Below are 288,358 nucleotides of genomic sequence, written 5' to 3'. Positions count from 1 at the left end.
ACTAAAATATGGACTTCCATTAATAATAATGAACCAATACTGATTCATTAAGTATAACAAATGTAGCATACTAATGTAAGATGTTAATAATAGGGGAAACAGTGTGGGTTGTATGGGAATTCTCTGTACTATCTTCACAATTTTTCTATAAATCTAAATCTCTTCTAAAATAAAAGTTTATTTAAAAATATGTAACTGTGGCTACCTCTGAGTAGTAGTAGTATTTTAGATGAAGTTCATGTTCTTCTGTTTTACAGTCCATAGTTTCACATATATGTACCAGATCTATTTATTGTGTATAGACAATGTTTGTTTTTTATATAACCCTTAAGGGATCCACAGCCCCTAGTTTGGAAACTTTGACCTTAACCTTAGGTGAATCTGGAATCCTGTTCATAGTCCAGTCTTTCCTGAATACTGAAAGGAGGCTGAACTTTCCAGGCTGTCTGAAAACATTTTGGAATTCCCACTTTTATTCTCTGCTACCTTTTCCCAAGTCAGATGCATTCTCAATTGATGTCATTAATCAATGATGGTTAGAGAGGAAAGTAGGGTAAGAGGTGGGAAGAAATATTTATAATCAACCTATAAATTATGAATAGTGGAACACAATTCACACCCAAACGACTCCTTCCTAATCTTAATATGAAATGCTCATCTTTTCTGACACGCAAATATGTGCCAAAAAAGATTTACTTTCTCACGATAAATTCTCTTTATTTGCACATATTTAATTTTAGTTACAAATTCACATAAAACAGAGGAAGAAAATAAAGGGCTTTATTTCCTATAAGGTACCTAACACGTTGTAGTTGATGAGTTTGGACAAGTTTCCTTCCTTCCCTTCTTCTTTGCTATTAGGTCCATAGCTCTTATGTTTTTTACACCACTTACTTTGGATGTCATCTTAAGTGTCCAAAAACTCATCCTCCATAAATCATGGTTTACAGAGCAATATGTGGCTGGAGGGGCAAGCATAAAAAGGGATAACCCTCATTTTAATCCATTAAAAGTTTTATTGAATACCTCCTAGGTGTGGGGGATACAGGGCCTGGCACACAGTACTGTTCAATAAATATTTGTTGAGTTAATGAACAAGATTCCTGCCATCATGAAATTTACACACTCATAGAGGAGACAAACAGAGAATTAAAATACAGTGGGTAAGTACAGTGTTCTATGGGAGCACAGAGGAGGGGAAGGGGTACCTTATCTTTTCTAAAGCACCCAAGAATGGCATCCTAAAAGTTAAGACATCAAAGCTAAAATCTAGGGGAGAAGTGGGAGTTAAACGGGAGAGGTGGTGAGTACGGGGTGGGAGGAGTTGGAAAAGGGAAAGGTACAGAGGCAAAAATTCTCATGGTATGTGTAAGGAATAATTTAGATATACAGCAGTTCCTGTTGAGGATTCATAAATGAAAAAAAATTTTAAAGTCAGTTTAGAACCAAATGAAGGAGATCCTTGATTGCCCAAGTGAAGAATGTGTGCTTCATCTTGGAGGTGGTAAGGCATTATCACTTATTTTTCAGTAAGGCACTGACTGACACGTACAATATTCTAGGAATCTTGGGTCAACCTGGAAAGGACAATGTAAGAGGTGGAGTGGGGTATTAGGAGGCTCTTGTAGTGTGAGGTGATGAGGAACTGAACTAAATAGTGAGGCTCAGAATGGGTAAAGGTGGTGGTAAATGAATGCAGGAAATATTAATAAGAAAGGATCGATAGGATTTGGTGGCCTGACCAAGTATAAGGGGGAAAGGGAGATGATCCATACAAGAGATGCTCATTAAGTACAAGTGCTTCATCAGTTGGTTTGACTTGCCGTGGTTCTCAAACTTGATTTTGCATCAGAATCCCCTGGGGGACTTATTCAAACCTAGATTGTTGGGCCTAACCCCTGAGCTTCTGATTCAGTAGGTTGACAATGGGACCTGAAACTTTGTGCTTCTAACAAGTTCCCAGGTGATACCCATGCTACTGCTCTGGGGACCACGCTTTGAGAACCACTGGACTCTGGAATACGTCCCATCTTCTGCAACAAACAGGCCATTAAAATCTTGTTTTAGTCTTTTTGGCAAATGGTGCTGAAACATCTAGTTAGCTACATGCAAAAGAATGAAATTAGACCGTCACCTCGCACCATACACAACATAAACTCAAAATGGATAAAAGACCTAAATGTAAGAGCTAAAACTATAAAACTCTTAGGAGAAAACATAGGTTAAATTTTCATGACCTTGGATTTGGCCAAGCATTCTTAGACATGACACCAAAAGCACAAGCAAAGATAAAATGGATATATTGAACTTAATCAAAATTTAAAACTTTTGTGCTTCAAAAGACACTATCAAGAAAGTGAAAGGACAGTCTATAGAATGAGAGATCACATTTACAGATCATGTCTGTTAAGAAACTTGTATCTGAAATATATAAAGAACACTTACAACTCAATAATAAAAAGACCAATAACCCAATTCTAAACTGGGAAAGGGATCTAAATAGACATTTTCCCAAAGAAGATATACGAATGATGAAAAAGCATGTGGAAAGATGCTGAGAGAACAGAGTAGTAGTTACCAGAGGGGAAAAGCTTGGGGGGTGGAGGGCAAAACCAGTAAAGGGGGTCAACTGTATGGTGACAGATGGAAATAAATGTTTGGTGGTAAGCATAGCACACTGTAGTGTATAGATGTAGAAGTATAATGTACACATGAAACTTATATAGTGTTTTAAACCAATGTTACCTCAATAAAAAATAAATTAGAATGAAAGAAAGAAAAGGGAGGGAGGGAGGAAGGAAGGAAGGAAGGAAGTCAACATCATTAATCAAGGAAAGGCAAATCAAAATGATAAAAGATACCATGGCATACCTACTAGTATGGCTCGAATCAAAAAGTTAGACAATGACAAATATTGGGGAGGATGAGGAGAAACTGGAACTCTTATACACTGCTGGTGGAAATGTAAAATGGTGCAGCCATTTTGGAAAACAGTCTGTTTCTTAAATAGTTACCTAGAATGACCATATGGCACAGCAATTCTACTCCTATGTATATATCCAAGAGAAATGAAAACATATATGTCCACACAAAAACTTGTATGTTTATAGTAGCATTATTCATAATAGTGAAAAGGTGGAAACAATTCAAATATCCATTAACTGATGAATGGATAAACAAAATGTGGTATATCAATACCATAGAATATTATTCGGCCATGAAAAGAAAAGAAATACTGATCCATGCTAGTACATGGATGAGCCTCTCCATGATGCTAAGGGAGAGAAGCCACTTACAAAAGACCACATATTATATGATTCCATTTATACAGAATGCCCAGAACAGGCAAACCTATAGAGATGTAGATTAGTGGTTGCTTAGGGGTGGAGGGATTAGGGGTACAGGGTGGGCAGTAGCTAAAAAGTTTCTTTTTGAGGGGATGAAAATGTTCTAAAAAACTGTGATGATGGTTGCACAACTCTGTGAATATAGTAAATGCCATTGAATTATACAATTTAAATGGATGAACTATATAGTATGCAAATTATATCTCAATAAAGATATTTTTTAAAAAGAATGCTGATAAGAAATCCATAGGCGAAAAAATGAAGAGAGGGAAAAGACTTCTAGGCAGAAGTAATATCATAAACAGAGGTACATGGGAAAGAAATATCATATATGCATAATAGTATAAGCAGTTTAATCAATTCCTCACTGTTTAACACTATGTTGCAGGCACTGTTCTAGGCGCTGGAATATGCAGTGAACAAAACTGAGTAAAATCCCTGTCCTTGTTGAACTTACATTCTAACAGGGGAAATATACTAAACAAAATGCCTAGTTAGAAGAGAATAAGTGTTATTGAAAACAAAAAAAATGAAGCAGATAAGAGGGATTGAAGGCATTGTATTGGGGGGTGGTTTACAATTTTATATAGAGTAGCCTCATTGCAGAAGCAGCTTTTGAGTAAAAGACCCAAGGAGAGGAAGGGAGCTGTGTGTCTCTGGGGAAAGAATTCCAGACAGATGGCACAGCAGGTACAGAGGCTGGTGTCAGAGTGTGCCTAACATTTTGGAGCAGCCAGATCATGCAGGGCCTTCTAGACAATTCTAAGGATGTTGACTTCACTCTGAGTGAAGTGGGAAACCACTGGAGGGTTTTATGGCTGTAACAGGAACACTCTGGTTCCTGTGTTGAAAAGACACTGAGTGAGGGGTAAGTATGGCAGCAGCAAGAGCAGTTAGGAGACTAGAGCAATAATCCAGGAAAGTGAAAATGGTAGTTTGGACCAGATTCATTGCAGTAGAGGTGGTAAGAAGTATCACCAAGCAGGACCCTGTGGGGTCTTCCCGGGACAGACCCCTTCCCCATATCCTCTGCTTTAGCTCCTCTCTACAGTACCTAGGTAAGAGTATCTGATGCACATTTCCTGAGTTGTTTTGTAGATGCTAAACCCCCACCAAATGGAAGAAATTAACTACATGATGACCCTGACCGCATAGCCCCCAGACCTACTGAAGCCTAAGGATTGATAATGTTAACCCTTGTGACACTGCCCTGTCACCTCACCATCAACCAATCAGAGAATTGTGCACGAGCTGATCACAAACACTGGGACTCCCTTCCCTCACCTGGCCTTTAAAAATGCTTTGCTGGGGCTTCCCTGGTGGCGCAGTGGTTGAGAGTCCGCCTGCCAATGCAGGGAACGCGGGTTCGAGCCCTGGTCTGGGAGCATCCCACATGCCGCGGAGCAGCTAAGCCCGTGCACCACAACTACTGAGCAACTGCTGAGCCTGCACTCTGGAGCTTGTGCTCCACAACAGGAGGAGCCACCGCAGTGAGAAGCCTGCGCGCCGCAACGAAGAGTGGCCCCCGCTCGTCGCAACTAGAGAAAGCCCACGCGCAGCAACGAAGATCCAAGGAAGCCAGAAATAAATGAATAAAATAAATACATTTATTACAAAAAATGCTTTGCTGAAACCTATCAGGGAGTTTGGGTCTTTTAAGCCCTAACTGCCTGGACTCCTTGCTTGGTGCCCTGCAATAAATGCTGTACTTCCCTTCACCACAACCTGGTGTCAGTAGATTGGCTTTACTGCACTCAGATGAGTGGACTCAAGTTTGTTTTGGTAACAGAAGTGGTCAAATTTTGGATATATTATGAAGGTAATTCCTTCAGTATCTCCACATGGATTGGATATGGCAGGAGAGAAACAGAAGACTCAGGGACCATCACAAGGGTTTGGCCTGAACAGCTGCAAGCTGGAATTGCCATTTACTGAGGATTTTTTTTTTTTGAGGAGAGGTGGTTGTCAAGGTTCAGTGTTGGACATGTTAAATCTGAGATGTCTGAATACATACAAGTACAGCTATAGAGTAAGAGTGAATCTAGAGCTGAGGGGAATGGTCTGGGCTGCACATGGAAATTTAGGAGTCTTCAGTTTAAAAGATGGTATTTAAAGCCCTGAGACTGGGTACAAATTTACTAAAACCGTGATGAGTTTAGTTGCACTAGAACATAAAGGATGTGAAGGTGGGGGATGTACTTGGAAGGTAAGCAGGTATGAGCAACTCTATGCCAATTAAACCGACAACCTAGAAGAAATGGACAATTCTTAGAAAGGTACAATCTCCCAAGACTGAGCCAGGAAGAAATAGAAAATATGAACAGACAAATTACTAGTACTGAAGTTGAATCAGTGATTTAAAAACTCCCAACAAACAAAAGTCCAGGACCAGATGGCTTCACAGGTGAATTCTACCAAACATTTAGAGAAGAGTTAATGCCTATCCTTCTGAAACTATTCCAGAAAATTGCAAAGGAAGGAATACTTTCGAACCTGATACCAAAACCAAAGATGCCACACACACAAAAAGAAAATTACAGGCCAATATCACTGATGAGCATAGATGCAAAAATCTTCAACAAAATACTAGCAAACTGAATCCAACAACACATTAAAAGGATCATATACCATGATCCAGTGGGATTTATCCCAGGGATGCAAGGACTTTTCAATATCTGCAAATCAGTCAGTGTGATACACCATATTAACAAATTGAAGAATAAAAACTATATGATCATCTCAGTAGATGCAGAAGGTAAGCAGGGACAAAATTATAGGTGACCTTATATTCTATGCATATGAATTTGCAGTTTATCTTGATAGGGAGTTGCTGAAATCAGCAGAAAGATGTACTCAGACTTGCTTCAAACACACTTGCTTCATGACACTCTGGAAGTGTGAAGGAAGGATTAGAGACATACACTACCTAGGTTACTACAGACTTTAGGAAAGAACTTTCACAGTAATGTTTCTCAAATCTCTCTATACACCAGACCAGACATAGGATGGGACAACTCCCAAGGCTCATCAAAGTGAACCATTATATTAATTTTATTCACCTTGTTCACATGGGAAAAGCATTCAATGAGTTCATTGACACCAGTGCTGTGGTCAGCTTGAAAATTAGATTTCTCTCTGTGAAAGAATTCATTATTTAGAATTTTAGGAACTAGTTCACCCTCACCTCAAAACTTTAATCCTTTCCAGGTGACACAAAATTGAGTACCAGGCCATTCAAAGTTGAAAGTCAAACTAAGACTTACAGTTTCTTGAGCCATGGTGATTCCCTCTGGTGCCTCTCTTCCACTGATGTCACAGCGGCAAGGAAGTGTGTTGTGTCGTCTTTTCTAAAATCCAGGAAATGTATTTTATTTTTATTGTTATGAAAACTTTGAAAAATAAAGAAAAAAAAGTGGGAGTTTCTATTTAATGTTTTGCTGACACCTAGTGCTGGAACTCTGCATATTCAACTAGCTGCTCTTAAAAAAGAAAAAAAATTAACAGGATTTATACAGTGCCATGAGTTCAGCAATAACAACAATCTCTTTTGGCAAATAATATCTATCTAAACATCATTTCTCATACTTATATATCAGCCTTTTAAAGCATTCAGACACCAGTCCTTTTAAATGACTAAGAATTCAATGTGAAGGCAATTTCTTTCTATTCTCAATTTTGGTTACCTGCTGGGGGAATTCCTGAGAGCACATGAAGGCCCAAGGAGGTCAAGATTTCACTTTCTGGAAGTTGTGAACACTTAGGATAAATTCCCTTTAGAAGTTGAATCAGGTGGGACTGAGGATAAATTCCCTTTAGAAGTTGAATCAGGTGGGACTGGAATTCACAATGTTTTCATAACCATACTTTTCAACTATTTAAGAATCCTCAATTTCACATTGAGGGTTTATACTAAACAGCCAAAATTTAGCCCTGTATGTAACTATTATAAACTACCATTTGCCAAAAAGAATGAATTAGTAAATGGGGGAGGGGAAAATGACTTCTTTTTTTCCCCAGCTTTATTGAGACATAATTAACATAGAACACTGTGTAAATTTAAAGTGTGCAATGGGACGATTCCATGTATGTATATGTTGTGAAATGATGACCATGATAAGGCTAGTTAACACATCCTTCACCTCAGTTACGTCATTTGTGTGTGGTGAGAACTTTTAAGACTTACTCTCTTAGCAACTTTCAAATACACAATACAATATTGCTAACTACAGTCACCAGGCTGTGCATTCCATCCCCAGAACTTACTCATCTCGTAACTGGAAGTTTGAACCCTCTGAACACCTTCACCCATTTCCCTCACACCCTTGGCCCTGGCAACCACCAATTTACTCAGTTTCTGTGAGTTTGGGTTTTTTTTAGATTTCACATATAGGTGAGATCATACCATATTTGTCTTTCTCTGTTTGACTTTTTTCACCTAGCATAATGCTGCCACAAATGGCAGGATTTCCTTCATTTTTATGGCTGAGAAGCATTTTACTTTATACATACATATATATAATACATATAATATACATACTATATAATATATATAATATATAATACATAGTATATTTAGTATAATATAGTATAATATTATATATAATATATATTATATATAATAGTATATATATTTTATATTATACAATACATACTTATATATATTTTATAAAATAAAATAAATGTGTGTTTGTGTGTGTGTGTGTATATATATATATATATATATATATATATATACATCACATTTTGTTTATCCATTCATCTGTCAACAACAGACACTTAGATTGTTTCCATGTCTTGGCTATTGTAAATAATGCTGCAGCGAACATGGGGGTATAGATATCTCTTTCAGATACAATTCCATTTCCTTTGAATATATACCCAGAAGTGGGATTGCTGGATCAGATGGTAATTCTGTTTTTAATTTCTTGAGGAACCTCCATATTGTTTCCCATATAGGCGTACCAATTTATATTCACAAAAAAAGTGTACCAGGGGTTCCTTTTCTCCGCACCCTCACTAACACTTGTTACTTCTTGTTTTTTTTGATAATAGCCAAAAAGTGACTTCTTATGGTATGCAATAATTTTGAGGCAACAGGCATTATTTGCATACACATCATTAAAAACAGGGTTTGAACTATTGTCTGGTAACTAAGTCATGTAGGCAGTAGAAGCATTCAAGAGGATTACATTTGTGTTTGGAAGTGTTTTAGCTACAGAGGCTAAAATGAAGAAATGAAAAATGTAAGGTTTGTAAAAATGAAGGCACCAGTTCTCTGCTTGAATCTGCATCTGCTAGTTGTGTGATCTTAGATCTCAACCTCCCTGAGCCTCAGTTGCCTCCTCTTTAAACTAGGGATAGTAGTACTTGCTGTGGGTTGTGGTGAGGATTGAAGTGTTCTACAAAGTTCCTGACGCATAGCAAGTGCCCAATAAACAAGAACTGCTATTTGTAATAACAGTATGAAAAATAATTAAGCTTATTCCCTGCCCCCTCGCATGGAGTTGAATATGGTCCCAGGGGCAAGAGAAGGAGGTTCCCTGTTGCAAAGTCTCCAGGGCATTGTGGAATGTAATTGTGACAACCTCGGCATCAACAGGAAGTGCCACAGACCCAAGTTAAGTGGCCCCTGGCAGGTCATGGCGGCACGTTCTCAGAGGGGATAGGAAATCAGTAGGAACAGTCAGCCTTGCTCACGTTTAGAGAAACAGAAAGATAACTCCGAAATTTTTAACACTGTTTTACCACTCATTCACTACTCTATATGCCAAAGAAACAGAACTGCTTGCTCTGAAACAAGGTGGTTAATACAGTGTAGGCTCTGGGGTCAGACTGACCTGAGTTTGAATTCAAGCTCTGCCACTGACAAACTGTGTGACTTTGTACAAATTACTTAACTTCTCTGAGCTTTATTCCATTCATTGTAAAATTGGGAATAATAATAACAATTAACTCTTACAGCTATTACAAGAATTAAATGTGTGTGAATCACTTTGCACAATGCCTGGAATATAGTCTGTAATCAATAGATCATTATTATTATACCATTAAATCATCCAACTTGCCACTATGACAAATATGGCCTTGATGTTTGAACTAGCCTGGTAGTCTCAAATGAATTGTAGTTATCTGAGAGGCATGTCTTCCATGTCTTTAGCTTTCTAAAGGTTAAACCTGATCATAATCACCATTCATTAAATCATCATTCATTAGCACATGCCAGGCATTTAGGTACTTTTTCTTCCTTAATCTTCACAACACCTAAATAAGGTAAATACTATTTTTCTCTTTCCACATAAGGAAAGGGAGACCCAAAGAAGATTCGGTAACTTGCCCCAGGTCATACTAGTAGCAAAGCCAAGTTTTGAACTTAGGCCTGGTTTCTGAATCCTCTACTTTTGCTCAGTGCAGCACTGCTCGACCTTTCAAAAACCACCTTCCATGACTTCCTACGGCCTCCAGGGCAAAAGTCAAACCCCTCAGCTTACTACATAAGGCTTTTCTTTAGCTGGGTCTGGCCCCTACTAACCCCTCTGGCGTCCATGCCTACAGCCCAATCACTGCATCCAAAAATCCTTCCCTGATGCCCTTCAGGAGCACACTGGCCATATCTCTGTCATGGCACTTGCCACACTATAATATAAATATTGATTACATTGTCTGTGTTCCTCAAGGGGCCATGAACTCTTTAGGGCGCTGTGTCTTATCCATCTTTCTATTCCCACTATTTAGCAAAGTGCTTGGTGTAAAGTAGGAATTCAACCAATGTACATTGAGTGAGTGAATGAATGAATGAATGAGTGGATAGATTAATGAATATTGAGCAGGGAAGGTCCAAGTACAAAGTCCTACCACTTTTTAGAACAGTGGTGCTTAAAGTGTGGTCCCTGGACCAGCAGCAGCAGTGCAAATTATTTTCCCCACCCCAGAATCAGAAACTCTGGGGCTGAGACGGAGCCATCTGTAATTTAACAACACCCCCAGGTGATTCAGATGCACAGAAATGAAGGGTATGGTTATACAACAGATTAAAATTTTCAATAAACATGCAGATATAAACAATTAAAAGATTATGGTTATTTTTTAAACTACTTCCTATATTTATTTGGTACTTAATAAATTAACAAAAGGCTTTCCTAACTACTATCTTTGACATTAAAAATGAAACGGAGGTCTTCCCTGGTGGTGCAATGGTTGGGAGTCCGCCTGCCGATGCAGGGGACACGGGATCGTACCCCGGTCCGGGAGGATCCCACATGCCGCGGAGCGGCTGGGCCCTTGAGCCATGGCCGCTGAGCCTGCGCGTCCGGAGCCTGTGCTCCGCAATGGGAGAGGCCACAACAGTGAGAGGCCCGCATAACGCAAAAAAAAAAAATGAAATGGAGAGGAAAAATTATTAAGGAGTTCAGATCTGTTTTAGGTACATACCTATTCAGTAGGCCCCTGAGTTCCAAGGAACTAACTCTCTCTGCCGTCATATCTGGAAAATAAAGAGTTTTGTGTCTCCACAGGAGTGTTTGCCTGGCTGGGCTCAGGTAGTGGCCTCTGTGGTAAGCAGCCCTTCTGGTGAAATCCCATTGGGTGGATGGAGGATTCCAGGTGGGCAAGGTTAAATGTGATTAAATACTAATTGGGGTCATACGAAAGCCAAAGCTATGGGGGAAAAGATGTACTCAGGCTATGAGGGCTACATGAGTATTTTTAATACTTTACACAAACATGAAGTTTCAGTAAGTAAAAGAAGCAGCTTGCAAAATTATACGACCCCATTCTTAGTTTAAAAAATATTCTTTCATTCTCAGAGAAAGAAATTTGTGAATGGCATTAATATATAATGGTGATTTTTTTCTTTGGGTAGTGGGATGACCCTTAAAAATGTTTTTCAAAATGTTTTTTGAAAGTTTTTTTCAAAAAACATTTTTTATAATGAGAAAAAGATAATAAAGGTATAAAATTGCTTCTGTGGACCTGGAGGGGACTGACATGCAGAACTAACAGCTGGTGTAGCTGGAGGCATGATTTGAAAAAGAAGATTGGAAACTTAGAGGCTGGAAAAAACCCAGGACGATCTGATATCGAGGGGCCTCCCGAAAACATTGAAGAAGAGGCGATGCTCTGCTGGAGATTTCCATAGGCAAAGACCGAGGACACTACAGACTTACTTTTCTGCTAACTCAAAGGCAGCTTTAAGCAAAGAGAAGGCAGGCGCCTGGGACGTGGATAGACATGGCCTGGGTGTTTGTGGGTTTTTTTTTCCAGGACCTGGAAGGTGAGAGGGCTCACTTGGAAGGTGGAATTATCCAGAACAGTTAATGGCTCCAGGGATCATAACGGAAGTAGGTATAAACTAGAAGGGAGGAATAAGAGAAGTGAACAACTAGTGCCTGAAGCAAACTGTTTAGCACTTTAAACTTGTGCCCAGCTAAGTGCATAAAATGAGCTTATGTACCTGTAATTTACAGATACTGCATATAGTTTATACCCTAAGATTTCTTCACATTGTGGTAAAACTCAGCTGTGTTCTTGAAAATGATTGCCCCAGCAATAGTTACTTTGGAGTGGAGGTTGATACAGAATTAAAGAAAAATTCTAAATCTCAAGGGCACACTCTTGGGAGAAGTGACCCCTCCCCCCATCTTTGAGCCTTGGAAGTGGAAAGTTATTATTTGCGCAGTTACATTTATTGAGCAGTTAGTGTTTGGAAGCCTAAGTGCATTGAATGGATTGACTCATTTATTCTTCAAAGGAGCCTTATGAGTTAGACACTGCTATTATGCCCAACTTTACAAGTAAGGGAATCGAGATCTAACTGGCAAAGGGCAATGTTAGGACTGTCTGACTTTGACGCCCAAATTCCTTCCATAACGCTAGCCTGCATTCATTAGTCCTGAAAATACCCTAAAGCAAGTAACAATAGTTATAAAATACTACACTTAGTAATGCCTAGGGTGACGTTATAAAGAAACAGATATGTTTCTGTGGTGGTCATACTATGTTCATAGGAAATGTGAATTACTGTGATCTTTTTGAAGGACAATTTGGTAATATTTACAAGAAGAATTTTAATGTAAGTACCCCTTGTTTCAATTATTGAGCTACTGGAAATTCACCCTAAGGTTTAACTGGCAAAGAACATGTGCAAGATGTTCAGTGCAAAGAACTAGAATCAACCAGTGTCCTTTAGTAGAAAACTGGTTAGCTAATTCATGGTTCAGCCATTTTAAAACATGAAGTAGATCTATATGTTCTGAAGTGGAAAAATCACCAAGATATAGTAAGTGGAAAAGGCAAGGTGCTGAATGGTGTGTATAGTAAGATTACTTTTGTAGTAATTTAAAAAACACATATAGAAGATGGATGGATAGATGTAGTAGCATATAAACATTTTTTCCCCGAAAGGAAACAAAAAAGCCTTTAACAATAAATGCCTTTGGAAAGAGTAACTGAGTTATTATATTTGTACCATTTGGAGATACTTGGGCTTTAAAAGTTTTGTTTTCTTCTCCATGTTCACTGAGTTTTTTTTTTTAGAAAAACACTTTATTAAATCTTTAAAATAAAAACCCAATAGCTAGCATTTATTGAAGGTTCGTAATGAGTAAGGGACTGTGCTAAGCATTTTACATATAATTCATTATAGTCTGACATTAAATGATTAGCTCCATTTTCTAGGTGAGATGTTCGAGGCTCAGGTGAAATCACTTGCTTGAGGTCCCACAGCTAGGAAGTGGGGAAGCTGCCGTTTGAAATGCCTGTCCACCTCAATTCAGGGCCCTTGGCTCTCAACTACCAGGCTGTGCTCTTCTAATTGGTCTTTATATTCTCATTGCCTAATAAGAGTGAACTGGCAAACAACTGGAGTCTAATGAGGTAATGTATGTGAAAATACTTTTCTAAGTATAGAGATGTTTGGGGAGGACAGGCTGAGCAGCAGGAGGGAATTTAAATTGGGAGACCTGTCCACTGACCCCTAGACAGTCAGGATATTGGTGTTTTTCTTTTTCCCTGAAGAGGGGAGGATCAACGAATTTTTTTCTCCTTTAAAATATTATAAAAAAATTATATTTATTCCCTTTTTCCTCAATAATACCTGATCACTGTTTTAAAATTAAAATGATATGGAGAAATGAAAGTCCTTTCATAATACCCCTCACTGATAATTAATGACTGTGTTTCAGATTATAATGGCTATATAACTATATATTGCACACACTCCCACATATTTTACATAAATGGGAGCAACTATATATTTGTTCAGTATATTGCTTTTTTTAATCCTTACAATATATCTTGGCCATCTTTTCATATCAGCACTTAAAAATCTACTTTTTTTAATAGCTGCACGGTATCTTATTTTGTGAATGTGTGTGTATGTACACATTATTTTTTAAATCATCTACTGAAGGACGTTTAAGTTACTTCCAATTGTTTACTCTCCTAGACGCTGCTGTAACGAATACCCTTCCTAAGAAAGTTTAGAAGGATCTTCAGACTGTGTGACATTTGTCTACCCTGTAGTCGATGAGAGTGACCCAATCGGACTCTGTACCGAGGGTAGGAGTATGTTTCCCTGCGGGGAGAAACGAAGAATTCTCTCCAAAATACTTTGGCCAACACAATCATATTAGAGTTGCCAACAGGTGGGACCACCTCAACAAGAAGGGCACCCTGTTTAGCCAGTTTAGTAACAGCAGAGACTTGCTACAATTGCTCAGCACTGATTGCTGGATCAGAAGAGGAATTTCCAGACTCAGTTACAAGCAGGGCTGGTGCAGGGCTGTGGATTCCCCCAGACAGTCTGGAGACAGCTAGCCAGGGAGGTGGGCAGCAGAGCTCCAAATCAGGCAACAGCACGTGTGGAAGCGCAGTGACCTACAAGGAGACTCATAATTCATAGACCAAACCTCTTCCAGCAGAGGGCAGTGCCTCAGATATCAGGTGGGACTCAGGCCAGCTGGAGCCAGAGCTGGGGACTTCGCGGGACAGATGACACCAACCCTAGGCTGAGGAGAAATTGAGCTAAACTCTCCTTTGGATACTGTAAGTGACATTGGGGAGTACTCAGGGAGAGACACAGTGGGACTTCACACTACTGTAATTTGCCTGTTGTCTAATGTCTAACAATTTGGGTTTGGTAATAAATCCCTATTTATACAGTTCAGCCATTAGGGCTTACAAGTAAGGGGATTTGGGGTCAATTTAATTCGACTGGCCACTGACTCAGGTTTCTGGGTGCATGCCTGAATCAAAAAGGGAGTGACATGCCTAAAATATAACCTAGGCTTCTGGGACCCTGGGGCTCTGTGGATCTGACACAAGGTTTACAAATAGAAAGTTAGCAGAGGGAAAGATATGTAAGAAGTACCAATTTTATCTAAAAATAGAAACTTAGTGTGTTTAACCCGAGTCCTTTGCTTCTGAATTCAAAGACTATGAAGGATGGCCGTTAAAACAAACTTTAACTTGGAAGAGCCAGCCATGCAAATTGCTGTGTCTGCAAATAATGAAAAGATTAAAAGAAGTTAGTCTGCTGGCCTAAACAATTTCCAATCAAGGCTTCCCTGCTGCGTAGCGGTTGGAATAAAAAATGGGGCAAAGCTGAGTTACAGTACCGTAAAGTGTACTTCTAATCCTGTTGTTTTTCGACCCTGGTGATAAGAAAGAAAGGAATGACTTTGGCATTTGCTGATGGAGACAAGGCAGATTTGCCAGATGATAAAAGTACCGTGTGTGTGCTTAATTATTTGTCAGGCACGGCTAAATAAAACACACCACAGAGGAAATCAGAACCATTAGCGAAGTCGAAGGCTAGTTTGCACGCGTTTCTTCGAAAAATGTCAAGTGGAAGAAATACCAGCAAAGAGAATCAACTTTCTTGGCTGTTTTATTTTCCCTTCTGCTTCTAGTCCGGAGATGTTTGGCGTTCTCCGGGTCGTTAGATCCGCCAAGAGTGGATCGAGTCCTCAGGCCGGGCTGGGGGCAGCTGAGACGCGGAGAGGCTTCCGCGAGGTCGGGGTGGGACTGTCCGCAGCATCAGCAGCAGGAACAGCAGCTGCGGGCAGCCGGGCGGAAAAAGGGAGGACGCCGGAGGTTCTGGGAGAGGCCCTTTGCCAAGGCCATAGCCCCGACCCGAAACCGTCCCCTGGCCGTCTCGCCCAGCAGGGCGCGGCCCCAGCGCCAGCCGGCTCGCCCCGGAGAGGTGGGACTTTCCCCACCGGAAGTGATCCCGTCCAGTCTCGGGGAACTGGGGCACCTCAACCAGTGTGTCAGGGAAACCCTTCCGGGTGTGTGCGGTGGGGGGGGGGGGGTGGGGGGTGAGAAAAAAAAGAGGTGGGTTCGCCTGGAGTCCCAGCGGCCGCCGCCGCCGGACGGCCCCCGCCCCTTTTCCCTCTGCGAGCCGCAGCGCAGGGGCGGCGGTGAGACCAAGGAGCCGGCCGATGGCCATGGCCTTGGCGTGACAGAGCCTCCCGGGCGGCCGGGCGGGTGAGGACGGCAGGGTAAGCGGCGGCGGTGTTGGCGGCGGTGGCCGGGTCCGGGTGGGAGCCGGGGGCGGGGGGAGGGGAGGCGGCCGGCCGGGCCGCCCGGCTGGGGCGGGCGGGGGTCCGGCGGGTAACGCGCGCCCTCTCCCCGCCCCATCACAGGCCGGACGACGCCCGCGGGAGCCGCGGCCCAGAGACCCGTCCGGGCAGCAGAGACTGGAACAGAGCACATAGGCCCGGGCCGGCTCGGCGGCGCGAGCAGGAAGCGGGGTCCCTGGGCCCCTTTGTGTGAAGGGCGGGGGAGGGGTACGGGGCAGCCCCCGGCCGCAGGCTCCTCCGACGCCCGCCTTCCCGCGGGAGCCCCCGTCGGTCCTGCGGCGCCCACCCCTTCCCTCCGGGGGGCGCGCCTCGCCTCCCCCCCACTCCGGGCTGCTCCGGGCTCGCCCTCTCCCCACGCCCCCTGCCTGGGCTTCAGTTCCTATAGGAAGGGCATTACCATCCCATCCCCACCCACCCCGACACTTCGCTCTTTCCCCTCCCCCTCCTTTAACTTCCTCTTCTTCTCTCGTTGGGCCCTCGGCTGCTCTGCACTCTCCTCCCGGGTTCGCAGATTTCCGCCCACCTTCCGCCTCCCAGAGCCGCGCCGCAGCGAGCGGGGTGTAATTTTTCCCTCCCTCTGGTAGGAGTTGGGGAAGGTGAGACTCATGAGGGAATACAAGGTAGTGGTGTTAGGGAGCGGAGGGGTTGGCAAATCTGCCCTGACTGTGCAGTTTGTCACTGGGACTTTCATTGAGAAATATGACCCCACCATTGAAGATTTCTACCGCAAAGAGATCGAAGTGGACTCTTCCCCCTCCGTGCTGGAAATTCTGGACACCGCAGGAACTGAGCAGTTTGCCTCCATGAGAGATCTCTACATCAAAAACGGCCAAGGTTTCATCCTGGTTTATAGTCTGGTTAATCAACAGTCTTTTCAGGTAACCAAACCAAGTCTTGTAATTTGTTAGAAGGGGGTGTGGTAATCCTACATTTACTTCTGGTTTGCTTGCACCGTGCGTAAATGACTGTGTTTTGCTTTTGAAAGTTAGACATGGCGCATTTTTGAGGTTACTCCTGGCACGGAAAAGTATCGAGTTGTTTCTGTAGAGAGGACTAAAGTCTCAACCGTCAACAAATGTTTTAAAGTTATTTTTAAGTGAAAGAGAAGTGAAAAAGAAATGTCAGCTTGTGTATATTTAGCCTGGACAATATAGCCTTCTGAAGTTGCTTGTTCAAGTCAACAAGTCTTGGTTAATGTAGTCAACAAAACAACATTTAAAAGATAATCTCGGGCAAATAGAGCACTTCAAAAGGAAAATTATTTGGAGCCGATTATCTGTTGCACAGATAACTCCTCTGCGTCTGCTTCCCCCCTCCCCCTCTCTGTTCTCAGCCAAGTCTCTCAGCCAGATTTATAAATCTTAGGGCTGCAAGATGAAGAACTCAAGACCTGCCTTCTAGGCATTTTACTTACTTGGAGCGTGTGAAGGGAAGTTACTAATTGAAAAGACTAGTACCTAGAATTAATAACGAACAAAAATCTAGAATGACTCTCCTTTTTTGCAGTTCATCCAAATCATTTCTGATAATATTGACAATATTTATAGAAAATATGTGGAACTGGGAACACTGAACAAGTGCAGATTTCTAACCCCCGGCCGGTGGCCGAACTGGAGGTGGTCCAATTTCTTCGGAAAATCTGTCGTGTCCTTCACTGGAAGACAGACTGGAGGTTTAACATTATTTTAAGAGATGCAATAAATGTTGCTATTTATTCCTTGAAAATAAATAACCTCATATTGACCCGTTATATTGACCTCCATTGATTTAGGAAATGGATATTTTTTTCTGCATTTAAAGGTGTGCACTAATGTTGCTTACATAAGAGACATTAAGTGCTTTAGCCAAGCCAATGTGCTAATTCCACTTTTCTTAGTATTTTAACTTAAAGTACTATAGTGAGCTTTTCCAGTAACCAGATATAGCAACTTCAGGATTTTTTTTCTTTTAAAGGTAATAATAAATGAAACAACGCTACTGTGACCAAACTAAAGTTCATTTTATGTAGGCTTAAATTCCAAAGCATTACTATTATAAAAGCATTTTTCACCAGAAAGTACCAATGTGCTAAAGGTGCTATTTGACAGGCGTTTTCTTTCTAAAGGATCCTTGGGACATTTGTTATTCTATTAGCTGACTCTCTTGAGGCTGGCAGTCTTTTGAAGGGTTTTTCATAAGATATCCATTATAGCTACTTCTTTTATACACATAAATAAAGAGTGAAAAACTGCCATTATTTCAATGGAGACTGAAACTCTTTTAAGCCCAAATGCCGTAAATTTGGATTCTCAGCTGAACTTGTGTTTCCATACGGACACAGGGAAAAGAAGCTTAACCTAGAAGACTGAATTGATATGTGATCAAACAAAATTGTTACAAATGTCAAATAACCGTATGTTTTTGTAAATTTTCAGTCCCTTGTTCTTCCTTCATCCTGCAAGTGAATACTGTGCACTGTAACTATTCAAATTAAACACGTGTTATATTTAAGTCAAATCTTTTAAGTTACAAAAAAATCCAAAAAACTAATGTTAGTATTAAATCTATAGCATGTCTTAAATCAGTACTACCGGCCCCCCCCAAAGTTCACCCTCCTAGAGAATTGTTAAGGCTCTTACCTTTTGTAATTAATTGTAATTACTTAGAAAAAGTAATACATGCGGGAGAAAATTCAAGTTGTAAACCCGAACATAGGCAAAGGAAAGTTTGACTTCTTCCCGCCCAGACTCCCCCCTGCATTGTCCCTCCCAGGAGCTGCTCACTAGTGTACCGTAATTTCTAACATTGAAGTATATTTTGAGGATAAAGGCATACCGTTACATTTAAAATGAAACATTGACATGTGTGAATCTGTTTTTAACTTTGGTCTTCTAGACACAAAGCAGTGTTTTTGTTCCCACCTAAAACACTTTCTCTCAAGCGCTCTTGCTAAATGGCTAGGAATGCATAGATGCTGCCATCCTGTGCTAGGATAACAGGTGTTATCAGGAGTGATGACAAGCCGGCAGGTTTAAGGACATGGCCAGACACCCTTTTGTACAAATGGATTCATCATATTTGGGAATTTGCTTTTCAAATCAGTATCGACTGAGGGAAAGAAGTGATTAAATGAGTCCTAAAGTTAGTGTGCAACCTATGTTTTATATTCTTGACAGAAATCCAGCAGGTGGAATCTGGAAATTATCTAGTTGCTACTTCAATGGAGAAAATGACATTTTCTCTATTTGGGTGTGTGGTTTTATTTTGGATTCAGCGTTCTCTACTTACTGAAGGATGACTTCTTGCAATATTGCAATATTTCTTTTATGGTTATGCAAATAGCATAATTTTTTTCCTTTCTCTTTGTGACTGTTTACATAGGATATCAAGCCAATGAGAGATCAGATTGTCAGAGTGAAGAGATATGAAAAAGTCCCACTGATCCTAGTAGGAAATAAAGTGGATCTGGAACCAGAAAGAGAGGTTATGTCTTCAGAAGGCAGAGCTCTGGCTCAAGAATGGGGCTGTCCTTTCATGGAGACATCGGCAAAAAGTAAATCAATGGTGGATGAACTTTTTGCCGAGATCGTCAGGCAAATGAACTATTCTTCCCTGCCCGAGAAGCAAGATCAGTGTTGTACAACTTGCGTTGTCCAGTAAAAAAAAGATAACCTCAATCATGGCCATACCGAGCAGGTTAGTTGTTGATGGAACCTTATGTTTTTGGTCAAGTGGAACAAAAAGCTGGGTAATACTAATAATACACATTGTGCTACCTTAAATTTCTTTATTTTTAAAATAGTATTTCCCTTAGCGCAAAATAGTCAACATTCAATGTAGAAAATCGAAAAAAATACAGATTAGTAAAATGAAGGTAAGAAATTGCCTGTATTCCCATCACCAAGATTTGTTTTTTAAAGCAACTTACTGTGCTTCTCTCTCTGGTAACATTCCTTTGGGGTGGGGTAAGTTAAAGGATGATACACCTTTCCCTGTTTTGGTGATGTAGCATCCAAAATGCATGGGAGAGCATCCAGTAATAATTTGAGAAGATGATTAGCTTTGTGTTTTCTATACTTTTCTTTTCTGGGCTGGAGAGCTGCTGTAATTGAAATCATCAATTTACTAATCACCCAAGTGCTAGATTTACAGGATGATTATTTAATCAAGTTAATCTGTACCTTGCACTGGAGGGACTTAAGTGACCTCTGATAATAATAAATTATAGTGCCACAATGTACCTTGACTTCATTATGAATATATGGTCCAGATGAGAATCTGGTGAAATCATCTGTGATGTGTTTAGAACGGACAGTCCCAAGCCTAGGAAAATAATGTATTCAGTTTAATAAATAATGGAGTTAATAAGAACAATAGTAAAATCTTCAAACCTTTCATTGGGCTAATAACTTAATAAAGGTTTTTTTAATGAATGTGTTTTTGGAAAAGTAAGGTTATATAAAATTTACTGAGCATTTAAAATGAGATTATTTTATTCATGTCATGATCTTTTAATCTAGATTGTAATTGGGCAGATAGTCTCACTTAGACAATAATACTTAGATTATAAGATAAGACAACAAATATCCTGGATGACTGAGAAACCACAGAAAATGCCAGACTAGCCTGACAATATCAGGAATGGAATTGATTGTTTTGAGCCAAGACTGACCTCAAGTCTAAGAGGCAGTGTTGCAAATGGCAACAGTCATTTCAGATTGCAGAGATGATTCCTAATCAAAGGTCTGGCTTTATATGTGCTCCCTGGAGAAAAGACTAACAGTCCCTAATTTATCTTTTCAGACAAGATCTTCTGTCAGCTGGTGTCATCTTTGAAAATGAAGGATGACAACAGTGCTTTATTCAAAATGCTTTCACTCATCAGTTTTTGAGCATACCAGAATGAGATGAAAACACATTTATTGTCTTATACCTAGCTCCATCTGTTATCATATAGTGTCACTGTGCAGACTGTAGCCCAGCATATGTTTTGTTGATAGCATCACACTTGCAATATAGTTTTTTGAGGCAGGAACAGGCCTATGTAGGTGATTGAGTCCAGGGTTCTTGATACCACAATGTCTCTTCTTAAATTGTAAGCCAGCTTCAAGTTTGAGCAAGTTCTGTGTGGTGTCGCATCTTTACCGTTATGCTCTACTTCTCTATCTGACACTTTTAACCAGGCAAATGACGTAAGTGTGTGCATTTTAGTTTTATCATCTTTATAAAAAATTAACCAGCTCCTGCAAAATGTTCCCAGTTTTTTTCTGTCATTAATGTAGACAGCTATAGGAAGGAAACTGAATAAAATTGGTCTCACATGTAGAGGGCCACTGTCTTATTCAAATTGGCAAATGAGTAATGTCTAAAGCTATTTTTAAAGATTTCTTATTCTGAGTTATTTCTGAGTTTATTTCATTTTGCAGCTTGTGTGATCTAAATTACTTTTAATCTGTTTGGTTACCTACACGAATGATTAAGTAGACTTTTTAATATCTCAAGGAAACTATGTTTATATTTTTTGTTAACTAAGGTACTGAAATCAGAAAATATTAATAACAATAATTGCTCATTTTTATAATAATGGGTTAAGTTGCCTGTGTAGTTTTTGTTTGGTTTTTATAAGCAGAATACGCAATTGAAGGTGTGAGTCTTGAAATAAAATATCTAATCAGCTGGATTTCTGAAAATGTTATAGGGAGTCCCCTGACCAAGATCTTTTAGAACAAAGCACACTATACGCAGTGGGTTTTTTTGCTATCAAATAAAATTGAACTGATGTGCACAGGTATCTGTAATTGGAGGTCCATAAAGTTTGTGGTTGTGCTTGCTTACTATTTATTTGAAAAAATAGGTGATGGATTCTGAGTCCTGTAGCTTGAGTCATAGAGCTCTGAAGTCTACCAGTCCCAGATTCAGATTGAAGATCAAACTTTGACAAATAAAGGTGATTTGGGAAATGTTTGTCCTTAATATTTATAAGAGTACCTTGTCCAAATTAGAGATAGTAAGACTCAAGTGAGTCAGAAGAACTGTGATTGTTGTAAGTTGGTTTCTCTTAATTGAAAGGGAAAATATATTAATGTTCTAAGCATTACTGCTGATAATTCCTCACATTTATTTCTTACCACCCTTCAATTTGAGTCACCAGTCTGTTGCCCAACACCTGTTTATCTGCATGGCTCCCAGGATTGTTTCCTCACCTTTCACCCTCCCACTGGCAGTAATCTTACTGTAAGTCTGGAAGCAATGCCAGATTCCTTATGCACTGCTTTCGTGGCTGGTTTCCTTACTGACCTGAGGAGCCTGCCACCAACTGCTTTGAAGGACTTCGTTTACTATGCAGCAGAAGTATAATAGAAACCCAGGTCAGTGTTGCAGCCCTGTCTTGGTTTTATTAACTGTATCATCGTTCCCCTGTATTGGTGTAAATAGTTGACATTAGGCTGTTGTGAGATACTGTCGTTGAGAATGATGAGTGTTTTGTTAATAATCTCATAATACTATAAAAGAAGTAAATCACAGTGCTGTGGGGTTTCAGGGAAAGGAGAGACCACGTTCAGTTAGAGCAGGTTCTCAACATTCAGGACTCTTTGCTGTAGCGACCATCCTGTGCATTGCAGAATGTTTAGCAGCATCCCTAGCCTCGACCTACTAGATGCCAAGAGCATTCCCCCCGCCCCTCTGTCGTGGTGAACAGTAATATTTTCAGACATCGCCAGGTGTCTCCTGGGGGGCAAAATTGCCCCTGGTTAAGAACCACTGATTTAGAGGAACCGGGGAGCAGTAGCGTTTGAGTCAGGCCTTGAAGAATGGGTAGGATTTGAGTGGATGGGGGGAGGGGTAGAGGTGATTTCCAAACAGAGGGAATGCCAGAAAGAAAGAAAATAATATCCTAAAAATATTCTGTTAGGGAAGTACAGTAAAGTTATTCCTTAAATGTGATCATTTGGTAAATACTCTTTTGGCAAATAGAATTTTTTTAAAGATTATTTTTTCAAGGATTCCTGTATCTCAGTCCAGTATTGACAGAAATTAATATAATTATTTTTTTAAAAAAACAGGAATAAAAGAAGGTGTTCTTTACTACAGCTTGAAGGTCTCCTGCAGGATTTTATCCTATTTTTCTCCGTGTATTATGGACGGGTTCTCTCGACGAGAGTAAGTGGTGCATAAGAGTACCAAACACCGGGAATCAAACTGAAAGAACAAAGATCATTATTTATGTCAGCCTCAGTTCATTATATATGTCAGCCCGAAGAAAAAGGGAGATTCTTGATTCAAGACTAGTACATCATTTCACGTGGCGGCAGAATGCCCGGGATGTTAACAAAGGCTCCTGAAAGGCTGAACCATCTATGAATGTCATTTTAGTCTAGCTGGCCTTACTATTTCTAAACACAGTGGAATTGATTAGTATTTTCAGGTTTTTTTAAAATAAATAAATATGTGGAATCAGAATTGTTTCTAATCTTTTTTCCAGCTTTTAATTAGATATGATATGCTGGGGATTTAGCAGATGTGAGGGGGAAATCATGAAAATTAAATCACATTTTGTACTTTAAAATGCTGGCATTTTCATATCCAAGTTAAATATTAATCATGTCAGTAAAACACTGGGGTGGAATTCTATTGTTGAAGTTACAGTTTAGATAGATACTTCCTTTTTTCCCCCCTGCCCTATCTTGCTTATCACTTTGGAGAAGATAGCTTACTTTAAATGCTCGTTCGTCATCCAGTTCACATAGTGAGCCAGAATGGAGCCTGTGACACAGCGGCCCTGAGTGGAGGGGAGGAGAAAGCATTCCTTGGGGTAGTGTGCACCATATAGATCTGCAATGGACCTGGGGGAAAAGGGAAGAACAGAGTTGCCTTGTCCTTTCTGCCCACTAATTCTCCCAGACCTTCACTGACCCCCACAAGGTTCATGGTTTGGGACTGTTCAGGGTGGATAGGTGCCTAGTTAGACCTGCTCTGGGTGTGGAGGTGTCTGTGATTAGAATGACTCTTTGTATATCTGTTCCCACTTTAACTGCTTCCTTTTAACCTCAAGATTAGGCTTTTATTGCAGAATAAAATGCATTTGAGCCATTCACTTTTACTCTGTTACCTCTCTAGCTTAGAATGAGCCATCAGTAGAATTAACAAAAATTGCATCATGGAGTTGGAGAATTGCCACTGAGGAAGTATTCTAGCCATACTTCAGGAAAGATTCTCCTCGTGGGAGTACTTCTCAGTGGAATTCTAAAATCCAGAAGATAATATCACCAAGAAAAACTTAAATCCTGTCAGCTGTTGGAAAAACTTATCCTACTAAAAACATACTCCCAAATTCCTTTGATTAGCCACAGTCTTAGGAGTATGGGATTCAGAAAAAGCAATTTAGAGTTGAGGGAAGCAGTGCCCTACCTGGTTTAATTCAAAGCTAGCAGCTCGGATCAGATCATTGGGCTCACACTGCTTATTATCAGTGGGCATGACCATACTGTTTGAGATCTCAGAATTGAATTCATCATATTAATTTAAACTTAGAGATTTTAGGTCTAGGACGTAAGAAAAATAGCTTTTCCTTTTTACCCTGGGTTTACTGTAAACTTTTAGTGTGCATGTTCTCCTTAAAGCACGGTTCACCTTCCATTTGAGGATTCTATGCCATAGGTTCAGCTTCTGCTCTCTAATGGGTGACAGACGAGCACTTTTAATGATCCTATAGCTCTCTCACTCCACCCCCTAATAAGCTTCATGAGTGTTATGCAAATTACAATGGAGAAACAAGATATTTGACAAAAAACATAAACTCTATCAACAGAATTCTAGCCTAGTGCTTTGCTAATATAATTAATATTTAACTTGGATATGAAAATGCCAAGTAAAAACGGGAAAACGAAATTTCTTTTTTTTAAATTTCCTTTGGTTAAGTCCCCAGAATATCATATGTATAAAACTGGAAAAAGTTAAAATTGATTATGGTTGCACATTTATATTTGCTAAAAAGAATGCTAGTAAATACCATTGTATTTAGAAATGCTAAATCCAGCTAAGCTAGAAAGGCATTCATAAACTGCTAAGCCTTTTAGGAGCCTTTGTTCATATCCCAGGCATTCTGCTGCCACGTGAAATGATGTGCTAGTCTTGAATCAAGAGTCTCCCTTTTTCTTCACGCTGACATAAATAATGATCTTTGTTCTTTCAGTTCTGTGTTTGGTACTCTCGTGTACCAATTTACCCCACTTGGGAGACCCTATTTCATAATTTCCTGAGCAAAAGGTTTGGACTGTTGTTTGGGATTTTTTTTTATTCTTTCCTAACAAAATCTAATTAGAAAAAAGTGGAAAAGTGAAACCAGTTAAGCAAGAATTTGAGCAGAAGCTTCCAGCGTTCAGATTTGTTGGGTGTCTTGCTGGAAACTTGAGAGTAAGGACGAGCATCACTTGGGTTCTATCTCACAAGTAGCATGTACTTTTGCAGTGTGTCTGGATGTGATATCCTGGGAGTTAAAAAATATGACTTTGACCAGCTGCCTTTAAAACTTCTGGAATGTTTTTTAAATGAATAAGAGTTGTTAGTACACTGAAAATTTTGCTTTCATAGTGTGGAGCAGTAGCGTTTACATTTTGCATTCAGGGAACTTCTAATCTGAGAGAGGCTGTACTTTTGGCTTCATGCAAGCTTTTGCCTCAGAATTTATTACTGCGGAGAATTAAAATTTATTACTCTCTGGAAAAGTAGTTGGTATTAATACTTTGTTTAATGGTATGCCTCATATTAATACTGTTGAATCTGACCCGGGATTTATCTATGTCTCTTGATTTCACTGGAGTATTGTCATCCTGTGGAATGTGGATAGACCAAGTATTAACCAGGTTTTTAGAGGGTGGGAAATAATGCATTTATCACATTTTATTTAATGTAGATTATGGTTAATAAGCTGGTATGTATTCTTAATGTTTATTTTGGCTAGAAATAATTACTACTTCCTCAATTTGATTTCAGAGAATGCCTGAACTATTAAATCATCCAAGTCTTCCCTATTTAAGAGACATATTCATATTTGGAAATCTTAAACTCTTTATAATTGCTTATTTTGAAAAATGTGGGTTAAAATTTATAGTCAAGGGCTTCCCTGGTGGCGCAGTGATTGAGAGCCCGCCTGCCGATGCAGGGGACACGGGTTCGTGCTCTGGTCCGGGAGGATCCCACGTGCCGCGGAGCGGCTGGGCCTGCGCGTCCAGAGCCTGTGCTCCGCAGCGGGAGAGGCCACAGCGGTGAGAGGCCCACGTACCGGAAAAAAAAAAAATTAGAGTCAACTTACTAATTCATGTTAATTGACGAAAGTCTGATCTGAAAAAGAGTCCTCACAATGAACTGAGTATATAATGAAATACTGTTGTGTTCAAATAGGTATAAAAATTGAAATGAGGCCAAAAATTAAAAATATAAAGGTCTTTAATTTGGATATCAAAGGCATAATCCTGGTCTTTTCGAAATTTATAACGTAGTTGAGAAATGAAAAAGTTACCTGACGTTTGACATGTAAGGTGCTTTCACATAGTACCTTATGTGATGTTTACCACAACCCTGTCAGGAAAGAATTTTTATCCTTATTTTAATGATGAGGAAACTGGACTTGTCCAAGCTTAAATAACCAGTGTCCTAATTAACAACTTGCGTTAATGCAAAGAAAGTCTTAATTTTAATTGGAAGAAAAATTTTTCTTTAATAATTTCTGAAGAGGCAAACTTTTGTTCTGTTTTTCCTAATGTGTTTAGGTGGCAGAATTTCAATAATAATGAGAGACGTTCTTTAAAACTAATCATTTTTATGATATAGCTGCTAATAAAGAGTTCTCTCAGGCTCTTTGAACACTAATAGATGTGTAGCTGTCAAATGAAATTAAAATTTTGCATGTATAAACATTGGTAGAGCCCTAAGATGATCTTAAGTTGGTTTCACTTGGCATTGTTTCATAGTTGCTATTCTACTCTTTGTTTCTGGCTTTATTTAACAATTTTAATCTTTTACACTAAAAAATGTAATTCCATTCCCCTAGAAGCACTTTGGTGATCCAGCATATTTAAAAGACATTGTGTCTGAATGATAGATTTTTTTCCCCCTGGTATTAATTAGGAGGGCAGAAGTCTACCAATTCTAAGAGCAGAGACTGAGAAATCTCAATCATAGGAGAAGCTTTTATGGTTGGGAGGATGTACTGAAGAGGGCAGACCAGAGTGGGAAATTTGAACTACTGCTGTCACCTAGCATCTAACCCAAGTCGGGGTACCTAGTAGATGCTTGATAGCTAGACTTTGATTGAATTACATTCTCTTATTTTAAAATCTCAAAAAAAAACCCCTAACTTTTGAAGTTTTGCATATTGTCAAGTTAGTTCATAATCAGTATACATTTAATTCTAATACTATTTCCCAATAAAAACATGAAGAGATCAAAGTAGAAGTGACATTTGCCACTTTTACACTGTAAGATCTTTTAAACATGTAATAACATTTTTAATATTGTATACTTTATAAAATATAATATTTTTAAAAATAGAAGTTACAGTATATTACATCCAGTGCATCATTATAGTGTTGCTAAAATTTAATGATTCTTTTGGACCACAGAAAATTATTTTTGCTTAAATTTATGGGGAACACAGTGAAATTCCACTTTACGATTCTGGTACCATTTGCATGTGTATAGAGATCTGTTGTCAGTGTTTTCATTTTAAACTGTAATCTATATTTCTACATTTTAATGACATTTTAATCTTAATTGCAGATAAAACTCAGAGGAAATTTGCACAGATGCTGCTTTGGAGAACTTTACAACCTGGGTTGCAGAACTGAGCCTTGGTAAACCTGTCTCTATTACAGCATGTTGCCATACATCTAATTAAGTGCATAAGGTCTTTGGCCTTCAAGATCCATTGACCTTAAACAGGAATGCTTAGCACGTTTACCATATGTTTAAAATCTGTTCTTTATCAATCAGTCCTTTTGTAGCTTTCTAAGTTCTTATTGATGGCTAATATGCAAGAATTAATTTTTAATATTTTAATTGATTTCTTTAATCAGTTTCTCAACTTGTATTTATTAAATACTCAAACTCAGTATTACCTACTCAATGCCTTTTAAAAGAAAGTTATAATGGAGAAAAAATTGAGCCTTAAACAAATGGTTACTTCTGTATATTACCTCGCACCAGTGCTTCATTCTATTTGTAAAATCTTTCTCCTTTAAATGGTTGGTTAATACTTTGAGCCTTTGTTTACGTGTGGCAGTGTTGTAAAAAGAAACTAAAGATCACATTTTACCTGTATGGATGGAATATCCCTTTTCTTCAAGTGCAGTTTGTGATGTGTTTTTGTAATTAAAATGTTCTGAAAGTTACAATTGATATTTGAAATTGACTGTAGAGCATTTAGCTGAAGAGTTAAGTATTTGATTCCATTAGGTTTTCACATGTGTTAATCTCATTTACAGCATCAAATTGCAGCAGTAACATTTTCCTTTCTGTGAAGTTCTAAATTTAGTTATGACCTACTTAGCAATGCCTTTGAAGAGGGATATTGTATCCATGGTAAATTAATTGTATACCTAAACAGAGATAGCTCAGCTTTGCCTGTCAGGCTTGCAATTGACATCTAGTAGACTTCTGCACATGTAAAATTAAATTCAAATAAAATCATATACAGTTTCTAGTTCTTAATATTTGTCTTTCTGAGTAATAGTTTAAAGCAATATTTGTTAAAGTTTTCTTGCACTATCACAATTGCTTTTTAGTTATTTCTCAAGAAGCATGTTTGTAGTAGAGACAAAAATCTGTGTAACAGGAGGGAGGATAGCGCCAAGTCTCTGGGCGTTTTGTTTTTGTTTTTGTTTTTTTTGCAAATGTGCTTCTAATAGCCATTGCCTTCCATGTTGTTTACCTAATCAGCACATTTTGTCTGAATACTTGAACATTTTAACAGTAACACAGGTATAGAAGCAGAAAGAAAACTTATAAAGAGTAATCTTGTGGTTCAGTTTTAACATCATGACGAGCGCTTTTTCTAGCAATGATTTAAAAATTTTGTAAGTTTGACAGTATTTTGTTGTTGGGTTTTTATTTGGTTTTAGTTGTGTGCTTTTAATTTGCAGAAGTTAATAACTGCAGCTCACCTACTGCACCAAAGTTCTCGATTTTAGGAGCCCAGCTTTAGTCATTTGAACATGCTTCTAAATAAAACAAAACAAAAAAAACCAAAACTATACTTTTGATCTATAATAATAGCTCAATAACTTTGTCAAGGAAAGCTCTAATATATGCAGTGATGGTTTTTGGAAGGGTGTGGCAATTTTAAATTTATATTGTGTGTGATGTTCAAATAAAGTGTTATCTACATTCATGTGATTTATTGGTCAGCATGACCATTAATTATTGCGTAGAAATTAATTAAACTTTGATTTCCTTTTTTAAAATCGTGTTGCATTTGATTCCTGATCAAATTCCCTCAAAGTGAACTCTTGATTTTAGATTTTGAATTTTATGGTGAGATTGTAAGGGTGGAGGCAATTGAAACTTTGTTTCTTATTTATAAACTGCTTGAAATGAATACCTAATTTAAGTTTGCACTTTAACACCAAACTTAAAACCAAACACTCAGTTCAAAGTAGGTTAGGTGATTGTGGTTCATCTTTATTAGCTTTGTGAAATTCTAAAGGAATCAAATAATTCATAATTTAAATTTTCTGCAGATGGATTTTTTTTTAATACAGTGTTTCTTTCCTATGGATAGTTCTCATTCTCTTGCTCTCTCTCGCTCTCTCTGTCACTGACCTCAGCAGCAAGTTTAACTTGAATTCACTTAGGATCACAGGAATCAGGGGAAAGTGATTTAAAGGTGGTTTCTCCAGCACATTTTAAGAAAAGGGACCAAAAGTTATTTTAGCTTCCTCAATAGATTGCATGTCAAGTTGCTTATTAGGATAATAAATTAATATTAAATGCAATATATGTCTCGTCTTTACTATGGCATCTGTTTAGGAGTTGTTCAAATCACTGCAGTAGGGCTCTGCGAATAAAATCATGTAACCTATTATCATGGATCTAATGTACTGTAACTTTATCAATGAAAGGTAAAAAATCTCGAATAACAAGTACAAACATTGAACAATGACCTATAAAGATTTGTAAAAGTAAAATTTTTCCAATAGATTTCATTCTTGTCATTTTGTAAGACGACCCTGCAGTCCACCTGTTTGTAACTTTTTTAATAAAATAGACATCTGTATTACTGAGGTTGTTTTCTTGAATTATTTGGTGTTTTACTACTTGTTATTTGCTAGCTTGTAAATCTCATAACTCAAAGTCATTACTTTTTATCAAAATGATAATGTGTATTGCAGTACATGTTTAGACAAGTTAAACGTTCACTTGTGTCCTTAGTCACCATTCTGGCATATATGGGGAAAAACTGAGATATATCCTAAAATGTAATATTTAATCAATTGAATAACTTATAAATAAATTAGAAATTAGAAATAATGGGTAAAAAAGTATAATGTATATGACTTGTCCCAAATGGAGAAAGTGGCCCAGCTACAAATCTGGCTGGGAATTGTCCATGTGTAGGACTTTCCAGATGATATTAAGCAATATAATTAAATTCTGAAATAATGAATTAAGAAAATTCAACACAATTATCACTTTGTTTTGTCCAGTGAAAGGTTTTGCCAATCACTTTAATTCACTGCTTAACCTAGTGTTTTTAAATTGTTGAACAGAATAGATGTTTTAATCTCAATGTTCTTTAAAGCCACATGTTTTCTTCGAAGTTGGACAGTTCTGTCTGTCCAAATGTATTATGAACTGGACTTTTTTAATTGTAAAAAATGGGCAGATTTATATACCTGTGTCATAACATACAGAAGATATTATGTTGTTTATTACCATCGATTATCAGTCTTTAGTTGGGCTCTAAATACCCCATATATGCCATACTAGATGCTGTCCTTCAAGTCCAAAAGCCCTTTTCTACAAGGAAGGCTCTCATGACTTCAGAGCCCTCCCCCTTTTTTTCTACCGAAGGAATAGCATCCCTCATCCAGCAAGGTCAACATTTTTAACCAAGTGAATAACAGAGAGAGAGGGTGGAGTAGGGTAAATGCCTGATGAGCCATATCAGTAGGGTACTCTGTCACAGCCAGGTCACCTTTATATCTTCACCTTTTCTGCCCTTTTCATGTTCTCATCTGGGGAGAAGATTCATCCTCCAGGACATAGCCGCTTGTGTGGGTCAATATCCAAAGCTGTAAGACTTCTCGTTCAGATTTAAAACAGGGACAGTTTTTAGATAGGCTCCTGCTTTCACATATACTTATCTCATTTGAACCTTACAGCTATCTGGTGTTTTGGACTTTATCGTCCCCAATTTGTTGTTGATGAAACCAAAGCTCAGGAAAGTTGTGACTTAAGATCATAAAGGCAAAGTCAAATGATTAAAATGTTGAGGAGGATACTTTGGGACAAGGCTTAAAATTAATTCATCATTGGGTAGTGTCAAATATGTGCTGTTAAAATTATAAGCTCATGGAAACAACACAAAAGACACACAGCAAGAAATAACTGTTTTGAGTCAGTGTGACAGTTCATATGTAACAAAATACTATGCGTCCTATTTAAAGGTAATGTGTTTGTTATATTGCTAAGAGTTTATGTAAGACATAAGCTATTTTCATTATAGCTATTTTTCTTTGGAAAGTCAATGTCTTAAATCAGAATTTGGCAGTCTTTGGCCGCCAGGCAGAATCCAGCCCAGTTAGCAGTGCCAAAAGAACTATAGTTAGGTTTAGCAGCTGTATCCTGAATCCATTGCAGAGTTCAGCTGCACCCTTTTTCTACCTAAACTTAGCGTTTGAATGGAGGACCAGAAGTGCAGTTGATCCCAGACACATCCTTTGTCAGCAAACAAACCTACTTCAGTGCTTAGGCATTGCTCTCTATGGCCCAGGCTGCCCCATTCACAAACTCAATGGTCCTGTCATTGTACAGGACCCATTCATCAGTTTTCTCCCATAGACTGTGAGCTCTCTGAAGGTAGGGCCTTGCCTAAGTCACTTCTTACCTCTAGTGTGTTATAGGTGCTCAATAAATATTTTATGAAATTATAATCACAGAACCAGTATGGCAGATGGGTGTTGACTCTTTAGAAAACTCTAACCCTGCCATTTCCTACTGGTCATTTTCATTTATAGCAGGTAGTATGGGAAATGCATTTTCTTCCTCCACCTTCCTGCATCCTCTGCAGCACTAAGTTGATTTTTTTTGCTCCTTTGTTTTGCTTTCTGTTTTTGTTTATGAGAGAAGTAATTGTTTCCAAACTCATTTTCAAGAGAAATGTATACCATAAAGAGATGGTCCATACAGGCATACCGTAAATATGGACGGAAGGGCCTTGAGTCTAAGATTAAATTCCCCCAGAATCTAGGGAGGAGAATACAGTCAAGAAAGAGTATTTGCTGCTCATGCCTGGATTTCCTCTCCAGTAGATTTCGAAGCTGACCCAGACCTGTCCCAGCCTCATTCTTAGACAAGTCAGAGAAATGTTCATATTGGGTCCCCCAACCTCTCAAATATTTCCCCTTAATGAGGCAATAATTCCTATTCTCTCTGCAAAATCTCAGGCGATTCCCCACCTACACCCCTACAGTCATCTTCTTGGCCTTTCCTTTAATCCTTGTCCCCATTCCTTCATCGTACCTACCAATTAACTTGTACCCCATGTAACCAAACTCCTACCCTGCCCCCTCCCTTCTTTCCATAAGACAGTTTTATGAGTAATAAAACTAATGGAAGTAAAGATTTTTTACTCTGGTTCCCCCAACACCAAGATTCAGTCTCCAAATCCTTTGACACCAGTAGTTGGAGACATTTTCAGGTTGGCCTTAAACCAATGTCAGGTTATCCCCCAGATGTTAGTCCCATGTATGTGCTTCAATATCAATGATCTGTGCAGTCTGCCGTGTAACCAGAGACTCCCAGATGCCCCAAAAAGCCCTCCAGGAATTGGCTCCTGAGGCTCTAGATACTTTTACTCATGCTGTAAGCCTCAGAGAATGCCCTGGACTTAGTAGTTTGAAGCTCCTACCAGCTGCTGTAAGCTTTAAAGTTTGGAAGGGGGATGGGAGGGAGCGAGGGGCTTAAGCCCATCTGAACTTTCTCTTGGACCTTGAAAGTGGACAGGTGTGAAGTCTATAGTTAAGAAATGTAAGGATCTCTGGGGGTTCTGACCCTTCAGTAAATCCCAGTTTGGGGGTTCATTGTTTAGGAGGGAGCCTCAGGAATCCCTTATACAAGTGGGCATCGTTTTCTCTGGTTTCCTGCAGTCCCTCTTTTGAACACTTGCATGGTTACCCTTAGAAAAATCCCAACCAAAGCATAGACATTATGCCATGCCCCCAGGATATCTCTACAAGTGTTTTGGCCCTTTGCTCAGGTCCCAAAATATAGAAGTAAATGGGGGGTGTGGACATTTAAATGGCAAATGCAAGGCTTTATCATGCTGCTTGGTTACAAGCTGAGTCTGGTGGATGCTTGAGTCTTCTGGCCACTATGGCATGGCAATCGAAACCCTTGTTCTCTAACCCAAGAGAAGTCTGAGCTGCAGGCCTTTGGCTCTCCAGCTGGCTAAAAAGAATATTTTCAGTGACCGAGGGATGGAAATCCGACCCAGAAAAGAGTGATATCCATTTGACAGTAAATAGTTGCTTGGTGGGGAAGATAACTATTCCAGACAAAAAAGGGACAAGAAAATCAACACCTTTATTTAACTTCATTTAACTGAGCTTCTATGTATATGCCAGGCACTGTACTATGAGGCTGAGTTTACAAGAGGAATGTGATATGACTTTATCCTCTGGTGGAGCTTACATTCCAGCCTGGGAGACAGCCCTACGAGCAATAATTATGAGGCAATATGCTGTATGCTCTAATATCAGCATGTACCAGATGCCAGGGAGCCCAGAGAAGGGAAAGGATTTGTGTATCCAATATTTTCATCATGAGCATCTTTGCCATAAGAATTTTTGCCACAAACATTTTTGTTGCATAACTAACTGGCCGTAAGATAATTTTGCCATAAAAGATAAAATAACGAAAAATAAAAGAGGGGCATTGAGAAGGACATAATGAAACATGAAAAATAAATAACAGAATTAAAAGGACCACATTTTCACCACATAACTAATTGGCTGTAAGCAGTTTTGCCCTAAAAGATAAAATAATGAAAAATAAAAGAGGGACATTAAAGACAACATAATAAAGCATGAAAATGAATAAAATTTAAAAGACTATTGCAAAATACAAGAAAGCATTTTAAATGTGTGTAGATTCACGGCAATGCTACAAAAATAACTGATTTTATTTTGTGGGTTGTACGTTAAGTACTTGTCTTCCAAGTCTTCTGTTCATAGTATTTTTTCCTTTTTTCTAACTTGTGGATTCCTCTCCTCGTTTGGCATTGAACTTTTTCTTTTTTGCTAAAATGTCTTCCTTCATTAAGAGAGGTATCAATTTTCAAATGCTAGGTTGCATATCCATAACAGAGCTCTGGGGACTTCCCTGGTGGTCCAGTGGCTAAGACTCCGTGCTCCCAATTCTGGGGGCCTGGATTCGATCCCTGGTCAGGGAACTGGATCCCACATGCTGCAACTAAGAGTTCGCATGCTGCAACTAAAGATACCACGTGCTGCAACGAAGATCCTGCGTGCCACAGCTAAGACCTGGCGCAGCCAAATAAGTAAATAAATATTAAAAACAAAAACAAAACAAAACAGAGCTCTGTATTGTGTTGTGAAAGCCTCTACACTGTTGGGTGTTCTTGGCATGTTGTCACGTGTCCCTTGATAGACATTCCAAAGTTCTATGGGAAACTCAGGTTCAAGTCTGTGCCTTTGAGGCCCTTGGCCTCTTTCTCCTCCAATACAGTGTGTTTAAATAAGAAACTAGCTTGGTGCAAATTATCATCCATCATCTGTCAGCTCCATAAAGCCATCAATAACATCACTAATTGGAGGAAATGCATTTCAACTAGTTGGAACCAAACTGTCAAACCAAAAACTGTCAACCAGTGTTTTTAATTTTTCAGGGCAAAATTGCCTTACAGCAAATTAGTTAAATGGCAAAAAATGCTTGTGGCAAAGATGCTTAGAGTGAATGTAACTGGAAGTGGGGTTTGTTCTCCCTGTAGGGGGTCAAGGGAAGGTCGAAAGAACTTGCCTTATGAGTTGGTTCTTGAAAGCTAAGGAGAAGTTTGCAGTAAGGGCATTTCAGATAGACTTTGTAGGAGGAGAACGAGAAGAGATGTGGAGCCCCAAATGTGCCTGGTGGTCTTGGGAGCCCTCTAGTTAACAAGGATAGCAAAAGGGGCAGGCTGGAAAAAGGATGGGAAGGAGGGATGACAGATGAGGCTGGACAGCAGCACAGGCTGGATTACAAGGGTCTTGCGTGCCGTGCAGCGATGGGGAGCCACTGGCAGGCTGCAGCAGGGCAATGGCAGGAATGGATAGGTGTTTTAGAAGGATGCCAAAGTGGAGGATAAATTGGAAGAGGATTCTGGGGCAGGGAGACCTGTTAGACCACTGCAATCATATAAACAAGAAAGAACAAGTGCCCTAATAGGGCAAAATCAGGATGTCTTCAAAAAATGAAGAGATGGTGATAAATTAATATGGCCTAAGATAGGGACTCAAGTCACAAATCTGCTCATATCACATTCTTCAGCTTAAAATTCTCTCATGACTCTCCAGGATCCACTGCCCTAAACAAGGGAGTTCACATTCCAACTTGGTCTACCTCTCCAACCTCATCTTTATCTATGCCTCCTTTCATAACCTAATCTCCAGTCCCCATGACCCCAAACTTTTGCTGGTTCCCAAATAAGCCCTGTTCATTCACATTTCCATGCCTTTGCAGGAGCTATTCCCATCATGGGCAGTACACTCTCCCCAAATCTCCTCCCTCTAGAGAATTCTACTCATCTTTCAGGACGTAACTCATACCTCATCTCCACGGATCCCTGATTTCTGTCTCATTGCCCTCAGGCAGAGACATTCATTTGTTTCTCTCTTCCTCTTCCTGCCTTGACAGCGCCCAGTGAGTACTTATCACATTATTTCACATTTATCCATTTACATATCTGTCTCCCCCCCCAAAGACAATCAGCTTCTCTTAGGAGAGAAATGGATCCTTTGTCATCAAGCCCAGCTTTTGATGCATAGAAGGATTCAATAAATGCTGAGTGATTAAGTCAATTTTGGCGGTAGAACTGACAGGACTTGATGTGATTATTGGTTATGATGAAGAGGGGGAATAGAAACTAAGTAGTTTCTAGCTTGGGTAATTGGACAGTCATAAATAATCTAGCTTCCATAGAGCTTCCCCTGCCTCCAATCCTGACCCACTATAATCTTTCCTTTACGAAACAGCCGGAGTGATCTTTTACAAATGCAAATATAATCCTGTATCTCCCCCTAGCCAAAAGCTCCCCAAGGGCTCCTTATCACTATCAGACTGAGCCCAAACTTCTTAAGGTAACATGGCCCCTGCCTATTTGTCCATCCTTATTTCCCCCACTCTGTCCTCACACCTTTCCCTTTAATATCCTGTGGCTTTGTAGTTTCTTGCATATACTCTCATGCCCTTGCTCACTCTCTTTCTTCCTTCTGAAACCCCTTGCCTCTTCTTCTTTGCCTATCTCCTACACATACATCGAAATTGCTTGTTTGCCTCCCTTGGCAAGAAAGTAAACTCTGATAGGGAAAGGACTGTGTCTTGTTTACTAGTTATTCTACAACCTATCACGAAGCAGACCATCAATAAAGATTTGTTGAACTGAGTTCAACTGCATAGACAATGATACTATTAACAGAACTGTCATATAGCAGCAACTCTTGAAAGGCTTGAAGCCATTGAAAGGTCTTTGAATAAAAAATTCCATCAGAATGGTGCTTCACCAAGATGGCTGGAATTGAGGTATGGAGAAGAAGTAGGAGGGGAAAGGGTTAGAGACGGTTAAGGAGAATGTTGCAGTCATCAGGCGAGAGGTGTTAGAGGCCTAAGGTAATGACAGTGGAAATGGATGTAAGTGAGGGGATCTGAGAGACATATTACAGTGGTAGATTTTTTTTTGGCTTGCAGGATCTTAGTTTCCAGACCAGGGATCAAACCTGGGCCCCCTGCAGTGGAAGCGTGGAGTCCTAACCACTGGACAGCCAGGGAATTCCCTACAGTGGTAGATTTGACAGCAAATATATTATGAAAGTCAGTAGATCCCACTGTGGGCCTGTGTTGGTCTTCCATCAACACTTAAGGCAAAAAAGAAGCAACCCATCTCCTTTGTGAACAATGACACTGCAGTCTTACTCATCAGAAGAATGTGGGCTTTGTGACAGGGCCAAAAAAATTATTAGCAGCACAGAGGACATTTATTGAGTCTACATTCAGATAATGTATTTGGCTTGGTCCCCTCCACTCTTCAGTTTGCCTTCCCCCAGCTTGTGCAGTGAGAACTGATATTTCTAATGCTGTCCTTCTGAGCCTTCAGGCAGAAAAGAAAACCAATGATGGCAATAGCTTCCTTTAATAGAGTGCTGGCTTGCTAAGTGTCAGATGCTACACATACATACTTTCATTTGTTTTCCACACTAAATCCTCCTTCCAAGCCTATGAGACAGAAATTATTATCCTCATTCTCCAGATGAGGAAAATGAAGCTCAGAGAACCACAGCTGGGTCACCTAACGACACAGTCATTTTGTTCCGGTCTGTCTAACTTCAATTGCATGCTCCTTCACCTACACCAGTGGTTCTCAACCTCAGCAGCACATTAAAATCACCCGGGCAGTATTTTATTTTCTCTCTCTCTCTTTTAAACAACTTTACTGAGATATAATTCACACCGTACAATTCACTCATTTCAATGACTTTAATATATTCACATATACGTGCAAACCTGACCCAAGTCAATTTTAGAACATCTTCATTACCTCAAAAAGAAATCCCATACTCATTAGCTATCACCCTGCTATTCCTCCATCCTCCACCCCCAGCCCTAAGCAGCCACTAAGCTACCTGCTGTCTTTATAGGTTTCCCTGTGCTGGACTTTCATATGAATGGAATCATAGAATATTTGGACCTTTGTGACTGGCTTCTGTCACTTAGCATAATGTTTTCAAGTTTCATCCAGGTTGTAGCCTATATTCGTCCTCCATTCCTTTTTTGTGGCTGAATAATATTCCATTTTATGGCTATACCACATTTTGTTTATCTCTTCATCCATTGATTGGCATTGGGTTGTTTTCACCTTTTGGCTTTTATGAATAGTGCTGCTATAAACCATTCATGTACAAGTGTTTGTGTGGATATATGTTTTCACTACTCTTGGGTATATGCCTGAGAGTGGAATCGCTGGTCATATGGCAACTCTATATTTAATCATTTAAGAAACTGCTAGACTGTTTCACCTGGAGAGTTTTTAGACTATACTAATGCCCTGCCCACCCCACCCATCACTTACCCTCTGAGCAAATGAATCATACTCCCTGGAGTTGGGTCCTAGTTGATTCCAATAATCCCCTCCCTCAACAGATTCCAGTGCACACCCTACATGGAGCACCACTGCACTATACCATGATCTCAAGTATATTTGCTATGTGACACTACTGAGGATTATCTATTTTTGAAGAATTATTAACTACAAGGATTCAACAAGAAGCCAGTGCTTCAATATTTATTTATTAGCTAAGCCAACCACCCTGGTGACTCATGATTCTGGGAAGAGAATGTTTGACTAGAACGTTCAAGGCTTGTAGCTCTCTTTTCTGTCACCAAGGCTAATCTTCAGATCAGGAAGACTGGAAAGCAAATATTGAGCTGGATTTTTAATGTGCTGAGGAGGCATTGCTTCTACACACTGCTGGTCACAGTGCCTGGAATGACACCATGAAAAATTCTTTCACTGGGGTCTGGAAAAATTATAGGTCTTCGAGAGTTCCTTAAGAAACTGCAAAGCTCCCTGGTAGAAAGGAAATTGACAGGAAGGGAGAGAGAGCCAGGTGGACACATGACTTCTTTTTGGCAAGAGGCCAAGGGCAGGGGAATTGCCAGGAAGGATTGCTTGCCTGCTTTCAGCCCCTCTCTGCCTTCAGGCTGTTCCATGCTCCCACATTGCTGCAGGGTGAGATACTTTCTGACTTTGCCAGCAGGAGACACTGGGTACAGGCGTGGAGTGTGGGGCTGGGGATGGGTGAGGGGGGGCCAAAAAGACACATCCTGGATTTCATCATTCCACCCAAGTCCCCTCCCTGTTTGGCCCAGCTCAGTGCCTGGAGATTAACAGCTGAAGATTTTCAAAATATTTCCAGGAGTATGTTTACAGCAAAACATGTTGAATCAATTGCTAATTATGAATTCTCTGTCCACTTCGTATTGCTTCCAGGACTTTGCCCTGTTGACCCTTTTTCTCAATTCGTCTCAGGAAAAGAAATGCCACACTTTTGAGAATTCAGCCATTTCTCCTTAGCAACATGGGGTCTGTAGTTTAGGTATGTACAAAACACTTTCACATATGTTTGTTACAATTTTTGACCCTTAAAAAACTTTGGGAGATACTATCATCTCTATTTACAGATGAGGAAACTGAGGCTTAGAAACAGTTAGGTGACTTACCTAAAGACACACTACTAGTTTTAGGCAGAGATGGAGCTAGACCTTGGGCCTCCTAATTCCATGTTCTTTCTGTTCTACTCTGCCTAGATGAATATCCACTATGCCTTAAGAAGCATCTGTAAGTGAAAGAATCAACCCCAAATTTAATTTTGTGAGTCTTTTTTCCCTCATATTTCCCTAATCCCTGAACTTTTAATAACAGTAAAAAGTATCACTAAGTGACTTTAAGGAACTAGCTGAGCTCCCATAACATGAATTTACAATGGGACTAATTATTGTTGCTTGTTTTTAATATTTGCCAGTATCATTTAATGTAAAAGTTCTCAAAATTTCTTAAGGTCCTAAATACTTCTGGAAATGTAAGTACAATGCATGGTCTATTCAAATAAATGCATATATGTATATATATATATATATATATATATATATATATATTACAAGTCAGAGGGTTCATGAAGCCCATCTTTGGATCCCAGGTTATGAACCCATAGAGGGACTAGGAACAGAAAAAAAAAGAAACATGACTGTATTTGTCCAGGATTGAGGATTAGCAAGACGGATATGACAGAAGTTACAAAATAGAGCAAATTCAACTGGAATGTTTGACAAAGCAGAGCGCTGAGTTTGGGCCGGAGAGAAAAATAATGAAGCTAGAAGGTGGCTGCCAGACTTGGAGAATGAGGATTGAGGATGGGAATTGAGGTCTTGATGAAACCAAAAAGCATGTTGATTAGGAGACAGGTAAAGGGATGGGGGATTGTGATTAGGGATGGAGGGGTGTCTCAGATTGAGACATTTCTGAGATGGAGCTCTCTCTTCTGAGCTTCAGAAATGTATATCCAGTTGCCTAGTTAGCATCTCCACTTGGATACCTAACAGAATTCTCGATTTCCCCCTCCCACATCAACCTATTTCTCTTCCAAGATTTCCCATCTCAGTTATTGGCACTACCCAGTTGTTGAAGCTGAAAACCTGGGTCATTCTTTTTTTTTTTTTTTTTTTGTGGTATGCGGGCCCCTCACTGTTGGGGCCCCTCCCGTCGCGGAGCACAGGCTCCGGACGCGCAGGCGCAGTGGCCACGGCCCACAGGCCCAGCCTCTCTGCGGCATGTGGGATCCTCCCGGACCGGGGCATGAACCCGTGTCCCCCGCACCGGCTGGCGGACTCCCAACCACTGCGCCACCAGGGAAGCCCCGGGTCATTCTTGATTCTTCTCTTTCCCTCTCACACCCAGCCCATCAGCTAGTCCTGTCAGTTTTACTTCCATCGTGTATTCTATACCCATCAGCTTTTCTTCATCTCCCTTGCTACCAGTCCAGTCCAGAACAGGCTCATCTCTCACCTTGACTACTGGAATAACCCCTTAACTGACCTCCCTACATTCAAAATTGACCTCCCCACCCCCCATTCCATCTTCCACCCAATGGCTAGAGGGATATTTTTAAAATGTAAAGCACATGGGCTTTACATGGGCCTCACCTATCTCTTCATCCTCATTTCTCCACTACCCCTTAATGACCTACAGATTATGCATTTCTCTGACTTGAGCACTTGGCACACTTAATTATAAAATAATTCTTTTTTAGAAAAGAAAATGCTTCATAAAGAGATGGCATTTAAATGTACCTTTAAAAAGGTGGAGCTTTTTGAAATAATCCAGATAATCTTGATGAGGGTTGACCGTGGCTTTAGACTCTGGATGTAGCAGAGTGGGTAGAGCTCTACTTCTTCCTCTTTTGTTCCTTTTTCTTCTCTGTCTGAGCAGTTCAGTCCCCATGCCATTAAGAGGGATGGAGCAAGGTGCGTGGAAAGGCAGCTTGGAGTGAGAAGTCAGAGCCAGGTCACTGTCAGAAGGGCATCCCTGCAGAGCCCCAGCATCTGTGCGGAGTCAGACTCCAAGCAGGTGCGGTTTAAAATCTAAGCAGCGTGGGCAGGTGTCCATGCAGGGGGAGGACCCAGAATGGGACATCCGAGCCCAAATGGAGGGTGTCCATCTGCGAGGTGAGCACCTGCCATAGGATGTTGGAACCCAAGTGAATGACAGTGGCCTCCATGAAGGGGGAAAACTCAGCGTCAGAACCAGAGCAGGGTAAGAGAGGGCATCCGTGTGGAGGAAAGGCTTGGCAAAGGGTGTCAGAGCCCAGAGAGGGTGAGGAGGGCATCCACACATGGGAGTGGCCAGGCATGGGTTGTCAGAGCCTGAACGGGGTGAGAAGGTTGTCCATTCCTGGGTGATGAAGGCATGCATGGGTGAGCAGCCTTGTGTGGGGTGTTGGAGTCCATTCAGGGTGAGAAAGGAGTCCACAAAATAATAAAACAAGGGGAAAAAGAGTAATTTCACAGTGGGAAACCTTAACCAAGTGATGGAAGTGAACACCATCAGTAATAGAATACATTGAAATCATGTGCCCCCGATAGGATGCAATGAAAAGTCGGAAGCATCACTTCTATGACAACTGTGCCAAAAATGCATAACCTGAACCTAGTCATGAGAAAACATGAGACAAACTCAAATAGGGGACACCTACATTTTGTAAAAAAATATTTGAGTATTTTGTAATACTCAAATGTGTCAGAGTTTTTAGATTTAATTAGAATTTTTTTAACATGGAAAATAATTGCAACAAATATAGTAGACAAGGGATTAATAGATTTAACGTATAAGAAACTCATACAAATAGAGAAGAAAAACTTAAAACTTCAAGAGGAAAGCAATTGCTTTGTACTCACTTGAGGGATTTCATTTCTCCAACAATCAGGCTGACAAAGACTCAGTTCTTTCATAGAACCCTGCACTTTTCCTTCATTGCACTGTTTCCTTCACAACGGTTATTAAGGAAATATTTACATGTCTTTGTATTTAATGTCCGTCTCCCACATTAGACTGTAAGCTCAAAAAAGGCACTGATTTTTTTTGCCTGTTTTTTTTATATTGCTCTGTCCTCAGTATTTAGTAGAGTGCTTGGTGTATAGTTCTTGGTCAATAAATATTGGTTGATTGAATAAATGCTGAGGAGAGAGAGAGAGAGATCATCCTATAAGTTATTTCGAGAAAGAGGCCTCTTGCATGATGGATACTGTGGGCCAGCCACAATGTACCCCAGGAGCCAGTGGGGATGGGAACAGTCCCATTCACCCATCTGTTTTGAGTCAGGCCAAAGACAAGGGTAGGTTTAGCTATCTGTGTAACTGTGGAAAACTGGAACCCCTCAGCAGAAACCTTCACAATGCTGGCACCTAGGACATGGAGAAGCTGTCTGCCTGCCCACAGGAGATCCAGCCTGAGAACCTGGCAGCCTCAAAGCCTCACCTGGAACTGACACACATCCGGAAGAGTCCACCACAGAAATTGTCTTTGCCCTGCAGCTTCTGGCAGGAATCCAGGGTCACCATGCCATAGCTCTCTCTCTCTCAGGGCCCAGATGAAAAAGGGGGCAATTGCCCAACAGAGTGTCTGCTGGGACGTCCGCAAGGATGAGCTCTTACAGAGGTCCGCCTTTCTTACCTCGTATTCAGAAAGGAGGTCTGGCCCTGAGTCTTTTCTAAGTAGTCGGGGGTGGAGAAGGGGAAGCCTTCCAGGCAGAAAGAAAAAGAACTAAAGGCATAAAACAATAATACACATTGGGATCTAGAAGTAGTTTGATATGACTGAAGCTTTGGGGAGGAGGTGTAGCAAACAAAAGATGAGGTTCAAAGTGCGAAAGGCCACCCCGTGAATGGCTTACTAAGGAAACCGAACTTTATCCTGTAGGCAATGGAAAGTGACTGAAGACTTTCATGTTGTGACATTTTCACTCTGAATGCCAGGTGGAGAACGGTATGAAATGAGAGACAAACTAGGCAAAAGGCTATTTAAATGGTCCAAAGTGTAGTAAAGCCTCCAACTAGGGTAAAGCTAGTGAGTACAAAGAGAAAGGGTCGTTTAAGAGAAAGAGAACATGTAGATTAGAGGTGAGGGGTGAAATGGGGTAACAAATCTAGGCTGATGGTACTTTCACTGAGGTAGACAATATAAGCAATGAGATTTGTTTGGACACGTTGAACTTGAGGTGCCCAGTCGTTGGATACACAGGTCTGGAGCTCAGAAAAGAAGTCGAGGCTGGAGATACAGATTTGGAAATCATTAACATATAACTGAAGCCTTGACAGGAAATGGGATCACCCACAGAAGGTATAGCATGACAGCAAAAAGCCAAGGAGAGAGCCTGGAGAATGACCAATGATTAAAGGATGGTCAGAGCCAGAGGAGAGAGCAAAGGAGACTGTGAAGTTGGAGAAAATAGCAGAGGTTCTATCTCTTAAGAGAGAGCTGATTTTTGAGACATGGGGAGGGGTCAATAGTGTCAAATGGCATTATGAAGTCAAGCAGTGTGAGGGCTGAAAACAAGTGATTGAATGCAGTAATTAGGAGGTTACTGGGGACATTTCCTAGGGTTGTTCCTGGCAAGATATGAGGGCAGAAGACTGACACCATTAAGAACCTGAAGGAGAGTTCTATATCCTAAGACTTTCCATCATATCTGTGTAAAACCTTCATAATTCCATGAGAAAATAAATCTTTATTTCAAAAATGTACTTTCAGTTTTGAAAATAAATGCAGCAATATGTTCCCAGTGGAAAAAGGATGGTTCTGTCTGGATCAAAGAGGGTCCAATTTTTCATGGCAGCACAAGGGATGGCCTAGAACCTTAGAGGTCATGGCTTGATGTTTGGCTCTGATTCATATGGTTCAATGGGAGCACTAACTGCAGGTGACTGTGCTGCGTATGGGTGGACGTTATAGGGTATTTGCCCATAATGCATGATTACAACAGTCTCTGGTAAGTTCAAACTGGGGTCCAGGAAGAAAGATATTGGTCAGAGCCAGAGGAATGGTGCTAAACATCAAGTCCAAAGAACAAGTATAACCATCATCAGTAAGAGGAATCATGAGATCAGAAGCTGAAAGAATAAGATATAAGTGGGGAGGAAAGTCTAGGGCAGAAAGTTCAGAACTGAGGCTGTGAATAATTCAGATCGAGGCCTGGTTTTGGGTAATGCTACCTATGCGGTGTGAACTGTCAGGTTTGATGGCTTCAAAGAGCTACACAGTCCTGCCCAGTGAGGCTGATTAAAAAAAAAAAAGCCTCTTTAGAGCTATTAGCCTATAGGTAAAGAGCCCCTGAATGAATGTTCTACCTGATGTCTGAGGAAGCATGACTGTACATGGTAGTAAGAGTTGGACTTTTGGTCTATGTAGAATCCCAAGGCTGTTCTCAGTAGAAGATGTCATTTCTGAGAAGGCCTTGCTTCACGTTAAAAGTCAAACCGTGCCCACAACTTGACCTCATTATTCTGTTAGTATTGTTGGTTGATTTGTGTCCCCCCAAAGATATGTTAAAGTCCTAACCCCCAGGACCTCAGAATGGGACCTTATTTGGAAATAGAGTTGTAGTAGTAGTTGTAGATGGAATCAAGTTAAGATGAGGTCATAGTGGGGTAGGGTGAGCCCTTAATCCAATTTGACTGGTGTCCTCATAAGAGGAGAAGAGACCCAGAGAGATACATAGGGACATGCCATGTGATGACAGAGGCAGAGACTGTGTGATGCAGATTTAAGCCAAGGAACACCCAGGATTGGTGGCTACCACCAGAAGCTAGGAAGAGTCAAGGAAGGATTCTACCCAGAGTCTCAGAGGGAGTATGGCCCTGCTGACACTTTGATTTTAGACTTCTAGCCTCTGGAACTAAGAAAGAATCAATTTCTATTGTTTTAAGCCACCCAGTTTGTGATAATTTGTCAGAGCAGCCCTTGAAAACAAATACAGTTAGCAAGTATAAAAGAATACCACTGCTCCAGGGACAAGCTTCCAGTCGAGAATAAACCCTCACAAGAGGGGTTACTGTAAATATTCCACTCAGGCCGAAACCTCTGGCTACGTGACAGAAGAACTGACAAGCTATAAAGAGTGGTGAAAATCTTGGTGTCATTCCATGGATTCTAGATGATCTTTGCTCTTGGAGAGATTTAAGCTAGCTTGGTCCATAATTCCCAAAGTTTGAACTGGAAATCAAAATTTATGTCTTAATGTGGGTGGTTTGTTACAAATCAAATCCAGATTTTAGTCGAGGTAGTATTTTTATAGAGATAATAAATAGCAACAACCACAAAATATGTAAAGAGGACATCAACGTTTTTCGGAGGGTGCGTGGCCTTTTTATTTGCCTTTCATTTTCCATCAACAGACTTTATTTTCAAAGCAGTTTTAAGTTTACAGAAAAATTGAGCAGAAAGTACAGAGAGTTCCCATATACCCACTCTGTCCACTCCCCTACTCACCACCCTGCACACACTTTCCCTTATTGTTAATATCTTGCGTTAGTGTGATACATGTTGCAGTTGATAAGCGAATATCAATACATTATTATTAACTAAAGTCCATAGTTTACATTAGGGTTCACTCTGTGTTGTACGGTTCTATGAGTTTTGACAAATGGATAATGTCATTTATCTACCATTAAAGTATCATGTGGAATGATTTTTCACTGCCCTATAGATACCCTGTGCTTCACCTATTCATCCTTACCTCCCCCAGAACCCTTGGCGACTTCTGATCTTTTTACTGTCTCCATACTTTTTCCTTTTCCAGACTGTAATTTAGTTGGAATCACACAGTATGTAGCCTTTTCAGATTTGGCTTATTTCACTTAGCAATATGTGTTTAAGGTTCCTCAATGTTTTTAGTTTGCTAAGTCATTACTTCTTAGAATGAATAATATTCTATTATTTCGATGTACCACAATTGGCTAATCCATTTACCTATCAAAGGACATCTTAATTACTTCCAAGTTTTGGCAGTTATAAATGAAACTGCCATAAACATTCATGTGCAGGTTTTGGCGTGGATGTAATTTTTCAATTCACTGGGGTAAATACCAAGAAGTGTGATTGCTGGATCATATGGTAAGAGTGTGTCTAGTTTTATAAGAAACTGCAAACTGTCTTCCAAAGTGGCTGTACCATTTTGCATTCCCAGCAGCAATGAATGAGAGTTCCTGTTGCTCCACATTCTTATTAGCATTTGGTGTTACCAGTGCTTTGGATTTTATCCACTCTAAAGGTGTGTGGTGGTATCTCATTGTTCTTTCAGGAAGCAAACCTTTCAGGAATAAATAGTTTAAGATGAAAGCTAGAGGACTTCCCTGGTGGAGCAGTGGTTAAGAATCCGCCTGCCAATGCAGGGGACATGGGTTTGATCCCTGGTCCGGGAAGATTCCACATGCCGCAGAGCAACTAAGCCCGTGCGCCACAGCTACTGAGCCCGTGCTCTGGAACCCGTGAGTCACAACTACTGAGCCCATGCACCCTAGAGCCCGTGCGCCACAACTACTGAGCCCACACTCTGCAACTACTGAAGCCCATGTGCTCTAGGGCCTGCGTGCTGCAACTACTGAAGCCTGTGCACCTAGAGCCTGTGCTCTGCAACAAGACGCTGCAATGAGAAGCCCATGCACCACAATGAAGAGTAGCCCCCACTCGCCTCAACTAGAGAAAGCCCGCGCACAGCAATGAAGACCCAACACAGCCAAGGGGGAAAAAAAAGATTAAAGCTAGAAAATCCCCGCCCCCCAAAAAAGCTAGAAAATCAACTCCTTTAAGATTCTAATGGAGACTTCTATAACTTAAGCCATTCCTTTGTAACTATATAAAACCTTCAGAATTCCATGGGTAAATGCACCTTTATTTAAAAATAAACCTTCGGTTTGAAAATAAATGCAGAAGTATGTTCCAAGTGAAGAAAGGATGGTTCCTGAATTGTTGCAGAGCTTGTGAGCATTTCAGAGGTCAAGTCATGACTCTGATACGTCTTTGCTAAGTCTGGGACTCGCATTTTATCTTTAGCCACCCTCTCCATAGACTTATACCGTCACAACTCCAAGAAGGATATTCCTTCCAGTCTCCTCTTTCCCTGTCTCTGTTCGCTTTGTAACATCTCTGTCTCTATCGCTCTGCTTTCATCTCCCTTAGGGTCTTGGGTGTCCTGCCCCTCACTCTGTGATCCCCTACTCCCATGCCGAATTTCAATTCTGTCCACTCATCTGAACCTGAAAACATTATGCTAAGCCAAAGAAGGCAGACCTAAAAGGCCACATATCATATGATGCCATTTATATGAAATATCTAGGATGGGCAAATGTGCAGAGATGGAAAGCAGAGGAGAGATTACTAGGAGCTGAGGTGAGGTGGAAATGGGGAGTTATTGCTTATGGCTACAGAGTTTCTGTTTTGGGTCACCTAAGGTATGCTTTTTGTTTCTGAATTTATTGAATAGAATTTTTATGTTTCTTCTTCTAAATTTTAAAAAATCAGCTGAGCGGAACACTATTTAATTTTTTAAAAATTACATTGCTCTTTCCTTGTATGTGGCCTTTATTTCCTCCCGTAAATGCATAGCCTTCTATCAGGGTCTACTGGGCCTTGGAGCTTGAGTCTTCCCTTTGTAACTTCTCAGAAAGGAACATATGTAAAGAATAAAGCTCTCTAGGTTCTCTACTATGAACTAGCTAAGGTGCTTTCTGGAAACTCACAGAGATCCCCATCCTTGATTGCATCCCTAATATCTAATGACTGGTCAGAGTAAGCCTTGTAGTAAGTCAATAGACTAGGCCCACTTTCTAGTTTTCAAGGTCCAGTGGCTTCCAAAACTTCTCTCTGCCTTGGGATTCCAGATATTGTTTTCTGGCACCCAGATAGTAATTAGAATATTTCTCTCTATAGGTGTCTCCACAGGCGATACTTTATCTCTGTAAAGAAGACTGATAATTAATTCCCTGGTGTCAGACTTTGAATCTTTGGAAAAACTCCCTGTTTTATTAAATGGGATTGAAGAGTGTTTTGTAGTCTTGCCCACATGGGTTCCTATAGGGCCAAGGAAAGGCTGGTGCCTTGGTTAGTAACAGCTGAGGACAGAAGTGGTTAGGTTTTGCTTTGTGGGCATAAATTTTGTTCTTATTACTGCTCAGTTGAGGATTAGAAGAAGTTTCGAAAGGCACTTCCAGTTCTGAAATTCCATGCTTTGCGTAAAAGTGAGCATACCTTGTTGCCCACCCTCAACTCACACATCAAAACCTTAATGCGTGGTCTACAACCTGGACCCAAACTTCCTCACCGTTTGCCCACACTAGGTACCCTGAAATCGGGGTCTTTTCCCTTCTTCCTTGCCTTGTTTTGCCTGCATACCCGCACCTTCTCAACACTTCCCACAGCTCTTCACCACCCAAGACTGCTCAGGGCAGTTTCAGCTTGTTGTCTCTGATATTCCTTTCTTAGCTTTCATCCTCTTTGAGCTTTCTACAACAGCTGACATTATTGATTTTCCTTCTCCTCCTTGAAACTCTTATTTTGAAAACCTCATGATATTGGCCTATTCTCTTCTCTCTTTATACTTTCAGATTCTGAAATAGTATCCCTCCAAGGGCTTTCATTATTGTTTCTGAGATGAAGACTCTCAAATCGGTATCTATAGTCCAGTCCTCTGACATTCTATCTTACTTTCTGATACACATCTTCATCTAGATATCCCAGAGGTGCTTCAAATTCAGCATCATCTCACCTCTGTGCCCCACCCCCAACCTCTCTTCTTTTTTTTATAACTATAGTTGATTCACAATATTGTGTTAGTTTCAGCTGTATAGCTTCAGATTCGTTTCCATTTTAGGTTATTACAAGATGTTGAATATAGTTCCCTGTGCTATACAGTAGGTTCTTGTTGGTTATCTGTTTTACATATAGTAGTGTGTATATGTTAATCTCATACTTCTAATTTATCCCTCTCCCTCCCCTTTCCCCTTTGGTAACCATACGTTTGTCTTCTGTGTCTGTGAGTCTGTTTCTGTTTTGTAATTAAGTTGATATGTATTATTCTTTTTTAGATTCCACATATAAGTGATATCATACAATATTTTTCCTTCTCTGCCTGACTTACTTCACTTTGGATCCATCCATGTTGCTGCAAATGGCAATATTTCATTCTTTTTTGTGGCTGAGTAATATTCCACTGTATATATTTCCCACATCTTCTTATCTATTCATCTGTTGATAGACACTTAGGTTGCTTCCATGTCTTGATTATTGTGAATAGTGCTGCTATGAACATTAGGGTGAATGTATCTTTTTGAATTAAAGTTTTTCACCTTTTCCAGATATATGTCCAGGAGTGGGATTGATGGATCATATGGTAACTCTATTTTTCATTTTTAAAGGAATCTCCAGACTCTTTTCTATAATGGCTGCACCAATTTACATTCCTACCAACAGCGTAGTGGAGTTTCTCTGCCCTGAACTCCAGTCCTTTATTTCTTGCTCCCCGATTTACATCTCCATTCACAGTCCCTGTCACTAAGAAGCACCATGCCCCCATCCTGAACTGATGACCTCAGGACTTATTAAACATGAAAGAGAAATAAACTTCTCTTATTTGGGGATTCGCTATTGCTCATAACTAAACCTAATCCCAATAATACAGTATTATTCAGCCTTCTCTGCCTTGTCTTAACGATAAGATCCTCCTAAATCCCTGTTTGAGCTTTAAGAATGTGTTTTTCAATGTGTGATATGAAATGAGTTGAGTCCAAGGTATTCTCTTGTTAGCCAGGCAAAGGACAATTCTTGGATGGACCCCTCTAAACCAAGATTGCCAATACTTGTGTGCTTGCTTCCATCTGGCTTCCAGTTTTAAACACAAAAGATTATTTCTGGGGTCCAAGAAAAGCACTACTTTTGATCATAACTGGAGAATATGGTAGAGGTGGATTATTTCATTTCACTCATTTCCATTCATGTATTAGTCTCAGGGAGAGGCACTAGAGTGTGATGGTTAAGAACATGGACTCTGAAGCCCTATTACTTGAGTTTAAATCCCAGCCCTATTACTTCCTAGCTTTGTGACTTTAGGCAAGCTATTTAACCTCTCCACACTTTCATTTCCTCACCTCTCAAACAGTGATGATAATAGTGCACACCTTATAGGATTGTTGTGAGGATTAAATGAATTAATATACACAGAGCACACACGTAGGCACACAGAGCAATGTCTGACACATTTAAGGGCTTACTATAAGTGAACGTTATAATGCTTGACTTTATCACCCACTAGGGATATAATGGTGAATAAAATTGATAATTCCCCGCCTTCATGGATCTTACAGTCTAGTACAGAGGGTAGGCATTAAAAACTTAAGTAATTTTTAATTTAGAGTTACGATTAATGCTACAAAGGGGCTGATTAGCATGCTTAAGAGAGAAGGCTCTTCTAGTCCAAGTATTCAGGCAAGACACCTCCGCTGCAGCATGGAGAATGAGTAAATTAGCCTGGGGAAGAGGGCTAAGAGAAAGAGAAGGAGGCTGAGAGAAGCCAGGATGCTTGGCTGGTCTCTGATAGGTCTAGGGTGCTCAGCCTGCTAGTCCACATTCCTGGTAGGAATTGAGGCCGCCTACAGGGAAGGACTGCATATGCTTCCCTGGTCCTTGAGGACCAGGGAAAAGAGAATTCCAGTGGCTTGCCCTATGGAAACAAATCCTCTAATCCCCTGGGAAATTGCAAGGCAGAGGGACACAACCCTGGGGCGGGAGGGTGGGGGGGTGTGGGGGGGAGGTGACTGCTGGAGGCTACATTTTGTCAAGGTAGATTAAAGCATCCATGAAGATATTCTGCAAGGAAAAGTCAAGGCAAGGAATCACACAAAAGTGGCCAAATTGCTTTTGCAGCTGAATTTTAAAAGAAGGCCTTTGAACACTTAAGAAATCATATTTGCTGTACATATGTGAAGAGTTGAGTCAAGAGACCTCAAATGCTCAAATGTATTCCTGGCATGCACAACCTTAAATTAGAGGGGCTAAATAAAGCTGTGGCCTGCCCTTTCTGAAAGTTTGCCAACCACTGATATAGATCATGTGGGACATGGGGCCTCATCTGGGCTGATCTTAGGACAGACGTTGGAACTTGCTTTCTTGCTGAAATGTCTGACATCAGCCCTAATTTTTAGTCATGTATCCCTCTCCCCAAGACATCAAGTACTCAGGGCCCTCAGGGAGGGTACGTTTAGTCCCCAGGAGGCTAAAGGGCTCCTTGTTTAGAGAACAAATGATTCCGGGTCCCAAGCAGCCTTCCCCAAGTTGTTTTTTCCTTTCTGCATAGACCCATCATCTTCATGGCTTTTAGAGATGCCCTTTGACTTTTGAGCAACATGTGAAGCTTTCTTTTAGTCCAGCATCAGCGAACATTCCAGACCTCCCAGGCAGCTCAGAGTCATGCTCCACATCACCTTGTTTGGAAACATCACCATCTGGTGGATTTCACTGTATCTGCTCTCAAAGACCTGGCTGTGTTTTGACAATTGAGGGCATCCATGACTTGCTGGATGTTTCAGCCAGCTACACTGGCTCTGAGACTGGTATTTGAGGAAGCCAGAGTTGAGGGGCAAATAAGGAAGAATGTTCTACGCTTCATGCTTCTAAGCTGCAATCTTGGCACACTGTCAGCTCTCTCTCTACGGCTTGATTGGCTTTTCTCAGCAGCACAATGTGCCCCCAGTGGCCCTTCTCTTAAAGAGTTTCATTGCACCTCCTTGAACCTGGATTGTCTTCACAGGGATCACAGGAAATTTTCAAGGAGTGGAAAGGATCTAATAAATGGCTGCTTCCTTTGTAGCTGTATGAAATTCAATCCCTGGAATCTGACAGGAGGCAAGACTGCCTTCCTTCAAATGCAGGCCCATACTGGCATGGTGAAGCCCAGGGACCTTGGGTCAGGTGACCCCCAGGAAGCTCAGCCGAGACACAAGCTGTGGGATCCACACTGCTCTTCCTCTTTCTTAGCCGAAAAGCATTAGTGAAGTCTCTTGAACACTGTCTTTCATTAGTATGAGTGTAGGGAGCAGAAACACAAGCATGTTCACTAAAAGACAGTATCTGCTCAAGTAAAAAATGTCTGGACTTTGGAGTTAAACAGACTTAGATTCAAATCCCAGCCCTTCCACATACGGATTGTGTGGATGAAGCACAGAAACAGCAGCAAGGAACTCAATCTCCCTGAGTTTTAGTCTCTTTATCTGAGAAATGGGGTAATCATAGCATCTACTTTATGCAGTTCCAATGAAAATGAAATGAAAGAGCAATGTTGCTGTCATTAACCCTCACCTGATAATTTTAAAATACAATATTTTAATTTACTTGGGGTTTTCTTGCAGTTTTGACAACAAAAGTGTTCAAATCTCTTTCTTGCTCTCTAAGCCAGAGGCCTTTACTCAGAACTGATTTATACTGAGAATGATGTTCTCTGATAAAAGCAACTATTTAGTTTCCAACAAGTTTTTTTTTAACCCAAAGAACTGTGTTTAAATTACAGATCTACTTTAGATCTAATTATCTGATTTGTTTAGCATGGTCCTTCTCAAACTTCATTTTCTTCTAGGCAGCAGGGTCCTTTTTTTTCAAATGAATTCTCACTTGGAACCCTGATGTATTGAATAAATAAAAGCAAATATGCCCGGGGTGGAGCTGCAGCTAGAGCTGGGGGAAGAAAAGCAAGTTTCTCTTTGGTTTCCACTTGAATGCAAGCTCTAGAGCAGCAGGTATTTTGCCTGTTATGTTCACTGCTATATCTCCAATGTCTAAAATAAATAATGCCTTACATTAACAGGGCTCAACAGAGATTTTTGAACGAATGATGGAGGAATAGCATATGAAGAAGCCTGGCACATAATAGGCACCCAAGAAAATCTTAGTGCCTCTTACGTAACTAAAGCCCTGCAGGAAGCTGAGCTCACACGTGGGAGAAGACTTATGTCCTCCCTTCTCACCCACCCATCTTCTTACCCCTCTTGCTATTCTCTTAGACCAGTTAGGTGTGTAATGGGAGACTGGCTATGCCAAGAGCAAAAAAGCCACCAGACGGAGTGCCTTTGGCCTCGTCATTTCTTTCTCACCTTCCCCAAAACTGGGCATGTGACAGAGCTTGCAAAAATCAGACTGAGCACCTGGTTAAGCCAGAATATTCACCAAACACCCTCTTCAGTAACAGTGCATCACTAAGAACAGACACAACACATTTGGCTCTGTAGCCAACAAGGCAAATTTGAGATTTGGACAAATAAAGTTCACAGGCAGCCTGATGGAAAAAGAACAAATTCAAACTTCGGAGTCAATAGGCCCCAAGTTCCAGGTTTGCCAGCTACTGCTAGGGTGATCTTTGGGTAAGACCTCTTTGATCCTCAATTTTTTCGCCTACAAAATGATCTTCCTTCCTTTTCTGATAAAAATAGTGCCCACATCATAGGTTTATGTGGAAATTAAATGAGCTGATTAGCTAATTGATTAACAAAGTGCCTAGCTCATAATGAACACTCGACAAAAGCTCATTTTCCCAGAAGTCTCAGAAGAATCCTGTCAAGATAAACTGTTTTATATAGATCTTCCCAAAGCGAAGATCAAAGATGTATACTACAGAAATTCAGAGACTCGCTCAGGGGTGAATGTTAAGATATAATGGAGGCATGTTTTAAGTGGTGAAATCCTGATGCTCGTATGGGGAGGAAAACCAGGATTCCTGAGTCCCCTGAGTGAGAGGTAGGCAAAAAGTGGGAGGCAATATGTGTAGTGGTCAAGAGTTGGACACCGAAGTCATGAATATGTGACCTGAGTTAAAATTCCGGCACTGGCATTTGATGATACCTATTTTTTATGGACCTCCATTTCCTCATCTGTAATATGGGGATGATAGTAAGAATTCCTGCTTCAGGGGGCTGTTTTGAGGATAAAATGTGATAACATATTCAAACTTTTTGAATATGGTAAGAGCTCTACATATAGTAATTATAATTATTAGTATTCTTGGGATTAACATACCTGGAAAGAAATACTGGACTAGAAAGAGTGGCAGTTTCCTCAACTCTAAACAGGGGCAAAGACTCATTTCTAGAGAGGTGGTTCTGCATGGATCCTGAGTGTCAGTCTTATATAGAGCTCATTCTTGAAAAGGAAAGTAGAAAGATGGTCATGGGAGGGCCCTTTACCTAGCAAAAGTTGTCACTTTCACTTTCTTGAGTTATCTTGACAACAACTTGTGAAGTAAGCAACTGAGTGTCTTAAGCTGGTTCGCCACAAGCAGACACTGAGATAGTTTCATGTGCACATGGTTTATTAAGTAATTACTCCTGGAAGAACTGGAAAGAGTGGGGCAAGTAGGATACAGAAGGATAAGAAGCAAAAAAAAGGTGCAATTTTGGGCTAAGTCCCAACCTTAGTTTTATCCTTCAGGGAGGCTCTAACATGTAAATTATACATCAGAGCTGAGCTTTTATACTTCTGCATCAGCCATTGGTTAACTGCTGCCCTGGAGAGATTTAAATTTCACAGGATTTTCTGATTTGTCTGCACTTTTAGGAAAAATGGCTCCAGTCTCCCAGGGACAGTCTTCGTAAAAACTTTCGCAAGTGCTGGACTTTAAAAGCAAAATACATAGATGCTGGGAAGATGGGCACACAAAAATAGTAAAAGGTATTTGAGGGGATCTGGGCAAAGCACAGACACATTGACAAGGTTTGCTACCCAGGGGGTATTATCCCTATTTTATAGGTGAGGAAACAGGCTTAGATAACAACCTACCAAAATCACCCAGTTGGCAAATTATGGTACCAGGACTACTACTATAATTTTTAAAGATAGTTACCAAGATGTTGATGGTGAATATCTCAGGTTTGTTGAATAAATTCAGGTGACTCTAATTCCTTCTTTGTGTGTTTATGTTGCTAAACTTTAAAAAATGAACCCTTATTTTTATATGATCATAAAAAACTATTTTCATGGGAGACACAGAAAAAGAATAAGTCAATACACCTAAGAAAGGTCCTTTAGGCTCTGACATTCTATTAAATCCATTGTAAAAAGTTGATTACCTTTCAAGACTATTGGCACTTTTATAAGGGACCCCTGAATAAGAAAAATACAAAACAACTAGAAAGCAATTAATAGGATGGCATTAGTGAGTCCTTACCTATCAAAAATTACTCTAAATGTAAATGAGCTAAATTCTTCACTCAAAAGACGTAGAGTGGCTGAATGGACCAAAAAAAAACCAAGAACCAGCAATATGCTCCCTATAGAAGACTCACTTCAGCTATAAGGACACATATAGACTCAAAACAAAGGGATTGGAGAAAGATATTCCATGCAAATGGAAACCAAAGGAGAACAGGGATGGCTATATTCATATCAGACAAAATAGACTTTAAGAAAAAAACTATAATAAGAGACAAAGAAGGTCACTCTATAATTACAAAGGGGTCAATTCATCAAGAGGACCTAACAGTCATAAATAGATATGTACTCAACCTCAGAGCACCTAAATATTGGGTTGGCCAAAAAGTTCTTTTGGGTTTTTCTGTAACCTTTTTTTTTCTTTTAAAGAGACAGCCTTTATTTTTAAGGGTTTTTTACATTGAAGAATTCAAAAAGTGGTAGGTTTTTGGAACTTATTGACCTGTATTTAAAAGGAACTGCTGACAAAGATTCACCAGAAATAATCTGAACAAGCGGGAAAATGCAATTAATACTACTGAAGCCTACTAAAGTAATGCCAGGACATATGGTTTATACGACATAATGACCTCTAAATGTTGTCACTGATATGAAACTGCTTCTTTTCTAAACACACAGTGGTATAATTAACAGTATTCAATCACTTCTGTTCTTTCTTGACTATATAAAAATTAAAATCTCAGTTAAAAAACTAATATATTCATCTCTTTAAATGTTTCTTACAGATACAATTTCAATATTTTCATTCAATAGTGGTGTGGTTTAAGAGATTTTTCATTCACAAGTGAAATAACAATCCACCCAAAGGGAACTGATAGTCTATAGACTCACAGTGCAAATAAAGAGTTCAGGAATGCAGCAACTGACCTTTCTAAAATGCAAAACAGATACAATTCCTCGAAGATACATGCAATAAGCTCTACTAAGCAGCTGGCCACAGAACTAGAACATTTGATAATTTTACTGATGACTTCAATGGGACTCCAGATGTTTCCAAACTCGAACTCTCATCTTAGGCTTTGTATTTTGCCTTTCTAGTTTTACTAATGACACAAACATGATTCAAATCCCTGAAGTATTCATTATAGTCAAAGGCATATCCTATAACAAACTTGTCTGGAATTTCAAATCCAGCAAAGTCTGGTCTATAACCAATGCTTCGAGGGGTCCTTTTCACCAGCAAGCTTGCAACCTTGACCATCTTTGGATTATGCTGCTTGACCAAGGAAAGCAAGGTCTGCATTGTTTTGTCAGTGTCAATTGTATCTTCAACAATCAAGAAATTCTTTCCAGTTAAAGTTGAGAGACTATCTCCAACAATTACTTTTATGTCACCTGTTGACTGCTTATTACAGTAGATTTTCAGTCTGATAAAATCTACAGTCATGGGAATAGATCTATCACTATTTCTGTTCGGTGCTTTGATGTAATCCAGCAGGTCAGCAAAGAATTTATAGCCCCTCTTGAGCACACAGAGGCCCGTGATGTGATGGCCTCCCATCTCCTTCATCACATCTCAAGCCAGCCATTCGGTCCACGATGCTGGAGCTGTGGGTCACCATAATGGAGCTGGCTGGCGTGTGGGCTGAGGGCAGTCTGGGATGAGCTTTTTCTGTAACATCTTATGGAAAAACCCAAACGAAATTTTTGGCTAATCTAATATATTAAGCAAACACTAACTGATCTGAATGGAGAAATAGACAACAGTACAATAATAGTAGGGGACTTCAATAACCCCACTTTCAATAATAGATAGATCACCCAGACATAAAAGAAGGAAATGCTGGACTTGAATTATACTTTAGAGCAAATGGGCCTAACAGACGTATATAGAACATTCCATTCAACAGCAGCAGAATATATATTCCTCTCAAGTTCCACATGGAATATTCTCCAGGAAAGATCACATCACAAAACAATTCTTAGCCAATTTAAGAAGACTGAAGTCATACCAAGTAACTTTTCTGACCACAAAGGTATGAAACTAGGAATCAATAACAGAAGGAAAACTGGAAAATTCACACAAACATGTGGAAATTAAACAACACACTCCTGAACAACCAATGGGTCAAGGAGGAAATCAAAAGGAACATTTAAAAATATCTTGAAAACAAACAAAAATTGAAACATTACATACCAAAACTTATAGGATGCTGCAAAAGCACTATAAGAGGGAAGCTTTAGCAATAGGTACTTACATTAAGAAAAAAGAAAGATCTCAAATAAATAACCTAACTTTACACCTCAAAGAACTAGAAAAAGAAGAATTAACTAAGCCCAAATTTAGTAGAAGAAAAGAAATAAAGATCAGAGCAGAAATAATGAAATAGAGACCAAAAAAAAAAAAAAATAGAAAAGATCAATGAAACTAAGAGCTGTTTTTTAATTTTAAGACAACAAAAACTGACTAAATTTAAAGAGAAGACTCAAACAAATAAAATCAGAAATGAAAAGGAAATATTACAACTGATACCACAGAAATTAGAAAAACCATTAGAGATTACTATGTGCCCATCAACAGATGAATATATAAAGAAGATGCAATATATATATATATATATATATATACAATGGAATATTACTCAGCCATAAAAAAGAATGAAATTCTGCCATTTGCAGCAATGCAGGTAAACCTAGAGAATATCATGCTTAGTGAAATAAGTCAAACAAATACTGTATAATAACACTTATATGTGGAACCTAAAAAATAATGTATATGCAAAACATAGAGTCACAGATATAGAGAACAAACTAGTGGTTACCAAAGGGGAGAGGAACAAACTAGGGGTAAGGGATTAACAGATACAAACTACTATGAATAAAATAGATAAGCAGCAAGGATACATTTTAGAACACAGGGAATTTTTAGCTATTACCTTGTAACAATTTATAATATAATATAATCTGCAAAAATATTGAATAATTTTGCATGAGATTGTTCAATTTGAAGAAATTGAAGAAGACACAAATAAAAGGAAATATATCTAATGTTCATGTATTAGAAGAATTAATATTGTTAAAATGGCCATACTACTGAAAGCCATCTATAGATTCAATGCAATTCCTATCAAAATTCCAATGGCATTTTCCACTGAAATAGAGAAAAAATACTAAAATTTTTATGGAACTACAAAAGACCCTGAAGAACCAAAGTAATCCTGAAAAGAACAAAGTGAGAGGCATCACGCTTCTTGATTTCAAACTATGTTATTACAAACGTATAGTAATCAAAACAGTGTGGTACTGGCATAAAAATAGACAAAAGACCAATGGAACAGAATCAAGAACCCAGAAATAACCCCTTGCTTATACAGCCAACTAATACTGACAAGGGAGTCAATGATACTCAATGGCGAAAAGATAATCTCTTCAATAATTGGTATAGGGAAAACTGGATAATCACATGCAGAAGAATAAAATGGACCCTATCTCACATCACTCACAAAACATTAACTTGAAATGGATTTAAAGAATTAAACATAAGATCTAAAGCTATAATACTTCTAGAAGAAAACATAGAGGAAAAGCCCCTTGACAGTGGTCTTGGCAATGATTTTGGGGGCTATGACACTGAAAGCACAAGCAACAAAAGCCAAAGTAAACAAGTGGGACTAAATCAAACCAAAAATCTTCTGCACAGCAAAAGAAATAATTAAAAAAATGAAAAGGAAGCCTATGGAATGTAAGAAAATATTTGCAAATCATATATCTGATAAGGAGTTAATATCCAAAACATAGAAGGAACTCATAAAACTCAAAAACAAACACACAAAAAATATGATTAAAAAATGAGCAGAGGGAGGGCTTCCCTGGTGGTGCAGTGGTTGAGAATCTGCCTGCTAATGCAGGGGACACGGGTTTGAGTCCTGGTCTGGGAAGATCCCACATGCCACAGAGCAACTAGGCCCGTGAGCCACAACTACTGAGCCTGCGCGTCTGGAGCCTGTGCTTCGCAACAAGAGAGGCCGCGATAGTGAGAGGCCCGCACACCGTGATGAAGAGTGGCCCCTGCTTGCTACAACTAGAGAAAGCCCTCACACAGAAACGAAGACCCAACACAGCAAAAATAAATAAATTAATTAATAAACTCCTACCCCCAACATCTTCTTAAAAAAAAAAATGAGCAGAGGAACTGAGTAGACACATTTCCAAAGAAGATACACAAGTGGCCAACAGGTACGTGAAAAGATGTTCAATATCATTAGTCATCAGGGAAATGCAAATCAAAGCCACAATGAGATGTTACCTCACACCTGTTAGAATGGCTATTATAAAAAAGATAAATTTTGGCAAGGATGTGGAGAAAGGGGAACCCTGGTGTACTATTGGTGGATATGTAAACTGGTGCAGCCACTATGGAGAACAGTGTGAAGTTTCCTCAAACAATTAAAAATAGAACTACCATATGATCCAGTAATCTCACTTCTGGGTACATATCCAAAAGAAATGAAATCAAGTCTTCAAAGAGATATTGCACTCCCATGTTCGTTGCCATGTTATTCACAATAACCAAGATATAGAAACCACCTTAGTGTCAGTCTACAGATAAATGGATATAGAAAATGAGGCATATATACACAAGGGAATATTATTGAGCCATGAGAAAGAAGGAAATCCTGCCATTTGTAACAATATGGATGGACCTTGAGGGCATTAAGTTAAGTGAAATAAGTCAGACAGAGAAAGACAAATACTGTATGATATCATTTATATGTAGCATCTATAAAACCCAAACTCACAGAAACAAAGTAGAATGGTGGTTGTAAGTGGCTGGGGGCGGGGGTGGGAATGGGGAGATGTCAGCCAAAGTGTACAAACTTCCACTTATAACATGAATAAGTCCTGGGGATCTAAAGTATAGCATGGTGACTATGGTTAACAATACTGTACTATATGATTGAAAGCTGCTAAGAGAGTAGATCTTAAATGTTCTCATCACAAAAAAGAAATGGTAATTACATGAGGTAATGGAGGTGATAACTAACCCTACTGAGGTAAACATTTTACAATGTATAAGTGTATCATATCATCGCATGTACACGTTAAACTTACACAATGTTTTATGTCAATTATATCTCAATAAAGCTGGAAAAAATAAGGAACTTTTGAAAAAGAATAGTCCTTAACCCCAAAGAAATAAGATACTAATGATGAAATGCCAGGAACTGGGGCCCTAATTTTGGTCAGAATTCTTAACTCTTACCCTTAAAGTCATATCACAGTTCACCCTTTGGATCTTAGGAAAAAACAGTGATGTGGTGCTTTTTATTTTTATTTCTGATTTAGGTTTATTTTTAAATGGTAAGGGTAAAAGCTATCTAGTACACTCTTCCATTTACATCCTAGCTCACCAACCCTGGGATCCATCGCCCAATCTCCTTTTGCTCCTATTCTGGCCTCCTGCTCAGCGTTCCCTCTCCACCTCCTTATGTGTGGAGGGACTAAAGTGAAGACAGACTGGCCAGGCTAATTTTTCCAGGGGTGAGCCCAACTTTGGATTTTTACTTTAAAGTAGAATATGAAAATTTCCTTTAAGACAGTTTCCTGTTTTGGATCACAGTCAATTAGTAACATTTTGCCAGTAATAACTGAAGGACTGAAGTCTAGGTGGAAAAAGAGAGAGGAAAAGAGAGAACTCATTTACTGTTTTAAACTTCAGCAAACAGTGAATTATTTATATTTATTTCCTTGATACTCACCCATTCAGCAAACGTTTATTTTGTGCCTACTGTGTGCCAGGCCCTGAATTTTATGATTTCATATATCTAGATCTTTTCTTTCTCACAACAACTCTATGAATTAGAATTGTCACCTTACTTTATAAGTTAGGAAACTGAGGCACAGGGAGCTGAAGTGACCTGTCTCAGGTCACATTGCTGGTAAGATTTTAAATAGATTCTTTGGTCACCAGAGTTACAGCTTTTTCCACCAGTCTTGCAGCTGACTCTCCACTTGGAGTTGTTGTGGAGACTGTGCTGTGAGCTGTCAAAATATTAGCAAAGGTATGCTCTCTTGTACATCAGATGACAGCATTTCGTTGGTCTAATTTTACCAGCCTATTTATTTAGTGACATAGGATAAGTTGGTTCAATATAGATCAAGAGTGGTGTTTTGGGATTCTTACCCAATCAGGTTTAAATGTACTTTTGAAAATGTGTCCTTCAAAAGCCAGAGTTTTACTTAATGGGGAAACCCTGGAAGCATTCCTGCTAATGTCAGGAGAGAGGAAATGATGCTCACTATTGGCACTATTATTTAATGTTTCATTGGATGTATTAGCTAGCACACTCTTGCTGAAAGTGAAAATTGGTATAACATTTTCAAAGGGCAACTTGATAGTATCTATTAAAAGATAAATTTTCAGACCCAGTGATCCACCATTTCAAGTGCTAGAAATTTATCCTAGAGAGACGTCACCACAAATGTGCAAAGATTTATGTACAAGGATGTTTATTGCAGTATTGTTCATAAGGGAAAACAACCCAAATGTCTATTAATAAAGGAACTGAGAAAATATATAATAGTGCATAAAATACTAGATAGATCTAATGTACTAATCTGGAAAAATGTCCATGTTGTACAGATCAGTGAAGAAAGAAAGTTTAAAAATAGTATGGGACTTCCCTGGTGGTGTAGTCGTTAAGAATCCACCTGCCAATGCAGGGGACACGGGTTTGCACCCTGGTCCGGGAAGATCCCGCATGCCGCAGAACAACTAAGCCCGTGCGCCACAACTACTGAGCCTGCGCTCTAGAGCCTGCGAGCCACAACTACTGAGCCCGCATGCCACAACTACTGAAACCTACATGCCTAGAGCCCATGCTCTGCAACAAGAGAAGCCACCATAATGAGAAGCCCACGCACCACAACGAAGAGTAGCCCCTGCTCACCGCAGCTAGAGAAAGCCCGCATGCAGCAACGAAGACCCAATGCAGCCAAAAATAAATTAATTAATAAATTAATAAAAAAATACCACAGACTAAATGGCATAAACAACAGAATTTATTTCTCACCATTCTGGAGGCTAGAAATCCAGGATCGAGGTGTTGGCAGGTTTGGTTTCTTCTGAGACCTCTCTCCTAGGCTTGCAGATGGCTGCCCTCTCACTGTGCCCTCTCATGAACTTTCCTCTGTTTGTGTGCATCCCTGATCTCTCTCGTGTATAAAAATTTTCTTTTCTTATAAGAACACCAGTCAGATTGGATTAGGGCCCATCCTAAAGGTCTCATTTGAACTTACTTATTTCTTTAAAGGCCCTATCTCCAAATACAGTCATATTCTGAGGTACTGAGGGTTAGGGCTTCAATATATGAATTTGGGAGGAACACAGTTCATCTCATAACAGTTTTTGATCTCGTTTATGAATGTATGGGAGTTCATTGTACTAAACTCTTTGGTTTTGTGTATGTTTGAAAATTTATATTAAATACAACATTGTAGAAGAGGACATAAAAGTAGACCTGAACAAATTGACATACATGCCCCATGAATAAGAAGACTCTTCAATAAGTGGTGCTGGGAAAACTGGACAGCTACATGTAAAAGTATGAGATTAGATCACTCCCTAACACCATACACAAAAAAAAGCTCAAAATGGAATAAAAACCTAAATGTAAGGCCAGACACTATCAAACTCTGAGAGGAAAACATAGGCAGAACACTCTATGACATAAATCACAGCAAGATCCTTTTTGACCCACCTCCAAGAGAAATGGAAATAAAAACAAAAATAAACAAATGAGACCTAATGAAACTTAAAAGCTTTTGCACAGCAAAGGAAACCATAAACAAGACGAAGACAACCCTCAGAATGGGAGAAAATATTTGCAAATGAAGCAACTGACAAAGGATTAATCTCCAAACTTTACAAGCAGCTCATGCAGCTCAATAACAAAAAACCAAACAACACAATCCAAAAATGGGCAGAAGACCTAAATAAACATTTCTCCAAAGAAGATATACAGACTGCCAACAAACACATGAAAGAATGCTCAACATCATTAATCATTAGAGAAATGCAAATCAAGACTACAATGAGATATAATCTCACACTGGTCATAATGGCCATCATCAAAAAATCTAGAAACAATAAATGCTGGAGAGGGTGTGGAGAAAAGGGAACACTCTTGCACTGCTGGTGGGAATGTGAATTGGTTCAGCCACTATGGAGAACAGTATGGAGGTTCCTTAAAAAGCTACAAATAGAAGTACCATATGACCCAGCAATCCCACTACTGGGCATATACCCTGAGAAAACCATAATTCAAAAAGGGTCGTGTGGACTTCCCTGGTGGCGCAGTGGTTGAGAGTCCGCCTGCCGATGCAGGGGACACGGGTTCGTGCCCCGTTCCGGGAAGATCCCACATGCCGCGGAGCGGCTGGGCTCGTGAGCCATGGCCGCTGAGCCTGCGCGTCCGGAGCCTGTGCTCCGCAATGGGGGAGGCCACAACAGTGAGAGGCCCGCGTACCGCAAAAAAAAAAAAAAAAAAAAAAAAAGGGTCATGTACCAAAATGTTCATTGCAGTTCTATTACAATAGCCCGGAGATGGAAACAACCTAAGTGCCCATCATCAGATGAATGGATAAAGAAGATGTGGCACATATACACAATGGAATATTACTCAGCCATAAAAAGAAATGAAATTGAGCTATTTGTAATGAGGTGGATAGACCTAGACTCTGTCATACAGAGTGAAGTAAGTCAGAAAGAGAAAGACAAATACCGTGTGCTAACACATATATGTGGAATTTAAGAAAAAAATGTCATGAAGAACCTAGGGATAAGACAGGAATAAAGACACAGACCTACTGGAGAACGGACTTGAGGATATGGGGAGGGGGAAGGGTAAGCTGTGACAAAGCGAGAGAGAGGCATGGACATATATACACTACCAAACGTAAGGTTGATAGCTAGTGGGAAGCAGCCGCATAGCACAGGGAGATCAGCTTGGTGCTTTGTGACCACCTGGAGGGGTGGGATAGGGAGGGTGGGAGGGAGGGAGACGTAAGAGGGAAGAGATATGGGAACATATGTATATGTATAACTGATTCACTTTGTTATAAAGCAGAAACTAACACACCATTGTAAAGCAATTATAGCCCAATAAAGATGTTAAAAAAAAAAGACTCACCATCAGAAAGATATGTTTTCCATAAATAAATTTATAATTTTTAACACATCTTTATAAATATACCTGTTTCTTTGCCTGAAACTGTACAAGCTTATATAGAAAAATAAGTAAACAAGAATAGCAGGGAAAACTCTGTAAATATAGAGCAGTGTGGAGTAGAGCAGCCTTATTGGATATTAAAACATACTCTAGAGCCTCAAAACTTAAAACAATGTGAAACTAGTACATGGAAGGAAACAAAAATCCAAAAACAGGCCCAAATGCATGTGGCAATTTAATATATGATAAAGGCATCTTCTCAAATCGATGGGGGTAAAAGTGAACTTTCTAATCAATGACATCAGGACAACTGAGTAGCTATTTGGAAAAAGGTTAAATTTGATCCATACTTCATACCATATATCAAGATAAAATCTAAATAGATCAAAGATTTAAATTTAAAAAAATTAAGCCATAAAAGTACTAAAGGTAAACCTTGAAGTGAAGCAGGCCTTTCTAATTATGACACAAATCCAGAGGCCATTTAAACACTGATTGACAAATTTCACTTCACCAAAATAAATAATTTCTCATGACAAATAACACATACACATACACCATAAGCAAAGACAAAGGATAAATGGGGAAAATATTTGTAATTCATATCACAAAGGGATAATTTTCCTAGTTTTTAAAGAGTTTCTAGAGATTGAGGAAAAGGGACAATAACCAGTATTTTTTTCAAAAAGTGTGTGGAGCTACATGGAAAGATAGTTTATTTAAAAAAAAAAGAATACCCTGAAACATCTGAAAAGATACTCAACTTCTCTCATAATATGAAAAGTTCAAATTTAAAACTACACTGAGATTCTTTTTCTCACTTATCAATTTGTCTAAAATCAAAAAGTTTGACACCGTACTCTGTTGGTGAGCCTGGGGAAAATAGGAACGCTCATACATTGTGAGTAGGAATGCAAATTGGTACAACACTTGTATTAGGTTGGTAGGTGTGCCATTACAAAGTACCAGACACTAGGTGGCTTATAAGAACAGAAATTTATTTGAATTTATTTTCTCACAATTCTGGAGGCTACAAGTCTGAAATCAAAGTGCTGGAAGGGTTGGTTCCTTCTGAGACCTCTCTCCTTGTCTTGTAAGTGGCCATCTTCTCTTCCCTGTGTCTTCACATGGTCTTCCTTCTGTACATGTCTATGTCTTAATGTCCTCTACTTGTAGGGACACTAGTCATATTGGATTAGGGCCCACCCTAATGACCTCATTTCAACTTAATTACCTCTTTATAAACCCTATCTCCAAATAGAGTCACATTCTGAGTAACTGGGAGTTAGGACTTAAACACTTGAATTTTGGAGGACACAAATCAAATCATAACAACATTTATGGAAGGATATAGAAGTCGTTATAAAAATTACCAGTACATTACCCTTGTCCAGCAATTCCACCTCTGGAAATCGATCCTACAGATAAAATGACATACATATAAAATGACATATATATGAGGATATTCATTTCAAACTTTGTTCATAAAAGCAAAGAGTTGGAAACAACCCATGTCCACAAATAGGGGATTATTTGAGTCAACTGTATTTCACCTACACCGTGAAAAATTATGCAGCTGTAAAAAAAATCAGGAAGCTCTCCATGCAAAGCTAAAGAGAAATCAACAATGATATATGAAGTGAGAAAAGGAAGGCACAAAACAGCATGCAGTTTAACAGCATGCTACATATGTATGAGAAATACATTCGTATTTTCTTGTACAGTATTTGCATAAAGAAACACTGAAGGCTAAATAACAACAACAAAAAACTAATAAAATTGGTTACTGATAGGGATGTATGGGGGCACAGAATAGAGGGGACAGACGTGGAATTGAGCTTTTCCATATATTCTTTTTTATATAATTTTCATTTCTAAATCACGTACATTCAAAACAATTACAATTATTACACATAAAGTTTCCTAGTTCAGCCATGAAATTTCTAGTACAATATGAGACTAACTCTAATCCTTTTACTTTTGAGAATGGCTATTCTCAGTTTATCAAAGCTTCAACTAGGGTTTTCAAAATCGTGCTCCTGTGAAATAAAGAAAATCCCCAGGGGTTGCAAGTGTTTTCTTTCTTCTTTTTCTTTGAAGAAAGGAACCGAGTTTAAGAGGGCTAGAGTGAGTCCAGTTGGATTTGACGTTGACCAAATAGGAGGTAGCCCAGATGCTATTGATCATCAGCACACATGCCCTTGAGTGTGCATCAATTCAAGCAAACAGAAGTGTGCCCTGCTGGGTGGAGGTGCCTGGATGGGGGTGGGGGGACCCGAGCGCACTGCCTCCAGCTAAGAGTGAAATTCCTTGAGAAAGCCCCCTTCCTGTCACAGAACTCACAGCACTCTGAGCCTGCTCGCAGCCCAACGGCCTCTCCGAGAATGCTACATTTAAAAGTGCAGTTTTTGGATGATTCCCAGAAGATTTTTGTGGTTGATGTAAGTGGAAATCACATTGCTATTATTCCTTTATTATTCATTCAATAATGGTCATTTGTGGACAGCCCATTAGCTGGAGATATTATGTCTTCTTTAGGACCGAAGGAGGACTGTAGGTTTTAGCTTTGGAAAAAGAAATCTGTATTTAATATCACAGTGTAGCTCATGCTTTCCCACTAACCTTTCTTCTAGAACAGGTTCTCTTTTCTCAAGGGTTAACAACAGCAAATCTAAATATATGTAAGAAGACAAAGCAGAAATAACTTAGTTGTCCTACCCAAAAAGGTATTATTGCTCATTGAAATAATTTGCCTGTGAGTCTCACCCCATGAATATTTGTGGGGAGAAAACTGTGGTTCTGAGGGAAAGGAGAAGGGGAACGCTACCCTCCTTTTCTGAAGAAAACCTATGGGGTTTCGGAGGGTGGAGGGCAGTGGGTAGAATTATGCAGTTGTAATGAGAACTTCAGGAAGTAATGACAAGTATAAGAGAGAAAAATAGGATAAGAGACTATTTAGTTTGATTTAGTACTTATAGTTCAGGGTTCTTCATATAATTCCTAGCTACAAGATGACTGATACAATTATACCTCATCTCTTCAAGAAAGAACAAATGTGTTAAGTACATCATTTGGAGCTCATCTTTCAGTATCTTAAGAGATGTACATTTTGATGTCAGGATTTACGTACGAGCATTTGGAAATGTTCTACAATTTTATTGGAATCAAAAAAATGCTATTTGCTCTGATATTTACAGTAGCTGCTAACAAGGAACAAATAGTTCATTTCCTTTGAAATTCATACAAAATGCTGGTTGTTTTCCTTTATACATAAACTGACAACTGCTGTTGGGTGTGTAGGTAACCCATTTTTCAAATAAGTATTTCATTTTTATTTGAATCATGTGCTTTGTGGGTGATGACTGCATGGTTTCAGCTGCTGTTTTGCTGTCTCTTCCTTTCACTTTTATTTGCAAAAGGCATTTCTAGCTCCACGGACCTGATGATTTGTTTTTGTAGCAAATAGCTTCCATTAGAGGTATGAGGCATTTCCTATTCTTTCTTGGAACTGTATTTAAGGGGTGGAAAATGTCTTTTGAGTAGTTTATCCATTTGCAGGCTGGTGGTGTACACTCACAGTGCTCCAGTACCTGAATTAGTGAGCTGGGGATTCAAAAGACACTGCTTTAGGCTAAATTTTTAATAGATATTTCAAGCTACTCAAAGAGAAATCTTTGACAAAAAGTGACAGAAGAGCTTTCTGAATATACAGCTCAAATACAGATCCAATTAAATGGGGGGGGGGTGGGAGGCACAGTACCCTAGCTTCACAAAATTCACCTTCCGAGGAGCTGATTCTAGCAACTTGAAGCCAGCGTGATTTGGCTTTAAGTCAGACTGTTCCTTCCAGCTGCAACACACCGTGTTCCTTGGGAAGATAATGGGAGAGATTTGATACCCAGCAATTTGGGTGTCACAGCATCTGATCCCGTTTGCTCTGTGGAGGGCTGCTCTGTAAGTAGCAATCGTGGCATTACCGAGAGTGGCAGTAGCACTGACTGTGGTCCCATGGGCAGCTTAGTCTTGAGGGAAATGGAACCTTAAGTTAGCATACAGCCATCTAACTGTATCTTCTCTCCTTAACAGTAGTAGACTGATAATCATGATGATGATAATGATAATGAAAATGATGATGATAATAGTAGTAGTAGAGGGTCGCCAATGGATAACACAAAAATTTAAAAAGCAATTTCACATCCATTAGTTCATTTGATCCTCCATTCCACCCTGTGAGTGAAAGTAGGGAAAAGATGAATGCAGAGCTGGGACTTCCAATCCAGGACTCTTCCCACGACCCCACGTACAATTGTATCCGAAGACTCATCTGTCGGTAGCCGCCTAGTCCTGTAATATTGCCACTGCACATTAGTTTCTGTGGCCCTCAAAGGGCATAGAGTTTGGCATACAGTAAGGCTTTAATGACTGTTATGAACCAATTAGTAGAAGTCTCAAGAGGCATGTATCAGTCCCAGGGACAATTGTTCTTCAAGATAAGATTTAAGAAAATAATTGGTTGCTTGGGAGGAAATAATGGCATCTTGGGCGTTAGTGTTGTTTTTACAGAAGGTACAGTAGTAGAAATATGATGATCAGATAGAATAATGTCACCTGGATTAGGCTAATTGACATCCAGAACCCTTTATTCCACCCCCAGTAGCATTATCTTAGTGAGTTTGCTGGTGTCCAAGATCTGGCTCAGGACTACAGACTCAGAAGCCTGATTTGTCAGCACTCCACAAATCTGAAGTCAGAAACTGGTATTTTAAAATCAGGAGGCCAGTGTTACCATTTACAGTGGGACTGGGAACACTAGGGTTCTCTCATCAGTTACATAATATGCCAAAGGGCAGAAGAGTCAGATTGAAAGGAATTAGATCTATGATCCTAGTACTGAATAGCCTGATAATGCATCTGTCTCCACAAAGGCCCTGTCATTGACACCTTTTAAGTCACTTATTCATTCATTTAGTCATTTCATTAACAAATTATTATTGAGATCCTAGTATGTTCCAGGCCCTGTTCCGGGCACAGTCGACTCTACCATATGGGTAAGTAAAGTTCTTGAGCAAGGGAACACTCTCGCCTGGGCAGTGCTGGCTGGGAGCTGCCAACTTGGGCTTCAGTGATTCCTTTTCCTCTCATTGCATGGTTGACAAACTCCCTTTGCGATTGACATGTCTTTAATTTGTTAATGCCTTCAGTTAGATTACTGAGAAGAGCGTCTGACCCCTGAAATGTCCTGGTTTTTTGAAGCTTCTTTGCATATCTGTAATCTGAGACACGGGGTGCTGATATTTGCATATGAACTCTCTGAGAATATTAGTCAAACTTTTCCTTTCTGAATTTCCAAGAGTCTTTGGGGATGCAGGATAGATATGGGACTCCAGAATTGCTGGAATATGCCCACTGAAGTTTAATCCAATGAAGAAAATCTGTTTGGTAAAAACCTCATCTTAGTTTTCAAGTCAATTTATTTGATGAAATTGATCACTGTTAAATATCAACAGCATCTCTAGTGTTGCACTTGGTAGGACTCTCCAGAATGATGATGGGAGTGGGTAAGCAGGAGGAGAAACGGAATAAGGTAACGATTTTAAAGATAACTGAAAATTCCCTGGTGGTCCAGTGGTTAGGACTCCATGCTTCCACTGCAGCGGACATGGATTTGATCCCTGGTTGGGGAACTAAGATCCCACAAGCTGTGTGGCATGGCCAAAAAAATTGAAGATTTTTGTGTTTTAGTTTTGCCTCTTTAACATGGGGACTGGGACTTTTCTGGATAGAAAAAGGGAGGATAAGACCAAAGCTAAGGCTTCTGAGCACTCAGAAAGAATAGAGAAGGTCAGGTTTCTAGCTTTACTAGGAACCTCCCAATAGCCACAGATACCAGTAGTAATAATGAGCATCCTTGGAGGGTGACCTCCTTTTAAGACTGAACTGTTTGCTTCTCTGAGGTTTAGATGGAGAGTTTTCAAAACAATAATCCCATCACCATACTTGACACAGTTCTGTCTGATATGCCTCCTGCCTGCTGCAGTTCTATCTTTGTAGAAGCATAGTGAAGGGGAAGAGCAGCTGTTGTTTGTGAATTCCCAAAAGCACATTTTTTTTTCTTTTTGCGGTACGTGGGCCTCTCACTGTTGTGGCCTCTCCCGTTGCGGAGCACAGGCTCCAGACGCCCAGGCTCAGTGGCCATGGCTCACGGGCCCAGCCACTCCGCGGCATGTGGGATCTTCCCGGACCGGGGCACGAACCCATGTCCCCTGCATTGGCAGGTGGACTCTCTACCACTGCACCACCAGGGAAGCCCCCAAAAGCACATTTTATTTTGATGGTTTTTGGAAGCTAAGGTCAAAATAAGAGGTTTGAAACATCTCAAGACTTACATTTACCTGATTGCTAAGTGACTGTATTGACCAGCACAGTGGGTACCTAGTGGCTTACCCAGTGAGAGAATATAGTGAGTCAGCTTACCCCATTCCCCTGGGAGCCCATCATAAAGGCCACCAGGCCTCATTTTCTGGAATGAGGCAGAGGGGAAGCATTGCCAGGACTGAGCACTATTCAAGCTGGATAAGAAAGCCAAGAACTGCTTAGTGATTTTTTTATTGGTAATGGTATTTACCCTTGGGATATTTGTCCAGGAGCTGGTTTTTCAATTTATAATGATGAGGAATCTTTTGTAGTTTTGTCAATAGCAAAATAGATACCCCTCCCCTTCATAAAGAAAAACTCTTTCAACACCAGTGAAATGGAATTGCTCTGGTGTGGCAAAATGTACCTGGATTTGGGACTACAAAAACTGCACCATTTTAGGGGTGTGATCTTGGGCCAGTCACTTAACCCGTTATCTCCCTGAGTTGTGATATAAAGGATATAATGTATATTTGGAGTCTGATAAAACAGGAAGAAAATTTGACTCTGCTACTTCCAAGCTGTGTGGCCTTGGGCAAGTCACTTAACCTATCTCGGACTTAGTTCTATCAATGCTAAAAACTTGGACTTGGGGTGTCAGGAAAAACTTTCCAAATAATATACCATTTAAGTTGCTGAGTAGGAGCTAAGGAGGTGAAAAGTGGAAGCTAGGGGGAAGGGGGTTGTATGGTGGTTACACAAGGGAAAGATTGAAGGCCAATGTGCAAAAGAGAACATGGCCCTTTCATGGAAAAAAAAAGGTCAGTGTGAGTGAAGAATGGAGTGTTGAAAGGAAGATGGAGAGTAGCTTGAATTCAAGGTGGAGCAGAGGTGGTCAGCAGTTATATCATTTGGGTCAAGTGGTATATATATGAAGTTTGGGCTTTATCCTGAAGGTGATAGAGAATCACTAAAGAGCTTAAGAAGCTCAAAATGGGGATATTAGCATCTGTTAACTCATTAATTTATGCATTCATTTGCTCATCCAATATTTAATGAAATATGCGTTCTAAGTGCTGGAGATGCCAGGTAGAATCGGAATAATAGTTTCAAGTTCAGTGGCTCCAATTTTAGATAGCCAGCCTCTATCCTAACACATATGCCCAAACATCAATATTCCAGCCCGATAGAGAATGGTGGAGACAGACAGAAAGGATGGATACAAAAGATGTTAATGGGGTAGAATTTCTAGAAGCATTTGATGTCAGCCTGGATACAGGAGGTGAGTTGAGGAGCCTAGATAACATCCAAATTTCTGGCTTAAGTAATGGTGTGGATGGTGGACTCCATTCACCAAGACAGAGAAACAGAATAAAAGGAGCAAGTTTAGGGTGGGCAAGGAGTTTTGTTTTGGATTTATTGATGGGAATATGGGAAGAGGAATATATCTGGATTTGGGCAGACCTGAATTCTAGTCTCTGCTCTAAAAATTTTTTTAAAGTTTATTTTATTGAAATATAGCTGATTTACAATGTTGTGTTAATTTCTGCAGTACAGCAAAGTGATTCAGTTATACATATATACATTCTTTTTCATATTCTTATCCATTATGGTTTATCACAGGATATTGAATATAGTTCCCTGTACTATACAGTAGGACCTTGTTGTTTATCCATCCTATATATAATAGTTTGCATCCGCTAATCACAAACTCCTAATCCACCCCTCCCCAACCTCCCCTCCCGCTTGGCAACCACAAGTCTGTTTTCTATGTCTGTGAGTCTGTTCCTGTTTTGTACATATGGTCATTTGTGTCATATTTTAGATTCTACATACAGGTGATTTCATATGGTACTTGTCTTTGTCTGACTTACTTCGCTTAGTATGATAATCTCTAGGTCCATCCATGTTGCTGCAAATGGCATTATTTCATTCCTTTTATGGCTGGGTAATATTCCATTGTTTATATATACCACATTTTCTTTATCCATTCATCTGTTAATGGCTGTTTAGGTTCTTTCCATATCTTGCCAGCTCTAACAATTTTAAGGTGTGGAACATTATGTGAGTCACTTCACCTCTCTGAGCCTGTGCGCTTATCACTAAAATTGCAATAATCATAGCACCTACCTCGTGAAATCATTGTAAAGATGAATGAAGTACCAGAGGTAAGGTTCCTGATGCAAAGAATGTGCTAAAAGCATGTTAATTCCCCTCTCCCTTGCTTAGAGACCTTTTTATTTCTATACTTTGCAAACCAACAGAGAACAGTCTTTCACCCTCAACTTGAAGTTTCTTTTGATAACACTTGATGTTGCAGCCCACCTCCAAGCAAAACAGAGCTGTGTTTCCCCTCATTTGCTCTTCCTCTGGGGCTTCCTGGGGTTAATTCATCCTGCTTTTCTGAGCGGCTTGCCCTTTGCTTAGTCAGCAGCCCCAGGGGATTTGCTCTTCCCCCCTGGAGTCATTAATCCTGAGAGGGTCCATAATAACTGTCTAGAGTTACCTAAAATTATGGTGGGCTTCCTTTAAGGAAGCAGATGGAAACAGCCAAACCCTTTATCTTTAACGACATTTAATTTAAAAAATTTTTAACTTGATACTTTAAAAAAAATTGAGGTATACTTTTCTTTTAAATTGAGGCATAGTTGATTTATAATATCATATTAGTTTCAGGTGTACAACATAGTGATTCACAATTTTTATAGATTATACTCCATTTGTAGTTATTATAAAATATTGGCTATATTCCCTGTGCTGTACAATATATCCTTGTAGCTTATTTATTTTATACATAGTTTATACCTCTTAATCCCCTACCCCAATCTTGCCCCTCACCTTTTCCCTTTCCCCACTGAAAACCACTAGTTTGTTCTCTATATCTGTGAGTCTGTACCTCTTTTGTTATATTCACTAGTTTGTTTTCTTTTTTAGATTCCACATATCATATATCATATAGTATTTGATATCATATAGTATTTGATATCATATAGATATCATATAGTGATATCATATAGTATTTGTCTTTCTCCATCTGACTTATTTCACTAAGCATAATACCCTCCAGGTCCATCCATATATATATCACATCTTCTTTATCCATTCATCTGTTAATGGACACTTAGGTTGCTTCCATGTCTTGACTATTGTAAATAATGCTCCTATGAACACTGGGGTGCATGTATCTTTTCAAATTAGTATTTTTGTTTTCTTTGGATGTATACCCAGGAGTGGAATTGCTGGATCATGCGGTAGTTTTATTTTTAGTTTTTTGAGAAAACTCCATAGTGTTTTTCATAGCGGCTGCACCAATTTACATTCCCGCCAACAGTGTTCAAGGGTTCCCTTTTCTCTACATCCTCGCCCGTGTTTATTTGTGTTCTTTTTGGTGACAGCCATTCTGACAGGTGTGAGGTGATATATCATTGTTTTTTAAAATATTTTTTATTGAAGTATAGTTGACTTACAATATTGTGTTAGTTTCAAGTGTACAGCAAAGTGATTCAGTTACACACACACGCACACACATACACACAAACATATATTCTTTTTCAGATTATTTTCCATTATAGGTTATTATAAGATATTGACTATAGTTTCCTCTGCTATAAGTAGGTCCTTGTTGTTTACCTATTTTATATATAGTAGTGTGTATATGTTAATCCCAAACTCTTAATTTATCTCTCTCCCCCGCCTCACCCCTGCTATCCCCTTTGGTAACCATATGTTTGTTTTCTATGTCTGTAAGTCTGTTTCCGTTTTATAAATAAGTTCATTTGCATCATTTCTTTACATTCCACATATAAGTGATGTCATATGATATTTGTCTTTCTCTGTCAGTATATCTCAGTGTTGTTTTGATTAGCATTTCCCTGATGATTAGCAATGTTGAGCATCTTTTCACATGCCTGTTGGCCATCTTTCTGTCTTCTTTGGAAAAATGTCTATTCAGGTCTTCTGCTCATTATTTAATTGGGTTGTTTGATTGATAGTGAGTTGTATGAGCTGCTCATATATTTTGGATATTAACCCCTTATTGGTCAAATCATTTGCAAATATTTTCTCCCATTCAGTAGGCTGACTTTTCATTTTGTCCATGGTTTCCTTTGCTGTGCAAAAGCTTTTAAGTTTAATTAGATCCCACTTGTTTATTTTTTATTTTGTTTCCTTTGCCTTAGGAGACAGATCCAAAAAATATATTGCTACAATTTATGTCAAAGACTGTTCTGCCTATGTTTTCTTCTAGGAGTTTTATGGTTTCCAATCTTACATTCAGATCTTTAATCCATTTTGAGTTTATTTTGTATATGGTCTTAGAGAATGTTCTAACTTCATTCTTTTACATGTAGCTGTTCAGTTTTCCCAGCACCACTTATTGAAGAGACTGTCTTTTCTCCATTGTATATTCCTGCCTCCTTTGTCATAGATTAATTGATCAAAAGTGTGTGGTTTATTTCTGGGCTCTCTATTCTGTCCCATTGACCTATATGTCTGTTTTTGTACCAGTTGCATACTGTTTTGATTACTGTAGCTTTGTAGTGTAGTCTGAAGTCAGGGAGCATGATACTTCCAGCTCTGTTCTTCTTTCTCAAGATTGTTTTGGCTATTTGGGGGTTTTGTGTTTCCATACATATTTTAAAATTATTTGTTATAGTTCTGTGAAAAATGCTACTGGTATTTTAATAGGGGTCGCATTGTATCTGTAGGTTGCCTTGAGTAGTATGGTCATTTTAACAATATTAATTCTTCCAATCCAAGAACATGGTATATCTTTCCATCTGTTTGCGTGGTCTCCAATTTCTTTCATCAGTGTCTTATAGTTTTCTAAGAATAGGTCCTTTACCTCCTTAGGTAAGTTTGTTGTTTTGGTGCAATCATAAATGGAATTGTTTCCTTAATTTCTCTTTCTAATACTTCATTTTTAATGTATAGAAATGCAACTTTACCAAATTCATTGATGAGCTCTAGTAGTTTTTTGGTGGCATCTTTAGGATTTTCTATGTATAGTATCATGTCATCTGCACACACTATATCTTGGTGTGGGCCTCTTTGGATTGACTATGTTTGGGACTTTCTGTGCTTCTTGGTCTTGGACACCTGTTTCCTTTCCAAGTTAGGGAAGTTTTCAGTTAATATTTCTTCAAATATGTTCTCTGCCTCTTTCTCTCTCTCTCTTATCCTTCTGGGATTCCTATAATGCAAATGTTAGTACACTTGATGTTATTCTAGAGGTCTCTTAAACTGTCCTCATTTCTCTTCATTCTTTTTTCTTTTCAGCTTCAGTGACTTCCACTACTCTGTCTTCCAGCTCACTGATCCATTCCTCTGTATCATCTAGTCTACTATTGATTCCTTCCAGTGTATTTTTTCTTTCAGTTATCATATTATTCATCTCTATTTGGTTGTTCTTAACATTTTCTAACTCTTTATTAAAAACTCCTCACTTCTTGATGTTCATCCATTTTTCTCCTGAGTTCTTTGATCATCTTTACAATCATTACCTTGAACTCTTTCTTGGGTAGATTTCCTATCGCCACTTCACTTAGTTCTTCTTCTGGGGTTTTATCTTGTTCCTTCATTTGGGATATGTTCCTCTGTTGCCTCATTTTGCCTAATTTGTTCTTTATTTCTATGTATCTGATAGGTTGGTTATGTTTCCTGATCTTGGAGAAGTGACCTTTTGTAGGAGATGTCCTATGCATCCGAGCAGTGCACTCCCCTCTAGTCACCAGCTATATGCTCTAGGGGTGCCCCCATGTGGCTGCGTGGGTCCTTCTGTTGTAGCAGGTTGACTACAATGTGTGGTTTCGTAGGTGTGGCTGGCCCTAAGTCTGGTTGGTTGCCAGGTTTTGCCTTGTGTAGAGGCTACTGGCTGCTGGTTGGTGGGGATGGGTCACAAGGTGGCTGTCTGTGGAACACCTGGGGCACCAAAGCTAGTGCTGGCTCACTGGAGTCAGGGTCCAGGAGATCCCAGGGCTGGTGCTTGACAACCACAGGGTGAAGCCAAGTCCTGGGGCTAGTGCTGGCCCATTGGTAGGCAGAGCTGAGTCCAGGGGTCTGGCTGCAGGACCCAGGGGTCTCAGAGCTGGTGTTGGCCTGCTGGTAGGTGGGGTCTGGGCTCATCTGGTCCTTGGGCTAGTGCTGGTCTGTTGGTAGGTGGGCTGTGTTGGCAGTCTGTGGTTGTCCTGGGGCTGGAGTCTGCCTGCTGCTGGTGGGTGAGGCTGGTCCCAAGGCTAGAACAGGCTTGCTGTTGGGCAGAGCCAAAGATCCTGGGGCTGGTGCCTGCTCAGTGGTGGGTAGATCTGGGTCCTGGGGTCTCTGGCTGCAGGGCCCAGAGGGTCCCAGGTCTAGTGCCTGTGCAATGGTGTGTGAGGCTGAGTCCTGGGCCCTCTGGTGGATAGGGCCATGTCCAGGGGTGGCTGTGGTCTCAGCTTGCTTGCTGGTAGGTGGAGTTGTGTCTCCCTGCAGTTAGATGTTTGGCCTGAGGCATCCCAGTAGTACTGGCGTTTACAGGTTGGTGGGGGTGGGCAGGGCTAGGTCCTGAGGCTAAGGAGCCAGAGGGAGGATTCCAAAATGGCATTTGCCTGCACCAGTCTCCACGTGGTAGAAGGACCTCCCAGAAATGGGTGCCGCCAGTGTCTATGTCCCCAGGGTGAACTCCAGTTGCCTCCTTCCTCTCTGGGCAGCTCTCCAAGATCAGCAGGTGGGTCTGACCCAGGCTCCTTTCACATTACTGCTTCTGCACTGGGTCCCAGAGCATGTGAGATTTTGTCTGTGCCCTTTAAGAGTGGAGTCGCTATTTCCCACAGCCCCTGGGTCCCCTGAAAGTAAGCCCTGCTGGCCTTCAAAGCCAAATGTTCTGGGGGCTTGTATTCCCGGCACAGGAACCCCAGGCTGGGCAGACCAATGTGGGGTTTAGACCCTTGGATCCTTGGGGAGAACCTCTGCAATTGTAATTATTCTCTTGTTTGTGGGTCACCCACCTAGGGGTATTTGTCTTGACTATGCTGTGACTCCACCCCTCCTACCTGTTTCATCATGGTTCCTTCTTTATATCTTTAGTTATAGAAGATCTTTTCTGGTAGGTTCCAGTCTTTTTCATCGATAGTTAATCTATAAATAGTTGTAATTTTGGTGTGCCCATGAGAGGAGGTGAGATCAGGGTCTTTCTACTCGGCCATCTTGGCCTCTAAGCCAGTGTGTTTAACTACATTTTAAATTACTCTGTGGTAGCTACTCATAGTAACACTAACACAGTTAATAATAATGATAACAACAATACTACTGACTACTAATCATGGATAGTATTTGTCAATAGCCTATGTTCTAGGTGAATTTTGCATGCACTACTTCATGTTATGTTCACACAAATCAAATGAGTGTCCTATCTAGGGTAGTTCCATTACCTGTCTGTGCCTTGGGCTTTCTCATCTATAAGATGGAAATAGTATTAATACCCATTCTATAAGATTGTGACAAAGGTTAAATGAATTAATATATGTAAAACACTTAGAACAGTGCTAGCAAGTGCTATAAAGGTATTTGCTACATTGATGTCTTGTGGAATTTGGCTCCAAATTTAGGTGGTGGATACACATCCTGATACTTATATCCAAGCAGCAATATTCCAAGCTGATGAGGCCTAGAACATTATTTTTATCTTTATTTTACTGGCATGTAAACCAAGGTGCAGAAAGGTTGACTTACCCAAGGTCACATTGCTATTTAAGTTAATGAGTGAGCTGGGGTTCAAGCCCCAGTCTGTCTAGTTTCAAAACCCTGGCTGAACAGAAACAAACTCACAGACATAGAAAACAAACTTATGGTTACCAAAGGAGAAAGGAGGGGGGAGGGATAAATTAGGAGTTTGGGATTAACATATACACACTACTATATATAAAATAGATAAACAATGAGGACCTACTGTAAAGCACAGGGAACTATATTCAATACCTTGTAATAACCTATAATGGAAAAGAATCTGAAAAAGAATATACATATATAGGTATATGTATAACTGAATCACTTTGCTGTACACCTGAAACTAACACAATATTATAAATCAACTATACTTCAATTTTTAACAATTTTTTTAAAAAAATTGTTTGAAACTATGCATTTAAAAGCATTATGTTTGTATTGTGAAATATAACTTAAATATAAAGCATACATTTATGGAATAAGTTCACACTTCAGAAAAAATAAAAAACCCTGGCTGGTCATTGGTTTGGTGGTGGGCTTGTGACTCGAGTGGGATTGCTATAATGTGTTGTAAAGCTTCCTGGTTTTCCAGGACATGATAACGTATCCTCTAGTTCCAAGCAGCCTGCCCCACACTAGTTGCACAATCACTGTTTGATGACAGACTGACCAACAGGCTGACCGTATCAGCTCATCCCCACCCCTCTGCCTGTACAAAGTACAATACTCCAAGCAAAGGAGCTTCTAAACCACATCAGAGAAAATCATCCTGGAGTCATAATGTCCCAGGCTAGCCAATGTTGACCATTTCTTTGCCAGGGATTTATTTTTCATTGCAGGGGGCCCCAGCTGCCTGATGAATGCCTTTGTTTAAACTCCTGAATTTGCTTTGCCCCTCATAGCCTAAGGTTTGTTGATTCAGAGAATAAATTGAACTGAAAAAGAAAGAAAGTGCTTGTGCTTTGTCTGGCCAGGGGCCAGGTGGAACTGTGGGCCAAATGTGGTTTAGGTGCTGCCTGTCATACCCCTCTAGGGCTCCCATATCGTATCTGCGGTCACCTGGCTGTCAGGCTGTTCTCCTGATGCTTGAGCTCAGAGGAGAGGCCTGGACTCAAGCCTTCCCACTCCACCCCTCTCCTGCCCCTTCTCTTCCCAAGCCCACAGCTGACAGGAAGAGGGAGCCTGAAGCCAAGAACATTCGAGGTGCTGGAGGTGGGGATTGGGGAACTCTCTTTGGAGCTGGGTGGGTGGCGGTTGGACGTTTGTTCAAGTCTGCACTCGTGGGAATCTCTGTGAAGGGTTTCAGTTAGTTGGGGCCTTGCCACCCCTTCACCTTTCAGAACAGTGCAGGGCCCCACCTGCTGCCTGGGTGCTGGGGAGGACCAGCTGAGGCTCCCTACCCTGTAGCAAGAGCTCTCTGCAGAACTTCTCTCAGAGTGAAACTTGCTCGAGGGCAAGATTCCTCTGGATTCTACAGGAGTTTCTCTCTTTCTATTAAATGTCATTTACTTTGTGTTTGCATCCTTATTTGACCAGTCACAAATACAAATATATTACGCTAATAAGAGCTTAGCCTTAGCTTGTGGTTTAAGACAGTGCAGTTGTCACTTGCAACTTAGCGACAGAAATTCTTCAAACTGGCTGAGCTGAGTCCAATATCTTGGGGTCAAAAGGGCTTGGCTTGAGGGGCAGAACCACCCAGGAGGTGGCAGGACTGACCCAGCAATTTCCTAAAAGGACCTGGAGCATGTTATCCCAGCAGCAGAGAGCGATGCTGGCCTTTGTGATACTGGGTGCCACTAAGCAGTTGTGTGCCAGACTGTCAGAACTGGAAAAACATTTGGTTAGACCAGTTCTACTGCTGAGAGATCCACCCTGAACAGATCATTGACACCACAGGAGGTAGGAAGGAATTGGCCAATGAAATGCCAGGGCAAGGCACCACAGGGAAGATCTGCTGAAGGCCGCAGAGCTCAGGAAGCATGCAAAGTGACAGGCGTTCAGGGGGGCACTTCTCTTCTCTGGGGGCTGAGGAACTCTCTGATGTATAGCTTGCCTGTTCTAAACACAGCTGCTATGCAAAAGTTACAATTATTACCCCCACAGAATCTTACTCCAGCCCCCTTTCCTTTATTCCCTGTCTTTCTCCTTACCCACTTCCTCCTTCTCTTCTGGGTCCAAGGTGTGGAGCTAGGGTGGAAGGGGGGGGTCTGTCTGGGCTAGCTGACCCCAGGCCCTGAAAGCACTTAGGCATGGCGCCTCACCACTAATCGCTGGGCTTAGCTGTCTTAAACAAGAGGTCTTTTGTCCTCTGAGATTCCTTCTATGATGACGAAATTCACCTTTCAACAGACTTAAACAAAGACAAAGGTTCTCCAGAATTTCATACTCAGAATATTTCAAATGATTTCACGAGATCTGTCATAAAGTTACTGTCAATTGCCTTCAATGCTATGAGATACAATTTCCTGGCCTATGTTCCAGAAATTTCCACTTACATTATTTCATACAATCATTAGTTAATAAGTGTGTTAAATAGGTATTACTATCCTGCTTCATTCATTCATCACTCACTTAACAACTTCTTATGAGCCCTCATTGCTTCCATACACTGGGTTGGCTAATGAGGATGCAGAGAAAAATAAGAAATAGTACCTGACCTCAAAGACAGCATAGTTTAGTGGAAGAATCAGAATGTAAAAAACCAGGTACGCTACAGTATGATCTATACAAACGCAGTGGCAAAGAGTTTTTTAATGGCACAACAGGAGAGGGGCCCCTAACACAGATTGAAGTGTGTTTGTTGCAGGGATGGTCAGACAGGTTTCCTTGGTGGCACAGTGGTTAAGAACCTGCCTGCCAATGCAGGGGACACATGTTCCAGCCCTGGCCTGGGAAGATCCCACAGGCCGTGGAGCAACTAAGCCCATGCACCGCAACTACTGAGCCTGCGCTCTAGAGCCCATGAGCCACAACTACTGAGTCCACACGCCACAACTACTGAAGCTTATGCTCCTAGAGCCTGTGCTCCTGCATAGAGGGAGAAGGTATCTAACCTGAGCCCGAATGACCAGTACTAATTATATAAGCTGAGAAGTGCAGAGAGTCCCATATAGGATAAATCCAAGGAGAAACATACCAAGACACATATTAATCAAACTATCAAAAATTAAACACAAAGAAAAAAAATGCAGCAAGGGAAAAACAACAAATAACATATAAGGGAATCCTCATAAGATTAACAGCAGATGTTTCAGCAGAAACTCTGTGAGCAAGAAGGAAGTGGCAAGACATACTTAAAGTGATGAAAGGGAAAAACCTACAATGAAGATTACTCTACCCAGCAAGGATCTCATTCAGATTCAACAGAGAAATAAAAAGCTTTACAGACAAGCACAGGCTAAGAGAATTCAGCACCACCAAACCAGCTTCACAACAAATGCTAAAGGAACTTCTCTAGGCAGGAAACACAAGAGAAGAAAAAGACCTACAATAACAAACCCAAAACAATTAAGAAAATGGTAATAGGAACATACATATTGATAATTACCTTAAACGTAAAGGGATTAAATGCTCCCACCAAAAGACATAGACTGGCTGAATGGATACAAAAACAAGACCCATATATATGCTGTTTACAAGAGACCCACTTCAGACCTAGGGACACATACCCACTGAAACTGAGGGGATGGAAAAAGATATTCCATGCAAATGGAAATCAAAAGAAAGCTGGAGTAGCAATTCTCGTATCAGACAAAATAGACTCTAAAATAAAGACTATTACAAGAGACAAAGAAGGACACTACATAATGATCAAGGGATCAATCCAAGAAGAAGATATAACAATTGTAAATATTTATGCACCCAACATAGGAGCACCTCAATACATAAGGCAAATGCTAACAGCCATAAAAGGGGAAGTCGACAGTAACACACTCATAGTAGGGGACTTTAACACCCTACCTTCACCAATGGACTGATCATACAAAATGAAAATAAATAATGAAAGACAAGCTTTAAATGATACACTAAACAAGATGGACTTAATTGATATTTATAGGACATTCCACCCAAAAACAACAGAATACACTTTCTTCTCAAGTGCTCATGGAACATTCTCCAGGATAGATCATATATTGGGTCACAAATCAAGCCTTGGTAAATTTAAGAAAATTGAAACCATATCAAGTATCTTTTCTGACCACAATGCTATGAGACTAAATATCAATTACAGGAAAAAAATTTGTAAAAAATACAAACGCATAGAGACTAAACAATACACTACTTAATAACCAAGAGATCCATGAAGAAATGAAAGAAGAAATCAAAAACTACCTAGAAACAAATGACAATGAAAATACGATGACCAAAATCCTATGGGATGCAGCAAAAGCAGCTCTAAGAAGGAAGTTTACAGCAATACCATCCTGCCTCAAGAAACAAGAAACATCTCAAATAAACAACTTAACTTTATACCTAACGCAATTAGAGAAAGAAGAAAAAAAACTCTCCAAAGTTAGCAGAAGGAAAGAAATTATAAATATCAGATCAGAAATAGATGAAAAAGAAACGAAGGAAATGATAGCAAAGATCAGTAGAACTAAAAGCTGGTTCTTTGAGAAGATAAACAAAATTGATAAACCACTAGCCAGACTCACCAAAAGAAAAGGGAGAAGACTCAAATCAATAGAATGAGAAATGAAAAAGAAGTAACAACTAACACTGCAGAAATACAAAGGATAATGAGAGATTACAAGTAACTATATGCCAATAAAATGGACAACTTGGAAGAAATGGACAAATTCTTAGAAAGGCACAACCTTCCGAGACTGAACCAGGAAGAAATAGAATATATGAACAGACCAATCACAAGCACTGAAATTGAGACTGTGTTTAAAAATCTTCCAACAAACAAAAGTCCAGGATCAGATGGCTTCACAGGCGAATTCTATCAAACATTTAGAGAAGAGTTAACACCTATCCTTCTCAAAACCTTCCAAAATATAGCACAGGGAGGAACACTCCCAAACTCAGTCTATGAGGCCACCATCAACCTGATACCAAAACCAGACAAAGATGTCACAAAGAAAGAAAACTACAGGCCAATATCACTGATGAACATAGATGCAAAACTCCTCAACAAAATACTAGCAAACAGAATCCAACAGCACATTAAAAGGATCATACACCATGATCAATTGAGGCTTATCCCAGGAATGCAAGGGTTCTTCAAAATAAGCAAATCTATCAATGTGATACACCATATTAACAAACGGAAAGATAAAAACCATATGATCATCTCAATAGATGCAGAAAAAGCTTTTGACAAAATTCAACACCCATTTACGGTAAAAACCCTCCAGAAAGTAGGCATACAGGGAACTTACCTAAACATAATAAAGGCCATATATGTCAAACCCACAGCCAACATCATTCTCAATGGTGAAAAATTGAGACCATTTTCACTAAGATCAGGAAGAAGACAAGTCTGTCAACTCTCAGCACTATTATTCAACATAGTTTTGGAACTTTTAGCCACAGCAATCACAGAAGAAAAAGAAATAAAAGGAATACAAATTGGAGAAAAAGAAGTAGAGCTGTCACTGTTTGCAGATGACATGACACTATACATAGAGAATCCTAAAGACTGTACCAGAAAAATACTAGAACTAATCAATGAATTTGGTAAAGTAGCAGGATACAAAATTAATGCACAGAAATCTCTTGCATTCCTATACACTAATGCAGAAAAATCTGAAAGAGAAATTAAGGAAACACTGCCATTTACCATTGCAAAAAAAAGAATAAAATACCTAGGAATAAACCTACCTAAGGAGACGAACAACCTGTATGCAGAAAACTATAAGACACTGATGAAAGAAATTAAAAGTGATACAAACAGACGGAGAGGTATACCATGTACTTGGATTGGAAGAACCAACATTGTGAAGATGATGATACTACCCAAAGCAATCTACAGATTCAATGCAATCCATATCAAACTATCAATGGCATTTTTCACAGAAATAGAACCAAAAAATTCACAATTTGTATGGAAACACAAAAGATCCCAAATAGCAAAGGCAATCTTGAGAAAGAAAAATGGAGCTAGAGCAATCAAGTTCCCTGACTTCAGACTATATTACAAAGCTACAGTAATCAAGACAGTATGGTACTGGTACAAAAACAGGCATATAGATCAATGCAGCAGGATAGAAAGCCCAGAGGTAAACCCATGCACTTATGGTCACCTTATTTTTGATAAAGGAGGCAAGAATATACAATGGAGAAAAGACAGCCTGTTCAATAAGTGGTGCTGCGAAAACTGGACATATAAAAGAATGAATTTAGAACACTCTCTAACATCATATATAAAAATAAACTTGAAATGGATTAAAGACCTAAATGTAAGGCCAGACACTCTAAAACTCTTAGAGGAAAAACTAGGCAGAACACTCTATGACATAAATGACAGCAAGATCCTTTTTGACCCACCTCCTAGAGAACTGGAAATAAGAACAAAAATAAACAAATGTTACCTAATGAAACTTAAAAGCTTTTGCACAGCAACGGAAACCATAAACAAGACTAAAAGACAGCCCTCAGAATGGGAGAAAATATTTGCAAATGAAGGAACTGACAAAGGATTAATCTCCAAAATTTACAAGCTGCTAATGCAGCTCAATACCAAAAAAAACAAACAAACAATCCAATCCAAAACTGGGCAGAAGACCTAAATAGACATTTCTCCAAAGAAGATATACAGATTGCTAACAAACACATGAATGAATGCTCAACATCACTAATCATTAGAGAAATACAAATCAAAAGTACAACGAGGCATCACCTCACACCAGCCAGAATGGCCATAATGAAAAAAATCTACAAACAGTAAATGCTGGAGAAGGTGTGGAGAAAAGGGAGTCCTCTTGCACTGTTGGTGGGAGTGTAAATTGATACAGCCACTATGGAGAACAGTATGGAGGTTCCTTAAAAAGCTACAAATAGAACTACCATATGCCCAGCAATCCCACTACTAGACATATACCCTGAGAAAACCATAATTCAAATAGAGCCATGTACCACATGTTCATTGCAGCACTATTTACAATAGCCAGGACATGGAAGCAACCTAAGTGTCCATCGACAGATGAATGGATAAAGAAGATGTGGCACATACATACAATGGAATATTACTCCGCCATAAAAATAAACAAAATTGAGTTATGTGCAGTGAAGTGGATGGACCTAGCGTCTGTCATACAGATTGAAGTAAGTCAGGAAGAGAAAAACAAATGCTGTATGCTAACACATAGACACGGAATCTAAAAAAAAAAAAAAAGAGTTCTGAAGAACCTAGGGTCAGAACAGGAATAAAGACGCAGATGTAGAGAATGGACTTGAGGACACGGGGAGGGGGAAGGGTAGGCTGGGACGGAATGAGATAGTGTCATGGATTTATCTATACTACCATATGTAAAATAGATAGCTAGTGGGAAGCAGCTGCATAGCACAGGGAGATCAGCTCAGTGCTTTGTGACTACCTAGAGGGGTGGGATAGGGAGGGTGGGAGGGAGGGAGACCCAAGAGGGAGGAGATATGGGGATATATGTATATGTAAAGCTGATTCACTTTGTTACAAAGCAGAAACTAACACTCTATTGTAAAGCAATTATACTCCAATAAAGTTGTTAAAAATACAAAAGAAACAAAAAAAATGGCTGCTGCATAAGCAGTCAAAATAGAGGCTCCACTCAAAGTGGCACCTGCCCCGCAAATATCAACCCCATTGCCCACTAGCCCACAATTACTACTCACTTCCTTTCCAGCCTAAATAGTAATGATACTAGCTAATATATATCAAAAGAATGTTTATCATTTACTAGGTACTAATGTAAATTTTACATATATTAACTCACTGAAACCCTCAATGGAGTATCCCTGTTTGACAGATGAGCAAACTGGGCAGAGAGGTGAAGTAGGTTGCCCAAAGTCACGGAGTAGTAAGTGGTAGAAACAGGATTTGAATGGGGCACTCTGGGTTAAGAGCCCATGCACTCGACCACTATAATCTCTTTAATGTTTGTTTTTCAAGAGCCACTGTGTTGGAGTTATCTCGGCATTTCACATCTTAAGCAGTTAGCTCTTGTGTGTGTTGGGAGTGGTGATGCAGACACAACAAGGTTGGCTGTTTCAGGGAAAAACTGACCCGATGTAAGGAGGACCTGCAAGAGCTGTTGGGGAGCTTTCAGGGGACAGCTGAACAATGGAAACGGTTCAGAGACATGGACAGGGTTAGAACGATAAGGTATAGGGCATCTGAGAATTGCATGAAGCCAAAAAAGCTAGGTCCTTCTTTGGGGCTCAACGTGGAGGGGGGTTATGCACCCAAAAGGACACAGTAGGTTCTCTTAATTCAGTGACATCAGTGACAGTCTGTCGTATGGTCTGTAGTATAGTTAACCAGAAACATAGTAGATGCTCAATAACTATCTGCTGAAGGAATGAAAGATTGAATTCTCTCATTTCGATGAAAGAATACCATGTCTTTCTTTCTTGTACATTAGAATTTTAGATGTGCAGTATTTAATAAAATATATGAATTAACATTTTTCTGGGCTTGGTTGTGCTTGTCCCTGAGTACAGCTAGAGAATCCCAGACAACTGTTTTGAGTTACACACCCTAACCATAGATCCACCGTATTGAAGTAGCCTTGTGGAGGGAGGACGGCAGTGTTCTGCAAACCTGGTATCAGCCCAGACTAAGCCAGACTGAGAGGAGTATGCTACTCTTAGGCTTTGGGTTGTAGAGCCTAAGTCGCCCCAAGGCCCACAGGAGGGAGTTAGCACTCAGGACTTCCATGACTGTATGCCAGGGTAGCTGGGAGGAAAGGGATAAAAGGCTGCAAGCAGGCCCAGGAGTTAAGTTATATTGCTAAACCACAATCTTCATGAAATACCTATGGTGTGCACAACAGAGGTGGAGACTACTCAAGGGGAGAGCAGAGCTGAGTGGAGCCTAGCCCATGGGCATTGTAGGTCCAATCCAGAACCAAACAGCAGGAACCCAAGTAAACAGACTAAGTGAACAAGGGTCAAGAACTCAGGCAGATGTCTGCATAGGGAAAGAGGAATGAAATCACAGGTCCTGAGTGACTTCTGCAAGAGTGGAGCTTGGCAAGAAGCCAAGTTGAGACTCAGGCAGGAAGCCCTTATAGGCTTCTTGCTGGGGGGCAGAGCTGGTCCCTTAACCTAGTCCACAGGTGTTGACAAGCATGCACACCTGGCTAACGTAGGGGTGTTGAAAGGGTGGGGGAATGAGACACTTCATGACAGACAGATTAGCCTGAGTGATGGCTCAGATGACCACTCATTTTGCTACTCAGAAGTCCTTTAGAGGTTCATTTATTTTTCAATTTTCTTTTTTTTTCAAAATTTGATGCTAAGATTCTTTTGTTTTAAACTGAAGTGTAGTTGATTTACAATGTTGTGTTAATTACTGCTGTACAGCAAAGTGATTCTGTAATATATTCTTTTCCATTATGGTTTATCATAGGATATTGAATACTTCTCCGTGCTATACAGTAGGACCTTGTTGTTTATCCATTCTATATATAATAGTTTGCGTCTACTAACCCCAAACTCCCACTCCATCCCTCCCCCAACCCCCTCCTCCTTGGCAACCACCATTCTGTTCTCTATGTCCTTGATTCAGTTTCTGTTTCATAGATAGGTTCATTTGTGTCATATTTTAGATTCCACATATAAGTGATATCACATGGTATTTGTCTTTCTCTTTCTGATTTTTTTTTCAACTTTCAAATCCAGTTTCTATATATGACAGAACATAAATTCATTAGAATATTCTGGTAAGCACAAAGAAGAAAATAAAATGCAAGTATAATCCCATCATCCAGAATTTAACATTCTCGTGTATATTTTATACATTGAAATACTACTTTCTTATGGAACCCTAAACTCCACATGTGTCTCTTGATTCCATTTAACTTGGAATAGTTTCTGAAATATTTTTTTAAAAGATTTTCTGTTCAGCCAGCACAGATTCTCCATAGTAACCCTGATACATTGGGTTTCATGGCCTCTTATTAAGTAGACATTTTAAAAGGAATTATTGTTTAATGGCTTCTTTATAGAGTTTCTGTGAAATTCACAACCTGTCAGAACAGAGTGGCCTCCAACCTGCTCACAGCCTTGCTGGGCAACATAGTGAACACTTTATAAACGGAGTAAAACTGATTCTAGAAAGAAGAGTCAGGAATGTAGAACAATCAAGGAAAGGGAGGCTAAAGAAGGAGAAACATTGGAATAATAAGCAGAAGAAGAGAAAGGTGAGTTAACAGTACAGTCGAAAGTTGAGAAAAGATGGTAAAGAAATAAAACAGTGAACATGAAAGGAAAGAGTGAATCAAAGAAACAAGTTTAGGTGTTTATCTCTTTTTGTTGTCCTTCATACACCTAGATATTAGTTTTCCCTTTATATTTAAGGACAGTCCGGTGTAATAAAATGAGCCCATTACTGGAGGCCAGAAGACCTGGGTTCCAATCCCAGATCTGCTATTAACCTGCTGGAAGATCTTGGGCAAGTCTCTTCCCTTGTCTGGATCTAAATCTCCCCACTTATAAAATGAAGGGCCCGGATTATATGACATTGAATGATCTCTGTTGTGTCCTGAATGTCTCAGATTGATAGATATGCACAGAATGTTTTATCAACCTGAAGTTTAAAAGAAAAGGCCGACTACCATTTGGAAGCTGGTTGTGCATCACACACAGCACGTGGATTTAGTGCTAAAGCATTAAGTGGAAACAAACAATTATAATTGTTTTAATTACCCGAGTAGCTAGTAATTTCGACAGGACTTGGGAGCACTGGCTTGAGAATGCCATTATTACACTGTCACTTTTGAACAGCTTTTCCAATGTAGGCATGGTAATTTCAATGTCCCAGGAGTGGGGGCAAGATTGCTATTAGGGTGGTAATCGTGTTTTGTTCTGTTTTTTTCTTTTTTCTTTCCTTAGTATGAAGAGCAATTCTGAGCAAGGAGAGTCTCTTAGACACATTCCAGCAAAGCGTATGAATCAGATGGAACATGTCCAGATCATTGCCAAACCAACCTAAGGCCTCAGGCAGTAATACATCATTCCCTTAGAGCTTGAAAAGGGTGTCTGCTAGGAAGTATCATCTATCAGGGCCTAGACGAGCTCTCTGACTCCCGAGTTCCCTTCTGAACTTAGTTTAATCAGTATCAACATGGCTGCAGGTAAAGAGGGTGGTATATAGGTATAACTGAATCACTTTGCTGTACAGCAGAAATTAACACAACATTGTAAATCAACTCTACTTCAATAGAAAAAAAAGGGGCGGGTGGTCAGTCAGCTGCTCAGGTTGATCCTTCAGGACTCCCCTAGGACAGCCACGTGGGCCGGAAATCTTTCTGAGCTGTTAATCTTAAGCAACTTTAAGCCTTCCATCAATCACACAGGCAGTACTTTGAACTGCTTTATGTTTTCAGAAATAAAATAAAAACCAGTTGTAATTTGGTGTGAATTTCACACGTGCACAAGCAACTACAAGGCTTGTTCTCTCTGCTTACCACCACCAGGAAGTCTTAAGTACCCATTTAAACTGTTCTTCCCTCCGGGGTTTATTGCTGAGTCCTCTGGGCTCTGGGGAAAGGGCCTCCCTCGACATCCTACTTATTCTTTGTTCTTTGATGTGTCTAACTGCACCTTGCTCTCTACCAGATGCTGAAAGACTAGACTGCCTGCAGAGAGGGCTCCATTTTAGAATGAACTGCAGCTACCTGGTAATTAGCCTCTCACCACTCTCAGCAGTTCTCTTTTTACCAGGAGTTGAACCCCCAGGAGGGTTATAGCTTGGCCAGTAATTTCTTCTGCCCTGCCCCAAAGGAGCTCTGTTTCCTAGTTCCCCGGGTCGTTTACACAGTGTAAATTTTGAAAGTATGTCCAACTTCGTTTTTAGAAAACTGGTTGCATCTGACTATATTGGTAGATGAATAAGATATGTGTCGGATTTTTGCTGTTGTTTGTTGCAATGTCAGGATATTTGCATTAAAATATTTTTTTAATTTATTTATTTTTGGCTGCGTTGGGTCTTCGTTGCTGCGTGGGCTTTCTCTAGTTGCAGTGAGCAGGGGCTGCTCTTCGTTGCGGTGCGCGGGCTCTAGGCACACAGGATTCAGCAGTTCTGGCACGCGGGTTCGGTAGTTGTGGCACATGGGCTTAGTTGCTCCACAGCATGTGGGATCTTCCCGGACTAGGGATGGAACCCTTGTCCCCTGCATTGGCAGGCGGAGTCTTAACCACTCTGCTACCAGGGAAGCCCCAGGATATTTGCACTTTTAATGAAAAGTGAAACAGCCCTTTAAAAGGAGCAGTCCCAGGGTTTAACACTTAAAGGGTTCTGAGGTTTCTGGATGTAGCCTGCAGACAACAGGAATGGAGGAAGACTTACCTTCCTTCAGAAAGGTCCAAACTCTGTAAATGAAGTGTGTGCCTATTGCTGCTTACAAACAGAGAGCTGGATGGAGGTGAGGGAGTGTAGACCAAGATGCAGAACAAGATTTCTGCATCTTGGTCTACACTTTCTACAAGATTTCTGCCCATCTTGGTGAGGCTCCTGCTCAGTGTCCCTGTATCTCCCTCGATCCTTTAGGAACACCACACTGCTTACAATCGAGTTGTTCACACCCTGTTTTCTAATCTCTGCCTCTGACACCCTTCTCTTTTCCTCCTCTTCACCTGGCTAATTCCAACTCTTGCATCCTATCTTGGATTAGGTGTCCCCACTGTTAAGAATCCATTATGCAGGGACTTCCCTGGTGGTTCAGTGGTTAAGAATTCGCCTGCCAATGCAGGAGACACGGGTTCGAGCCCTGGTCCGGGAAGATCCCACATGCCGCGGAGCAACTAATCCCGTGCACCACAACTACTGAGCCTGCGCTCTAGAGCCCGCAAGCCACAACTACTGAAGCCCACACACCTGGAGCCTGTGCTCTGCAACAAGGGAAACCACAGCAATGAGAAGCCCGTGCACCGCATCAAAGAGTAACCCCTGAGTGGCAATGAAGACCAAATGTAGCCCTCCAAAAAATTATTTAATTAATTAATTTTTAAAAAAAGAATCCATGTACTATACCCTCACCCACATTTCTGGGTTAGGTGCCCTTTGGGTGTGATATCACATTAACCCCTGCATACAAGCTTAAAAGCACACTTAGTCCCAACCACTGCGATCACCTGTTGACATGCCTGCCTTTCCTGCCAGCCTATGTATTCCTTGGTGGTAATGCCTGGGTCTTGTTCACCTCGGTATCCCTGCAGTTCAGGAAAGTACCTGGCACAGAACAGGCACTCAGTATTGTGTGTTGAATTGAAGGGGTTGTAGAAAGTGTCACAAAAGAGTAAAGGCATATACAGGAGGAAAAGGGCAAACGCATCAAAAGTAAGCCTGGAGTTTGCACAGGGGGAAATTACAACAGGAAAACAAAGAGAACTGAAAAAAGAGAATAAAGAATGGAGAAAAAACATGTTAAAGGAGAGGGATTGACTTTTAAAATGTTTATTAGGGAGAAGGTTAAGACTGGTGAAGCAGTTCTCTGTCCCTGTTTTTTTGTGTGGTTGTTACGGTTGAGCCTTACCTATAAAAATACGGAACCAGGGTTAACATGACTGAAGGGTACCTCATTCACTTGCTACTGGAGGAATGATCATCAGACACCGGTTTCTATGAAGGGAAACTAATAGTCATGTCTCTGATTCTTAATATTCCAGATTTTGAATATTCAAATAAATGCTGCCGTTGTCAAAACAGACCCCCTGGAGTGGTCCAAATACAAATAACTAGGTGACCATACATCAGAGTTTGTCCAGGACAGTCCTGGTTTACACCTATTGTGACAATATAACAATTACTAGTGTCCTGTCAACTCTCAAAACCGTCCCAATTTGGATGATAAATTATATAGTCGCCCTATAAACAGTCAACATTTCTTGAGCTCTTCCTTTGGACCAGATACTGTGTAAAGTACTTGACAAGAATAGTCTCATTAGATGCTCGCTATGACCCTTCTTTAAAATGGAGATGCCATTCACATGCCAGAAGATTCATCCTTTTAAAGTGTACAATTCAGTGGTTTTTAGTATATTCATTGTTGTACAACCATCACAACTATCTAATTCCAGAATATATGCATCCTCCCCAAAAGAAGCCCCATACTAGTTAATAGTCACCCCCTATTCCCCTCTCCCCCCAGTCTCTGACCACCACCAATCTGTTTTCTGTCTCTATAGATTTGCCTGTTCTGGACATTTCATATAAATAGAATCATATAATATGTGACCCTTCTGTGTTTGACAGTCTTATTTTGCAACTGAAGAAGCAAAGGTTCAGAGAGATTAAATAGTCTGCCCAAGATTACCCCTCTAGCAGGTAGACAGGTCAGAACTAGAGCCAGCTGTGTCTGGCTTCAGAGCCCACATTCTTAGCCACCGTGATGTGCTGCCTTCTCCTGTGTATTGCAGGTACTCAGCACATTTTGGAACTCCTTTTTGGCCTTCTGTAACTGGGCACATTGCTTCCAAAATGACTCACAAATCTTCATTATTTGAGAGTGGATTTCGTGTTTGGAAAGAGTCAAAAGTCATAAAGAGCAAGTATGATAACTAAAGTGGGCTATCAAGTTGGATCATTGCTATGGACTGAATTGTATCCCCCCAACCCAGATTCATATGTTGAACCTCTAACCCCACTCCCCATGTGATTAATCTGACTGTATTTGGAGATAGGACTTTTAGGAAGTAATTAAGGTTGAATGAGGTCATAAGGGTGGGGCCCTAACCTGATAGGACAGATGGCTTTATAAAACAGGAAGAGACAGGTCTCTCTCTCTCTCTCTCTCTCTCTCTCTCTCTCTGCTATTTTGTTGTCGTCACCGGAGTTTATATAGTCATATTTTGGGATTCAAAAATGAGGCATAACCATAAAATCAGAAGAATGGGTGATTATTATCTGTGACTTCAAAAACAATTTCCTGAGGGGAGCATGAGAAATATTTTGAATGTGGGAATCAGCACTGGAAACAGGAGAAGCATCTATAAGACTCTTTAATTTTCCTTATATTTGTTATATTTTCCAGAGAAACACAATACACATTATAAAATTAAAATGGCCTATCACGCTACTGTTAATAATATGCTGTTGTTCCAGCTTATCCTTTTCTGAAACCTTAATTCTGTAGCCTACATTCTTTTGAAGTACACAGTCATTATGTGGATGCATTAGAATCTCTGTTATCTAATGTGATCAAAGGTGATTGTTGATCAGTTAATTGATAAAATTTGCCAAAGCAGAAAATCATAATAAATACGTACATTTACACACAAACACCTTAAACTTCTTACTTCAACATAAAACGTATACATTTATATTCATATGCCAAGCTTTTGATGCAGGGTCAAGGGCATTTTGAGTAAGGACTTCTGATCGGTGTTTCCATTTTTCTTCTCTGACTTATACGCATAAGGCATCATCTATGATTTCCAGTATTTGTTCATTTAATGTGGAAAAATTTGAGTACAGAATCCTTCCAGATTTTATCCCCCAATATTTTACTGCTGTCCTACTCAAAACTAATTTGACAGCACATTTGGGGGGATTCCCCCCTTATTGATTTTTTTTCAATTTAGTTTTCATAGAAACTACTCTTGCTATCAGTGATCATGATTCTTGTGATATACATACAATATAATTAAATTGTATAATTACAATAATAAGTAGAATTGTCAAAATATGTTCAAGAAAATAATTATTATCAAGCCTGAGACTCAATCGATGGATGTAGAAGTGCAAAGTCATATTAGCTTACTAGCCATGAGCTTTCATCATGACTTAGGCATCTGTCAATGTTTTAAAGGGGGAATGGAAAGCATTCTCTGTGCGTTGTTGAATTAAAGTTTATTAAGAGAGTTTCTACTGTCCCTGTTCATTTAAAAAAAGAATCCAGATATGTACAAACTAAAAAGGTAAGGTTCCCTTTAATCTAAACCCCTCTCCAGGAATAATGTTGTTAACAGGTTGGTATGTATTCTTCCAGACTCTTCTCTCTCTATATCTATAAATATATGTGTGTATTACTTATGTCTTGTGATGTGCCAGGCATAGTACTAAGGCCTTGATGTGAATTATCTTGATTAATCCACACAACGACTCTGTAACATAATACTATTATTATCTCCATTTTACAGATGAGTAAACCAAGGCTCAGAACGGTTCAGTAATTTGCCCTAGGTCACATAGTAACTAATTTGTTCTTCCTCTTGAGAGGACTGTCCTGCTAATGCACATGAATCAAGTTAAATGTTCGGATCCATTCATCTATTTATTCAGTAAACATTTATGTAATGTTCACTCTTTTCCAATCACTGTATATAATGCCAGGTACTCAGACACATGGTTTCTGTCTTCAGGTACCTGGAAAAGGGAGATCAATCTGTGAGCTAAAACATTTGCCCCAATTCATCCAGTTAGTAAGTGGGTAGAGCAGGATTACAATACAGGCTTGTTTTAATAAACTGTTATATGACAGCCCTATGTGCATAGAAGATTTGGTGGGCTGTTTTTTGGAAACGGTCACCTTGAATATTTATTGTTTCCGTGAGAAGATGAGTTTGGAGCCCCAAGAAATCAGTGTCCAATGGTTAAGACCGAGCTTGTAAGCTGAAGATTATAAATACAAGTTCTGAAAAGTTTTAAATTATATGTGTGTGTGTGATTTTTTTAAAGGCAAACACTGCTCTACTGTAATCCAAGGGAGATGAATATAAGACAGGGTTCAGGATTGGAGTTCCAATTCCTTGAGTGGGAGGCCCGGTGATAAATAATTTAGATCCACTAAGGAGCTTGATTAGAATGTTGAAAAGTGTCAGTTTAAACAAGAACAAGCAATGGAAAAGAGAATCAGAAGTCCAGAAAAGAGAAAATAGGAAAGTTGTGTATAGAGATATTATGAGAAAAATAATCATAACATACAAGTTGAAGAATTGGTTGAAAAAAATTAAAGGCTGCATGTTAAGACAGAACCAAGACCTTACCTATTGTGCAATACATTCCACTAGGCTGGCCAATTTCAACGTACACTACGGAGGGTTGAAGGGAAATGCCTCTCCCGGAGATGTGGGTAGAGAGCTTGAGTCACATGAGCTCCTGACCTCCTAATGCACAAATGCCAAAGGCTTTTAGAGCAAGTTGGCAAGATGTACAGGGGTGGACGAATCAGGGGATTATTCTTATAAACATGGTATGGGATCTTACAGAAGGGAGCAAAAAGGCAGCCTGGATTGGAAACCTTACAGGGATGGCTATATATTCTTTGTGACTGCAGAAACATTTAAATATACAAACACATGGAATGTGGCAGCATTGATGGCGATGATTAAGCACCCCAATGATAAAAAAAAAAAAGAGAGAAAAAATGAGGAGGAGAAAGGAAAATCTTGAGTTTCTTAAATTGTTTGCAAAGAAACTGGAGTCTATGACGGAATTTGGTCCTCATGACTGAAACGTTTCTTTGGTGTTGGAAAAAGTATTGCTGTCATCTCTCTCTCTCTTCAGAAAATTTTTTAATTCATAATAAAAATCCCATAACAGCTCCTTGTCTGGAGGACTTTGAAAATAGGAGCGATTTCATCTGTCTGGAATGGTCTGTGTCAGGACTTGCCCTAGGCAAGGTTGCCACATAGGCAGAAGCGCCCCCTCCCTCCTCCCTCCCAGACACCCCCTCCCCCACTGCCCCCTAATGCCCTTCAAGCCCCCGAACCCCACCATGCGCTGACCCCTTTTTCCTGGATCACAGCTCCAATGTGACCTCCCACATAAAATCAACCCCCCTTTCCCTCAGCCCTCTCTCCAGGCGCTAAGGATGCAGTAGCTTTCACCCTCTGCATCCTATTTGCATTTAAAAATAGGACCCTGGTTAACCCTCGTGAATCTCAGTTGGTGGAGCTTTGGACTACGAAACCAAGTGGAGAGAAGTCCAAGGGAGAGGGGAGCATTTGGGGTCGTTGGGGGAAGGGGATGGGGGAGGTCGCCTTCCTGGAAGCTATTAAATACCAGATGTGGGTTCTGTTCCGTGTGGGACTGCCTTGAGGGAGAGGGTGGGGTGTGGGAGGAGGGTGGCTGGACTCTCTGACCTCTCAAGGTTGGCATTAATTCTATGCGTCGGTGATTTCCAACTACATTTCCCTGCACTCAGCTTCCTTTGCAGCACCAGAGGCACCGTGTGACTTGGCTTTAACTAGGGGTTTTCAGCAGCGTGTCTTTGTGCCTATCAGCTAGGGCCCAATTTTCCCATCACCGTCCTCCCTGCAACTGCAACCCTCGGCCTCAGCAATGCTGGCTGAAGATCAGCTCCAGCCCCACTCAGCTCATAGAGATTTTCACAGAGAGCTCTTCACAGCTCCTATTCTCAGAGAAGCCTGAAAAAGGGACTGTTTTGTGCTCCCAGTGTATGCGGGCTTTATGAAGAAAAAAAAATATGTGTGGCCTTATGTGAAGGGAGTATGCTAGATGCAGTTATGATGGGAAAAGCTGTAGAATGAAATCTCGTGGAGCTCGGAGGAGGAAGTTGATCAATTTCATGTTGGATCAACCAACATTCAAGACCCCTAGTATGTGGCAGGCTCTGAGTTAGACCTGGTGAGTAACAAGACAATTAAAGCAAGGCCCCTGCTATGAAGGAATTCAGTCTAACGGGGAACATAGACATCCCGTGTGAGAAGTGCCATGTTTGAGGTAAGCAAGAGTGTTTGGGAGCACGGAGGTTGCCCTTGGCTCCAAAGGTCTCCCGGGGAGTGGCATCTGAGCTGAGTAGGAGGAAGCCAAAGCAAAGAAAGGTGGGAAGGGCGTTCTGTGTAGAAGGAATGACATGAGCAGAGGCATGGAGACATGAATTTACTTGACGTGTGGGGAAACATGAGCAGGCTGCGATTATTAGAAAGGAAGGGGGAAGGGAAAGTGATGAGGCTGGAGGGGCAGGCAGGGCTACATGAGGGAAAGGGCCCAGCCTTCCTGCTAAGGAGTAGAGACTTTATCCTGAAGGGAGCCACTGAAGGATTTTAAGCAGGTCAGATTTGCATCTTGATTAAACTATCTGTCAATTTGGGGGAAATCTTTCAAATTGCCTGTGGGATGAATTGATGAAAGAATTCCACTGAAAGGGTAGATTTGCAGATCTAGCCATACGTAGTTAAGTGCAAGGCTGTCTTTTTCCAAGAGGGTTTGTCATTAATCTGAGGCTTTTTAAGAGGTACCGCTAAAACAATCTACAGATAGATGCATGTATTTGTGTGGAAAACTCAACAACATTTGGGAGGATACAGGGCCTGAAAACAGTGCTTAAAGGAAACTGAAGAGAGTCTAGTTGCTTCTACCCTTTACTCCACACTACAGCAACAATATCAGCTTAGGATCGCAAACTGTGCTATGGTCTCTTTGTTTTGTTTAGCAAAAGTCATCCGGGAAGGCGCTGTTTAACCTGAGTTGCAGCCATCTAAATCTTGCTGAAAAGGAATATTTTGGATTAGAATTCTGTAGCCATTCTGGAAACAATGTAAGTTGGTTTCATTATAGGTTCTTTGTGTCTAGAATTGCTTCTAAATGCAGCTTGCAGCTAGATATGCAGGGCTCAAACCCCCAACTGCAAAAGGAAAAACCATTTAAACCCTTGCAAAATGAGTGGATTTAACAACTATTTCCCCTCCTTGTCTATTAAAAGTCACCTCAGTTTGCCAAGCACAAACTCTTCCACCCTCTGCTCCTCTTTTGCCACTGTGTGAAGAGGTCTCTGTGCTTTATTCTGACTTTCCAGAGGCTGGACCTCAACCTCCAAACTGAAGACTCCTAACCTCACCAGTAGTATTCGGGAATGCTCCTTGCCCCTCTCTCACATCCTGACATTCCCGATGTTCTGCCCGCTGTGTTCTGCCTTGGTGGATCTGTTATCTGGCTCCTTCCCAGAAAGGCTCATTATGACTATTAAGCTGGCATTTGGGGGCTGTAGGATTCAAATGTGGAGCCATGTGCCTTCATTAGTCTTTGTGGCAACTAATGAGCCTTGTATATGACACCTCTGTCATTCTCCTGAGGCAGGGAGCAGTGACTCAAATGTCAACAGCAAGAGTTTATAGATCATCAATGTGCACTGTCATTGGGAAAATAGAAGGGGACAGATTGAGTGTGGTGGAAGCACAGCATTTCTTTGACGTTGCTGTTTCTTACTATCTTTAGAAGTCTAAAGAGTCTTGACATTTGTTTGTTTCATGTTGACTTTAATCTGCTATCAAAAAAAAAACCCAAAAAACAAAAAGCTATACTCAGTGCCATGTTCTACCAATTCTTTCATTAATGTTATTACAGGTCTGGTTGGAACTTCTGAAGTCCATTACAAAGCAAGTAAAAAGTAAGTATGGAAAACCACTTAAGGAATAGAATTCCCAGTTACAACGTGAAAATATTTCAACAATACCACACTGTTCCTCGCCTTAATATAAGCGGAGAAAAGGGCTTTGATGTATTGTTTTAATCCTTCATCCATCCAGTAAATTTAGCAATTTAAAAAAATCATTTTAACTTTGCCTGAGATGAGGAAAATCAGGCTGCTGGATCTTTGAGTAAATTTCGAGAACCCTGGTAATGACAGCGCTCTGTGGATTGGCTCTAGGAATACATCTCTGAGTCTAGACCTGTAAATCTTCGAGCATCCTTGATGTCAAGCAGCAATGCCATTCACCTTCTTCCAGGAGGTGTTTCAGTTTTATCCCATCACAGACATTGTCCATCCATTTCAGGTCATATTTGAGTGCCTACTATGCATGAAATATTCCCCCGAACCCTATATGTCACAATCTAGTGTGGTGGTTCTTAACTTTCAGTGTGTACTAGGATCACGGGCCGGGAGGAGGGAGCAGTTCTTGTTAAAATGCATATTGCTGGGCCTTATCCCCGAGTTTGGGGCCAGCAACCTGCATTTTTAACAAATTCCATAGCTGCTTCCGCTGCAGGTGGATTTCAGTCCACACTTTGGGAAAGGCTGTTTCGTGTCACTTCCCCCTCCTGCTCTCTACGTGTTGGTGTCTCCCACAGTTCTGTCTTTTCCCACTACGTATTGATAATCTGTCACATCATCCCAACAGCTTCCCAACTGACTCCCCCCAATCCATCATGTACACTACTCCCAAAGGGAACTATTGCAAATACAAACCTGACCACATCAGTCTCCTGCTTAAAAATGCTTCCATGACTCCCTATTGTCCTTAGAATAAAGTCCAAACTCTTTAACATGATCCTCAAAGCACCGGACTCTGCCTGCCTTTTCAGCCTTTACCTCTGCCTCTGACCACTTCACACTCCTACCTCTCCTAATTTGAACAAAACTAACTTCAGGTGTAGGCTTCTCAGATAAAATAGAAGTTGCCCAACTATATTAGAATTTCAGATCAACAAAGACTAATTTCTTTGTATAAGTATGTCCCAAGCAATCATTGTATATCTGAAATTCAAATTTAACTGGGAGTCCTATATTTTTATCTGCTAAATCTGGCAGCCCTACTCAGATGTCAGCTCTTCCAGGAAGCCTTCCTTGACCTCCTCCAAACTCTTTTCTCCCTCTTGTGCTTACCCAGTACTCGGGGCTTATAACACTTTGTGGTTCTGTGATTGTCTGTCTAGGTGTCTGCCTCTTCTACCAACCTTTGAGTGCTTAACTGTATTTTTATTTCCAGGAGCCTCTAGTACAATGTTTAGCCTACAATAGGCACTCAACATATATTTACTGAATCAATGGTGTTAGTGCTGCATGTGTGTATTTGCTTTTGATACAGAAAGCTTCTTATTTTCAAATGCAAGTAGGAGTGAAGGCAAGTAGATATGTTTTCTTCATGTAGATTTTAAGATACACAGAGGCCTCAGTCCCTACTACTTCTAGTTCCCTTTATGAATCCTTGAGCCAACTGATATTCACCTGCCTCTATAGCTGGGCCCTTCTCTCATCCAGGAATGCAGAATCCCAAGTAGCAAGTGGTATATTTTTCTAAATGGAACACTTCTTAAGAGAGGCACAGTAGGCCCCAAACGAGGCACATCTTTACAAAAAGAAACTCAAAGAAAGAGAAGGGAGGAAGAGGGGCAGGAGAACTTTCCCAACTGTTATCCACATAGAGGCACAATTCAAAAATAGCAACAGCTCACAAATGTGAAAAATTGAAATTTAAATGAAAAGTCTGTGAGAGGGAGTGCTGGGGAGAGGAGGGAAGAGGAGAGGGGAGTGTGTGTGTGTGTGTGTGTGTGTGTGTGTGAGAGAGAGAGAGAGAGAGAGAGAGAGAGAGAGAGAGAGAGAGAGAGAGAGAAGCCCTGTAACTGTTGTGATGGACATTTAAATAAAACTTATGGAGATATTGTGTTTTAAGATCCTAAGGAAGTTGTTTTCAAATTTATGGTGAAATTTTTCCCAGTGGACCCTGGACATCTGCGAGAAGAGCTTACAAGGTATAGTACTTGCATGATGTTACTTAATCATTATTCTCCATTTATCAGGGAATGGGCTCCTAGCCTTCTTTGGAAGGCTTGGGTCTCAGTCACTCTGGGAGATCGTAAGAAGTTGGTGAGAAGGACGACCTGGCTGGTCCCCAGGGTTAATCTTCCAAAGGATAGGGACTTCAGGGAGAAGGAAGGGTGGTGTTCTTAAAGTGGTAACCAGCCTGGGTGCCCACTTGGGGGTTAAGCCATTAACTACTACAACAGTTAGAGTGTTTGCCTTCATTGCATCTGTGTTCTACTCGGAGGGCAGCTTGACAGCTAAGTTCCCTGCATACTGAAAATGGTTGTGTGCACATGTGTGTGTGCACGTTTGTGTGTGTGTATATCCCATAGGTAGAAAGTGATGATGACATACACTTATAAAACCTTTTTGAAAGTAGAAAAGTAAAAAATAATTTAATAAATTATTTTGCATAAATTATTGATATTTTATTATAATTATTAATAATTACAATAATAATTATTAATAATTTATATAAGTAAAATATTTGTATACTTATAAAAAAGTAAAAAGTATAAAACATTTTAAAGTATTTTTATATTGATAAAAATGCCCTTTAAAATGACCATGTAAACCTACTTCTTCAAAAATACTTTGTCAACATAACACTCCCCAAACCTTACTCTGCTTTCTAGACTTTAGACTCCAGACTTCTACACATAGAAGGGATGTAAGAGATAATCTAGTCCAGACCTTTTGGTTTACAGATGCAGAAACTGGTCCTGGGAACTAGAGTGACTTGATCAAGGTCACAGCGTGTTGGCAATTATTCTACCTGAAATATTCCCCATCATGGTTCATGGCCAATTTTTCTTCACCCTTTTTGTAAAGTGGGGGGGTTCTTTTCTGAGGGGTCTTTGTAGAAGTCACTTTAAAGAAGTCAGTCTCGGGCTTCCCTGGTGGCGCAGTGGTTGAGAGTCCGCCTGCCGATGCAGGGGACGTGGGTTCGTGCCCCGGTCCGGGAAGATCCCACATGCCAGGGAGCGGCTGGGCCCATGAGCCATGGCCGCTGAGCCTGCGCGTCCGGAGCCTGTTCTCCGCAATGGGAGAGGCCACAACAGTGAGAGGCCCACATACCGCAAAAAAAAAAAAAAAAAAAAAGTCAGTCTCTCTCTCTCTCCCAATCCTCTCCAAATTTGTGAGTTGTAGGCCCTTTTCCCAGATAACTTGATGTCTTGGTATCTCTATCAGTTTGCCTTTGCTAACTCATTTCAGTCGAGTCTCAAATTGTAACCAATTTTGATGGAGATAAACTTTCTCTGGGAAAAAAAAAAAGAATGAGAAAATCAATGTGATGATAAATGATTCATCAGCTGTTCAGAGGAAGGATTTGGTATTTGCAGCAGGCAGCTGCCTTCTTAACAGCAAGGAATGTGTCAAATGACAAGAAGGTTACTTTCTTTCTTGCTAGGAGTAAAATGAAATTCACGTCCCCTTTAGCAATTGAGGCTGATTATTCCCATTTACATCTATATTTGAAAGCAGGTAATGGCAACGGTTAGACTTCCTTTATTTTTTCCCCATTGGTCCATTTGAGAATACTTAACTGTAGTTGACTTTACAAGGATGCCTTGATTGGGGCCACTACGTGAGTTTCTCAGAGTGGTGTGCAAATATAACTTTTCTAATGAATCATTTCTAATCCATTAAGAGAGATCACAATTTGAAGGATTATAATGAATGGCTTTGTAAATTAAATAATCACCTACTAATTTACCTGTTTTTTCCCAGTCTGCATTTTCATCTATCACGTGCAATTAATTCTGGTTCACCACATTGCTGTCAAGTCTTAATTGGTTTTAAAAAAATCTAGACAGAACTTTATTCAGAAAATTACATCTTATTTAGGGAAATGCCCACAGTAGATAGTAAATGTTTTAATATATAAAATAAAACTTTGGAACCAATTTTGAACCAAGAAGGAACATAGTCGGCAGTAGAATCTTAATTATACACATCTTTTCAAAAGTTGATTGCCTTTGATAAGGGCTTAAAAGTGTGGGACAAATGCCATCTGTTTTGCAAAGTTCTGGATACCAATGTGTACTTTATGGGTCCCTGATTATCGGTAGGAAAAAGGGTAGTCTGGCTTCATTCCATTCAATACACAGTAATCCCATACCTGCTCTGTGCAAAGGGCTAGGCTGGGCTCTGGTGATACGGAGACGGTGGTCCAGGTGAAGGGGCAGAATCACGGCCTCAAGTTCTTGATTTCTGAAATACAGTCTTTTGGATAGGAGGCAGCCTGGAATTGAGAGGCAGACCTGAGGTCTTGCCACAGTTTCACTGTCTTGGGGTGATATGACTCTGCCCAAATCGCCTAACCTCTGTCTTTCCGTAATTGGAACATGTGGTGATGATGCCAGCCTTCTAAGTTGTTACGATAGTGAGTATTTGATAGCATTTTGTAAACAGAGCAGTACTGGCCTCCTGAGTAGGCTTATTCTTGCTGAATCTCCCTTTCTCTCTGGCTGGGTATGTGGCTTTGCTACGTGGCAGAAATCACCAGAGGATTGTTGGCCAACTCCCTCAAGTTGGCGGGAGGATTTGGCCGGGGCAATTCCTAATGGCTGTGAGGCCTGCTGAAATGCTGGATCAGCTGAGTTGTGGTCTAGTGCTGGTTAGGGGCCGAAGCAAAGCCTATGCATTACTCACCACCCCCAAAAGGCATCTCCCTGACTGGGGGCACCGTGTCTTTCTTGAAACATCTTGATCTGGGAGAAGGGAAATGCTTCTTTCTTGTTCCTGTTTCTTCCTCAAGAGATTTCCCCCCACTTCTTTGCAGGTATCTTTTTACTCTTCAAATAAAGAAGGATTTGGCTCTGGGAAGGCTTCCATGCAGTGACAACTGTACAGCGTTGATGATATCTCACATCTTACAATGTAAGTAGCAAATGTCGACTTTGGGGCCTATCAGCCAGCTAGAGAACCAGGCAAAGAGGTTGAGCACCCTCAACATCCCTATCATCATGTTAGCGCTTCTCTGTAGAGGAGAGAAAGCCTGGATGAGATATATAGAAATGGCAGGGTCCAGTAGAAAGAGGCTGGTTACTGTAGTCATTGAGATTTGGATTCAAATCCTGTTTGCACGTTCTAACTGTTGTAGCCTTGGGTGAAGTCCCCTCATCTGTCTTTGCCTGAGTTCCCTAGTCTTTAAAAGAGTGACAAGAATGCCTTCTCACAGAGCAGTTATGTAGATTAAAAGTAAATGCTGATTTTCTTCTATCTCGGTCTAACCTTGGCCTCCCACTGCCCCAGGCTTGCTCTCCAGGAGCTGGTCTGGACTAATCTGGGCATGGACTTTGCTAGGCAGGCCCCCACTCCCTCTGCTTGCCCCAGGATCCATTTCTGGTACGTGCTTTCTGCAGCACATTGTCACGTTTAATGTGATTCCCATGTTGCTCTTTATCACGATTCCAGAGAACAAAGCACAGAGTACAGCAGGTGGAGAGAAACTAAAAGGGAAAAAGGCCCCAGGCGTCTATTAGAGTTCCCCATATCCTAGCAGCCAAGTCCTTGGACTAGGCTGAGTAATGTAGGCAGGGAAAAGAGGCCCGGGGAGCAGTGGGGCCTTTCCTGGGAGGGGGTGAAGCTGGGCACGTCAGGCTGCTCCTGTATCCCCGAGGGCAGGATTAAGGCAGCTGGAAATATTATCTCTTCTTCTAGGGCTGGCTGGACTTTCTCTCTCTTCTAGAGAGGCCGTCCAAGAATAGGCTGTTCCTTACTGTTCCTGAAGGATCATAACTTCATTTTTTTGTTTCAAAAGTTCATTTTTGACCTCTATCCATTGCCTTCCTGACAGTCCAGAAATGGTAGATTTCTGATTTCACTGGGAACTCCAGAACGAAGGGCTTGGATAGAGACAGTATATGAATCAGTGTTTACCAAGTGACTCATAAGCGAGACAGGATGAGAGCCCAGGGTCTCAGGAAGGCAGTGAGACCAGTAGTTATCAGGGAAGGCTTATGGATGAGGTGGCTTTTGCGCTGGGCCTTAAAGTGATGCATAGGAATTGGATATGTAATGATAAGCAGAGAAAACAGAAAAGAAAAAAAGGTGATGGTACAAGAAAAAGTATATACAGAGGATGCAGCTCAAGTACAACTCGAGCATAGGGTCTGTTTAGGAGAGGTGGCAAAAAACTAAGCATCATTTTGAAGGGCCTTGAATGCCAAGGACACTAACTATATGTCCAGTATTGTTCTTGGGGTGGGGTCGGGAGATGGGGTAAGGCAGGTGGAGAAAACAATATTGGAAGACTTATCCTTCTCCGTTAGCTGCCTGTTTAAGGCAGCAGTCAGAGGATTGGGGCTCCCCAGACAGCCTCTGATGGGGGAGCCCAATTTCATTCTTAATAGTTCAACATTATGGATTTGAGCATTCCCTAGTGGCCATTTCAGGCATAGCACAGAACACTTCAGCTTTTCTAGAGGATATTTTGTTTGTCAATAGAAGCTCTTTCCACAGAAAAAAAGCGAAAGTTTCAAGGAGTCAGCTCTTCACAATCCATCCAGGTCAGATTATTTCACTGGTTGCTAAGACAGTGTGCAGAACACAGCCAGGATGCTCATTCGTTTGCTCATTTATTTATTCATCTAATATGTATGTTCTAGGCATTCAAGAACCTCCACATTCTGACCTCATCTGCTTAAATCTCTCTTACACACCCCTCTGGCTCTAGCCAGACTCTTCCTCCCAAATACAGTTTGTACATTCCAAATGAAGCCTCCCTTTTATGAATGCCCTTAGTACAGTAACTCTTCTTTGTCATTCACTCGGCAAATTTTATTAAGTACCTACTACATGCCAGGTACTGGGAACATAGCAGTGAAATAAAAAGATCTTTGCTCTCGTGGAGCTCACATTTTGGCAGTGGAGGACAATCAGACCAAAATAAGGAAATATATAATGTAAGTTTGAAGGTGATAAGTGCACTGGAGAAAATAAAGTATGGAAGGGAGAGAGGGAAATTTGGGGGCTGGGTACTGAATTTTTAAATAAGGTGGTCAGGGTAGGCTTCACTGTGAAGGTGATAGTCAAACAAAACTTGAAGGAGGTAAAAGACCAAGCTATGCAGAAATCTGGTGGAAGGGAGCTCCAGGCAGAGAACATCCAGTGCAAAGGGCCTGAGGTAGGAGCATGCTGGGAGTATTCAAGAAACATTAAGCAGGCTTTGTGGATGGCTGGAACTGAGGGAGAGAGGGAGACAGTAATCATGGAGGGCCTTAAAAGCATATTAAAGACCTAGGACATTACTCTAAATGTGATGGGAAGCCAATGTAGCATTTGAAACAGAGGAGTGAAATGATCTGAACTAGGTTTTAACTACATCATGTTGGCTGCTGTGGTGAAAACAGAAATTTGTAGCGAGTAGTAAATAAGCCATAGTGATCTAATGTACAGTATAATAAATATAGACAATAATATTGTACTGTAATTATGTAATGTGATAAATATTGCTACAATGGCAACCATATTGCAATCTATAAATGTATCAAAGTAACATACTGTACACCTTAAATTGCTGCAATGTTATATGTCAAATTTATTCAATTTTTAAAAATGAGAGAAAATAGACTTTAGGAGGGATGGTGGAAGTGGGGAGACAAGATAACAGACGACAGCAGGAGAGAGCGAGATGATGGTAATTTGGACCAGCGTGGTAACAGTGAAGGTGCTCACACCACATGCTACCTTCTATCACTAATGATATTTACTCATTTGTATGTCATAGGTCTCTTCCTAGATTGTTATAGTCCTGCATGGAGAGAATGTTCCTATGTTCCTATGTTCCTATGTTTTCCTTAGGGTCAACGTAAGGTCTTGTGCTTAATACTTGTGCTTAATAAAGAGAAAGATTGGGGTGTGTGTGTGTGTGTGTGTGTGTGTGTTTAATTTATTTTTTAAAACAGCTCTATTGTGGTATAATGTGCATACCATAAAATTCACTCATTTTAAGTCTGTAACTCAATGGTTTTTAGTAAATTTACAGAGTTGTGCAACCATTACCACAACCCAGTTTTCAAACATTTCCATCGTGCCAAAAGAGCTCTCTCATGCCCATTGGCAGTCACTCAACCACTAATTTAATTTCTGTTTCTATAGATTTGCCTTTTCTGGACATTTCATGTAATAGGAATGATAAAATATGTGGTCTTTTGTATCTGGCTTTTTTCATTCAACACAATGTTTTTGAAATTCATGCAAGTTGTAACATGAATCACAGCAGTTTGTTCCTTTCTATTGCTGAGTAGTATTCCACTTTATGGGTATACCACATTTTATTTATCTATTTACTTGGCCAGGGACATTTGGATTGTTTCCAGTTTAGCTATTATGAATAATGTTATGAATATTCATGTACAAGTCTTTGTGTGGACACATGTTTTCATCGCTCTTTTGTAGATTTCCAGGAATGTAATTGTTTTGTCTTAAGGTAAATTTGTGTTTAACATTTTAAGAAACTGACAAACTGTTCACCAAATTGTTACAATAAAACCAGAAATGTATGAGGTTTCCAATTTCTCCACATCTTCACTAAAATTTGGTATTGTCTATCTTTGTGATTATGGTCATTCTAGTGCAATGAATCTCATTGCAATTATAATTAGCATTTTCCTAATGACTAATGATGTTGAGCACCTTCTCATCTGTTTATTAACCATTCCTATGTTTTCTTTGGTAAAATGCGTATTCAAATTTTTGCCAATTTTAAAATGGGTTGTCTTATCGAATTTTAAGAGAGTTTTATATATTCTTATTAAAAATCCTTTATGAGATCTATAATTTGTGAAATTTTCTTCCAATCTGTGGCTTGACTTTTCATTTTCTTTGTGTGTGTGTGTGCTCTTTTTTTAAAATTGAAGTATTGTTGATTTACAATGTTGTGTTAGTTTCAGGTGTACAGCAAGTGATTTATATATATATATATATATATATATATATATATATATATATATATAGACTGACTGACTAGAATCACCAGTAGAATGTTGGATAGAAGTGGCAAGAGCAGACATCCCTGTCTTGTCCCTGGTCTTAGGGGAAAGCACTCAGTTTCTCACCATTTAGTATTATTATGATGTTAGCTGTAGGTTTTCCAACTTTATCAGGTTGAAGAAGTTCCCTTCAATTTTTTTGTTTGTTGAATGTTTTTACCATGAATTGGTGTTGGATTTTGCCCAATGTTTTTTCTGCATCTATTGATATGATAATGTATTTTTTGTCCTTTATTCTATTAACATAGCATATTACATTAATTAACCTTCACGTGTTGAACTGATCTTGCACTCCTGGGATAAATCCCACTTGGTCATGATGTATAATTCTTTTTTATATGTTGCTGGATTCAGTTTACTAGTATTTTGTTGAGGATTTTTGCCTCTGTATTCATGAGAGATATTAATCTGTAGTTTTCTTGTGATGTCTGTGTCTGATTTTGGTATCAGAGTAATACTGGCCTCATGAACGAGTTGGTAAGTGTTCCTTACTCTCTTTTCTGGAAGAGTTTGTGAAAAATTGGTATTTGTATCTTATCTGAATATTTGATAGCATTAACTAGTGAAACCATATGGGTGGGCCTGATTACGTTTTTTTGGTTTTTTTGGTTTTTTTTTTTTTTTTGCGTTACGCGGGCCTCTCACTGCTGTGGCCTCTCCCGCTGCGGAGCACAGGCTCCGGACGCACAGGCTCAGCGGCCATGGCCCACGGGCCCAGCCGCCCCGCGGCACGTGGGATCTTCCCGGACCGGGGCACGAACCCGCCTCCCCTGCGTCGGCAGGCGGACTCTCAACCACTGCGCCACCAGGGAAGCCACTGATTAAGTTTTAATGAGATTTGTACATTTATCAATTTGGGAAAAAAATAAATAGATAAAAGAGCCATTGATTTGGTCTTTTTAAAAAAGCTTGTTATATAAAGATTTTCATTCTAATGTGGTTTTGAAATATATAAATACACTTCACCTATCTAAAAATGAGCATGCCATCTGTCTAAAACACAATAGAAAACCAAGCCAAAAGAGAAAATAACTTTCTAGTACTCAAAACTGATGCCCCCATGTCCATGAATTTTACTCAATAGGAGAGCACCACATGATTCCATGGAGTCTATTTACTCTTATAATTCATAAAATGCGAACAGGTTTGGATATCTGCATTCCCCTTTTTTCATGTTAAAATGCGAATTTTAATTGTAAAAATTGTTTTGGGTGCCCATTTTATGGTAGATTAGAAGTCACAATTTGGAACCAAGTAGAGACTTCTTCAGGGGAAGTCAATGACCAGGAAGTGATTCCTATTAATCTGACAGAGAGGGAAAAGGCATAATAATGATAAAGAACACACAAGAATTCAAAAATCAAAACAGTTTCAAGCCATTTACTGTAGGGGCAGATAATCCTATATACCTCAATTGCCTTTGTAGGCACAGTGCTATTATAACAATAAATTGGATATATCTAGAATAGATTATGAGCAGGGATAAACTTCCAGTGATTTGGAAAAGTGAGAATAATTTCCAGAATTATTCACCGACTGGGGATTCCATATAGCAGGGTTTTACTAGATTCCCAATGTACAGAGTGATGAATGGCTGTGACTGGCTTGCATTGGAGTTGGCATTTGTATTCTCCTTTCTTAATAATGCCTGATCAAGGCAGAGGGAGGTTAGGGGGCTGAATTAGTTTGCTAGGGCTACCATAACACAATACAACAGACTAGGTGACTTAAAGGACAGAAATTTATTTTCTCACACTTCTGGAGGCTAGACATCCAAGATTGAAGTGTCAGCAGGTTTGGTTTCTTCTGAGGTCTCTCTCATTGGCTTGCAGATAGCTGCCTTCCTGATGAGTCCTCACCCAGTCTTTCCTCTGTGTACCTGCATTCCTGGTGCCTGGTGTCCAAATTTCCTCTTCTTATAAGGATACCAATCAGATTGGATTAGGGCCCACTCTACTGCCTCATTTTTAAAATAATCACTCCTTTATAGGCCTTGTCTCTAAACACAGTCACATTCTGAGGTACTGAGGGTTAGGACTTCAATATATGAATTTGAGAGGGAGGTCACAGTTCAACTCGTAACAGGGACTGATCAGAAGCAGAAGAGATCATCAACAGAATGTGGGAGAAGAAAATAAGAAAATATTCATCTATGATCCTGGAGCCTTTAAGACCTACACTGTGTCTGTGACTTCATAACAACCCACTGCTTCTTATTTGAAGAAGAACCAGTTAGGTCCTCCCCCACCACCCATATCCTGAAACAAATATACATATATTCAGGAGGTCTAGGGCTGCACTGGCTGCAAAGAAAGGGCTGTTTGGGGGAGGTCAGAGGGTCTGCTGGGTGCTCCACTGCTTAACGCATCAATGGTAATGTAAAAAATGTCACTTTACTGTCATGCAGCAGAACTGGGAGACTTTCATGAAGAAACAGATAGGAAATATTTGGCACAAACCCGGTACTTACCGAACCAAGACGATTTAGAGAGCAAGATCGTGCACTTCCATCAGAAGCACATGTAAGTACTTTCCCTGGCATCTGCTTCCGCCTGTTCTGCTGGCAGGGAAGACTGAAGCTGAGGACAGACTCTTAAAAGCAAGCCTTTAAGTCAGAGAAACTTCAGGCTCAAGAAAACACTGAGTTCCTCTTCGAGCTCTCGGGGTAGAGGTGTCATTCTTTTTTTTTAGGCGTCATTCTTGCTGCATTTATTAGGCTCATAAATTCTTTCCCTTTGCAGTGGCAGGAGCCCAGCTGAAGCTGACATTCTGCTACTGGACATAGCGAGGAAGCTGGATATGTACGGCATCAGGCCGCACCCTGCCAGTGATGGTGAAGGGATGCAGATCCAACTGGCTGTTGCTCACATGGGCGTACTGGTGTTACGGGTAACAGCTCTTTTCCTTTAAAGTCTTCAGTTTTGGGTGTTATCTTGGCTCAAACTTGAATGTCCATTCTCAAGGTGACCCCACCCCTCAGTCTTACCACCAGCAAGGAAAGGAGGCAGTGCTTGGAAGAGTTTAGGGTAAGTCTCCTTCCCTTGATGTCCTTTGCTTCCATTTGCAGTCTGGAGCTGACTGTTTTGATTCTCAGGAGCTCACACATTAGATCAGGCCAGCATGGTGAAGAGATGAAGTCAAGAGGCTCTTTGGAACTTTTAGACCCTAAATAAGAATACAGGTTTTTGGCATCCTAAAAGCTTAGGCTGTGAAATAAAGTGCATTCAGCCTGTCCAAATCCACCAGAAACAACCTGAAGGGTTGTTCTCATTCAGTTAGCAGTTTTGTTGGAGGTGCCCAGTGCCAGCTAGTAGGGAATTAGTGCCCAACCCTGAAAGCAATGGTTGATGTTTACTGACTCATCCTTTTCCCAGGACTCTGTTTTCCAGAGAGGGCTCTCTCCATCACCATTAATCCTCACTCCTTGGAATGTGGCCAGAACATATTTTTCAACAGTTTTTCAGTCTTTTTGGACTTCTTATATCTGTGAGCATTCAATGAATTTAGATCCAAGTTAAGGTTTAAGAAGCTTCAGAATGATAGGCAGATACCTAGACAGGTTTTGGAATGAATCACCTGTGACAAAGAAAGGGGTGGCTTCAGACCCACTGACCCCCAGGACCGAATTAGAGCACTGAGATAAGTCACAAAGCAGATCAGGTACAGACTTGGCAACAAGAACCTTAACCTTCTAATTTATGTGGTTATAAACTTTACAGCATGAGAGCCACACTGATGGACAAAAGACCCAATGGATCACAGGCACACCTGTTCACCCAGGAGGGAATTTTTACCCAGTCCACTCAAACCCTGATTCTTTTTTATTTTTATATTTTTTTAGATAAGCAACAAAGATATATTATACAGCTCAGGGAAATATATCCATTATCTTGTAATAACTTTTTAAAATTTTATATTGGAGTATAGTTCATCAACAATGTTGTGTTAGTTTCAGGTATACAGCAAAGTGATTCAGTTATACATATACATGTATCTATTCTTTTTTTATTAATCTTTTAAAACATCTTTACTGGAGTATAATTGCTTTATGATGGTGTGTTAGTTTCTGTTTTATAACAAAGTGAATCAGCTATACATATACATATATCTCCATATCTCCTCCCTCTTGAGTCTCCCTCCCACCCTCCCTATCCCACCCCTCTAGGTGGTCACAAAGCACCGAGGTGATCTCCCTGTGCTATGTGGCTGCTTCCCACCAGTTATCTATTTTACATTTGGTAGTATATATAAGTCCATGTCACTCTCTCACTTCACCCCACCTTCCCCTTCCCCGTGTCCTCAAGTCGATTCTCTATGTCTGCGTCTTTATTCCTGTCCTGCCCCTAGGTTCTTCAGAACATTTTTCTTCTTTTTTTAGATTCCATATATATGTGTTAGCATACAGTATTTGTTTTTCTCTTTCTGACTTACTTCACTCTGTAGGACAGACTCTAGATCCATCCGTTTCACTACAAATAACTCAATTTTGTTTCTTTTAATGGCTGAGTAATATTCCATTGTATATATGTGCCACATGTTCTTTATCCATTCATCTGTCGATGGACACTTAGGTTGCTTCCATGTCCTGGCTATTGTAAATAGTGCTGCAATGAACATTTTGGTATATGGTTCTATTTGAATTATGGTTTTCTCAGGGTATATGCCCAGGAGTGGGATTGCTGGGTCATATGGTAGTTCTATTTTTAGTTTTTTAAGGAATTTCCATACTGTTCTCCATAGTGGCTGTATCAGTTTACACTCCCACCAACAGTGTAAGAGGGTTCCCTTTTCTCCACACCCTCTCCAGCATTTATTGTTTGTAGATGTTTTGATGATGGCCATTCTGACTGGTGTGAGATGATATCTCATTGTAGTTTTGATTTGCATTTCTCTAATGATTAGTGATATTGATCATCCTTTCATGTGTTTGTTGGCACTCTGTATATCTTCTTTGGAGAAATGTCTATTTATGTCTTCTGCCCATTTTTGGATTGGGTTGTTTGTTCTCTTGATATTGAGCTGCATGAGCTGCTTGTAAATTTTGGAGATTAATCCTTTGTCAGTTGCTTCGTTTGCAAATATTTTCTCCCATTCTGAGGGTGTTCTTTTCATCTTGTTTATGTTTCCCTTTGCTGTGCAAAAGCTTTGAAGTTTTATTAGGTCCCGTTTGTTTGTTTTTATTTCCATTTCTCTAGGAGGTGGGTCAAAAAGGATCTTGCTGTGATTTATGTCATAGAGTGTTCTGCCTATGTTTTCCTCTAAGAGTTTGATAGTTTCTGGCCTTACATTTAGGTCTTTAATCCATTTTGAGTTTATTTTTGTGTATGGTGTTAGAGAGTGTTCTAATTTCATTCTTTTACATGTAGCTGTCCAGTTTTCTGAGCACCACTTATTGAAGAGGCTGTCTTTTCTCCATTGTATATTCTTGCCTCCTTTATCAAAAATAAGGTGACCATAAGTGTGTGGGTTTACCTCTAGGCTTTCTATCCTGTTCCATTGATCTATATTTCTGTTTTTGTGCCAGTACCATACTGTCTTGATTACTGTACCTTTGTAGTATAGTCTGAAGTCCAGGAGCCTGCTTCCTCCAGCTCCATTTTTCTTTCTCAAGATTGCTTTCATGTATCTATTCTTGCTAACCCTGATTCTTGCTATTTCCTATTGCATGAGAGAAAATGGGAAGGGTATGAGAGCAAGACCGTCATGTTAGTTGTGATCTCTTTCATTGTGAATACTTCTGTGGACAGTTGGGAACAATATATATGGTCTATTTTGTCCTACCTGAAATCCAGTCAAAGAGTATTTATGTATTGAGTACCCTCTATCTGTTCTTCATTGTACTATTCTTTCTTTAACAAAAAACAGCTTTATTGAGCTATAATTTGCATAACATAAAAGTCATCTGTTTTAATGGTACAATTCAATGAGTTTGAGTATATTTATAGTTGGGCAGCAATCCATTCATCCTTCTATCAGTATACTTATTGTACATCCACTCTGTGCCAGGTACTAGAGCTGCAGAGGTAAACAGGCATGACCCTGACTTAAATTCTAATAGGAACTTAAATTCCAGTAGGAGGAAGACAGACAATTAAACAAGTAATTATAAACAAATGTGATGTGCTTTGTGCTAGAGGAAGCACAGGATGCTAAGGTAACACATGTGAAAGGGACTTAACATTTAAGTAAGACCTGAGGCAATTAACCAGACCAATGGGATATGATTGCCTGATGAAGGAGGGTGTTCCAGGGAAAGGGCACACAGGCAAAGGCCCTGAGAAGGATAAAGGATGACATAATCAAGAAACTAACATTAAGCATGACATATGGCTCCTGTCATTACGATAGTCACAATTTATTTTGAAAGACCAGAGAAATAACGATCAATATCAGACAATGAGTAATCAAAAGCTAATCTATCACATTTACTTTAGTTGCAGAAGTAGTATACCCAACAAAATAATGTGGTTACCTGTAGACAGTGGTTAGATGGGGACAGAGGTAGAAGTGACAGTGGTGGGCGTGAGACTTCTCAATATATTTATTTTTGTGCCCCCTTTGATTTTTGGACTATGTGAGCAAACAAACAAACAAGAGAGTTAAACTGTTTGAATAGTCCAGGAGAGCTAAAGGAGTTCAGAGGAGTTAGAAATGGGTGTACGCTATGGCAATGATATGGAATATCCTAGAGGAGGTGCTAGTCATTCTGGGTAAGGAGAATGAGGAGACCTATGGGAGGGAAGGTACAGAGTAGGATGGAAAGGTGTTTTCTGGGAGCAGTGAGATCAAAGTTATAGTCAATATAGTTGGGGCAAAAAAATCAAGCCAAAAGAGTTTAGAGTTGATGTAGGTGGTGCAGAGCTATTGAAGGGGTTTGAGTAAATGAGTGGCAGAATAAATGGGATTTTTTTTAAAAGCAGTTGAATTTGGAAACATGGGAAGGGGGTGAGATTAGAGGAGCTATTGCAGTTCAGGTTTCCCCTGCTATTTGAAAGTAGAGCAGTCCTATGAAACCTTTCCTAGCTGAAAGAGTGTAAAGTGAAGAAGCATTACCTGAGGACACATTTTGCTAATGGGTGCACAAAATAAATCGAGATAAAGTACCGATGTACAGTTCAAAGCTATGGTGGCTTGATGCTGAGCTGCCGAGCAGAGTGTAGTTCCTGGGGAAGGAGCTTAAGAGGTGCCGCTCTCACTGCTCAGGGTGTGTGCTGGCTCTATAACAGCTCACTGCAAAACAAATGCTGATTTTTATTTTCTCCTTTTTTGGAGTAAAATCAAAAATCCTCTTTGGATTTCTTTCAGTTAGCAAAAACTTGTAATAATGTGGGTCTTTCGTCAAAGCGAAGTAAAAGCGAAGTGGCATAAAGTGAACTTTCAAAAAGTGGGGTATACCCGGATACCTGCAATCTTTTTCTACTGTGATCCCCTATCCTGGTTAGAAACTTTTCCCAGGCATGCCCCTTCTTACTTGCATTTCAGAGCAGGCTTGTGTCCCACCTGGAATGCCTTCTTTGGCCATAGCTTCTATCTAGTACAACTGGATCAGTCTGTGCAAGAGATAGATCAAGGATAGTCCTGTTCATGAAGTGCATTTTCCAACAGGTTTGCATTGTCTTACAAACCAGCTTGTGCTGAAATTCATCCTGAAATTTGCATGTGTTTCATCATAGGGAAATACAAAGATAAATACTTTCAACTGGGCTAAAATCCGCAAGTTGAGTTTTAAGAGAAAACATTTTCTCATCAAACTTCATGCCAACATCTTGGTAAGTAGCTTTTGAATAACTTCTTTTACTTTCTACTCACTTGAGATTTCTTGGTTGTTTCTGCAAATGGTTTGATTGTGAGTGATGAAATCTGCCTGGCCCTGACCAATAATATTCTCCCTCTTTTGCCTCTACATAAATAAACCAGAGCTTTAGTCATATTTTTACTAAAGGCAAAACACTAAGAAATCCTATTGGCAGTTCAAAATGAATAAAGTAATAGGAAAATGGGGTGGCTGGGATGAAAGACAAGTCTCCTTAGAAACCATTTTTCAGGGATTTGGTAAGTCAAATGAAAGAGCCCAGATCTAAGACTGTGGACATATTAATTCAACGTTATTTGCTTCCTTTTATAAAGCATTTTCATCTTCTTTCCTTAAGCAAAAATAATTGAACACCTACTACATGCCAAATAATTGAATACCTACTCTTTCCCAAAGCAGGATGTGGGGAGTGGGTATATATTAAGCAAAAGAAGCAACTATTGGGCAAGGCTGCATTGTACAGGGTGGGACAAAGGGGCTAGAAAGAATTTTTTATGACTATAAAGGAAATTAAAAATATGTATCAACTACATTTTTGACCTACAGATAATTCAGTAGTTTGGGCTTCATTCTCTGAACCTTAGCCTTAGATAAAAGTGTTCATTTGAGCAGTTCAGAAGATTGAATCCAGTGCGAAGCTTGTGACGAATCCCAGGGCTGCATACAGGGACCTGGAGAGGAATGAGAGAAGGGGAGCAGCAAAGTGGACTGCACACGTGCACGGGCAAATGGGGGTATATAGTGAGTCAGGAGATGGGGCAACCTTGCACTTTAGGTCTGGAAGACTAAGCTCCCCTACAGCCGATTAGAATACGCTAAATGAGCAACACAGAGCATCATAGAACAAGGCAGCATAAAGAGGGAGAATGTTTCTAGCTGGTGTGTTAAAAAGACTCATGTATATACAATCATCCTATAAAGCCTACCATTTGTAGGAAAGATCTCCTCCTCCCTCCCCTTTTCCTGTTGGTCATTTATAACTTCTTGCCACTTTGAAAGGATGTCCTTTGATGTTCATTTTAACCTAATTTACAACTTCATAAATATGTTCCTGGCAGAGAAGAGGGGGTAAAAAAGCGTGTGAGGTGAGGAAGGTGTGCAGAGCAAGATTTGCTTCTTAGAGAAGGTTCTGTTTTTGAGCAGTGGCCCTGTCTGTTCCTTGGAAGTTTGCCAATCATTTGGTTTCAGTAGGTGTGAAGCCAAAGGGAGCCAAGTGGAAAATCAGAAGCTGGATGGGCCCCTGGACCAATAGTTTAGAAGGCGTTGGGATTTGAAGGTCTTTGATATTCTTGAAGGATGTTTTGCTTGATGGAAATTGGTTTATACAGGTGTTGTGCAAGGATACCTTGGAGTTCACCATGGCCAGCCGAGATGCCTGCAAGGCTTTCTGGAAGACTTGTGTGGAGTACCATGCTTTCTTCAGACTTTCTGAAGAGCCCAAATCAAAGCCTAAAACCCTACTCTGCAGCAAGGGTTCCAGTTTCCGCTACAGGTAATTAAATATTGCACACAGGCAAACTAAACACACAACTTCTTTTCAATAGCATGGAAGGCAGTAGGAGGAGCTTGAATTCTAGAAGCAATAAAGAATCCATTTCAATCACATAAAGGATGATACCCTTTACTGCTCATTCTCTGTGTGACTCATTAAGTCAATATTTCCTAACAGGGAGGTAGGGGCAGGTGTACACCCCACTTAAGAGGTTAGATCAGAATTTCTGCAAGGATAAGGGGGCATATGCCGTTTGAGAAAACGTAGTCAATGAACCTACTGTTTTCCTCACGTGCAACTTACATGCTAGCCATAGGAAGGACAGCTCAACAACATCCTTTTGGTGGTGGTTAGGGAAAAGATAGGGTGAGAAAGCACTGCAGGGGCTAAGGGATTTGAGAGGTTGAACAGTATTGTAGTGGAGGCTCCTTACTACACGTTAACACCTTGGAGGAAAGGAAGCGAGGTCAAAATAAGAACTTGTTTTTACTTGATCCCACCAGCCTAGGAGTTCTTTGGAAGACGCTTTCAAACTCTTAGCTAAGATAAAAAATTCGAATCCAGTGCTTCCTGTGAAGGATTTTTTCAAGTAGTAGAAGCCTGCCCCAGTAAAAAGTGAGATTTTTACAACGTACATATTTTTATGGACTCTTTCCAAAATGTATTCTACAAATCCCTGCCTTTTTAAACAGATGATACTGAGGACATTTGTCCCTTTTCTTAATGACCTATTATAAACATCACTTATTTATCCTCTGCTGGCAGCTGTAGTGCAGTGGCAGCCTCAGGGCGGGGGAGGCATGTCAGACCCTGCACCACAGTGATAAATGGCCCAGACTTTTTGGATTTTATTATGTTAGTGATTTCTTTTTTGGCTCTTGTGTTTCTCCCAGCAATCAGCTGGCTTTCTTTGCTAGTGTATGTCTGACTGGAGCAACCTTCTTCTACTGTTTAGTTAGCTGTTTTTCTCCTGTCATGGATTGTGAGACCAGACAAATAGCCTCATTAGAAACTATGTGTAAATTTGGAGGAAGGGGAAAGGCCTTTAAAGGAAAGTATATTAGTTTTCAAGGCCAGAATTTGTAACTGCTATATAGCGCTGTTCAGAAGCATTTAAAACTTTCTGGGTTCTGAATAGTTGAGGTTGCTCTGCCAGATCCTCGGGTAAATGGGTGTATTATTAATGGGATGGTCAGAGATTCACGACATATGTCATTCATCCAGAATCTTTCGATTTCAACAATAAATGACACTTTTGAGTTTTAGTTAGCCTACTGGGTTACAAAGAGCATTCATAAAATTGTTTATCTTGATTTTATAATAGCGGAAGAACCCAAAGGCAACTTTTGGAATATGGGAAAAAGGGGAGGTTGAAGAGCTTGCCATTTGAAAGGTACATGGTTTTGTTTCTCTTTGTCACGTTGATTTTTTCTTTTTTAACATCTTTATTGGAGTATAATTGCTTTACAATGGTGTGTTAGTTTCTGCTTAATAACAAAGTGAATCAGTTATACATATACATATGTTCCCATATCACTTCCCTCCTGCGTCTCCCTCCCTCTCACCCTCCCTATCCCACCCCTCTAGGTGGTCACAAAGCACCGAGCTGCTCTCCCTGTGTTATGTGGCTGCTTCCCACTTGTCACATTGATTTTTAAGTTGAATTTAGAGATTTATAGGGATCCTGTACTCACATGAAGACTATTTCAATTCCTTCTCTGTTTGGGGATTTCAGGAAACATTACCCATCTCAGTACCATGAACGACAGTGCAGGTCCTCACCAGACCTCCTCTATGATGTGTCAAAACAAGTAAGGTTTTTGAAAATTCCTTCTTCTTTATATAAATGTAATACATGCACATTTCAAATGCTTCCAGGAATTAATTCTGCCAGAATCTCCCAGTATGTAAAAAGGTCACTCTGGTCAAGTTGCGTTAGCCTCCTGGGGAGGTCTGTCAACTCAGTCTCCAGCCAATAGAAGAACATTGGGTAAACTGGTGTGTGTGCCTTATAGACTGGAAAGATCTGGCACGTCTTTAAATTGCAACCTGTATTTCTAACATCTTGCAAAATGCAGATCCAAACGAATTTCTATGGCTTTGTATTTTTAAAACTAAAAGCTACTTTTTTACCTATGAAAATCTTAAGGCTTAGAAGAAGCTATAAGGTCTTGGGTTAAGTTTTTTTTTTAAGTTTTTTTTTTAAATAAATAAATTTAGGGCTTCCCTGGTAGCGCAGTAGTTGAGAGTCCGCCTGCCGATGCAGGGGACGCGGGTTCATGCCCCGGGCCGGGAAGATCCCACATGCCGCAGAGCAGCTGGGCCCGTGAGCCATGGCCGCTGAGCCTGCGCGTCCGGAGCCTATGCTCCGCAACGGGAGAGGCCACAACAGTGAGAGGCCCGTGTACCACAGAAATAAAATTTAAAAAAGTAACTTTAAAAATAAATCAATAAATTTATTTATGGCTGCGTTGGGTCTTCGTTGCTGCGCGTGGGCTTTCTCTAGTTGTGGCGAGCGGGGGCTACTCTTTGTTGTGGTGCGGGGGCTTCTCATTGCGGTGGCTCCTCTTGTTGCAGAGCACAGGCTCTAGGAGCGCAGGCTTCAGTAGTTGTGTCACGCAGGCTCAATAGTTGTGGCACACCGGCTTAGCTGCTCCGCAGCATGTGGGATCTCCCCGGACCAGGGCTTGAACCCGTGTCTCCTGCATTGGCAGGAGGATTTTTAACCCCTGCACCACCAGGGAAGTCCCTTGGGTCAAGGTTTTAAAGTACTTTTGCTATGTAATTTTGTTAAGAACAAAGTACTATTCTCCTGGAACTGTGAGATGATGGCTTCATTTGAGTTTTATAGTATGAACCATTGCTCTCTCCTGAAAAAAATTAATCAGAGGTCTCATAAACTCTGTCTTCATTCAAGTCAGAGGCAATTTTTATCTGAAAGGCATCACAGAGGTATAATGCTGGAAGGTACCATCTATTGATTGACCATCTCATGCCATTTACAGCCCTCCTCCCCACCATTTTACAGAAAATAGGGAGGAGGCTGGAACAGGGAGGTTAGGAGACTTGCCTAAGGTCACACAGCAAATAAAGGCAGAGCCAGGACCAAAAGGCAGAACTCCTAGCTCATGAATACAGCTACTTAACCATACTGCTTGAAGTACGATGCTGGCTCAAGTAGATAGAGAATGCGGAGGCTGGGAGTGTGATGGTGTTGAGAAAGGAAAGCGTCGTGTATTTTTCAGCACATAAATTGGGATGTGGTACAAGTTATTACCTTTTATGTATCTATTTATCAACCCTGGTATAGAACATGGGTTGAAAGGCCTTTGTGAAAAACTACCTTTGAAAATTCAAGGCTGATTTAGATCCCTGCCCCCACCCCAACCAAATGGCTTTTTCCTTCTTTCACCAACATGTTCTTTCTCTCAAGGTGGAAGATTTGAGACTAGCCTATGGCAGTGGGTACTACCGAAATGTGAATGGAGTGCACGCCTCTGAGCCTGTGCTGGACAGCAGGAGGAGAAACTCTGCAGTGGAGGTGACCTTTGCAGCCGAGCTGGAGCATTCCAAACCAGAGGCAGAGCCCACATCATTACATCAGTCCCAGAGCAGTTCCTCGTTCCCTTTTATTTATACAGACCCTGTCTTTACCACCGACCCCGATCCTGACTACTTTGAGGAAAGGAGTCCTCTAAGCTCCTTCCAAACAAGCTGTAAGTTTGCTGACAATCACACGAGCACATCTTCTGCCCTTATAAGCAAAGTGAGTCCAGCAAGGCAGCTAACTTACACAGATGTGCCCTATATTCCTTGTACTGGTCAGCAGGTTATTATGCTTCCCCAAGTCTTCTTTTATGTGGACAGACCACCCCAGGTGCCCAGACAGTCTCCAATCATGGCAGAGGAAAGGGAAAGGCCAGACAGCTGTCTACAGCCTACCGCAATGAAGCCAGCCAAAAGAAGCCCAAGGAACCTCAGAATGAAGAGCTTTCAGCAAGACTTTCAAGAACTCCATGAAGCTATGGCCCAAACTACTGGCAGGGGCAACCTCAATGTAGATCTAGAAGAGGAAGATCCAAATTTAGAAGATGCATTTGCATATAACATTCAAGAGCCAACCCCTAAACGGTCCCAGAGCCAATCAGACATGAAAACTATCCGTTTTCCTTTTGGATCAGAATTTAGACCTTTAGGGCCTTGTCCTGCTCTGAGTCGTAAAGCTGACCTGTTTACATATGTGTTTGCAGAGCAGGAGTTTCCAACAGTTTTAGTGGATCAGGGAGCAACAGAAGGGTATGTAGCTAGTGAATCCAGTGATTCTGAATCAGAGATTCTTAAACCAGACTACTACTCTTTGTATGACAAAGGAATAAGTTCACCCACGGCCAGAATCCGCTTGTCTTCTGGTAGCCTACAGCTAGATGAAGAAGATGAAGATGTCTCTTTCAATACATCAAGTGCTGAAGATACGACTTTGTGAAAACCACGTAATTACTTTTTAGCTTAAAACGTGAACCCTATGAACATTTCCAGGCCAATTCCATGTTACTAACTTAGGTGAAACATAAGGAACCTTCTGCAAAAACCACTTTCTTTGTTACCATGCATTGGTATTAAGGGACTCTTCTAAGATTAGGCACTTAGCTTATGAAAGATCCAGCTCTGCCCCATTCCTCAAGCCTCACTCTTCTATTCCCTCTGAATCATTCTGGAACATGCCCTTTCCTCACCAGCCCCATAGCAGAGTGAGGTGGGTATTTGTCATCTCCATTATACATTTCCCCAAAGAGACATTATAAACGAAGGTCAGGCTCTTCAACACTGAAGAACAGTGACAGTATGGATTGACCTATAGAATTGGGTTCTGATATCATTTAGCGGTTTAGTAGACTGTGAGTGTGTTGGTCATGTTGTTCTTAAACAATACTACAACTAAAGGTTTCAGTCCTCATTATTCATGTGGGACCCAGTAAAAATGGCCCTGTTTTATGTTAAAGACTTCAATTTTTTTTTTTTTTTTTTTTTTTGCCGTACGTGGGCCTCTCACTATTGTGGCCTCTCCCATTGCAGAGCACAGGCTCAGCGGCCACGGCTCACGGGCCCAGCTGCTCCACGGCATATGGGATCTTCCCGGACCGGGGCACGAACCCGCATCCCCTGCAATGGCAGGCGGACTCTCAACCATTGCACCACCAGGGAAGCCCCAAAGACTTCAATTTTTATAACATATGTTAGGGGGAGCATGGCTCTCCTATATTTCAGGAACAAGAAGGAACATAGATCCTCTCAACAGAACACAAGTTTATAATTAATCTAGGACTTGGCAGAATTCTAAACCTCAGGAATTCAGGAGTCGATCAATTTCTAAAGCCAGACATCTGCCTGATGGGGATAATATGATGTTTGACTTACTCTCTATTCTTAACTAGCTATAATATGTAGTGAAAGATAAAAGTTAACATGTTGGTCTGTTTATGTAATCTCTCCTGTAAGCATTTTTTTTGCCATATCTTGTTGTGTGCATGTAGGCAAGGAAATGAGATGAATAGCATTTTAATAAAGAGTGATGGAAACCCATTTATTTGAAAATTAAGTTGTAAGTATGAACTTCATTTTGTTTCAGTCAGTTTCAGAAGTAATTGGCTCTAGCCTATAATTAAGGGAAGGGACATTTAGAGAACAAGGAAAAGGAGGGAAGCAGGTAAAAATGTATAGTCAGGGATGGAGAAGTGGTAGAATTGGGGTAGCTGAAAAAAAAAGGATAGTACTCCAGGCTGAGTTAATGAACTAAAATTCTATTTTTTTTTTTTTTCAAAATTCTACCCTTGGCCGATTCAAAATTTTTCTATTATTTCCCTTGGAAGGTATAGCATTCTATTTGAGAACTTTATTTTCTTTATTGATTTTAATGGTAAGTAAAACATATTTACAAGATAATGTTAGGTAGTGACTTCAAAGAAATGATGCAATTATGTAAGCAAGCTATTTTTATATATGACTGAATGGAGAAAAGATGGATGGAATAGTTTTCTTACTCTCCTAGTCCTTACACCACAAAAATCCCTTTGAATATACCTCACTCTACCTCTTTCCAACATGCTAGCACTTTCCTTCCTGCTCCTGGAATCGAATCCGGTAACTCACAAGTCTAGAATAGCTATTTAATAATAAGAATATATTGAAACCCAATCACCTATATATTAATCCTATAGATACTCAAAGCTATATTAAGTTCATCTTTGACCTTTTCTCTAGGAAAAACTCAAATTCTTTTAGGATTATATGCTATTTCTCATCTCAGTTTCTAGAAATCTTTGTGAAATTTGTTTCCCCCAGAGAAATACAGCGTTCAAATCTGTATAAAATTTCCTAATAAAACTATAACTAGGGTGACCATAAAGTTTATTGTGTAACCTAGGAAGGACATTTTTGAGTGAAAGAGGACTCTATTAATAATTTTGTCAGGACAGGAGGCAGAAATCAGGACATATTCACTGGAGCTATAATCAATGTTTAATAATATGTGAAGAATACCTTCTAGTTTCCAATGGAAACACTGGTGTAAAAGTTCCAACAATAAATGAAAGGGGACAGGAGAAATGATTTGAAACAATTAAAATACCACACCATACCCCCACCTCAAGAAAACTAACACTGGGGACCAGGAAATTTAAATATTTATTTTTAACCCCCCCGCAAAACACTGAAGTTTGCTTACCCAGAAACAGTTTACAGGACTAATAACTATAATGAATAAGCAATACAATTTTCTATCTATGGTGCAGCTGTGCTGTACAGTTTCAAATAATCAATTTAAAAATTTGTTGCTTTTATTTTTACAAAAATATTCATTTGATACATGATATGAGCTGCAAAATTACCACCAGACCTCTACAAATTATAAACTGTAATTGAGTTTCAGTTACATAGCAGGTGAAAAATTTAACTGAACTATTACTTCAAAATACAATGTGTTAAAAGTAATTATTACAGTATAGGCACCAATGAAAAAATTTTCTTGGCATGTGACACAAAAACAACTTATTCAAGTGTCTGTATTATTACAAAAAAGGAAGAGGTAATGGCCACTTTGACTAAAAACTGTATTCTTCACTTGAAGAAAATCTTTCTTCTAATGTTTGGCAATTATTCAGGTTTATTAAAATGACTTTTGTGCAAAAACCAAACTGTTCAGACCCAAACAATAAAACATTAACTATCAAAACTAATTAATATCAATGATTCTACAACTACTGAAATATAGCCCCACTTCAGAACTTAGGCAGGCATAATATATATACTGGGCTTAAAAGAAAAAGGTATTACCCATGTAACAGTACCATAAATATAACTGAAAATTAACTGTACAGTCTAACTTACCTTTGTACAGACAGAAATCATCCTGTACTATGGTTATTTTCATATGAACTAGAAAATGCTTATTTAAATACCCTTTCAAAAATGAACAAATGATGTTTATGTATTGGATAGTTATGAGGAAAAAAAATGTATAAATAGTTTATAGGACATTTTATGACCATGACAAAAATATGCTGGTGTAAATTATATTCATACCTGTTGATCAGGTATTTATAATCACATGATAATCAGCTTCTTTTAAGCTCCCCAAATCCAAGCATATAATATGCGATTTGAGTTGATTTTAAAAATGAATTAAAAACTAATTCTTCCGGTATTACCAAAAATCCATCCTTGGCTAATTAGTACTGCTTTAACTTTCCAACCATGTTAAATAAGGGTCAATTGTGTCTTCTATAAGAGAAAGTAAATACTGCACACCAAGAGGTACCTCTGTTGCTACATGTTGCCTCTAAATGTTTCAAACGCAGGGCTCTCAGATGTAATCATCATTGAGCTGCCTGGAATATCATACCCACTTGGGAGAAGAGTCAATAGTTTTCCAGGTTTCATTTCTAAGAGCTTATTAAAAACTTCTGCTTTGGGCTTCCCTGGTGGCGCAGTGGTTGAGAATCTGCCTGCTAATGCAGGGGGCACGGGTTCGAGCCCTGGTCGGGGAAGATCCCACATGCCTTGGAGCAACTAGGCCTGTGAGCCACAACTACTGAGCCTGCGCGTCTGGAGCCTGTGCTCCGCAACAAGAGAGGCCGCGATAGTGAGAGGCCCGCGCACTGCGATGAAGAGTGCCCCCGCTTGCCACAACTAGAGAAAGCCCTCACACAGAAACGAAGATCCGACACAGCCAAAAATAAATTTAAAAAAAACCTTCTGCTTTAAGAACGTGTGACTTGTTTCCGCCTCCCCACCAGTAGTCATTTTTAGAATATGCTTGTGTTTAAAAAAAAGCTTTTTGAGGCTTGATGATTACAAAAGTTGAATATTTAGGATGACTTTGAAAGACCTGTATGTTTCATAACTGTACAGTTAACTAAAGATCAAAACATGAAAGGTATTCATCCTAGTAACTTAAGTAATAATGATACCTAAAAGCAAAACTGCATCTCAACATTTACTAGAATACAGGTGAAACTATAGTATTAAAAGTTATTCCTTACAAAATAATCTCTTTAAAATATAAAATGATAAACACCATCACAAAATAGTTGAATAGCTTCTTCCAAATCTTCAATGTCGCAAAGATCCAAAAGGCACGTGGAGCTCATGAGTTAAGCATTGTTAAGCTTGAAGTAGCTTTGGTGGGTTTCTCTGGGTCCATATGAAATAGAAGCCACTAACAAGGAGTTTCTTAGGGGGATTCATCTGCTGAACACCTATAAAATTAAGAAAAACTTAAATTGATATATAACTATGCATGTGTCTATTTTACATCTGTATGAACTCTGCAATGAAAGAATTGATTCAGCAAACAAAAATTGTATTGCGTCTCATCATGTAAACGTTAAAATGTAAAGCAGTTCAAAAATCCCTTCTGGGTCTGATTTTACAACTTCCAATGATTTGTTTGCAAATTGGAAAAGAGGGGAGGTTTCCACTAAAAACTAAGGGATTTTAAGAGGGGCTTTAGCTGATGAGTATAAATAGGCTTTATCAGCCAGAAAGATCTAGAAGATTATGTGTTTTACAGGCTGAATGGTTTGTTCCAACTTGATCCCAGCGGCATCACAAATACAAAGGAATATAAAGATGCACTGAGAAGCAATATAATGGGATTAAGGCTAAGATTAGTAGTGCTTTTTATAACTTGCTTGAGCTAAGGAGTTGTGTTTGTATATGCATACAAAAGTCTTGTTTTTAAAGGGAATTTAAAAATTAAATGTAAGAACTTTATTGAATGTGAACAAAGTTAAAGCAACAGTTCAAGAGGCAATATAGAAACTGAAATCAAACATAAGAACATTTTAGAGTCTTCATTTGAGTTTCTCTACCTAAAATCCTCAACTTTTCTTATGGGGGTTAAACTTAATGAACTTTAGCACTGAAACAATGTGAACAGCAGTGTAATAAGAGTAGTGGCAAGAATGAAAGCATTCCTCAGTGGTATTTACAAGGGTCCAAATAAGAATATGTCCCCTGACCTTTTGTCTGTACTCCTACTAACAGGGAGAGGAAAAAAAAAAAAAAGCCAGGCCATTTCGTTCAGTGGAAAACTACCTTGTAATGCCCGAAGATAATAATTCCAAAAGCTAATGTTTAAGATGGGCAACAAACAAACAGTTTTCAAGCATATGACTATTAAGAATTGACTTTGTTAGGAATAAACAGAATGACTCAATCAAGTAGGTAATTATATTACCGCATCATAAATGAACATGCAACAGAAAATGTCAAAATAGTTTTTTTAAAATGACATTTCAAGCTTACTTTTGAAATTTTTCAATTAATTTCTTCACCATTTTGTCTGTGATGCCAGGGCAGGCAGCTTCAGCCACAGCAATACTTTTCTCCAGTTCTTCGATTGCCTGATTCCTGCTAGCATTATTCTCATCCTGCTGTTTAAGCTGAGAAAGATCAATAGCTATAACATTTAAAATTATTATACTTCTTAAAATAGATATCCAAAGCTAATGAATCTGTACTTACTTCAGCAAATGCAGGTGTGATTATCATAGACAAACAGCTCAGGGTTTGTACAAGATCTTGCTCCTTTGAACAAATATTATAGATTATACACATGACATTAAGATAATCATTCATGTGCATTCATTGGAATCCTCCTCCCAAAAGACCCAATACAGGGCAAGTTTCCATGCTTTCTTCCCATCACTAATTCCCATCCGTCATCCAGAAGTTCTCTAACTTAGAGGATTACAACTGATATACATGATTCCACTGGGTTTAGATATCTCTAGGTAAAATGCATTTTAAAACATACCAATGGCCACTTAAATGACTTCTATGACCTTTTCTTAATTAGCTCAAAACGAATGGCAAATGAAACCTACTATGGACACAGTGAGGTAGATGAGCTTTTAGAGGTATTAAATTCTAACAATCTTTGGCCATCATACTCTCACTATATAGTTCGAAAAAGTCTACCAAGAGGAAGTGATCATCTCCATATACATACTGCCCCATTCTGTAGTTTCTTTGGATCAGGCTTCTTTCGCACGGTGGTAAAGCTCCATTCAGGATGAGTATTATTTTCCCTGCTGGTGGATTCCCTAAAGAGATTGCCAAAGATACTTCTATAAGCTCCTAAATGCTACAGCTTGGTGAAAATACCTAATCAATGCAGCCAGACTCCGAACGGAGAATTGTCCCGATGTATAAAAAATCATTTGATCTCAGTTTCAAATCGACGCTGCTTTTTTGTTGTTGTTGTTGTACGCGGGCCTCTCACTGCTGTGGCCTCTCCCATTGTGGAGCACAGGCTCGGGACGCGCAGGCTCAGAGGCCATGGCCCACGGGCCCAGTCGCTCCGCGGCATGCGGGATCCTCCCAGACCGGGGCACGAACCCGTGTCCCCTGCATCGGCAGGCGGACTCTCAACCACTGCGCCACCAGGGAAGCCCTCGACGCTGCTTTTTACTGAAGAGTAGCAATGGTTCTCAACTCTAAGTGTGTACCAGCATCACACGTGAAGGTCTCTTACTATATATAAAGCCCTGCCCCAACCCCTTCCCACTGACTAGATCAGGATCTCCTGTAGTGTGGCTTGTGATCTTTTTTTAATTTTTATTTTATATTGGAGTATAGTCGATTTACATTTTTGAAAGGCTCCATGGGTGACTCTCATTGGGCAGCTAAGGCCAACAACCATTAGAACAGAGTAAAAACAACTATCCTGGTATTTTTCAGACCTTTTAAAAGTTGGGCAATTTCTCATAAATGCAAGTAGTATATCTAAAGAAATTTGGTGTTGCCTTTGTGTCAATTCAGCTAGCGAAGGAGTAAATTAAATTACGGACTTAGAGGTTAAAATGTTAGTATAAATGCTGCAGTTAAAAAACAATGCAACTTTTTAGGGTGTACAAATGAGATATAAATGAATATTTCAATGTCCCGGTCTGATCACGGTTTGGTACATGGCCAAGAGCTGGGAAACGTTAGTTCTCCAGAGGGATTTTGCAGGTTGCCATCAAAGTAAGAGAAGACATTGCTCCTCATCACTTTGGGCAAACTAGTAAAACACCTTAAATCGAATTTTGTTCCAAAATTTTGTAATATACTCAAGTATCCACTAGGGGTTAGACCGAGACCATTTAAAACTAAAGCAATTCACTTCTAAGAAAAAAAACGTGTTTCCAAATTCATTGTACTTCACAGACGGTGATTTTAAAAGATTTTCACAGTTTCTAAAGTCAGACTTTAGAATAAGGTTTATATTTTATGCTAGAGAAAGCATATTGGATCACCGTTAAAATATATGCAATATTAAAATGGGCTATCTACATAAAAATTAAATAATTGGTACATACGAATCAGAGCCCTCAGAATCAGATTCGTCATCACTGTGTCCTTCCGCCTTCCATCTCTTAAATCGATCTATCAGTTCAGTCAGATAAGAAGTCTTCTTTGAATTTTTTACAATGAATTTATGTTTCAGAAGTTCTTTAGCTGTAGGACGCTAAGGAACAAAAAAGAAAGGATGCATGAATATTTCTAGGCTCTTTTGATTGCAAGGAGTGATAAGAAATCACTTCAGCTATTAAGCGGAAAGGTGTAAAAGTATGTCTGCAGATATGAGGATAACTAAAATGCCACAGGACAATAGCTAATTCTACTTTTGAAGTGGCTCAAGGCAACCAAATTAAATTCACTACTTTGGTACCAATTTGCTAAAGCCCAATGGGCAAAAAGTGGCCTACCTACTAGCAACAGGCAGCAGGGCTTTCTTAAAAGCAGAGAAACACATGGCAGGACTTTGATAATTAAGTAAAAATTTTAAAATGTTTCAAAATAGTGCTTTAAAATACTTTTATTATATTTACTGTAAATTGGAAAAAAGAGTGAAAACTAGCAAGGCTGTAACTTTAATTATCTGCACATATCATATGACCCCCTTCTTCATCACACATTAATTCATATCGCATCTAAATACAAACACCAGGTGCTGTGGGGGATACTTTTCCCCCTAGTATTTTATTACTATGAGAATAGCCATTAGCAACTTAAAAATCGTCACATCAAATTCAGTTCTTGTATATTTCTAGTTTCTCGAAGTCATCGGGCAGCTTTATTTTAAAAACAGTAGAACAACTGTAATCAACTTTGCCAAGTAAATGAATGGAGCTCATTAGACTTCAGGAAACGTATACAACTTCATGTTGGAATTTCTGAACATTTAAATTAAAAATAGTGAAACGCAAACAACTTTTCATGAAAAATGAAAACACAGTTGAATAAAAATCATTGTGAATAGTTATACATATACTTTCATAATGACACCCTAGAAAATGAACTTTATTTCCCACTGAAATAGGAAATGATCAACAGAATAAAGAAGAAGCTAGGGACCATAGAAAAAAGAGAAAAAGATGCAGGGGAAGGAGAGAAGGAACTGCGGATCTTGTCAACAACTAAACAAAATTAGCAACATAGAGGGAACATAGAGGGAAGAATCTTAGACAGTTTTCACAGGCACTGTATTCCTCACTGTTGAACAAACCACACTGGCTCTATGTAGATCTGATCATAGAAAATAGTAGTCATAGCATATATACTCACAAATGATGGATCTTTGTTCAGGCAAGCATCAATAAACTCCTTAAAGGATTTAGTAAAGTCTCCGACAAGAGTTGGAGGATTGTTTTTTGGAATAAGAAACAGAACTCTCATAGGATGCATATCGGAGTTAGGTGGCTCTCCCTTGGCTAGTTCAATAGCAGTAATTCCCAGTGACCAAATGTCAGCCTAAGGTAAGGAGGAAAGAACAATTACCTTGAAATTCCATTCCAACATAATGCCACAAAATAACCTGTGGAGTCTAACGGTCATACAATATGAAAGTGTCTCAAGAAATGTGATGTTAATAAATTTTTATTAATATAATTCATTTATTTAAAAAAATGATCGAATATTCTACTTTGTGCCAGGTACTGTATTCTAGGCACTGAGGACTCAGGTGGTGACCAAACCAGACAAAATCCCTGCTCTCAAGGGGCTTATGTTCTAGTAGAAGAGACAGATAAATAAATAAATAATAGGATGTCAGATGGTGCTAAGTTCTGTGAAGAAAATAGTAAATCAGGATAAGGGAATAATGAATAAGGTAAAAGGGCTGCAAATTTACACAGGATGGCCAGGGAAGACCATTCTGTGTAGGTAATGTTTAAGCAGAGACCTAATTGGGAGAAAGGCTATTCCAGATAGAGGGAGAGGCAAGTGCAAAGGTCCTGAGGCTAGAGGGGACTTGCTGTGTTTATGGACCAGCAATGAGGCCACTGTGGCTGAAGCAGATAGAAAATAGAGGGCCAATACAAATTAATTTTAAAAAAAGTGGAAGTGAAGAGAGATCAAAAAAAAAAGAAAATAGAGGAGAGTGATAAGAGATGAGCCAGAGGTAGACAAGGGCCAGACTGTAGAGAGACACATATGTGATAGTAAGAACTTTGGATTGTATTCCAAGTAGGATGAAAGGCCACTGAAGGGAAGAAGGTCCAAATATTACCAGCAACAAGGGAACGTATGATTTACCAGCAACAACTGACGTGACTCTAGCTTTAGGAATACTTTAAAAGGAAGGAGTATTAAGGCAGTTTATTAAATAGGATAGTACGCTATATAAAACTTAATATTAAAAACAAAATAGTTTGTACAGGTAACACTTTACTTTTGAGTCATAAGCTGACTGCTGGATAACTTCAGGAGCCATCCAAAATGGTGTTCCCACAAAGGTATTTCTTTTAATTTGTGTATCTGTCAGTTGGCCAGCAACTCCAAAGTCAGCAAGTTTCACATCTCCTTGTTCTGAGAGCAAGACATTGGCAGCTAGGAGGGAAAAAGAGATGAAAAAACCCTCAGCTTCCTCAGAATGCATCTGTTTTTCTCAGGTTCACATTAGACTTCTGTATACCTTTTATGTCTCGGTGAATTTTCTTTTCTGAATGCAGGTAGTCCAGACCTTTCAAAATTTCCTTTAGCATGGTAGCGATCTGGAACTCATCAAATGGACCAGCTCTCAGCTTAGGGGGAAAAACACATACATACATATACATGTAAAAGTTTGGAACAATGAAGTTCGAACTTGACATTCTCTTTGAAATAAGAGAATCGCTTAGATATATGAAGCAGTTCTGTTTATTAAACCAATATTTAAACAAATGAGAAAATTTTAAAAGGTGAGGAAAGTTAAGTCAAAGGGCAGAAAGGGTTTTTTAATGATTAAGTTTAATCTTGAAAGATAGTACAACCTATATACTAGCTCCAAATCCTAAGGTTCTTAAATATTTACATCAAAGATCTAAGAAACACGCTTAAATAATGACAGAACTAGTTTTCTTTTTCTCAGATAGGAAAAAAGAAATCAGCTACTTAAATTTTGGCATTTGCTGTTTAAAACTTATTAAATATTTACACCGAACTGATTTTTAGATCAGACGGTCCATAAGATTTTTGCAGCAACCAAATTTGATCATATAGGTCAGCTGTAGCACAGTTCTTAGCATTTGTGTATTTCAAAAACATTGTAAAGCATAGAGCCTTTTTTGAGACTCAGATTTAAATTTTAGCTAGGAATATAATAATTAAACTATTCAGACTTTCATTGTAAAAAAATATCAAATCATGGAGGGATACGTTTTTTCAAATAAATGTAACACATTTCCCTGTACTAAAGCCAGTAGTTTTAACTGCAATACAAGGAAAGCAATGATTAGGTTTCAGGAGAATTTGTAATGGAATATCTGAAAATCTCTCCTTAAAATAAATGGTTATTTTAAAATTCTGGTACCTCATAAAGCACAAACAGTGGACTGTACAATATTATTACAGGAAAGGGTGGGAATCTAGAGTCAGAGCTGAGGTAGAGTTCTGTTTGCTGGAAGGAGGGAAGAGGTGGTGAAAATCAAATATTGCCCACTATGCCTCACACTGGGAGGGATTCACAGCTCTTTGGCACCTTCTGTATTTCATCTTTCATGAATGCCATATTTATTCTCAATAAAGGGCACTTTCATATTGAAATTTAACAGCTTAAAATAGAAACCACACTTCAGTCTCACCATTTAATATTAACTATGCTCTGGATATATAGTATACTCCAGGGATGTTCATAGTTCAATAGGTGCCTTTCCTAGGTAACATTATCTGTTTACTTTCAAATATATCAACTTCCACCCCAAAAGTTTCTTTTTAAACAGCAGTGATTAAAGTCATCTAAAAGGTGAAAATGGCATATTATTTTATTGATTGCTGGCAATGAAATTCTGAGGTACTACCAAATAAGTTAAAGATAAATGTCATACTACTTAAGATTAGTACTTAGTATCACTGATTATAAAATGTTGACAGGGCCAGAGGAGGTATACCCTCAGTCACTTAGGAAATTGGGCAAGGTCCATATAAAAGATACTAGCTATCATTCTGAAGGATTTCTAAAAGTGCCCTGGATAATACAGAATTTTAAAAATATATTTAAGTAAAAACAAACAGAAAAGTGGTCCGTCGCTTATCTGGTATACTTAGGTCCAGTTTAAAATTCAGTAAAAGTAAAATCTCACTTAACTGGGTACCGGAGGGGGATGGTAGGGGCGCCTGGGTGGCAGGGAAATGGGAATGGGGTGGTGGTCGAGCTGCGTTTTTCTTGTTCACTATCAGACAGAAAACTGTCCCAAACCTTGTGGTTAAAATGTTTCCTTAGCCATGATGATAATGATCAGAAAAGGAGAAATAAGGGAGTTGGAAAGAGAAGGAAGGTAAAGTAGATGGAACACAGATTGCTTTTTTAAAAATTTCCAATGCAACCTTGGGAGAGATGACGCAAGATCTTGGTCGACTGTCCCTGGAGCGCACAACTGAGCTTCTCTCCAAAGACTGAAGACCATATCACGTCTCTAATAGCTAACACTTCTGCCCCCAGGGCAGTGTACTGGCCTTGTGTGATTTGCCTCTGTTGTCAACTGAGGATATTCAAGAGAGGGACATTTTCCCTTTCAGAGACTATCTACTTGTGGGCTTGGGGGTGTTCCCCATACTCTTTTGACTTCCAGCCAGTCCCTAATGCACCATGTTTTGTTATGCTTTCTCTTACAGTTAGCATATTGTTTCCAACTTTTTCCCTTGGTGCTCATGTTTTATTCTCTTAACCTTATTATATGTGTTTTTGTTGTAAGTCACTGCAATTCTATTTGGAAAGAAGTAAGGTATAATCAATTCAATAAAATAACGTAGAGTATGCTCAAAGTCTGTTCACATACAACTAATTATTTTTGTTAGAATGGGAGGGAATCTTGAGGTATACACTATATAATGTTGACATCAATACTGGTCATAATCATGTTCCATTAGTCAGGCACCAGTTTAAGGGATGAACACTCTACCCAGCAACCCTCCTGATTTCTCTTGTCCCCGGTAGCAGTGCCCTCTTCTAAGCCTGATCCTTTCTTAGATTCCCCCAAATGATAGCATTCATTCGTACAGGACTATATATGAAGAAGAAGTAGCACATTTTCTCATCACTTGCTCTGCCTACAAAGTCCAGTCAAATGAGGTTTATAATTAAATCACAATATCATTAAGCGTTAGGGCTAGAAAAACAGAGTTAGAGAGATTACTCATCTAATTTCTTCATTGAACATTTGAGGCACAGGTTAAATGGCTTGCCCAGTATTAGCCAGCTAGTCAGTGGCAGAACCAGGACTAGGATCTAGGTCTCTTGATTTTAAGAACATTTTAAGTTCATTGAATTTATGCTAATAGGTATTTGTTGTATTTAGGTGGAGATCAGAATGGCAGAATGAGATTATGATCTCACAATCATTTCATTCAGAGATTTCATAAAACTGACCAAACTACTACTGGGGATACAGATTGTATTAGTTAGGGCTGGGCCAGTGTCCAGTGCTTCACATTGCTATCAGAAATCCGATGAAAGCAGTGCACTAGCTTTGCCAATGCCTACAAAACAGGGAAGTGACATGGTAAGCACTTTTGGGGGCAGTTAACTGTGATAAATTTGGAAAGGGTTCTTAATATTTAAGAAGTGGAAGGAGGCTCGTGGAGCAATTGTGAGGCTTCTTGTGGAGCTAATGAAAAAATTATTGTGTAATCAAACCACGTGACAAGAGAAATAGAGCTGAGATCATTTAACGGCAAGAGGAGAATGAGACCTGACTCCATAGGCATGAAGGATTATTATCCAAAGAAACACCAGTTATGTTCTCTCACTAGAGAGGAGAGAGAAAGAAAAAAATGAACTCTAGCTTTAGGATATAAGAATTACATTAGACACAAGGAAGGATGACCTAACTCAGCAACTGATTAAACTGCGATGAATTCCTAGAAGATGAGGCTCTTCATCAAGTTTAATTACCATTTCTTTAGAATGGTTTAAGTATGGTTCTGTTTAAAGGGAAGAAAATCGCTTATGGTCATTTCTGTTCACAGGATTATCTGAAACTTTGGAGTCATTGGCAGTCAGGATGAAAGCCTTTAAAAAATATTTGATTACTTTCAGTCAGAAAAACTCATCTCCACTTTAAAATATAAGAATTAAAATTACTTTTAGAAACAGCAGACTCTATAATTTCAAAGGCAGAAGCATATTATATAAAAGTCATATTATATTAAACATGGAAGAGGAGCTTAGTGCAAATTCTTTGTTTTATAGGACATCCAAGTCCAAGGAATTTATGTGTCTGGTTCACAGTCACAGATTTAGTTATAAATAGAGCCAGCGCTAGAACCTCAAACTCCCACAGGCCAGCCCAGTGGTTATTCCACTACACAAACTTGTCTCTAGTCATTCATATTGCATTTTAAATACAATGTCACATTAATAAAGATTTAAAAGGCGGGGAACAACACTGACAGAATCACACCACTTGGGGAAAACAACCAGTGTTTCTCAAAAACATTTCATGCACGAACATATCTTCATTGGTTAGAACTTCTCCCACATACTGCAGGATTGTAGCAGCCTGGTCCCTGCCCACTAAAATGGCTGTGGCACTTCCAAGTCATTGTGACAAAGATGCCATCACATTTCCAAATGACCTATAGAGGGGCAGAGACAACTCTGCAGAGAGCTGGGTCTGTAGGCCTTCTTGGTCAAAACCCAAGAGCCAATTTTAGAGACAGTTATCTGAATGATATCTTTTTTAAAAATCTAAGAACACTGAGTCTTCTCGGGGATAAGCACGTAAAGTAAAACTCTAAACTGACGGCAACTGTCACACGCTCATTCCTAATTTGGGGGGAATTTTATTTTATTAAGCTGTTTGCATTTCTTATATACTTTAAGAATGCCAGCAACGTGCAGAAGCCTGCAATATAGCTGAATCTATATAAGAGTAGTAGTCCTGAAGACAGAGTGAACGTATTAACTAAACAACTGCTTAGCTTGTCCAAAAACCATTGCTTACTCCAATTAAAAGAAAAAAGTACAAGTATGGATATATGTGTGTAATTATTTAAAAATACTTACAAGATCCAGTGCTGAACCACCACCCAGGTATTCCATTATTATCCATAATTTTGAACCCTGTAAAAGCCATGAAATAGTTTAATAATTATAAACCTGAGCCAAGTAACATACTAGCATAAATGTTAAATCTGACATACTAATGTACTGGTTCTAAAATACAGGTTTAAAATTAGTTGTTTGGAACTCAGAATATATTTTTCCATAGACTATTACAAATGAAAGTCAAGTTCTGAGTCTTGGCCCTCCCTGAAACCGATTTACCATATGATATAGCTAAATAAATAACACATTATTGTTCCTTATTGTTTAACTGTTAGCAACTTTTATAAAACCCAGAAAAAAACATCGCTTTAAATTATTTTGAATAATGATACTGAAAGGAAAAGATAGTTACACTAAAGAATGAGGAGAAAAAAAAAGAATGAGGAGGTAAATAGAGACTTGTAGAAATTTTGAATGGGGCTTCTGGGTACTTCCCATGTGATTTTAGAGTTTGAGGACACTGGGTATTGTGCCTTATTTTAGTTTTTGGCTTTTGTTTTAATGTACTTTACAACTTTTACCAACCAGGACTAACGGGGATTTTTCGTACACATATGGAACCTAGAAAGAACATTGACCCCCCTCTCCCCAGAGGTAAAAGGATAAGAGAAAGGGAGTGTGTAGCTTAAAAAGCATTATGATTAATTCATGTAGAATTAACTTCACTGTAAGTTGTACAAGAGGAAATGGAGCTCATAGGGGGAACATGTGTGTTTGAATTACAAAACAGGTGTACACACACACACACACACACACACACCATTCAGCTACATCAGATAAAATTTGGAATAAATCATTAAATCATTTTTCTTTCAGCTATACTTTGAAATACGGAAGACATCTCTCTCTCCATACCATTTCATGAGTGGTATTCTCTGAATTACTGTAGGACCACAGAATTGACTGAAAGCGGAATGGTTGGTTTTGCTAAACTGGCCAATAGCCAAGTTGTGAATGGATTGTGTTCCAAAAGTCCATTTTTAAGTAAGATGTTTGGAATTTGGAAAGCAAGCATTTTCCCATAAAAATAATGCCTAGGTTCCTGGAGCAGTGTCCTCCAAAAAGACAATTTAACACAAAGGTATCCATAGTATAGCAGAAAGGATACCAGAGACACTACCATTTATACCATAACAATGTTTCTAGGGGAAAATATATTCAGTGTCGTGCTTCGATTTGGGATGCCAGGAACACATCTCTCACCTTTACAGTCCCAGCTGTGGAATGAAGATTCTCAAGCTGTTGCCAGTAGTCCTCAAACTCCAAAATCCCTGGGAAGTACTCAGGAGTTCCATTCAAAATTTCCAAGTGTCTCCATGAGACTGGGGCTTTATTATGGCAGAGAATGGACTCCAATAACATGATGATGAGTGTTTAGGGGACACTGTAGTGGGGGGGAATGGGTTGTGGTGTAGGGTAAGGGTCCGGGGAGGGAAGGCTCAGTTAAATTAAGATGCTGACATTATGTAGAATGTATAAAAGAAAGGAACAATGTCCCCCGCCCATCTTGACATCAACTCTCTCCTGTCACAGCAGGCCAGCTTGAACTGAGAAGAGAGAGTGGTGTATACAGTAGGCAGGAGAGGAAATAAATCCCCATAACAGTGGGAGAGGAGAAGAGTTCCAGGAGTTTCCATGTATAGAAATTAGGACTCAGAACATAAGAACTGTGAACCTGATGAGTCTTCCTATTTTTTTCTACAGAAGAAAAAAGTGTTTCTCACAATGCCGTACAGCCTGAGAAGTTTATCTTTTGCCACGTTTTTTTTTCCTAAGTACTACATTCTACCTCATGAATTCAGAATGCTTCCCATTCACCTGACATTCAAAGAAAAATAAAAAGATCTTATAAAACATGTTTATCTGTTTTGCAGTTCTGCATGAATGAAAGCGCCTGTTTTCCAAGTTAAAAACATGTGTGTCTTTTTTTTGGTACCGATTCAAAACAGAAACCTACCAAAATGTATTCATAGAAAGCTTAAAAAGTCAGTAAACTTATGACTAAGCAAATTCCCGATCTGAAAAGAAGGCTTCCTCTTTGCAAGCAAGCTATTCAGTGGAACTAGGACTCTTCTGAAACAGGCAGGGAACCAGAGCTGCCTCATAGCTTTTCTGGCTGCTTCCTTCTGATTGTCACTTCTGCAGACAAACCTCGCTGGAGGATGGTCATAGGTCCAAACATTCAGAAGACTGCGAGGCAGGCAGGGGAATTGAAGCGAGGCCCGAGTGGGCACAGGCAGGAATGGCGAGCCAGTGGGGCTCCTCCCTACTCAAGGAAGCTTAACCCACACAGGCTCTTACTTGTTCCTTGTCCACAGCAGGTCTTAATGAAAACACCAATCACAAACCAAACCCAACCAAAAAACCTAGACCCTGTGTTTGTATTCTTTTGGGGGACTATAATTTCTATCTTTGATTTCTGGTAAAAGATGTCTGTGTTGGAGAATGCAAATATGTATGTTTGGTTTGTTCTTAAATAATTTAAAAGACTAAGTTGATATCTACATACTGGTTTACAAATCCAAAAGAGCCAAATGACTCTAAACCTCTAAACCATAACCATATATCTGGCACATTTCTCCAATTATAAAATGATCCAAATGTTTTAACAATGGGTTGGAGGAGTTAAGTTTAAAGTTTAAAGTCCTGCAGCAGGGACTTCCCCGGTGGTGCAGGGGTTAATAATCTGCCTGCCAATGCAGGGGACACGGGTTTGAGCCCTGGTCTGGGAAGATCCCACATGCCTAGGGGCAACTAAGCCCACGCGCCACAACTACTGAAGCCTATGCGCCTAGAGCCCGTGCTCCGTAACAAGAGAAGCCACCGCAATGAGAAGCCCGCGCACCGCAACGAAGAGTAGCCCCCGCTCGCCGCAACTAGAGAAAGCCCACACGCAGTAACAAAGACCCAACACAGCCAAAAATAAATAAATAAATAAAATAAAGCCCTGCATCAACATGGGTGGGCAGTAAGGGGTTAAGAAATGGCTCTCTGTTCCAAAATTCAGAACGCCTAAAGAGTAAGTACTTCAAGAAATAGTTACAGATGTAGAAAACAAAGTTATGGTTACCAGGGGGTAAGGGGGGAGGAGGGATAAACTGGGAGATTGGGATTGACACACACACACTACTATATATAAAATAGATTACTAATAAGGACCTACTGTATAGCACAGGGAACTCTACTCAATACTCTGTAATGGCCTATATGGGAAAAGAATCTTAAGAAGAGTGGATATATGTATATGTATAACTGATTCATTTTGCTGTACACCTGAAACTAACATAACATTATAAATCAACTATACTCCAATAAAAATTTTAAAAAAGAGTTAAGTACTTCAGAGTTATACTGTTTACTGGGGAGAAGTTGGAGCCTAGTTTTAACAAATCACTGGTGTCTGGAGTATCAACTCCATCACCCCATGGGGCCTTTGAATTTGCCACTAAAGCAGACACTTGGCTATAGGGGGGAGAAATGCTACTGTGGAACTTGGAATTCATTTTCTCATAGAAAAAACGTTTAAAAAAACATTTAAAATACCCATTATATATATTTATGAGATAATTATTGAACATAGATCAAGTACATGTTGAATTAAGTAGGTTGGTCTATGAAGCAGATAGCCAATCATAACACTGACCACATAAACCAGCATGTGTAAGTAAAATAAGCCAGTCACCAAAGGGCAAATGTTGTATGATTCCACTTATATGAAGAGTCTACGGTAGGGAAACTCATAGAGACAGAAAGTAGAATGGTGGTTACCAAGGACTACGGTGAGGAGAGAATGGGGAGTTATATAGTTTAACGGGTACAGGGTTTCAGTTGAGGAAGATGAAAAAGTTCTGGGGATGAATGCTAGTGATGGTTGCAAAATCACATGAGTGCATGAAATGCCACAGAACTGTACATTTAAAATGGTTAAAATGGTAACTTTCGTGATATATATTATACCACGATAAGAAAAGAAACAGAATGTGAAATCTTATATAACTGCAAGGAATAGTAGAGATCATCTTGCCAGATACTTTACCACCTTGGAATCGTTTTCTTCCAGTCTAGAATGCCTTGTCTATACCCCACCCTCACATCCCAAACCCTATCAAAATCATACTCAAGACCCACTTTAAATGCTATTCCCCACGTTTTGGGTTATTGCACTGGAGGTACCTACCCACAGATAAGTGGGAGATATGAGACAAGTTAGATATACCTATCTGGGGCTAAGGAGAGAGGCTGAAACCAGAGACATGAATTTAGAAATTGTCAGAATAAAGTAGATGAGACCGAGCAGGGCAAATATGCAGAATGAGAGGAGTGCACAGAGAAGGTGACGGAAAAATAAATATCTGCTGAATTGAATCTAATATGGGGCTTCTTAGAGGTGTATTATAGGAAGTTTAAAGCTATTCTTATTTTGAGAGAAAAAAACACTGTACAAGGAGGAAATACTTCCCTCTCCAATTTCCTTCAAGTTTTATAAGAAAACTATGATTTTTAAAAATTAAAGAATATTCCAGAAATATTCCAGAAACATTCGCCATACTTCGGAAATAAGCACACACAAAAGTCTCAGGAAAAATAATGAGAAGGAAACAAAACTGTACAGACTCTATTCTGGAATATTTTACTTCAATCATTCAATTCTTTTTTTAAAATAAATATCAGTCGTTGTGGTATGTGGAGGGGGGCATATTTCCTTAACATAAACAGAAATCTAAAAGCAATTTTCAGCAGCAAATAAAGGCATGATTCAAGTTCTATTCAATGCCTGAGTGAGCTTCATTTTAAGATTTACATCGAACTAGAAAAATATTTAAAGATTATAAAAGATTCTTCCAATGTTATGAGATCAGAAGGGAAGGGTTTGCTTATTTTAGCACTCGTCATAAAGACTAACTTTGTCTGTCGAGAAAATCTGCAGTGAAGTAAAATTAAAGGAAAATATTGTGGTCATACTGATGTGTCTGTCTGGTTTTTACTCTTGTTTTTAAAAACGAAGTTATACAGTGAGCTCAGTCAAAATGAATACCTAGTACATTTCTGCATGTCTCAAGGAAAGTGCTACAACTACATACAGTTGCAGAGAGCATATAATTTTCTCTCAAGTGCAATAAATTTTCCTCCAGCTAACAGTGAGGGTCTTGGTTATTATGTCCTGTGTTAGGACAACCTGAGAAGAACCTGTATCCTACTTTACTCAATTAACTTGACTCACAAAATCTCCATGTCATCTGAAACGGAAGGATGGGCCACAACAAGAACATAAGTCGATTGATGATGCAGTTCTCCGATGGTACTTAGAGGATGTAGCCTTGATTTCACTGACTGAACTAAACAGAACCCTGTTATATTTGATGTGACTTTAGTTTAAAAACATTTAAGCCTGTGAAGTCACACTATGGTTTAATATAAATGGAAAATAAACAAGTGGTCAATTTAAGAAAGTAATTTAAATAAATGGTATTAAAGAGTTATAAAATCATATAATACAAATGTAATCAACAGCAGCCATCTGTGAATTTCTACAATTTTATCATGAAGTAACATGTTCTTCAAGGTAGGCTTTCTCATCATGTATTTTAATTAATGACGGGTAAACGAGATAAAAATAATGCAGTTTAATTCTGTAAGAAGACATCTTGGATAACAGTTTTGTATCACTAACTGGCCTGAGAACATTCAACAATCAAGATTTGGAGAAAACAAACTATCAGTTGGATTTATTAAAAGATTAAGTATTTTTTGGGTGACCAGTACATGTACACTATGAGGAAAATTTTTTTAAATGTGAAATCTTAGGAATAAATAATAAAAACAGAGTTATAATTCATTTTCCATGTGAGTACTGAGTATGAATAAAGAAAGGTTGTAAGCAAACAATAAAACTCAATACCATGTCAGTACCCATTTTCAATATAATATACAATAGCGCATTTTAAATAGGGCTTCTTTAATATAAGTCAGTCACCAAAACTAGCTTATCTGATACAGGTGCCTAAAAATAGCAAGTGTTCAGATTTGCTCTAGAGTGGGTCTGGAATTACAAGGATTCAATCCAGAAAGAGTAAACCAGAATAAGCAAAACACACACACACATCACCACCAACAACAACAAATTCCCTGGGCTGCCTACAACCCCGCCTGCTATGGAAATTAGAAGGGAGACTTAAAACCACTGAGATTGAATGACCACCCCCATAGGATTCCTAAAAAGGAATCTGACCCACTAAATAAGCTTTTTAGGAAAGAATATAAAAGCAAAGTGAACCACAAAGAATCAAGTAATTAGGTATACAGTAAAATAGAGTAATGGCTAACACTTAAAAGTATATTGTATAGGAGCTACCAGCAGTATCACCTCCTCTTGGAAGCCTTTCCTTCATACCATCATGGAAAAAAAGGGTAGAGGTGACCATTTTCTTATTTATGCCTCATCTGTACCTTGTACACATTCAATCACAAAATCTACACTATTTTAGTGCAATATGAGACTGTGAGCTCTTTAATGGCAGGAGTTGTTCACTTTTACATCTCCATAACCTAGTACAGTGTGTGACACATAGTGACTGTTTGGCTATTTAATGATTCATTCTACTATGCATTAATGCCACAGTCACCTAATTCACGTACTATTAGAATAAATTAGGCTCTGTGGGGAACTCCCTGGCAGTTCAGTGGTTAGGACTCTGCGCTTCTCCTGCAGGAGGCCTGGGTTCAATCCCGCAAGTCGTGCAGCGCAGCCAAAAAAAAAAAAAAAAAAAAGGTTAGGCTCTGTAAAAAGCCAGGGAAATCGATGAATTTCTATATCAGTATTAACTAATATAGATAGTTTATCCTAGGGTATATTTGATCAGCAGAACATAAAAAGACAGCATCAATTTTTGTGCAGGTCAACAGCCTGATGGGTTATAAACACACCCTTTTGGCCTAGAGATAGATGGACAAACAAACAAACAAAACCTTCCCCCTTGTAAGCTCTGAAAATCAAAGATCTAACTAATACTGCCCTCCTTTAAAAAATATCAGTATGGGGATACATTTTTTAAATTTTAAGATAATTTAAACTCTAAGCTAGATTTTTCTAATTATGTATTGTTTTATATTTCAATAGACACAAATCCTGACTCTATAAATATGGAACCCAAGAACTCGGGTTTTAGTCACCAAAGAGTTTTCTGTGATGCAGTAATAACTCCATCTGCTGGAACTTCAGGTGTCTGCTAATTCCATAATCCTAGAAACTAAAAATCCAACTTTTTTTTGGTGGGGGGGAACAGATATTAATCTATTTAATTCCATTTCAACAAATATTTATCATGTACTTAAGATGTGCCATGCTCTGTGCTAAGGGATGTGAAAACCAAGACGGGTTGAACTAAACTCCCTGCTGTCAAGAAGCTTACAACCTAGAGGGAGAGAGAGATGTGTAAATAACCACCATAACTCAATGGAATAGTGACATGCTTACATATGCCATCCATTCTGAGGTTGAGACAGACTGGACCATTGAGAATAATGTGTTAAAAGCCCAGGCAGAAAGCTCTTTCCAGGCAAAGGATACGTCTCAAGGCTCAGCTGCCTTTCTGTTCCTCTATCAACCCAAAAGTTCAGGTGTGGAAAAATGTTGCAGCTGAGTACTGGGATGCATTCAGGATACAGCTGCTAAATCTAGAACCAGCCTATTTTGGCACTACAAATGGAGCTGAGTTCTGTCTGGAGGCCAAAGGCTGTCAAATCCTAATTTAAGACATTGCCTTTCGAAAAACAGAGTTAAAAAAAAAGAAATACTTATAATGAAAATACCTTATGACTTAAATAATCCAGCGTACACATTACCTTTAAATATGATCCATAGTATTTTGTTACATAGGAGCTGTCACACTGACTCAAAACAGTTATTTCTTGCTGAATGTCTTCAATTTCATCTTCGGCTTCCTCAAGGTCTATGATTTTAATAGCAACCACTTGCTGGGTACGGTTATCAATACCTTTGAACACTTCTCCAAAGGAGCCTTTTCCAATGCGTTCTAATTTTGTGAACAGTTCTTCTGGATCGGCTATATTATTCTAAGGGGGGGCGGGGAGAGAAAGAAAGGAAAGAGCACAAACATTTTGCATCAAGTTTTTAAATGAAGGAAAATAAATCACACAAGACAATACCACATTAAAAAAAAAAAAAGCATACAAACTCCCTTGACTCTCCACACGTGCTTTGTTAGAACAACTGTATCCCAAATGGCCAACTAGTCCATATTCTATTGGATCACCCACACTAAGTGGGCTTAGCTGATCCTGCTAAGGATCATAGTCTCCTATAGCAAATGTCTCTGGTGCACACCAAAGGGCCAGACTCTTTTTAGAATAAAGCAGCTGAATATACACAATTTGCACATTAATGCAATGGTAGTGATAATGAGAGAATACCTAATCTAAGCTCTAGGTAGGTGAGTTGTTAAAATTCTTACATTCCACCAGCAAAATGTTACCTTTTAAATCTCTCTCTCCAACTTGGACATCCTAATCACTGCACCTATACTTCTAAACCACCATATAAACAACACAGAGCACAAAAGAAGCAAGAATCTACGAGTCCTTTTTTTCTTCTTTACTTGGGATCCTATCTGTATGTAATGGTCTCATCAATGGCTGAAATAAGATTCTATGCTTTTATCATGATTGCAAGTACTCATAAGGAAATGGTAATATGTTGAACTTTCACAACACATCTCACAGTAGGAATCCAGAATACATCAATATTTTGCTACAACAAAATCTGAATCAAGCATAAGGTTTTAGGTTAACAGATGTATAGGCATGACTTAGATTTATAAATTCACTGCCCTTTCCTGATTCAGAAATATCCTTTATCTAACAGTGTACAATTCTGAATTCAAATTTTACTCCCACAAGATAACCTTTGACCTTACTTAAACTCATATTGCTGAATATATACTACTGATCAACTAGAAAAAAAGATTTCCAAACCTCACAGAAATGGCAAGTTATTAATTTACTATTTTTTATTTATTTTTTCATGGGAAGGTGTTTTATTTTAAATATAGCAGTGTATACATGTCAATCTAACTTATACTTAAGTGCTATATTAGTCCAGAGCTAAAACCTTACTTTGAGTTCCTTCAAAATATAGAAGGATGCTATATAGTTCTGATGAACTGTCTATATTTAATTTGCTAATTGGACCTAGATTATCTGTTCATTTATTACAGTTGAACCTGGTCATCAATTTCAGGGGACAAATTATTGAGATAGCATGTTCCCTTATATCTTCTTTTATTAGACAAATAGATCATTAAAGTTTATTATTTTTCTGTCAAGTTTGTTGCACCATCATCACCAAATAGACCCAGTAAACTGCCTGCTTTTGAGTAACTTAAAAACTTATGACTGATTTTAAAGAATTTCGCCAATTTTTCTTTTTTCAACCACCCTAAATGACAGTTCGCACATGACCTGCTAAATGTATAAGCTTCCCCATTCTCCTTGATTGGATTTTTTCCTATTTCTAAAAGACACCTTCCATGTATGCCATAGTCTCTTTGATATGGCAAGCTACTTGTTTTATCCCCACCCACCTCTAGTATTCACATGGGACAAATACATCTTCAGCTGCCCATATGAGCTTTTAAAAATAGTTTAGGCTTCGTAGGTTGCAAATGTTTCTTTAATGCTAACATTTTGTTATAATACCTTCTCCAAAACTTGCGTACCATCGTTATTGATTTACTTGGTGCTTAATTTCTTACCAAGACATTGTATAATAGCTAACCCACAAGTTACCTCTTCCTACTTTTGGTGATGGTTCTTGTCTTTCTAGTACCTTGCGGCAAAAATACTCACCAAATAGCTCAGTGATAGGTTCACCACCCTGTAACTTCCTAAATTCAATGAATTTGGAAAAATAAAAAGAGCAAATCTTTCAGTTTTTCTGACCTAACTACAAAATAATCTAAAAGTTATAAATATACCATTGATTAAAAAGTAGACAGTACTGAATATGTACTTTCCGATAACACATTCTGGACTAGGAGGTATATTAACTCTATGATGAGATTTTTTGTTGTTGTTGGAAGAAACAAAGATTAAATCCTAATCTTCTTAATTCGCGTTTTAAAAGGATTTGACTGAAACAATCAACCTTAGGGAGAACACAGCTGTTCTTGATTTCTATAATAAATGGGTTCCTGAAAGTATGTAAATCAAAGATTTAAAAATCAAGTCACATTTTGAATTTTAAACATGCTCTGAAGTGAATCCTAACTCATCAATAAATATAATTTAAGATTTTCAATCAAGGAATACCAAGTTGGAAAAAGAGAAAGATCTCTCATTTACACAACATTTGCACTTCCCAATCTTTTATTTTGGGACTAAAACTTCTCATGCAAAACCCCAATTTTCAGAGTGGAGGGAACCTTGAAAACAAGTTTTCATTCGTATAACCTCATCTCCCTGACTTCCTGAATCTGGGGTAGATAATACCTAAGTTCTAACTCCCCATTCACCACGTCGCCAGCTTCTTAAACCAAAGTAAGACATATTTCCTTTTGGTTTTTCACGCAAGGGCAAAAGTCAAGTAAATAAATGGTAAACACTCCAAGCAATGCAATTTAAAAATCACCTTTATAAAGATGCTGGCTTGCCCAATCATTCATATTCACTCTTCTTTAGAGCCTCTAAGAAAATCAAGTCAGCTCCCTCTCAACACAAATCAAATAGTCTCTTAAGAATATTAAAATTTCTAAATCTTTCTATCTCTATTGCAAAATTAGTTTACTTCTATATCTGTGTTTGCATTGCCTTCTTAAAGCCATAGCCCAGGAAGGAGCTCTAAGTTCTGCAGCAGCAAAAAGGATGAATGGCTAAATTAATGTCACATTGATTTACAACTAATGGTAGATGACTTATACATGTTGCACAAAAATGCATCTGTGAAAATGAAAACCTCAGAGATCCATCTCAGGACATTCTCATTATTCCTTGACCTTCATCACCTGTCCTTCCTTAGCTTGGATTTGGACTCTTCAGCTATAGGTAGATTGTTACAAATTTAAGTCTTAGACAGTACCATCGCCACTAAAACAGCAAAGATAACAACAACATTTTAGTATGGAAATACTCTGAGGAAGTCCAAAGGGGAAAAATGTAGGATGATCATCTTACTTGTCTCCTGTGGAAAGTCAGGGGCAGATGGGAGGGAGATCAAGATGGCAGAGTAGGAGGATGCTGAGCTCACCTCCTTCCACAAACACATCAAAATATATCTTACATATGAAGCAACTCCTGCTGAAAACAACCTGGAGCCTGACATAAAGGCTCTTCTACAACCAAGGCTATAAAGAAAGAGTTGCACAGAGTTGGTCAGGAAGGGAGGAAAAGCGATCTGGTTGGGACAAGTGCCCAAGGAGGGGACACACAAGAGGCAGGGGATATCACAGCCTCAAGGATCCTCTGTGGGTAGTGATGGGTTCAAGCCACATGTTGGGCCTGACTCTGGGAAGACGAGTCCCCTTAGCTGGTTTGAAAACCAGTGGGACTTACCAGAGGGCTGTAAGAAACTGACACTCCACTCATGAAGAGCATGCACACACTTGCTTACTCCCAGGGAACAAGGCGGAGGAAACAGACTGAAAACTACCTGGAGCTCTGGCTGGTTTCCCGCAACTGCTACAGCCTGCTCCCCAGCCTGCACCGGGTGCCCACTACAGCCTCTCTTGCTCTGGTGCAGCTCTCCACTGCCACAAAGGCTGCTGCTGCCAAGGAGAGTGTTCACACTTAGAGAGAACGGAGCTGCCTCGGACCCAACCCTGCCTCTGAACAAGGGGAAGGCAGCCATTACCAGCATGCACACGAGGAAGCAGCAGATTGAAAATTGCCTGGGGCTCGGACTAACTTGCTGGGACTGTCCCAGCACTTACCCTGGCCTGTCCCACAGGCCCCCTCTAGTACCTGTTGCTCCAGTGCTGCTCTCCACTGTGGCAGAGGTGCCATTGCCAGGGGGGTGGTGCACACACTTAGAGGGAAAGGAACCAGCTCGGACCTGACCTTCAGGGCTTCTGCTCCAGTACCTTGGGCACCAACTCTGCCCCCAGTGAGGCAGTGATGGCCGCTGAGCATAGAAGAAGCCCTGGCTCTGGCTCTAGCCCTTCCATCTCCAGCACCACCTTCTACCAAGCTGATAGCTGCCAGCACACCCTGGGGGAAGATGTGACTCTTGCTCACGTCAGATCTGGCTCTCCTACCATAGCCACTGGGCACATGTAGACTGTATAGGGATGCTCCCACAGAAGCATCAGATAGGTAACTCTATCACCTAACTTCATAGAGACAGAGAAAGTTAAACAAAATGAGAAGACAGAAGAATATGTTTCAAATGAAAGAACAAGAAAAAAAAACCTGAAAAAAATCCTAATGAAAGAGAGATAATTAATTTACCAGATAAAGAGTTCAAAGCTTTAGTAATAAGAATACTAGCTGAACTTGGGGAAAGAATAGATGAGCACAGTGAGAATTTTAGCAAGTAACTAGAAAGTATAAAAACAAACCAGTCAGAACTGAAGAATACAATAACTGAAATGAAAAATACACTAGAGGGAAGTAATAGAAGATTAGGTGATACAGAAGAATGCCTAAGTGATCTGGAAGATAAAAGAATGTAAATCATGCAATCAGAAGAGCAAAAATAAAAACGCATTTTTGAAAATGAGGATAGTTTAAGGGGCTTATGAGACAACATCAAACATACTAACATTTGCACTGTAGGGGTCCCAGAAGGAGAAGAGAGAGAGAGAAAGGGGTAGAAATGTACTTGATGAAATTATGGATGAAAAATTCCCGAAGCTGAAGAAGGAAATAGATTTCCAGGTACAAGAAACACAGAGAGTCCTAAACAAGATGAACCCCAGGAGAACCAGACCAAGAAATATCAGACTTAAAATGGTTAAAGTTAAAGATAAAGAGAGAATTCTAAAGTCAGCAAGAGAAAAATAAAGAGTCACATACAACGGAACCCCCAAAAGGCTATCAGCTGATTTTTCTGCAGAAATTTTGCAGGCCATAAGGGAGTAGCATGATATATTTAAAGTGCTGAAAGGGAAAAACCTACAACCTAGGATACACTACCAAGCAAGGCTATCATTCAGAATTGAAGGAGAGATAAAGAACTACTCAGACAACCAAAAACTAAAAGAGTTCATCAATAGTAAACTGACCTTAGATGAAGTGTTAAAGGGTTTTCTTTAAATGGAAAAGAAAAGGCTACAAGAAGTAAGAGTTTATAGGAAAGGAAAAATCCCACTAGTAAAGGAAAACATATAGTAAAGGATGTAGACCAATCACTTAAGTAAACTAGTATGGTTTGTGAACACCTAGAGGGGTGGGATGGGGAGGGTGGGAGGGAGGGAGATGCAAGAGGGAAGAGATATGGGAACATATGTATATGTATAACTGATTCACTTTGTTATAAAGCAGAAACTAACAACAACAAAAAAGAAATGAACTATCCTGTCATGAAAAGACATAGAGGAACCTTAAATGCACATTACTAAGTGAAAGAAGCCAATCTGAAAAAGCTACATACTATATAATTCCAACTATATGACATTCTGCAAAAAGACAAGCTGTGAAGACAGTAACATGATCAGTGTTTGCCAGAAGTTAGGTGGGAGGGAGGGATGAATAGCTGGAGCACAGAGGACTTTTAGGGCAGCTGAACTATTCCACATGATACTACAATGGTAGATACAAGTCATACATTTGTCAAAACCCATAGAATGTACAATACCAAAGGTGAACCCTGATGGAAACTGTGGACTTTAGGTACTAATGATATATCACTGTAGATTCATCAATTAACAAATGTACCCCTTTGGGGCAGGATGTTGATAACGGGGGGAGATACTGTGCACATGTGGGCATGGGGGTATAGAAGAACGCTCTGTACTTTCTGTTCAATTTTGCTGTGAACCTACAATTGCTCTAAAAAGAAGTTTATTAATTTAAAAAAAAGACAAAAATTGTAAAATCAAGTACAATGATACAAAGGTAAGAGACAAACACAAAGATGTAACATATGTCATCAAAAACACACAATGTGGGGGAGAGGAGTAAAAAATGTAGATCTTTAAAATGTGGTTGAACTTAAATGACTACCAGTTTATAACAAGTAGATATAGTTATAGGCCAACATATAGGAAACTGATGGTAAGCACAAATCAAAAGCCAACCATAGATTTAAAAAAAACGAAAAAGAAAGGAACACACACATACCTGTTGTAGATTTAAGAAAATCTACAAACCACAAGGGAAGAAAGGAACACACACAAGGGAAGAAAGGGAAGGAAGGAACACACACAAGGGAAGAAAGGGAAGAAAGGAACACACACATACCTGTTGTAGATTTAAGAAAATCTACAAACCACAAGGGAAGAAAAAGAAGAAGAAATGAACAAAGAAGTACAAAAACAACCAGAAAACAAGTAATAAAATGGCAATAAATAGATACCTATCAATACTTACCTTAAATGTCAATGGACTAAATGCTCCAATCAAGAGACATAGGGTACCTACTGTATAGCACAGGGAACTCTTCTCAATACTCTCTAAAGACCTATATGGGGAAAGAATCTAAAAAAGAGTGGATCTATGTTTATGTATAACTGATCCACTTTGCTGTACAGCAGAAACTAACACAACACTGTAAATCAACTATACTCCAATAAAAGTAAAACAAAACAAAACAAAAGACATAGGGTGGTTGATTGGATAAAATAACAAGACCCATATATATGCTGTACAAGACACTCACTTCAGAGCTAAAGACACATAGACTGAAAGTGAGAGGATAGACAAAGATATTTCATCCAAATGGAAATGACAAGAAAGTAGGGGTAGCAATACTCATATCAGACAAAAAGACTTTAAAACAAAGCCTACAACAAAAGACACAAAAAGGCATTATATAATGATAAATGGATCAATACAAGAGGAGGATATTAAATTCATTAACATGTATGTACCCAATACAGGAGAACGTAAATATGTAAGGCAAATATTAACAGACTTAAAGGGAGAAATTGACAATAATACAATGATAGTAGGGAACTTTTAATACCCATCTTACATCAATGGACAGACAACCAAGACAAAAAATCAACAAGGTAACAATGGTCTTAAATGACACAATAGACAAGTTGGACTTAATAGATATCGACTTACATGACATTCCATCCCAAAAGAGCAAAATACACATCCTTTTCAAGTGCACATGAAACGTTCTCCAGGATAGATCACATGCTAGGCCACAAAACAAGTTTCTCAACAAATTTAAGAGACTAGAAATTAGATTAAGCATTTTTTCCAACCACAATGGTATGAAACTAGGAATCAATTACAAAAGAAAAATGGGGAAAACACAAACAAGTGGAGACTAAACAATATGCTACTAAAAGACCAATGGGTCAAAGAAGAAATCAAAGTGGAAATCATAAAATACCTCAAGACAAATGAAAGTGGAAACACAACTTTCAAAAATCTATGGGAAGCAGGGGGGACATTCAAGATGGCAGAAGAGTAAGACGTGGAGATCACTTTCCTCCCCACAAATACAACAGAAATACAACTACGTGTGGAACAACTCCTACAAAACACCTACTGAACGCTGGCAGAAGACCTCAGACTTCCCAAAAGGCAAGAAACTCCCCACGTACCTGGGTAGGGCAAAAGAAAAAAGAAAAAACAGAGACAAAAGAATAGAGACAGGACCTGCACCTCTGGGAGGCAGCTGTGAAGGAGGAAAAGTTTCCACACACCAGGAAGCCCCTTACTGGCGGAGATGGGGGGTCGTGGGGTGGAAGTCTCAAAGACAAGGAGGAGAATGCAGGACAGGGGTGCAAAGGGCAAAGTGGAGAGATTCCTGCACAGAGTATCAGTGCCAACCAGCACTCACCAGCCTGAGAGGCTTGTCTGCTCAACCACCAAGATGGGTGGGGGTTGGGACCTGAGGCTCCAGCTTCTTCAGAGGTCAGATCCCAGGGAGAGGACTGGGGTTGGCTGCATGAACACAGCCTGAAGGGGGCTAGTGCACCACATCTAGCTGGCAGGGAGTTGGGGAAAAAGTCTGGACCTGCCTAAGAGGCAACAGACCATTGTTTTGGGGTGTGTGAGGAGAGGGGATTGAGAGCACCATCTCAACAGGCTCCAGAGAGGGGCACAAGCTGCAGCTATCAGCGCAGACCCCAGAGATGGGCATGAAATGCTAAGGCTGCTGCTGCAGCCACCAAAAAGCCTGTGTGCAAGCATAGGTCACTATCCACTCCTCCCCTCCTGGGAGCCTGTGTAGCCTGCCACTGTCAGGGTCCTGTGATCCAGGGACAACTTCCCCGGGGAATACACAGCACGCCTCAGGTTGTTGCAACATCATGCTGGCCTCTGCCGCTGCAGGCTCGCCCCACATTCCGTACCCCATCTTCCCCCCAGGCTGAGTGAGCCAGAGCGCCCTAATCAACTGCTACTTTAACCCCATTCTGTCTGGGCAGGGAACAGACGCCCTCAGGCAACCTACATGCAGAGGCGGGGCCAATCCAAAGCGGAACCCCAGGAGCTGTGCGAACAAAGAAGAGAAAGGGAAATTTCTCCCAGCAGCCTCAGGAGCAGCAGATTAAATCTACACATTCGACTTGATGTACCCTGCATCTGTGGAATACCTGAATAGACAACGAATCAACCCAAATTTGAGGCAGTGGACGTTGGGAGCAATGATATATACATACGTTTTTTCCTTTTTCTCTTTCTGTGACTATGAGTATGTTTCCTTGTGTGATTTTCTCTGTATAGCTTTGCTTTTACCATTTGTTCTAGGGTTATGTCTGTCTGTTTTTTTATGTTTGTTTGGTTGTTTTTTTCTTTTTCTAATTACTTTTTACTATTTTTTATTTTTAAAAATTATATTTTTTAAGAAACTTTATTTTGTTTTTCTTTTTCTCTTTCTTTTTTTCTCCCTTTTCTTCTGAGCCGTGTGGCTGACAGGGTCTTGGTGCTCTGGCTGGGTGTCAGGCCTGTCCCTCTGAGGTGGGAGAGCCAACTTCAGGACATTGGACCACCAGAGACGTCACAGCTCCACGTAATATCAAACGGTGAAAGTTCTCCCAGAGATCTCCATCTCAATGCTAAGACCCAGCTCCACTCAACAACCAGCAAGGTACAGTACTGGACACCCTAGGCAAAACAACTAGCAAGACAGGAACACAACCCCACCCATTAGAAAAGAGGCTGCCTAAGATAATAATAAGGTCACAGACACCCCAAAACATACCACTGGACGCTGTCCGGCCCACCAGAAAGACAAGATCCAACCTCATCCACCAGAACACAGGCACTAGTCCCCTCCACCACAAAGCCTACACAAGCCACTGAACCAACCTTAGACACTGGGGTCAGACACCAAAAAGAATGGAAAGTACGAACCTGCAGCCTGCAGAAAGGAGACCCCAAACACAATAAGTTAAGCAAAATGAGAAGACAGAGAAACACACAACAGATGAAGGAGCAAGGTAAAAACCCACCAGACCAAACAAATGAAGAGGAAATAGGCAGCCTACCTGAAAAAGAATTCAGAGTGATGATACTAAAAACGATACAAAAGCTTGGAAATAGAATGGAAAAAATAAAAGAAACGTTTAACAAGGACCTGGAAGAACGAAAGAGCAAACAAACAATGATGAACAACACAATAGATGAAATTAAAAATTCTCTAGAAGGAATCAACAGCAGAATAACTGAGGGAGAAGAACGGATAAGTGACCTGGAAGATAAAATAGTGGAAATAACTACTGCAGAGCAGAATAAAGAAAAACGAATGAAAAGAATTGAGGACAGTCTCAGAGACCTCTGGGACAACATTAAACATACCAACATTCGAATTATAGGGGTCCCAGAAGAAAAAGAGAAAAAGAAAGGGACTGAGAAAATATTTGAAGAGATTAGAGTTGAAAACTTCCCTAATATGGGAAAGGAAATACTTAATCAAGTCCAGGAAGTGCAGAGAGTCCCATACAGGAAAAATCCAAGGAGAAACACACCAAGACACATATTAATCAAACTATCAAAAATTAAATACAAAGAAAAAATATTGACAGCAGCAAGGGAAAAACAATGAATAACATACAAGGGAATACCCAAAAGCTTAACAGCTGATCTTTCAGCAGAAACTCTGCAAGCCAGAAGGTACTGGTAGGACATATATAAAGTGATAAAAGGGAAAAACCTACAACCAAGATTACTCTAACTAGCAAGGATCTCATTCAGATTCGACAGAGAAATTTAAAGCTTTACAGACAAGCAAACGCTAAGAGAATTCAGCACCACCAAGCCAGTTGTACAACAAATACTAAAGGACTTTCTCTAGGTAAGAAACACAAGAGAAGGAAAAGATCTATAATAAGAAACCCAAAACAATTAAGAAAATGGTAATAAGAACATACACATCAATAATTACCTGAAATGTAAATGGATTAAATGCTCCAACCAAAAGACATAGACTGGCTGAATGGATACAAAAACAAGACCCATATATATGCTGTCTACAAGAGACCCACTTCAGACCTAGGGACACATACAGACTGAAAGTGAGGGGATGGAAAAAGATATTCCATGCAAGTGGAAATCAAAAGAAAGCTGGAGTAGCAATTCTCATATCAGACAAAATAGACTTTAAAATAAAGACTACTACAAGAGACAAAGAAGGACACTACATAATGATCAAGGGATCAATCCAAGAAGAAGATTTAACAATTGTAAATATTTATGCACCCAACACAGGAGCACCTCAATACATAAGGCAAATGCTAACAGCCATAAAAGGGGAAGTCGACAGTAACACACTCATAGTAGGGGCCTTTTAACACCTCACTTTCACCAATGGACAGATCATCCAAAATGAAAATAAATAAGGAAACACAAGCTTTAAATGATACACTAAACAACATGGACTTAATTGATATTTATAGGAATTCTATCCAAAAGCAACAGAATACACTTTCTTCTCAAGTGCTCATGGAACATTCTCCAGGATAGATCATATCTTGGGTCACAAATCAAGCCTTGGTAATTTGAGGAAAATTGAAATCGTATCAAGTATCTTTTCTGACCACAATGCTATGGTCAATCAAAGGAAAAATTCTGAAAAAATACACACACAAAGAGAAAAAATAATAAACTACCAAGTAAACAAGGTATCACTGAAGAAATCAGAGGAAATCAAAAAATACGTAGAAACAAATGACCATGGAAACATGATGACCCAAAACCTATGGGATGCAGCAAAAGCAGTTCTAAGAGAGAAGTTTATAGCAATACAATCCTACCTCAAGAAGCAAGAAACATCTCAAATAAACAACCTAACCTTACCTAAAGGAATTAGGAAAAGGAGAACCAAAAAAACCCAAAGGTAGCAGAAGGAAACAAATCATAAAGAGCAGATCAGAAAGAAATGAAGGAAATGATAGCAAAGATCAATAAAACTAAAAGCTGGTTCTTTGAGAAGATGAACAAAATTGATAAACCATTAGCCAGACTCATCAAGGAAAAAAGGGAGAAGACTCCAAACAACAGAATTAGAAATGAAAACGGAGAAGTAACAACTAACACTGTAGAAATACAAAGGATCATGAGAGATTACTACAAGCTACTATATGCCTATAAATTGGACAACCTGGAAGAAATGGACAAATTCTTAGAAAATCACAACCTTCTGAGACTGAACGAGGAAGAAAGAGAAAATATAAACAGACCAGTCACAAGCACTGAAATTGAGACTGTGATTAAAAATTTTCCAACAAACAGAAGCCCAGGGCCAGATGGCTTGACAGACGAATTCTATCAAACATTTAGAGAAGAGCTAACACCCATCCTTCTCAAACTCTTCCAAAATATAGCAGAGGGAGGAACATTCCCAAACTCATTCAACGAGGCCACCATCACCGTGATACCAAACCAGACAAATATGTCACAAAGAAAGAAAACTATAGGCCAATATCACTGATGAACATAGATACAAACATCCTCAACAAAATACTAGCAAGCAGAATCCAACAGCACATTAAAAGGATCATACACTATGATCAAGTGGGTTTATCCCAGGAATGCAAGGATTCTTCAATATACGCAAATCAATCGACGTGATGCACCATATTAACAACTTGAAGGAGAAAAACAATATGATCATCTCAATTTTGACAAAATTCAACACCCATTTATGATAAAAAAAACCCTCCAGAAAGTAGGCATAGAGGAAACTTTCTTCAACATAATAAAGGCCATACATGACAAACCCACAGCAAACATCATCCTCAATGGTGAAAAGCTGAAACCATTTCCACTAAGATCAGGAATAAGACAAGGTTGCCCATTCTCACCACTTTTATTCAACATAGTTTTCGAAGATTTTGCCACAGCAATCAGAGAAGGAAAAGAAATAAAAGGAACCCAAATTGGAAAAGAAGAAGTAAAGCTGTCACTGTTTGCAGATGACATGATACTATACATAGAGAATCCTAAACATGCTACAAGAAAACTACTAGAGCTAGTCAATGAATTTGGTTAAGTAGCAGGATACAAAATTAATGCACAGAAATCTCTTGCATTCCTATACACTAATGATGAAAAATCTGAAAGAAAAGTTAAGGAAACACTCCCATATATCATGACAACAAAAAGAATAAAATACCTAGGAATAAACCTACCTAAGGAGACAAAGGACCTATATGCAGAAAACTATAAGACACTGATGAAAGAAATTAAAGATGATACAAACAGATGGAGAGATATACCATATCCTTGGATTGGAAGAATCAACATTGTGAAAATGAGTCTACTACCCAAAGCAATCTACAGATTCAATGCAATCTCTATCAAACTACCACTGGCATTTTTCACAGAACTAGAACAAAAAATTTCACAATTTGTATGGAAACACAAAAGACCCTGAATAGCCAAAGCAATCTTGAGAAAGAAAAACGGAACTGGAGGAATCAGGTTCCCTGACTTCAGACTATACTACAAAGCTACAGTAATCAAGACAGTATGGTACTGCCACAAAAACAGAATTATAGATCAATGGAACAGGATAGAAAGCCCAGAGATAAACCCACACACATATGGTCACCTTATCTTTGATAAAGGAGGCAAGAATATACAATGGAGAAAAGACAGCCTCTTCAATAAGTGGTGCTCGGAGAACTGGACAGCTACATGTAAACGAATGAAATTAGAACACTTCCTAACACGATACACAAAAATAAACTAAAGACCTAAATGTAAGGCCTGACATCATCAAACTCTTAGAGGAAAACATAGGCAGAACACTCGATGACATAAATCACAGCAAGATCTTTTTTACTCACCTCCTAGAGAAATGAAAATAAAAAGAAAAATAAACAAGTGGGACCTAATGAAACTTCAAAGCTTTTGCACAGCAAAGGAAACCACAAACAAGACGAAAAGACAAACTTCAGAATGGGAGAAAATATTTGCAAAGAAGCAACTGACAAAGGATTAATCTCCAAAACATACAAGCAACTCATGCAGCTCAATATCAAAAAAACAAACAACCCAATCCAAAAATGGGCAGAAGACCTAAATAGACATTTCTCCAAAGAATACATACAGATTGCCAACAAACACATGAAAGAATGCTCAACATCATTAATCATTAGAGAAATGCAAATCAAAACTACAATGAGATATCATCTCACACAGGTCAGAATGGCCATCATCCAAAAATCTACAAATAATAAATGCTGGAGAGGGTGTGGAGAAAAGGGAGTCCTCTTGCACTTTTGGTGGGAGTGTAAATTGATACAGCCACTAAGGAGAACAGTATGGAGGTTCCTTCAAGAACTACAAATAGAACTACCATACGCCCAGCAATCCCACTACTAGACATACACCCTGAGAAAACCATAATTCAAAAAGAGTCATGTACCAAAATGTTCATTGCAGCTCTATTTACAATAACCAGGTCATGGAAGCAACCTAAGTGTCCACTGACAGATGAATGGATAAAGAAAATGTGGCACATATATACAATGGATTATTACTCAGACATAAAAAGAAATGAAATTTAGTTATTTGTAGTGAGGTGGATAGACCTAGAGTGTGTCGTACAGAGTGAAGTAGCTGAGAAAGAGAAAAACAAATTCTGTATGCTAACACATATATATGGAATCTAAAAAAAAAAAAAAAGGTTCTGAAGATCCTAGGGGCAGGACAGGAATAAAGACGCAGACCTAGAGAATGGACTTGAGGACACGGGGAGGGGGAAGGGTAAGCTGGGACAAAGTGAGAGAGTGGCATGGACATATATACACTACCAAATGTAAAATAGACAGATAGTGGCAAGCAGCCACATAGCACAGGGAGGTCAGCTCAGTGCTTTGTGACCACCTAGAGGGGTGGGATAGGGAGGGTGGGAGGGAGATGCAAGAGGGAGGAGAATGGGGATATATGTATATGTATAGCTAATTCACTTTGTTATAAAGCAGAAACTAACACACCATTGTAAAGCAATTATACTCCAATAAAGATGTTTAAAAAAAATCTATTGGAAGCAGCAAATGCAGTTCTAAGAGGCAAGTTTATAGTGACAAAAGCCTTCCTCAAGAAAAAAAAAATCTCCTACAGCCTAACCTACAATCTAAAGGAATAGAAATAGAACAAAGCTGAACGTCAGCAGAAAAAAAGGAAATAATAAAGATCATAGAAAAAATAAATAAAATAGAGCCTAAGTAACAATAGAAAAAAATAAATGAAACTAAGACTTGCTGTTTTGACAAGATAAACGAAAGTGATAAACCTCTACTAAGAGGAAAAGAGGACCGCAATAAAACAAAATACAAAATGAAAGAGAAGAAATTACAAGTGATACCACAGAGGTACAACAAATCATAAGAGAGTATTACCAACAGTTATATGCCGATAAATTGGATATCTAGAAGAAATGTACAAATTTCTAGAAACATGCAACCTGCAAAGGCTGAATTAAGAAGAAACAGAGAATTTACAGACTGATGACTACTAGTGCAACTGAATTTGTAATAAGAAAAACTCCCAGCAAACAAAAATTCAGGATTGGATGCCTTCACAGGGTAATTCTACTAAACATATAAGGAAGAGCTAATACCTATCCTTCTTAAACTATTCCAAAAAACTGAAGAGGATGGAACACTCCCAAATTCATTCTGCAAGGTCACCACTACTGTGATACCAAAACCATACAAAAACACTATAAGAAAAGTTTAGGACAATATCGTTGATGAATACAGATTCAAAAATCCTCAACAAAATATTAGCAAACCAAATACAACACTTAAAATGATAATACACCATGATCAAGCGGGATTTATTCCAGGGATGCAAGATTGGTTCAATATTTGCAAATCAATCGCTGTAATATATCACACTAACAATAGTAAGGATAAAGATCAAATGATCATCTCAATAGATGCAGAAAAAGCTTTTGACAAAGTTCAACATCCATTCATGATAAATACTCTCATCAAAGTTGGTACAGAGGGAACACACATCAACATAATAAAGGTAATTTATGACATACCCACAGGTAAAATCATACTCAATGGTAAAAATCTGAACATCTTTCCTCCAAAATCAGGAACAAGACTAGGATGCCCACTCTCATCACTTATTTTTTTAACGTCACATGGCCATATGTTTTTTTAAAAACATTTATTTTATTCACTTCTTTTTTTTTTTTTTTTTTGGCTGTGTGGGGTCTTCGTTGTAGCACGCAGGCTTCTCTCCAGTTGTGGCATGCAGGTTTTCTCTCTCTATTTGTGGTGTGTGGGCTCTGTAATTGTGGTGTGTAGGCTCCAGAGCGCATGGACTCTGTAGTGTGCAGGCACACGGGCTCTCTCATTGAGGTGCACCAGCTCAGAAGTTGTGGCACACAGGCTTAATTGCCCCGTGGCATTTGGGATCTTAGTTCCCCAGCCAGGGATTGAACCCACATCCCCTGCATTGGAAGGCAGATTCTTTACCACTGGACCACCAGGGAAGTCCCTCTCACCACTTCTAACATAGTATTGGAAGTCCTAGCCACAGCAATCAGATAAGAAAAAGAAATAAAAGGCATCTAAATTGGAAGGAAAGAAGTAAAAACTGTTACTACAATATTTGCAGATGACATGAGACTTTATGTAGAAAACCCTAAAGTCTCCACCAAAAAAATAAATAAATAACATAGTTAAGTTACAGGATACAAAATTATATACAGAAATCTGTTGCTTTCTATACACTACTAATGAACTATCAAAAAAAGAAATTAAAGAAGCGATACCACTTAAAACTGTATCAAAAAGAATAAAACACCTAGTAATAAATTTAACCTAGGAGGTGAAACTCCTATACTCTGAAAACTATAAAACATTGATAAAGGAAACTGAAGATGATACAAAGAAATGGAAAGATATCCTGTGTCATGCACTGGAAGAATTGCTATTGTTAAAATGTCTATATTACCCAAAGCAATCTATAGATTTAATGTAGTCCCTATCAAAATATCCATGACTTTTTTTTTATAGAACTAGAACAAATCCTAAAATTTATATGGAACCACAAAAGACCCTGAGTTGCCAAAACAATCTTGATAAAAAAGAGCAAAGGTGGGCTTCCCTGGTGGCGCAGTGGTTGAGAGTCCGCCTGCCAATGCAGGGGACATGGGTTCGTGCCCCAGCCCGGGAGGATCCCACATGCCGCGGAGTGGTTGGGCCCGTGAGCCATGGCCACTGAGCCTGTGTGTCCGGAGTCTGTACTCCGCAATGGGAGAGGCCACAACAGTGAGAGGCCCACGTACCGCAAAAAAAAAAAAAAAAAAAAAAAAAAAAGAGCAAAGGTGGAGTATCATGCTCCCTGACTTCAGACTGTACTACAAGTCTACAGTAATCAAAACAGTATGGTACTGGAACGAAAACAGACACACAAGTCAATGGAACAGAATAGAGGGCCCAGAAATAAACCCACACATTTATGGTCAATTTGACAAAGGAGACAAAAATATACAATGAGGAAAAGATAGTCTCTTCAATAAGTGGTGCTGGAAAATTGGACAGCTACATGTAAAAGAATGAAATTAGAAAATTTTTCTCACAGCACATACAAAAATAAACTCGAAAGGGATTAAATACTTAAATGTAAGACTGGAAACTATAAAACTCCCAGAAGAAAACAAACATAGCAGATCACTCTTTGACATAAGTCATAGTATTTTTTTTAGATCTGTCTCATCAGGCAAAGGCAATAAAAGCAAAAATAAACAAATGGGACGTAATTAAATTTAAAAGCTTTAGCACAGCAAAGGAAACCACTGATAAAAAGAACAGGCAATCTACTGAGTGGGAGAAAATATTTGTAAATGATATAACTGATAAGGGGTTAATATCCAAAATATATAAATAGCTCGTCGACTCAATATCAAAAAACAAACAACCTGATTTAAAAATGGGGAAAGGACCTGAATATACATTTTTCCAAAGAAGACATACAGATGGCCAACAGGCGTATGAAAAGATGCTCAACACCACTAATCATCTGGGAAATGCGAATCAAAGCCACAATGAGATATTACCTCACACCTGTCAATATGGCTATCATCAAAAAGACCACAAATAACAAATGTTGGTGAGGATGTTAAGAAAATGGAACCCTTGTACACTGTTGGTGGGAATGTAAATTGGTGCAACCACTATGGCAAACAGTTTGGAGGTTCTTCAAAAAACTAAAAATAGAACTACCATATGATCCAGCAATCCCACTCCTGGGTATATATCTGAAGATAACAAAAACATTAATTGAAAAAGATATATGTACCCCAACGTTCAGAGAAGCATTCTTTAAAATAGCCAAAATATGGAAACAACCCAAGTGTCCATCAATAGATGAATGGATAAAGAAGATGTGGTATATGTATCCAATGGAATATTACTCGGCCATCAAAAAGAATGAAGTTTTGCCATTTGCAACAATATGGATAGACCTGGAAATGGATGGACTTAGTGAAATAAGTCAGAGAAAGATGAACAGCGTATGTTATCACTTATATGTGAAATCTAAAATATAAAACAAATAAATATATATAACAAAACAGAAATAGACTCACAGATATAGAGAATAAACTAGTGGTTACCAGTGGTGAGAGGGGCTAGGGAGGGGCAAGATAAGGGTAGGGGATTAAGAGGTACAAACTACTATGTATAAGCAACAAGGATATATTGTATAGTTCAGGGAATTATAGCCATTATTTTGTAATAACTTTAAATGAAGTATAGTCTATAAAAATATTGAATCACTATGTTGTACACCTGAAACTATTATAATATTATAAATCAACTATAATTTTAAAAAAGGAAAAGAAAAGGAAAGTCAGGGGCAGATGGAAGAAGGCTTCTTGTATACTTAAATCACAGAATTAGAGGGCTGGAAGAACTCTCTTAAAGGCTTTCTAAGTACTCTCCAGTCCTGGCTACACATTAGAATCACCAGTACATCTTTTAAAATGCAGATACATAGGCCTCATTCCAAAACTACTGATTCAGAATCTCTGAGACTAGGGCCCATGAATCAGTATTTGTTTAAAAAAGTACTCCAAACTATTTTTTATCTAGTCATTTTGGCACCAGTCTTAAAATCAGCATTTAGGAACCACTGAGCAGATAGATCTGAAATTTGAATCCTTCATTATAGTGAACTCATTATCCCTATTTTTCCCAGGCAAGCATGTGGCTCTCTTCTAACTCTGCACACTAAAAGTGGACATCTTGGAGATTAAAATAAAACCAAGAGGACTTTGGTATTTACATATACATACCTATATTTTAAAAATTAAGTCCTGCTATACTCGTTCTAAGGACACCTCGAATAAGACTGTAAATGTAACATTTACCCAAACTCATGCAACATATCCCATACTCCTTATGTATATATTCTTGAATAATTTTTACCCAATACAGTCTATGTAATAATAGGGTATATAATAAGTTATGATGTATTTGATGGCCATTTTGAGTTAACAGTCAATATTGACAAAGAGTAAAAGTTTAGGTCTAGTTAGCTTCTAGAAAATGGGTACAAACTGTGGAGGAGGGTGTAGGGGCAAAAAAATTTTTCCTCAGCCCTCTTAGGGTCTCTGCCTAGGTTTGAAACTTAAACTAAGACAGATGAACAGAAGAAAAGAATATAATTTAATAAAAGTTTTACATGACACTGGAACCTCCATATGGAAATGAAGACTGAAAGAAACGGTTAAACCTGTGTGTTTTTATGCTAAGTTTGATGAAGAGTGGAACGTCGCGGAAAGAGTGATTGGGCAAAGGGTATGAGCTAAATACAGCAAACTGTGGGAAACTTAGCAACGCCTGTTTGTTCCGATTCTTTTTGGCGCCACCTTGTCTTTGGAGATAAGGATGCTCCTTTCCTCTGGGCATAGGGAGAGCACCTCTCAAATGAGAGTTTTCTGACCTGCTTCAAGGCAGCAGTGTGGGGGAGGTCTTTCTCAAACTCCTTCAACTTAAAATATTCAACATGCCAAAGTGCGTATTTTGGGGTTAGTGTGTCCTGAACCCCATCAGGGGACATTAAGAATAGGTGATTAGAAGAAACAAGAAAACTGTAGGCCAAATTAGAATTAGTCTTGGGGTTCTAGCAGTATGAAGACCTGGAAAGCCAAAGGTAGGAAAGAACCAAAGATAAAGAATCTAGTTTCTTTGAATCTGAGGTAGCTATGTAAGCCCTCTAGTCTGGAACTGAAAGTGAAAACATAATAGATTCAGGAAAAAGAAGATAGATTTCTCAGAGGTTTTTACCAAGAAGGGTTGAGTTCAGGTGAAAGAACCTTCAGAAACCGAGAACCAAAGTCAGCAAGGCTGACCTCAAACTAGGTTTTGCACTTGCCTCCCAACCTTAGTAAAATCCATACTATGAGTGCTCTTGACTACAAAATACATTTTGCACTTTACAAAGAATCATCTGTGTATTGGCCTATCAGTGACTCACTAATGAGGAGGGGCACACAGGAAATTATGAGCAAAGAATGTGCTAATGCTATCAAGGCTTAGAAAGGAATATCTCTTACTCATTCCAGCCTCTCAAGTGGTAACAACCAGAAGGGATCTGCAACGAACTCAGGATGCCCTGACAATCACAGAGAGTAACTAAAAACATTAGCTTAACAATGTACTAAAAACTAGAGATACACCCAGTTAGCTATCTCTTTAAGTTGCTCAGATTAGTTCTCCTAAGTTAAAGAGGAAATATTTTTCTAGATTACTTCCACGTCTGTACTATTACATGTCATTTAACAATATGGAATGCATAGAAATGTAAGTCTTTCTCTAGTGGTTCCATAAGCCTCAAATTCAATTCGTTTTATTATGGTATGTTAAGATTTTTCAATTGCCCTATGAACACTGCCTCAAAAGTCTGTTGCGTGCTTCCTAATCAAGATATTGCCAGAAGAAAAAAGGGAAAGATTAAAAATCAACAGCCATCTACCCCTTAGCACTACTTGCGTTCAATACCACAGGACACTATCTGTCTTTTTAAAGTGCTATATATGATCTAAGCACAATTGACTTCTCTCTGGATAGAACCATAACAGTCATAGGCGTTTAGAGCTGGAAGGAAATTGTCATTTAATGCAACTCCTTATCACCACCGTCAGCAACAAGCATTTATTGTTTGCCTGCTGTGTCCTACGTTAATACCACCAAACAGAAGCTGCGAAATTTAAGGCCATTCATGTCAAAATGATGGTAGATGTAGGGAGAGATTAAAAATGGAAACAGAAATCCTGGAATTAAAATAATTATAGAATCTCTGAGATGAACAGGAATTTAGCAAGGAATGAATTTAGCAGGATAAAAGGAATTTAGATTGATCCAAAATGTATTTTTACAGGGAGAACAACTGTAGTCTAGAGAGGTTACAAATTGTTCAGTGATATAAGGCAATTAACTAGTGGCAAAGCTCAAACTTGAGCCCGTCTCCTGACTCTTAAGTCTCAGTTTCTTTCACTACAGCTTGTAACCTAAACTATACCCTTTTGCTATAAAACCAAAATTATTTTCCATCATGAACAGATCACACAACTATCCAATGTCTACATACTAATATCCCTACATTTAAAGAAATTGAAAAAAAAAGAATTTGAAAAAAATTTAAACTTAGAAGAATTTGAAAAAAATTAAACTAGGACTTTCCTATTCTTTGAATACGATTTCTTATAATTTTTGAACGACTATGCAATTGACTGATCCCTGTATATATGCACAATTACCAGACAGTTCATATTAGAGCCGTACAGTATGTAATCTTGACTTTCTGACAAGGTTACTATACTTGGACCATTTTTCCATGTCAATAACTAGACTGGATTGGGGTAGCCTCTAAAGTGTGGGAGGCAAGGTAGCAACGGTATTCTATACCACGATTCCCATAGGACCCAATGTCCGGAAGCCAACAGCTCCAATTCCAGCTTTATCAGTGATTTATTGTAGACTTCAGTAACCATTCACACTAAGGTTTTCAGTTCTGTTCAGAAAAAAGACCCTCAAACTGATGAAATTATCCAAGAATAAAGACAATACTTTTGTGCTAGGTTTTATATAGGCATAGAATTGTTCAAATGACCATGTGAATACTCAGATTACTTTAATAATGAGAAGGATAAAGCAAACTCCTCATAAATTTTTCTAAATTTTTGAAGAATGTGATGTTAGCAGAGTATTTCTCTACCTTACCTCAGGTTCATATTACAAGTATCTGATGAAATTTTATGGAAATCTTAAGAGACCTCTGTGATTTATATTTATGAAGTAAAATATTTAGCTTCACTACATTTTGCATATAACAGAATAAGAACTAAGATCAAAATTAATTATGTCTGTATGTGTTTCAAATTAAACAGAAGAACTGAGCTTAAAGTCAAATCTCTTGAGGTGGTCAGTCGTTTGAGTTTGTATTTCCATGTCTGTGAGAGCTCAAAATACTTGTATAAAGAAAATGTTCCTAGTTAACCTATTCTTATTGAATACCCACATCTCTCAAAGGTAATTATAACTTGCTTTTGCAACATAAAGTAGAAGTCAAATTATTTGATTTTATGTACATAATGACATAAATGAAATGTAGTCAGAGATATAGTTAAAACAGCCCTGGGCTTCCTTGTGGTCTTCAGACAGCATTTTCTAAACTCACAGTTGAGTCCTTGTCTTTACTCACCCACTTAAAAGGCAGTTTAAAGATGGATGAGGCAGCAACAAGGCAGCCCTGGTCGTAATAGCAAAGCATAAAGTCAACAATTTAAACTTTCAGCAATACTGTGCACAGCAACAAGAAAAATGTGCTCATACGGCAAAAATAAAATTAAATTTATAAGTACTTTTTCATCTTCCCTTTATTATTCCTGTTTTTTGGGGGGTTTTAATTTATTTATTTTTGCCTGTGTTGGGTCTTCGTTGCTGTGCGCAGCCTTTCTCTCTAGTTGAGGCGAGGGGGGCTACTCTTTGTTGTGGTGCGTGGGCTTCTCATTGCAGTGGCTTCTCTGGTTGCGGAGCATGGGCTCTAGGCATGCGGGCTTCAGTCATTGTGGCTCACGGGCTCCAGAGCACAGGCTCAGTAGTTGTGGCGCACGGGCTTAGTTGCTCCGCAGCATGTGGGATCTTCCCAGACCGGGGCTCAAAGCCATGTTCCCTGCATTGGCAGGCTGATTCTTAACCACTGCGCCACCAGGGAAGCCCTATTATTCCTGTTTGTAAATGCACCTCATTAGCAAAAATACTTAGAATGCAAATATTTTAGTAAAGGATAACTCTGTTGAAATTATTACAAAAGATTTTGACATAGCTTTTTGAAGAGTTTCACCTGATTAATAATTCTGAGTCTACTTCATCTTTAAGAACAAAAGAAAAATTGATAATATTCCTTCATCTTAATTCCTCCTACTCAAGAGAGGATAAGAGAAGAGCTTCCTCTGCCCCCTAAGTTGCATTCTTCTTTTTACCCAACCTCAGATCAGAGGAAAAGAACAATGAAGTAAGCAGGACACATTCTGGGATGTGAAGAATGCAATTCTTTACATAAGTTTGCAGGACAGTCCAATGTACAATCCGGTAAAGAAGAATGAAACATTTCTTTGATTCTATTGTCACTTTACCACATGCCACATTTTTCTCAACAAAGCTGAACTACAGAAAGACTGAGAAGAAATTTAATTATAGCTTCCTCCATCTTAGAAATTCTCAAGCAAGAAACAAAGTCATAACAGGCAGCACTTTTATTAGCTCCATTTCCCAGATCTTTAAATTCCTATTATTTTAATTGAGAGTAGAAATGTCAGATTATTTTGTTCAGCCAGGTAAATCACCTTTGGATCTAAGACCTCTTAAATTAAAGGAAATAACTAATTTTGTCTTTTTGACTAACTCTCTGGGAGCTGAAGTTCCCTTAAACCTTTAATTATATCCATAGGTAAAGGGAAGGAAACATCCTGCAAACAATCACATTCTTCTTTCAATAACCAAAAGTCAAGGCTATCATCAAAATAAATGCTGGACGCAGATTCCATTGCATCATTTAGCTCATTTCTCTCTGACCTCACAGCCATTCCAAAGGAAAAAAGGAGATCTGGTTTCTTATAAGTATTACAGAGGTAAACAGCAGAAAGGTCAGGCAAAATTGGCATAATTTTGCTTATCCCAGAAATTACACGAAATCAGCGATTAAATGTCGGCTTCACCATCTGTATAATGAGGGAGAGAGGTGGGCTCAGGGAACTGTTAAGTCCCTTACTGTTCTGACACTGTGAATTAGTGAAGCATTAGAAGCCAAATCCCTTTGTTCCCCTCCTTCTATCACTAGCAGTTGCCAACTCTAGTTTTGAAGCAATCATTAAGGTAAGGGATGAACTGGCATTGGCCACATGGCCAACTCTACAGTGGTATACAATGGCTCAAATGAAAAGTATATACTATCCCATTGTTCCAGTAAGAAATTTAGAATTAGAGTAGGCTGCATTCAAGTTCCAACTCTCTGATACTATAATGAAGCAGGCTCAGAAGCCAAGGATGGATGGATAAAGAGTAGCAGAGTGAACTACAATCCAGACTGACCTCTGGCCCCTCACACTGGCCATGGCCCATTATACATGAGCGACTGCTCCAAGGAAGACAAGGGGAGCCAGGAGTTCAGCTCATACAGGACCTAAGGTTATATTCGTCTTCCTCTTCTTTTAATTGTAAATTCATTCAGAAAGTAAAGTGGCATGCAGAAACGAATGCAGTTATATTTGCCCATATACAGAACTAGAACATCCAACAAAACTAAAGGACCAAAGGGAAAATTTCAGGGATATCTTACCATATCTCAAACCCAATGTTTCAGTAAGTAGTAGCTTAGACGTACAAACAAATGCAATGTTCCACTGGGGCACAATTCTACTTTCTTATGTTTGAGCCTTTAGGCCATGCCATTTTCGCAGTCAACAACACCCTACATCTCCTCTGGAAATCCACATCTCTAATTAAAACAAACAAACAAAAAACCACCTTCCGAACTCCCCAGGGGAACCTGATCACCCAAACAAATTCAATTGTTTCACCCTCTGCCCTCCCACAGCCCTTTGCTAGAGCCTCCATTACAGCACGCATTTCATTATTTTTGCATTCTCTTTCATTGCCATGACTTTTCTATTGCTATTTTCTAATGAGTAAGCTCATTGAGGTTGGGGCTCTATCTCACTAAGCACCAGGTACCCTCACAGCACCCAGTACAGTCCTTCGTATACTGTGGCTCTTGAATGTTTTTAGGGTGCTTACCTGGGGGCCCTCCTAAGATGAAATCTTTGGCATGAGGTTATCCTTCCATTTGCAATTTGAATTGACTTTCAGTACAAGGAAGATTACATTCAATAAACTGAAGGATGTTAAAATAGATATGAGATTCTAAGTCAATCCCTACTCTCACATGTGATTGACATAATAAAAACTTTCCAAAGTGACAACTTTGAGTTTTTTCCTTTCTACTGGGGAGCTCTTTGGGTTGCAAAACAGCAATTCTTTTTTTTTTTTACATCTTTATTGGAGTATAATTGCTTTACAATGGGGTGTTAGTTTCTGCTTTATAACAAAGTGAATCAGTTATACATATACATATGTTCCCACATCTCCTCCCTCTTGCATCTCCCTCCCTCCCACCCTCCCTATCCCACCCATCCAGGTGGTCACAAAGCACCGAGCTGATCTCCCTGTGCTATGCGGCTGCTTCCCACTAGCTACCTATTTTATGCAAAACAGCAATTCTTGAAATAATATGGAGCTATACTCTAAGGAGAGTTGGTAGGAACCATACACACAAGGATGCACCTCAGTGGCATATGGAAATCTGATTCTGGAAGCACATCTGTAATCACTATTAAACAGAGCCACATGACTACTGTATGTCCTAGAGAGTCTCGCATGATGTCATACATTAATGCAAAGATAGAGGCCTCAAAGAGCTACAGTCTATGTATCACTCTGCCGAACATTTCTTTTAATTTAGTTGGGCTGAACACATATAGAACTGCACAATTCGATCAAGGATCGGGTTTAACCATAAACATTAAGGTTAAAGTTAAAGGGATTATTACTGACTAGACAGGATACTGTATAAATATGGCTTGGGATTGATAACAAGCTCTAACTATAAAATACTCATTTGGAAAGGAAGACAAGGCTATACAATGAGAGGAAGACAAAGATTCTGCTAATACATAAATGATAAAACGGGCCATTATTTAATCAAACCCACACAGGGCACTTTAACATGATGGACACTGAGAGCCTCATTTTATGCTATCCATACTAGAGGCAAAATTAAAGGATGTCATTCTAGCACTTTCAGAAATAAACACCTCTGGATAGAATCTAAGGCAGAGGCCCCTTATAGCAAATATCAAACTATCACGGATAATGTTATAATGAATCTTCAACACACTTATTAAAATGCATTGAATTAAAACAAAATTGATTTGCTCACTGTCTATCTTCCTTCTCGATGTGGAACTCCAATTAAAATCAATAGGTTTGAAACTTGTAAGCACAGCACTAAATTATTAACACCATGAGTTCTTTTAGAAAATTAACACTGAAAAAGTGGAATTTTACATAGACTTACCTTTTCATTCTTCATGAGAAAGTGGTTGCAGTATAATTTCCTTCCAACATTTCCCTCTTTAATCAAATCTATACTTTGAATGAATTTAATCAAATAGTATTTGCAAGGAGTTACCCAATGGAATCTTAGGACTAAGGAAATTTATCTCTTGGGTCCTGCTGGCTTTAACATTCTTTGATCCCAAGAAAATGATACCGATGGCATGATGTGTCAATAGCAAAAATTTTAATCTTGGCCAGCCCTAAGAATGGAGCAGAGAGGAGATTATAGAATGCTCTGAAAGAATGTTCCCTAATTTCTCAACAATCCATTTCCCACTTTTCATTTCCCCAAAGTGAAAAATATCATCACAATGTGTGTTTATGTGTGTGTATGGGTGCATGGCTAAAAGAATAATGTTTATTATTTTTTACGACCTATCTACTTCTTTAAAAGAATTGGAGCAGTGCATTAATAAATAGGAATGCACTCAGAAACGAAGTAAAGTGGAATGTGTATGTGTAACTGTTGTACCTGAAGACCTAAGCTAAGAAGAACTACTACAAGGGAGCATAAAGTAGTTCTGTGCCCCGCACCATGATACACTCAACATATATGAGAAATCAGCTCACATCAACAAATTTGTTACATTAACAAAACAGGGTCTGGATTTCAACATCCTCACTGATACGGATTTTATCATCAGTATTCCCTTTCCTTTGCACAGGGGGTACCAGTTCATTTGAAAAAAAGAAGTCCTAAATATTGCCACATTTCCAGTTTCCCATAGAATTTCAGCTTAGAGAACTCTTCTTCTTTTTATTATAAATTAATCTCTGCCTAGAGTTCATCAGCTTTTCCTGAACTAAAGTTTCTCAAACCCATCTCCATCCTACCCTACACCCCACCGTCAATAACATTTGTGAATGTTCTAATCCCTATCCCTAAAGGTACAGATTCATCAGTTTTTAATCCCCATTGATCTGTGCTGACATTGCTGAAATCTATTCATGTCACCAAAGCACAATATTAGAAAAATAAATTTTCAAATAAAGGGGAAAATGCTACTGAAATTATGAGATACCTACTAATATGAGTTGAATTTTTAATTTTTAAGAAATACCATTATAAACATAAGGCTGCTTACATATTCTCCATAAAACCATGGCTAAGGTAATATATTTTAGTCGTTGGAATAGATGGTCCTGTTCACTTTGCAATCAACTTAACGAAACTGTAATTCTCCAATAAGGATAATCAACATCCAGTACCAAATTTGAATACATGTACAAAATCTGATTTTGTCCTCCAAAAAATATGCTATACAATCTGTTTAGAAACTTTAAAGGACCATAGGATTTTAGAACTGGAAGTGATCTTTATAAAATACTTGGCGGTTTTGATTTTATAATGAGTGATTTCTAGCTGGGGATGGGGTGGGGGGGGCAATGACAAACAAGTAACCTCAGGATGCAGACAAATGGCAAAGTTCCTTAATTAGTTTTCGAACTGCCATAGCGAAAATAATCTTGATGAGCAATTCAAAGTAATTAGAATGCTTTGAACAGTATGCTACCCAAAAAGATCTGTGATCTACAACTTGAGCTGACTGGTACCCTATCATTTTACAGCCCTAACCAGAGATAAAGTACCATTCACCAAACAAATCTTTATGGCCCTCCCCAAAAGGACCCACAGAAGATTTTGAAAAACACAACCTTAGAAGTCCATTTGTCTTTTCTTGTCTTGCCTAATTTCATTCCCTTCCTTTCTTTCCCTTCTTCCCACCCAGTCTTAAAGCCAGCTCAGCCATCCAGTGATGCCTTTCCTGACCATCTCAGAAGCCTCACTTGACTCATCCATCCTAGGAATTTCTGACAGGTTAGTAGGGAGCCACTGAAAGCTTTTAGCAGATGAGTGAAAAAATAAAGTCTGTGTTTCAGGTAGTTTCATTATTTCTGCACATTGCCTTGGAAAGTTGTCAGCACAGCTTTCCAAGTGTATTTAGTGACAGAGGCTAGAATGGCATGATAAAAGAAGGGATGATGTCTGACATTTCCCAAGAAAAAAACACTGCTAGAACTTCATGATTAACTGAATATGGAGATAAAGGAAATCAGCAGCAAATTACAGATAATGCCTGCTGGTCTTTTTCTCCCTTGATAATTTTGTGATTGACCAATATATGTTTTATGGCTGATGGCACCTCTCCCACTAAATCAAGTAGTTAAGTGGCATTTGGTAGAGCCTAATTACTTCATATGCTATGATCTAATCATTTTAATGCAGTTTTGATTAAGTACTATTCTCCTTACTGCTGACAAGGTACCTGAGATGCTAATTGTAGGGTGAAGACACTTATTCAGTACAAGGAGGAAACAAATGTGATTATATCTGACGCCTAATTCTCTCTATTCACTTTCCTTCTCTAATAGATATAGCTCCTTAATTTAAAATAGTGATAAAAGCAATCAATGCCCTCCCTCATAGTCCTACAAAATTCAGTCACTTTTATTTTTTTGCTATAGAAACTAAGAAAAATATTAAAATATATTTGTATATACATACACATAATTTATCGTTCATTTTCTGTTACCAACAGAACTTTCTATATCACTCAACCGTTAAAATTTTTGTCTAGAAAACAAATAAAAATGTATTTCCCTATTAACTATGATCTGGAGTCTTTCCTTGAATTAAGCATTACAATAATGGGACCAATATACAAGTCAGTTACCTCAAAAAGAGAAACTTTCCTATTATCTTACTGTATCCCTAATCCCAGAGAAAATACTATATAATGCTTCCTTTTTTTAGATCAGCAATTCTCAATGAGGTTCCATGCCCTAAGACAGGGCTTGGCAAACTTTTTCTGTAAAGGGCCACGCAGTCAATGTCTTAAAGGCTTTGTGGGCCAGGTACAGTCTCTGGTCTCTGTCATATATTCTTTTTTAACAACTCTTTAAAACGTAAAAAAAAAATTTCTTTTTAGCTTTCAGGTTACACACAGACTGCAGGCAGGATTTGGCCCTTGGCTATAGTTTGCCAACTGCTGCTCTAAGGAATCTACTGTGTGTAATAAATAAACCCCTCTCTAGTGCATCTAGAATGGTTTTAGTTGTGTCCTTCTTGGGAGAATTGAGAAAACATTAACTCATACCATTGTCTCTGTTTTGTGGTGCAGAATGACAATTGCAATTGAGAAAGGCTGCATTAGATTAACAAAGCTCCAAAAACACTACTGGAAGAAGGTGATCATTATTATTTTTAAAAAATACAGGCATTCAAAAATATTTACAAGGGAGAGGGGAAAATGCAAAATTTCAAGGAAACTTCCTTTTGTACAAAACATAAGCCAAACATTACAGCCTTACTACCTCTTAGTAGAAAATTAATTACACATAGTAGAAAAGTAATTACACATTAATTGCCTCAGGAGAAAATTAATTACATCCAATTCAAAATTTGCTTGGAATGAATACGTGATCTCTTATCTTTTATAAATAATAGCCTAGGTCCAGACTCCTGAGCAGAATCCCCAAAGCTCACAGTTTTACATTTGAGGAGATGTGTGCAGGCATTATTTCACAGTATAAAGGAAGAGAATACACTACATTCTTCATTCTAGTAATTAGGAGAAGACAATTTAGTGTCCTACTAGGAAAAAAGAATTAAATTCTCAAACTTTGGAATCACTCGGCCATATTAAATAAGAATATTCTTTTACAATATATGGATCATCTTTTGAGTTAAAAGGGTTTTTAAAAAATCATCTAAAACCGTGCTTTATCTTTCAATCAGGATCATACTTACACTATGACTGCACGACACACTGCCATTAAAGAATAACACACAAGAGTAATCAAATTAAATTGTTTTGGGTTATACAGATTGACTCTCCCCAAAAACCCAGGCACGTGGATGGACAATGGGAGAAAGCTGTCTCTATCCTGGAAAGTGGGGAGGGGGCTGCAATCCCTGGGCAAAATACAATGTTGTTGTTGGTTTTTTCCAAGTATGAAGACATTTATACCTTTTAAACTATTGGAAAGTTAAAAGCCAACAATAGAATAATATAGTATTTGGTATCCATAAGTCTTCTTAGAAAAAAGTAATTGGACTACAAACTTCTCTAGAATTCTTCTCCCAGCCAAGACATAAATCAAGTGGTGCTAAAAAGTGATTAAGCAAACTTATTTAAAAGTAAATCTGAGATGCTACACAGCCTTGAAATGCTCCAAAAAACTGTTTTAATCATTCCCTGAGGGAGAATTTTAAGGCCAGAACCTACTGGAAAAGTAACAATCATATTAATTCCAGTCATTTGGAAGAAAGATTTCTTCTCTTTAGCCTCCCCTTCCCCATCCCCAAACAACAGTCCAAATTAGTCAGATATAATCCAGTGATAATCTGGCACTCTTCCTTGTTAATGAAAAGTATTCATTTTGCCTACAGAGGGAAAAAAAGGCCACCCAAAATGACTCCAAGTGTCTAGAAACAATTTATTGGTGCAGTACACACGCCACCAAAATTGCACATCGTAAACAGAAAAGCAGCTGAAATCACCATCCCTATGATGTCAGCTCTTCCCCCTGATCTTTCACAAGCTTTCTCCCAACCACAAAAGACTCTTTACATTTTCTTGCCATAACAAGTCGATTACGTAAATGTAACTTTTATCACAGAAGTCATAAGCAACAAGAAAGAAATGAATTACTATTACCTCCCCAATTTCCTTTTCTGTTAGCTTTTTCTCCTCTCTGCAGAAAGTAGAGAAATTTCCCATTCTAAAAAATATAGAGAGAATTCTCAATCTTTAAAGCAAAAGACTACTTTTTCCCTTCCTAGGAAATACTGTCTTTCTCTTCTTCCAGTGTCCAACACCTTTTCCCTCACCTACATTTTCTGTCTGCTCATGAGCAGCAGAAATCCTCTGGTATTATGAAATTCTACCTTCCCAAAGCACGGTTTACACTGCAGCCTCCAAAACGATGCCTGAACCTCAGCACATAGAAGAGCCATAGCAACAGCGGTGATAGTTTTTTTTCACTTGCTATTACCAGAAATCACAGTCCGAAAAGATGACGATGGAGGTGTCACCTATGCTAAAACCTGATTCACTATTTAACTAGTTAAATCCCACGTTTTCATTTTATGTACCCTTTGGGAAGCCTGTGACAGAGTAAAAAAAAGATCTTTCAGTGACAGTCACCATTTTTCATGAAGAGATAAATAGTTAAAAAAAAAAAGCAGCTCTCCTGTATGAGATTTTGTTTGCCACTAAAACAGAATCCAATGCCCTAACCCCCTCCATTCCCTATCACCTTAGAATCTAGTGTAAAGTACCTATAACAATTTTAGCTTCAAAATAAGAGCTTAGACAATGATCACAAGTTTCTGTTAACCAGAAGTCAGTTGTATACTACTCACATGCCTCTGATTTTACTAATAGGTAAACAGATTTATATCTATCAAAAGCAGTTCCTTTGATGCAATGATTCTCTGTAAGACTATTCTACGGGAGAAATTAAGCAGAGAATTGAGAATCTTGATAAATATAATCCTACGTAATGTTCAATCCAATTCTAATTCACTAAAACAGCTTAACACTGGTACTGAATTTCATTAAAAGTTGTTTTCCATGACCTGTTTCCTGTATGGAATAGACTGCTGTGAGTCCAATTTCTTTAAGGATAGTAATAGTTTAAATATTAAAGACAGAAAAAGGAACTAGTGATGATAAAACTGCAACGTGTAAAATCCTCATAACACTGTTATGTATTTAGTCATAGGTACATATATGCATATGTATTTACCTTTTATAAATACATATTTAAAGATTTTTATAAATCTTTCTAAAGGTGGTAAAGAACTCTATATAATAAAAATATTTAGCAAATCCATGGATACCATAATTTTTACTGAGTACATAATTTTTACATCAATTTTACTGAATTCCTTTTATATGCAGACCTTCTTTTTTTTTTAACATCTTTATTGGGGTCAGACCTTCTTAAATGACATTACCAAATCATCATTTTCTGCTTCTTGAACTTAGTGACCATCCTATCTTTTACCCATTTTTATTTTGACAATGCACTTTTCTACTTTTTAAAATAGTTATGTCTAAATTTGGTACAGCTGACTAAAAACTCTACTGGCCAATGTTGAGCCTCATTTTCTTGAATAGATCAAAAGTGTTTTCAAACACAAAATACACTTCATGTACAATATACATTTCATGTGCATATACACACAGCCCCCATCAATTTTCCCCAATGAAAACTTAATTTACCGTCCAAAATAATGAAAAATGGGTCACGAAAGTAACTAAGTATCCTGGAAAAGAGATAGCTACCCCAAAAGAGGTGAGAGGTATAAGGTAAACATATCAGAATTTTACACCCAAACAAGTTGTATTGCCTAAAGGGGGAGAAAGTCCCCTAGGTACTCAAGGAACTTATTTTAATGGTAATTAAACATCACCTAAAATGTGTTTAGAGGTACATTTCTACACATGTTTTTGAACATCCTCACTGGTGGCACATCTTCGATTCTGAAGGATAATTTCGGTTTTGTTAGCTGTGTGTTCATTTTAGAAATTGAAAAGTGACTTAGGTCCAAGACTGGTGAATGAAGTGGGGAATCAAGTTTGCTCACATTGTTTGGTGTTGGCAAACTCATTAAGTAGGCCCATTTGCTTCTCTTATTTTCAGTTCTAATCCTTTGTTTAAACTGAGCTCTGAGCTTTCCTACATGGCACCTGTTGGCAAATGGCAATACATTAATCTGACAGGTATAGAGAATATTTTAGAGAGCAGAAGCTGGAGTCAGAAAGGCCATTTAGGAAGTGGTTTGATATTTCCTTAATGATTCAGAAGTAACTTCCTCTCCCCTCCAAGAATTTCCATATGTAAACACAAGGTGGCTTTGGAATATGATAACTTTGAATGGGTATTTTTGACATAATAGTAGCTCAGAGTTATTACATCCGGGTTTTGTTGGGGCGGGAATACAGAGTGAGGGAAAGGGATTCTGTACAACAGAATTGATGAGATGTATCAAAATTGGAAAAAGTCTTTAAAATGTCTATCTTTGGGGTAAATGGTGCCACTTACTGGCATTTAGGAAATTGGCATTTTATTTCACTTTAGCCAAACTGCATTTTCACAAGTATAAGCATAAATAGATTTCATGTTCTTAATAAAAGTGTTTGCATTTGAAGAGCATTTACTGAGCTGTCAAACGTACCTGGATCAAGGAGCACAGAAGTGGGTGACGGCGAGATTTTGGAAGCTACAAAACTTAATACAAAATTGAGTTCAGCTTCTTGGAAGGACGATTGAAAATCATGTTATTTTGATTTCTCACAATTTCATCTACTATGTCTCTCCATGTAGGACCTCCCATCTCCATCTTCACTGCTGAACAAACCTGTTACTAATTGCTTCTGCTTGGTTGTGTGGCCAGTGCTTCAAATTCAAGTTTTAAAAATAACCCATTTTCTCCCAAACTCGACAATATCTTTGAGTCTTTACTCTCCCATCATGTTTTTGCCCTTCCCATATCCAATTAGTCACCAAGGTCTGTCAAGTCTTCCTTACATGGTGCTCAGAGTGGTCCCCAGACCAACGGAGCAGCTGGGAACTCATTAGAAAGGCAAATTCACGGACACTGCAGACCTACTTGAATCAGAAACTCTGGAGGCAACCTAAATGTCCATCAACAGATGAATGGATAAAGAAGATGTGGCACATATATACAATGGAATATTACTCAGCCATAAAAAGAAACAAAACTGAGTTATTTGTAGTAAGATGGATGGACCTAGAGTCTGTCATACAGAGTGAAGTAAGTCAGAAAGAGAAAAACAAATACCCTACGCTAACACATATACATGAAATCTAAAAGAAAAAAAAGGTTCTGATGAACCTAGAGGCAGGACAGGAATAAAGATGCAGACGTAGAGAATGGACTTGAGGACATGGGGAGGGGGAAGGGTTAGATGGGACGAAGTGAGAGAGTGGCATGGACATATATACACTACCAAATGTAGAATAGACAGTGGGAAGCAGCTGCACAGCACAGGGAGATCTGCTCGGTGCTTTGTGACCAACTAGGGGGGTGGGATAGGGAGGGTGGGAGGGAGACGCAAGAGGGAGGAGATATGGGGATATATGTATACATATAGCTGATTCACTTTGTTATACAGCAGAAACTGACACAACATTGTGAAGCAATTATACTACAATAAAGATGTTTAAAAAAAAAGGAAAAGAAAACAAGAAACTCTGGAGGTGAGGCCTGGCAATCTGTGTTTTAACAAACCCTCCAGGTGGTTCTGATACATGCTCAAGCTTGACCATCACTGCCCTAGATCACACCCTTAACAGCTAAAGCCTGGGCTATTACAACATCCACTTATTATATCTAGCCTTTCCCTCTCCAACCCAGCCTGTTAGGTTGGAAGCCTAATGTAATCTTCCAAAAACAGACAACGAGCCATTGCTTTCATCAGTTCACTTTCTTGATTAAAAAACAACAGCAAAAACAACAACAACAACTTGCTGTAGACTGAGTTAAAAATAACTGTCTCAGTCTGGCATTCAAGGCCTTTCATAATTTGGTCCTAACGTAGTTCATGGCAACAAGCACCTACCTCACACCTCTGTTATGGAAGGAACCTTGTGTGTGTCCCTTTATGCCTTTTCTCCTGCCTGTCTCCCACTCTCCTTTAAGGGTCTGTTCAGGGATGTCCTGCCTAGAAGCAAGGTAGTGCAGTGACAAAAGCACAAGTGCCTAGCATAAAGGCATTCTATAAATGATAATTCCCTTCCTTAGTCTGATGTTCCTTGGAATGCTGCTATGTCAGTTTCTATCACATTTGGGATTCATTACTATTGCTCTGCATTGTTAGATGCCTAAATGTGTAGATGTCTAATCTCTTCAGTTTCAGTATAAACTTCTTGAGGTCAGGGACTCCTTTGTGCTTTTTGTATCTCAAAGACAGGTATCAAGCACTATGTCCTACACAATGTGGGTCTTCCAAACTTTGCTGCTAATAATTTTCTAGCTTAAATCACACCTAGCTGTTTCATGAAGACTAAGCGTGTAAAGACATTAAACCTGGATCACCAGCGTCCAACTTGGGAAAGTCTAATATATTACCATTAACTGACAGGCACATAGGAAGGCTCAGAGCAAAGTTCAAACAAAGGATTTGAAATAAAACTAGAGAAGCAAACAGGACCCTAATTAATGAGCTTGCTAACTGTTCTTCCCATGGGGTTGGTAGCACTTAAAAAGCATACATTTGAAATATGCTTCTTTCCCTGAGGCTGCTAGACACACTGACTGTAGTCTCCTTAACCACAAGAGGTCAAAGTTCTATTTTCTATCCCTATACTTAGTAGCATGTGTGCATGCTTTGCTGATTGGTTTCTTTTATGCTTCTACTTAAAGTTAAGGCAGGCAGCAGGAAATTGAGACCAGGGAGGCCAGAAACTTTCCCAGCTCTAGGGGGCAACAATAATGATGAACCTAGCTCTGGGAAGAAATTATGACTTTATGGTTTCTACTGGCTCAGCTGCCCCAAATTTTCTTGCATTAATAACAACTTATGCCCCACTTGATTATCTATGTTGCCCATCCCTTCCCCATCACCCACTGCTATGTTATTTATACTATACTGCAGCAAGCAGTTAAATCCTAGCTTAATATAACATACTGTAAAGTGATATGTCCCAAAGCCAATGGCTTAATGGAAAGCCGGGGGAGGGGGATGAAAAGGCACTAACAGAGCAACTCAAAAATGCATTTTCAAAGAAAAATCTGGATGCGTCTAAATGTCCTTGAAGTCTTTACTCCACCTGCCAAAAATTCACTCCTAGGATTGTGTTACTAGGCACTATTGAAATCTGGTAGAGTAATTCACTAGTGTGCTTAGAAATTCCCTAACATATCTAGTATGGTATGGATTTCAAATCCAGTAAAAACTTCATTAAGTTGATACTGGGAAGCTATTTCTATAATCCAAAGCAACTGTTATTCTTCAGCTAGACACTCTATTGTTCTGTAATAAACAAATTGAAAAATTCAATGATAGTTGATTTGAACCCTACTTTTTTCAGTCCTTTACATTTTAAATTGATAGGGTTTTACAGATTTCTTTTCCTCACTTTTTTATAAAACAGGTGAAAGGGGAAGAGGGGAAAAAATACCACTACGAACACACGATCTCTGTTACAAGGATCTTAAAGAAAGGTTGAGAAGTTTTTATCTGTAAACATTTTTCACGAGAAAAAGATAAAAACACAATGCCTTGGATTTCCTCAGCAGCACATTCTTGAAGGTACTTGATCAAAAAGGAGGAGAGTGGACATTTTTAAAAAGATAATTAGAATATTTTTAACTCTTACACCTAAGCTGTCTATAGTTTTGTTTACTCTAGTCCCCAGGAAGTATGAACCACAATTTTGTTCATATTTTGCTAGAATATCCAAAGCTGTCATACCAACGGCTAATCCAATATTTTAGGACACGAATCATTCTAATCCATGATCGTATGATAAACGAAGGAAAAGAAAGGCCAGCGGGCTGCGGTCAGAAGTATGCTGGAACAAGTCCAGAAAAGGCTGAGGGAGAGTATAGCTCTAACCCCAGTAAGGTAAATGCTGGTGAGAGGTAATGGGGAGAGACAAGCAGGAATAGAGGAGAAGGATGGGATCTGCTCTGCACTAGGTTTCCTGGTTTCTTTGAATGTGCATTTCAGAAGATCTGCTTGAAATATATGGGATTTGGGGGAGGGACAACAAAGAGGATGATGGGTAGAGTTGGCCAGCAATATGCTCTTCTGTTTTTAAATATAAATTTGAAGTCATTTTCCTATTGGAGAACTCTTCCTATTTCATAGGATTGTTGAGAGGAATTAGTTAATATCTTATTTAAATGTTTGCTTTCTGTGGTCCCTACCATATAACACCTTGGTCTAAAGTGGCAGATGACCAAATGAGAAAGGTACATAAGATGGAATGAAAATTTTAGCTGTGCATATTTTATTGATTTTTGTTCTTTTAAAAATGAGTTACCTCATGGCATTCCTCCAGAGACATTGTTTTATATGTACCTGTGGTAGAAATTCTTTGGGTCTTAACTACAAGAAATGAAAAGGAGTTTGTTGCATCACACCTAATAATAGTGTTAGTTTTTGTTCTCCTAACTCTGCTTTCTAGCAACAAATGAGTAAAACCACGACTCTTTCAAAAGATACAATTCATTCAAAAATTATCACCAAGCAGTTTGAAATTCTACTATTATATTTCTTTTTAAAAGGCATTACTTCCTGTAACATGTGAACATCCAGGGGAGAGGTCACATAGTGAGCCATTAATCAAAAACACCTTAATATCAGTGAAATGTATCAGATTCTTTCTAATGTGACGGCTGGGACAGAGAAGTAAAGAAGTTTCTTTTATTTATTTGTTTGTATATTTGGGGGACGGGGGAACAAAGGGAAGGAACAAGAGGTTATTTCTCCCAAAGTCATAAATTTTTCTGAAATCAGCCCTAGTTACTAGGAAAGCAATGAGGGCTCCTTTTTCTCTCAAAGGTCTTGCAAGATGAGAATGAGAGCTTCAGTGTGTGGACAGCTGATTAGTTACAAGTATATTTTGTTAGACCTATTACATGTAATATATTAAAATCATTTTACTAAGTATAAAATGTCTACATTGTACACACATAAATTAGCCTTCATGAGCTAGAAGAATTCAAGCATTACACAATATATTTACAGAAACAGAATGGAAAAAAGTCAGAAAAGTCTAGTCTATATGTACTGCACTCACTAGCCTACACTTTTACATATAATTCATACCTAACGGTATAAATAAAAGTAAGATACATGGTCCCTGCTTTCAAGAAATTTACAACCTAGTTTGGGAGACAAGTATAACATATATAATTAGGGAAAATCTAAGGCAGTATATAAATCAAGGACTGGACTGTCTGCTACTGACAAGGGATATAACAGGTGCTTGGAAATGGGAGTGATTTCTGTAGCCTGGAACATTCAGAGAAAGTTCATGGGGAAAGCAAGATGGAGACCTTGAAAATCAGGTAGCATTTGGCCAGTCAGTGATTGCTGAATTGCAACTGGCATGGTAGAACAAAAGGGATTTCTTGTTGGGGAGTAGAAATAACTAAGTACAGATCTGTAGAGAGGAGCCAGATAACAGAAAGTCTGGAAAGCTGAGCAGGAGACTTTGGGTCTGGTGGTGGTGGTATGTGTGTGGGTGTTTTGGGGGGGTGGGGAGACTGGATTTCAATAGAAAAACATGGGTTGTCAAGCAGGAGTGAGAGGGGATAATGACAGTGTTTTCATGTGATTAGCCTAGCATTGTTCTGTAGGATGAACTGCCCACATACATCATAACACCTTTGATGAAGGAGTTCAAAATATACTCCACAGATGATAGCTAATTCATCCTAATAGCACTCACTGAGGCAAAGGAAATGCAGCTTTTATTATTCCCCATTTTGTAGATGATTTGCTCAAGGTCACTGAATAAATGAAAGGCAGAATAAAAAAACACAGTATCACAATGTTCAATGGTTCCTAGGTACCAGCTAAATTATATTCTCTCATTTTCTATAACTCAAGCAAGGGAGGTACATGATGGACATTTGTCCTCATGTGCCACTTTTAGACCCTCATGAGTGTTCAAGGCACATGTCCTACCATGCCCAATTCCTGTTTACTCTCCGTTCAGCCCCCAGCCTGCTTACCCCATACCCTGCAACTACCTCCAACTCTCCCAGCTCACAGTTGTCTTTGATTATTCTGTCTCAGCTGCTCTTCTGCCACTATCATTAGCATATTCAACATCTCTGAATATGCTTCCCACCAACGAGGACAATGGTTTGGCTTTATCTATGAGTGCAAGCATTGCTCTCTACCTCTTTCCACCTCAAATTGCAAAGGTGATCAGTCCTTTCAGAAGGTGGAAGGAAGGTAAGAAGCCTACATACTAGATTCTGACACCAAACTGAATTCTTTCTCCAATTTAGGTTTCATGATGAGAGTTAAATTAAGAAGTCCCCCCACCCCAGTTAACTCCTTCCCGATCCTGACACATTTTCTCATCCCTCCATGCTTTTTTTTTTTTTTTTGCGGTACGCGGGCATCTCACTGTTGTGGCCTCTCCCGTTGCTCTGGATGCGCAGGCTCAGCGGCCATGGCTCACGGGCCCAGCCGCTCCGCGGCATGTGGGATCTTCCCGGACCGGGGCATGAACCCATGTCCCCTGCATCGGCAGGCGGGCTCTCAACCACTGCGCCACCAGGGAAGCCCCCCACCATGCATCTTAAGTCACCCTTCCTTTTCTTACAAGCCAACCCTCCACCTATGCTTCCTGCCTCACAAGGGCCCTCACTTCCACATGCTCTCTGGCATTATGACCTTTCCCTCCTTGGTGGCTCCCACCCTTCAGTTTCAAGTAAAGAAACTGGCATATAGTAAATGCTCAGTAAATGTCTGATGAATGACCAGAGCTCCAGATCTATATCTTCAAGTATTCACTGGACATTTTTAAAAACAGCTTTCCTGAGGCATGTTGAGATACAAAAAAAATTGTACATATTTAATGTATACGATTTGATGGGTTTGGACATATGTATACACCTTTGAAACCATCACCACAATCAAGATAACAGACATACAGCTCTACATTTTTATTTTGTCATCCCACTGTTACCTCGAACTTCACAAGCCTAGAACAGAAATCATTAATGTTCTACTGGATCTGGCTCTTCTCCCTGACTTTCCGATTTCTTTTGGATGTACCATAATTGTCCCGGTTGCCCATATTCAACATCACAAAGGCTTCGATTCTTCCTCCTGTAACTAGCTAATTACAAGTCTGGTAATTATATTTTCTACCTCATAGTACTAAGCATAGGGAAGGCAATCAGTCAATGCAAGGTCCATTACATCTGTACAGATATGAATACCTTGTTGAAATAGTCTCAGTAGATCAAACTGCCTCAAGTCTCTCAATCCTCCAGCTCATCCATTCAACCAATCTTAAGATTTCTCTTCCTATATACAACTTTGTTTGTTGAGCCTCCCTTACTTAGAAATGTTTAGTGGCTAGTCTGAAGGCCAAAACCCTTCCCTAGCATTCAAGAACCACCATAATCTGGACGCAGTCAAGTTTTCCAATCTTACCCCCTATTATTTCTCTAGTGTAATTCTTCATCATAGGTCAAGTGATTTTATCCGACGCCCAAAGATCGTGTGCGTGCACACACTTGCTCAGGGTATTTCCCTGCTTGGAAATGCCCTCCCCAATATGGATCCTAAAAATCCTTTGGGGGCAAGCCTTCAACTCTTCCAGTCAGCAACTTCTATTATAGAGTAAGTATCACAGATTTTGCATTATTTGATATTTCATGTGCTAGATTTATCTCCCCAACAACATTTTAAGATCTTTAAGGGCAGACATCATGTAGTATACTTCTGTATCCTTCCCAGAACCCAGTAACTAGGTTCACCAATGCAAGGCAATGTTTTCCAACTCTTAGATAAAAGTCTCCAATAAAGTGTTCATTAATCCTTAAACTTCATTTCCATATCACATCTCAAATAACAACCATTTACAAACTGTACCACCCTGATCATATTTAAAGATACATGAAGACTAATGTTTAAATTCTTTAGCAGGAAGTTTAAAAAATTCTTTCACAAAAGGCATAACACAAAGCATAACATAATAATACTTAGTACTCTAATTCAACATTTAACCTTATTCTCCCACCCACATTTTATGAAAGATTTAACACCCAATTTAGAACACTTGTCTTCATAAATACTAATGCAGGTTCTAAGGGGAAATATCTTAAACTTAAGTATGATTTACAACTGAGAACTTCAAAGAAAAAACATGTTTTAAATCATTAAAGAGTAAATATTTGAGTGGAAAGAAACAGGTTTATTGGCTTATTTTTTTAAGTTGTGCTTTAAATATTTTTCAAGAGTTTAGCTCCTGGTATGGAAAATTAGTTATATACTAGAGAAGTAAGCACAAATTAAGTACCCAAAAAATTCATACCCTCCACATTTGGTGTAATATGGCAAAAAGTTCATTACCACAATATTAAGAAATATTAACAATATGAGTCTGAATAACTAATTCACAAGGAAGGGTTTGAACTGGACCAAATCCTGGGTTTTCTTTCGTCACTCCAAGTTTCTTTTCTATTTTAAACTAGTGGCAACAGAAATTTCTTTGTTTGAAAGTCAGGAATGCTGGAAGTCTTAAGTGATAGAACAGGTAGCTCGACTTCACGTCTCTCCTCAGGGGGGAGAAAAACACTGTGGATAAAGTAAATTTGTTTTTATTTCTGGAAAAATCATTTTTTCCATCAATCTTCATAATTCCCTAAAATAAACTGTTAAAAAGTTATAGGCCGGTCGACCACTTCACCCAGATTTGTGGAAATACTATACATGAATTTCAAGAACACATGGCTAACTCACGTTTTCTTACTACTCTATAGGTCTAAAAGTTGCCCCTCTTTCACAAAACTCGAGGAGAATTCTACAAGCTCGTGATATATTTCTGCATCTCATCTGCAATATTTTTAAACAAAAGAATAGTCAAAGTAGTCTAGGCTCAAGAGTCGCACTGCATGCCATCAAATTTATTTTTAGGATACTCCACAATTTTAAAAGTGGAAAACTTTTGTGTTGCACCAAATGCATAAGAACCACATATACAAAGAAAATGGAAATAAGAAGTTAAGAATTTACCATTTCATTCAGACAGAGAAAATGACAAATAAATATTCCTCTCCTCTTTTCTAATATTGAGATGATTGCCCTCCCCAAATCAGGGTAGACAAAGTAATCACAACTTTGGGCAGACATAAAGTGAAAAGCAGAATTTATCTTTCAAAATATGTGATTCACATTCTAAACCACCTTAATTAAGATTTTAAAATTCAAGAGATAGGGAACTCAGATAATGAAACAAAGCAGGGAGCCATAATAAATACTGAACAGCAAGCAGTTCCTACACCATATAAATCAAATAAAGACAAATCAAATAAGGACCAGAAACCATATAAATCAAATAAAGTCAAGACAAATGAAATAAAGACCAGAAACCATTTTCTCCTCAGCACACAGAGTTCCCCAGAATCACAAACTTGATGAACGGGAGGCACTCAATCTGCTGACGCACGCACGCAGGCAGCGCGTGCACACAATGGAGAGAGAAGTACCGAGACCCTCAGAGACAAACTACACATCCGTAACGTTCTACTCTTCACAGAATGGAAAGGAGAGCACGGTGGGAAAAATTTCGCACTTTCTTCCACATCAGACAGAGCAAAACTGTAGTTAGTAATGCAAATTACTAATTCTCTTGATATAATCAAAGGCAGAACTGAATGAATGGGGTGAGGGGCAGTGGCTGGGGGAAAGAGGGAGGGAAGGAGGGGGGTGGCGTGAGAAGAAGGAAGTTTGAGGCATTTTGTAAAGCTTGAATGGATCAACCTATAAAAAGGCCCTAATATTTCTCATTTCCCTTTTTCTTCCTTTCTTTTTTATTAACTACACGGCGACTTCCTGGGACTCAACCCAGACTTGCCCTATATTTAGCTAAAAGGCCTGGTGCTTAGGAGACACAGGCGTCCTAGGTCAGATATATGTCCGACACAAACGGTCCTTTTGGGGGAAAGTATTTTAAAAGTCCCCTTTTTTGTGTGACCATGCATCAAATGTAACCAACTGCTTTTTTAAAAAAATGAATTCCATTAATTAATTAGTAAACTGAGGCCCCAATCCATAGCACTTTGATTTCTACTAGAAACATAAGCTGTTTACTACTCTAAACATTTTTTCTGAACGTAGAAAAAGTTTGCTTTCACATTTTTAGAAGGTAATGAGGCTTAAGTGTTTCTAGTCTCTGACCTATTCATAAATAGGTTGTTTAGGCTGTCTAGCAAAGGAAAAAAAATAAAATGTGAACGCTTAAAAGTCAGTAAACTTGGATAACATTTAGTAGATAGCTTGAAATGCACCGATTTAAAAACATAACAGCATAAAAAGTGTGTGGCCATAGCTTATTTCTTCTTCAATAAAATGAAAATATAATGGGAGAGAGCTGGGAAGATGTCGAGTAAAAAGTTGGGTCCCAGGCAAGTAGTCCCTTGTTCAGGACAAAAAGCTTCCTTTAACCGCATTGCAACAGACCTCCTGTGGGAAAGGCAGGGGGCGGGGCGGGGGAGTCATCACCTCCGCTACTCTAACTTAGGACCCTGCATTTCTCACGCCACCCTATGGGCTGGACCAGGTTGGGGGAGCGAGATACAACTTGGCCCTGAAGCAGCAGCACCAAAAGGGGAAAAGAAGTCACCTCGCTCTTTGCTCTACGCATACAGGAAGAGCCCAATTCAAAGCCGCCACCACCGACACCCCGTTGCCTTGCTCCGCCCCAACTTGTGTCGTGTGTGTGTGTGTGTGTGTGTGTGTGTGTGTGTGTGTGTGTGAGGGGGGAGCACCACTTGCGTTTTACCCCACGATTTCCGAGACACCTCCATCTCTCCCAAGTTAAGTGCTCCCACCTCCAACCCCCAACCGCACCACGCTCAGCCGGCGCAGGTGTCTCGCTCCGGGCTATTTTGTGCACCCCCCCCCTCGCCCCCCAGCATCCCCACCTCGCCGCGCCCCCAGTCCCTCCGCGCCCGGCCGGCGCAGTGCACCACCTAGCTTACACGCCGGGAAACACTGAGAACGCTCTTCCCGGGTCACCTGGCCGGAGCGCCCGGCCCGGCTTCGGGGAAGCCCTGGGCCGCCTCTCGTCGCCCGTGCCCAGCGCGGAGCGCGCCCCCGGCTCCCGGGCAGTCACGTGGACGGCGGGGGAGGCCCGGGCGTCCTCACCTGCATCCCGGGCACTTGGACCGCCACCGGTGAGTGGGCCATGAAGGCGAAAGCAGCTCCGCGCGGCTTCGGCGGCGGTGGCGCCTTGGGCTCCGACTGGCTCCTCCTCCGGGGGTAGGTCGGCGGCCCTCCCAGGCTTTTCGACCGGGGCCTGGAAGGACACATACGAGTGGGGTTACGGGGCGGGTGGCGCGCGCGGCCCGGGGACGGGAGGTGGGCGGTCCGCGGCGCTGCTCCCCGAGACTCAGTCTACCTTTCTGGCGCCGGCCCGCCGCTGTGGCAGCCGCCTCAGCTGCTGCTCCCCCTACTGAACGCTGGGCACCGTGTGTGGCGGTGGCCGGGACCTGGGCTCGAGTGATGCCGCTCGTCTGCTCCTCGCCGCTTTAGGAAGAGGAGGTGGAGGCGCCCCAGCCACCCGCCTGCTCGCCGGGCCGGGGAGGCGGTTGGGGGCGGTTCCGCCGCTGGCCCTGCCTCCGCCCTGCAGCCGGGCGGTGTCAGGAGAGCTAAGGCTCCGCGCAGGGAAGGGGCTCGGCTGGGGTGGTTGGAGCCCGAGAGGAGGGAGGCTTTCCCGGCCCACGGAGAGGAGAACCCGCGGCCAGGGGGGCCTGGAACACGGCTCGGCCTGGAGAGAGAAGGGAAGAGTTCGGGTGACCCTCGGGGTCCGAGGGCGTCCCGGACGCGGCCACGTTGCAGGCAGGCGTGCAAGGGCTCGGGCACACGCGGCCTCGCAGAAGTCTTGAGTTGAAACTTGGCGGGTGTTGGAAGTCCTTCTTGACTCCCCGATCTGGTCGAGGGCGGGGACGCAGAGAGCCGCCGAGTCGGTGGACCCCTGCTCTTTCCCCAGCTTCGGGCCGGGCCACTGGGCGGGTCCGTGACCACTCTCCTCTTTCCGGATTCCCCGCCCCCAGACAGGCTTCAGGTGACTTAGAACTGAGGCTACCCCTACCTATCTCTTGGGCTGTCAGTTGGGGGGTTTGGTGAGGGCGACCAGACTGGGGCTTCTCTTCATCACAAGTTCTGCACATGTAAGAGAGAGGGAAGTTGGAAAACAGATGGTACATCGGCAGAAAAATTAATGAGGAAATAGAGGCATGGGAAATGAGATTGGGTCATTAGATGGGCGTATTATTGAACTCAGCATACACAGCAGTGGTTTTAGCAACTCCCTGCCTCCACCCCATTTAAAGTTTCACTCCAGCAGGGAGACAGGCTCTTTTAAGAATAACCTAACAATAACAACCGCTATAATAATAATAGCAATTATGGTCATCTCATTATGAAGGAACCTTTGAGAACCCACAAGGGGTTGTAATATGTAATACAAATGCCAGTTTAAAATGAGGATGGAGTTCCCTAACTTGCAGGTTGTTGTAGGTCTGTACCCAACACAGTGTTGGGACTCCGGCAGACAATAAATGTTTCTCTTGTTCCTTTAGAATCTGTCTCCAAAGATAGCAAATTATTGTTATCACTATAGTTATGGTTAATGGGTGCCATTTTCTTTGTGCCAGGGACCACTAAGTGCTATGTATATGTTACCTTATTAAATCTTTACAAGGGTCCCCTGAGGTCACATTGCTTTTCTTCCATTTTGCAGAAATGCAGAAAAAGGCTCAGTGAGGTTAAATAATTTGAGCCAAATATCACATAATTAAGAAGTGGTAGGGCTGGGAATTCAAACCCAGGTCCTTCTAACTTTTAAGATCTGTTGTCTTAGCAACTGTCAAGTAGTATACAAAATAGTATTGTTAACTATAAGTCACCATGCCATACATTACATCCCCAGAGCTTAGTAATCTTCTAACTGGAAGTTTGAACCCTTTGACCACCTTCACCTACTTCCCCCATCACCCTCCCCTGGCAACCACCAATCTACTCTCTGTTTCTATAAGTTTGGTATTTATTTAGATTCCTCATATAAGTGAGATCATACAGTATTTGTCTTTCTCTGTCCGCCTTATTTCACTTAGCATAATGCCCTCAAGGTCCAACCATGTTGTCACAAATGGTAGGATTTCCTTTTTTATTGCCAAATAACATTCCATTTCATGTATATACACCACATTTTCTTTATCCATTCAGATGGCAACGGATATCATCCTCAAGTCCAGGCCCTCACCACTTCTAAACTGATGATAGGCCACAATCCAGTCTCTATTTCCCACCAGCCCAGTTCACACTTAATGCCAGCTTGACCAGAAACCTGCAGTGCCATCTAAACTTTAATGTCCATAGAAATTCCCTGGGATATTTTTAAACTGCAGATTTTGACTTAGCAAGTTTGGAGTGGCCCAAGATTCTGCATTGCTCTCAATTTCCCAGGTGGTGCATATAGTGCTGATTCTTAGACCACACTTTGAGTAGCAAGGGTCTGAATCAAGCTCCATCATTTAAGGCTCATCTCAAGTCCCACCCCCACTGACTCTTCCTCATTGATCGAAGCCCTCCTTCAAGCTCCTCCTATTGCAGGTTGGTGGAAGCAGCACTCACATTGTAGTTCTTTCTTTTTTTTTTTTCTTTTTTTTTTTTTTTTTTTTGCGGTATGTGGGCCTCTCACTGTTGTGGCCTCTCCCGTTGCGGAGCACAGGCTCCGGATGCACAGGCTCAGCGGCCATGGTTCACGGGCTTAGCCGCTCCGCGGCATGTGGGATCTTCCCGGACCGGGGCATGAACCCGTGTCCCCCGCATTGGCAGGCGGACTCTCAACCACTGCGCCACCAGGGAAGCCCAGTTCTTTCTTCTTATTTCATGCATTTCATTTGCTTCTCTTACGTAAGAATTATTCAGATAGAATGTCAGCTTTCTGAGGGCAAGATTTTTGTCGGTTTTGTTCATTGCTGTATCCTCAGAGCCTAGAACAGTGTATGGCACATAGGAAGCCCTCAATAGATATTTGTTGAATGAATGGATGGATGGATTTCCTTTGAACTCTTCACTGAGGTTGGCATAGTGCTAGTTGGTATAGTGTTTTATTGATGGCCTGGTTTAACTCCTAGGCACTGCTCTTGCTGAATCTTTAAATTGTTCACTTTACTATATGTTACATCTTTCTTTTTTTTGTCTCCTAAATTATTTTCCATTACTTTAATTTCACAACTACCTAAGAGCAAGTTGTGTAATTTTAATAAATAAGGTAAGCATATCTAAGAAGTGACTTTTCTTGACATGATTCTGGGCCAGAGTTATGTAAGCCTGTGGAAGACTGAATGGTAAATTTTGAGACCTGAACTATTGAGAAATTTCCTTAAAAACACTGCTTTTGAGATCTTAGTGAACTTTCTGATCTTTCTTTAGGTTTCCTGCTATTAAATAAACTGTTGTTGTTATTATTGATAGAGATCACTTGAGCTTTTATATGGAGTTCCTTGTAGTTTGCTTATGCTTTTTCATGTGTCTGTTTCTTAATTTAAACAAAATGACAAGAAATTCAAATATGCTTTTGTTATTCCCCCCCAAAATGGCACTTGAATATTTTTACTCCAAAATGTCAGCCTAGAATCTAATAACATATTACAATGTGTTCCCACAGCTTGAGGGGAGACACCACATCTTATGTTCTGAGTAGCCGCATAGAGTGTGACATAGTGTATCAGATCGGATTTGGTACCTGCTTGATTGATATGACCTGAGTGGGTATGAATACTTAATAACCACATAAATAAAGCAAAATTATATGCAGATTAAGCAAAGTCAGTGAATTCCAAGTTAGACTGTACCCTTGAACCCAATAAGAGTTACTCATTTAAATTTACAATCTGTGGCTTCGGTTTCCTGACATTTGTCATACCCTCAATATTAAATATTTAACTTTTCCCACATTTATAAATATTTACTGAATGGACTGGGTTCATAGCTAAAGTGTAGGTAGACGGAAATGGCCAAACTTTAATTTAGGCAATAGTGAGGTAATGCATTAGGGCCATGGTTCTCAAACAGGAGCAAATTTGCTTCCTGGAGACGTTGTTGGTTGTCATGAATTGGGGGGAAGGGTGCTAGTGGTAGTGGGTAGGGGCCAGAGATGCTGCTAACCATACTCCAATGCACAGGGCTGCCCTCACAACAAAGGATTAGCCTGCCCAAAATGTCCATGGTGCCAAGGTTTGAAACACCATGCTCTATACTCTGCATTAGGGTTTACTAACCAAGTGACAGACTTTTTTTTTTTTAAGTTTTTTTTGATGTGGACCATTTTTTTTAAACGTCTTTATTGGAGTATAATTGCTTTACAGTGGTGTGTTAGTTTCTGCTTTATAACAAAGTGAATCAGCTATACATATACATATATCCCCTCCCTCTTGCATCTCCCTCCCACCCTCCCTATCCCACCCCTCTAGGTGGACACAAAGCACCAAGCTGATCTCCCACATATCTCGCGGCCAAAAAACCAAAACATAAAACAGAACCAATGGATGTGGACCATTTTTAAAGTCTTTACTGAATTTGTTACAATATTGCTTCTGTTTTATGTTTTGGTTTTTTGGCCGCGAGGCATGTGGGATCTTAGCTCCCCAACCAGGGATCGAACCTGCACCCCCTTCATTGGAAGGCGAAGTCTTAACCACTGGACCGCCAGGGAAGTCCCATAACAAGGTAACAGACTTAAGAATCCTTGTTCCCTGAAGATTTTAGTTCAATGTGGTGGCTGGGGCTAAAACAAAGAAACAAACAATCCCACAAGATATTGGGCCACATCAAGGGGGTACCGGAAACAAAGCAGTATTTTTATGCCACCTTTGTGTAGACCATAGATTATCTTCCCCCAAAGAGTGAGTACTACTTAATGAAAAATACTATTGAACAGAAAATAACCTTAAGCAAAATTTAATGATTTGTGTTAAAAAATGTAATCATGGAGCATGTTCTAATGTACCGGGCATTACCTAGGAGCCTTCAAATGTGTTACCTCATCGAGATAAATTTGACCTCTTACTCCACTTTATAAAATTTAAAGGTAGGGTTTCACATTTTAGACTGTCACATTTTGAGACTCATCACTACATTAAAATGTATAAAGTGCATATATGTCTGAAGTGTAAGAGAAGTTGATATCATTATCTGAATTTCTTTCAATTATCTGAATATTTGAAACTAAAGGAAATTATCTGGGTAATTCTAGAACCTCACCATCCAGTGATAGGAATATTTTGATTTAAGCTACTAGACTCTATTGATATTTGGAAATATAACATTCAAAGGTTCTTTTCTTTTCTTTTTCTTTTTTTTACAAAAGCATACGTGATACCGTAACTCTCCTCTTTACTTTACTCTCTGTGGGTATCAAATTGGAAAGCACGAAATAATAGTTCTTGCAGATGTTGTAACCTCGCTGTTGTTCCAGCAAAGCATCCCAAAGAAAAACATATTGAATCAATTCTTGGTCAAGGAGCATTAAACCTGTGTAATTGCTTAATTCTGCTAAATAACCTTGCACCTTTGGGGGCTCGCACAGTACTCTGCCATAGTATTATTTATAACAAAAAACCTAGCATTTAAGACTCAGCACAGCTGAATTTTCTTGCTAGCTTTACTTCCTGACACTACTGAGGGGAGTAGAGCAACGGAGGAGGTGGGTGGAAGCAGATGCTGCTTAAGCGGTTTCCTGCTTAGAACATTTCTTTACATGTACGCTTACTCACTTTGCAATATTTGCATTTAAGTATGAAAAGAATTGAGCTCATTACTTCTTGCCTTCACCAATTGGTTACAGTACTGAGAGGCAGATGTGGCCCGAACAATTTCATTCACATGAAGAGGTAGGAGTCGAAAGATAGCACGATAAGAAATAACTTCCTGGTTCTAGTTTTGCTGCCTGCCTTAACTCTCACACAATTGCACTGTTGATCTTTAGATGGCTTAGACCCAAGGTGAAGGCCCTCAGAAGCCTGCCGGCACTCACTCACAGTCTCCTCAATGATGACAGACCACTGCTTGCTGTACCATTCGTCCTGTAATTGAGGTTTGTGTTGCCATAGGGGTACATGAGGAGACTGGGGAGTTTCTTAGGAGAGATTCTTTGGGAGACTAGGCTCCTTGTAATGAAGTCAGGTAACTTCTTTGTATTCTCCAGAGTGCAGTTTTTAGTCACAGGAGAACCATTCATGTGTTACCATGAAATGATGCTAGACAACCAATTTGGGTGATACTTTTCCCCTCAGAATTAACTTTTTTACATGTATTGAATTGACCACTTGTTCTTTAATTTGTACGTTTCTCAAGAAACAGTTCTAGTCTAAGGTGGCAGTTAAAAACAGGAAAAACAAACTGGCAGTTGAGACCGAATAGGAAGTGACTATGCCATCAGCTCACACTGAGGAAAAGGAAGTTGTTGCCAGGACCTCTAAGAAAGGCAGTTGTGTAAAATTACCCTTCAACTTGCTTGCTGAGGTTCTGTCACCCTGTGGTAAAAGCTCCCATAGTTTTGTTACATCTGTACTCAAGAGAACATGAACAGAACTGGAGAATAGCAGGCAGCCCTTGCAGGACTGTTATCAGGGACTACCAGAAGTTTCTGGGGCAGAAACTCAACATTGTAGACAAGCAGAGCTCCCTCTCTACTCATTTTTTTTTCTGTGCCAAATAGATATGTTAAGATTAGTTAAAATTCAGTATGTTCCACCGTGAGGCCCACTAGAAGGGTCCAACTATAGACTGCAACAGGGGATTTTTGCTGAGAAATCGAAGGCAGAACGTTTTCTTATACTTTTACTTGGGCCCCAGAGCCAGGCTAGGCCACACCACCTTTCCCTTTTTCCTTTAGTTTCTCTTCCCTTCTTTGCTTTCTCACATATTTCTCGAGCACAGTACCAGGAACTGTGCTTAAGTGCTGGGAATACAAAGAAATGCAAGGAGTTTGCTTTCTTGCAAAAAATACAATACAAAAACAAGAATCATTCAGTGACCTTTAAAAATTGTATAAAATTTAAAAAAATAAATAAAAAACAAGGAGCACTCAAAGTGATGTATAATGATAGTAGCAATACAATTTTTAAAACTGTTACAGCAACTGGCACCAGAGAGCAGTTCATTTTACCTGCGTAGATCCTGGAAGGCTTCACAAAGAAGGTGATATTTGAGCTACGCCTTGAAAAATGGGTAGAGAATCGGGAAAAGGGAGTGGAGAAGAAAGGGGATTCCACATAGAAGGAACAGCATGAGCAAATGCCTAAGCGAGGCATGTGTATTCCCATCACCTAATGACCTGGTTAAAATACAGATCCTGTGCTCCATTTGGACAGATTCTGATTTTGAAGGTTTCAGATGAAGAAAGGGCATTTGTATTTTATTTTAAAAAAAAAAAACACTCCCCAGGTGATTATGATGCGTCCTCTTGGTTATGAACCACTAACTTAGAGGAATGACAAGCTTTCTTTGAGGACGAGCTGGTAGTTTGGTCTAACAGGCAGAGGCCTGTTACATGAGGCATTCCCAGCAATGAAGTTGGAAGGAGGAATGGGGGACAGACTGTGAGGCTTGTCTGCCATGCTAAAGACTTTGGACTTGATCCCATAGGCTCCCAGGAGTACTGAGTGGTTTTAAGGAAGAGAGGAATTTGCTCCAGATTTGTATTTTTTTTAAAAACTCTCTATTTAGTACATAAAAGACAGATTGGATATGGGAGAGACTGGAAGCAGAGGGACCTATTAAGATGCTATTAGGAGGCCATTGTAAAAGTACAAGAGAAGAATTGAACTAAATTAACGGCTGTAGAATAAAACACCTAGGAATAAACCTACCTAAGGAGACAAAAGACCTGTATGGAGAAAACTATAAGACACTGAAAGAAATTAAAGATGATACAAACAGATGGAGAGATATACCATGTTCTTGGATTGGAAGAATCAACATTGTGAAAATGACTATACTACCCAAAGCAATCTACAGATTCAATGCAATCCCAGTCAAATTACAAATGACATTTTTCACAGAACTAGAACAAAAAATTTCACAATTTGTATGGAAACACAAAAGACCACGAATAGCCAAAGCAATCTTGAGAAAGAAAAACGGAGCTGGAGGAATCAGGCTCCCAGACTTCAGACTATACTACAAAGCTACAGTAATCAAGACAGTGTGGTACTGGCACAAAAACAGAAAGATAGATCAATGGAACAGGATAGAAAGGCCAGAGATAAACCCATGCACTTATGGTCAACTAATCTATGACAAAGGAGGCAAGGGTATACAATGGAGAAAAGACAGCCTCTTCAATAAGTGGTGCTGGGAAAACTGGACAGCTACATGTAAAAGAATGAAATTGGAACACTTCCTAACACCATACACAAAAATACACTCAAAATGGATTAAAGACCTAAATGTAAGGCCAGACACTATCAAAGTCTTAGAGGAAAACATAGGCAGAACACTCTATGACATAAATCACAGAAAAATCCTTTTTGACCCACCTCCTAGAGAAATGGAAATAAAAACAAAAATAAGCAAATGGGACCTAATGAAACTTAAAAGCTTTTGCACAGCAAAGGAAACCATAAACAAGATCAAAAGACAATCCTCAGAATGGGAGAAAATAGTTGCAAACGAAGCAACTGACAAAGGATTAATCTCCAAAATATACAAGCAGCTCTTAAAGCTCAATATCAAAGAAACAAACAACCCAATCCAAACATGGGCAGAAGATCTAAATAGACATTTCTCCAAAGAAGATATACAGATTGCCAACAAACACGTGAAAGGATGCTCACCATCACTAATCATTAGAGAAATTCAAATCAAAACTACAATTAGGTATCACCTCACACCAGTCAGAATGGCCATCATCAAAAAATCTACAAACAGTAAATGCTGGAGCGGGTGTGGAGAAAAGGGAATCCTCTTGCACTGTTGGTGGGAGTGTAAATTGATACAGCCACTATGGAGAAAAGTATGCAGGTTCCTTAAAAAACTAAAAATAGAACTATCATATGACCCAGCAATCCCACTACTGGGCATATACCCTGAGAAAACCATAATTCAAAAAGAGCCATGGGGCTTCCCTGGTGGCGCGGTGGTTGGGAGTCCGCCTGCCGATGCAGGGGACACGGATTCGTGCCCTGGTCCGGGAGGATCCCACATGCCGCGGAGCGGCTGGGCCCGTGAGCCATGGCTGCTGAGCCTGCGCGTCTGGAGCCTGTGCTCCGCAACGGGAGAGGCCACAACAGTGAGAGGCCCGCATACCACAAAAAAAAAAAAAAAAAAAAAAAAGCCATGTACCAGAATGTTCATTGCAGCACAATTTACAATAGCCAGGACATGGAAGCAGCCTAAGTGTCCATCAACAGATGAATGGATAAAGAAGATGTGGCACATATATACAATGGAATATTACTCAGCCATAAAAAGAAACGAAATTGAGTTACTTGTAGTGAAGTGGATGGACCTAGAGTCTGTCACGCAGAGTGAAGTAAGTCAGAAAGAGAAAAACAAATACCATATGTTGACACATGTATATGGAGTCTGAAAACAAACAAAAAAAGGTTCTGATGAGCCTGGGGCAGGACAGGAATAAACATGCATACGTAGCAAATGGACTTGAGGACACGGGGAGGGGGATGGGTAAGCTGGGACGAAGTGAGAGAGTAGCATGGACATATATACACTACCAAACGTAAAATAGATAGCTAGTGGGAAGCAGCTGCATAGCACAGGGAGATCAGCTCGGTGCTTTGTGTCCACCTAGAGGGGTGGGATAGGGAGTGTGGGTGGGAGGGAGACGCAAGAGGGAGGGGATATGGGGATATATGTGTACGTATAGCTGATTCACTTTGTTATACAGCAGAAACTAACACACCATCGTAAAGCAATTATACTCCAATAAAGATGTTAAAAAAATTGTATGAAAGGAATTCTGGCTAAGGACAAAGTTGTTAATAAAAGAGTCATCTTTTGTAATTTAAACAACTCTGAAATTCAAAAATAAAAATAAGAATTATGGGGAGAAAAAGAGAAGCACATGTGATCAACAACAGTTTTATCATATTCTGTATTATATTATTATGATGTACAAATCAATAACTTAATTAAACATTGATACAATTAAATTTTTAAAATTAATTAATTAATTAATGGCTGTGAGAATGAAGAGGAAGGGATAGATTCCAGAAATAATTTGGAGGTGAAATAAACAGCATTCAGTTGATTGGATATGGACAGGACCAGAGGGAGAGGTTTAAAATGCCAGAGACATCTAGCTTAGAGAACTGGGTAAGCGTTTATGCCTGGAACTGAGCCAGGGCATACAGAAGGAGGACCAGGTTTGGGGGAAAGATAAGGAGTTTAGTTTGGATACACTGAGTTTGAGGTGCCTGTATGACATTTAAGTGGAGATGTCTAGAAGGCAGTTGAAAGTAACAAGAGGTCAGATTGCAAATACACATCTGAGAATTGCAAAGAGAAATGCTTTGTAACCTCATGGCGAGGTGTCAATAGAGGGCATAAAAAATAGAAATCAAGTTGGACCCATTCACCTCCTATTTAGAAAATCACTTCTTGAATAATTTTTCTATGTTCTGGTCTGGTTAAATGCTGCCTGTGCCTACTGACATTATATCTATCTCAAAAAGTATACTATTTTCTTCAGAGTAATGATTGTTAATCTCATGTCTATAAGATGGTATTACTAAATATTTCTGCTGTGTCCCTGCATGCGTAGATTGCCTTTTGAATGCATGATAATGACAGTAAAGAAAGGAATGGAGCAAAGGACAGAAATGATGTGAAGAGATCTGAATGCTATGTTGCCAGGTTTTCTGGGATGGTTTTCTTGCATGCAACTGTAAAATAGATTATTGTGCGCCAGAACGGTTTGTATTATATTTCCCCTCCTACACTCAAAAGAAAATGAGGTGGGAGATGACATGCATGCCTGGTTTCATGAGGCCAAGTCAGTGTCTTCTACAATAGAAAGAAAAACAGGAACAATTTATTGCAATCTAAAGCACAGATTACTGGCAAAGTCATGATGTTTGCCTGCTGTGAAAGTGCACAGCAACCTTAGTTAATACTGCTTCAATTTTTCAGAATCATTCATGCCATTCTGGTTCTTCCATTCTTTCTGTGCTATTGACCTTTTATGAAACTTCACACATCCCTATAGTTTACCATATGTGAAGGTAGGCATTCAAGTGGCTAAATGCCAACTTGAAATTCACATAGATAAATCATGCTTTTCATATAAATTGTGAAAATAGTGGTAGACATTTACAATCTGAGATCATGAAAGCAGATACAAACAGAGTATATTTTAAATGTTTTGTACAATGCATTTTATTATGTGTTTGGGTTTTTCTCAGGTGTTACAAGAAACTGAAATATACCAGCTCTTAAATTTTAAAGTAACTTTTGCATCTGACAATATACAGATTCCTGCTATGCAAATATAGAGAAATGAGTGCTTACTATGTTGTGAAGGATGGATTTAGTTCATGAAACATATACTATAAAGAGATTATTTTCTTCTTTTTTTGCCAGACTCTCAAAGCATAAAAAGGTTATTGCTGTATGGAAAGATCACTTGTATGAACAATGACAAAAGAAACTGTGTCCGGGTTGTAAAATGCTGGGTTGTTGAATATGTTTCCTACTAGAAAAAAAAAAAAAAAGTAAGGTAATCAATGTGAGAATGCATAACAATACACTTCAATATCACTCTTCTACTTTGGCTCTGCACATAGTAAATTAGGTATAAAGTAGTTCTTTCATTGTCCTTTTTAAAGCAAGAAGCTCAAGCCAAAGTCATATTAATGTAAATTGAGGAATTAAAGCTATTATTTATATAGTGCTTACTATTATTTATATAGTGTCAGGCATGGTTGCAAATTATATATACACCCACGTAATCCTCAGCATGACTCCATGAGCTAGGTGCTACTATCATAATGTCGTTCCCATTTTACAGTTGATGAAACTGAGGCACAGAGAGATTAAGTAACTCATCCAAGGTAGGGCTGGCAGATAAAGTACAGGATGCCCAGTTAAATTTTAATTTTAATAAGCGACGAATAATTCTACATGAGACATGTACTTAAAAAGTATTATTTTCTGAAATTCGAATTCAACTGGCTGTCCTGCTTTTTTATTTGCTAAATTTGACAACCCTACCAGCCAAGGTCATATAGTTACTAAGGAGTGGAGCCAGAATTTGAACCCAGGGAGTGTGACATCAGAATTCATGCTCTTAACCACTATGCTTTTACTGGTTATAAGGAATGCAGGGTAGAGTGCTTTATTATCTATATGAGGAATATTGAAAAATATCATGACTCATGAATACCTCACGGGCAGGATCATAGATTTATAAGTTTGAATTTATTTCAATTTACTCTAATTGTTACTATTATTTGGGCACAGTATTTATAGTGAGACTTTTTGTTCTAAAACTAATAAGACCTATAACATTTTTGAACTAATTTTTTCTTCAGTGCTCTCCAAGGAGAGAGACTAAAGAAAAAGTGTGATTCAGTGTGATGTGTGGAATTAACTGATCAGTACTGTTATTCCAAACACCTTACTCTTCCTTCAGAAAGCAGCTTCGTGTTGTTTATAAAGAGTAAGAGCTTTTTAAAAGAAAAATATGTGATATATTTACTCACACCATTTTCTTCTCTCTTCTTTTGATATTTTTACTCTAGAATAGATAAAAGGGCATCAACTTTTTGCAGGGTAATGCAATTTAATGGAAAAAACCTGGGCTTTGGAGCCAGACAGACCTTATTGGCTGTGCAAACTTGATGTCTGAGCCTCATTTTCCTCATCTAGGAAACGGGGATTATTAATGCCTCTTTCAAGTGGTGATGATGAGGCTTAAATGAGATAATGAACATACACCGCTCTAATGTGGTATCTGATGCAGAATTGACACTTTACAAATAGTGGTAGTTCCTTTCCCCTGTACCTCTGCCTCTTCCCCTGAGCCTCCACTACTGTCAGCAACCCTCATGAATCTTTGAAAATCTTCTGCTTATTTATGAAAGCATTTTGACTTGCCCAGAGGTTACATAGCAATCAGGGGTAGAGTCAGGTGGAATCCAGAGTGCGTAAAATGTTTTTCTTCTTTTTGTGATTTGTTTGAATCCCTAAAATGTTTAGTTTAGAACAGAAGACTGCAGTGTGATTTCTGCTCTTAGAAATCCATTGTGAGGATTTTGGAGGTGCTCTTTTTCCCCCCTACATTGAGAATGTTCTTAGAGTTTCAGAGTGGGGTTTATATACTTCAGTTTCATGGGGAAAGTCACCATGGACATCTCTGAGGGACACAGAGAGGCACAAAAAGAAATGGCAAGAGCAGGGAAATGATGTCATTAAAGCATTTTCCTGTGTATACATGTGTACACGCATGTGTGTTGAAGCACGAGGTGGTGATGTGTGATGAGGGAAAATACAAAAGTTACTATAATAAAATCAGATGCAGTTATGGTCAAATACAAAGTCATTATAATATTGAAAAAAAATCAATTCGGGAAGGTGCTATACAGTGTACTAAGTAAGAACATGGACTGTGGAGCCAGACTACTGAGGTTCAAATCCCAGTCTTGTTTACGTACTAGCTCTGTGATCTTCAGCAAGGTGTTTAGTTTTCTGTACCTCAGTCTCCTCATCTGTCAAATGTGGGTAATAAAAATACCTATCTAATCGAGTTTACTTAAGACCTTAAATATGTGCTATTTTTCCTTTAAACATTTATTGAAGTATGCCATACATACAGAAAGTTGCACAGATCATGTGCTGAACAGCTCAGTGAAATTCCACAAAATTAACACACTCATGTATCTGTCACCCAGATCAAGAAACAGAACGCTACCCACACCCCAGAAGTCTTCTTGATGCCCTCATCCAGTCAATACCTCCTCCAGCCCCAATGTGTCCATCTCCGTGTCTTCAAACCTTGTGGATTCATATTTTCTACCTTTGAACTTTAAATGAGGATCTATGTGATGTGCTTAGAACAGTGCCTGGCACATAGTAAACACAATATAAGCTTTCCAAAGTGATTTTAACCATAACAAGAAAGAAGGTATGTTTTGGGGGTAGAATTCTTAATAGGAATAAGGAAATCAAAAGCAAACTTGTGAGCTAAAGGAAATGACAAAGTTAAATATAACAAGCTTCTTTAAAAAATATTAGAGTTCTGGAAAACATTTTGTTTCTATAAATTATATCTATTGTGTATTCCATGGTAAGAAAAATACATTCCATTTGAGACATCAGAGAGAACATATGCCCAAACATTTTAACACAATCCAGAATAAGATTTTTATTCAAATTGTTAAAAGATTAATAAATGAAAAACGAGTTTGGCAGAAGCCTTTTCGGGCCTCAGTGTCCTCATTGTAAAATGAAGACAATTGGTCCATCTCTAAGGTTCTTTCCAGCACTGACATTTAATGATTATATTTAAAAAATTTCTTAAAAAGCACAATCTGGAAATCTCCAAGCCACTGTTTTATAGACAAATAATAAATCTAGAGTCACAGTTAAACATCACCTTTCAGAAGAAAGGCAGCAGGGTTTCTATGAGAGAAAATCATGTCTGATTAATCTGTTAGCACTCAAGAGAGTAAATAACGTTATGGACAAGGAGAAACCAGGGGATAGGATCTACACAGACTTTTTAAAAATCTTTTGACAGGCTTCCATACTGTTGACATTTTTGTTGCTGTTAAATGAGTCCCTATGGGACTTGGGGAAACATTTTGCCATGGAAGGTGAGCTAACTTACAGAATGAAATGGAGAATAGGAAAAAGTGGGTGCTTCTCTGGATGGAGAAGCGTCAGCATTAAGATTCCCATGGTCCCAGGCTTATTTAAATGTTATAAGTCGTGTAAAATAAGGTGTACACAGTGGTATTTCTGTGTTTGTAGCTGGCGCTAAGCTCTTCTCAGTAGTGAAGTGGTAAGCCAACATAGGATAAATTGCAGGAAGATGTCTCAAAATTGGGGGAGTAAGAAAAAGAAACAATAGATTACTTCAGCAAGGTAAAACATTTACAGAAAAAAATTCCTAACTATACAATACGAATAATAAGATCTGTTGTTACTTGTGACTCTGGAAAGAGACCCAGGAGTTGTAGATATTTCTAGAACAATTTCAGCTGACTGTGCCATTTTGGCTGGAAAGGTCAACAAAATGCTGTGCGTCAATAGAAAACAGACTAGAAACAGAATAACACATTATCCTATTTTTGAAAAAAAAATTTAAACCTTCTACAGCCACATCTGGAGCAGAATATTTAATTCTGGGGGTTTTAATTTAAGAAAGGCAAAATGTACCTCAAGGTGGTATAGAGATGGGCAGCAAGAATGAAGGAGTGAGAAGGAGCTGTACTGAGACAGACTCAGTGTTAGGATTCTTTAACCCAAAAGGATGAAGATAGAGGCAACGGCCAAAGTTCACTAACAGTGCTTATTTAGTACTCACTATGTGCCTGGCACAGGTCTTAGCACTTGACGTTTACTGAATCATTCAATACCTATTAACCCTATAACATAGGTCCCACTATTATCCTCATTATAAAAGCATCATGAAGGATATGTACAGAGTAAATAGTGATCAAAGCTATTCACTGGCTAGAGCTCAGCACAGACCTTAAACCTCAAAAGAGTCAAATCCAAGACAAGCAAAAGGAAGTGAGACTTTACACAGTGGGCAGTAAAACCTAGGGAACTCACCACCTAAAGCAACAGTACAAGTTGAGCTGAAAAGAGATTCCAAGAAGGATTTAGACTATATTTATAGAAGATAAAACCAAAATAGCTTATGAAGAGAATCTTGTGAAATGTCCTTAACCTTTGAGGTTGTCATAAATGAGGACAGCCACACCCTCTCTCCTACTGCCAACGTGTGTCTGAATCCCCCTGTACAAATTCTGGGCTGGATGGGCCAGAAATTTGGCCAAGTGTGGCTTTTCCTTTTAATTATGATGTAAGTAGGGGAATGGTACATGAATTCCCTGTGGGTATTTCAAGATGATTGTAATTTATACTATACTTGAATGTTTTCATTGATAACTTAAACTACACATAATCCTATTTTAAGCAAAGCTTTGCCCTGTAGAAATGGATCTTTTTCAAAAAATTACGTGCAGAAGAATGAATTGCCACACAGGAGCAGGTAGAGGGTTTTTGCTTTAATATCCACCCTCTAGTCAGTGTTTATTTTGGGTTATTTCATGCCCATATGTCTTAAAGATATTACATTTCAGAGAAAATACATTGCATGCAAGGAAAAACAAAAAAAATAGCTGAAAAGAATATCCCTCTGTAAAAACCCTCCCATGAAAACTTACATAGTACCTTCTCTGTCACATCAGTCCTCATGAAACTCAAGCACAGACCCATCCAGTGTTGCTGAGGGCTTCTTCGGTCTTGTTGGTATAACACTGCTAGACTCCACAGAATACACCAACGTTCTCCCTTGGCTTGGTGACCTCTACCTTTTTGAAACACTGTGTGTGTGCCGGGCATACCATGAAAAAGAAACAGAGAAGAAAGTCTAGGAGTGAATGTGTAGTTCACAGAGAACTAACCTTATCTGTGGGAAGGAAGTATGAAAAGAAAAATGAAAAAATATTGGAAAGCTGAGAAACAGAGGAAGGTGAAAGGGACAAATGAAAAGATAGCATTGTTCTGAAGTATATTATACAATTAAAAATTGTTTGGGGAGTTCCCTGGTTGCCTAATGGTTAGGATTCCAGGCTTTCACTGTTGTCGCCCAGGTTCAACCCCTGGTTGGGAAACTGAGATCCTGCAAGCCACACAGTGCGGCCAACAACAAAAATAATAAAAATTAAAAATTTCTTTAAAAAATTGTTTAAAAGAGAGATAGGACTAAATGTGGATCTAAATGGTAACATGGATAATTGGGCCATAAGCAAAATGGCGAAGCTGACCAACCCCTTGAGCTATTCTACTTCTCATAGCAGAGGCTCTGTGCTCTCCTCACTCCCCTCACTCTGACCCTGTGTGCTCTGGCTGCCCAAAGCTCATTTCGACAGCTAGCGGCTAAGCCAGTACTTCCCCAGGCAGTGCCCCGGTGCTAGGCCACTCTCACCTCTCTTGGTCAAAATGAATCTGTGTTCTGCCCATCTTGTTACCCTAGCTTGAGAACATTTTCAGCTTCATAGAGAATACTTATTAAATGCAGCTCTCTCTTTACTTCTAGTGGCAAGCAGAGATATTTTGGGAGCAGAGGCCTCCTGACACCCTCAAATATCTGGTGGAAAGCCAACAGTTTTTGTCTAAATCAGGTAACCACAGTGACCTTACGTTTCCTCATCTGTAGAATGGAGCTAATAATACCCTTCCTTTCTATTACAATTGACAACACTCTGACACACATTGACCTGTTTGGTCCTCAAAGCCACCCTGTGAGGTAAGGATTATTTCTCCATCTTACAGACAAGGGAACTGAAGCTCAGTGAGGTTAGGTAACCTGTCCTGGGATAATATGCGAAAGGGCTAGTGCGGGAGGAGAGAAGTCAGCTAGCCAAGACAGTGAGTTGATACGCGATGATAAAGCTGGTGATGGAGCCACGTAGCTGTGCGGAGGCAGTATGGAATCAAGGGTGTATGTATGGACTTTGGAGTCACAGACACCTAGGTATGAATCCTGGCCCTGCCTCATTTTACCTGGCATCCCTTGGGCAGGTCACCTTCTCTGAGTCTACATTTCCTCATTTGGAAGATGCAGATAATAATGCTTCCCTTATGGACCTGTTGTGAGGATAAGGTGAAACGCTGAGTGTAATGTACTTAGTACAGTGCAAGGCACATGAGGAACATGCAAAACATCTGGAAGCTTCTGGAATCATTAGTGGTAGTAATACTTGGTGAGTGTGCTAGCCCAGAACGTGAAGTCCACTGGCCCAAAGGTAGAGTTAGCCACTAGTAAGCAGGCCGTCAGCAAACAGAACCAAACATGGTTGGCGCAAGGAAAGAAAAAGGAGACTGGTCAAGGCTACCTAGGACTAGGTTGCAGTTTCCTTAGAACAGTGGTTCCCAAACTTGAACCTGTACTAGAATTACAGGGCTCATTAAATGACAGATGGCTGGGCCTTACTCCCAGAGTGTCTGATTCAGAAGTTGAGGATGGGGCCTGAGAATCTGCATTTATAATGAGTTCCCTGATCTTGGGAGCCCACTTTGAGAATCATTGTCACAGAATAAAGAATCCTGTCCAGTTCTAGACATCAGAGTCTCCTTGCTTTTGTCTCCTCTTTCTATCTTAATAAAAATTCACCTGAAAAATGCCAACCTGGTTCTGGTAGAACAAAGGAAATTGCCCATAACTGGTCCAGGGGAGCTTAGGCAATTAGAGGACTGCTGGAAACCAGGAATGGTAGTGGCAATGACTGCCCCAGTTAGAGGATGGGGAGAAGTCTTACAGCAGAATAAAGGTCAAAACTCAGATGAGAAAGAATCAGAGACAGCTGTGATGACTGAGCCCTTCCCAGCTTGGATTTCCTTCACAAGCTTTTTCTTGTCTAAGCTTTTTATCCCTTTTGTAACTACAACTGTATTGGGGGTAATGGGAGAAAGATTCACTGTATTTTCTTTATGCACTTTTCCTACTCCCTTGTTTTATTCTTTGTCAACCACAAGGCTAATGTGAACTTGGAGAGCCTAGAGCAGCACGCACAGATTATGGCAGCCAGAGCAAAAAGTTTAACAAAATTAGACATGTCTCTTGAAGTAAAGTACGTGCTATGTGCTCTGTATCATGTTACGGCAAATTTGAAAACCAAAGGCTGTGTTCCAAGTCACCACCTGGCAGCTGTCAGTAACAAAGCCTCTGCTACCTGTTAAAGACAGTTAATGAAGCAGTCTGTATTTATAAATTAGAGGATTTGTCTTTGAAAATAGTAACCTAATAGAATGAGAAAGATAGATAGCCTTGGATTTAGACTTCTGAATTAGAAATGTGTCCCATGTATTTCCAGAAGGTGAAAGAACTTGTGCTCTTACATATTGAGAATATATATATTTCTACTGCAAATCTTAGGAAAATGAAACACGAATAGGAACCTCTGCTATAATTCTAAGAATGTAAGTTTCTTCAGCTCTTGACACAGAGATACTTTGGACTAGGGATTCCATATACGGTGTCTGGGCCTGTTCAGTGCCTTCAGCTATCAGGTATTTGCCTGTACCAACCTACCCATATTACATGAAAACAGGCCTTGCTCATTCTTTCAGAATTCATGGCTTCTGTCCTGAGCCATTCACCCCAGCTTATCTCACACTCATTCCTACCTCTTCCTCAGTCTGCTCTAATGTCTGATCTCGTGACTCATTTTTCCTCTTACCGCCTTACCTCACCCTAGGACCTGGCACTTGGTGTACTTCTCCAACTTGAACCTTTTTGCAGTCCTCTTTGGCCAGTAATCAGATTCCCCACTTGACTAGACTTCTGTTGGCATCGATGTATGAGTGCCGCATGGGGACCAACCCATTCCCTGGGACTTTTATCCAGGTCCCCATGAGAGGTACCCCTGCCCCATACACCACATCCTGGGAACAGAACTCAGATTTGAGAGATTTGTGACGCCTTGATACTGCTCTCAGAAGGAACAGAAAACAAATGGAAAGAATTTGATTGCCCAATCACTAGGTACAGAAGAGTTAACTGAGTTTCTCTATTATGTACATAAGGAAGAAAAATGATGGTTTATAGTATGTACTGTTTAGTAGTTCTGAATTCTTAGTTGTGAAGAATTACTATTTTTTCCCTTTCTTCATACTCACCTCCCCCCAACAGCCCACCCATTGATTGATCGCCAAAACTTTTCTTTTTTCTTTGTACCGCTGTTGAAAATCATTTAACCATATATGCAAGGGTTTGTTTCTAGACTCTGTATTCTGTCCCATTGGTCTGTATGTCTGTCCTTATGCCAATATCACATTGTTTTGATTACTGTAGCTTTGTAGTAAGTTTTGAAATCAGGAAGAATGAGTCCTCCAACTTAGTTCTCTTTCAAGATTGTTTTTGCTGTTTGGGATTCCTTGAGATTCCATATGAATTTGAGGATAGATTTTTCTGTTTGTGCAAAGAACACCATTGAGATTTTGATAGGGATTGCACTGAATCTGTAGATCATTTTGGGTAGTATTGGCATCCTAACAATATTAAGTCTTCCAATTCATGAGCATGGGATGTCTTTTTTTTTTAACATCTTTATTGGAGTATAATTGCTTTACAGTGGTGTGTTAGTTTCTGCTTTACAACAAAATGAATCAGTTATATATATACATACGTTCCCATATCTCTTCCCTCTTGCGTCTCCCTCCCTCCCACCCTCCCTATCCCACCCCTCCAGGCGGTCACAAAGCACCGAGCTGATCTCCCTGTGCTATGCGGCTACTTCCCACTAGCTATCTACCTTTCGTTTGTTAGTGTATATATGTCCATGCCTCTCTCTCGCTTTGTCACAGCTTACCCTTCCCCCTCCCCATATCCTCAAGTCCATTCTCTAGTAGGTCTGTGTCTTTATTCCTGTTTTACCCCTAGGTTCTTCATGACATTTTTTTTCTTAAATTCCGTATATATGTGTTAGCATACGGTATTTGTCTCTCTCTTTCTGACTTACTTCACGCTGTATGACAGACTCTAGGTCCATCCACCTCATTACAAATAGCTCAATTTCGTTTCTTTTTATGGCTGAGTAATATTCCATTGTATATATGTGCCACAGCTTCTCTATCCATTGCATTACGCGGGCCTCTTACTGTTGCGGCCTCTCCGGTTGCGGAGCACAGGCTCCGGACGCGCAGGCTCAGTGGCCATGGCTCACGGGCCCAGCTGCTCCACGGCATGTGGGATCCTCCCGGACTGGGGCACGAACCTGCCCCCTGCATCGGCAGGCAGACTCTCAACCACTGCGCCACCAGGGAAGCCTGCCAAAACTTATTAATTCTACTCTCCATAATGTCTCTTGAATCCATCATCTCCTGCCTGAGCTATTTGCGATAGTATCCTAATAACTGGTCTCCCTGTGGCCAGTGTCTCTTTCTCCCCTGGTCCTACTCTCCCATGCCCCTCATCCCCTGCCAATCCATTCTCCACACTTCCGCGAAAGTAATCTTTCTAAAACATAGGTCTGATCCTGTTACTCCTCTTCTTAACATTTTCATTCCCATATGTGTATCTGATTGTTATTATATACATATGATTCTGGGTTTCTAGAAGATAGACTCTTCCAATTAGGACAATAATATTGATCTACCATGTATTGTGCTTTAGAGTGTTTTCACAACTACTACATAATTTTTGAAAATTAATCCTATGACTTTAGTATTGTTTTATCTCTATATTTGAGGAGAGAGTATAACTTTTATATTTAGTGAATGGTCCACAGTATGCAGTGGATATATTAAAAATTAAATATGTACTGGATCTATTTGGCTAAGTGAGTAGATTAGGTACTCTTAAAGAAAAGTCAAAGTTTCAGTTCCAGAGAATGAATTTGTTAAATCTTATTCGGATGCTGGCAAATCTCAGTTGTTTAGAGCATGCAGTTACTGAGGTCAAAGTTGGTGGTTCAATTCCCATTTGTTTAAGTTAGTCTCATTCAGTTTCATGGACATAGTCTGTAACCCTAACCTCAGCCAGCTATTTCACAATTGCAGGTCCCAATGGAACATGGGTAACAGAATATGGATAACTCTACAGCATGACTCCATCCCTGTTACTTGAAAACTCAAATATAATGGTAACTCCTCAGGGTTATATAGATTTTTGTATATGCAGTTATACAAAGAAATTTTAGTAATAACCATCTAGACGAAGAGACAGTATGATTTTCCCAAATAGTACTTTGAGGACCCTTAAAGAATGCTCCATAAATATCTCATTCCAACAGTAGTTTCCTAATTATACACTTCCTGTCTAAATGCTAGTTTCATCTCTACTGATGACTCAGGTAACAATTATTAATGTAGCTTCACATAAATCCTGTAACAATTCCACTTATTAATTTCTGCATTCTCGCTTAAATGAATACCAAAATACTGTACATATCATATTAGCTTCCTCATTCACAGAGGTGTGAAGCTGGGATGAGCATCAGACTCAACCTATGTACCCATGACATACAAACTACCTATATGGTAGCACTGAGAAGACCCTGACCTGAAATTTTCAGGTTTCCTCTTATTTACTCTGGGTTAAGGTAAGAATCCATTGTTAACATGCAAATATCTCTGAGAGAAGTGATAAATTGTTCTCAGTCATTAGCACCCAGGTATGAATTAATTTATCAGATCCCTTCCACTAACACTTAATTAAAAGAGGCGTCTTAAGGAAGACACCTGACTGGTATATTTTGATGGGAAGATAGTAGAGGCAAAGGTTCATATTCCCAAAGGACAGATTTAGATCACGAGGACACTGTAAAGGCACAGGATGGGACACATAGGGGTGAAGTAGGAATGGTCCTAGAAGAGAGAAGTGGAACAGTGCTGTAAGACAAGCTTCTCTTACATCCCCATTTGGCTTTAGGCCAGCAGTAATAAGAATACATGAAATAGTATTATATTAACAGCATCCAATAATGGTTAAGAAACCAAGTTCTGGTATCAGACAGACTTGGGTTCAAATTATAGTTCTGCCGCTTTCTAGAACTATAGAAAGTTCTAGAACTATAGTTGTGGTCTTAGGCAAGTTTCCTAATCATTCTGAGCCTCGATTTGCTGATCTTTGAAGGTAATAATAGTACCTACCATACAGGGTTGTCTTGAGAATTAAATGGGATAGTTCGTGCAAAGCACTTAGTGGAATTTCTGAGACATACTAAGTGATCAAGAAATGTAAGCTATTACTATATAAATAAAAATTTAAGGTTGCTTATTCCCAGTATATATAATATATTCTCAGTTGGAAGGCTACTTTTAGTGGAGATGGATTTATGCCACCTCAAAATAAAAACTCTAGAAAATGTCTTTGATGCTAGAAAGAAATAAACCTGATTAAAATAACATAAGAAATAAGCCCAAGAAATACATGAAGACAGAAGGGTCCCTATGTTCCAACAGAGACCTGAAAGCTATACTTTAAAAAGATGAGGTCTAATCAAATGTGTAGAGTTGACAACTGAATTAGTACCATGAGAACTCAGAACAGTGTAGAAGGTCAGCAGATGTAACAAAGTTGGAAGCAGAAGCCAACGTTACTTATTCACCGAGAAACTGTGTAAGATGTCTGGTCAACCTGTAAAAACAAGATGTAGTTTCCCTCACAAACACAATTTAGAGGAAGAGAATGAAGGTGCAGCTCCTTTCCAAGATAGGAGTTTGAGGGCAAGACATCACTGATGACCAACTGAAAGGTCATGTTTATTATTATTTATGTAGACTGTTAATTGACAGTTCAGAGAAAATAACATTTGTGTTTGTGTCCTCCTTGGGCCTGAGGACATTTTTCTTGTTCCAAATCCGCTGATTAGCTGGCATAAACAAATCTCAAATCACCAAGTTACAACTGTTGCTTTTTTAGGAAATAAACAAAGAGTCCTTACCTATGTGACTAAAAGCAGACCAAAGCACTAGGTTTGATGGAATGTTAAAAGTATGGCTGTTAACTGTCACCTGCATAATAACCCCTGACAGCCATTTCCTGCTTGGCAGCATAAGGAAGCGGGGGTGCTGGAGAGTGTGGGTGATTGACTTGTCATTATGACTTGAATAATCCCTTCTGCCTACCTGTCCTGAACAAGCAACACTTTCTTTCATTATGAGAGACACAGTGTCAGTAACTGGTTCTAAGGGAAAAGGTCATGATTTAGTTTTGTTGGATTCAAGAAATGTGAGTTTTCAAGTCAACGGAAGAACAATTAACATTTGTATATGGTACCTTCCAGCGTATAAAGCATATTTTCAAACATGACTTTAATTAACTCCTACAATAGATATGTGAGGTAAGTCATAGCTATTTTTGCTTCTACTGTGAGTACACTGAGTTTCCAGGGTGAAAAGCCTTGTCCCAAACTTCACAGCTGTTAAGTGATGAACATTCCAGCACTGACTCCAAATTCTAGGCTCTTGACATCCCACCTAATCTTGATTAACATTATCTCCATCTACCAGGGTTCCTGGTCTATAATCCTTGTGTCTGACTTCTCCTTCAAACCCTTTCTTCTACTAGTCATGAGCTGCTATTCATTTCACCTCCATAGTGCTTCTCAAATCTATCCACTATTGAAACTCCTCTCCCCATTTCCATGGCCCTAGCCCAAGCCACCATTGTTTTTAATCTGGATTATTGCAGTAGTCTCCTAACTGGTCTGCTTGTGATCTTCTGCTCTGTTTACAGCCACATGTATGTTGCTGCTAAAGTGGGCTATTTAAAAGTGTAAATCTGAACATGACACTCACTTGCTTAAAACCCATCAATGGCTCCTCAACACCTTCAGAATGAAATCCTAATTCCTTAGCCTGGCCCTGCCTCATCCCTTTCTTCCTCTTCTTTTCATACACTCTATGCTCTGGCTAGACCTAGCTCTCTTCTCCTCCTTGAACCTCTCATGACCTTTCTCTTTTCTGTGTTTTTCATTCTATTGGAAAAATCTCTTCCTCCTGTTGTCTACCTTATTACGTGGGAGCAGCCCATAACAAATGTCTCCAGTGAGGTATTCTAACCCTGACGTAGTCCTTCTATTCAACTTCATATAAACTCCTGTTATGGCATTTAACAACTTTAGTTGTAACTATTGATTTACATGTTCATCCGATGCACTAGACTCTGAGACAAGGGCCAAAGACTTGTCCTGTGAAACATATACCCAGCCTTTTTGCCTTCCACAGTGTTTGGAACATAGTACAGAGTAAAAAAAAATATTTTTTACATGAAACTCATAAGCAATGATTAATTATCTACCATATGCCCAACTCTGTGATACGTGGGAATGTCCTAGGTCCAAGCCTTACTGAAAAGAGTAGAATTACTCAGTTCATTTTGCCGAGGAGCAACATAAGGCGTTTTATAATTGAGATATTGTGTGGCACTGACTAAAAGTCCACAGCAGTTTAGAAGAAGATTTGAAACTAGGGAGGCACCTCTTTCCTTTAGAAATGATGATTACTTATGAAGGGCCAACAGCAATTGAATATTTGCCATCTGGCAACTGTCACACTACTCATTGTAAGTCAGATTTAATAAACCCAAGTTCTTTTAAAGGTGAAGGTGTTTTGTGTTATTTAAGGAGAAATACCATCCCCCGGGAGACTGACTCAAGGAAAGTACTCAGAAACTGAAACTAAATTCCTCCAAGTGTTAGGAGGCAGAATTCTACCTGTCTGGGATGTGACACAGTTGGAATACTTTCTTTAAGGCAGTTCAGATCCATTATTTTCATTGAGGAGAAAGCACACTTGCTTTTCATTTAATCAAAGTTTGAATAAATCAGGGTGGACATTTGGTGCTACCCATTAGGCGCCCTTTCCTAGGTTAGCACTGCTGAGTCTCCACTTACTCTCAAACAGAATGTGATGCCAGTGGTTGTGGCTTGCACCCTCTGTAATACTGTGACACAACCTGTAGAATATTTCCCTCCACTATCAGTTAAGTTAGCTAACTGGGAAGCTACATGCCTTCCCTCAAAAGTGATTTTGAACAGCCCTCAACCTCCACTACATAGAGTTGAAAATAGTTGTTTTCATTGAAAAGTGTGGGGCCTTAAGTGTTTTCCCAGTAAAGCTGAAGTAAATCAGAATTTTCTTTAAAACATGTGTGCATTGTGGAGCTCTAAATGCGAGATGTTATTCAAGAAAACCAAATCAACAAACCTTTACTGAGTATTTGCTATGTGTAAAGCCCTGTGCTTATTGCTGTGTGGGACATGTGGAAGCATAAATCAGGGTCCTTGCCCTTAAGCTGTTTAGTTAGGTGGTAGAGGAATCCCTTAGCTAGATCACGGATGGGAGGAAGAGGTGAAGTTGACCCTTAGTTGGTATGTTATGAACTTAGTAATTGAGGCATTTAAAGAAAACAGAGCAGACAAGCTATGATAGGAGAATGTAGGTCGGGGGACAGAGATTGGCTGAAGAATTAAGAAAGGAAAAAGGAAGATTCAGAGCAGAGGATCCTAGATGCATGGTGGTGGGTAATGCCAGGCAGAGACTCCTAAGGCAGAAAAACACATAGGAAGGTTCATGGAGAGAGCAAGACCTGTGTCGTGGGCTGGAGTAGGAGGTAAAAAGAAGCAAAATTCGTAGAGCAGAGTAGTCAGAATGTGCCAGTTGTGTTGGTGATGAAGGTATAGACTGCATACATAGAATTGGGTTCTACCAAAAGCAAATAGGTTCCATAAAGGGTTCAAACAAAACAGAACGTTAGGCCTCCAGAAACCAGAATGAGAACCAAAGATAATAGCTCCATGCTGGACTGGTGGGTGGACTTAAAGTGAACCAACCTGAATCCCATCACTCTAAGGAAAGGCCTATGGATTAGAAAGGAATGCCAGGAGATGGATCCTGAATTAGAATCCACGCATGGCTTATATCTGTGCAAAGTGAGCCACGTGAACTGTACCTGGGAGAAACTTTACTGGTACATAGTATAGAGCTTGGAATGTCTTTATATTGGAGCGAGGCTGAGTTATAAATTACTTGTGCTGGTCCTCAGTGGACAAGGTGGGGAGACGAATGCTACTGGAAAACCTGGACAGTCTGGTGAAAATGGGGAACTTATAACTCCAAGTAAAGAAATCTCCAGCCCCATTACACATGGCATCTTAAGAGCCTGAGATATGTCAAAGTGGGGGAAGCATGCCTGAGGGTCTGAAATCCCCACGATTTGATTCTATCTTCCATGGCCTTGAGGAGACAGATCTTTTAATTGAACTAAAACATTACTACCTTGGAGGGTAACGCTCTATCTGATTCATTAGTTTTGTCTCCAAAACTTCTTTCAACAAACGTTGAGGGCCTGATACAATGCTAGGGGTACACATGTGTATAAAACCTAATCATCCCTTTCAAGCTCACAGTTTAGCTGCGCTTACGGCCTTATGTGAGGATGGTACAGGAAAATTCGTCTTCGGAGGAGGTTAGGTGGGATGAGGTTACATGGAGGAGAGGGAGGGGGATAGGAAGGGGGGGAGGGGAGGGGAAGAGGGAGAGAGAGAATGTGCAGACAACTAGGAAAAGTTCAGGGCTTGGAGCTCTGTGAAGGCTGAAAACCTAAGCATCTGGCGACAAAGGAAGAGGATCATAGCAAAAGATAGGCTGGGATGGGAGGATGGTAAATTCTGGGGATTGGAAGACAGATAACAAAGCCTATAAGGAAGAGAGAGGACCAAGCCAAAACTGGAACTAGAAGAAACTAAGTTTTCTGAGTCTAAGTTTCTGATGGATAGAATGTCTGTTGTTTCAATATAATGCCTCTAGTGTGTGTGTGTGTGTGTGTGTGTGTGTGTGTGTGTGTGTGTGTGTAAGAGAGAGAGAGACAGAGACAGAGATAAAGAGAGAGACAGACAGAGAGAGAACTTGAGATTCTGTCAAACTTTTTAACCATTGGTACAGGGTGGAGATTGTAACCACTAAAACAACTAGAGCAACTAGACCAGTGAGCCTAAATTGAACTTTAAAAAAGAGGAAGTGAGGAAAGTTTGTTTGTGAGCTTTGTGGCAGGAAATCCTGTGACTAACCTTATTTCACACATCTCACATTATTCAAAGGGATCTGAACTTTCTTAACACCATTACTTAAAATGGAAGGGGCTGTCTCAGAGGTACTGATGTCTGAGAAGAGCTGACCCCCTTGCTAAATAACCTAATCCAATATAGGTTGCCCTTTACTTGTGAAGAGATGCTTCAGGGAACATGCCCCCCCGCTAGTATTTCCAATCAATAGAGTAATGCAGCATTAACAAATGGAATTCAACTCTATTGGGGAAAAATGCCAATATATTGGAAACAAAACCAACAGGTTATCCTTCTTTACCTGTAGAAATATTTTTATAGGGCTAGTATCAACCACTGTGTATGTGCTATAGTAATATTCAATAGCACTGGTGGAAGTATGGACTATGATGAGGACTGCAGGGGGCTGAAGAGTCGGTGAGGAAGGGAGAGGGTGATGGTCAGGGTAAGACAATTACAAAACAACAAGCACCCAGGCAAGTGATGACATGTTCTTCTGCAAGGGCACACTAATAGGAAGGAGCCCCTATGCTGGGCCGGGCTGGCCTATTAGCAGGGAGAGTTAGGATTCCAACCACCTGGAGCTTTCATTTCCAGCTGAAGGTGCAAGTGTAGCAAGAAGGGGGGGTCTCAGACTTATCTTTTTTTTTTTTTTTCTTGCGGTACGCAGGCCTCTCCCTGTTGTGGCCTCTCCCATTGCGGAGCACAGGCTCCGGACACGCAGGCTTAGCGGCCATGGCTCTCTGGCCTAGCCGCTCCGCGGCATGTGGGATCTTCCCGGACCGGGGCACGAACCTGTATCCCCTGCATCGGCAGGCAGACTCTCAACCACTGCACCACCAGGGAAGCCCTCAGACTTATCTTTTATCAACCATGAGTGAAAATGTACTTCAGGCAACACTGAAGCCCTTGGCATTTTTTTAAATTAATTAATTAATTTTTGGCTGTGTCGGGTCTTCGTTGCTGCACACGGGCAAGTGGGGCTACTCTTCGTTGTGGTGCGTGGGCTTCTCATTGCAGTGGCTTCTCTTGTTGTGGAGTACGGGCTCGAGGCGCACGGGCTTCAGTAGTTGTGGCACGTGGGCTCAGTAGTTGTGGCTCGCGGGCTCTAGCGCACAAGCTCAGTAGCTGTGGCGCACGGGCTTAGTTGTTCCGCGGCATGTGGGATCTTCTGAGACCAGGGCTCAAACCCGTGTCCCCTGCACTGGCAGGCAGATTCTTAACCACTGCACCACCAGGGAAGTCCCGCCCTTGGCTTTTTCATATTTCAGAAGTGTATATAAAGCACGCTCAGTTTTCTGAAGACAATACAAAAAGAAAGTGTGCAAATTGTTGACAATATATGCTGAGGGCTGCCGCACTTCAGGCCAAGTGACTGCATTTTCTAAACAGCCAGTGGGACCCTTGTTACAGTACATCATATCACTGCTCTGCTTGATGGAGTCCACAGGACTCTCACCAAGAGTCTAGTCTCCCTTTCAAATAGAATTATATATCTAGAGGTGCAAAAACCATGTCAATACTCATCTTCCCACCTCCTGTCCGGGCCCTGTATCTCTGTGGGGGATATGCTGCACAGCTGCATGTCTCTACAGGCAGCTGAGCCTTAGAAAAGGTCAGAATCCTATTTACAGGCCTGACTTGCCATTTCACTCGTGGACTGATGAGGGCAGGGTTCTTTCTGTACTGTCTGAAATGGTTTGGGGAAACCTGCTGTGTTCAAAGAACTCAAACAAAAGGCAGGATGAGTAAATAAGTTAGATATTTGCAGGCACATGCTGGAAACCAGGCCTCCAGCGGAAACAGACATACTGGTGGCAACCTCTCAGGGTACTGTGCCTCCTTATTAGGTTCACACTGGCCAGCACCAGATTGGCCAGGTCAAGGTTGGAGACCCCAGTAAGCTGAAGTAAGTACTCCCAGCTGGTCTGGAGAGCAGGGACTGGAGGCTGGGGCTGGAATTACATCTGCACCTGGTTCAGGCAAGGTTCGTGAAGCTGAGACAAGAGCCAGGCAGAAGCCAAGAAATGGGGGAGGGGGATATTCCAGACCAAGGGAATACTGTGAACAAAGAGGCAGGAAGGCACGGAGCACTTCTGAGTAATAGTTAGGATCTTTTGTCAGCGCCCAGGAACATCGGAACCTGAGGATCTAGAAATCAAGCTTTAGAACCCAGGAGAACACCTGGAAAATTGTCCAGGGCTGGGAAGGTGGTGGGGGGAGGTCAAAGAAGAAGCTTCTCATCACTGACTTCAGAGGAGAGAAAACGATGGCCTGAAATCCTGGTGATTGGGTTGATTATAGTTTCAAACTTAGGCAAGGGCCTTGGGCCTGGAAACCAGTAAGGAAACTTGGGACTCAGTTCAATCCAGTTATTGAAAGCCTACTATGTGTAAGTCTCTCTGCTAGGTTCTGAATCAGGAATGTGACAATTTGGAACTCAGTGGCAACATCAAAAGTATAAACCAGGGGCTTCCCTGGTGGCGCAGTGGTTGAGACTCAGCCTGCCAATGCAGGGGACACAGGTTCGTGCCCCGGTCCGGGAAGATCCCACATGCCGCAGAGCGGCTGGGCCCGTGAGCCATGGCCGCTGAGCCTGCGCGTCCGGAGCCTGTGCTCCACAGCGGGAGAGGCCACAGCAGTGAGAGGCCCGCATACCGCAAAAAAAAAAAAAAAAGTAAAAAGTATAAACTATGCCAGATTTGATAGTGTCAGAAAGCCAGGTGTATGGAATGTACAGACCTGATTGGGCATATGATGTGCTTTCCACTCATTATGAATATGACAACTATAATTTATGAATCCCAGATCAGACACATGACTTAAGGATTTTGTCTCAGGACTCTATTTATTTATATAAAGTTGTTATAAATTATTATAAGGTTTAAACATTAAATCACATTTAGTTCTACATTTTACAATTGATCTTTATTGAAAGTAATAAACACACATGAAGAGAAACACAGTAGACAGTGATAGAAATGTATATGAGTGAGAAGCAAAGAGGTAAATTAGAAAATGCAAGCGCTTTGGAATAGAAAAACATGATTTCAGATCCTATCTATACCATTTACTAGCTGTGTGACCCCGGAAGCATTACTCAACCTTTCTGTGCCTCATTTTCCTCATGTGTAAAATTGGGATTAAAAAATAATACCTTCAATAATCATTGTGAGGATTAACTGAAATAATGTACATAAAACATTTAGCAAACTGTCTATACTTAAGTACTCAAAAATGACAGTTTTTACTTTTGCTGTTGATTTTGTCATTCATTTATTGTTGAAGCCGTTAGCATATTGTTCCATTTATACTTTCTTTTTAAATGTATTCAGCTTGTTTCAGAAATATTTATCCTTAATATTTTCAAACAAATCTTGGCAAGCATTTCTGTATTCCCTTGGATTATTCAGAGAAAGTTCATGTTTTTTAGTGATCAAGAGCGGCTTTTTCTCATCCCCTTATTTTGCCAATTTGTGAAAATGGCCCTTGATCCCAACATTCCTACTTCATAGTAAAATGATGATTTTCCACATCTCTTAGATTTAGAAGATTGATATTCTCAAGAGGAAATTATGTAAGTACATTATACTATATCAGATCTATAGTTACTTTCTCTATATCCCATTTGGCTGATAAGTACTCATTAGGGTGTGACTTAAGATCCAAAGGTTCATTACAGAGATTATTGTAAGACAAAATAGCAAAAACACTTTGGGAAAGATTCTGCTTCATTCATGGTTCTTTATCAACTGACTCAAGGGTAATCATGGAATCTTAGCTTAGGTTCTCTAGGAATCAGACCCTGAGACAGGGATTTGAATGAAAATGGTTTGTTCGGGAATTGCAGGTAACACCTGTAAGGGAATGGGTTAGCTGTAAAGAAAATAAAGGCAGTCAGTAAAGAGTATGCTATTGATTTACAATGTTGTGTTAGTTTCAGGTATACAGCAAAATGAATCAGTTATACATATACATATATCCATTTTTTTTCTTTTTTTCTAAACATCTTTATTGGGGTATAATTGCATTACAATGGTGTGTTAGTTTCTGCTTTATAACAAAGTGAATCAGTTATACATATACATATGTTCCCATATCTCTTCCCTCTTGCATCCCCCTCCCTCCCACCCTCCCTATCCCACCCCTCCAGGCGGTCACAAAGCACCGAGCTAATATCCCTGTGCTATGCGGCTGCTTCCCACTAGCTATCTACCTTACGTTTGTTAGTGTATATATGTCCATGCCTCTCTCTCGCTTTGTCACAGCTCACCCTTCCCCCTCCCCATATCCTCAAGTCCATTCTCTAGCAGGTCTGTGTCTTTATTCCTGTCTTACCCCTAGGCACTTCATAACATTTTTTCCCCTTAAATTCCATATATATGTGTTAGCATACAGTATTTGTCTTTCTCTTTCTGACTTACTGCACTCTGTATGACAGACTCTAGGTCCATCCACCTCATTACAAATAGCTCAATTTCGTTTCTTTTTATGGCTGAGTAATATTCCATTGTATATATATGTGCCACATCTTCTTTATCCATTCATCCAATGATGGGCACTTAGGTTGTTCCCATCTCCGGACTATTGTAAATAGAGCTGCAATGAACATTGTGGTACATGACTCTTTTTGAATTTTGGTTTTCTCGGGGTATATGCCCAGTAGTGGGATTGCTGGGTCATGTGGTAGTTCTATTTGTAGTTTTTTAAGGAACCTCCATACTGTTCTCCATAGTGGCTGAACCAATTCACATTCCCACCAGCAGTGCAAGAGTGTTCCCTTTTCTCCACACCCTCTCCAGCATTTATTGTTTCTAGATTTTTGATGATGGCCATTCTGACTGGTGTGAGATGATGTCTCATTGTAGTTTTGATTTGCATTTCTCTAATGATTAATGATGTTGAGCATTCCTTCATGTGTTTGTTGGCAATCTGTGTATCTTCTTTGGAGAAATGTCTATTTAGGTCTTCTGCCCATTTTTGGATTGGGTTGTTTGTTTTTTTGTTATTGAGCTGCATGAGCTGCTTGTAAATTTTGGAGATTAATCCTTTGTCAGTTGCTTCATTTGCAAATATTTTCTTCCATTCTGAGGGTTGTCTTTTGGTCTTGTTTATGGTTTCCTTTGCTGTGCAAAAGCTTTTAAGTTTCATTAGGTCCCATTTGTTTATTTATTTCCATTTCTCTAGGATGTGGGTCAAAAAGGATCTTGCTGTGATTTATGTCATAGAGTGTTCTGCCTCTGTTTTCCTCTAAGAGTTTGATAGTTTCTGGCCTTACATTTAGGTCTTTAATCCATTTTGAGCTTTTTTTTGTGTATGGTGTTAGGGAGTGAGCTAATCTCATACTTTTACATGTACCTGTCCAGTTTTCCCAGCATCACTTATTGAAGAGGCTGTCCTTTCTCCACTGTACATTCCTGCCTCCTTTATCAAAGATAAGGTGACCATATGTGTGTGGGTTTATCTCTGGGCTTTCTATCCTGTTCCATTGGTCTTATCCATTCTTTTTCAGATTCTTTTCCTATATAGGTTATTACAGAATATTGTAAATCAACTATACCTCAATAAAAATTTTAAGAAAAAGAGTATGCTATTGAGCCAGCTACCACAGTGGGGGACTAACACTTAATCATATAAAGAACCTCTGGAAAATGGTGCAACACATACACCTCAGAATTATCCCACTCAAGAGGCAAGGGAGCTGAAGTATTTATACACCAACTTACGAGCCACATCTTAGCACTCCTGCGGTGTGTTAATTCACTGGCATTTTTTAGATTGCTGCACATATAGGCAGCATAGAGATCTACAGTTCTGGGAAAAGAGTCCTCAAGCAGTCATGCAGATACTGGCAGTTAGAACTCAGCCCAAGCACATGGAAAGGACTGAGGGACATAGGTGGAGCTCCAACAACACCTGTTATATCAAGGGAAGCTGAAATGGCCTTTTATTCCGTGGGATGAGGGGCTACTGGGCTAAGGTTTGGTTTAAGCTCCGACTCTGGTTCTGGCTCTTTTACTCTGTTGCCTTAATCTTTTAATCTGCTTCCCACTGACTGACATGTATTTTCTTGGTACCAGAGTAGAAATATCTAACAATTGAGGATGAAAGGAATCAAGCTGAGAGAGAGAGAGAGAGAGAGAGAGGGAGAGAGAGAGTGAGAGAGAGAGAGAGAGAGACAAAGAAAAGAGAGCTGATACCTGTTTAACCTTGTGGAAGCAAGAGACTGCCTGGAGAGGAGGTCCCAAGAGAGAGGCAGACTTTCCACCTCCTAAGACAATGGACCAATAGTGTCCTGGAATGTGAGGACTCTACTGCTGTGCTACTCTTCTTCAGTGTGGAAGGGGGTTGCTGGGAGAAGGGAGAAGTTGGTTAACATTTGTTAGGATTTGTCTTCCTGAGGTCTACGGTGGTAGCTTTCACACTGCACTCCTGGATATAGTATGCATTTGCCATAGTTTGGTTATCAGCATTGAATTCCTCTTTCTTAATAGTTCTCAGTCTCCTTTTGAGGAATTTCCCATTGCGTGTGGTCCCAGTAGGAGACAGTACTTACCTTTCATTGCAGTATCCCAAGGGCTGGAACCTTGCTCACCACAACTCTTTGGAGCCATGGGGCAGGCATGTAACTGTCAGAAAAAAATCCTAGAATTTCTTAGTACAATTATGGAAAACTTGGGACGTATGATAGCAAGTAAATTGAAATCAGAGGTTGAAAGAAAGAAGCTTCTTTACTTCCATGGATTTTATAAGTGGAATGTTTCTGAGTTAAACAGTAAGGGTCATCTGGACGGTTTCATCACACCGGGAGAAGGAGTGATGATGGTGATAATGATGATGGTGATGGTGGCGGTGGCTACTAGTTACTGAATGCCTACTCTTCACGGGGCCAGACACTTCACATGGGTGATAAAATTTATCTTTACAATGATCCTGTGGTCTAAGTGCTATTATGGACCTCCATTTTTCAGAAAATGGAAATTGAGCCTGGGAGAAATTAGGTAACTTGCCAAAGATCATACAGCTAGTAAGTAGGCTTTAAATCCAGTCCTACCTGACTCCAGACCCTGAGCTCTTTACTGTCATGCTGGGCTGTTACTTCCCATAGCCAGCAGTTCAAATACGTAGTTGGAATGGGCTTCGCTGAAACATGAACAGAAAGTTGAAAGGAGGGCACCGTTAAATTAGCTGACCACAGAGTGTGACCTGGGAAGGGAGGCTGTCATGACCAAATCATGTGGTCACGATTCAGTGTTGCAGGGAGGGTGACAAACTAGGGAGTGACGGAGACAGTATGGAAGACTGATGTGACTAGATATGGAGACTGCTGTGTGGATAGTGGCATGTGCTGTTCTATGGCTTACGTGGATTTAAAAGAGCTAGCTTCTCTATCTGCTGCAATTATCTTCTTCAGTATTCTGTTGATTTCCTGATTTTACAAAACCCACTGGAATGTTGACTTCACAGTTTTGTTCTCCTCCTACTCATTCAAGTACAATTGGCATTAAGCTTAAATCTCTGTTTTTTAGACATCCTCATACTATGAATTCCATTGGGGCAAAATTCTGATAATGATTTGGGGTGTGTGTGTGTGTTTGTGTACACATGTCCATGCGTGCTTACATGGTATGTCCCAGCTTATTTCTCTTTAGTTTCATATATCTCTATTGATAGGGAAGTTATATTCAAGAATGCTCAGTTCAAATATATGTGATATTGCATGCTTGAGGGGCTCTAATAATGATGATTTGCATATTTCAAACATAAAATAATGAGCTTAAGATTCTTTTCTTCTTTCATCTAAGAGTTTCTAAGGGTTTAGAGAAGTTGTTTCTGAGTATGCAATGACAACATGAGAATTATGGCTTTATGCTGGGTTGTGCAAGTGTGTGTGTGTGTGTGTGTGTGCATGCATGTGTGTGTGCATGCACTCATGCATGAGTACATGCGTGCATGCTTCTCCCCATCCCTGTGCTTTGCTGTGATTGAAACCTCACAGAGTAGCCCCCAGCAGGAAGCTGGCAGATACCCTGAAGGCTACTAGTAGTGTGATATTCTTAGAGTTGTGAAAAAGAAACTTGAGAAATCATGATGAAAAAAAGTTTTTTAATCTCCTTGGGCCTTAGGGTCTATAATAATATGGATGGATATAAAATTCACGCAGGTGTCTAACCTCAGCATAAATTGGAAAGGATTAGACACAGTACTCCTCCCCCACACATATTCCTTACAAACACTTCCCAGGATCCCTTGTTTACATTAGTTGTTGGGAAAATGTGTTTTCACATGAGGGGCAGAAAAGGTTAGAGGAGAACGAGTGTATGTTCAGGTGTCTTAACAGCTGTGTGAGGGACATACTTGTTTGTAGAAGTAGGTTGTTTGCCAAGGTCCAAGGCCCCTACCTATATCTAGCTGTACCTCCCAGCCACACTGTTGTGAGACTCCAGACTGATGAGAGTGAGCCTTGCAGGCTTGCAAACTGGCTAAGCCCCAGATCAGAGGTTCATTATTGTTGAAAGGAACCATAGGGTTTATCCAAATTACTGAGATAAGGGTCACAATGGGGACCAAATCCAATTTCCTATTTTGGGAACTCTGTGATGAGAAGGGTAAGCTGCCAGGAGTCTTATTTACGTAAGGACACAGGACACGTAGGCCTCCTGGGATAAATAGTGAAGGCTCTCAGCACAACAGGATTAAAAATGTGAACAAAGAAGGGGAGACAAAGGCTGTTCCAACAGTGAGGGTTGACGGGAACTCACTTGAAAGTAGGAAAGGATTGAGGTCCCTGGGCTCCTTCCTGTGACACTAGCTTGGAAGCATTGAGAAATGCACTAATGGGACTCTGGAGGGCAATGCTCACATGCCCTCTGGCCTGATTCTTCAGACCTTATAGCACAGCAAAGGAAAGAACAAAACCCAGAATAGTCAGGACACCTTGCCTTGCACAAGATCGTATGCACCTGAGACTAGATCAGGTTAGGCTGGTCAAGAGAGTGTTACTGAAAGGAAGATATACTCCCCATTGGGGGCCCCTGTAGCAGTAGTGGTGGGAGCAAGAGTAGCAATGGAGTGATGACAGTTGCATTAACAGAGTGCTGGGTGCAGTTAGTGGTGCGCCACAGGTATTAATAGCAATAACACCACTTCTCGAGGCTTACTATGTATCAGGCCTCTTTCATACTTTATTACCAATCCCATGCGGTAGGTACTAGCTTATCTCCGATTTACATATGAGAAAACAGAGTCAGAGAGGGTAAGTATCTGGCACAGGGTCATATAACTGCTGAGTGGCTGCCCAAGTTCAAAGATTTTAACTTCAAACCCCATGCTTTTAATCACTGAGCTATATGGTAGCAAGAGTTATCAAAAAGAACATGATGCCTTCCCTGGTGGCGCAGTGGTTAAGAATCTGCCTGCCAGTGTAGGGGACACAGGTTCGAGCCTTGGTCCCAGAATATCCCACATGCTGCGGAGCAACTAAGTGCGTGCGCCACAGCTACTGAGCCTGCACTCTAGAGCCTGCGAGCCACAACTACTGAGCCCGTGTGCCACAACTACTGAAGCCCGGGAGCCCAGAGCCCGTGCTCCGCAATAAGAGAAGCCACTGCAGTGAGAAGCCCGCGCACCACGACCAAGAGTAGCCCCCACTTGCCGCAACTAGAGAAAGCCAGTGTGCAGCAACGAAGACCCAATGCAGCCAAAAATAACTAAATAAAATAAATAAATTCATAAGAAAAAGAACGTGAGCTCCCTGGTACTAGCCTTGGAGTTCCAGAACAGTTCTGATTGGAAACTCTAAGTGGAGCTCACTGAAAGGCTGCTATGATCCAGCAGAAGAAAGACCCCATGATGTGATCCTTGGTTTCTCTGGGATCTGCTTTGTCCATGGGGGAACTAAGGCCAGTGCAGAGCAGAGGTTCTCAACAGGGCTAGTACTGCCTTCTAGAAGGGGTTTTGGAAATTTTGGGGAACAGGCTTGTCTTCTTGTGTATTTCTGCCCAAGACTTTACATATAGAAACAAGTATTGCTTTATAATAAATCATTTCCCCTTTTCCCTCTTTTATATCACAGGACGTTATTTTTTTATTTTTAGTTTTTAAACACATGTGTAGATGGGTTGAATCACCTATGTTTTCCACTTCAGGATAATGGCAGGAGTTAATTTGTTTTTCGTATTAAAAAGAAGCACTAGGTTAAGAACCACTGTTGTAGACTGTTTATAATGGCCCCTCCCGTTGTGATAGTCTATGTTCAAATCAGTCTTGGGGCAAGTAAAGCAATGTAATGCCCAGTATCAGTAGTATTGTAATGACCTGACAGCTGAGGCCTGCCTCCCTGCCTCCCTGATATGGATGTACCTGGATTGCCTACACCTAGGGCACCCTGCTGATAAGGTTCTCTTGCCACCATCTAAGGTCACAGAAGTTGCTCCACAAACGATCACATAGCGTTGGACTTTGACCTCTTTCTTTTTCTCTCCAGTACAAGCCTCTGTCTGCATCAAGAGGCTACAGGGAGGACAATCTTTGCTACTCTGGGCCAGAGGGATGGTATAACAGAGGAAATCCATTAAAACAAGTGACAAGTATGTCTCCTGATTTCCCTTAGTTTAGCTCAGGTCACATTGATTAGGTTCAGACCATAGACTTTCTGTTATACGCACCTAGCTCCACCCCTCCCATCCATGATGGTGGGCTGTTCCTTACTCCTAATTTAGGGGACTCGCCATCCTTTCTTCTTAGGCCAGCCCCAGCCATAACCCTTGAATTTCAGCCTAAGACTGCTCACTGGGCAGGCAGCTGAACTCAACTCCACAGTTGTGTCCTTCCAAGGCTTCTGCTAACATCTCTTCACAAGTCTCTCCTTAGAGGCTTCCTCTTTAGGCTCTTCCTTAGAGCCTGCCTACTAGAGTGGCCTATGAAGCTACTTCCTCTTCGAAGGCCTTTCTGAACTACCCCTAACTCACTGCTTGCCCCAGTCATTCCAGCCTGAATCAAGCAAATCAAGATGTGACCTCAGTTTCTCTGCACAGCATGTTTTCTCTCTGGCATGGGCTCCATTGAGTTCAGTCATTGTATCTCCATCATCCTCCCAAGCAGGGGCCTTCTTAGTTGTCTTACTGGTGACTGCACATGGTATCCAGGAAGTTCCACGAGAATAAGGGTACATCTATGATGTTCACTGTCATATAACTCCAGCCTGCAAGCACAGATCCTGACACCGAGGGAGCACTCAATGAATGTATTTCAAGTCACTGACTGACTGTGAAGTCCCTATGTCCACTTCCTATTAAAAGTAGTGTGGGGGGGGGCTTCCCTGGTGGCGCAGTGGTTGGGAGTCCGCCTGCCGATGCAGGGGACGCGGGTTCGTGCCCCGGTCTGGGAGGATCCCGCATGCCGCGGAGCGGCTGGGCCTGTGAGCCATGGCCGCTGAGCCTGCGCGTCCGGAGCCTGTGCTCCGCAACGGGAGAGGCCACGACAGTGAGAGGCCCGTGCACCACAAAAAAAAAAAAAAAAAAAGTAGTGGGGGGACTTCCCTGGTGGTCCAGTGGTTAGGACCCTGCACTTCCACTGCAGGGGGCATGGGTTCAATCCCTGGTTGGGGAACTAAGATCCTGCATGCCACGCAGCACAGCCAAAAAATTAAAATTAAAAGATTTTTTTAAAAAAAGGTAATGGGGACCACGGTATCTGCCTGGACCCTAAATAACTATTAAATCCAGGATTTCCTATAAGGAGCCATGGATACTAATCAACACTGGGACCTAGTCTGGTTCCCACGAGGAGCCTAAAAATCTCATGGCCTAAATTCACAAAATCTTTTTCCTACATCTATTTCTAGACAGTTCCACTACCCCAAGGAATAGTCCAGCAAGGCCCACACCAAGCATTTGCAGTAAACAGCTTGACTCGGAGTTGGGTGAGAGATGAGAAGGGGCACTCCTCCATATGCATTCCTGTCTCTGCCGAGCTGGGAGTGAAGGCCAGCTTAGAGCTTCACTGCCCTGGTCTTTCCGAGCTGCCCACAGCTTGGAATTCAGTTTAAATAGGACTCTCGAGTTAAAATTTGGTTCAAGCCACACAGTGTCTTTTTCTCCTCAGAAAATGGGAAAATAAGACTGGCCTATGAGTCACACATGGAAAGTGTTCATCATGATGCTGTGAAAAACTATTTCCAAAGGGCGTCCAGACACTGCTGTTGTTTCCACTCTGCCCTAGTGGCCAAGGAGGGTGATGTGCACCCTCAGAAGAGGACAGCAAAATTTCCTCCTGCATAGGGCCCTGCTGGGGTTAGCAATGTCCTCCTCACTCCGCTTCCTTAGAGTATAGCCACAGGAAAGTTAGTGAAACCCGTGACCTTCGGCAAGGTAATTCATGCTCTGGGCCTCAATTTCTGCATTTTTAAAATAAAGGAATTGGGCCTATTGAGGTCGCAGCTCCTTGAAAGAGACAATATGGAGAACATACAGGCTTTGAAACAGATAAAAGCAGATTTCATTCACATCTCAGCTACTCAGTGGCTGTGTGACCCTGAGCAAATCAATTAACATCCCAGCCTCAGTTTCCTTATCTGTAAATTGGAGATCAAACCTACTTCATTAAATGAGAGAGCATGAAAGAAAACACCTAGCACAGTGCTGGAATGCAGCAATTATTAGTTTCCTCCTCATCTCCCTTCCTTATTTTGTCCCTTCTCTGTGTGGCCATAAATTACTATCAATGGAATATTTAGAACAAGCATGGTGGATGCCACCTCCCTGTGCAATGTCTAGACACTTATTTTAAAAAATTTTTTTACTGGGGTATAGTTGTTTTACAATGTTGTGTTAGTTTCTACGGTACAGAGAAGTGGAGTTCCCTGTGCTATACAGCAGGTTCTCATTAGTTATCTATTTTATACATATTAGTGTATATATGTTAGTCCCAATCTCCCAATTCATCCCACTGCCCTTTCCCCCCTTGGTGTCCATATGTTTGTTTTCTACATCTGTGTCTCTATTCCTGCCTTGCAAACCAGTTGATCTGTACCATTTTTCTAGATTCCACAAATATGCGTTAATATATGATATTTGTTTCTCTCTTTCTGACTTACTTCACTCAGTATAACAGTCTCTAGGTCCATCCACATCTCTACAAATGACCCAATTTTGTTCCTTCTTATGGCTGAATAATATTCCATTGTATATACCTACCACTTCTTCTTTATCCTTTCATCTGTTGGTGGACATTTAGGTTGTTTCCATGACCTGACTATTGTAAATAGTGCTGCAATGAACATTGGGGTGCATGTGTCTTTTTGAATTATGGTTTTCTCTGGGTATATGCCCACTGGTGGGATTGCTGAGTCATATGGTAATTCTATTTTTAGTTTTTAAAGGAACCTCCGTACTGTTCTCCATAGTGGCTGTATCAATTTACATTCCCAACAACAGTGCAAGAAGGTTCCCTTTTCTGCACACCCTCTCCAGCATTTGTTGTTTGTAGATTTTCTGCTGATGCCCATTCTAACTGGTGTGAGATGACACCTCACTGTAGTTTTGATTTGCATTTCTCTAATAATTAGTGATGTTGAGCAGCTTTTCATGTGCCTCTTGGCCATCTGTATGTCTTCTTAGAGTATGCCTGCTTCCATTCGCAGTGGAAAGTGAAGAGGACACTGCATGCTCTAGATCACAAGGAAATTGTCTTCTGGGAACACATGGCCATGGACCCAGAAGCATTACCCCAATTCCTGTCTCAATAAATATATTTTCTCAGATACAGTGTAATATATCCCACTTTCAGGTGATCAAAACTGTAAGATTAGAATTTGCTCTCCCAGTCACTGGTGTATATAAATTTGGGAGACTGGGATCCACTCTACTGACCAAAGGTGAGAAGTCAGAGTCTCCCTTAAATCCATTTCAACAATTTTGATTTCTGGACGTATCCAGCTAGGAAATATAGAGTGAGTGTCATCAAATATACTTACATAGTCTTATTACCCATGGAATGTATATCCTTGTTGCTTAGAGTAGATTATGAATGCCATAAAAAAAACAGGGCTTGTTTGTATGGATTTTAGTAATTCCCCATTGTATATGCTTTGGTGCTCTTGCTATAAATAGGAAGTGTACATTGTTCAATTTCTGACTATTGGGTAGTATAATTTTTTGTTGTGGTGGTGTCAGATGTTCCTTTATTATAAAGACTTTTTATAACTTCTTTATTGGAGTACAATAGCTTTACAATGGTGTGTTAGTTTCTGCTTTATAACAAAGTGAATCAGCTATACATATACATATATTTCCATATCTCTTCCCTCTTGTGTCTCCTTCTCTCCCACCCTCCCTATCCCACCCCTCTAGGTGGTCACAAAGCACCCAGCTGATCTCCCTATGCTATGTGGCTGCTTCCCACTAGCTATCTATTTTACATTTGGTAGTGTATATATGTCCATGCCACTCTCTCACTTTGTCCCAGCTTACCTTTCCCCCTCCCCGTGTCCTCAAGTCCATTCTCTAGCAGGTCTGTGGCTTTATTACTGTCCTGCCCCTAGGTTCTTCATAACATTGTTTTTAGATTCCATATATATGTGTTAGCATACGATATTTGTTTTTCTCTTTCTGACTTACTTCACTCTGTATGAGAGACTCTAGGTCCATCCATATCACTACAAATAGCTCAATTTCGTTTCTTTTTATGGCTGAGTAATATTCCATTGTATATATGTGCCACATCTTCTTTATTCATTCATCTGTTGATGGACATTTAGGTTGCTTCCATGACTTGGCTATTGTAAATAGTGCTGCAATGAACATTGTGGTACATGACTGTTTTTGAATTATGGTTTTCTCTGGGTATATGCCCAGTAGTCGTAGGATTCCTGAGTCATATGGTAGTTCTATTTTTAGTTTTTTAAGGACCCTCCACACTGTTCTTATAGTGGCTGTATCAATTTACTTTCCCACCAACATTGCAAGAGGGTTCCCTTTTCTCCACACCCTCTCCAACATTTATTCTTTGTAGATTTTTTGATGATGGCCATTCTGACTGCTGTGTGATGATACCTCATTGTAGTTTTGATTTGCATTTCTCTAATGATTAATGATGTTGAGCATACTTTCAAGTGTTTGTTGGAAATCTGTATATCTTCTTTGGAGAAATGTCTATTTAGGTCTTCTGCCCATTTTTCAATTGGGTTGTTTGTTTTTTAATATTGAGCTGCATGAGCTGCTTGTAAATTTTGGAGATTAATCCTTTGTCAGTTCATTTGCACATATTTTCTCCCATTCTGACGGTTGTCTTTTGGTCTTGTTTATGGTTACCTTTGCTGTGCAAAAGCTTTGAAGTTTCATTAGGTCCCATTTGTTTATTTTTGTTTTTATTTCCATTTCGCTAGGAGGTGGGTCAAAAAGGATCTTGCTGCGATTCATGTCATAGAGTGTTCTGCCGATGTTTTCCTCTAAGAGTTTTTTACTGTCTGGCTTTCCATTTACGTCTTTAATCCATTTTGAGTTTATTTTTGTGTATGGTGTTAGGGAGTGTTCTAATTTCATTCTTTTACATGTAGCTGTCCAGTTTTCCCAGCACAACTTATTGAAGAGGATTGCTTTTCTCCATTGTATATTCTTGCCTCCTTTATCAAAGTTAAGGTGACCATATGTGCATGGATTTGTCTTTGGGCTTTCTATCCTGTTCCAGTGATCTATATTTCTGTTTTGGTGCCAGTACCATACTGTCTTGATTACTGTAGCTTTGCAGTATAGTCTGAAGTCAGGAAGCCTGGTTGCTCCCGCTCCGTTTTTCTTTCTCAAGATTGCTTTGTATATTTGGGGTCTTTTGTGTTTCCATACAAATTGTGAAATTTTTTGTTCTAGTTCTGTGAAAAATGCCAGTGGTAGTTTGATAGGGATTGCATTGAATCTGTAGAGAGCTTCGGGTAGTATAGTCATTTTCACAATTTTGATTCTTCCAATCCAAGAACATGGTATATCTCTCCATCTGTTTGTTTCATCTTTAATTTCTTTCATCAGTATCTTATAGTTTTCTGCATACAGGTCTTTTTTCTCCTTAGGTATGTTGATTCCTAGGTATTTTATTCTTTTTGTTGCACTGATAAATGGGAGTGTTTCCTTAATTTCTCTTTCAGATTTCTCATCATTGGTGTATAGGAATGCAGGAGATTTCTGTGCATTAATTTTGTATCCTGCTACTTTACCAAATTCATTGATTAGCTCTAGTAGTTTTCTGGTAGCATCCTTAGGGTTCTCTATGTATAGTATCATGTCATCTGCAAACAGTGACAGCTTTACTTCTTCTTTCTGATTTGGATTCCTTTTATTTCTTTTTCTTCTCTGATTGCTGTGGCTAAAACTTCCAAAACAATGTTGAATAATAGTGGTGAGAGTGGGCAACCTTGTCTTGTTCCTGATCTTAGTGGAAATGATTTCAGTTTTTCACCATTGAGGACGATGTTGGTTGTGGGTTTGTCATATATGGCCTTTATTATGTTGAAGTAAGTTCCCTCTATGCCTACTTTCTGGAGAGTTTTTATCATAAATGGGTGTTGAATTTTGTCAAAAGCTTTTTCTGCGTCTATTGAGGTGATAATATGGTTTTTCTCCTTCAATTTGTTAATATGGTGTATCACATTGATTGATTTGCATATACTGAAGAATCCTTGCATTCCTGAGGTAAACCCCACTTGATCATGGTGTATGATCCTTTTAATGTGCTGTTGGATTCTATTTGCTAGTATTTTGTTGAGTTTTGCATCTATGTTCATCAGTGACATTGGCCTGTAGTTTTCTTTCTTTGTGACATCTTTGTCTGGTTTTGGTATCAGGGTAATGGTGGCCTCGTAGAATCAGTTTGGGAGTGTTCCTCCCTCTGCTATATTTTGGAAGAGTTTGAGAAGGATAGGTGTTAGCTCTTCTCTAAATGTTTGATAGAATTCGCCTGTGAAGCCATCTGGTCCTGGGCTTTTGTTTGTTGGAAGATTTTTAATCACAGTTTCAATTTCATTACTTGTGATTTGTCTGTTCATATTTTCTGTTTCTTCCTGGTTCAGTCTCAGAAGGCTATGCTTTTCTAAGAATTTGTCCATTTCTTCCAGGTGTTCCATTTTATTGGCATAGAGTTGCTTGTAGTAATCTCTCATGATCCTTGGTAGTTCCACACTGTCAGTTGTTATTTCTTCTTTTTCATTTCTAATTCTATTGATTTGAGTCTTCCCTTTTTTTTCTTGATGAGTCTGGCTAATGGTTTATCAATTGTGTTTATCTTCTCAAAGATCCAGCTTTTAGTTTTATTGATCTTTTCTATCGTTTCCTTCATTTCTTTTTCATTTATTTCTGATCTCACCTTTATGATTTCTTTCCTTCTGCTAACATGGGGTTTGTTTGTTATTCTTTCTCTAATTTCTTTAGGTGTAAGGTTAGGTTGTTTATTTAACATGTTCCTTACTTCTTGAGGTAGGATTGTATTGCTATAAACTTCCCTCTTAGAACTGGTTTGCTGCATCCCATAGGTTTTGGATTGTCATGTTTTCATTGTCTTTTGTTTCTAGGTATTTTTTGATTTCCTCTTTGATTTCTTCAGGTATCTTTTGGTTATTAAATAGTGTATTGTTTAGCCGTCATGTGTATGCATGTTTTACAGATTTTTTCCTGTAATTGATATCTAGTCTCATAGCATTGTGGTCGGAAAAGATGCTTGATACAATTTCAGTTCTCTTAATTTTACCAAGGTTGGAGTTGTGACACAAGATATGATCTATCCTGGAGCATGTTCCATGAACACTTGAGAAGAAAGTGTATTCTGTTGTTTTTGGATGGAATGTCTTCTAAATATCAATTAAGTCCTTCTTGTTTAATGTATCATTTAAAACTTATGTTTCCTTATTTATTTTCATTTTAGATGATCTGTCCATTGTTGAAAGTGGGGTGTTAAAGTCTCCTACTATGATTGTGTTCCTGTCAATTTCCCCTTTTATGGCCGTTAGCATTTGCCTTATGTATTTAGATGCTCCTATGTTGGGTTCATGAATATTTACAATTGTTAAATCTTCTTCTTGGATTGATCATTTGATCATTATGTAGTGTCCTTCTTTGTCTCTTGTAATACTCTTTATTTTAAAGTCTATTTTGTCTGACATGAGAATTGCTACTCCAGCTTTTGTTTGGTTTCCATTTGCATGCAATATCTTTTTCCATCCCCTCACTTTCAGTCTGTATGTGTCCCTAGGACTGTAGTGGGTCTCTTGTAGACAGCATATATATGGGTCTTGTTTTTGTATCCATTCAGCCAGTCTATGTCTTTTGGTTGGAGTATTTAATCCATTTACATTTAAGGTGGTTATCGATATGTATGTTCCTATTACCATTTCCTTAATTGTTTTGGGTTTGTTATTGTAGGTCTTTTCCTTCTCTTGTGTTTCTTGTCTAGAGAGGTTCCTTTAGCATATGTTGTAAAGCTGGTTTGGTGGTGCTGAATTCTCTTAGCTTTAGCTTGTGCGTAAAGGTTTTAATTTCTCCATTGAATCTGAATGAGATCCTTGCTGGGTAGACTAATCTTTGTTGTAGGTTTTCCCCTTTCATCACTTTAAATATGTCCTGCCACTCCCTTGTGGCTTGCAGAGTTTCTCCTGAAAGATCAGCTGTTAACCTTCTGCAATATTGCCTTTAATGTTATTTGTTGTTTTTTCCCTCGCTGCTTTTAATATTTTTTCTTTGTATTTAAGTTTTGAAAGTTTGATTAGTATGTGTCTTGGTGTGTTTCTCCTTGGATTTATCCTGTATGGGTCCCTCTGTGCTTCTTGGACTTGATTGACTGTTTCCTTTCCCATATTAAGGAAGTTTTCATCTCTAATCTCTTCAAATATTTTCTCAGACCCTTTCTTTTTCTCTTCTTCTTCTGGGACCCCTATAATTTGAATGTTGGTGCGTTTAATGTTGTTCCAGAGGTCTCTGAGACTGTCCTCAATTCTTTTCCTTTTTATTCTTTATTCTGTTCTGCAGTAGTTATTTCCACTATTTTATCTTCCAGGTCACTTATCCGTTCTTCTGCCTCAGTTAATTTGCTGTTGATTCCTTCTAGAGAATTTTTAATTTCATCTATTGTGTTGTTCATCATTGTTTGTTTGCTCTTTAGTTCTTCTAGGTCCTTGTTAAACTTTTCTTCTGTTTTCTCCATTTTATTTCCAAGAATTGGATCATCTCTACTATCATTTCTCTGAATTCTTTTTTAGGTAAACTGCCTATTTCCTCTTAATTTGTTTGGTCTGGTGGGTTTTTACCTTGCTCCTTCATCTGCTGTGTGTTTCTCTGTGTTTTCATTTTGCTAAACTTACTGTGTTTGCGGGTCTGCTTTTCACAGACTGCAGGTTCGTAGCTCCCTTTGTTTTTGGTGTCTGCCCCCAGTGGCTAAGGTTGGTTCAGTGGGTCGTGTAGGCTTCCTGGTGGAGGGGACTCGTAGTGCCTGTGTTCTGCTGGATGAGGCTTGAATCTTGTCTTGCTGGTGGGCAGGACCGCATCTGCTGTTGTGTTTTGGGGTGTCTGTGACCTTATTATGATTTTAGGCAGCCTCTCTGCTAATGGGTGGGGTTGTGTTCCTGTCTTGCTAGTTGTTTGGCATAGGGTGTCCATCACTGTAGCTTGCTGGTTGTTGAGTGGAGCTGGGTCTTAGCGTTGAGATGGCGATCTCTTGGAGAGCTTTCGCCGTTTGATATTATGTGGAGCCAGGAGGTCTCTGGTGGACCAATGTCCTGAACTCAGCTCTCCCACCTCAAAGGCACAGGCCTGACACCCGGCCAGAGCACTGAGACCCTGTCAGCCACAGGACCAGGTACATGGGGAGCTTCTTGCCTTTTGGGAAGTCTGAGTTCTTCTGCCAGCATTCAGTAGGTGTTCTGTAGGAGTTGTTCCACATGTAGATGTATTTCTGCTGTGTTTGTGGAGAGAAAGGTGATCTCCACGTCTTACCCCTCTGCCATCGTGAAGGGCTGGGTAGTATAATTTAATGGTTCAGAAGGCAGTTCTGGAATCAGAATTCCTGAGTTTGAGTTACTGCTCTACCATCTTATGAGCTGCCTGATCTTAGTCAAGTTAATTAACTTTGCCTGGGTTCCTTCACCTCGAAAATAGAGATGATAATAGTACCTGCCTCACATAGTTGTTGTGGAAATTAAATGACATAAGGCATATGAATCACCAAAAACTGTGTGGCATAAAGCAAACGCTCAGTAAATGTTAGGTCATATTAGGACTATCATTAGCGTCAGATCAGCATCACTATTATTATGAGGAGCCTTTGTGAGGGTATAGCTAATTTACTATTAGACTCCAGCCTGTTTTATAAAGTGGAGTTGTGGGAAAATGCTTATAACCTTTATTTGCAATGAAATTTTTAGCAATGAAGTAAAAATTTACCCCCAGATTTTTTGTTCATAGCCAGATTGAGGCTTGTAGTAGATCTTGGTCTGGTTGAACTGCTATCCCTACCTTTGTAATCTACAAAATCCACAAAATCCATTCAACATATTTAATGAGAACCCACTGTGTTTCAGGCAGATTTGTAATTTTCTACTTTATCATATAGTTGTATACTTTTGTTATATATGGTTCTACTGCCCATTGCATTAAATAATCAGTTTTATTTTGAACAATGTAAACATTTCTATTGGGGTTTGGGGGAACTAATACATATCTGTACACTTTCTAATTGAGGTTAGAACCAATGGAGAGAGAGAGAGAGTGCCAAGGGTCAGGCAAATGTCAATCAAAATAGTCAGTTTTACTATTCATACGCTGATGCGAGAACCTAGCTTAGGTTTGAGGACCTCACCAATGCTACCTTCCTTGCCTTTAATTGAAACTACCCCTCACTTTCCTATGGGAAAGTGGAGCAAGAATACCAGAAAGCACCTTCCTGTGCAGGCAGGCAGATCCCAAAAGAGAAGAGAGGAGGATGCCAAGGCAAAGATGCCCAGGTTATTCATCCATGCTCACCAATTAATTATGTCCCTTCTCCAATGGGGAGCAATGAGTAAGAAGTAAGGAAAAAGGCCAGGAGTGATTAAGAAATCTCTTCACATGGAGTCCTGAAGTGGGGGAGATTGTGTCCTCCCAAGTTTCTCTAGCTTTTTGTTGTCAACCACTAAATATATGGCCAACCAGGGATAGAGCTCTCCCCTTTGGGAAAGGAAATCAGTGGCTTTTTGAGATTCTCTGCTTCATGAGCCACTTTCCCAATACCACTTCTTACTGGGGGTATCCTACTAAGATTAATGGTGGGCGATGTGGATTTTTTTGCTTCCAGAAAAGGTTAAGAACCATACATTAATTATATGTAGCCTGCAACCTGGATGAACATGGCTGGAGAAAAACCCACAACCCTGGGGAGTTATCTCACTTTATATTCAGGGCAATGAACCTTAAGGGGGCCCTTAACTGCTGCTGCCAATTATAATACATTTCCCTAGTCCATTCACTCTCCCACTCTCCTAAACAACTTTTTCATACCTTGTCCTCTTTCCTCAAACTCCAACATCTCCTTTCTCACCCTCACTCTCAGCTGATGGTCTTGCTTGCTATTTCACTGAGGAAATAGAAGCACTCATCTGAGTTTTTTTGTAAGGTCGTATCATTATATTTAGCCACCTACTGGCATTTGTGCCCATTATACTCTTGCCTTCTTTCCTGTTACTATGGATGCACTGCCCCTGCTCCTAGCAAAGACTCTCTCTTTGTAAACCAGAACCAATGCCTTGTCCCCGATTTAAGGACATTACTCCAACAGTTTTTCGTGCTCCTACATCATCATTTTTTCTGTCTTTACTGGAGTTTTCCCATACTCAAACAGCTCTCCTATACTAAAAACATAACAAAACAAAAACCCCCAAAATCCATCTTCCACTTCCTCCCTCTAAGTAATTTCTCTCTCTCTCTCTCTCTCTCTCTCTCTCTCTCTCTCTCTCTCTCTCTCTCTCTCTCTCTCTCTCCTCATTACAGCAAATTTCCTTGGAAGAGTTTATCTATATTCTGTGTCTCCAATTCCTCTCCTCCTGTTCTCTCATGAACCCATTCTAATTACTCTTTCTCCTGTATTCCTCAATCGAAACTGCACTTATCAAAGGCATCAATGACCTCCTCATTGCCAAATCCAATGATTGATTCTCGGTTCTCATCTTATTTGTCTTATCAGCAGCATTTGACATAATTTATTACTTTCTCCTCCTTGAACTTTCTCTTCACTTGGTTTGCAAGACACCACATTCTACTTCTCTGGCTGTTGTCTCAAACACCTTTGCTATTTTCACCTTATCTTCCTGGCCCCTAAACACTGGAGTATCACAGGGCTTAATCTTGGGACCTCTTCTCTTTTATAAGCACTATACTCATGCTGGTAACTCTTACATTTATAACTTCAACCAGGACCTTGCTATGGAACTCCACACTCATATATCCAGCCACTTACTAGATCTCTCCACTTGGATGTATAATTGACAACTCTGACCTAACATGTCAGAATTCCTGATCTACTCCCCTAAAAACTCCTTTTCCTAGTCTTCTCTGTCTCAATAATAGCAACTCCATTCTTATAGCTGTTCAGGCCCTTTATACCTTGAAGTCATCCTTGAGTCCTGTCTTTCTCTTACAATCTTAGAAACAAAAAAGCTTCATCAGCAAACCTTATTGGCTCTAACTTCAAAAGATATCCATAATCCAATCTCTTCTTACCACCTCTACTGCTACTACCTAGTGGAAATCACCACCATTCCTTTCCTGCATTATTGCCATAGCGTATTAGCTGCTCTTTATGCCTTTTCTCTTGCCCTTCATCTTGCCCCCAGAGTTTATTTCCACATAGTAGCCAAAGTGATCCTGTTAAAACTTAAGTGATGTCATTCACCCCTCTGCTCAAACACTCTAATGGCTTTTGATCACCCTCAGAGTTAATGACAAAGAAAGACAAAGCCATCTCTCCACTTCAAGGCCAGCATGATCTGGTTCCCTGCTCCTCCCTTTGCTCACTCCTCTCCAGCAACACAGGACACATTGCTGTTCCTCAAACTCCCAAGGCCTTACCTCAGGGCCTTTTCACTTACTGTTCCTTCTGCCTGGGCCACTCTTCTCCCAGATATCTTCATGGCTTGCTTTCTCATCTCCTTCAGATCTTTGCTTAAGTATCACTCGCTCAGTGAGGCTTTCCCTGACCACCCTATCCAAAATACAACCACTTTTCCCCCATTATTTGCTTCTGCTGAGCACTGATTACAATCTGACTCACTATATATTTTACTCATGTGTCTTGTTTATTATCATTCTCTGTCTCCTCCTCCCAGATTATAAGTTACTTGAGGTATGATGGCAGGGATTTTTGTCTGTTTCTTCAGTGCTCTATCCTTAGTAATATGGCACATAGTATATACTTAATAAATATATGGTTTATGAATGAACTCAAGGCTTAAAACCTTGGAAATTCAAATTCTGACCAAATGGAGTAAAGGGATTCAGATTTACCCTCCTGCTTGAAACAACTAAAAGGCCACACAAAATATGTGAAACAATGGTTTTCATCACACTGAGTATCAGGCAACAAAGGACAGAGATCCATGAGATATGGGAAACAGTAAGGTTAGCCATATGATAGCCCTAACTCACCGCCTTGAGAGAGATTCCACATGGTGCCAGGAGGAGGAACACAACCAGAGCCTGGCAGGCTTGCTGAGTTGAGGAAATGGAGCTTAGAGTCCTGGGAGACCAAGGTGGTGGGGCAGAGTACTGGAGATGAAAGAGCTGGAGAGACAGAGTGAGAGAGAAACATGATAGAGATCTTCAGAGGGTCTCTTCCATGTACTCAGTAGTGTTCCAATCAGCACATTCATATTTGAAAAATAACCAAGGTCAAGGAAAGAACCATTTGAAAGGATTAGAAGTAACAGTGCTTGGTCCTCACGCAGGCCCAGGATAGTGCCTGTTCCCAACCAGTTAGACTGGAAAACTTCATAATTCACAGGTCATTGAGTAGAGTAATTAGAAGGGTCTTGCCTCAACAGTGGGGAAGAATTAGCTCTAGACTAAACACTGCTCTGAACCTGCCCAACAAATCATAAAAGCAAGACCCAAAAGGATGAAACTGTTCCCCAGTAACTTAACTGTGTCCCAGAACAAAGTTCAAGAATATTTATAGGAATACAAAAATATACAGCACCCAACAAGGTAAAATTCACAATGTCTGGCATCCAATCAAATATTACCAGGTGTGCAAAGAAGCAAGAAAATTCAACCCACAATGAGGGAAAAAATCCATCAATCAAAATCAACCCAGAACTGACACTATAAGAAATGTTAAAAATTTTCCTTCAGGCAGAAGGAGAAATGATACCAGATGGAAATTGGGCCTATACAAAGGATTGAAGAGCACCAAAAAGGTAACTAATGGGTAAATACTCAGGAATTTTTGTTTTCTTATTATTTAAACTCTTTAAAAGATATTTGGTGGTTTAAATGAAATAATAACAATGTAAAATTGGATGGATAACATATGTAGAAGTGAAATGGATGACAGTAACATAAAAGCCAGGAGAGGATAAATGAAAACTCAAATGGGAGACATTTCCCATGATGATGTTAACTATGGTACTATTTTTACCTAAGATTTTGAAGGTTCCAGACTTTGAATGTTTCTCTGCAGTAGTGGAGTATGCTTCAAGTGTTGCATCTCCCTCTCTGGTCTTTTCTGAAAGGTTCAGCTAAGTTTCTAACAGCTGAATTTACTCCTTAAGGTTTTCCTCCTTTTCTTCTCTGTGTGCTGGATCCTTTCTTTTACTTTCTCTTTGCTTTCTGACATAGAAAAATTTTTAATATACTCTTCTAGGTTCTCCCTTGTGGGGTCTCTCTTAGTAAGATATATGAAACATAAATTATGTTTCTTCCAAACGCATCCACTGTGCAGAGAAATATTGTCCACTTTTGTCTCCTTAAATTGCGTAGTCCCACTCAGGAGATATTTTCCCGTCAGAACCAAACTCTATTACTGCCCTTGGCTGGATCCCCTTTAATATGGTTCATCTTTGCTTTGCCTCTCCTTAGAGCCATAATCCATAAATTTCACTAGTGTATTTCTTTAGGATACAGAGAGTTACTTCTTCTTATCTGCAAAACCTCTGTCATCCTGAAACTTACACAGTAATTCCTGAGATATTTGATGCTGATTCTCCTTGTCTTTTCCTCTCAATTCAGTCCAAATTTTCTCAAATCACTTCCTACAACTGCCTTTCTCTTCAGTGGTGTCTCACAATTCTTTAATGGTTGTCACGCAAGTCTCTAGTTGCAAGTTGCTATGGTTCTAGCAACACACATTGTGGCTATGATAGGATTTATTGAGAATATAACTTATACGCAAAGGTTCATAAGGACCCCATATACTATGGAGTATCTATTGCACTGAAGGATGTGCCTGAGCACACAGAGCTTGCAGACACTAGTAGAAGAGACTCTGCTGCCATGGGGCTTCCTGGATCAGGAATTATTTTTGAGGAAACTTTGAGGCTTAACTAGGGTGTTTGCATACCAACCTGCAGGTGTCATCCTCCAGCTTTCTCTTTAAGCTAGCTCAGTCCTTCAGAACCAGTTCACCTTTCCAGGTAAAGATGATAAAAGGGAGCCAGCATGACTTTAAAGAACAAAGATTTGTATCTTCTCAACATGGACTCACTAGTTAGACCTGGGTGCATATCCTTTTCCCTTTATAAATGTCTCATTTTTCCTACACATATATATCTAGCCTATCTTCTAAGATCTCAGCCTTTTAAAAAGACATTTCTCTTGTCCTTTAGCTTAAATCAGTCCATCTTCTTTTGTCTTCCACTTTTCTTTTACTTGAGTTTAAGGCTGAAGCATATATTTTAGACTGTGTCAGGTCCTCATTGATTTCAAGTGAAACTGATTTCTAGAAATGGAATATTACAGGCACAGGCTTTCTTTCTCCTTTTTGTTTTTTGAATTTAATTAAATTCATTTTTGACTTCTCATGCAGTAAAATTGACTTTTTTGGCGTATAGCTCTGTGAGTTTTAACACAGGTAATTCATATAGCTATGACAGCAATCAAGATATAGAACAATTTCATCATCCCCTAAAACATTAGCATCCTTGCCAGCATTTGGTATTAGTAATTTTCATTTGAGCCATTCTAATAGGTGCATAGTAGTATCTCATTTTTTTTAACTTGCATTTCTCTTATGGTAAATGATGTTGGACATATTTTCATATGCTTATTTGCCATCCTGTATCTTCTTTGGTATAAAGTGTCTGCTCAAGTCCTTCGCCATTTTTTCAGTTGGGTTCTTTGATTTTGAACTATTAAGTGTAGAGAGTTTTTTTATATATTCTGGGTACTGAATATGCTTTGTTGGATATGCGATTTGCAGATATTTTCTATGGCCTGTACCTTATCTTTTCAATTTCTTATAAGTGTCTTTTGTGGAAATAATATTGTTTAACTTTTTATTGTAGTAAAATACATGTAACATAAAATTTACCATTTTAATACATGCAAGTCAGTGGCATTAAGTACATTCAGAATGATGCGTAGACATTACCATTATCTAGTCCCAGACCTTTTTATTACCCCAAATGGAAACCCATCAAGCAGTCACTTTCCATTGCCCCTCCCACTAGCCCCTGGCAACCATTAATCTGATTTCTACCTCTATGGATTTACCAATTCTGGATATTCCATATAAATGGAATTATACAATATGTTGTCTTGTGTGTTAAGCTTCATTCACTTAGCACAACGTTTTCAAGGTCCATCCATATGGTAGCAGGTAGCAGTAATTCCTTTCTGTGGCTGAATAATATTCCATTTTATCGATATACCACGTTTGTTTATCCATTCATCCACTGTTAGAAATTTGGGTTGTTTCTACTTTTTGACTATTATGAATAGTGCTTCTATGAACATTCATGTATAAGTTTTTGTTTGAAAACCTGTTTTCAATTATTTTGAGTATATACACAGCCATCCTAGTGTGCACAAAGTGATTTCTCATGGCGTTTTTGATTTGCTTTTCCCTAATGACTAACAACATTGAGCATCTTTTCATGTGCTTGTTGACCATTTGTGTATCTTATTTGGAGAAATGTCTATTCAAGTATTTTGCTCATTTTTAAATTGGGTTGTTTGTCTTTTTGTTGTTGAGTTTTAAGTATTCTTCAAATATTCTAAGTACTACTACCTTTATCAGGTATATCATCTGAAAATATTTTCTCCCATGTCATGGGTTGCCTTTTTCTCTCTTGATAGTTTCCTTTGATGAACAAAAAATTTAATTTGTTAATTAATTTGTTAATTAATTTGTTAATTAATTTGTCTGCTTTGATTTTGCTTTTGGTGCTTGTGCTTTTGGTGTCATATATTAAAAACCGTTGCCAAAACCAAAGATTTACCATTATGTTTCCTGCTAAGAGTTTTATACTTTTAGCTCCTACATTTAAGTCTTTAATCCATTTTGAGTTAGTTTTTGTATATGGTTTGAGGTAAGGGTCAAATTTCATTCTTTTGAATGTGGCTATCCACCTGTCACAACACCATTTTGTTGTTTCCTCCATTGAATGCTTTTGAAATCCTTGCTAAAAACCAGTTGACCATGGATATATGGGTTTATTTGGATTCTGAATTATATTCCATTGATTTATATGTCTACCTTTATGTCAATACCATACACTTTTGATTACTGTAGCTTTATAGTAAGTAGCAGTAGTAAGTATTTTTAAGTAAGAGAAATAAGTAGTAGTAGTAATTTTTTTTTTTTTTTTTTTTTTTTTTTTTTTTTTTGCGGTACGCGAGCCTCTCACTGCTGTGGCCTCTCCTGTCGCGGAGCACAGGCTCCGGACGCGCAGGCCCAGCGACCACGGCTCACGGACCAAGCCGCTCCGCGGCATGTGAGATCCTCCCAGACCAGGGCACAAACCCGTGTCCCCTGCATTGGCAGGTGGACTCCCAACCACTACGCCACCGGGGAAGCCCAGTAGTAGTAATTTTTGAAACAGGGTAGTATGAATCTCTAACTTTGCTCTTTTCCAAGATTGTTTTGACTATTCTGGGTCCCTTGCAATTCCATATTAATTTTAGGATTGACCTTTCCATTTCTGCAACAAAGGCCTTTGGGATATTGATAAGGATTGCATTGAACCTGCAGATTGATTTGGGGTATATTTCCATCTTAACAGTATTAAGTCTTCCAGTCAATGAACATGGCACATATTTCCATTTATGTGGGTCTTCGTTAATTTATTTCAGCACTGTCTTGTGGTTTTCAGTGTATAAATCTTGCACCTCCTTGGTTAAATTTATTTCTAAGTATTTTATTATTTTGATGCTATTATAAATAGAATTATTTTCTTAATTTCCCTTTCAGATTGTTTATGGCTAGCATATACTCTACATCATATGCAACCAATATTTGTGTGTTTATTTGCACCCTGCTACTTTGCTTAATAGCTCAATTTGTATTTATAGATTATTTAGGAATTTCTTTTTGTAAGATCATATCTCCTGTGTATAGAGATGGATTTATTTCATTCTGTCCACTTTGGATACCGTTTATTTCTTTTCTGTGCCTAACTGCTCTGGTTGGAACTTCCAGTACAACGTGAATGGAGGTGGAAAAATTGGTCATACTTGTCTAGTTCCTGATCTTACAGGGAAAGCTTTCAGTCTTTTACCATAGAGTATGATGTTAGCTGTGAGTTTTTCATACTTGCTCTTTTCCATGTAGGAGAATTTTCCTCCTATTCCTAGTTTGTGGAGAACTTTTACCATGAAAAGAGTGTTGGAGGTTGATAACAAATTTTCTGCATCTATTGAGATAATCATGTGTGCTTTTCCCCTTATTCTATTAATATAGTATATTACAATGACTGAATTTATTATGTTGAACTACCTTTGCATTCCTGGTTAAATCCTACTTGGTCATGGTGTATAATTCTTTTAATATGCTGCTGGATTCAGTTTCTGGTGTTTTGTTGAGGATTTTTGTATATATATGTATATTTGCAAAGGATATTGATATATTGTTTTCTTATGGTGTCTGACTTTAGTATCGGGGTAAATGCTGGCCTTATAAGAATGAATTAGGAAGTGTTTCCTCCTCTTTTATTTTTTTTGGAATAATTTGAGAAGAATGGGTGTTAATTCTTTAAATGTTTGGTAAAATTCACCAAAGAACACTTCTGGTCCTACACTTTTTTGGTGGGTAGTTTTTATATTATTAGTTCAATCTATTCACTTGTTATAGAGATACTCCAATTTTTAATTTCTTTTAAAAGCAGTTTTGATAGTTTGTATCTTTCTAGGAATTTGTCTATTTCACCTAAGTTATCTAATTTGTTGACATGCAGCTGTTCATAATATTCTATTATAATCCTGTTTTGTTCTGTTAGGTTGGTTGTAATGTTCCTTCTTTAATTCGAAACTTTAGTTATTTGTGTTTTTCTCTTTTTCTTCATCAAAGTAACTAAAAGTTTCTCAATTCTGTGGATATATTCAAAGATCCACCACTGGGTTATGTTGATTCTGTTGCTTTTCTATTCTCAATTTTGTTTATATTTGCTCTAATGTTTATTATTTACTTCCTTCTGTTTGCTTTGGGTTTAGTTTGATCTTCTTTTTCTAGCTTTTTAAGTTGTAAAATTAGATTATTGATTTCAGATCTTTCTCCTTTTTTAATGTAGGCATTCACAGTTATAAGTTTCCCTTTGAATACTGCTTTCACTGCATCTCATAAGTTTTGGTATGTTGCATTTTTGTTTTCAGTTGTCTCAAGATATTTTCTAATTTTCCTTGTGATTTATTCTTTGACTGATTGGTTGTTTAAGAGTATGTGGTTTTATTTTCACATAGCTGTGAATTTTTCAGTATTCCTTCTTCTATTGATTTCTAGTTTTTCTCCATTGTGATTGGGGAAGATACTTTGCATTTAAAATTTAGCAAAGCTTCTTCTAGGTCTGGATCAAGATGGCAGAGTAGGAAGATCCTGAGCTCACCTCCTTCCACAGACACACCCAAAATACAACTACATATAGAACAACTATCTCTGAGAGTGACCTGAAGACTAACAGAACAGATTTCTACAACTTGGGATATAAAGAAAAGGTCACATCAAGATGGCTAGGAGGGGAAGAGATGGAGACTATTTGGAACCCACAACCCTGGTGAGGTGACCAACAAGTAGGAGGGATATCACAGCTGCAGAAGTCCTCCAAGGAATGAGGGATCCAAGCCCCACATCAGGCTCCCCAGCCCAGGGGACCTGCACTGGGAATGTGAGCCCGTGTAACATCTGGCTTTGAAAATGAGTGAGGCTTATATCTAGAGAGCCAGAGGGCTGTGGGACACTGAGCTCTTGAAGGCTTGCTCTGAGTTCCAGCACAGAGGCAGCAGCTTAAAAAGCACCTGGATCATACGAGAAGATGATTAACTGACTAAATTTAGGGCATATGCCAGAGGGGCAGGGATCTGGTGGAATTTTCTCTGGGGATGGTAGTGCTGGCAGTCACCATTTTCTTTTTTTACTCTTCTTCCTTCTAGCTGGCCAGATGATGGTGGGGACCATTTCTGTAACTCTCCATCAATCTAGCTAACACTGGGTGGGCAGCCCCAGCATTCCCCTGAATACCAGCCCTGCCCAAACTGCCCACCCCAACTGGCTCTTCCAAAGCAGCTCCCACCTGCCCCAGCCAGTGGATTACCCCAACTAGCACTGGCACCACTCCAAAGTGGCTCTCGCTCTGGGAGACCAGTCCCACCCACCAGCATGCCCACACCAGTTGTGGCCAGGCCTTATAGATAGCCATGCTGGGGACCAGCCCTGCCCACTAGGGCATCTACAGCAATTGTAGCCAACCCACACAGCAAGCCAGGCTGAGGTCCAGCCCCAGCCCCACCCCCCAGCGCACCTGCACCAGTCACAGCCAGGCCTCACAGCCAGCCAGCCTGGAGGACCAAGCTTGCATACCAGCATGCCCAGAGCAATCACAGCCTGGCTACACAGGAGAACACATGCAGGCAACATGGGATACTCCTGGAGACCCTGGCTCTGGTGACCAGGGAGGGTTGGGCCCCACAGGACACTTTCTACATAAGGCCACTCTTTCGAGTTAGGGAGATGTAGCTGATATACCTAATACATAGAAATAACCACAGAGAGTTAGGCAAAATTAGGAGACAAATCAATACCTTCCAAACAAAAGACAAGACAAAACCTTAGAAAAAGAACTAAACAAAATGGAGATAAGCAACTTACCAGAAAAGGAGTTCAAAGTAATAGACCTAAAAATACTCACTGATCTTGGAAAATTAATGGATAAACTCAGTGAGAACTTAAAAAAGATAGATAGAAAATATAAAAAATAACCAACAGAACTGAAGAATACAGTAACTGAAATGAAAAAATACAATAGAGGGAATAAATAGCAGATTAGAGGGTGCAGAAAAACAGATCACTGGGTAATGGAAATCACCCAATTAAAACAGCAAAAAGAAAAAAAAGAATTTAAAAAACGAGGATAGTTTAAGGGACCTATACAACAACATCATGTGTACTAACATTCACATTATAGGGTACCCAGAAGGAGAAGAGACAGAGAAAGGAACACAAAACCTATTTGAAGAAATAATGGCTGTAAACTTCTCTATCCTGGAGAAGGAAACAGAAATCCAAGTCCAGGAAACACAGAGAGTCCCAAATGAAAGGAACCCAAAGAGATCCACACCAAGACACATTAAAATTAAAATGTCAAAATTTAAAGACAAAGAGAGAATCTTAACAGCAACAAGAGAAAAACAAATAGTTACATACGAGGGAACTTCCATAAGATTATCAGCTGATTTTCCAGCAGAAGTTTTACAGACCAGAAGGGACTGGCATGATATATTCAAACTACTGAAGGGAAAAAACTTACAACCAAGAATACTCTAACTGGCAAGATTCTCATACAGAATTGAAAGAGAGATGAAGAGTTTCCTAGACAAGCAAAAGCTAAAAGAGTTCATCACCACTAAACCAGCATTATGAGAAATGTTAAAGGGACTTCTTTAAATGGAAAAGAAAAGTCTATACCTAGAAACAAGAAAATTATGAAAGAAAAAAACTCACTGGTAAAGACAAACAAATCGTAAAGATAGTGAATCAACCACTATAGAGCTACTATGAAGGAGGAGACAAAAGTAGTAAATTCATCTATATACAAAATTATTAATTATGCAATATACTAAATGAAAAGATGTAAAATATGATGTCAGAAACATAAAATGGGGGGGAGGGTTTAGATGTAGTGTTTTTAGAATGTGCTCAAACTTAAGTGACCATCAACTTAAAGTGAACTGCCATGTACATAAGCTGTTATATATGAACCTCGTGGTAACCACAAACCAAAAACTTATAACAAATACCAAAAAAATTAAGAGAAAATGATACAAATAGAACACTAAAGAAAATCATCAAATTGCAAGGGAAGAGACTAAGAAAAGAAAGACAGAGAAGAACTACAAAAACAACCAGAAAACAATTAACAAATGGCGATAAGTACATATCTATCAATAATTACTTTAAATGTAAATGGACTAAATGCTTGAATCAAAAGCTGAATGGATAAAAATAAAACAAGATATATATACATATTGCCTACCAGATATTCACTTCAGATCTAAAGACACAGACTAAAAGTGAGGGACTGGAAAAAGATATTCCCTGAAAATGGAAAGAAAAAGAAAGCTGGATTAGCAATACGTATATCAGACAAAATAGACTTGAAAACAAGAGAGTAACAAGAGACAAAGAAGGGCATTACATAAAAGGATCAATTCAGAAAGAGGATATAACACTTTTAAATATTCACCCAACATAGGAGTACCTAAATACATAAAGCAAATATTAACAGACATAGAGGGAGATATTGATAATAATGCAATAACAGTAGTGGACTTTAACACCCCCACTTACATCAATGGATATATCATCCAGGCAGAAAATCAATAAGGAAACATCAGCCTAAACAGATACATTAGATCAGATAGACTTAATAGATATGTGCAGAACATTCCACCTCAAAACATCAGAATACACATTCTTTTCAAGTGCACTTGGAACATTCTCTAATATAGATCACATGTTAGGCTACAAAACAAGTCTCAATAAATTTAACAAGATTGAAATCACATCAGGTATCTTTTCTGACCTCAAAGATATGAAACTGGAAATCAACTACAAGAAGAAAACTGGAAAAAACAAAAATACATGGAGGCTAAACAATATGCTACTAAGAAAGCAATATGTCAACAAAGACATCAAAGACAAAATAAAAAGAATACCTTGAGACAAATAAAAATGGAAAGACAACTGTTCAAAATCTATGGGATGAAGCAAAAGCACTTCTAAGAGGAAAATCTATAGTGATACAGGCCTCCCTCAGGAAACAAGAAAAATCTCAAATAATGAATCTGACCTTATACCTAAAGGAACTAGAAAAAGAAGAACAAACCAAATTCAGTGTTAATAGAAGGAAGGGAATAATAAAGATTAGAGTGGAAATAAAGACAAAAAATAGAAATTATTATTTAAACTAAGAACTGGTTCTTTGAAAAGGTAAACAAAATTGATAAACCTTTAGTCAGACTCATCAAAGAAAAAAAGAGGGCCCAAATAAATGAAATCAGAAATGAAAGAGGAGAGGTTACAACTGACACCTCAGACATACAAAGGATCATAAGAGAATAATACAAACAATTTTACACCAACAAGTTGGACAACCTAGAATAACTGGATAAATTTCAAGACACATACAATCTTCCAAGACTGAATCAAGAAAAAATAGAAAATCTGAATAGACCAATCACTAGTAGTGAAATTGAATCAGTAATAAATGAACTCTCAACAAACAAAGTCCAGGATCACTTGACCTCACAGGTGAATTCTACCAAACATCTAAAGAAAAGTTAATACCTATCCTCATCAAATTACTACAGAAATTTGAAGAGAAAGGGACACTCCCAAACTCATTCTCTGTGGCCAACATTACCCTGAGAGCAAAACCAGATAAAGGCACTACAAAAAAAGAAAAGTACAGGCCAATAACTCTGATGAACATAAATGCAAAAATTCTCCAAAAATATTAGCAAACTGAATTCAACAATTCATTAAAAGGATCATAGGCCGTGATCAAATGGGATTTATTCCAGGGATGCAAAGATGGCTTAATATCTGCAAATCAATTGATGTGATACACCACATTAACAAATAAAGGATAAAAATCATATGATCATCTCAATAGATGCAGAAAAAGCACTTGACAAAATTCAACATCCATTTATGATAAAAACTCTCAACAAAGTGGGTATAGAGAGAATGTACCTCAACATAACTAAGGCCATATATGAAAAACCCACAGCTAACATAATACTCAAGAGTGAAAAGATTAAAATTTTACCTTTAAGATTAGGAAGAAGACAAGGATGCTCACTCTTGCCACTTTTATTCAACATGGTATTGGAAGTCCTAGCCACAGCGAGCAGAAAATAAAAAGAGATAAAAGGCATCCAAATTGGAAAGGAAGAATTAAAACTGTCACTCTTGGCAGATGATATGATACTATATATAGAAAACTCTAAAGACTCCACCAAAAAACTGTTAGAACTAATAAATGAATGCAGTAAAGTTGCAGGATACAAAATAAATATACAGAAATCTGTTGTGTTTCTATACACTAATAACAAACTATCAAAAACAGACATTTTTTAATTCCATTTATAATTGCATCAAAAAGAATAAAATACCTAGAAATAAATTTAACCAAGGAAGTGAACGACTTGTACTCTGAAAACTATAAGAAATTGATGAAAGAAACTGAAGGTGATGCAAAGAAATACTACATTCATGGATTGGAAGAACTAATATTGTTAAAATGTTCATACTATCCAAAGCAATCCACAGACTTAATGCAACCCCTGTCAAAATACCAATGACACTTTTCACAGAACTGAGACAAATAATCCTAACATTTGTATGGAACTGCAGAAGAGCCCAAGGAGATAAAGCAACCTGAAGAAAGAAGAACAAAGCTGGAGGTATCATGCTCCCTCATTTTAAACTATACTACAAAGCTACAGTAATCAAAATTGTATGGTAGTGGCACAAAAACAGATAAATAGATCAATGGAACACAATAGAGAGCCCAGAATAAACCCACCCTTATATCAATTAATTTAAGACAAAGGAGCCAAGAATATACAGTGGGGAAAAGGCAGTCTCTTCAATAAATGGTGTTGGGAAAACTGGACAGCTACATGCAAAGGAATGAAACTGGCCACTTTGTAACACCATATCAAAAATAGACTTAAAATGGGTTAAAGACTTAAATGTAAGACCTGAAACCATAAAACTCCTAGATGAAAGCATAGGCAGTAAGCACTTTGACATCAATCTTAGCAGTAGTTTTTGTATATATCTCCTCAGGCAAGGGGAAAAAAAACAGAAATAAATAAGACTACATCAAACTGAAAGTTTTGCATAGCAAAGGAAACTATCAACAAAATGAAAAATCCACCTACTGACTGAGAGGAGATATTTGCAAATGATATATCTGATAAGGGGTTAACATCCAAAATATACAGAGAACTCATATAATTCAATATCAAAAAAACAAACAACCCATTTAAAAAATGGGCACAGGATCTGAATAGACATTTTTCCAAAGAAGACATATACATGGCTAACAGGCACATGAAAAGATGCTCAAAATCACTAATCATCAGGGAAATTCAAATCAAAACCACAATGAGTTATTACCTTACACTTGTCAGAATGGCTGTTATCAAAAAGACAACAAATAACCAGTGTTGGTGAGGATGTGGAGGAAAGGGAACCCTCATGCACTCTTGATGGGAATGTAAATTAGTGCAGCCACTGTAGGAAACAGTATGGAGATTCATCAAAAAATTAAAAATATTAATAGAACTATCATATGATCCAGCAATCCTATTTCTGGGTATTTATCTGAAGGAAACAAAAACACTAATTAGAAAAAATATATGCACCCCTATGTTCATTGCAGAATTGTTTACCATAGCAAAGATATGGAAGCAACCTAAGTCCCCATAAATTGATGAATGATTAAAGAAGATGTGATATATATATATATACAATGGAATATTACTCAGCTTTAAAAAAAGAATGATATCTTGCCATTTGTGAAAACATGGATGGGCCTAGAGGATATTGTGCTATGTGAAATAAGTCAGACAGAGAAAGACAAATACCATGTGTTTTCACTTATATTTGGAAATCTAAAAACCAAATGAACAAACTTAACAAAACAGAAACAGAGTTATAGATTCAGAGAACAAACAGGTGGTTGCTAGAAGGGAGGGGACAGAAATAGGTGAGGGAGATTAAGAGGTACAAACTTCCAGGTGCAAAATAAATGAGTCACGGGTATGAAATGTACAGTGTGGGGAATATAGTCAATAGATATGTAATATCTTTGTATGGTGACAGATGGTAACTAGACTTATTGTGGTGTCCATTATGAAATATACAGAAATATCAAATCACTGTGTTGTATAATGGGAACTAACATAGTGTTGTAGGTCAATTATACTTCAAAAACAAATAAGCTCATAGAGAAATAGATCGATTTGTGGTTACCAGTGGCAGGCGGTGGAGGAAGTGGGAATTGGATAAAGGCAGTCAAAAGTTACAAACTTCCAGTAATAAAATAAATGAGTACTAGGGATGTAAAGTACAACATGATAAATATAATTAACACTGCCGTATGTTATATATGAAAGTTGTTAAGACAGTAAATCCTAAGAGTTCTCATTAAAAGAAAATGGTTTTAAAATTTCTTTAATTTTGTATATATATGAGATGATGGATGTTCACTAGACTCATTGTGGTAATCATTTGATGATGTACGTAAGTCAAATCATTATGCCACACACCTTAAACTTATAGGGTGCTGTATGTCAATTATATTTCAATAAAACTGGAAGGAAAGAAAAACAAGGCTAGTTTGACTTACAACTCAAACAAATGCAAAATGCTTTTTCTCGATTCAACTATTTTGCTTTAACATACATCATAAATACTCTTCCCATTTTGTCACATGGAATATTAAGAAAAATGTGCATTCAAGGGTTGATATTTTAAAAAATTAACTGCTTCATCAAGGACATTCTTGAGTGAAAACTTTTTCCCCCTTCAAGGGCATGGTGGTGAATAATACAATGACTAACTAGTACAGTTTGGTGCTACTGCCCTGATTGGTAGTTTTGCCCACTATTGTTTTGTACCATCGGTGCAAATGTCAACACAGTGAAAAAGAAAAATGACTTCTTAGAATTATTATGAAAAGAGTCTTGACCCTGTGGACCCCTGAAAGAGTCTCGACCCTGTGGACCCCTGAAAGAGTCTCAAGAACTGTAGACCACACTTTGAGTACCACTACTCTAGCATTGAGTAGCATTAAGAAAAATAATAACTAACAAACTGATAGAAGGTAAAGAGAAATAATTTTAAAATGCTTAATAAGGCAAGAAAAGAGAGAGAAATGAATGTACATAGGTAGAACACATAGTACAATGGTAGATTTAAACCCTTAAGGTCAGTTCTTTCTTTTGTCTCCCATACAGGTAGAACGCAGCAGGTACTTCAAACCATTCTCCCGATGTTTCCAGATAGACTTCCATCCTAGGATAAGTGCAATTTAGCCTTAATCTGAGACTTCTGCTTCAAATGAGTGGAATGAACAGTGGGAACTAAGATCACTAAAGTTATTTGAGCAATAGGTTTAGAAAGAAATATGGTAGAAAATAACCCCTACTTTGCTAAATGAAGATGGCAACTCATACCCATTTACTTGAGAATGTAGATTCAACCCTGCAGATGAAGATCTAAGATGCACACATAGTATGTCAAAGAAAGGAAAATCGTTTGAGTACATAGTGCCTCAAGCTTCAGGAGAATTTTGTGATTGGCATACTCATTTGCTTTCTATTTAGAAGCAAATCGAAGGACAAACAGGATGAGGTAAGGAGTCATCCTCTAAATTCCCCTTCCCCAAAGACAAACTGTCTAGTTCATTGAGTTGGACACTGCTAGGGATTCATCAATAGTATCTTCACTGTCCATCTCCATTGTACAGATGTGTCTATCTCATTGACTGGTTGTCCATCAAATCTGAATCTAATCTGTCTCATTGACAGGCCTTGTCTCTCACAATATGCCTTCATTAGTTTGCTGAGAGGTGTTTGTCATTTATTTTGAGCTAAATCACAGATCCATCATAGAATTATAACATAAAAGAGTTAGAAGTAATCTTTGCAGTCATTTCTTCTAGCCCCTTACCTGGTAAAGAAATATCCTCTACAGTAGCCATACCTAGAGGCTATTCAGCAGGTTCTTAGATACTTCTGATAACAGGGAGCTCACTAACTTGTGAAACAGGCCATTTCACTTATAGTCAGCCCTAGTTCTTAGCAAGTTCTTCCTTATATTGAATCAGGATTCCTTGGAATTTTCATCTCAGCCTAGGCACCCATTCAGATGCTCACAGAATAAGAATAAGCCTACAATTTTTTTCCAGATAGCCTGCTACTTTGGGCTTAATATTGTAATTCTTTGTTTCTGATCTTATATTTAGATTTTCTTTGGAAAACTAGGTACTGATGCTTTCGGTAGGTGACTTTGAAGAGTCTGTGTAGGGGGTGAGGAAGAGAGAAACACCTGCATCTATATGATAGCATCATTGTAGTGGACATATTTGGATGGCTACCTAGCACCCACTCTCCCTTTTCAGATTTTATAACAGACCCCTGATTTTATTCAGATGTCCATCATCCACTCCCCAATCACACTAACCCAAGTGACCCAGGGGAGGGTGATCTTGTCCTTAGCTCTAGGAATGGGTCTTGATTATTTTCAGTCAATAAAGGTAATGCAAACCTCCTTCCAAGTGATTGGCTCAGAAATAAAAATTAAGCTAATAAATGCATGACATACACCTAGCAACTATTATTGATACTGGAGTAGGGTTGTGGCTTTGATTCAATCAGTTTGAAGGGAAGTACTCTTCATTTTATGATCAGGAGAAAGATTTTTCTCTCTCTGTCATTGAACCTGAACAAGGAAATGTATTTCCCCAGTAGCTTTAGGCAGTCACCTTGCGACTGTGAAGGAAGCCAGCCTGTGCTCAAAGTGGACACACACAGAGAAAGGTTGAGTTGAGAAAATTAGAGAGAGATAGAACTGGGGACCTGATTGCACCATGCCCAGAGTCCATACCGTGTTTGGATTTCCAGTCAAGTGAGATAAAATTTTCTCTTATTATTTAAGTTGGTTTATGTTGGCTTTTCTGTGACTTGTAGCTCAAGACATACTAATACAACCATCTACTTCCTCAAGGTGAAGTTTCTGACTCTGATGTAGAATGGCAGGGTTAACTCCACTGGGTTGGTGCAAGTGGGATAGAAATTGAGGTAAAAGGAATGGGGCTTTTTTGACAGAGGAGTACAACCAATTATAAATTTGGACTTTGGGTATATCCCTAGGTAATTTTCTTTGGCCTTAATGCTAAGGAAGGAAACTAGCATTTGTTGAATGCCTGTTATGTGCCAGGCACTTTCCTATATGCCAAGTCATTTAATCCTCACTGTGAAGCAGGTACAAGTTTCCAGTGTGGAAAGTGAGGCTCACTGAGGCTAAATGAATTGCCCAGGATCACACAGCTAGTTGGTGGTAGAGTCAGGATCCAGTCTTGACCTGGTTGCCTCTAAGTCCAGTGCTCTTTCTGTCACATTCTTGACAGACAATTCTTTCCAGACAATTCTAGTCCCTATGCCAGAGAAAGCTGTTCAAAGTCGCAGACTCTTTTTCTACAATGTTAGTATTTTGTAGTAGTTAAAATATGGAATATGAACTCACATAGACATTGGCTCGAATTCTAGTACCAATTATTCAGCTCTATTTTTGTAAAGTTCTTCTTTACATTGAAGCAAGCCTACACCATTCACTGTCTTTTTGACCTTGCATGAGTTACCCTTTCTGTGCTTCAGTGTTCCTCCTTTGTAAAATGAAGATGATTACTTCACGGTGTTGCTGTGAGGATTAATGAGGTAATGCTTGTGAAGTTCCTGGAATATAGTGAGTACAGTGGTGAATCAAGAGTGAGGGGGTAGGAGGAGACTACCTCGGAGTGGAGGAGTATTTTATCACTGATTTTATTTAGGATTTGCAGGTCATGGTGATAAAAGGCATATCAAGTTTCAGTCAGTTTTCTTTAAGTTCTCTACAGAAAAGTCACTCCTTTACTGCCTGTAATGGGGACATAACACTCTTAAAGCCCTGATCTTGGTAGGCCTGTCAGTGAATATATGCCATCCACTATTATTTTTAAGGCCACAAACAGGAAGAATCTTACAGTGAGGATAGGAGCATCAAACAAACTTAGTCTTTGCTGTTTAAAGGGCATTCATTTCATTAGGTGTAACCTTTGGCTTCGATTATTAGTTGGATTTTTAAAACTTGTAGTTTGATTCATATAGTTCTTCTAGTAGAAAGGAAGCACTGTGTATTAAACAAGTATTATCTTCCCTCCCAACCATAGGATCTTTTTTTTTTTTTTTAATTTGGCTGCGCCAGGTCTCAGTTGCGGCATGCAGAATCTTTTTTAATTGCAGCACGCGAACTCTTAGTTGTGGTATGTGAGATATAGTTCCTTGACCAGGGATCAAACCTGGGCCCCCTGCATTGGGAACGCAGAGTCTTAACCACTGGACCACCAGGGAAGTCCCCCAACCATAGGCTCTTAGACATGAGATTTGTTCAACATTCTTCAATGTTTAGGGAATGTCTTTTTGCCCTGTTTACAATGGAAGTCCCGTTGCATGGGGCACAATAATAGTCAAATGGATTTGTGTTGGCAGGGGTGGGTAGGGAAGGCTTTACATACATAATCTTATTGAATTTTCAAGATAACCCTGTGAAGTAATGGTTGAGGTAAGGGTATTATCTCACTTTTGCAGAGGAATAAACAGATTTGTGGATGAAGTGTAATCCCTTGGTAATGGGAGAGGGGAACTTTATTTCTCTGGTCTCTCACTTTCCAAGATAGGTGAGGGCTACTACGTTGCTTGAAACTCAGAAATGCCTTTCAGTTATATAGTGATGAAAGCCAATATGTGATTCAGTTTGACTGGGCTAACAAAGCTTGTGATTCATTAACTGCTTTGAATAATTTCCCACTCCCAGTAGACCATGAGGCCCTTCAGAGCCAGGGCCTATACTATTCATCCCGATATTCAAATTGTTTAGTAGGGTTTTGTGTGGTATTCATAGAAACATTAATCTTTAAGTAGTGGGGGACTACGTAGGAGAACAGAAATCTTCACGTCATTCTTCAGGCTTAACCCCTCCAGTTTCTCAGATACTGGAGCTTCTCTAGACATCAGTGAGAGCCCAGCACTGCCTGAACTATATTTATGCCCAACTTCCGTACCTACTTTTGACAGGACAGATTGTCATGAAGGAATTAAGTCAAAGGGACCAACTCTCTTAGGCCAGGAGGAGGAGAGACTAGTAGAACATTGGGTAAACTTTCATGAAAGGTTGGATCTCTACAGGCAAAATGTCACATGGTGAAGGCTCAGGCCTTTCTCCTGTAAGTCATCAGGCCTTTCCCCCCACCTTGCCAATTGGCTTCATGTAAAACCAGGCCTCTGATATCTACACCTTTTTCACTCTGTCCTGAACTACATGCCCTAACCTGCCTCACAGTCTCTGCTTGCCAATTTATTCCTGATCTTACTGGTTTCTGACCTTGTAGCCTATCTTTCCCAACAGTTTCATCAACATCTAATTTCAGCACTACTTCCTCAGCTCTGACCTTTATATTATGAATTTGGCCATGATATGAATTCTTTGTCTGGTTATTCCATTGTTGGCTTTTAAACACAAGAGAAGAAGCTACTGGTAGTGAAAGCCATCTTAGAAATGTAAAGGCAAAACCTCATGGGATCATGAAATGAAGATTATTGGAGGCCTCTGGAAATCTACAGATACCACAGGATCTGTTATTCTGAAGTTTGATTGCAAAATCACACATACAAGATCATACCATCTGAAAGTAAAGATAGTTTTACTTCTTCCTTTCCATTCTGTATGCCATTTTGTCTCTTTTTCTTGCCTAATTTCCCTGGCTAGAATCTCCAATATAATGTCAAACAGAAGTAGTGAGACTAGACATTTTTTGGTCTTGCTCCTGACCTTACAGGGAAAGCTTTCATTCTTTCAGTCTTTAGGTATGATGATAGATGTGGGGGTTTTGTAGGTGCCCTTTTTAGGTTGAGGAAATGTCCTAGTTTGTTAATTTTGTTGATATTAATCTTTTGTATTTTTAATTTTTTTTTTTTTTTGGCTGTGTTGGGTCTTCATTGCTGCTCATGGGCTTTCTTTAGTTGCGGCAAGCGGGGGCTACTCTTTGTTGTGGTGTGTGGGCTTCTCATTGCAGTGGCTTCTCTTGTTGCAGAGCACGGGCTCTAGGTACGTGGGCTTCAGTAGTTGTGGCTCACTGGCTCTAGAGTACAGGCTCAGTAGTTGTGGTGCACAGGCTTAGTTGCTCTGCAGCATGTGGGATCTTCTTGAACCAGGGATCGAACCTGTGTCCCCTGCATTGGCAGGCGGATTCTTAACCACTGTGCCACCAAGGAAGTCCCAATTTTGTTGATGTTTTTTTAAAAAAAAACAAACTTTTGGTTTTGTTGATTTTCTCTATTTTTTTCTGCTCTCTATTTCATTTATGTCTGCTCTAATGTTTATTGATTCATTCTTTTTATTTCTTTGGATTTAGTTTGCTCTTCTTTTTCTAGTTTTCTAAGTTGGAAGTTTCATTATTGATTTGAGACCTTTCTTCTTTTACAATACAGGCATTTAAAGTTACACATTTTCCTCTCACCACCGCATTAGCTTCATTCCATAGATTTTGTTCTTGTTTTGTGTCTTTTAAAACTAATTTTTATTGGAGTATAGTTGATTTACAATGTTGTTAGTTTCTGCTGTACAGCAAAGTGAATCAGTTGTACATATACATATATCCACTCTTTCAGATTCTATTCCCATGTAGGTCATTACAGAGTATTGAGTAGAGTTCCCTGTGCTATACAGTAGGTCCTTATTAGTTATCTATTCTCTATATATAGTAGTGTGTATATGTCAATCCCAATCTCCCAATTTATCCCTCCCTCCTTTCCCCTTTGATAACCATAAGTTTGTTTTCTACATCTGTGACTATATTTCTGGTTTGTAAATAGGTTCGTTTGTACCATTTTTTTAGATTCCACATATAAGCAATACAGTATGCTATTTATCTTTCTCTATCTGACTTACTTCATTCAATATGACAATCTCTAGGTACATCCATGTCACTGCAAATGCCATTATTTCATTCTTTTCATGGCTGAGTAATATTTCATTGTATATATGTACCACATCTTCTTTATCCATTCCTCTGTTGAAGGACATTTAGGTTGCTTCCATGTCCTGGCTATTGTAAATAATGTTGCAATGAACATTGGGGTACATGTATCTTTTCAAATTATGGTTTTTCTCTGGATATATGCCCAGGAGTGGGATTGCTGGATCATATCGTAGCTCTATTTTTAGTTTTTTAAGGAACCTCCATACTGTTCTCCATAGTGGCTGTACCAATTTACATTCCCACCAACAGTGCAAGAGGGTTCCCTTTTCTGCACACTCTCTCCAGCATTTATTGTTTGTAGATTTTTTTGATGACGGCCATTCTGACGAGTGTGAGGTGATACCTCGTTGTAGTTTTGATTTGCATTTCTCTAATAATTAGTGGTGTTGAGCATCTTTTCATGTGCCTCTTGGCCATTTGTATGTCTTCTTTGGAGAAATGTCTATTTAAGTCTTCCACCCATTTTTGGATTGGGTTGTTTGTTTTTTTTGATATTGAGCTGCATTAGCTGTTTTCATATTTTGGAGGTTAATCCCTTGTCAGTTGCTTCGTTTGCAAATATTTTCTCCCATTCTGTGGGTTGTCTTTTCATTTTGTTTATGGTTTCCTTTGCTGTGCAAAAGCTTTTAAGTTTAATTAGGTCCCATTTGTTTATTTTGTTTTTATTTCCATTACTCTAGGGGGTGGATCAAAAAGATCTTGCTGCGATTTATGTCAGAGAATGTTCTGCCTATGTTTTCCTCTAAGTTTTATAGTATCCGGTATTATATTTAGGTCTTTAATCCACTTTGAGTTTATTCTTGTGTATGGTGTTAGAGAAGATTTTGGTATGTTGTGTCTTAATTTTCATTCCTCTGAAAGTACTTTTCAAATTCTCATGATTCTTCTTTGACCCATTGGTTATTTACTAATATGTTGTTTAATTTCCACATATTTGTGAATTTCCCAAAATTTATTGTTATTGAGTTCTAATTTAATTCCACTATGGCTAGAGAACATACTTTGATTTCAAACCCAGGGTGACCCTCCCCCTCTATAAGATGGACACTGGAGGAAGGTGGTAGCTTCTAGTCTTCTTAGCTTACCCCTCCCTGCATGAAATCTCTGCATTATGAGCCAGCTGTGGCAGAGGTGGTTGGGGGCAGTATTATTGGCCTCCTACACCTAGAGTAGAGCTTACACCCTACGAGTGAACGATGGGTAGCTAAAGAGAGACCCATCCTATATGCCATGCCTGGCTGGAATAGAGTTTCTGTAACATGTTGCTAGAAGGTATGAGAAACAACAGCAACCTCACCATTCTGGGTGAAACTGTATCCCCAAACTAGAAACTGGGGGAGAAGGAACCCCTAACTTCTTGGCTGCACATGCCCAGGGTAGACTTCCATAACATGAGCTGGGAGAGGAGAGAGAGTAATAGAGTGAATTGTGGCTCAAAGGTCACAGACTTACTGTTCCTGCTGAGATTTAGTAGATATTCTTGAATGAATGTTTTTTCCATTTTCTGTAGCCCTTAGGAAATTTTCCAGTGACTTTGAATTATTTTTAAAATAATTTTCATCACTTAAATTGTTGTTTGGCTGGGGAGAGGGTAAGCTGGACTCATTCCAAAAGTCCTGCTCCCCAGATACTATTTTTATACATAGAAACTTCTCTGGAAAGTCATCTTGCACCTGTCACCCTTCCTTATTTAGATAAGATTGAATGTTTTTAAAAGGTGCCCAAAGACCCAGGCTCCCTAGAAGTGGTCTAGAAGTTAAGAGATCAGATGACATGGATAGCAACCTCAGAAAGTGGCTGTGAGTCAGTGGTAGTCCAGGAATATTTCATTAAATTTTTGTTCTTGGCAAAGATCACCAAGGCACTCCTATGGTGGGGGCCAGACCACTTCTAGTGTCAATCTGTATGATATCTATATGATCATGAAAGACGTGGAAGGTGAATATATCTGTTTGGCAAGAAGGAACACCCTGTTCTACCTTAAGAGTTGCATACGGCACACCTTTTAGCAATTATTACATTTCTGCCAAGTCTTGCCTTATGTGACCCTCTGTACCTAGAATTTGGAAGTAATTTTGGACATGATGAAGAGAAAAGTTTCCTGCATTGTGAATAGAGCCAAGTGACTGATTTGATGCCCGGTGTCTGTTTTCCTGCCAAATTTATATAGTATCTTCAGGCATCAAAGCTTTCTGCCAGTTTATTGACCCCAGTTCATCAAGCACTTCTCTTCCCCTCTAAAGAAAAATGGAGTGCTACACTTCTGATAAAGGACCACTTAACTGTGGTCTCTACACAATATCTGATCATTCTACTTATTACTATTAATCTTCATGGATAAACTTCATGGAGCATGGATCTTTGAACATTTAATATTTAAGGTCTTTATGATATTGCTTTTAAGTGGTGATGATAAACCCATTCTAATAAAGATAAAATAATGATTTAGTATGTTCCAGTGAAATTCCTTGGCCAAGGCCCAGCCAAGATGTCTTATGACAAAATGTCCCAGGGGATCTACAGTGAGAAACTCCCATGTAAATCAGAAATGTTTATCACTTCCTGGAATCCATTCAATGGTACTATAAGAAAACACTTCCTCCCCCTTCCCCAGTTCTGGAAGACAGAACTTCTATCAACTCTTCTACCTTTCAAAGATAGTTTAGAGGAAGGAGATTCTGCCCCATTTATTCTGTCCATTCATTACTTGGTTCTGCCTAATGAAGGAAGAATAACTAGTATGATTGGTGATTGCTTGACATCTGTTGAGCCACACTCAACAAATGGGTAAAGTAACAATAATTCCAAAACAGAATTAATATTACTCTTTCTCGCTTTTCCCCTTTAACTGCGTTACTCATGGATTGGTAAATGTGTAAGCAGTTACCTGCTCCCATGTATGCAGGGCCTATAACATGCCACCTTCTATATGGAAACTTGGTCAGCATCTCTCTCTCTCTCTCTCTCTCTCTCTCTCTCTCTCTCTCTCACACACACACACACACACACACACTTTTGTTTGTTCTCTTGCTGGTAACTATATGTGTAAAGCAGACCTGTGGTCCTTAGAAATGACTTTGTAAGCCAGAATCTACCATATAGATACAACTCTCTGCAAAGACAGGTCTAATCTAGTTTCAGCAAGGTAATAGAAAGATGCTGTTTTGATCTCAAGTAACAGCTACATTCTCTAATCTGGCTTTAGCGAGAAAGTCATATGTTTTGGAGGTTATTGAGCGCTTGCCCTGTTCACTAATAAAGTTGATACTCTCTGATCCCCTTTTGACTATCAATGTACCATATTCTATATATTTTTTGCATTAGACAGAACTCAGAATGGAGAAACCGTAGTTCCTCCCTCCAAAATTTACAAGTTACTAACAATTCATTCCGTAATTCTCTGTTTTGAGAGCCATAGTAAACAACTTACTGAAAAGAGGGCAAGATTATATGGGCCTTTGAAATAGCAAGTCTTCAAGTTCCTTTACCTTTGCCTAGTTTCACAACCTTGATCTACTGTGGCTTTCTACCCATAAAATAAAATGAATCTAACATTGTGATGGGGGTTGTTCTTGTCCCAACAAGACTCTGACTCCAGCCACCTCTACCCCGGAGGCTGATTCAATCAAATCCTATATAACTGGTAAACAAACCTGGTGGAAGATATGATCTTATCTGGAAAGTACTGTATAATGATAAGGATGATCATACACAGCTGTACTCCTGGCAGAGAAGACCTATACCCATGAGCCTATGGCACAATATCACCACTGTGGCCCTTTCAAAATAGTGACTAAGCTTACCAAGACTTTTAGCAGTCTCATATTTTAAATGATCAGAAACAGGATGGGGTGACCCAAGAGATCATTGTATCCTTTCCCTACTCCTCTTAGAGGTCAATCTAGTTTTTATCGCCAATATGCCTCATTCACACAGTCTTGGCATTTTTCCAGCAGTGATGGATATTCTCCTCATAACACATTTTATATCTTGCATCTGTCTTCCATAGCATCTGCATTATGAGATGCTGTAACAAATTACCACAAAATTGGTGGCTTAGAAAAACACAAATTTACTCTCTCACAGTTCTGGTTTGGCTAGAAGTCCGAAGTCAAAGTGACAGCAAAGCCACATTCCCTCCAGAGACTCTATGGGAGAATCCTTCTTTGCCTTTTTGAGCTTCTGGTGGTTCCAGGCATTCCTTAGCTCGTGGCTGCATAACCCCAATCTCTGCCTCCATATCCACATGGTCTTCTCCCCTGTGTCTGCCTCTGTGTCTCCTTCTTTTCTGTCTATTATAATACTTATCATTAGATTTAGGGCCCACCCTAATCCAGGATGATCTCATGTCAAAATCCTTACTTTCATAACATCTACGAAGACCCTTATTCCAAATAAGTCACATTCTGAGGTTGAGATGGACATATATTTTGGGGGGGCACCATCCAACCCCCTACAGCAACCAGGTGCCATTTTGTATTTCCAGCCCCTGGTTTGTGCTCTGATTTTTGAGGGTGCTCTTTCCCATTTATAGTTTTACTCAACTCTGAGACTTGCCACTTCGTACTATTTTTCTAGCTTTGATTTTTGGCTTCTGTATCAAGATTTGTTTGGCTACAAACATAGATGGCTTAAACAAGAAAGGAGGGACTTATTGGTTCATGCTAATGAAGTCTAGGGGTAATAATGGCTTCAATTGTAGCTTGTTACAGAGGCTCAAGTGATAATGTTAGGGCCAATTTCTGTGACTATCTTGGCATTGCTTTTTCTCTCTGCTGGCTTTTCCAGGTTGCCTCCTTTCTTGGTAACAAGATGGCTGAAGCAGCCCCAAGTTTCATATTCTCATAAAGCCAAAGTCAGTGGAAAAGGAAAGTACTTCTACCTCTCGGAAACATCAGTAAAGGGCTCATGGCTTCTCATTGGTTCAGATTTAGTCACATGCCAATCCATGAGATAATCACTATGGCCAGGGATATGCTGATTTGATTTGGCCAAATAAAGGCTACTCCTGGAACTGAGAGTGGAGGTCATTTCCAATCAAATCAAATGGGTTGAAAGTTAGGCAAAGTATATCATCAAGCAGAAGATGAGGTCGTATTTCTGGAAGACTGGGGAGTGAATATCGTGGGGCTATATCAGTGTCCACTATAGCTTCCCTCTTAATCATGACTTGGGCTCTTTCTTTGGCTAAGCTATCATTTGTAGCCTTGGATAAATACATCATTTCATGACCTCATGGTGTCTTAAAGAAGCTGACTCCAGAGATTTACCTAGGCTTTCTTCCAAAAGCATTGCCTATGGGCTACACAGTCAGTATGTCCTTCTGAGTGCCCAAAATACCAGGCAAAGTATAAAGAGAATACCGGGTAGAAGAACTTTTCTGCTGCCCTGTTTGATAGATATCCAAAACAGGTGTGGCTTTGCTAAAAGTGAGGATTGAGTAGATGCTCAGTGCTAGTCTACTCTCTAGCAGTACGTCATTTGGTCTTCTGTTTGTGGATGTAATTCTGAGATGAGCATTAAAACAAGGAAATTTCTATCTGGGTTAACATGGAACTCTAAATACCCAAAAGGATGAACCAAGTCAAAATATACTAATACTATGGCCTTTTCAATGTTCCAGATGACTAGTGATTTGATGAATTATGAAGACTGTGAACTATTGAAATTATGTAAAAACTTTATAGTTGAAATTGACCAATCAATATTGTAAGGGATGTGATATTGCTCGAAGATCATTGTGTAAGGAACTAACTCTCTCATATTGTATTTTAATACCTAGTATGATTGGCCTATACACTTTTATATATTTTTGTGTCTCTCTGGATATATTTAATTTTCCAATATTGGTCATCAGTGAAGAATGTAGTACCTCAAAATTAAAATTTATTTAAAATTACTTAAGGAATACAATATATTAGAAAGATTATAAAATCTATTGGCTACTTCTTTTGAAAACAAGATATTGGAGTAAATAAGCTTTCAAATTCTCATATGATATTCAGTTTCATGAAAGCAAGACATGTAGCTATTTTAAAAGAAATTTTTATATTATAAAGAATTTGATTTTCTAATAACTATAATTAAAACTTCAAATCACTTCTAATTTTCTAATTTTTATATAATAATTTGAAATAATTTTATTTATATAATTTGTGCTGAACATAGTGATGTTTTATTTTTGATAAATAAATGATATTTTAACTAAAAAATGTGCTTAGGGAAAGGACATCTTTCTCTAATTTGCATCTTTCTCTAAAAGCTCTAGTGGTTGGGCTTGTGGTGGCCCTGAGTGGTTACCTTTGATGAGGCAGATAGAAGGATTGGATAAGAGAGAAGAACACAGGTAAATTACTGTTAATGTTCTAGTTCCGGTTTGGATGGTACTTTTACAGGTGTTCAGTTATAAGTAGATAGATAAATAAATAAATAAATAAATGAAAATAAATTCATGAACTAGTGATGAAGTATCATGAACTGAAAATCATAATTAATTCAGTTCTATGCACTGGAGGTCTAGCAAAAATATATTTGTGGAGCAAGAGTAAAAGAAAATATATTCCACATCCAGCAAGAGAAACAATATGGAGCACAGGGACTTGTATCAATCCTAAAAGTTTAGACTTTACCTTTCCCCTCCTTTTGCCCCAATAGAGAAGGATCAAAGTGCAGAGCAGTTTACAAGAAGCCCACCAAGCAGCCTGGGTGGGATATTTGTGGACTTTACGTAGTTCATGGGCCTGTGTCTGGCAGGCCAGGAAGGTCAAAGGAGTATCAAACTGGAGACAACTTTAACTTTAGCTCCCAAATCTTTGAATCAGATTATAAGACCGTAGGTCCATGGTGGGTTAGTGCTGTGTGTTGTTGTAAAGAGTTTTGAAATATAGAGAGATTGTGCAGGAATGAGAAGAGACCTGAAGATGGTAGCCCTTCTTTCAATGTGATTACATTGAGGACTCCTAAATGAGCCCAGTAATCTTCATCTGAACAGTATCTTATTTTGTGCAGATTACATAAAGTTCATGTCCACACTGAGAGGAAAACATGACCTAGCATCAACATGTTTTTCTTCCTCCATCAAGAGAAGATGACTGTCAGTTACTGCTCTTCAGAGTTACATTGTTTTTCTAGAATTGGCCTTATAACAACACTACACTACAGGTGCAGTTACAGGAATTCTCTGGAACCATCTACTACAGGCTAACATATAGGAGATAATATTGGTCAGATGGGGTTGGGGGTGTTAGAGGGGACATTCCTCTGTGAAACTGGCCACGTGGGCAGAGTATATATATATATATATACACGTTTGTATATGTACTTGTGTATATATACATATATATACATGTATATATACATGTATATATGTATAATCTCTCTCTCTCTTTTTGTATTTGATGTATACAAATACATAGTGCCGTGTAACAATTTTGGTGATTTACTTTGCTTATCCCATGTTTTCAAAATGGTAGCTACTCTCCTAACCACCTCTCCCCTTCAAGAGCATTCACAAATTCGTGTTTAATTTATCCATTCTGACCTTTCACCTGACAAACCTCCCAAAGAATTGTAGAACCTTTGCTGTGGCCGAGGCATTCTGGCAGCTATGGATTCTGCTTACCTTCTTCTCCAACCTAGCCCAAGTAAACTGTCTTGTTTACAAAGTGGAGACAGATGTCTCCAACAGGGAAGTGTTGGCAATCTTTTTGTTAAGAGTATCTCTAGAGACTGTGCCTATGTGTGTATATCTTGAAGAAGCTGTTTACAACTGTAATCAACTACCCTGTATATGAATGGGAATTACTGGTTCTAAAGATCAGAGAAACCATTTCCAGGAGGCTCAGCACCAGTGACCATGAAATCAGGAGACAGCAGCCTGGAAAACTTCCAGATAATGTGGAAGTCCAGCCAGTGCCAGATGTGGTAGACTCCATGTTTGGGAACCTCACAGCTGCTTTTATTCTGTTGAGCATGCTTTTCCTTCCTTTTGGTAGACCACCAGCTGTCCTATGTGCCTCAACTCAAGTTACAACAGCAAAATTCACTTCAGCCCTGGGAAACTGATCCCGCTTAGCAACTTCATAACAAATTCCTGAGAAGATGACCTTAATTTCAAACTGTCTCAGTTAAAGTGGCCTTATTGGGCTAACTTAGAACAAAATTATAATGGTTTCTATTGCATTTGTGAATGATGTAATTTGAGGAGGGGCTTTTCATAGTGTGATTTCTGGGACTTCGGTTCACAGGGTGTAATGAGAGGCATAACCACCTACCCAGGGTTATTTAGAGGGCAGTCCCTGCAGGCACTAAGTGACAGGTGTGACCTCAGTGACAGCTGCCCCTATACAGTGTCCACAAGACTATATGCATGCTATTTAGAAATTAACTGAATGCTCCTCTTTGTTCTCCACAAAAATTTTAAAATTTCCCCATGTTATCCTGGACATCTTCTTCCATGTTAATAACTGGAAGTCATTAAAGCAGCCCCTCAAAGATGCTCTTAGGTCTTCAGTTATTTTTAGCACACCGTCTCACACATAGAGACATTGTATATAGACACTGTACATAGTGAAGTTTGAGGGGCCTTGAACTGCTAAGATTTTGCTTATAAGAGATTCACTTTAGTCATGAAATTTGAGGGGTTTTATGAGTTGAACATGAGTTATAAGTGGGATTGGTAGGGGGTGGAGGAGTGGTTTTGTGTTCAGATTTAAAGGAAGCAGCCAGCCCCCGTGCTTTACATGTAGTTTGTGCTCAGCCCAGCAGGATCTATATTAAAATTGGGACACCGCAGAGAAGATTAGCATGTCCCTCGTATCCACTGTATAATGTGATTTGGGGAGCCAGTGTTGTCGTGGTCTGGGTTCAGGCTAACATATAGAGTATAACATATTCTCTATATTTGAGAAGGTAACGTATCCTCATATGACATGTAGAAAGGCATGAGGTGCATCTGTGCATACAACATGGCAACAGTTAAACACGTGATCTGACAAGTACTCTCTCTGTGGTGTGCTTTCATTGGCGGGCCAAATACGGTCTGGTTTGAGGCATAGCCTCTGCCATTGGTGTGAATCTAGGGAGAGCTGACTCAGTAGTGGGACTAGAAGCAGCAAAGATCCCCTATACCACAGGACTTCAGTGTTTACAGTTGAGACATAATTCCTGCATTTGAGGACATAGGACAAAATAGGTACATAATGAAGCCACAAGGCAACAACCTTTATTTAGCATTAGAGGTACAGATAAGGAACTGGGGAGCATTCAGAAGGCAACAGTTACCCGCTTAGTTTAATATGGAAACTTTTATGCATTGGTGGGGTAAACTGAAATACAGTGACTTATATGGCAATATTTGGGAAGTCATCTATCTACAATGACAGTTGAGGGCTTGCCTGGTATGCTTTCAGTAAAAAAAAAAAAAAAAGGCAAGAACAGGCTGTCACTTGAAGCCAGTCCCAGAGGGGCAGCAGAGTCCAGCAAAGGCATTGTATAGGCATAGTGAAACAGCTAATTATCTATATATCTATCTAATTTTCCAGCTTTACTGAGATATAATTGACATGTAGCATTGTGTAAGTTTAAGGTGTACAATGTGTTGATTTGATACACATATATTGCAATATGATTACCACCAAAGTGTTAGCTGACACCTCCATCATGTCACATAATTACCTTTCCTTTTTTGTGGGGAGAACATTTAAGCTCTACTCTCTTAGCAACTTTCAGGTATATAGTACAGTATTGTTAACTATAACCACAATACTGTGCATTAGATTCCCAGAACTTATTCATCTTATAACCGGAAGTTTGTACAGTTTGACCAACATCTCCCCATTTCCTCCACCCCCCAGCCCCTGGTATCCAGCATTCTACTCTCTTTTTCTATGAGTTCAGCTTTTTGAAGATTCCATGTGTAAGTGAGATCACACAGTATTCGTCTTTGTCTGACTTATTTCACTCTAGCATAATGCTCTCAAGATCCTTCCATCTTGTCACAAATGGCAGGATTTCCTTCTTCCTCATGGCTGAATAATATTCATATATATCACATATTATATTTTATATATCATATATTTCATATTATATAATATCACATCTTTATCCATTCATCCATTGATGTTCACTTAGGTTGTTTCCATGTCTTGGCTATTGTGAATAATGCCGCAATAAACATGGGAGTGCAGATATCTCTTCGACATCCTGGTTTCATTTCTTTTGGATATATACCCAGAAAGGGGATTGCATGATCATATGGTAGCTCTGTTTTTAATTTGTTGAGGAACATCCACACTGTTTTCCAAAGTGGCTGTACTGATTTACATCCCCACCAACAGTGCACAAGGATTCCCTTTCTCCACATCCTTGCCAACACTTGCTATCTCATCTTTTTTATAATGCAGCTACCATTTATTGAGTACCAACTAGGTGCTGGCATTTCATTTAATCTGCTTTTCATTTGCGTTTCATTTCATTTGCTCGCATTTCATATTTGTAGCTCAACACACATCCAGCAATCCAACCAGCTACCGTCTCTGATTCTCCACACCTGGGCTGCTAAAAGCTACTTGAGAAAAATTTCAAAAACCTGTGGACTGGTGTTCAAACTCAGCTGAGCTCTTTTACATTTTCTGGCAACTGCTCGCTATATCCTAAACCAGTGGGTCTCAAGGTGTGGCCTCCTTGACCAGCAACATTAGCATTACCTAGAAACTTGCTAGAAATGTGAATTCTTGGGCCCCAGACCTGCTGAATCTGACACTCTGGGGCTGGAGCCCCGCATTCGGTGTTTTAACAAGTCCTCCAGTAGGTTGTGATGCACGCTGAAGTTTGAGAACCTCTGTGGGCCTAGCCTAATCAACTCCTTTCCCCCTTTCCCTCAAAATCTATTTCAAACTTTTCTCAGTCTCCTCAAACCCCTTACCCTCAAAACCCCTTCTTTATTTTCATTTTTAAAAAACCCAGGGACCTTCGAGCAGAGGTTCCCACATTTTCTATCCCCATGGCTACAAAATTTCTGTACCAGAAAATATTTTTTTCTCTTTTGCACTTTTCTCAATGGAAGAGAGCACCTTTCAGGTAACCATGCCCCACGCCTCTGCCAGATTATCTTTTTATATACTCTGAGTTCCAACTCCTCTTCTCTCTTCATCCCTTCCAATTTTTTTATCAGTAGCTTAGGCCTCTCTCCAGAACTCCAGGCAAATATGTTGACTCAATCAAAAAACATTTGAGTACCTATTTCCTACCTCAGTATGACATCACTAACTTTAGCCCTAACACCTGAGAGCCATTCTTGATATTTCCCTCTCCTTATACCCAACATCCCTCTGGAGAAGAGATTTTGCAAAATAGAGTTGGGAAAGACATGAAAAAACATTCACAAAAGGGAATCAGGATAAAGATTGAGAAGGTTTGGTCAACAAAGATAACATTCAATCAAGACTGAATTAGTGTTGGGGGAAGAGAAATGGGACATAGTAGAAAGGAAGAGACCCTGTTTCAGGGACCCTTATGAATATGGCATGTGAGAAGTCCCTGGGAGGTAGTTGGACAAGACAACAATGAAAAAGGTTAGGTAAGGTACACAAGGAATATGAGATATGATAGGAAGAAGGAGGAAAGGAATCACAATCTTGGCCATTACTCTCAGGGAGAGCAGAAATGCTAAGCTCATAAATGTGTATGAGGATTGGGAACAAAAATGGCCAGAAGGGTTGCTAAAGCACACCATGGAAGAGAAGGCAAAGAAACAGGAGAAAGGAAAGAATAACAATTTCAGTTTATCCTTTTTATGAAAAATTGATGTGATGGAAATTTAATATTTGTAAAAATGATGTTTGAGAAAGCATTTATTAATGTTGACTATATGTAAAATGCTTTAAAATAAGAAATTGTAAGGATAAACAGGAATAATTTATGCAATAGTACTTCTAAAATGATAAAGTATTTTCATTACAAAAGATCATTCTTATCATGAGATGGAATCGCCTTAACATAGGATTTGAGGGTCTATTATACATTAGTTCAAAGAGGGGGTTTGCATATAAAATGAGATCTGAGGAAGAATTCCTAGATTGTGGTTGCATAAACCCTACCTTGTGTATTAACTGCAATCATCTTGTGTGACAAGTACCAAGAAGGTGTAGGTAACAAAAAATTGCAGTTCACACCCTGAAGAAAAACTTCTCGCAATGGGCTGCTATGGTGATTGTACCCAGTACTACTCTCTGTGCACTATTTTGGGCACACTTGTGGAAAGCACTTAAAGTGGTTTCCGAAAGTGCGTATGTTTTGTGATTAATCAAGATAAATACTAAAAAAAAAGACAGAGAGATAAATACTAATGAGTTCTTTGTTTCATTCTAGCCAAGACTTTGTAGGGTTTGTACCAATGTGTTAGATTCTACTGTACATTTGTACAATTGCTTAAATAAGGGCTTCCCTCTCTTTCCATATTAGAACCTAAGAAGGCAAGGGGAAGCTGATAAAGTTGTTTATTTAGCCTATTGGACCCTGAAGAAAGGTATTGAAACTAGGTTACATTATATCAATATTTCTGGTCAATTCAGTTAAACATATAATTAAATAGTCCTATTACTTTCATGAAATGATATTAACTGGTTGGCTGACTAAAACTTTGACAGAGTTTTATCTTTGCATAGTTGCTATATCTCCCCACAAAATAATTTTACCAGGTTTTAAACAAATTTTCTGGCCACACCATACATTTTTGTAAATTGTACTCAAACAACCAGTTATGATGTCAAGTGAATGTCTGAATTACTTTTGCTTTAGAACCAGTTTTTCCAGCTGTCATTTTAGACATGTCCTAATACGTTAAACTATCTGTATGTTGGTAAAACAACCAGTCAATTCAGTGAAAATCAAACTAGTAAAAGTGGCATGAAATAAGTTCATCTGATAGATTTACTGAAATCTCACTCTTTGCTCAGTTGTTCTGTTATCTGTCTTCAATTGACAAAGACTTATTATGTGTAGCTCCTTAATCCTCAAATAGGTCTAAGCAAAATCTGATTAATTAAAATGATTTTGCAAAGACAGTTATGAGATGGGATTAGGCAAGTTTGGGGATGCATGAAGCCTGTAGAAAAAAGTAAGACATACTCAATTAGTTTTGCATGATTTAGGTAGCTAATAGAGCAGATGAACCACTGATGTCTCTTTCAGCTTTAGAATTTTCTTATGTAGACGTGGCATCAAATCCCTATAAGTTGTAGATAAATAAAATATAGTATATCCATATAAATATTATTCAACCATAAAGAAGAACATAGTACTGATGCAGGTTACAACATGGATGAACCTTTAAAACCTTATGATAAGTGAAAGAAGCCAGTCACAAATGGACCCATAATATATGATTGCATTTATATAAAATGTCCATAATCGGCAAATCTATAGAGACAGAAGGTGGATTAGTGGCATTTTAGGACTGGAGGAAGGATGGGTAATATGGGGGTTATAGTTAAATTGTACAGGATATCCTTCTGAGGTGATGAAAATATTCTAAAATTGACCATTCATAGTTGCACAAGTCTGATCCAACTGTACTCTAGGACACCAGAGGCTATATGGTCAAGTGGAGAAAGAAAACAGAAGAGCTTTGGAGTCATTGGGAGCTGGTTTCTCATACCTGCTCAGTTGGTTACTGATAAGCTGTACCATCCTGAAAAAGTCAATTTCCTCATATATGAAATGGGAATATTACCTAACCGCTCACAGGATTGCTCTAAGAATAAAATGAGATACTTTAAATAAAGAGCCTAGGGGAGAGACCTTCAAGATGGCACAGGAGTAAGATGTGGAGATCACCTTTCTCCCCACAGATACATCAGAAATACATCTACATGTGGAACAACTCCTACAGAACACCTACTGAATGCTGGCAGAAGTCCTCAGACTCCCCAAAAGGCAAGAAACTCCCCCATGTACCTGGCTGTGTGGCTGACAGGGTCTTGGTGCTCTGACCGGCTGTCAGGCCTGTGCCTCTGAGGTGGGAGAGCTGAGATCAGGACATTAGACCACCGGAGACGTCCTGGCTCCACATAATATCAACTGGCAAAAGCTCTCCAAGAGATCTCCATCTCAATGCTAAGACCCAGGTCCACTCAACAACCAGCAAGCTACAGTGCTGGACACCCTATGCCAAACAACTAGCAAGACAGGAACACAACCCCACCCATTAGCAGAGAGGTTGCCTAAAATCATAATAAGGTCACAGACACCCCAAAACACACCACCAGACATGGTCCTGCCCACCAGAAAGACAAGATCCAGCGTCATTCATCAGAACACAGGCACCAGTCCCCTCCACGAGGAAGCCTACACAACCCACTGAACCAACCTTACCCACTGGGGACAGACACCAAAAACAATGGGAACTACGAACCTGCAGACTGTGAAAAGGAGACCCCAAACACAGTAAGGTAAGCAAAATGAGAAGACAGAGAAACACACAACAGATGAAGGAGCAAGGTAAAAACCCACCAATCAAACAAATGAAGAGGAAACAGGCAGTTTACTTGAAAAAGAATTCAGAGTAATGATAGTAAAGATGATCCAAAATCTTGGAAATAGAATGGAGAAAATACAAGAAACGTTTAACAAGGATGTAGAAGAACTAAAGAGCAAACAAACAATGATGCACGAAACAATAAATGAAATTAAAAATTCTCTAGAAGGAATCAATAGCAAATTAACTGAGGCAGAAGAACGGATAAGTGACCTGGGAGATAAAATAGTGGAAATAACTACTGCAGAACAGAATAAAGAATAAAAAGGAAAAGAATTGAGGACAGTCTCAGAGACCTCTGGAACAACATTAAATGCACCAACATTCGAATTATAGGGGTCCCAGAAGAAAAAGAGAAAAAGAAAGGGTCTGAGAAAATATTTGAAGAGATTAGAGATGAAAATTTCCTTAATATGGGAAAGGAAACAGTCAATCAAGTCCAAGAAGCACAGAGGGACCCATACAGGATAAATCCAAGGAGAAACACACCAAGACGCATATTAATCAAACTTTCAAAACTTAAATACAAAGAAAAAATATTAAAAGCAGCGAGGGAAAAAACAACAAATAACATTAAAGGGAATCTTGCAGAAGGTTAACAGCTGATCTTTCCTTAGAAACTCTGCAAGCCAGAAGGGAGTGGCAGGACATATTTAAAGTGATGAAAGGGAAAAACCTACAACCAAGATTAGTCTACCCAGCAAGGATCTCATTCAGATTCAATGGAGAAATTAAAACCTTTACGCACAAGCTAAAGCTAAGAGAATTCAGCACCACCAAACCAGCTTTACAACATATGCTAAAGGAACCTCTCTAGACAAGAAACACAAGAGAAGGAAAAGACCTACAATAACAAACTCAAAACAATTAAGAAAATGGTAATAGGAACATACATATTGATAACTACCTTAACTGTAAATGGATTAAATGCTCCCACCAAAAGACACAGACTGGCTGAATGGATATAAAAGCAAGACCTGTATATATGCTGCCTACAGGAGACACTCTTCACACCTAGGGACACATACAGACTGAAAGTGAGGGGATGGAAAAAGATATTCCATGAAAATGGAAATCAAAAGAAAGCTGGAGTAGCAATTCTCATATCAGACAAAATAGACTTTGAAATAAAGACTATTACAAGAGAAAAAGAAAGACACTACATAATGATCAAGGGATCAATCCAAGAAGAAGCTTTAACAACTGTAAATATTTATGCACCCAACATAGGAGCACCTCAATACATAAGGCAAATGATAACAGCTATAAAAAGGGAAATCGAAAAAAAAAAGGGAAATCGACAGTAACACAATCATAGTAGGGGACTTTTAACACCCCACTTTCACCAATGGACAGATCATCCAAAATGAAAATAAATAAGGAAACACAAACTTTAAATGATACATTAAACTAGATGGACTTAATTGATATTTATAGGACATTCCATCCAAAAACAACAGAATACACTTTCTTCTCAAGTGCTCATGGAACATTCTCCAGGATAGATCACATCTTGGGTCACAAATCAATCCTTTGTAAATGTAAGGAAATTGAAATTGTATCAAGTATCTTTTCCGACCACAATGCCATGAGACTACATATCAATTACAGGAAAAAATCTGTAAAAAATACACACACAGAGGCTAAACAATACACTACCAAGTAACCAAGAGATCACTGAAGAAATCAAAGAAGAAATCAAAAAATACCTAGAAACAAATGACTATGAAAACACGACAACCCAAAACCTATGGGATGCAGCAAAAGCAGTTCTAAGAAGGAAGTTTATAGCAATACAATCCTACTTCAAGAAACAAGAAACACCTCAAATAAACAGCCTAACCTTACACCTAAAGCAATTAGAGAAAGAAGAACAAACAAAACCCAAAGTTACCAGAAGGAAAGAAATCATAAAGATCAGATCAGAAATAGATGAAAAAGAAACGAAGGAAACGATAGCAAAGATCAATAAAACTAACAGCTGGTTCTTCGAGAAGATAAACAAAATTGATAAACAATTAGCCAGACTCATCAAGAAAAAAAGGGAGAAGACTCCAATCAATAGAATTAGAAAGGAAAAAGGAAAAGTAACAACTGGCACTGCAGAAATACAAAGGATCATGAGAGATTACTACAAGCAACTCTATGCCAATAAAATGGACAACCTGGAAGAAATGGACAAATTCTTAGAAAATCCCAACCTTCTGAGACTGAACCAGGAAGAAATAGAAAATATCAACAGACCAATCACAAGCGCTGAAATTGAGACTGTGATTAAAAATCTTCCAACAAACAAAAGCCCAGGACCAGATGGCTTGACAGATGAATTCTATCAAACATTTAGAGAAGAGCTAACACCTATCCTTCTCAAGCTCTTCCAAAATATAGCAGAGGGAGGAACACTCCCAAACTCATTCTACGAGGTGATATCACCATCACCGTGATATCAAAACAAGACAAAGATGTCACAAGGAAAGAAAACTACAGGCCAATATCACTGATGAACATAGAAACAAAAACCCTCAACAAACTACCAGCAAACAGAATCCAACAGCACCTTAAAAGGATCATACACCACGATCAAGTGGGATTTATCCCAGGAATGCAAGGATTCTTCAATATACTCAAATTAGTCAATGTGATACACCATATTAACAAATTGAAGGATAAAACTATGTGATTATCTCAATAGATGCAGAAAAAGTTTCGACAAAATTCAACACACACTTATGATAAAAAACCCTCCAGAAAGTAGGCATAGAGGGAACTTACCTCAACATAATAAAGGCCATGTATGGCAAACCCACAGCCAACATCATTCTCAATGGTGAAAAACTGAAACCATTTCCTCTAAGATCAGGAACAAGACAAGGTTGTCCACTCTCACCACTATTATTCAACATAGTTTTGGAAGTTTTAGCTACAGCAATCAGAGAAGAAAAAGAAATAAAAGGAATCCAAATCGGAAAAGAAGAAGTAAAGCTGTCACTGTTTGCCGATGACATGATACTATACATAGAGAATCCTAAAGATGCTACCAGAAAACTACTAGAGCTAATCAATGAATTTGGTAAAGTAGCAGGACACAAAACTAATGCACAGAAATCTCTTGCATTCCTATATAATAATGATGAAAATTCTGAAAGAGAAATTAAGGAAACACTCCCATTTACCATTGCAACAAAAACAATAAAGTACCTAGGAATAAACCTACCTAAAGAGACAAAAGTCCTTTATGCAGAAAACTATAAGACACTGATGAAAGAAATTAAAGATGATACAGATGGAGAGATATACCATGTTCTTGCATTGGAAGAATCAACATTGTGAAAATGACTCTACTACCCAAAGCAATTTACAGATTCAATGCAATCCCTATCAAACTACCAATGGCATTTTTCACAGAACTAGAGCAAAGAATTTCACAATTTGTATGGAAACACAAAAGACCCAGAATAGCCAAAACAATCTTGAGAAAGAAAAATGGAGCTGGAGGAATAAGGCTCCCCGACTTCATACCATACTACAAAGCTACAGTAATCTAGACAGTATGGTACTGGCACAAAAACAGAAATATAGAGCAATGGAACAGGATAGAAAGCTCAGAGATAAACCCATGCACCTATGGTCAACTAATCTATGACAAAGGAGGCAAGGATATACAATGGAGAAAAGACAGCCTCTTCAATAAGTGGTGCTGGGAAAACTGGACAGCTGCATGTAAAAGAATGAAATTAGGGCTTCCCTGGTGGCACAGTGGTTGAGAGTCCGCCTGCCGATGCGGGGGACACGGGTTCGTGCCCCGGTCCGGGAAGATCCCACATGCCGTGGAGCGGCTGGGCCCGTGAGCCATGGCCACTGAGCCTGCGCGTCCGGAGCCTGTGCTCCACAACGGGAGAGGCCCCAACAGTTAGAGGCCCGCATACTGCAGGAAAAAAAAAAAAAAGAATGAAATTAGAACACTCCCTAACACCATACACAAAAATAAACTGAAACTGGATTAAAGACATAATGTAAGGCCAGGCACTATAAAACTCGTAGAGGAAAACATAGGCAGAACACTCTATGACATACATCACAGCAAGATCCTTTTTTACCCACTTCCTAGTGAAAAGGAAATAATAACAAAAATAAACAAATGGGACCTAATGAAACTTTAAAGCTTTTGCACAGCAAAGGAAAGGATAAGCAAGACAAAAAGACAACCCTCAGAATGGAGAAAATATTTGCAAATGAAGCAACTGAGAAGGATTAATCTCCAAAATTTACAAGCAGCTCAATAACAAAAAACAAACAACCCAATCCCAAAATGGACAGAAGACCTAAATAGACATTTCTGCAAAGAAGACATACAGATGGCCAAGAGGCACATGAAAAGCTGCTCAACATCACTAATTATTAGAGAAATGCAAACCAAAACTACAATGAGGTATCACCTCACACTGGTTAGAATGGGCATCATCAGAAAATCTACGAACAACAAATTCTGTAGAGGGTGTGGAGAAAAGGGAACCCTCTTGCACTGTTGGTGGGTATGTAAATTGATACAGCCACTATGGAGAACAGCATGGAGGTTCCTTAAAAAACTGAAAATAGAACTACCATACGGCCCAGCAATCCCACTACTAGGCATATACCCTGAGAAAACCATAATTCAAAAAGAGTCATGTACCACAATGTTCATTGCAGCTCTATTTACAATAGCCAGGACTTGGAAGGAACCTAAGTGTCCATCGACAGATGAATGGATAAAGAAGATGTGGCACATATATACAATGGAATATTGCTCAGCCATAAAAAGAAACGAAATTGAGTTATTTGTAGTGAGGTGGATGGACCTAGAGTCTGTCATACAGAGTGAAGTAAGTCAGAAAGAGAAAAACAAATACCGTATGATAACACATATATATGGAAACTAAAAAAAAAGAAAAAAAAAACTTTCTGAAGCCCTTAGGGGCAGGACAGGAATAAAGACGCAGATGTAGAGAATGGACTTGAGGACATGGGGAGGGGGAAGGGCAAGCTGGGACGAAGTGTGAGAGTGGCATGGACATATATACACTACCAAATGTCAAGTAGATAGCTAGTGGGAAGCAGCCGCATAGCACAGGGAGATCAGCTGGGTGCTTTGTGATCACCTAGAGGTTTGGGATAGGGAGGGTGGGAGGGAGATGCAAGAGGGAGGAGATATGGGGATATATGTATACGTATAGCTGATTCCGTTTGTTGTAAAGCAGAAACTAACACACTATTGTAAAGCAATTGTACTCCAATAAAGATGTTGAAAAATAATGAAGAGCCTAGCACAGTGCTTGGCACATTTGTAGCCACCCAAGAAATGTTAGCTCCCTTTCAGCTCTCACTGTCATGTAGAATTTCCCATCTGCTCAGATTTCATCCTTATGAACATTTGCCAAAATGCCATTTCATCCCACCCTTCCTTGTGAGGTTATCACATTACCATCCAACAAAGCAACTGAAGTTTTAGGTTTGAATAACAAGTGAAGAAAACCCGACTGTGTAAGTCATTAAAATTTGTTTATAAGTGGGAAAGACACAAAAAGAGATAAAAATTAGGGCTGGAGGACAGTAACAGAAGCATTTTGCAGTTGGCGACACCCCCACAAATGACTAATCTCCAAGAAGAAATTTGATTCCTTCAACTGCAAGGAAAAGATGTTTAACACAGGCAGCTGTGGTGATAAATCTTCCTATCAATTGTGGTTATAAGTCTGGAAAATCTTGAGTTAACTGTGCTGATGAATAATGCACATTTATTTCTACTTGTTTAAATATATTTTTCCTTTATGTACACAGAGATGGCTTATATTAAAGCTACCATTAAACACTGGTATCACAAAACCACCAAAGAGAATTAATTTTCTAGCATCCATGATAATAATGTAGATGGCAACTCACGGCATGCAGTTTTCCTTTCTCTGTACAAATATTAAAATAATATTTCTCCTTGCAGTGTTCAAGATATTATTTTCTTGATCCCAGCCACAGAAAAATAAATTAAGGAGAGACTTTTTGATTGTATGTACAAATTGTTGAGACAGTCCTATTTGCCAAAAATATACAGTCCACTGAGACCCTAAATATTTAAGTAGGATAAAAAATAATCCACAATTCAAATGCAAGTATAGAAAGTCTTGTGGTGATTTAAATATTCATAGCCTCAGGCTCAAAATAATGTTTTCACTTTAGGAACAGAAAGGAACATGTCGCTGCTTTGCAATTGAGTTGTCTAATGCAAACAGAGGCTGAGGGTGTGGGAGAAGAGAATACTAAGGTGGTGGAAGGCTAGACATTGCTATATTTACCTAACTAAAACTAATGTTTACTTTCATCCTAAAGATTTGTTGAGAATTTCTAAGAATGGGAACTTCAGCAATGATTCTGGGGAAAGGATGTGTGATCTTCTAAGAGAAACTTTTTTCTCCCTGGTCGATTTTTGGTACCTTCATTCTCTTCTCAGATAGTAAGTTTTTAAGTAGTGCTTTGAGGAGTTTTTCTCTTCTTTTGCACTTTTTTCCAGTTTAATTGAGATATAATTGACACATAACATTGCATAAGTTTAAGGTATGCAGTGTGAAGATTTGATACACTTATTATTGCAAAATTATTACTAGAGTTAGTTAACACCTCCATTACCTCACATAATTACCATTTCTTTTTTATGCTAAGAACATTTAAGATCTACTCTCTTAACAACTTTCAAGTATATAATACAGTATTGTTAACTATAGTCACCATGCTATACATTAGATCCCCCAGACTTATTCATCTTATAACTGGAAGTTTGTATCCTTTGACCAACATCTCCCCATTTCCCCCACCCCCAGCCCCTCACAACCACCATTCTACCTTCTATGAGTTTGGCTCTTTTAGATTCCACATATAAGTAAGATCATAATACAGTATTTGTCTTTTTCTGTCTGGCTTATTTCACTTAGCACAGTGCCCTCAAGATACATTTATGTTGTTGCAAATGGCAGGACTTCCTTCTTTCTCATGGCTGAATAATATTCCTAATCATCACTTCTTTATCCATTTATCTGAGGGTGAACACTTAGGTTGTTTCTTATCTTGGCTATTATAAATAATATTGCAATAAACATGGGAGTGCAGATATCTCTTTCTTAAGCATTTTTAAAAATTTATTTATTTATTTTTTGGCTGCTTTGGCTTATCATTGCTGTACATGGGCTTCCTCTAGTTGCAGCGAGTGGGGGCTACTCTTCATTGCAGTGCATGGCCTTCTTATTGTGGTGCCTTCTCTTTGTTGCCAAGCACGGGCTCTAGGCATGTGGGCTTCAGTAGTTGTGGCACACGGGCTCAGTAGTTGTGGCTCGTGGGTTCAGTAGTTGTGGTTCACGGGCTCTAGAGCACAGGCTCAGCAGTTGCGGCACACGAGCTTAGTTGCTCCACGGCATGTGGGATCTTCCCGGACCAGGGCTTGAACCCATATCCCCTGCATTGGCAGGAAGATTCTTAACCACTGCGCCACCAGGGAAGTCCCCAGATATCTCTTTATGATCTTGATTTCATTTCCTTTGGATGTATACCAGAAGTGGGATTGCTATATCATATGATAGTTCTTTTTTTTAATTTTTGAGGAAGGTCTATACTGTTTTCCCTAGTGACTCTACCAATTTACATTCCCACTAACAGTTCACAAGGGTTCCCTTTGCTCTACATCCTTGCTAGCATTTGTTATCTCCTGTCCTTTTGATAATAGCCATTGTAATAGATGTGAGGTGATAGCTCATTGAGGTTTTGATTTGCATTTCCCTGATGATTAGTGATGTTGAGCATATTTTCATATACCTGTTGACCATTTATGTGACTTCTTTGGAAAAATATTGATTCAGGTTCTCTGCCCATTTTTTAATGTTTAGTTTGCTACTGAGTTACACAAGTTCCTTATATATTTTGGATATTAATCTCTTATCCCAATAAATGGTTTGCAATTATTTTCTCCCATTCCATAGGTCTCCTCTTCATTTTTGTTGATTGTTTCTTTTGCTGTGCAGACACTTTTTAGTTTGATGAGGTCCCACTTACCTATTTTTGCTTTTCTTCCTTGTGTTTTAGGCATCATATCCAAAAAGATGTTGCCAAGATCAACATCAAGGGCCTTTTCCCCTTATGTTTTCTTGTATGAGTTTTATGGGTTCAGGTCTTATGCTTAAGTCTTTAATCCATTTTGAGTTACTTTTTATGAATGGTGTAAGATAGGGGTCTATTTCATTCTTCTGAATGTGTTTATCCAGTTTTCTCAACACCATTTATTGAAGAGACTATGCTTTCCCCCATTGAGTATTCTTGGCTCCTTTGCCAAATATTAGTTGACCATATATGTGAGGGTTTATTTCTGGGCTCTTGATTATGTTCCATTGGTCTATGTGTCTGCTTTTATGCCAGGACCATACTGTTTTGATTATTATAGCTTTGTATTATAGTTTGAAATAAAGAAATGTGATGCCTCCAGCTTTGTTCTTTCTCAGGATTGCTGTGGCTATTCAGTGGTTTTGTAGTTCTACACAAATTTCGGTATCCTCTATTTCTGTGAAAAATGTCATTGGAAGTTTGATCAGATTGTACAGAATCTATAATAGGTTTTGCAGAGTATTGATGTTTTAATAATATTAGTTCTCCCAATTTGTGAACACTGAATATCTTTCCATTTATTTGTGTCTTCTTCAATTTCTTTCATCAATGTCTCACAGTTTTCAGTGTACAGATCTTTCACCTCCTTGGTTAAAGGTACTTCTAAGTATTTTATTGTTTTTGATACTCTTGTGAATAGAATTGTTTTCTTTATTTGTTTTTCATATATTTTGCTGTTAGTATTTAGAAGTATAACTGATTTTTATATGTTTATTTTGTATTCTGCAACTTTTCCTCATCTGTTTTTTAGTACTAACAGACTTTTGGTTGTAATCTTTAGGATTTTCTATATAAAAAAATCATATAATCTGCAAACAGAGACAATTTTACTTTTTCCTTACAATTTGGATGTCTTTTATTTCTTTTTCTTGCCTAATTGCTCTGCCTAGGACTTCCAGTACTATGTTCAATAGGAATGGTGACACTGGGCACTCTTGATCTTAGAGGAAAATTTTTCAATCTTTCACCATTGGATATGATGTAATCTGTGGTCTTGTCATATATGGCCTTTATTATGTTGAGGTACATTCCTTCTATACCCAATTTGTTGAGAGTTTGTATCATGAATGTATGTTAAATTTTGTCAAATGCTTTTTCTCCATCAATTGCCATGTTAATTCTTCCCGATTTAAACTGTAGATTCTACACAATCCAATCCAAAATCCAACCAAGTAATTTTGCAGATAGCAACAAACTGCTGCTAAAGTTTGTATGGAGTAGGAAAAGACCCAGAACAGCCAACACAATACTGAAGAACAAAGTTGTAGGTCTGACCTCACCCTACTTCAAGACTTAATATAAAGCTACAGTGATTAATCCAGGGTGATATTAGCCAAAGAATAGACAAATAGGTCAGTGGAATGTAAAGAAGAGCCAAGAAGTAGACACACACTAATAGGGTCAACTGATCTTTGACAAAAGAGCAAAGACAATTTAATGGAGAAAGATAGTCTTTTCAACAAATGGTGCTCAAACAAATGAATATCCCCATGTATAAAATACAATCTAGATATACACTTTCCACCTTCCACAAAAATTAACTAAAAATGAACCAGAGACCTAAATTTTAAAATACAAAGTGTGTAATTCCTAGAAGATAACATAGGAGAAAATCTATGTCACCTTTGGTTTGATGATGACCTTTTACGATCATGCAAAAGCATGATCCATTAAAGACAAATGTGATGAATTTCACTTCAATAAAAGTAAAACTTGTGATCTGTGAAAGACACTCTTTAGAGAATGAAGTGATAATTCACAGACTGGAAGAAAATCTTTGCAAAACACATATATTGGACTTCCCTGGTGGCACAGTGGTTAAGAATCTGCCTGCCAATGCAGAGGACACGGGTTCGATCCCTGGTCCGGAAGATCCCACATGCTGCGGATCAACTAAGCCTGTGTGCCACAAGTAATGAGCCTGTGCTCTAGAGCCCATGAGTCACAACTACTGAGCCCATGTGCCACAACTACTAAAGCCCGTGTGCCTAGAGCCTGTGACCCACAGCAAGAGAAGCCACCACAATGAGAAGCCCATGCACCGCAACGAAGAGTAGCCCCCGCTCACCACAACTAGAGAAAAGCCCACACACAGCAACGAAGACCCAATGCACCCAAAAAAACAAAAACAAAAAAACCCCACATATCTGATAAAAGACTTGTATCCAAAATATATATAGAAGGAACTTTAAAAAATCAATGATAAAGAAATAACCCAATTAAAAAGTGGGCAAGAGATCTGAAAAGGCACCTCACTAAAGAAGATATACAGATGACAAATAAACATATGCGAGGTGCTTAACATTATATATCTTTAGGGAATTATAAATTAAAACAACGATATACCACTACATGTCTATTAGAATGGCTAAACTCAAAACATTGACAACACCAAATAGTGGGAGGATAGGCAGCAACAGGAACTCTCATTCATTGCTGGTGGGCAGTGAAACTATTCTATATGATATTCTAATGGTTGATACATGACATTATACATTTGTCAAAACCTATAGAATTGTATAGTACACAGACTAAAACCTAATGTAAACTGTGATCTTTAGTTAATAATTATATATTAATACTTGTTCATCATGTTTAACAAATGTACCAAAATAATGGAAGATGTTAATAATAGGGGAAAATGTGGGCCAGGGAAAAGGGGAGTATGGGAACTCTGTATTTTCTGCTCAATTTTTTTGGTAAACCTGAGCTTGCTTTTTTTTAAAAAAAAATAGTCTATTAAAACAACAACAAACACATGCAGACCAGATTTGGCCTGCAGGCCATATTTTGTCAACACCAGTTTTAGATGATTCAGAATCACTTTTGTAGAAATAGCCTCATCCATGTATATTTTAGTCCAGGAATACAGTTTCCACACACCACCCTTCCTTCTCCTCTGTTAATTTCTTCCATCACTGAGCTTTAACACCGTGGGTTGGGATTTCTTTAACTCCCTTTTATCCTGGCTTACTTTCAAGGTTATTTCTTCTGGCTTTTCCCCTTTATGATCTAGAACAGGGGTTGGCTAAGTTTTTCTGTCATCAGGAATATTTTAGATTTTGCAGACCATAGGTCTCTGTTGCAACTACTCAGATCTGCCATTGTAGCACAGAAACAGCCTTCGAGATTGGTTAAATGAATAGGCATAGCTGTACTCTAATAACACTTTACCTACAAAAACAGGCAGTGGGCCGGTTTGGGCTCTCATGCTGCAGTTTTGCCAACTGCTGGTCTAGAAGGGATGGTGATTATTCTTGAAATCCTATCCGATAGCCTAGCTGCTACCTTGCATTTGCTTTTTGCATTATACTAATTGGAGATTACCTGTGCCCTACAGGTCACTGCAAATAGTAGTCCCTCAGGCATCTGGAGGTCTTGTGTCCTGTGGCTAACAGCACTAATTTGTGGTCGTCTGTGCCCTCTGAATCCCTCATAGAACTAAGGCCTGGAAACATGCCGTTGATCTCACAGTCCCCAGTCTCAGAATCCTCTGAGAAGGCTGCTTTTAAACCTACCAGTTTTCATATCCCCTGTCCCTGGAGTGAAATGTCTGCCAATCTAATTATGAGGTGATAGCAATTAGCAGGAATTAGCACCCATCATGTAAAAGTTCAGATTCCTTTCACTGAAACTAATTCATATCCAGAGCATTGGCAGCCCTTTACCAAAGCAGTCTAATCTCCTTTTGCACCAGAGGTTATGAGCATCCTTGGATGACTGAAGCCACTGTTGGCAATGGGCAGTTGGGTAGAGCAAATGACTGAGAAGAGAAACTAGAGCAGGGCAAGGGGGTCCCTGTAAGACGACGAGTCCAAATGACTGTTCCATCTAAAAGAGAGTGGAAGTCTAGTAAGCATATCCATTGCTTATGTAAAACCACGTTTCCTACTTGACTCTAGAATGAGTGCCAGGTTTTCAAATGCATAGAATTCTTATTTTACTGAAATTCTAGAGTAATTGAAAAATGGAATTCTATGTCTGCCAAATCTCAAGTCAAGGAACAGCTTACTCTAGATGTCCTGTGGCCAGATTTCTTGTCCTGGTTGTGCCGGAACACCCGGGACTTTCATTTCTCCTGTGTAAAGAAAGTGACTCTCACTGGACAATTACTCTTTTTAATCAACATTTTTTTCCAATCAAAAGAGAAAACATGAAAGCCACAGAAAACTCTAGGTAGTTGAACTAAAACCACAGAGAATTGTACTGTTCAGTCATGGTCATTAACAGCATTTGTGGTCTTTCCCTATTCCTATGCCTATTTTCACAGTCATTATGTCAGACTATAACCTGTTTCCCACTCGAGCATTTTCCCGTGGCAGTAGACAGTAGTTCAGGACTCATCTTGTTCTTTGATTTCAGGTATGTTTGGTTTCTTATGGTCCATGTAAAATAGACCATCGAAAATCATGGTGAATATTTGATTTTTTTAACCAATAAATAAGTTAATATAAAGTTTTTCATGGAAAATAAGTGGAAGAATTGTAAAAATAAATTCTTTATAAACTTAGAAAGAATTATTACAATCCTTCATTTACCCTTGTTGGCCCTTGATTGGATTGTACCCTAAAGAATGGTCCAGTGTGGTAAATTAAAGAACCAATTATACCATTCCTTTCTCCCCCAGGAGAAGCATATGGTCCCTAAGGCCAAAAGTCAGATTTTATTAAAATTACTGGAGATGAACAGATATAATGTTTTTTATAAAATGGAAAACTCCTCTGGATTAAGGAGTTTAGAGTATAACTTTTAGCACCCTGTAAAAAAATGAAGCAATATTGATGCCATATGGAAAAGAATGAAGATGGCTGACTTTGAGAATGAATTATGGCAAGCTTTATGTGAGAATAAAACGGTATCTAGAGACCAATAAAGCAACATTGGAAATTTGGATGTTGGCCCAATATTGGATGAGCACCTCCTCATACAAGACATTGGCCTTTGGCACATAGCACCCCAGGAAACCCAAAACACTGTTGTTGCCTGCAGGGACTCACAGCTGACTTGCGCAGAGCTGCGGTGACCCTTGGACACAAGTAACTATAAGGTGAGGGGCAAAGTGGTAGGTATCCGTGCAGAGAGGCATCTGAGGTGTTGTAGGAACTTCTTTCTTCTGTTGACCTGGAGCAGTGTCCCAGTGGATCCTTCCACACCAGGAAAGAATCCTTGGGCTGAGCAGTGTCATGTATGAACACAGAACATGCAGTAGCAGTAGGTTTTTCCTTTCCATTTCGTAGAGACCTGAAGTGAATTCCAAATGTAACTCAAAGGCAGCAGCACCTTTAGTAAATGGGGAGAGGAACTCTCCAAAGTCCATTTATTAAAACGGCCAGGGAAGGAGTGGAATCGCACCTGCCAGGGGACACAGTATCAAAGGTTTTAAAGTTGCAAAGGGAAATCAGTTCAAACCCTCCAGGATTAGGT

At 39.4% G+C, this 288,358-nt stretch overlaps 3 protein-coding genes and 1 pseudogene across 6 annotated transcripts; 2 read left to right on the top strand and 2 right to left on the bottom strand.

The window, feature by feature from the left end:
* The first annotated feature begins 15,662 nt into the window (after positions 1-15,662).
* Positions 15,663-19,600, top strand: RAP2C (RAP2C, member of RAS oncogene family). Of its 2 annotated transcripts, XM_079910138.1 has the most exons (4): positions 15,663-15,844; positions 15,989-16,521; positions 16,643-16,803; positions 19,286-19,600. In XM_079910138.1, exons 3-4 carry the CDS (start codon positions 16,729-16,731, stop codon positions 19,562-19,564), a joined length of 354 nt encoding a protein of 117 aa, XP_079766264.1. In that variant the 5' UTR covers positions 15,663-15,844; positions 15,989-16,521; positions 16,643-16,728; the 3' UTR covers positions 19,565-19,600. The 2 variants fall into 2 exon arrangements, with proteins under 2 accessions (XP_079766264.1, XP_079766263.1); XM_079910137.1 differs by having other exon boundaries at positions 15,989-16,803.
* Positions 19,601-56,697: 37,097 nt separating this feature from the next.
* Positions 56,698-61,052, bottom strand: LOC307180655 (hypoxanthine-guanine phosphoribosyltransferase-like; annotated as a pseudogene). The gene is made up of 2 exons: positions 61,025-61,052; positions 56,698-57,233 (listed from the first exon to the last, which is right to left on the bottom strand). The product of its transcript is annotated as a hypoxanthine-guanine phosphoribosyltransferase-like (transcript).
* A 6,187-nt stretch (positions 61,053-67,239) lies between these two features.
* Positions 67,240-122,330, top strand: FRMD7 (FERM domain containing 7; the record flags this gene model as incomplete). 2 transcript variants are annotated; one of them, XM_079910512.1, is made up of 12 exons in its annotated part: positions 67,240-67,296; positions 98,455-98,559; positions 99,366-99,408; positions 101,459-101,492; positions 104,330-104,427; positions 110,950-111,064; positions 111,284-111,431; positions 116,216-116,311; positions 117,684-117,847; positions 119,172-119,240; positions 119,583-119,658; positions 121,281-122,330. In XM_079910512.1, the coding sequence occupies 12 exons, from the start codon at positions 67,240-67,242 to the stop codon at positions 122,328-122,330; spliced, it is 2,055 nt and encodes a 684-aa protein (XP_079766638.1). The 2 variants fall into 2 exon arrangements, with proteins under 2 accessions (XP_079766638.1, XP_079766637.1); XM_079910511.1 differs by having other exon boundaries at positions 101,414-101,492.
* A 2,150-nt stretch (positions 122,331-124,480) lies between these two features.
* On the bottom strand, positions 124,481-189,457 carry STK26 (serine/threonine kinase 26). The gene is made up of 12 exons (XM_079910296.1): positions 189,335-189,457; positions 189,082-189,232; positions 144,759-144,989; positions 136,875-136,931; positions 132,306-132,414; positions 132,063-132,220; positions 130,958-131,143; positions 129,709-129,857; positions 128,358-128,451; positions 127,871-127,933; positions 127,652-127,788; positions 124,481-126,600 (listed from the first exon to the last, which is right to left on the bottom strand). The coding sequence occupies exons 2-12, from the start codon at positions 189,121-189,123 to the stop codon at positions 126,576-126,578; spliced, it is 1,251 nt and encodes a 416-aa protein (XP_079766422.1). The 5' UTR covers positions 189,124-189,232; positions 189,335-189,457; the 3' UTR covers positions 124,481-126,575.
* Between the last annotated feature and the right edge of the window lie 98,901 nt (positions 189,458-288,358).

This window comes from Stenella coeruleoalba, assembly GCF_951394435.1.
Source record: "Stenella coeruleoalba genome assembly, chromosome: X".
NCBI lineage: Eukaryota > Metazoa > Chordata > Mammalia > Artiodactyla > Delphinidae > Stenella > Stenella coeruleoalba.
This window is presented reverse-complemented; position numbering and strand designations above follow the sequence as displayed.

Excerpts from the sequence above, each read along its gene's own strand:
- RAP2C (XM_079910137.1), top strand. The coding sequence starts at position 16,531 with ATGAGGGAATACAAGGTAGTGGTGTTAGGGAGCGGAGGGGTTGGCAAA. Across the intron at positions 16,804-19,285 it reads TTAATCAACAGTCTTTTCAG|GATATCAAGCCAATGAGAGA; the intron begins GTAACCAAACCA and ends CTGTTTACATAG.
- STK26 (XM_079910296.1), bottom strand. The coding sequence starts at position 189,123 with ATGGCCCACTCACCGGTGGCGGTCCAAGTGCCCGGGATGCAG. Across the intron at positions 144,990-189,081 it reads TCCAAGTGCCCGGGATGCAG|AATAATATAGCCGATCCAGA; the intron begins GTGAGGACGCCC and ends GCCCCCCCTTAG. Across the intron at positions 131,144-132,062 it reads AGTCAGCTTATGACTCAAAA|GCTGACATTTGGTCACTGGG; the intron begins GTAAAGTGTTAC and ends TCCTTACCTTAG.